Raw genomic sequence first — 288358 nt, forward strand, 5'->3', positions numbered from 1 at the left:
TGGGATGTTGGTGAACTTGTATTTATGACGGTTCTGTGAAACGATGCTCAGCTCATGCAGGTTCTTATGACTAAAGCCCTGATGTAAATGTGACGCATGTATATGAATATCCCAGTATACCAATATTCTTGTATCTCGTTCATATTAGCCTACATATAAGTCACATGAAGACTCGCTTGTTTTTCTTTCCTTACGGTATGTTCCCTCTTGAATGAGAAGTGTGCATAATTAAATCTACAATACTTGTTTGTTTTGTCTTGTTTGATCAATACAAATGAAACGCTGCAAGCCTGCAAGTAATATTTTAATTTCTTATACATGTAAGATCAAATATAAAAGGCTTGTACATAAAATGCTGATAAAGTGTATTCATATTTTCTCATTTTGTGTAATACTCCATGTGGTTGTGAGTGAGTGTGCGTGTGTGCGTGTGTGTGTTTGTGTGTGTAATTTGGTTTTTATACACATGTGTATCAATCAAATATGATTATTTACGTCTGGAGAACGACCTTTAACGTCACCATCCGAAAGTGTGAGTGAGTTGTGAGTGGCTGATGGAAAACTATGTGACTGTTGTGATCGAGTGGCCGATGGACGACTTTAAGGATCATGATGCCAATGTTTGTTGGCAAGTCCAAATTATGTGGTCATTAGATGTCCAATACATCACCAAGTACAGGTATACTATCATGGACTGGAAAATCAATCAAAACTTGAAGAAAAAAACTCTCTGATCCAAACTATAATAGGGCAATAGGGCAATAGGACCATCAGGTACAGTTCTCAACTAAATTATTCACACCCTTACCAAGTTTTGTAATAGTTTGCAGTATGTGAAAAATTGGTTTGTCCAAATTCTGTTTCTTGAAAATATGACAAATTAAATATAACATGTAAAAGTATTCAATACAGACCATCATTCTCAAGAACAATTAACATAATGTACGCATACTACAAGTTACACACATATTTGATCTTAGCTTAGACTGGCTTGATATCACTTTATTTACAATCAATGGACATACAATGTACCATACACACACTTGCATTGCTTAAGTATAAAAAACAAATATACAAACCTCAAGAAAACTCAACATAAAAGCAGAACCGATCGATTGCCATACTCTTAAAATGTACACTAGCTGAACTAATCAAGCTTGCTCATATCTTAATGCATCCCAACGGAAAAGGAGAATATCCAAAAAGTTAATCTTCGGAAATGATACTGTTTGAAAACTGAGTGACACAGAAAGGGATAAAAGATTTATTTCTTCTACCCCTATAAGATGATATGGATACCAGAAAACAAATCTTCTTGTAAATGGGAGTTTCTACAAATGCTATCAAACTGTATAATGTAAATTTTCTAAAGGTAATGCTTAGTAATAATAAGTAAAATGGAAAAGGATTTAAAAAAAACAGATTTCCTGAAATCTAACATTTTTAAATACACATATCTAGGGCACAACACAAACAAAAACTTCTGCTCTCAAATGCCTGTATTTCTGATAGATCCAAATTCTTTTTTTTCATAAGTGCATTTCACACAACAGAAATAATATTCATTTCTTTTGACAAAATCTTGTGACATGGGCTTGTTCAATGAGGTCAGTATTTACACATACATGTAGCATTGTTACGTGACACTTGTTGACTTTCAAGTCCTCATTTCAATTTTGTTTACCTTTTCATTTGACTTTTTTCAGACAATGTTTGAAATGTCTTGCAATACCGACTTTAAAACTATATAAATTACTTACAGAAGAGATTTTTTGTCACTTAAAAACAGCTTATAGTTGTATCTTCAGACTTCAGAGGTAATTTGTAAAAGTATGAATCAAAATCTACCAATCCTCACAAAATATATTGCTCTATAGTTAAGGTGTACCACCTTGGTGTCCTATATTCAAGACATGAGCCCTACATATTTCTATAAGAAGATGTTGCACATTTAAATACACTCTAAATTAGTATAAAAGTGACTTGTATTTAAAGTAGACTAGCCGATGCAGCCGTATGCACTTGCATAAAACGAGTCTGCATATTTTCCAAAGCATCATTCACATAGTTGCATGATTTCTTTTCTGGGGGTCTAAAATGAAATAAAACACATATTCTCAGAAAGTAAAGTAACAGTGAAGTTAGATGTAGAGATTGCTAATTAAACTTGATTCACTTTTGATCATTCAAATATTGTCTTAACAAATACACATGGATTGTTAAAGTCCAGTACAACTTGTCTGGACCTTTAATCAAAATCGTACAATCTGCTTGTGCATTGGAAGCTAAAACAATTAACAAAATGTGTAACTTGTATATATCTTATAATTCAAAGTAACAGATCATATTGATCAACAAATTTCGTTAAAATAAGAAACGTTTCACAAGTTTTACATCGCCAAAATGAACACTGGAAATGTATTAATATAAAACACAAAGTTTGATGGGGGGGGGGGGGGGGAAGAAGGGCAGGGAAATATTTTCTACCCCCCCCCCCCCCCCCCCCAATGTACAATTAGTGATCAGTTTGAGTTACGTGTAGCTTCTTTACTGTACAGTTGCTTTAGATTGACACCCAAGACTGCAATACTGTTAGGAGAATATGTATATACATGTACATTGTATGTGTGAGAAAGGTCTACTGTGTCAGTCCATTGTTTCTTCCTTCACTCAACAGAAACAGGTTAAGAGTTAATCTGATCAAATCAGGGCCTTCTTGGTCTACACACTCTGCTCGGCTTGCTTGTCACCATCTCAACGCCTTTCTGTTCGGTGAATTTCAGGCAAGCTTCTTGAGCCAGGTTTGGGCAAGAATGGATGATGAGTTTTGTGAGAGTGGGACAGGACTCCAGCTGACTGAAGACAGAGAGTGTCATCTTCCTGCAACCGGCAATGTTCAGCTCTGTAATTAAATAAAAAAAGACATGAAAATCATGGATTTTATTTCGTTCAATCATGTTATACTTTGCAATGGATCCTTGGGAGAAGTCCGCTATAATGGTTCTCATAAAGCAGAAAATGATAGAAAAGGATTGGAGCAAATTTGACACAAGTCTGAGAAAGGATAAGAACAAAAAGTTTTAATTACTAGTTGTAATCTATCAAACACTTATTTATAGCAACTATTTGTTTTTCCTTGCTAATAGCTTCCAATTTCTTTTGCACTAAAACAATCTTAATTTTTCTCCACAGAAAATATTTCATCAGAATTCTACCCTGAAAAAGGGAAAGATAAATGATGATCAAATGAACTGTAAATTTAGTCTCAGAAGTAAACTACTACATGTAAATTATTTTGAAGTTGTCATTCAATCTGGCAAATACTAATAGATCTATGAGTTATGAAATTGTAAAGATGCTTATCTATGTCTACCAAAGGTCCTTATTTTCATGAATTCAATTTCCACAAATAATGTTCAGTTTAGATGTCAACATATTTAGCAGTTACAAATATAAAGTTACTAATTATGTAATATTTCAAATACTTTAAGATAAAAAGCCATTTGTACCTTTGAGAGTCATTCTGACTGGAGACTTCTCATCAAGGAGAATCCTGATGCTAGCATCAGTCAGGTTACCACAGAAACTTATGTCCAGGTGAGCAAGGAGTGGAGCAAACTGAACGATCGAAGACATGGTCGCATCCGTAATGTCCGCTCCTAACAAGCACAGCCTTTCCAGGTTTGAGAGACGAGACCGTTCATCAAAATAGCCTGGTCTGTGGTCCATGGGAGATGAGAGTAGAGACAGGAGGGAGGAGTCGTTGAGGCCGCTCACCCACTGCAGATCAAGAGATGTAAAGAAGGGACAGACTACAGAGGCCAGGCTGTACACAACAGGCCAAGTTGAACCGCCGAGGCCGAGGTCCTTGAGGTTCGGCAGACGTGGGAGGAGCCAGGAGAGTTGCTTGGCGCTGATGTTTGTCCAGGAGAGGTTGAGCGAAAGCGGCTGACGCCGGACGATCCCGCAGAGTGCCAACTTGGAGATGGGAGTCTTATAGCTGATGCGTTTCCAGAGTGAAGGATGGATGCACCATCTGTTCCAGGTCTTACAGACAGCCATACACTCGTTGAGAGCACGCTTGTCAAGGAACTGGAAGATCATCATCCAGTCATCTCGATGGATGGGATGCTTGGTGTCATCCGCCATCAGAACAAATGCAGGCGGTGGATTGGCAGGAGCGGGTCGGACGACAAATTTTGGAGCAGCACAGGCCGGGATCTTCTCCATGATGATTGGCTTCGGTTCCACCTGGGCTTGAAGCTTTGGTGGCCGTCCAAGGCGTCTCTTCTTCTGCTGCAAAGGGTGCCTCTTCAGCATTGCTCTCCCCTTCTTGAGCGATGACTGCATGTGATACTTAGCCTGACGTACCTTCTGCTTGGCCAGCTTCTGGTTGTTGCCTTTCCGTTGCCTCAGTCGTGTCCGGAGTGTTCCTTGGTAGGTGGATGTTGAAGCCATGGTAGGTCCCTGAGGAAGATGGAACCACAGGGAAGGCCAATGTCAGTTCTTTCAACAGTTTGCACATTTAACTTCACTTGACAGCACAAGCAGGCATAACAAAACATCAACAAACATCTTCTTTCTTTTGCTTCGTTACAGTTGAAGTTCTCTACCACCACCACCACCACTAGTTAATTTTTTTTAAATTGACAAAAGTCCTCAATGTCTCTGATGATAACAGTCACCAAGGTCTCCTCTAATCACTCTTCGTGTTCCGTCTTTCTGAATAGCTTCATCTTGTTGTATCTCCCTTCTAAGTACTCTAGGTGAAAAGCTTATTTTGCCGAAAATGCTGTTTCTTCTCTCATTTAATCTTTTGCAGGAATATTTTGCAAAAAGTTCCCAACTACGATGAGAAAGCACAGAAACACTTCTGACAGCTAGCTTGACTACAGGAGATGACCAAGCTTACTAAGGCTAAGGCTTATATCACAGATTGTACAGATGAATCTATTTGATGAATATATTCAGTGCTTGATAACAAGCTTCTCTGTCCCATGTTAAGTAAATTCATCTATCTTGCAGAGTGTCAATCCTTTAGCACCTTACTGTAAAATAAGAAACTAATGTGATATGTATCCGAGAGCGAATTTCACTGGAAGAAACTCTCCCAAATTGCGAAAATGTTGTGTTTGTCAGTTGTGCATGATTCATTGCTTTTGCAGCATGAAACTTCTATGAATCTGAACAATTTCGAGAATGGTACCAGTAATTGGAGGTGCTTATGGGTTAAATCCAATCTCATATGCTGAAAGTCCGACTGGCGTTAACTAATATGAGTTAAAAATTTCTCTGGCTTTCAGCAAAAAATATATCTTTGGATTAATAGGAAGCAAATATTAGTACATTTCCTCCAAAAAAAATACACATACCAAATCAATTTCGGTGCAATGTACAGAAAATTTTAATTCCAAAAAGTCAGGAAAGGAAAACATTTCAAATTCAACATGAGCATAAGATGCAATAATACAAGAAACCCTTTCATCACTAATTTGATTTCATCGACATATAGCGCTTTTTCTCACAAATATGTTGACCATTTAAATGAATCGGAGGCTTGTGTGTTTCAAATTGGCATAACAGAACTGGTGCTTCTTTACAACATGTTTCCATTATTTAATGCTTTGCATAGAATCTTATGTACATAAACTGAATTTCCAAAGCCAATCTTCCAACTGGTAATAAGGGAGCTTAGCAAAATGAAGGGGAATGAAGAACGGTGGCTTTTAAACAAAGGAACACATCTAGAAAATCAAAAGAAATTATTTCCACATATCTGGGCTCTCCTTAATCAGGGAAGATAAACACCAGTGTATAACAAAAACTTCTGGTGCATGCTTGGCTCCAGACATTGAGGAAGACTTGAGAGGGGGGGGGGGCACCGGTCTTAAAAGATGGATAAAATTTTAATTAACAAGGCCATCGAGTAGGGTAAGATGTGGAACAGGTGTATTTGTTCTCCTCTTTATTCTGTCGTTTGATTAGACGAAAGGAACACACCCCCCCCCCCCCCCAGGTACATGTAGTCACAGCACTACATGCCCCATTTAGCTAGCTCCCGAAGAGGTGAAAAACGACTCTTAATCGACCAGATTTGATCTTTTGTTCAAAAGGTGCTGTTCAACATGCCGCATTCTGTTGATGAGCAACCTATACAGTACTTCGGTACAAAATGTGATACATCTTTATATACCAGTAATCACCTTTGCTTTGACAAAGTGAAAAGCATTTTAACAAATCCATTGACAACGCTCAATAATTCATCCTCAGCTAAATAAAATTGATTCTTTCTCAGCTCGTTTATACCCTAGTTGTAAAATGGAGAAAAAGAAATAAAAAACAATTATAAACATAGAGAACACACAGAACAATTGGTGTAAATGTATACCTCCTGCCATGTGCATAAGTTACCAAAAGTCATGGATGTAACTGAACATTAAAAACTGAGATTATATCTCATGCTCACCACACTACGTGGGATACAAGAACATATCTGATAATTTCTACATGCGAGCATATACATGTATAGCACCATGGCTTCAGCATTAGATATCCACAATGCTAATGCTCTCTAACAACCCATAGGTCAAAGGGCAAAATTGGTGCTCTTTGACCTGAAACTTGTGTGAAAGCCAAGTACTGCAAAACAGAGGAATGTGATTGTGAAAAATTGAAGAAAAAAGTGTCCTTCTGCAATTAATGGTGATACTGTGGCACAATTATTGAATAAAACTATTAACAAAAATGTAAAACAAAACTTCAAGAAATTTAAAAATAATGATAAATTTTGAAATATGCAATGATTATAAAAAAGTGATGTGAAAGAATCATTTAGTGGCTCAAATCTAGGTGGCTTCCCATTCCATACTGCACTGATCAAGGTTCAAACTAATAGTTCAGATCACCAAGGCCTATATTTTCATCATGAATCTTTTAGATACCTGGTAATTTTGTATCAGGAAAAATAAATATTTAAAAAAAATGCTCTCTTTTATATCTTAACAATCTTTTCATGAATAGCTGTATGATTCAAAATCAAATGACTAGCCTAAAGCCTGTCATATATTACAAATTATTCATATGATCAATTTCATTGAGCATTTTTACTAACAAAAATAAGCAGCAAATCATAGCACATGTATTTACCACTATAATTGCTGAATGTCAAATTTAGTAACAAATCAAAAGGAAGCATTGCCCTTAGGTTTTCTTGTCTCAAAGACACAATTAAAAGGTCATCTATTGGGGAAAACGTTTTCACATGTTTAGATGCTCATAAAAACTCTTTGAGCAAAAAAATTTAACTTAAAATTTTCTTCCCTGTTGATACTAAAAATGTCATCAAACCAAATAGATAACACAACTACATTTCGCAAATAACACAATTTCTCAATTCATGCATTAGAATGAATGCAGCGTGCTATTTGCATACTCCTCTGAACTTTGTAAACCTGAGCAATATAAAATTAAAACTATACCGATACCCATGTTCGATAATTAAGTCTCCCTCTTTCTTTATATTTACGTGTAAATCTAATTCATATATCTTATATCATTATTTATCTTTAACATTATTACATGTTGGAAAACAACTCAAACCAATTATATATATTTTTAACATTGTATGTTTGGCAGTTATAGCTGGACAGATAACACTTATTCTGTAAACATTAATTAAGTAGAAAGAGGAACACTGGCAACACCTGACATTTGCATTCAATAGGTCAGCTGCACTGCCAGGTTGTAGAATGGATGGAAAATAGATTTTCCTTAAGTCAAAATAAGAAATAGCATGTCTTAGCATAGATGTAATATCAACTGGCATTGAGGGGGGCATCACAATGTGTTCTGCTAATATTCAAGCAGAAAAAATGCTGTTTAATCAGCAAAAATATCAGAAAAACATTCTGAAGTAGAAAACTAAAAATTTTACAAAATTGTTTTAAAAGATCTAGCTCCCTGGAGCTCAAACAAACAAATATTGTACCCAATATCATTTTACATGAATCTTCATTGGGCACCACATGAAAGAATTTCTGTCTTGCCTTTTCATAAAATGAAAATAAATAAATATTGTCATCTCCTACTTATTTAAATGCCTCTTTTGATCAAAACTGTGATAAATTGATTCAAGATATGAAAGAAATTTTACCAACTGGCTTTCTATTAAAATCACTTTTGGATTATAACTGTACATATATTAGCAAAACAATGCCCATTTTGGTTGATTCGTATCCTTTGCCCTTTATAATCACAGCAAATATTTAATGCTGTTAGTACCAGAAAATTGCTGTATCTGAAAGGGAAACAATACTCTGTTTCAAAACAAATACTTCACATTATAAACATAACCCATCTTATCATGTGCATTCTATATATATCTGACAGTAGCTTTGTACAATATACTGAATGATGACAAATAGTGGAAGAAAGGTGCTGCAATCTGAATACTGCATTGAAAACAGAACTTCTTACAAATTAAAACCCCACTGCACTACTTTTAGCTACTTGCCCCCTCTAAATAGCAAACAATGCCTAATCGGTGACCATTTATCCCCCATGATCCCCTTTTTTGTATGTTAATTGAGAGCTGATTAGATGAGATAACCCCCTGTCAGTGACCTTGCAGGGAGGTCTAATCCCTCCTGGCCAAACTAGTGCAGTGGGGCTTTAAGTAAACAAAGTTGCCTGGTTTTGCAAGCTGCTTGTACATATGTACATGTAGGTGCAATAGGACAGGGTGGTTTCTAGGCCAAACACTGAGGCCTTCAATACCTCAAGATGAAAATAATTCCTATTTACAATTTATCTCGGCTTCCATTAAATTGATGAAAACGCTTTTCTGTTCTCCATATGTACTAAGCCTGAAGGTGTGTATTCACAAACTTTGATTGTACAAAGCATTTGCAGTTCAATTCGTAAGCCAAACATCAAAGATATTTTACTCAATTACTTAAGTAACTGTACAACAATACAAGCGAATGTCACTCATCAATGATAAGCGACCCATCGGCTCAAAACCAAGAACAAAATGCCAAAATCTTTTTATGAAATTATGAACTGTAGATCCTAAGTTTTCCATGAAATTCCTCCTGTAGAATCTATCACAAAGAGTAAGCAAGACAAATTCCTCGTCGTCTAAAGACCATGGAAGGAGTAGAGCAAATGGTGAAATTCAAGTTTGGTAGAGTAGATTCTCAGCAGAAATGAATATTAAGATGAAATGGTGTATCAATTTCAACCAGAAAGTTTTGCAACATGGTTCTTTTGCTCATTGTAAAAATTGGCCATTTTGCAGCAATACACTTCACAAACTCAATGTTGTGTTTCATTTACTTTGCACAGCATACAAATTCTGGGTATTTGGACCACACACAACATTAGAAGAAGTGATGCATGCATTTTTGAGTTTCTATTGGAACAGAATTTCATCTGCATCAAAATTATCTGATTTAAAAAACAGTAATATTCATTTTTGTTTTTTGTTTTGGTCTGTCCAGTGATATTTCTTCCCACAAAGAACGAAAGTGAGTTCAGAATTATGCTTTATATGAAGTTCATCAGCATACAAAATATTACACAAAGTCACACACACACACACAAAACATAATTTGTTTTAAAGTTTTATCTCAGATACTGCATATCAAGTACCTTTCCTGCATGGCTCCCTCTCTTTCCAACTGTGCCAGCCTCATGCGTCCTCACATCACTTTCCTGTAGACAACACAAGAAAAGAAAAAATGTTAAAATTAAAAATTCTATTCAATTTAGTTCCGATTCCAATTCCACTTCCAATTCCAAAACTACATTCCAATTCCAATTTCAATCCCGATTCCAATTCCACTTCCAACTCCTAAACCAATTCCAATACCATTACCAATCCTATTTCCCATTCCACTTCCAATTCCAAAACTTATTCCAAAACTAATTCCAATTCCAAAACTAAATTCCAATTCCAACCCCGATTCCCATTACAATCCCAATTCCACTTCAAACTTGAAACCGATTGCAATACCAATTTGAAATCCCACTTCCAATTCAAAATCCTATTCCTATTTGTTTCATTTTATTTCATGATTTACTGGCCATGCACAAGAATATACATACTATTTGGCATCAAAATCATATATCTAAAATGAACCAATTGCTAAATATAGACTTTTTGCTTAAATATTGATCATAAACATACTGCTTCCCCCCCCCCCCCTTCCAAAAAACAACAATAACAATCAAAAGGTATTTGGTTAACAATTAGAGAGTAACATGAAAATTTGTAGTAAGGTCCACATGGTCTCCCAGTAAAGTTCTTTGGGTGCTGAATTTGTATGCAATTACATTAGCTACTCTGCCTTTATTTCAAGGTGCAAAAATCTTGAAAAACGTATCATTCTTTACAGAGGCTATATAATTAAAAGATGTTATTTTGAATATTGGACACTAATAAAGGTTAAATAAAGGGTAAAACATTTTGGGGTGATGGCTGATAATATAATTTCATGTTTTTGATAATACTCACAGCTTTTCTCTTTCTGCCTCTTGAAGATACTGCTTTCTCTGAACTACTATCAGACTAAAAGAAATGATAAACACACATATAAAGAATATTTTAATATGTGACTATGTAACATTTTAACATTTTATCATTTTGGGTTTTGAAATAAAATAATGAATAAAAAAGAATTGAGCGAGGTTTGAGGGAACACCATGTATTCATTTCAACAGGATTAGTTGGCCCTGAGAAGGGCCCTCTCGTGCTCTATCTTGACGTATTAATAGGTTGTACCCTTCACCTTCAGGATTAAGAAAAAGAAAACAAAAATGAAAGTTCATGTTCAATCAGATTATCAAGATTTCTATTCATACTGCAGTAAGAATATAAGTTATATTCTTACTGCAGTATGAATAGAATTTGGTTTTGGCCGAAAATAAATGACAAAAGTGGAAAATCAGAAAAAGAAAAAGAAAAATAAAGCGGAAATTTTCCGCCAAAAGCCGAAAGGATGGGAGGTCTGTATAACCCTTGAGTCACAGATATCTTCATAACCAATGGAAACAATTCAAAGAAATTCAATGAAATCATCACATCCCATATAATCTTGTTTCACATCTCATCTTGATGATCTTTAAAACGTTCAAATCAATAATCTCCCTTAAACAATACTTACATTCTGATTACCTTCCTTGCTCTTCTTAAAAAAAAGTATGAAAATAAGGTATTGCCCTTAACCTGACCTCAGAATATGATAACATTTCAAGCATTAGCAGAATGCTCCCCAGGGAGTGGAGAATGTGCACACATTGTGTGCGGGTAAGCCTGAATCAGATGACCAGGGTAATAATATATCTGTAAAGCGCTTAGACACATCGTTGTATCGATGTATTGGGCGCTATATAAAAGCGGAATATTATTATTTTGTTATTTTTCAGGTTATACCCTACCTCATCGCCATCGTCATCCTCCTCCTCTTCATCTTCCTCCTCATCGTCCTCATCATCGACCTCCATACACTTGGGGCACTCCCAGCTGTTCGTCAGGTCCTCATTCATGATCCCCTCAGCTTGAAAGCCCTGCTCCTTGAGACACGCAGGATGGGTGATGTCATGGCAGACATGACACTCAAAGAGAGTGGTGTTCCCTTCTGAATCAGTGTCTTCTAGCTTGCACACTGAGCAGCTAGATTTGCCTGGTAGGATGGGCTAATTGTGAGAAAGGGTAACATTCAGGGTAAGAGAATTTGACAAACATGAAACATTCATGTAGCATCTGAAATAAGGGGATTAGCATACAACCATGGCATAATGATAGATGTGACTTGTGACACTCACAAAATGTAAATATCTGTGTGTTTTTAATTGGGTTTTTACAGACGTGTATCAATCAGATATGATTATTTACGTCTGGGGACCAACCTTTAACGTCACCATCCGAAAGAAGTGACTCAGTTTCGAACCTGCGTCCTTGGCTGAATCAGTGACGTGGTCATTGGTTAAATCATGGGGATCTTAATAGTTGCAATCACAAAGGGAAGTAACTATTTGAAGTTCCATAAAATGAATGACCAATCAACTAGCTAGGGTTTAAACCAAAAGAAACATTCCGGGTTTGATTACGATATATTTTAATGTCCACCTTTAATTACTTAGAATTAGATGATGAGAAGAAGCAAAGTTGAGAATAAGAAACATAAGAAGAAAAATATGAAAAAAGAGGCAGAAAGACGAGAGTAGAAATATTGGAACACTGAACTTTCTGGTCTGACAACAAATGATACGATTTTAAACAAATGTTATTCTATTTCTGGAGTAGTGATCGCCCTGGTATAAGTAAATTGTTTATTTGGAATTAAGGACTTTCAGAATAATGAAGCTCTAAATAACAAGATTGCTCCGTGAAAGAAATGAATTATATTTACTGTTAAGCATTGTCTCATGATGCATGATTGTTTCATTTTGCCCGGGCCTCCATATTTCTTCATGTCGATGCAGAAGTTACACTCCCCACAATCTGCCCTGGTGCAGTTGGCACACTGCTTGCAGCGCGTGCGTCGCTTGCGATTCATCGTCAGCGCCTTGTTCTTCTTTTGCTTCTTCACCCGTTTCTTGGAGGGAGCTGGCCTGAGTATGACAGGAGGCTAAATGAAAGAAGAAGAATGTATCAGATTAAAAGTAGCTCACTTTGTCCCCCATAGTCCGTACACCCTTCTTGACAAACAGACAATATTAAAGCAATTACAGTTGTAAGAGAGAAGGTTAGTTCTGGTAAAAGTGAACAATCATTTGTGACCTATCTCTTTTTTTTAATGTTAGTCAGAGAGATTATCAAAGCGGAAATTTCACCTGAAAAGGATTGCTCTTCAGATGCCTTGATATTCAAATTATAATGAGATACAGCTGAAAAGTTTAGACGAAACTTCCCTGCAATATGTCTGTGTAGTCCCATATACCGGTACACAGTTCTATGAGCAATGCACATGGCTTCCACCAAGAATAAGTCAATTTCTTTTCGCTTTCATGATTCCCAAACCCCATACATTCTAATGTACTACATACTCAACCTTTTCCGATTGCTTCCAGATGGTTTGTTTCAAGATATAATCACTTGACCATATTACAACTTGATGTTTACATCAATCTGCTTTGAAGGCCATCTTTTCAGAACACCATCTGTCACTAAGACCACATTTCAACATATAATTCCCTCGAATAGATGTTGTTTTCATCGAGTTCAACATGGGTAGGAATATATGAACATTAAAAAAAAACCTTTTTTTTTTATATTTGTTTAACTTTTAAAGCTATACTTTGGCAAGGGCATGGACTAGTGTTATATTCCCAGTTGGGCAAGTCCAAGATGTTACCAAGTATTCTTAAATTGAAGGGTGGAATCGTGAACATAGATTGACATTGAAATATATCATTTTATTTTTATGTCTTGTCTGATTCAAGCTCTAGTATGGCTATATCAGCTTGTTACAGTTGTCAGATATACTGACTTCATTGTTAGATGTGGCTAGTATTAAACATATATGGGACAAAAATAGCTTGGACTTGTCCAAATGCTCTTCATGGCATGATTTTGTTTCTGTACTATACCTTAGGAGGAGGATCTGGCCATTTAACGATTGGTACTCCTGTTACTCCTACGGCTGGGTCATCTTCCTGATGCAGCTCAAGCATCTCCTAAACAATCAAACAAAATAATAATAATTTAGCGTACAGCCCGGTACCACACCATTTCCGGACATTGTAAAATGACTGGGAAAATAATATCAGTATGGAAAACTTCACTTAGCTGTTAGAAAAAAGAAGATCAGTGTAGTGACAGCAAAAGCTTTCGACCTTCGGATCCACACATAGCCATATCATGATGTCAAAAAAATACTGGACAACTTGTAAACAAGAATTAACTGAAGGTCTGCCAGCCTACACTGCTGTATCGTCTCTACCGGTGCATCAGCTTTTTTTTTTTTTTTTTCCTTCAATATTTCCCTTCAGCATTTTTTGTTTGTTTGTTTGTTTGTTTGTCCTTATATATAAAATATGGAATATTATCTTGATAAAGTATGTTATTCCAGAGACAAAAGAAAAATAATGCTTTATTTAATACACTGACACATCATTAAATTGTGTAATAGAGCTCACCCTTGCATCTTCTAAGAGTTTATCTGGATTGTCGATGAGTTCAGGCACACTGCGTTTACTCCTTGGTAGACTCTCCAGGAACTCCACCAGGTTGATCAGACCTTCCATCTCAGCCCAAGACAGGTGGATGGGCTTCTTAACTCCGCCCATCGATGACGTCGACGCAAAGTCCCCTCCTCCTCCTCCGGCTGGCTCAGGTTTCTTCTCAAACGTCTCTTTGGACTCTCCGAACGAGAGATCCTTGTCGTCCGACTCATCCATGTCCATCGTCTGTCCCATCGCCAGGGATTTCAGGATCGCATCCGACATCTCATCTTCGTCCTCCACCTTCACGTTTCTATGGTGAGGGCCAATATCAACATCATCCTCCTCCTCCTCATCCACCTTCACTTCCTGATCTATTCCATTTTCTTGCTTGAGCAGGCTATGTCCATTGTTTGCATGTTCTATTATCGTCTCGTTTGACTGGGATTTACCGGTGTTTCTGACGTGCTGGCGACCGAGGAGGACCTCGACGTACCTTGCGAGGGCGAACCAGTGGATCTCGAAGTAGAAAGGATAGCGGAATTTGTTGGGCACCTGATAGCAAGTAAAGGAGAGAAAGGAGTGAAATTATGCTGCCTCATCTTCAAAAGGTAGAAATTATAATCAAACAGTCTTAGCCATAAAGCATCTTATCAATAATACAAAGTGTAATATCATATTTCATCTCTTTACTTGAAACCTATGGGTGTGTGGCATATTCACTGACATTTAAAACTACTAAATTTGTATGAAATATATACTCTCACCAAACTATTTTACCTCAGCAGGCACTCCTGGAATAGCTAAATGCCCATATTTTAAAAAAAAAACCATTACACTGCCCCCCCCCCCCCCGTGAAAAATTCTAAACCAGAAACCTAAATTGCTCATGGTAAATGTTTACAAAAGGTTCATGCTACAAATTAAATGAATCACAACATACAGGGCCTTTATTGTGGAATGCTCTTCCTCAAGACATTTGTAATAGCAGACCAGTTGCAAAAAGTGTTTAAAAATAGTCTAAAACGTATGTGTTTGATGTGGCATACAATCAATTGTTCTCTTTCATTTTGTTATGTTCCATCACTCTTATACTCCAGTTCTTCTTTTGTGAATAATGCAGATGCTTTTATGTAGTTTCCTCTTTTTTTAATATTGAGCTTTGAACATTCAACTTCAAGTGGATTTGGTGCCTTACTAATCAAATATATTATTAACAACAGTGACCTTTAAGGCATTTGCAAAATGTTCTTGTTTAAGAAATTACCAATGTCTACAATACATGAAGTATCATAATTGTCACAAAAGTTTCTGGTTTTTACATTAAGATAAATATCTGGACTAACCCTTGTTCTGTCTTCAAGCTGCCATACTCCCAGCTGTTTACGTACGTTGAATGTATGCAGGATGTTACCACCAAACACCAGTGAATCTTCAGGTGTATACACCGCATGGATCCAACCTGCCACAAACAAATCAAGAATATTAACACTGAAACTTTGGGTGTACACACCACACAGATCCAGCTTATATATAAATTGATATATTAACACTGAACTTTGGGTGTATACACCGCACGGATCCAACCTTTCACAAACAAATCAAGATATTAACACTGAAACTTTGGGTGTACACACTACACAGATCCAGCTTATTAAACACAAATCGAGATATTAACACTAAACTTTGGGTGTATACCCCATTTGGATCCAGCCTATTATAAACAAATCCTAATATTAACACTGGATTTTCAAGTGGACACAATTTGGATCCAGCCTATTGTAAAGAAAGTAAGATATTAATGCTCTTATTTCACTTAATTTTAATAGGCACTTACATATTTCATATTAATAACTACAGTTTAGGATTGAAATTTGATGGTAGGCCTTAAATACAAGTTGGCTCACATAAAAAAGACCTTCTCTAGATAAATCTCATCTAGTAAAAAAAAAAAACTATTTAGAGGTAATTACTTGACTTTTTCAATGCACATCTGAACATATTTGTTAAAGTTTTTTTTTTAGGCCGCCATCCTAGTCAAGCATCGCTTATGATTGCGGTCTCCTGCACTTTTTCAACAGATAGTTCAGATAATACTTAAAATTTATAATATGTTATAGAAATTTATTAATTAAGTTTCATTATTATATGTACATATGTAAAAAAAAAAAAAAAAAAAAGAAGAATTTTAACATGAAGTAATTATTGTTTGAATATGTTGTATTGTACCTTAGATTTATGTTCTTTGTTATTCAGTTATTTTATTTGGAAAAATGCAGAAATCAAATCAAATCAAATATTAAAATTCAGATAATGGAAGGTGCGGATACCTGTAGGGATCATGAAGGTGTCTCCAGCCTCCAGGCGGATCCTGCCGCACTCCATCACCCGGTCTCCTAGGAAGATATCCCCTTGTTTCCCAGACAGCACCCAGGTCTCGTACGTATCCAGGTTCTCCTCGGTCGGGGGGATCAACCAAAACACCTGGGTGGTAGATAGAGAGGAAGGGAGGGTGAGAGAGAGTGAGAGAGGGAGAGAGAGGGGGTGAAAGAGAGGGGAGAGAGAAAGAGAGAGGGAGGGGGAGGGAGAAAGAGAGGGAGCAGGAGAGAGAGAGAGAGAAAAATAGAGATAGAGAGGGAGAGAGGGAGAGAGAGAGAGAGAGAGAGAGGGGGAGGGAGAGAAAGAGAAAGAGAGAGGGGGAGGGAGAGAAAGAGAAAGAGAGAGAGAGAGAGAGAGGGAGAGTTGGATGTAGACGAATTGTGGAAGGGAGAGAGAGAACATGACCCGATAGAGACAGACAGAGAGAGGAGGGGGCGAGGGAGAGGGGGGATACAAAGGGAAAAGAGAGGAGAATGAAGGTAAGGACAGAAAGACAGACAAACATATGAAAAAGGAAAGACAGAAAGTCATCAACCCTTATTCAAAGACAAGATAAAAAAAGTTATAAGTATCACACAAAAATGGACAATTTGTAGATAAATATGAAATTTCCTTGTTATCATACATAATGGCTCCTACAGTGTTTAATAAAAGAAAGTCCCCAAAGTAACCAGTCTGTACAAACCCTTCAACACTGATAAACGATAAATAAATAACTTACCTTTGATCCTCGGAGTATGTGATACCAGACGGACGTACCTCCAAAGTCAACATGGAAATCTGTGTAGCACCCTTTCACACTCATCAGACAATATCTGTAAATAAAAATTCAATTGAGATTAAATCGTATGAATTGAGATGAGATGGATACTGAGATTTGACAATTTCTTAAAAGAATATGAAGTGAGGATGCAGCTCTCAAACCACTACTTATCATGCTGTCTTATGGCAAGTATTCAGAGTAGGATAATATATGTTCCAAATAAACACAATGTTTAAATGAAAACAACAAAAATAAATGCTCTGGCTACAGTTTTTTGGTTACAAATGCTGAAACTATGCATCTCTTTGTTCACATCAGTTCTTCTTTAAATTTTCTACAGAAACTCCTTTTGTCTGAGATGACTAGAACCCTTTTAGAGGTGCTTTCCAAAGCTATATTGCTTTCCAGTCCCATGTAGGCCCAATGAATATATGTTTCAACAAAAAATAATAACCATATTACAACAATGATTAGCCATTAAAGAATCATACATATCAACCTTAACAAAATCTTTGTAGACGTATTTTTCATGAGAATCAAATAAACTAAAGTTTAAACCTTGAACACAAAATAATCTAGCTTACTTCTGGACCTTGGGATATTTCATCTCTGCCAGGACGTTGGTACTGTCCCTCTGGGTATCTATCAAATGACGAGGCCAAACATTGTTCACCCAGTCAATCTGACGAACCTGAAATATACAAAGTATTGCATTTTAATATGAGAAGCCAATTCCAATGTTTCATTAGAGAGGGAGGAAAAAAAAAACTAATTTGATAAAATGGTACGACTGATTGCTGGATATGCAAGCGCTGTGTATTCGAGCCCTGTTATGGCACTAAAGTCCTTTGAAAAGATATCAAATTATCCTACTTTTGCCAGTTTCTGACCAGTAAATAGGTATATAGCTGACAGGAGAAGAGAAATTCTTCCATGTTATGTATACCAAAATCTGAAGACAGATCTGTAAAAGGAATCTGCCAACTTCTCCAATAGCTCCACAACAATTGCTTTAAGCTTGCTAGTAGAATAGACAAATAGATAGATAGATATATGGTTATTGATAACCCCCCCCCCCCCCCCCAAAAAAAAAAAAAAAAAAAAAACATCATTGCAACAAATCTGAACTGCCATGATTTTAAAGAGATCAAAGCGCAAACAAAAATGGTAATCATTACTGAAAAATATAACAAACAAAAATCAACAAATAATATTTTCTATTTTCTATTAAATACAGGCAGTGTATCATTAGACAAGTATCCAAATGTTGATCCAACAATGGTTCCGGGCTGTATTTTACCAAAGATATATGATTAGGGTATGGGTTACGATAAGATTTAGGTTTGGTTTAGGGTTAGGTTTAGGTATAGTGTTGGGTCCAGGTTGATGTTTGGAATTTCATGAGTATTTTAAAGGGAATGATAACGACAAGAAAGGCAATTAATGAGAAAAATAGACACTTACAACTTTAGGTTGCTGGACAAGATCAGCTAATCGTGTATGACTGAACTCAAGACTGATCACGTTGTAGAGCTCCTTGCGATCTGGGCTTTCGTAATACCTGGCAAACTGAGCCATGGACATCTCAATGCCTTTCTGTGTATTCACATCCATTACGTCCACGACTCGCCGACTCCCTGAAAGACATCAATGTATTGAAGGTTAAGTGTTGTATTTGAGTTTTTGTTTCACTTCTAAATCATAACCTTCTAGGTTTGTTTCCTTGACAACAATTTCAAAATTATTCTTTTCAACTGAAGAACAATATTAAAATGCCTGATAAAATCATGATTTACACATCACTTTATATCACTTTACATGGTGTCAACTAATAATGCTGTAATACTGGTCTTGGTAAAGGAAAATATACCAGTGTTTGTAAAGTGTATTGCTTGTAAATAAAATTAAGTGTTTTTTAAGACCTTGCCAATAAGAGCTTCAGAAAATGAATGAAACATGGTACATATTTCAAGATGCTATACATGATTTGAATCAAAACATCAATTTTGATTAAATACATAAAATATATCATATTCAAGAAAAGAATTTAAAAAGTAATACATTTTAGATGGGGAGATACACATTATACCAGCAAGCATTCAATTTTCCTTTTCTGATCTGGGAATCATTCTCTATCCTCATTAACTCACCCACATATTGTTTGACATCACTAACAGTGAAGCTACTGTCTGGTGTCCTAAAACAAAGAAAGAAAAAAAGGATAGAATTAATCTCTACTGAAATCATTTGCATACAGTAGAGTAAACGTTGAACATGTGGTAATATTCACAGTAAGAATGATTACGTAATATGATAAAATTGTGATGATCACAACAAAGATGATGATGGCAATGATGAAAATGATTAGATAAAGAAGACTTCTTTTGATGTAAGTCCATCCTAGTTTTTGTTATACATGTACTATGGTGGTAACAATGATGTTCATGCCAATATGAAGAAACAAAAGAACAAAAAATTAAAGAACAAATCTTTTTTTCTATGATTATCTTAGATATTGGAAAGGACATGCATTAATAATTGCCTGGAGAAATATTGTATATGACACTGGTTATTTGTTTGGTTAAATAGTGTGCATTTGGATCAACTTTGCATTGCTCAATGAAAGTATTGAATATCTTGGATACTGAATTTAGATTAGTGATGTATATGTATGTACGTACCTGATGTCTAGGTGAGTAGATTCTTTGAAAAGTAGTGGAGTGTCAAAGCCATTTTCTTGAAGCCACTTAAGTGTGAAGTCTGCAGATAAAAAGAAAGACATCTTTGAAATATTTTTCACAGGTATCAAAATAAATTTTAACAAAAACAAACGGTTAATGTTTTGCTGGTATACCGGTAGAAAGAAATAGAGTAGGAGGGGAGACAGGGACTCCTGGGAGGGTGAGCGAAAGGGAGAGGGGAAGGAGATTAGAAATGGAGATGGGAATGGAGAAGGGAAACTCCCAGAGAGATCATCAGAAGATAAAAGAGAAGTAGAAAAGTGGGGACTTGATACCTGCATGAGCAAGCCTTATAAGAGTAAAATCTGTCTCTCATTAGTAGTTAACTTACCTTGGCTGCTCATAGTCTTGACCATAGGGAAGTTGTAACGGTCAGTGGTCAGCTTATCGTCCAGAGTGAATGTTCTCCTCCCTTCAATCTCATCGTCCTGATGCTCTCCTTCGTCATAATGACGACGGACCTTGTGGCGCTATAACCAAATGAAGTGAGAGACATTTTTTCAGTATTTTGAGATAAGTATAGGTACTTTTTCTCCCTCCCCTCGCTCGCTCCCTCTCATTCCCTCCCCTCCTCTCCCTCCCTCCCTCCCTCTAGGGTCTAGGGTTGAATTTTAGAATATGCATGGATGGTAAAAGAGTACATCAAGGCGAATTAGAAACTGTCACTTGTGCAAGGGTTGCACAACTTAAAATTCTTCTGCAATCAGTTTCTCATCTATCATCTTCCGTGTAAATATTGAAAGTGGATGTACAGGCCCGTTGTTCAGAGATATCAAATTCTTGCTCATAGAGCTCTATAGTCCATGTCTTTGCAATTGACCTACGTACACCATTCTGTTGATGTTGGGTTTGTTCATGAAGTGGAATAGCACTGGAACTGGAAGAATCTTTAAATTGCATGAAGCAGCCAACTTTTATAGGAAGTTGCATTTCAATTTTTTCAAGAGATTGAATCTAACCCTAGCTGACTTGATCATGGGAATCACATATCATAGGACGTTCCGATTCATGATAATTGGGTATGAAACCTCTGACTTCCAAAAAGACATCAAGTGCATGTACCAGTATTGAAATCTGCACAATGGTTGGCCAAATCATATTGCTACATTTTTGTTTTTCAATAAGTTCATTGAAATCATGAGTTTCCCTTTTAAATTAAAAACAGCTTATCTGGCTGATAAGCACAGCAGCATGAAAGTGTACATTACAAGGTATACCGTTAACAACTTAATTAATACTTCTTGTAAATTAATTTGAAGCTTTACATGTTTTTCCTATTATAGTGGAGCGGAGTGGTGGAAATATAAGGCCTTAATTTGTTAATACTTTTAGAAGTAAACTCTAATAATAGTCCTAATAATAAATCACATTAAATCTCCAGACAGGTAAATGGGGACAAATCAATTTTTCACACATATACTTAAAAATTACAAAACTTGCTATCGAGGGTATTGAATAATGTAGTTGTTAACTGTAGGTCTGATGCAATGTTGGCTTTATTATACACATGCAGTGCCTATTCTGATGCCAGTGATGGCATTATACCTGTGACCAGGCCAAAGCTAGAGACATTTAAGTAGTTGCTCTTTTCACTGGGCAACCCTACAAAGAAAGGATCCTCTTTCATATTGCTTGCTGTAACAGTTCAATGCCCTGCGCATAAAAGAGGTCAATCCCGTGCTTACAGTACAAAGGGAACCACTCCTCGACTCCCAACCCCACCCCATCTCTCCCTCTATCTCTCTCTCTCTCTCTCTCTCTCTCTTTCTCTCACTGTGCAAGCCTGCAGCTGTGCCATTGTAAAGCCTCCCCACACAGCCAATCAAAGACCAGCAACATGGCCATGCAAACCCCCCATCCTAGAGTAGACCTTTGTCCACCAGACAAACAACACAAGTGCATGTCGCATCTCCAACACAAAGAAAACTCACCCTCATAATCACTGTAAGTACTACTACTAGTACAGCTTTCAACAGCTCTCACTACAGACGATATATACAGTATATACAGCATCACACACATTACAGACTTGGCATTGCTGAAATTTGTGCTTTTTGAAAACTTTCTATATATTTTGCCGATTTCATCACTAATTGATTGTGCTGCATGCTCAGGATAACAGATCATCTACCAGGAAACTACAGGTAGCTATTAATAGAATTATGAATATTGGTGTCAATTTCAGGAATACTCAAATCTGGATGATATGCTATTTTGATAGGCTTTTATACACTCTATATAAATAATTGTATCCTTTGATGTAAGTCTTCTCTTCCTTTTAGTATTTGTAAAATCAAAATAGAATTTCAATTTACATTACGGTATATCTATATTAAATGCAAGCTGTATATATTTCTTTATCTTGTATCCTTTCTCCCACCCACCCCTCTCTCTCTCTCTCTCTCTCTCTCTCTCAGTTTCTCTCTCGCTCCCCCTTTATCTCTCTCTCTCTCTCTCCCTCTCTCTCTCTCTCTCCCTCTCTCTCTCCCTCTCTCTCTCTCCACCTCTTTCTTCCTCCCCCTGTTATTTCTCTCTCCAGAATATGGAAGAATCTAGATATTGTTCCTTTCAAACTTTACTCATCTAGATCCTAAATAATCAAGAGAAAAAAAAGTTGTTACAAATCACCTTGTGTGAATGCTAAATTTGTCAGCATACATACATGTGTGCACGTTCTTACTGGAAATTTGGTATTCTGCATTTTTATTTAAATCAGAAGTGACAAACGTACATTTATTCTAATCTCTATATCAATCACATTTTTATTTTGTTCTTCATTTTGTATCTTTTTCAATTTACCTGGACTTTTCTCCTGTTTTCCTCCTTTTGTTCCTATCTTTATTATTTTTTTTTTGGTGGGGGGGGGGGGGGGGGCAGAGGAATCATCTTCCTGACCTTCCTTCTTTCATGTTTCTATTCTAATTTTGCTTATTTTTGTATTTAAAGATAAAGACCAGTTATGGTCATGCGCTTGCATTGTGAAAGAAACGTTGTGGAATCGATCAGAAAATGGGAGTACGCGACACGTGCGTTATATCTATCAGGTCCAAATAGATGATAAAGTACCAAATATATCAATTAGTAGGCGGTTTCTTGGCAAAATTGGTATGATCACGTATTAGTCAAAACATATTCCTTCACATGATTGGTTATAAGAGCTTTCATATCATTTTTTGAGAGGGTGGCGTTTCCAGAACTGGTCTTTACCTTTAAGCTTAATCTTCCTCTACTACATGTAGTTTTCTCTCATGTAAATTCACCCTATATAAGTTACTAGCAATAATATTATGAATAAAAAAAAAGCAAATTACCACAATGAGTACTTTGATCAGGACAGGGAACTGAATGAAATGCACATACTTTAAAGTATCTTCTTGCTCCAAGCACTAACAAACACAATACTTAATAGGTTCCTTCCACCTAATCCTCATTATCCTTCCTATAAACCTTTTTGCTGTTGTTGAAAACAGAAAAAGTATCCATCGCTTATTTGGAACTTAGAAAAATAGTATTCTAAAGCAGGAATAAAACAGTATCTGTTCTTACTTGTTCCTAAGAAGGAAAGTGCACCCTGAATAATAGAGAGAAAATTTGAGAATTTTTCTTTACATGTACGCTTGAGGAACATATCCTATGATAAAAGGGAATAAAGAATTTTGTTATTTTTTGCAGTTCACACACAAATAAGCAAATTTAACAACCACTCTTGTACACAAAATTAAATAAACAAGATGCTTAGAAGGGGATAGTTCATCGATCATAACTAAATCATAACATTCTTATTTCCTTCATCAGATTTTCCTGAGAGGAACATGGTACACTTCTAAACAAGAACAATTATTATTGATATTTTTGTACACAACAAACAGGAGAGTTATTTATTTCAAAGTTTTGTCATTCTGTTTCCACTGCAATTATTACCAAGGTTGGATTGCCCTTTAAACTATTACTGATAAATATGTTTCTCTCATTTTCAGCTTAATTACAAAATTGACACCAACTTGAAGCCAGGATGGACTTCCTCTTAAAACAGATGAAATTCCCCTCTAAATGTCATTTTTCTTTTGTCTTCCAGATCACATCCCTAAAAAGGAAATGTCCGCTAAGTCTGCTTATCAACGTTGGCATGAATGGAGGTTGCGTGTGGTATCTGACTCCAACCAGCATGAGAGCATCAAGCAAAGACAGCGGGAACAAAAGAGAAAGGAGAGGGCCCACTTCAAGGAGAAAGCTTCCAACACCCAACTAGAGGCCAAGAGGGCAGCAGATAGAGAGAGACAGCGTAGACGAAGGGCGAGGCTCAGAGCTGCCAAAGAGATGGAAGCTGCTACAGGGACCGTTCCTGCAGTTGGTGCATGCAGTAAACCAAGGGTGGTCCCGCAGGTGAACAGTAACAAAGCACATTCAAATTCCAAGTCAAGTCGACCTCCGATGAAGATTAGCGTCACAGGACTCATTTCTGCAAGGAGAGGAAATCGCTTTCCAGATAGATCCACTCCACCTAAAGAACTGCACATCTGGAACAATGTGAATGGACACGTTAACCCACCACTTGGCAGAATGGAAGCCAAAGTGAGTGATGTCTTACAGAAGAGCCCTCTTGTCATGGACACCAAGTTCTTAGGTGATATGTTCATGCCACAAAACAACAACCTGCCATCATTCACACCACATCCTGGACCTCATGCCCAAAAGTTCCCGGAACAAGATCAACCTCTTTGCTTGAAGAAGACTGTACCCAGGCTGACTAAGGTTGTAGACAGAGACTTCAAGAGAACTCTCATAAGTCCTTCAGATCACCTAAAGAAGGCCAATGCTTGCTCACCAAACTCTTGGGATGCTGTCGATCAAAGTAGTAGAAAGAGGTCACGGAAGCAGTTGCTCCCCCTCAAATATGTTGCCTTACACTAGTACCAGAAGTCCAAAACCTCACTTATAAAATATAAACAGTTGCAGACTTGCAGTTGATTCTAATTGATCACAACTCTGTACTAAATACATGTACAGTAGGGGTTTATTCATTATGACCCAAATTCACGAAGAGGGTTAAATTTAACCCATGGTTAAAATCCTCATCTAAATAATCCCATGGTTTAGTATTAGCACAAATTAAGCGTACCTTGCCTTACACGCGTCTAATATTAGACCTCTGACTGTGTCGCGCTTATTTTGCGCTAATTCTTGACCTTGGATTATGTAAATGAGGATTTTATAAACCATGGGATAAATTTAAACCTTCTTTGTGAATTAATTAGGGCCTGTAAGTTTGCAATTGATTGGAGGACTTGTGATCAATCTGGATCAATTGGAACTCTTTAAATCATGAAGTCTTTGAAATGCCTTAGGTTTATCGTTAGGTTATTTAACATTTGCTACAGCCACAATTCTTTTATTGTTCCATGTTTTATTTTGTCAAACATAAAGAATTACGGTTAGAGTTAGGGTTACATTTGGGATTTTGTTTAGGGTAAGACTGGTGTTTGGTTCGGGGTTGAAGTTTTAGAATTCAGTTAGCATCTTTATACATGTACATGTAGGTAATTGTCCACAGAGCAACCAAGCGAACATTGCTGCAGGGTGCCAACGAAGGCTAATGCATATTTGATGTGTAGATACATGTATATGATTTTCAATGTTCTACAACAACAAAAGAGTTTTGTAAGCTCCAAAGTCCAAACATGCTTCTTGATCAAATATTTACTTTTTCAGTTTTTTTAGCCATATTGTAAACAACAACTATTTTCAACATTTAAACCTTTACAAAATTGGTGGGGTATACAGTGAATTTACACTTTTTCACAAACATTTTGCATCCTCAATGTTTGTTATTTACTTGTACTTTTATGTATTCAGTAATGTACCCTGAAATAATGTGTATGACATGGATATCTCATAAATTCTGTTCTTCCTGCAAATAATACAGGTGACTTACTTTGTCCATGTTAATTGGTTAGGTGAATTAAAAGAAATTCTTAAAAATTATTTTCTTATAACTTGTAGGCTCTTACAAAGGAGAGAGCCCCCCCCCCCCCCCCATGTTGCCACTTGAGATATACTGGGGAGAAAGTTGCATTATCAACTAAAATCCTGAAGTTTTTAAGATCACTAGTTAATCAAAATTGGCCCGGCAATAATTCCCTTTGCAATGCTACTCATACATGAATGCATATGGAGTATTGTATAGGCCTCCCGTAAGTTGACTTCTACAATTTTTACATGTATTTTTACAATTTTTACATGAAAAAGAAAAATCATCATAAATAAGATAAAATCATTTTTAAGTGCATGGTAAAAAAAAAATATCACAGGTATTTTCCACTATTAATTTTTTCATTCATTTATGGTCTTATACTGTCACACCAGGAGAATTTGCAAGTGAACTATATTCATGAAGTTTTATGCCAAAAAATGTAAGAATCACAACATGAATATTTGTAAATTTGCGTAAGGTTCTTGCCGCAAAAATGGCTATAGTATAGGCCTATATTTTATAATAATGACTTTGACTTGCGTTTACCTTCTTCCTGCAAAGTCTGCTGGTTATACAGTTACCGTACTTATTTAGGATAATTTAGCGACATGTATGATGTATGATTCTTTGATCACCTTGTTAATAGTAATTAAGTACAGATATCAAGCTACCTGTACATGTACATGTACTGTATGTGCACTATGTCTGGTTTCATTACTTGAAAATGTGTATTTTTTCTTCTAAATGACCTCCTATTTTTCCATGATGTCTAGGATGATGCAAAGTTTGCAGACATCTCATTAAACAATGAAAGTTAATTTCAATTTGGAATGTGTCAATTACTTCTATTTCACTCTGTCTCATACTACGCTTACATCGAAGTACAGATATTTTTGCAACAAAATTGGGATGTCAATCACGCTACAATAGTACACAGTATTATCGGGGTCCTCTAAACATTGCAATTCAGAAAAAGCATACTTCTAGCCAGTTCTGCCTAATGAATTGTAACTTTTAATGCAGATTAATTATATAACAGTGACATGAAAGAGATATTGATTCTTTGTCTCTCATACAAGTTTTAGATACATGCTCAACTCTTACTTTAAACCTCATATTGTACATGCGAATATTCATACATAAAATTTGTAGTAGTACAATACTTTGGTCAAATGTTCAGAATTGCACTGTATAACAATAAGTATTACAGGAATTCAAATTTCATGCGGTGGGGGGGGGGGGGGGTCTTTTAAATTTCTTGTCAGATTTATCTTCCTTTCCAGGGACGTATCCCTCTTCTACTTGTACATTTACTACAAAGGGGAGGAGGAGGAGGAGGAGGAGGAGGAGGAGGAGGAGGAGGAGGGGGAAGTGGAAGGGGCTTTATGTACACCTGTGAATTACCTCAATTCCCCCACAACCCTACAACCCCACATGCAAAATAAATCAAACAATTTAAATCAACAAATCACATTTTTTACTTCTCTTTAAACACAACTGAACGGGGAGGCCCCTCCCCATTAATTTTTAGATTTTTAGACACATACCATGGCATACTGGATGCTCTGATAAACTTGATAAGGTTTGGGATTTCGTTTATTTTGTATCACTTCTATTTTTTATCAGTCAAACTCCCACTGTGTAGACTGTAGGGAATCTGAAAAAAAAATTAAATTGTCCACTCGAGACAGATAATTTCTTTAATATATCTCATTTGCCTAACCTTGCAGCTGAACAGTCTCGTAGTCAAGTTCATAAAATGAAAAGTCAATTATAGGGGGAAAGGTGAATCTATGCGACTTGTGCTAGGTTTATTAATAAGCTCGAACAGGCTTTTGATATTTCACCGATAATCTGATGACAAGTCAAGTGTAAAGAGAAATATTTGAGAGAATTAGACAATTTATTCAAATCTTAGAAATATGATTTAACTCTTTAAAAGGAAGCTTTATGGAGGTGTATGTTAATGTGGGACAAACTACTTCTCAAGTCAAACAAAGAAAGATCGTAGAACGCCAGTTTAGCACATGTTCTTATTTGTAAACATTAGTAGTGACACGTGAGTTTGACCAATGACAATCGAGGATAGAAAGAGGCAACACCTCCTCATGAATATCACCATCAACCCCAAAATCCATCATCTTTGGCCAAATCTTCACCACGATTAATCAATGCAAGGATTTGAAACACCCAGCAACATCATCTCAAACACATTATTTAAATTCTGAGGTACAAAATGATCATCAAAATATGGTAAAAAGTGGGAAAATGTGGCGAAGTGTACCGGAGTTCACCGACATCTTCCACACAAACGCCGTGCTTACGTCATGTTCAACGCGCACCTTCGCGGGCCAGTTCCCGCGAATCCTCGCTGGCCCCTAGTCTGTGCGAGTCGACATTGCAAATTTGTGCAACTTAAAATCTCAGCAAAGAGTGGTTTGCGAATCAATTACTTGCATTTTAGACATCTACATTGTAAGGGATAGATAAAACCTTGCTAATAATGATAAATACAAGACGAAAGACAGCTGTTTGAAAGAATTTTCTTAAAATTTTCAGTTGTCAAAATCGCAATCCTTCGTTCTGCACAGAATAAACGACACAGAGATCTCATGTGCCTTCGACAAAGCGGGGACATTTTTGACGATAAAGATAAAATTCCGTGCTTTACTTACCAACGAGCGACCAGTTTCCGCTTGCGATGTCATATTGATTTCTCACATTCGACAACGGGCTAAAAATATCTTAAGAATCCTAAACCAACATAGTGTTTTTATGTGTGTTTTTCACATTGGTCAAAACCGAATCTTCATGGCGGCCCTGTTTCGTCACGTACGCTTCATTAACATAGATTTGCATATACGAGTCCTAGTCTTTACAACCAGTCGTCTATGTGAATTATTGGACAATCAATATATTTTCCTGATGCAAACAACCATTTTGTCTGACTAAATTGACAATAATGTTTCAATATTTTCTTCTTGTTTCGCTTTCCATCTCTAACATGAAGCCATAAACAATTTGGGCATGCTTTTTCCTGCCCAAATATATATAATTCTGTTCTTGTGTTGAAAATGGGAGTGTATAGTTTGTACACAGATCAGATCTAGAGTTATTTGATAAAGATGTTCTTCATCACCTCGAGATAGATTTCAAAAACCTCTTTCCCTTGATATGCACTCCGTTGCGAATTCGACTCGAGTGACAAGAACAAAGGAAAAATAAAAATAGAATATAGATTACAATGAGGAATCAAATAACTTTATCCCCCCCCCCCCCTTGTTTTCTTTTGTTCCCTCTATGAGGGGGAGAGAGTTTCACCAGCTGGAGTTGGATGCCCTGCATGTGTACTTATCTATCGTATAAATGCATACTTCAATTTTAAAGCTGGATTGTGAAATTATCATTTTCCATAGATTTAAAAAAAAATATTTATAAACCCCCTAATTGAACGGGTAGATATAGTATTATAATTTACATTAACTCTATATTTGTTACCAAACCTTACCAAATCAAGATCACAGTCAAACCTGCTTTAGTGACCACCTGTCTACAAAGGCCACATTTTTTTTTCTCCCTTAAAAATGGTTTCTCATTAAATCGTGTACTAAAGGAACCCGTCTATAAAGGCAACTTTTTGTGTTTCCCTTAGGCGGTCGCTATAGACAGGTTTGACTGTTTATCATATTCCCAACAAATATTACTGCATGAATACGTCAAATTGCTTTGGTATATATACAAAGTTTACATGCCTGATTAGTACATGTATTTATGTTTGGTAGCTTCAATACCATAAAGTTGTGTTGTTATGTTGGAAGACACTGAATATGTTTATATCAATTTTTTAGATACTCTATTCACACAAATAATAAGACACAAACAAATGTAAACTTTGCAACATACTGTTGTCTGTTATTCCATTTCTTTGCATTATATTGACAAGTAAAATAATAAGTTTTACAATAAAACATATTTCATGTGAAAATAATTCAGTACTCTCAAGGGCTATACAGTGTGTCTCTAAAAAAAGTAAACCCAACTTCAACGGCAAATTTTCAGAAAACTATAAAATATTTACACATTATTTTTTCATGGTTAGATAGTCCAATAAGTCCTCTGTCCAATTATATCACTTAGGTTATCTGACGCTCATGCATGACTGAGCATGATTCAACTTAGTGAACTGGTGTCAAATCATCACTGTGGCAAGTTATTTCTTGCTATTGTCATGCATTCAGGGCCTATTTGAAGTTAAATTTTTGTCACATGTTAGGCCTATGATTACATAACAACTTCAGCAAAGGTTGTTCCTAACACAGGCACACTTCACATGCTTTCCAAACATGGTACAGTTGAAAATTGAGCAGAGAGTATTCCTGGTAACTCGATACCAGGAAACAAGAAGTTTCGTGGAAGTTCAAGATGCTTTTCGGGTGCAGTTCCCCGAGAGGCAGCCTCCAACAAAAAGAGCCATCTGGTACAATGTGAGAAAGTATGCTGATCACGGAACCAGTTTGAACAGGAATAAAGGACACTCTGGCCACAGACGAACTGGGAGGTCTGCTGAAAACATCCAAGTGGTAAGAGAGGCCATCCAAGCCAACCCACGCATAAGCACCAGGAGAAATGATACTGGAATACCACGCGCAACTTTTAACAGAATAGCAAGACTGGATTTGCATCTCCATCCATATCATGTTCATGTTCAGCACCAACTTCTACCAGCTGATTTTCCCAGACGACTTCAATTTTCACAATGGTTTGTGAACCGGTGCAACCGAGATCGACAGTTCCTCCAGTTTTTTACCATCGGGGATGAAGCAACGTTTTCCATGGATGGAATGGTAAACACCCACAATGAGCACGAGTTTGCTGAACTCCATCATCCACCGGGATATGCTTTTAATGAGAACATGAGCAGGGAGAAAGTGAGTGTCTGGATTGGTCTTTGTGGCAATGGTTCATTGGTGGGACCTTACTTTTTTGAAGGCAACATCAATGGCAGGGCGTACCTTGACATGCTGAACAATTTTATTGTGCCTGAGATGGAACAGATCTTCCCCCGACAACGACGTGGAGCATTCCGCAGGGCCTGGTGGGCTCAGGATGGGGCCCCAGCCCACAGACTTATTGCTGTGAGGAATCGTTTGACTGAACTCTTTGGCAATCGCATCATTGCTCTTCATTTCCCAGTTGAGTGGCCTGCACGTTCACCAGATCTAACACCATGCGATTTCTTTCTTTGGGGGTATCTTAAAGGAAAAGTGTTCCAAACCCCACCGGCCACAATTCAGGAGCTGAGGCAACAGATAACAGGTGAAGTGAACCGATTACGACAAGATCAGGGAATGATCAGGCGTGCTGTCAGGGACATGAGGAGGCGTTGCGAGCTTTGCATGGAAAGGAATGGCGGTCATGTCGAGGGTACACATCCCTAAGCTATGCTTGTAAGAAATCAGACATTTCCTATGTCATTTGATTGATGAACTTCCAGTGCAATTCTAACTTGCCACAGTGATGATTTCACACCCATTCACTAAGTTGAATCATGCTCAGTCATGCATGAGAGTTACATAACCTACGTGGTATCATTGGACAGAGGACTTATTGGACTATCTAACCATAAAAAATAATGTGTAAATATTTTATAGTTTTCTGAAAATTTGCCGTTGAAGTTGGGTTTACTTTTTTTAGAGACACACTGTATAATGAAAGCCATATTCAAAAGATAATAAAAGATACAAATATTAATGACCACAGGAACATAATATAGATTTCATTACTTGTGATGTTTCCTTCCATTTTTATACACTTTAAAATTGCATATAAAAAAACATTACCAATAAATTATCAGTTAGATGTTCTCTATAGATTTCTGTGGTGACATGTATTTGCAAATTGAGGCTTTCAGTGAAACCATGTAGTAGCCTTACTGAAATTTGAAAAGGATGTTGATATATTCTTTCGTAAAAAGACCCTGCTAGCATGGGGCATGTAGAGGAATTGAGGAAGAAGTATGAGGGAAAGGGAAAGAAAGAGATGATAATGGATAGAAGTTTTATCAAACAGTTACACAAGACTATTTCTGGCTTTTTGTTTTCAGTGTTGTGTACAGCAAAATAAGAGGTGAAATGGAACAAGGAAAAAAAGGGAACAACAAGAGTGATCGAGATTGGGAAGATTGTGAGCAGATCACAAATGTTGAAGAGTGAACAAAAAAAAAAGAGTACTGTTGGTATTCCTCTGTCAAGTATTTCTGAAAAGAGTTTCTGAACTACAGTATTCTTTCGTGAAAAAGAGTGTTGTCTCAGGACTCAGAAGATTAATTACCAGTTATTCAACCACTGCATATTAATAGTCAACAAATCTTCAGAATTATTCCCTGTCATGTGCCCAAATACATCCTTGCATGCCTCAAGCCAAAATAAAAGAAAGTGGAAGTATTAAATGCATCTACTATCAAAAGATTCTTACTACACAAATGAAGAAAACACTAAATTACATTCAAAAACGAAACAGATTTTTTTTCCTGCTATCCAGGCAGAGCAGGGGAATATATGGCAATGCAACACAATATTGGCAAGGGGTGAAGAGGTGGAAAGATAAAAATGTCTGTTCAGAGCCAGAAGGGCATTAACTGTATGTTAATACACAAGTTAACGCCCTTCTGGCTCTAAACAGATGAAACATTGTAGATTTGTCCAACCCATCTTACTATTCTACCTTTTAGTTTATACTTGTGTAATTATAATATGTCTACGGAACTAACACTCAATAAGTCTTTTCTCATTGAGTGGATGAAAATACAAGATTGATACAAATAAATGAGTGTAACTTACCACATGGAAATTGGAAAACATACAAGCAATGGTTACAGTTTGTTAATTTTCTTGAATAACATTCAAGGCACAAAAAAAAGGCAGTACACAATGACAGCATCTATGGATAAGCATATAGCTCAATAGGAAGTATAACGCTTAAGTGGTTTAGTGTGTCGTGCAGAGAAAACTATATTTAGCTAACACTCTTGATATTTAACATACCGGTACTATAAAGGTGACATTATTTTTAGAACAGTTATATAAACTGTCCATTCATAAAAAATACTCTACAGTGATCTTTTTTTTCCTCCAAACCACAAGTCAGGCCATTGTTTTGACAAGTCTCCTTTTGAGTTTGCAGAAGAGTAATTAAACCAAAAGAACCATAAGTTTGGTTTTGTGGAGAGAAAAATCTCTTTGAACATTCTGTTTCATTTTCGATTCTCTTATTTCATTTCTTCCCTTCAATTTCTTGCACAACATACATGTTTTCAATATTTCTGGCAGCGTGACAAATCTAGATGTTCCATATGACACTTGTGGTTCTGGTAAGTCACTTAGCTCTGGTTCAATTTCAGACGGAAGGGATCGAGAGAAGGAAATATGACAAAACAGTGCATTTGTAGATCAAACGCTTTTAAAGGTAAAGACCAGTATTGGAAATGCCCCAATTTCAAAAAATGAAATGGAAGCTTTCATTACCAATCATGTGAAAGAATATGTTTTGACTAATACATGATGATAAAAAATTTGCCGGGAAACCGCCTAATAATTCATATATTTGGTAAATTTGTTTCTCTCATGGTCTGTGAGAGATATAGGGTAGTCCCATATACATCTTTCTGTGTATAGTGCTTGTAACTTTACGAAGAATGGGCCAAATTTCTTATCATTTTGATGATTCCAGATCCTTGCAGATGCTAGATGCTAGATGATCAACCTTTTCAGATAGATTCCACAACGTTTTTTTCACAATGCAATCGCATGACCATAACTGGTCTTTACCTTTAAAATGTCGCCAGTGTGACTGGGGCATCCATACATTGCGTTATTAACGGTTATAAAATACATGTACACCAAAATCAAATATACACCAACAACAAAACAAGTGAAGAGCATGGCAGTAGTTGATGAGGGAAAGTGTGTGTGTTATAGGGGGGAATGGACAATATGTACATGACTGTTAATAGGGACAGTAAAGGCAATAGAAATATAGAATACATTTAAGTAAATTAATTATCTGTATTTAAAATAAAAGTCCATGTACTGTACGTCCGAGGACTATTTTGTTGTTGGGGGGAAGGGGTGTCATTGATTTATTTTTCATTGTGATTTTTTCTTGTTTTTGCAAAATGCTTCTTTATACCTTACAGTACCTAATTGTTGGTAATGATAAGTTTTCAAATCCCTCAAATCCTATGTTTTAAATGCTCAGGGGGTGGCTTTGACATGATTAAGGGGATTTGTTTATTATTTTAGTGAGGGTGTAGAAATTGATAATTGAGCCATTTTCAACTATAAATAAGAAGAAGTAATTTTTATTTTAAGTTCTGTAATAAATATATCTCCTTTTCTCTCGTCTATCACATCCCCCTTCATTTTCTTCTCCTGTTATGGCATTTACGGTACAAGTTATAATTACTCCTAAGAGTTTTTTCACTATTTTGTATTCACAAGAGATAAGATTTCTAAAAGTTTGTGTAGATTCTCAAGAGTACAATACTCAATTCTAAAAACTAAAGAAATATGGTTCATAATTGAGCACTGATAAACAGCCACATACTGTAGATCCACCACCATAATCAGGAGAATAAAGAATAAAACGTCATACAATAAAATGACGGATGCCATTACTCTTTATATCCAAGTCTATTCCATCAACCAATAAGATCACCTAAACATTTGGAATTATGACTCTACGAAACATATTGAAAAATGTTCCAAGATTATTCAAATATTTGCATGAAGTAGGAGACTAAAACATTCAGGGCCTAAACAAATATAAAAATATTAAAAAATCCATATCATCATTCATTTACATAAAATAAATAAAGTCTTCTCTTTTGTTGAGTTGTGCATTTTTTGAAAGGGTCACTGGTTGTCATAACTTATCATCATCTCAAACCTTTTAAAGAACACTAGAATACTTCTAAATAGGGTTATATGGCTAGATGTATCCCTCTTCACCTCCTTTAAAATAGAAAATGAGAGAGAGAGTGAGAGAGACAAAAAGAACCCTGCTATATAATGTAATGTCTAGCTCTGTTCCAAATTGTGAATCTATACTAATTTAACATGCCAACTCTAGTCTAACCTTCACATTAAACAATCACAATAATGTAACATGATTTGAAAGTTGAAACCCAAAGAAAGCATTATTTAAACCTAGGCATCTACCATTGCACATAAATATTTTTGTTTTAAATAAAAGTATGTTGTCATGAATCTAACGGCATGTTAATTACCAAATAAAAAATCACCATTTACTCAGCCTACACAACTACCGGTACATGTTCATGTACATGGTACATTAAAAGTACAAAGTCCCAGTTACGTAACTGACTCTACATGTATAAATAAATATCTCTGAGCACTAATGCAGTACACATATCTTTGTTTTATCCAATTTTTTCTAGGAAATGTTTAAAAGAAGACAATAATAAATAATGTGTTTCACATAATGTGTACATTTTACTACATTCATCTGTAGATGAAACAACATTGATATCTTCACAATTCAAAAACTGTTCACCAGGCTTAGCACCAACGAATATTGATCACCCAACAGCAGAAGGATTAAAGCCAACCAGGACACCAGGTTCATATTGAAGAGAATGATTCCAGGAGGACAAATACATGTACAGATAAACAGGGAAATCCCTAGCCCTAGGTGACATCCTTGGCACTAACATGCCTTGTCCAAGGAATTACCAACCAGGCAATGATTAAAACTCCAAACCTCACATGTTAACTTTAGTCACTTCCATTCATTTTAAAACAAGAAGTTTAGAGGAAAATCCAATAAACAATTAAAAAGTCATGAATGTTCAAATTCGTCATCAATCAACCACAAACTGGCAACTCTATGATTTACACTATGGGCAGCTTTCCATACATGCATATTTGTAAAATGTTGTAGTTAAAAAATATAATAAAAAAAATAACCCCTTTTTTTGGTTTTTTGATGAAAAAAATGATGGCATTTTGGGGAAGAAATAAAAATTCAAGAAATTAAGAAATATTTTGTACAAAACAAATGGAAAGCTGCTTAGGTATAAAACCAAAGAGTTATCAATTTTGTTTGATCAATCACAACATTAAAAATTCATTCATAACTTTCGTATAGATCGTTTCTTGCACCTTCATCAAACTTCTACATCCTGCTCCTCTCATTTTGTGCTTAAAACCAACTTAATGTCAAACTGGACTTCATCTTAACATCGAACTTGAAATTTCTACTGTCCCTGTTGATGAGTTGTGAGAAGTGAATGGAGGAGTTACTCTAGCCTCTTCTGAAAGGTACAAGTACATGTATTTGATCATTGCAACTTGCAAGGTGTTCCTTGGGTTATATGTACAGCAGGGAGGGGTCATATTTCACACAATCTGAAGCTGACCATTGTCTAGCTGGTTGTTCATACTCTCCAGCTCCTCCAGCCCTTTGGTCTGGCTCTCCGTCTTGTGAGAGACCAACCTCCGGTAGAAATGGAATGCGAAGACGATAAGAATGACCAGAACGGGAGCTGTGATGATGGTGGCCGCGAGCGCCGCGCTGTTGTAGTGAGCCATACCAAACTTGACCCACGCCAGCAGGATGATCTCCACGAGGAAGAGGAAGATGCCCAGGACAGTAGAAAAGATCCATGACATCTCTATGTAGAAAGCAAGGCTGTTGTGCGGGGACTCCTGGACTGCGTTCACGTTGTGGACATTGCTGACGGCTTCTATGTTAGGAAGGATGCAGGTACTGATGAGAAGAGCGGCCATGTGAACAACGACCAGGATGGTGGTGTTGATACTGAAGGCTATCATGAGGGGGTCATATGCATTGGTTTCTTTGGTCGCTGATAACTGCACTTCAACCATGGCAACCTGAAAAATTATTAAATATGATTAAAAGTTGCATCCTTTAATTTTATCATTGTTAGGAAATATTGATTTTAATAGTAATACATGTATTTTAGAAGGTAAACACAGTACTGTTTGAGCTGTTTAGGGTATTTTACAATCACAATGGCAATGACACAACATTATACAACTAAAACTGAATGCGTAGGGAGCAGATACATGTAGCATCATGCTATCTAACTGTTTTAGTATTACAGTAGTTCATGAAGATTGACTGAAAAATGAATAATTAAATAAATGAAGCCTTGAAAGGAACAATTAAGTGTATTTGCATTTAACAGTTCAAATAAATATATTCAAATTGAAAGGCCCCATAAAAATTAAATCAGCAACAGCAAACCAACATTCAACACTTCCAAAATGTTCAAAATTGTACTACTTTGTACTGTAGACATTGTCATATTTGGCATCGTTATTTGCTTACAACATAGCTACATCGCCTATCGGTCTACATAGTACATGAATGATCATCGATCATTCATCACGTTCATCAGTTCAGGTAAACACAAAAGTGACTAAACAGTCAGTAGTCTACATAAGTCATAAACATGATAAATTGTTAATCAAACATCTGTAGAGTCAACCGCTTCTTGATCTTTAAAGGGATCCGGTAACTTTGTCTCAGATTCTGAAACAAAATCCGGGATTTAGCTCATGCTGATATGATAATTATAAACCTTTATGTTAGTCAGGAACTCCATGACTTTTACATGGCTGATCGCCTGTCAGTTTACTCATTTAAAAAAAAATGTATTTTCGATTTTAATCTAACTAAACTCTAGTCTAAGGTGAGGAGGGATAATGATTACCATGGCAAATCCTGCCAGCAGAGCAGACGTTCTGCTGGAGGCCTTCAGCTTGGCTCTACTCAGGTAGAGTTTGCGCCAGTTGAGCGCCTGGGCGGAGTGCTGGTTCGACATCTCCTTCACGTAGGATTGATATACCCAATCCGAGTAACCGGCGTCTTGCTGCGGTTGGGACTGAATTTTGAATGATTTATGTTACGTCTCCTGATTAAAATCTGTTATTCAACATCCACATTGATCTCGGTACGCCACCTGACCCACCTGACCTCCGATTGTTGAAGGATTGAGGTCTGCTGGTATTGTTGACAGAGAGAAGTTTTTGCTTGTAAACTCTGCATCCGCACGCGATTCCCTGTTTATGCTAGCCTTGTTTCAAGGTTTGACGTTTTGGGTTGCGCAGGTAAGCAGCTCAGCTCAGAAAGTTTTTTTTCCGGGAGTTTTGTTCAGTCGAACCTTCTTCTTTTTTGATCGAAAACTTTACATCTTTTACAGTAATAAACTTACGTGGTTAGACATTGGTATTATTATAGTTATATCAACTTAATTTTTGTTACACTGTTTACACTATTCAATACATTATGTCATTATGTGCTTCAAATCAAACTATTCTTGTTATTTCTTTTATTTATTTTGTTCTTGCTGGAGTGATTGTGTATGACTGCATGCAACTCATATGAATGATACAGGTTTTTTCACTATATGAGATCTCTCTCTCATTATCTCACTCTCTCTCTCTCTCTCTCTCTTATATTCTCTCCCTCTTCTTCTAATCCTCTATCTCTCTCTTTCTCTCTTCCCTTCTTTCCCCTCATCAGCTCCTATATTTCTCCTTATACTCTCTGATCTCACTTTTTTCTTACTCCTTCCCTCCCACTCTAGCTCTTACGCTTAATTGCTTATCCATTCTCTTTCCCTTTCAATTTTCTGGCTCTCTCTTAATTTCTCTATCCTATCTTAATTTCACAATCTTTCTCTTACTTCCTCTCCCTCTTATTGTAATAAAACGTTGAACCTAAAAGATATACAGCCTGTACTTAAAGCACACACAAATATTTGGGTATAATTCATCTTGTTTTTAATATACTTTTCATATAAATTTGTTACATTTCAAACATCTTGTGTATCCAGCATCCTTATTGTAGTATTAGCACTCCTTTTGAATGACAATTTTGAGGCAATCAGTCACTTTCAGGGTTGGGGGAGGGTGTAGCGGCTAAATTCCATCTTTAGCCCCCCCCCCCCCCCCCCTGCTTTTAAGGTAAAATTGTGTGAACATCTGTCAGTCAACTCGTCGGCACATTGCAGGGGTGATAGTGAGCACTAAAAAAAAAAAAGGTTTTTTGTTTTCCCCTCAACCATGCCCCCCTTGATGAAAAAAAAGAAAGAAGAGGATTCGCGGGTAAAAAATGGCATCTAACAACATTCCCCCCTTTCGAGTAAAAAAATTGGAAAAAAAGAGGGCAAAATAGGGAAGAATAGAGAAAATAAGGGGGAAATCGGGAAAATCAGGATAAAATAGGGAAGAAAAAAAATCTGGTTAAAAAAAAAAACAAAAAAAAAATCTGGATTTTTTTTTTTTTTTTTTTTTTTTAAATCGGGAAGAAGAAAAAAAAAAGCGGGAAACCGATTTTAATCAGGTTTTTATCAGGCCTGACATTGGTCCATCTCCCAACCCCCCCCCCCCCCCCTCCCTCGCCCTCCCCCACCAATCGAAATGGTCAAACAGCCCTGACTCTACACAGAGTATACAAACTTGTACAGAATCAGCATTGTGAATGATGAAATGAACACATCATCTTAAAATAATTACGTTTCAATATCCAGTGGGTGGACTGGACATCCACATTGTACACTTTGACAAATACTGTTTATTTTGTTAAGTAGATTTCCAAGTCCATCATCATCATCATCATCTATACGGGAGTGTAGGATATCCTGTAGGTCTCCCGGTCAGATTACTTGGTACTTTAGTAAAGGTCTATAAATCTGACTATATTGTAACTTAAATATGATGAAAATATCAACATCACTGATAATAATGTCAGTCCATAATATAATTAAAAAAATAGCTTTTCTTTTATTTACAAATGAAGACATGACAAGATGACCTTAAGCTTCCCTCAAAAATATAGTTTTAACTAATCAAGAAAAGAACAGAGAACATGGCTTCATTTGAATGAAAAGATGTTGAAAACCAAGTATAGATATTTCTTAGAATATTTTAAACAAAATTACATACATGTCCATCTCATGTTAAATCATAAACTTGTCTTCTGGAAGACAGAAATATTTTCAAAAACAACTCCATTGCATACAAGAATTCATGATAGGCGTTCAAATTCCCAGAACAACAGCAGAATATCCAACTACACAAGTACCCCTGACCCTAACACTGACCCTAGGGCCTTATCATGACCCTGCTTTTTGGTGATGCATGGTGGGATATCCTGCAATCAAGCCAACTATCTACTTCCAACAGAAGTGTTTAATCTGCACATATTTAAAACAATATACTACTAGCCATCATTATCTGAAATCTAACCCAGGAGGGGGTTTGCACTTCTGGTCACTTACCACAGGCTTTTGGTTAAATCCAGGTGGTGGCTTGACACTGCGTACCGCTGCCTTTTCGTTTGAATTTCCTGCCTTAAAACTGGTTTCACCCGTTCTCTCCTGTTTACTATCACCTCTAATCCCACCTCTACCCGTCCCTCCTCTACTACCACCTCTACCCGTCCCTCCTCTACTACCACCCCTCCTCATCCCTCCTCTAGAACCGCCCGTCCCTATCCCTCCCCTAGAATCGCCCGTCCCTGTCCCTCCCCTAGAACCGCCCCTCCCTGTCCCTTCCCTAGAACCTCCCTTGCCTATTTGCTGTCCACCTGGCCCTCCTCTTCTCTCATTATTTCGAAACTTTTGATCCATACTGTCATGTTTTTCTTGAGAATCATCTTTTTGTGAGCCTACATCTGAATGATCAGACCTGGCAGGTCTCCTATGATTTTGACCATGATCATGTCTACTTCCATCGTTTCTATGATGAAATGTAAATGTATCTCTATGTTCCTTTTTCCTTATTCCTTTCATGTCTCTACCACCATTGTCTTTTCTCTCCTGAGTCCTTCTCCCTGGACTCTCGTGGTTGATCTTCCCATCATTCAGCTTCTTCTCTTCTCCGTCCTCATCCCTCTTGACCCTATCTTTCTCAACGACACAGTCACCATCATCTTTCTTCATATCTTTGGTTTCAATGCCTTTGGTGTCAGTAGCTGATAATGCAAGCCCACTCCCTTTTCTTTCCGTACATGCACAATTTACTTGATTACTAATCTTTTCTTTCTCATGTTTTACATCTTTTTCATCATCTAATATGTCCACTTTCAATTCACCCAACTCTTTGTCTTTGGCTGTCCGACTCTCCTCTCTCCTTTCCCCTCCTCTCTGTCCATCACTCCCTCTCCTTTCCACCTGTCTATCTCTATCACCGGTCCATCTTTGATGATCCGACCTCTGATGACCTCTACTTGAACTTGGCCTCTCATCTCTCCGACCAGAATGCTTTGGATGTGACCTTTGATGACCTCTTCCCTCTCCATGACCTCTTGATCCCCGATGGCGGCCATCGTCTCGTCCTCCATGTCGATCGCGATGTTTGTTATGAACAAAGACAGGAGCTCCTTCGCTGTGCTTCCTCTGAGTGTGTTCTGCAGCTGGCTTGGACTGGTCTTGAGGTATCTTTGCATCGGTTGCAGCGAGTTTTGCATCCTTCAGTCGCTGTGTTACCATGTCCTCTACAGACAAGTTAGGAACCTGAACACAAAGTTTGACCAAAGAAAAAGAATTGCACAAGCTGCTCAACTAGTCATGTCCACCCACTGCAACTGCTCATCTTCCTGTGCTGTTTGCGATGATTTCTACTTGTCTTTCACTGTCCACAATTGCTTCAAAGTTATGGCACAAGTTACACACTCAAAGGCCTGCTACTTCTGTAGACCAGTTCAAGGAATTTTCAAAGGCCTTTCTATTTGGAGAAACTTGTGAGGCACTGTTTAACTCTTTTTTTCAACTGCAAGGAAACAGTGCAATGCCAAAAGCTATTTTGATTGGGTTAGTTTAGGTAAATTAGATATAGGTAGTCTATTTGAATGGGATACTTATGCAATGCAATGTTAAATGCCATCACAAAGATAATCTAAATAGCTTTTTGAAATCCTCATGAGGGAAATGATTGTTTCAAAGAAATGGAAACTAATTGGTCATTTTGAAGAGTAAACTTACATGACTGATGCTAATGAGATGTTTATTGCTCTCTGCTTCTATATCAATATGGCCTCCCTTTGCTTTCTGGCGTTCAAACTCTGCTTTCATCTTAGCTTGCCTTCGGCGCAAATCTGGGGTCATCACAATATCAGGACAATCATCATAGCTTGGTTCAGGGGCATCCTGCAGCTTCTCCAGGAGTGTGACTTCAAGGGCTTCACGGCATACAGGACATTTGGGCTATGAAAACAAGAGGTAGGTTACATTTCATTTGTCTATGTTTAAAGGCTCCTTCTGTCCTGGAGCTCTGTTAACCCTTACTGCACTGAGCTATTTTGAGCTCCCCCGTCACTGGGGGATCTTGGATCTATGATCTTGGCTATTGAATATCCGATGAACACGAAAATGTGCATGTTTGTAATTATTCACGTTTTTTTGTTGGTATAGCCTAATTAATTATGCAAAATGCTGATTTTATGCATTATACAGAAACTCTACATATTTGTCTCCAGACTTGTGAAGAATCTTGAAAATATATTGAATAAATGTTTCCTTCATTTTAAATTCATGAATTATCATTATGATGATGGTGATAATGATGTTGATTACGATGATCAAACCATGTATAAAAATGATAAGCTTACATCTTCTTCCTCATCTTTCTCTGTGTATTTAAGGTACTGAGCAAGACAGAAGCTGTGAAAGTAGTGGTAGCAAGATGTCTTGGTAAAGACAGCACTCTCCTGTCAACAAAAGAGAGAACAAAGTAATATATCACTTTAACAATTAATTTAAAAAATTACAATTTTTGTATATGCTCTGCCAATTGAATTATATTGATGGACATAGATAATGTAACAGTTAAAATAAGAAACTACTGACAATTCTGTCATACTGCTTGGAAGTATCTATTCAACACGCTCATCGTGGAACTTCTATAACACTGAGCAATTCTTTCCTTAAATAGGTACAGTCAAACCTGTCTATAGCGACCGCCCAAGGGAAACACAAAAAGTGGTCTCTGTAGACAGGTGGTCTTTGTAGAGAGGTTCCTTTAGTACATGTTTCAATGAGAAACCATTTACAAGGGAAACACAAAAAGTGGTCTTTGTAGACAGGTTCCTTTAGTACATGTTTCAATGAAAAACCATTTTCAAGGGAACGAAAACAGGTGGTCTTTGTAGACAGGTGGTCACTTAACCAGGTTTGACTGTATTTAAGTAAGGTAAGGTACATTGTAACTGACATGCTAGTAAAACACAGCTGCAACAATTCTCATCTCAACAGCAGCTGGTAAAAATGTATGGTAGGTATTAAGTCAACAAGTTTAGCTAATACTAACCTCAAATAGGCACTGGCAAATGGTACAAGGCAAGCTAGGTGAGTTGTTTTCTGTAAGGGAGTCTTTGGCAGCCTATCAGAAAGAAAAAAAATTATTTGTGTACAGTAACATGGCTTTTTGTATTTAAAATGATTTGCATTTGTATTGCTTACCTTACTGAAGAAATATATCAGCTCGATAAATCATCTACACATTGTATTGGTGAGACAAGGGAATTACATTTTGTAAAAGTAAAATCTTAAAACATAGCTTACAATAAAATGTTTTACCACATTTACATGTTCATTATTTTGCACAAACTAATATTCTACCATTGCAAATATCAATGAATCAATTCTGATTTGAGATTCCTGCAATGACAAAACTTTAAAAGAAAAAGACATCTTGGACGCTTACCTGTATAAGATCATACATCATCTCACATCCTATTTTCTCTTCAGCAAGCTTCTTCAAGTCTTTGGATATCCTGAAAGAAAAATATAATATTACAATTTTTAAATTAAAGGTGCAAACAATATAATGGCATGTGCAAGGTCAAGATATAAATGTAAAAAAGTTTGGGGGTCAAGATCCCAGTAATAGAAATTGTGCAATTTTTTTTTAAATTCCATTAGGAAACATTTTGATCAGGCTTTCAGCACAAAATTTGCACATTTAATCCTCTGACTACTCGCCTCTTTCCATTTGTAATGATCTGATGTGAATACCGATAATGTAAATGTATCTTTGGGTCACAGGACAATAGTCCTTGATGGTCCCGACTCCTGGGACTGTACTCAAAGTTCAGGCATAGCCGCTAAGGCATAATTTCAATATCACCTTGGGGCAATATAGATTTGACTACTTCCACTAAAAGCAGTCACTACTTGTAAACTATCTTATGCATGTCATCATTTGTAAAAACAATATTTAAAAAAAACACTGACCTTTCAAGTTCATCTTCTGACAATCCCCTAGGGTTTCTGAATTGGAAACTTGCAGGGACATCAGGGTACTACAGAGGTATACACAAATTAAGATAAGTGCAGATGATAAAACATAGCAAAATGCCATAAGGTCATCATCTATCCAATTCATTTACCACAAGGATATTGCAACAAGTTATAATTACAATTTTTGTGAATTGTATTATAGATGATTTCTATTTTAGAATTGCTGAAAGGCTTATTAAAGAGGGGGGGGGGGGATTAAAGGGATAATTTTTCAAAATGGTGTAAATGAATTTATTCTTACCTCCGATGTCACTATAATGATGAGAGTAAGACACACATACTGAGCATCCTTGTTACCAGCTGTAGCTGGGTGAAGGGTAATACACACTTCTGCAGAATCAGGTCTGGTAAAGCGAAAAAATACAATGATAATATAGGGAGGGGGCAGTCATAGTTAACAATTATATTAAATTTAAGTAAGTACTAATTTGGTGTCACACTCATTAAAGGTGGTTAAATTGTCTAATTTGGCAAGAATGCAAGCAAAAACATCACCATTTTAAAGATTTATATATATCCATGTCCTAAGTAAGAGCAATGCTGAATTTATTTTTGAATAAAAAATTGTATTCATCAGAGCCCTCGGACTTGAAAAGAATGTTTTTTCGTCTATAATCCCTCTAAATTGTCAAATAATGAAAGTTCACCAGCAGAACAGGAACTGGTATTATGGTGACCAATGTTAACATTTAATATGCGTTTAACGTAAAATATATACATTCTTTTGTAATTGAATGAATTGAATATTTACACTCACTTGTCACTGACATCAATGTCTTCTTCACATATTTCCCGCAGTACTTCTAGTTCAGTCAGGAATGTACTAGAGGAAGAATGAAAATAAAAAGGTGAAACAATTAGAGCAATATGAAATCACAATTGATTCTGATCCCGTAAGGTAAGAAAGTTTAAGATGTTTAATATATTGTTCTCAGTCCAAGCCATCAACATGTCAAAAACAAAAAATAACAGCTCATGAAAATGTCAACATTAGACTAAGTTGTCATCGTTTGTGAAATCTTGTGGCTCAGAATGACAAACTTAAAGATGAATGACGGTTTCATAAGAAAGATAATGCTAGGCCAGGGCAGCCGGCAGCTAGGCCACTGAGCCAAGTCATTGACTTTTGAGGACGTGTGTCTGACTAGATGGATCACTGAGCAGTTGAATAATTTAATAACAATTTAATAAGAAGCAAAACTATTACCATGGCAACAAAGAGTAAGTAGAACCAAAGCAACAACGAGTCACAATGTTATCCACCATCAATCATGACAATGTCATCAGATTTTTTTAGATCATTCTATTTCTAAGCTTTCTAAGCTTCACACGTCAAAATCAAGAACCTTTATCAGTTGGAGCGCTGGTCTGAGAATGAGGATCGTCCCATAAACAAGGATATACTCATATACGCAGACAAAATATGCCATAAAAAATAAGGATTGTCTGCATTTTCGCAGACCTTTTTTTTCCAGTTCATCATCTACTGTTATGGGTTGTCACTTGTCAGTCTTCCCGAAGATTTATCCCTTGCTTGAGTCATAACGTGAAAGTCTCTGTACAAAGTCAATGTAAAATACTTCAAAGAAATTCATTGCGGAACTAGTTTTTTGCATCGCCAACGCGCGGATCCAGAGATCAGAATCGTCAGCGGAAATGCGGATGTTCCTTATTTTTGCAGACGCGTCTGTTGCGTTTTTTAGGAAGACAAACCTCGTTTGTGCAGACGATCCTTATTCTCGGACCAGCGCCCCTACTGACTGTTAATAAATTCAACCCTTTGTTCTAGAGTGAGTCAGTGAGCAAGTCTTTTTATTCCAAATCTAGTAGGCTATGACCTTATAAAATGTTTGACCTCAGTCAAAATGTTCATTATTTAAAAATAATTTGTTTCACCGTAGACTCAAACGCAATATCCAATACGTGGGACACCTTAATTGCCACACACACACGATCAAGACAGACTACAACTCCGGCATTCCAGACGTTTAAAACATCACCTCGTCAAACAAAACGCACATTTGATTAGTCTTCCATCTTTCTGAGCTTCATAATTTCCACAACTTTGAAAGATTTGGTTTCATACCTTTCATCTGAAAACGGTGTGTTGGAGCTTTCATTCATTTCAGCTTCACAGGCAGGATCCATTTTGAATTGCGCAATCAACGAGCTGTCAACAGTTCCACGGTCGTATCGTATGAAATACCTGTACGTACGGTGTACAAGCAGTGATCCTCGCCAGAGGCGCGGCGTAGGCTCGCTCGACTTTCTGCTAGCACTCGACACGCTCCGCACCCGACCCGTCCGATCGAGCTAGCTTTATCGGACGCCTCCAGATCAGTGGGCGGGGCTGGTCCGGCGAGGTCATACAGCAAAATCGGCTAGCCGGCGCGCCAAATTTGTCAGCTCTGTGTAGCTTGTACTATTGTTTGTAGAATGTTCTGTCTTCTGAGATCACTGACAAGATGTCTGACTAAGGCTGAGCTTGGAATTCCTGGATTCGGTTGAATTGTAAGAATGTTTATCCAATCACTGGCGTAAGTAATGATGAACGGTACTGAAAAGTATGAATCATATGAATGTGCATAGACTACATGTGACCATGCACGATTGAACAGTTCAACAGTTGAATTTTATTTAATCTATGTATTCATCTGTTCATAGTTATAGGTCCTGACTAGACCGAAAGCTTCAGTCTCTGATATCGATGGTGGTTCCGCTGAGATTGCATCTGGCTCCTCTGACCGCCTCTATACATATGGGGAATGTCAACAAATGTCAGTTTCATTAAAGGGAAAGTCCACCCTGAAATTAAGTTAGTTTTAATAGGAGTAGAAAAATGAGAGAAACTAGTCAGTGAAAGTTTGAGCAAATTCCGATTAAAAATAAGGAAGTTAGGATTTTTGAAGTTGTGATCAATCAAACACAAATTGGCAACTCTATGACGTATCATGCGAGCTCAACTTCCATTTGCTCAGTACTAAAAAAATCTAAAATTTTCATTTTCCCTCAAGAAAAATTTCAACCATACATGCACCCTAAATATAATAATTGCAAATATGTTTCTATACTCCCCCTGCAAGGAACAAATATATATTCCGTCATCAATAACGAAGAAAACATGATTTTATGGAATATTATGCACAAAGCAAAATGAAGGAGAGCTCGTATAATAAGTCACAGAGTTGCCAATTTGTATTTGATTGATCACAACTTCAATAATTCATAACTTTCTTATTTTCATTCAGAATTTGCTCAAACTTTCACTCGCCTGATTTTCTTATTATTCTGCCTCTATCGAAACAAACTTATTTGGGGGGTGGACTTTCCCTTTAAAGAATGACCCATATCAGACAGTTATTTCTGTCTAGGTCCTGACTATGACTAGACCGAATTTTCTGTCTCTTTCGTTCGTTAAGCCTCTTATTTGGGTAGGGTCAGAGCCGACCCTACCCAAATAAGAGGCTTAACGAACGAAAGAGACAGAAAATTCGGTCTAGCTCCTGACATGATGATCAATTTATCAAAATCATTTATATACTCGACTCGAGTCAAGATTATAAATTGGTTTAAAACAACATTATTGTATTTCATTCATGATCATGGTTCCTCTCAGACAGAATTATGGGTCATTAATAAAACTGACATTTGTCAACATTCCCCATAGATAGAGGCAGTCAGAGGAGTTAGATGTAATCTCAGCGGAAGAACCGTCGATATCAGAGACTGAAGCTTTTGGTCTATTCCTCTTAGACAGAAATAAGCTCTAGTTCTGCATTTAAATTTTAGAAGTTTAAAACAAACTTCCACAGCATGCATAATAGAACATTATAAGTAATGTTCGAGCCCACACCAGCAACTTACAAAATCTGATGTTCTGAAATATTTATCAATAGATCTACTCCTGCATTTCATTTTAATCTGTATCTCATTTTGCTGGCACAGGTAAAGCCTTTGATGACTAGACACAGCTAATAAGCTTGAGGTCTAACACTCACCTGCTACCACTGAACGTTCTTGAGGTCTGGCCCAAGAGCAATCATGTCAATTGTGACTGTGCAGCTTGGACAATGTGGAAATCAGATCGGACTGTCTTTTTTCCAGACCCTCATGTCTGACCTCGCCCACAGTACAGTGAGTTCCAATCAGGATTACAAGGATGAATGTCTTGAGAGATTCTTCCATCAATCCCTTGAGGAAGGATCCTCAAAGACCACACCCTCAGCCAGAGCTGTCATGGTTGACATGGAGAGCAAAGTCATCCAGAATACTGTTGCTACTGCGAAGAAGTCGGGCACCTGGCGGTATCCAGACAAGCAACAGTTCTGCAGGAAGCGTGGGGCAGGGAATAATTGGGCAGATGGGTTCTATGGTCATGGCTCGGTGGTGGAGGAGCAAGTTCTGGAGATGGTTCAACGGGAGGTGGAGAAGTGTGACAGGTTTGGTGGCTTCCTGAGCCTGATGAGTGTAGCAGGTGGTACAGGGTCTGGTGTAGGTACACGCATCACGCAATGCCTGAAAGACCGATATCCGCAGGCTTTGCTTATGAACCAACTAGTGTGGCCGCACTGCAGCGGTGAGGTCATCCTGCAGAACTACAACGCTGTCCTGTCCCTGGCTCATCTCTATGAATGCGCCGATGCCATCAACATCATTCATAATGACCACATGCGCAAGATCTGCTCCAGCTTCAGCAGCACCGGAAGCTCAAACAGTGGGGTATCTTTCACCGATATGAATAAACTCATCGCAGAGCACATGGCTATATTGCTTCAACCTAGCCACCACAGCGGCAGATCGTCCACAGTCTGTGACATGATGGGGACTTTGGTGTCACACCCTGACTATAAGCTTCTCACCATGTATTGTGTGCCACAGACCTCTGAAGGATCTCTTCCATTCAGTACCTTTGCCTGGCCTGGTCTTATGAAACGCCTCCATCAGATGGTCGTCAATGCATCAGTCATGGAGGAAGGTACATATTTTAATGTACCAACTAGAATTTAGATTCAGATTTTGCTTAACTTTAGCTCAAGTTTATTTAAGAGGCCTACTTAATACTTATGCTTGAAGTCATGTGTATGCTTCAGTAGCATCCAAAGTCTAAAGCTTCCATCTAGGAAAGAGTTTGATATACAACCAAATTTCTGTTATACTTATACAAAAGAATATGTATGGTCAAAAGTAGTATCTAGGGGATAAACTGAAAGATGTCTCGTAGTCATCTAACAATTTTGTGATTAAGGAAGTGCTCAGCCTCATTAGACACTAAAATATAGTGTAGAAATCACCTCAAGATTATTATAGAAGTAAACACACAGTGGCAGGAAATTAATGTCAAATCCTTTACTGGGTACTTGTTTAAATGAGGTAAATTCCTATATAAGAAGGTACTGCAAAAAGGTGTGAGCTCCGGCCGTGTCTTGACTACTATGATCTTATTCTTCTTTCTCTTTTTAGGTCTTAACTGGCAAGTCAAGCCCGGTTCCACACATAGCAACAAGTGCATCAGCAATCACCTCATCCTCAGAGGAAAGGACTCCACCACAGCAGACATTTCTCCTTTACGGAACAGCGCCCTCTACGTTGGCTGGATCCCTTCCGACTTTGCCTTCACGTGTTCCCATCAGTCGAGGCAGTTCCGAGCGTATGAAAAGTCGGCCTGCCTGATGAGCAATGGAAGAACTGCAGTTGGGAGCCTGAACACGATTGTAAGGAAGGCATGGGACATGTTCGCCATGAGGGCATATGTGCATTGGTATGTCAGGCATGGCATGGAAGAAGAGAAGTTTATTGACAGCTTCGCAAGTTTGGAACAGGTCCTTGACAACTACAAGCAGATTTGAACCAAATCTGAAGCCCAATAAGGTGATCAGCTTCGAGTGGTTTTACTTGCAAACTATGACTCTGTACTTTTAAGACACTCCAATGTGTACAAGTTTTTGTAATATGATGACAATCTATAGATCTTGTACTCCATATTTTTTTTTGGAAGCACTCTTTATCAGACTGAAGATTCTTCCATCTCTTTGGTATTTTTTTTGTCTGTTCATCTTTCATTTTTGTATGTGTAGAACAAAGAATGTAAGATATTCAATGCAATTACATGTACCTTCTATTTATTTGTCAATGATTACAAACATGCCTAAGAAAGATACAGGTGAGAGAGAGAGTCAGAGAAAGAGCAAGAGAGATGAAGAGAGAGAGCGAAAGAGATGAAGAGAAGAAATAGAAAGAACGGGGAAGGAGGTTTGAAATCTAGAATAATAGGAGATACAAGATATGAGACGTTGACCCATGACAGTTTTAGTAAGATAGACGAGAGGTACCCCCCTTCCCCCTTCTTCATAGTTCCCGATTCATCCAAGCCTTCCATTTCTCTCTCTCTCTCTCTTTTTCTATATATATATCAAAAAATATATATTTATCTGTCTCTGTCGCCTCCTACTCCCAACTCCTTTCTCTTTTCCATCTTTTACTCTCATTTCACCTTACAAACTCTTTTACTGATAAAAAAATATATATTGATAAAAAAATATATATTTATCTGTCTCTGTTGCCTCCTACTCCCAACTCCTTTCTCTTTTCCAATACAATTACATGTACCTTCTATTTATTTGTCAATGATTACAAACATACCTAAGAAAGATACAGGTGAGAGAGAGAGTCAGAGAAAGAGAGAGAGCAAGAGAGATGAAGAGAAGAAATAGAAAGAGCGGGGGAGGGGGTTTGAAATCTAGAATAATAGGAGATACAAGATATGAGACGTTGACCCATGACAGTTTTAGTAAGATAGACGAGAGGTACCCCCCTTCCCCCTTCTTCATAGTTCCTGATTCATCCAAGCCTTCCATTTCTCTCTCTCTCTCTTTTTTCTATATATATATCAAAAAATATATATTTATCTGTCTCTGTCGCCTCCTACTCCCAACTCCTTTCTCTTTTCCATCTTTTACTCTCATTTCACCTTACAAACTCTTATACTGATAATCGGTGAAGATTCACATTAAAAAATGGCCATTAAACATTCACAAGAAGATGATAACATATACTCAAAAATGTTATATTTCTGATAATATTCCATACATGTACAGTACATATATTTCTTTGACCTGTATTATTAGTGATTGGCAATATCATGCTGGGATAATTCAACATCACATACAAAAACGTCTTGGATCGCATAAGATTTCACATATAAAACACCTCCAATGGACAAAATGGTCATGGATATATACATTGGACATTTCATAATCACTGTGGTATATCGAGCAATAGTAAACTGACGAGTTCCACATTTTATCATTCGACATTACATCATCACCCATACATAGCCTTGATTGCTTTCATGAACCTTGAATAAGATTGCAAATCTTCAGGAAAAAAATGATGTTTTTAATGATCTAAAATTCAAAGACTAAGTCTCGCCAATAAATTTCTAATTTACAGCAACAAAAAATAATTATTAAAAAATTTAACAATCTCTTCTATAACTTCTTAAATATATAAGCACAGAAATAAATTCATCAAACAAGAATTATTATATATATATATAGCACTACTATTCATTCACAGTTATAGTTCTCTCTTCCCATATGTTCGGAAGCCTGGCTTGAAACAAAATGTATAATTATATTATGATCAATTGCTAAAAAATATGGAATTCTCAAAATTCCTCGAGTAGCTCCCAACCTGTGACAGGGAATTCAATGCAAACTAATTCAATACAATGTATTTCTTTTGAACACAAATTAACCTATATGGGTATTTGCTACATAAAAGAGAATCATAGTATTGAAAGGGTTGATTCATTGAATAAGTGTTATCAATACACTACTCCTATTACTTTCACAACCAATAGAGTGGAACCCACCTTAAGTAAGTAACAATAATACTACTAACAAACTGTATTTATATCATGCATATCACCATAAATGCAGTCCCTATGCACTTTCAGGAATAGGGAAAACGAAGCAGCTATCAATGAACAAATAACATTTTTGAATTTAAAGTGTACCAATCACTTAAAAATAATTTGGTTATAGCAAGAATGTATAAAATGACCTTAAAGAATTTAACCTGGCATTGTATAGGCCAACAGACCGAGACCATGGAGAATAACATAAATCCTGTGCAAAAACCTTTTTGTGTTAATTATGAGTGTTTCATTTTGCAGTATCTGTTTATAGAAGTAATATTTGAAGTTCATATTTTGAATATAATGTAGAGACATTTGAGCTCTTAACGTAAAGAACATAATTTTAGTACACTTTAATAAAAACTTTTACAGGTATATCATGAATATATAAGCTGCACCTCTGTATAAAAATAATGTCTACATGTATAATGGAGGATAGCATTTCTAGGCAATATAAAACGATGAACACTAGTTTACGCAAGCATGGGAAATTCAAAGTTGCAAAAAGAAAGAAATTCCAGAGATGCAGCATAGGTGAGCATGGCAAAGTAAAAATCCATTTTCACTATTCTAAATGTTTGTTATCTACAGAACTCAAGTCCTTAAGTGATAATGAATGTTGCCTATTTCATTTCTACATATTATTCTACATGTAGCTTCTGGAGGTATTTCTTTAATAAAAATAAAGAATATTCACCAAAATTCATGAGGTAAAAATACATGATATTCTACTACAAGACAGTAAAAAATAAAACAAAAACCTTTTATTTCTAATTAAAACTAGCAATATGATGGAATACAATACAATGTGGAATAACACAAGAAATTATATTTGATACCTCTATTTAGCATTACATTTATATTTCAATACTGTTTACAATGGAATGAATGGTAACAATGTCATGCAATGGTTGACAGCAATAATCTAAGCACACACAATAATGATTAAGGGTGTTGCTACAGGGGAAGTGTAACACCCCTCCACGACCACCCCCAACCTTTCAATTTTCTCTTTCTTATTTAAAAATCTGAAAAAACAAAAATCCTAGTAAGCAAATTTGAAACACTTTCAACCTTATTTTGGGGCGTTCCTCTCACTCTTCTTCTCCCCCCCCCCCCCCTTCTTCTTTTTTTTCCCCCTTCATTGATGGGAAATTTGGGGTTGTCGAAACCCACTACTGCGACAAACCCATTTCAAGTGACCTATTGATGCTTTTGGCTATTCAACTAAATTATATTGCTGTATCAAGCATACCATAATGACGGTTTTGAAGACATAATAAAAGTATGATCTTCTGCAATTTCTTTTTTTATATATGTAGGTTGGTTGGTTGGTAGGTTTAACCCGACTGCCGAGAAAGCATGTAAGCAAACAGGGGACAGACGCCTTATTCCTACGTGAGGGACTTAGTAATAAGGAATACTGCCGTACCAAAGGGCACTAACGCATCAACTTGGTTTTGAACCCAGGACCTCCTGGTTACGAAACCACTGCTCTACCACTGAGCAACATATGTTATTTACTCAAGTTATTTAGCAGCAAGAAAAAAAGTAACTCACAATACCTTGTCACAATATAACAATGGCTAATAAATTCTGTTTATAACTTAAAACAGGCCTGTTTGATCTTAAATCACAATTTACATCTTGTAATGAGAAACAACAGATACTTGTATCACTGCTAAGAGTCATCACAATCTTGATAAAATACTTCCTGAAGTATGTACATCACACAAAAGTAGACACAACCACTTATAATAACACATAATTAATATTGCTTTCATTGATTTGATCACATCTTTCACATAATAACACCAATATGACACAAAAGAACACAAAGGATTACATCAGTAATTACTCCATCATTGGCAGACTATCATGCTTTTCAGTTAGAATCGGGCCCCCACCAGCAAGCCGTGACAGGCCTATTTTCAGCTCGAGGGTTCACATATTACAACCAGTGCATCCCAGCAAAACGCTAGCCACCAATCGAAATGACAAAAGTGGTTTGAACTGTGTAAATTCATTCCATGAGATTGAATGTTCTGATATCGACGCACAATTATTGAATTTAGAATCAATTTACGTAAACCAGTACCTCTTGAAATGCCATTCACTGAATAGAACTCTTCATGAGCTATAACTTATGAAGATTGCTGTGCTCAAATGTCAAACTATATAAACTATCACAAGCTTCACCCGAATGGAAAAATGATAGCAATGCACACCCTCTAATATACCTAAAGTGATTTAAAACTCATTGGTTACACATGTAGAGTTCAAATCTTGGACGGACAGACGACCATACTAGAAGCTAGATATATATATCAGTTCCTCAGAATATAATGTACCTATTGATTTCAATATTAAGCCATGGTGACCTATTACCTAAATGTATATTTCAAATGGCCTGTAGACTGTAAGCCAGTTGTATACAATAATTGATGTTATGATTTGAATGCGAAAACTACACACAATGTGAATACATGTGGTATGTATGAGGCATATTCAATTAATGCTCAACTGTGTGAAAAATTCAACAGGGAAGAACAGAAGAATACCAACAATAATTTGAAAAAAGCTTTTACATAATTCCATTTCCAAGTGATTAAGCAGACCCTTCTTATTTCCATTCATTAAAGAATTCATTAAGATTTAAATTTTTTTAAATGAAGGGTAATTCTAATGGAAAACCATTACCAGCAAGGCAAAAAAGACACTTTCCCAACTTATGTCCCTATTCTCTACTAATTAAAGCTTACAATGGTTGTAATTAGGGATGTAATAATATGCAATGGAAAGAACATGACAAGCTTTTTAACAGGGTCACTTTCTATACGGCATTGCGGCCTTAACGCCGGCAAATACGGTACCTGTATATGCTTATGTCTACACTAACAAGCTGCATTAAACAAGTAGTTAACAACCTCCACGATTGGAAAATGTGAGACAACCCAGTATGCAATTGCTGTCATCAAGACTGAACCCTCTTGCACATCATTATTGATCATCATATGCTGACCAAGGTTTCCAGGGACCCATTTCACAAAACTTGTCATCGATGACAAATGACAGTTTTTGTTATAAGCTAGTGAAATCTTTGTTTCTGATTGGTTATCAGCAGATTTGTCACTGATTTTTGTCATTTGTCATTGAAAACGGCTTTGTGAAACTGGTCCAGGTATAAAGGTATCCATCAAGAGACAGATGACACTGTCATGTGACTCTCAAATCTTGATCGATCTATCACTACAAGCTGCAACACTTCATACAACTGAACTGAAGTCAACATACATATATATCCATCTAGATGCTAACAAGTTGTATTCATTTGGCAAGAGAATCAAATTGTCCTATATATTAAAATGATACACACCAACTTTGAACACCTTACAAACACCATGCAAAACTTTGTGACTGGTCCCATTCGACCAATAATGATAATGATAACTTCAACTATAAACTTTTCTCAAATCAGCCTCCTGAAGTTTTACACCAAAAATGTAATGGCTATCGGTGTTGCAGGTCCTATCTCATTTATTTACTCCAAACCTCGTTGAGAGAGATAATTACGTCACCAAATATTTTCCTGATTAGTCTAGTCATTTCATAGAGCTCCATATAGTTCCCTCCCATAGAGATTATATATTGGAAGGAAATGCACAAAGTCACAAATTTGACCAATGACCCTGATCGCATGTATGCATGCATCACAACAATATCTCTCCATACACTATGATTTACGCTACTTAGACTTCAGCACCTATTTTTTCACATCAGAGGCATTACTTCATCCAATATCAAATACCTTCAAGAATCTTTCGGGAATCATTTGCAGTTATCATTATCATTATCAGTCACTGGGGGACTGGCCCTTTAATCATCTTTTCTGATGAGATAAGTATGGTATCCTGTGCTATAATCCCTGTGGTGGTTTAGCTGCAGTAGGGGACGGTATATCCTCTCCTGCTAATCCCTGGGTTTGCATGTTGACATCGTTGATGATCATCTGGGCTATCTTCAGAGCCATCTCTTCTTTACTCTGAAAACAAAAATACAAAAAATATCTTTCACTCACTATGGTTGATCTCCTTATTAGGCCTAAAAAAAAAATGTTGTATTGCCCTTTAGGTGCCAAAACATGGGTCGGTCAGTCGGAAATCTTTTTTTTCCCCTCCTGGGCTGATATTCTCAGTTTAATTGCATTAAACACTTTTTTTTTTTTTTTAAACTTTACTTTTTATAAAGCCGACCCTAGATTTCAAAATGTTTGGGTCGGTCGCAAAGGGCAATACAACATCTATTCTTTTAAAGCAACACATAAAGACATTCCCCATAAAGCTAGATAAATCTAAATGAATCTATGGAAATTGAACAATTAATTACCCTGGGATCATTTTACACAGACACATGTTGATTTTGCCTAGCCAGCATGGAATAAAGCCAAGAAATATTTGAGCCCTACATGTGCTGCATGATATAATGCCTGTAAAAAAATAACGATAGCGAGGTGGCAAGACCTGAAATTAGGTAGTACACTGAAAATCAGCAACATGGATTTTAGTATTCACACAGACATGCTTGAAATAGAATTGATTCTTTATAATCTAATCAAAACTAGGCAGCGTGCTCTTTCCATCCGTTTTATTGTGCAAGAGTTAAAACATCCAGACATTTTTGCAACCACCCCCTACTAAAAATATACAGACAGCTCAAGGCATACAGAAATAAACCCAAATTCAAGAATAATATCCTTCTCTATTGTTTCAATAAAAGTATTTCAAGAACGTAACACAACCCACCTTATCTTCCTCTTTGGTGACAAATTTCTTGAGAGAGAATTTAGTAGACAAGTTTCTCTTCAGAAGTGATTCTGGATCCGGTTCATATTCAGGTACAAACTGACCTAGATGATCCATCTTGCCAAACATCATACCGGTATTCCTGAAGAAGAAAAATAGGATGAGCAAGATAGATACAAAACTTAACCAGTTGGAAAGAGTGGCATTTTCCCCCCTAGACAACGGAGGCTTTCCGCTACTTATGACCTGTAGCAGTGTCAATGTATGATCCTGTTTTACACAACTCTAGATCAGTAGCTTGACTAACTTGAAAATTATCATGACAACAAACTCCGCCATGAGTGTCATCAATATATGAATAATTTGCTCACCGAAATTACTTTAAAAAAATACAAAAAGAGTAAAAATGCATGTATATTTACAGTGTATCTATATATATATATAGTTGTAATCTCACTGGTCACAAATCCCAATGGTCCTATCCAAAACAGGTCCTACCCAAATATCTAGCATAAGGGTTATGCTTAAAGTTGGGTTTAAGTTTAGGTGTAGGGATAGGTGTAGTTACAATTGGAATAATGTTTAGTGTTATTGAGTTCAGTCTTAGGGTTAGATTACGAGTTAGTTCAAAAATAAAGTTTAGTCTTAGGGTTACATTTAGGACTAAGGACAAGAGCATCATTAGTACACATGGCCAGTGGTGTGTTTGATCAATCTGACATAATCTGTTTGATATTTTCGATTACTTACAGCCAGCCTTATTTTATTCTACATATATTCTTTTACCATGTGTAAAATTTGCAAAGATGTATATTTGTAAAACTGCAAAAGAAAAAGAAAATCAACCAGAAATAAATAAATAAAATCATATCAAATCAAATAATCTATCTCACCCTGCTTGAGGTCTCTGCCAGAGAGAGTCTGGATCAAACTTCATCTGGTCGATATTAAGATCCCCGTCAAAGAGCTTGACCACATTGCCCTCAGCCAGCAGGGTGTTGCGCATCCCCTTGGTAGCGGGCTCAGAGGAGACGGACGACTGATCGTCTTCCAGGGCTGTGGCAACAGACCCTGCCGCAGCAGCCATAGACCCTTGCTCATTCTTGATGTTGCTGATGAGCTCGTTGAGGAACTTGTAGTAGAGATCGGTGCGCAGGAACCCAGGAAAATGCATCTAGAAATATTTCAAAGATTAGAGTGTATGCAAAGTTTAATTGACCTTTCTTGGGCCTCATGAAAGCGCAACCCAAAATTAATCATCAATTGTAGACAAAGCTGGGATATAAGAGACTAAAAAAAATAATATAATGGAACTCTACATTTGTGTCTCTGTCTCTGAACCTCTCCCTAATCTTTTTAACATCTGTGTGTGCCACGCACTCTCCCTCTCTCTTCTTCTTCTTATCCTACTCACTTCCAAAATATCAACCTACCTCCCAACTCCCACTACCCCCTCATCTTCCAGATATTCTTCCTATCCCACCTCTCCACTCTCTCTCTCTCTCCCCCCCCCCCCCCCCCTCTCTCTCTCCCTCTCTCCCATTCACCTTCTCTTTCTCAATCTCAATGTTCCCCATGTTATTTCCATTCCTCTTTTTCCCCAGCCCCATAAACTATCACTAAATATTTAAAAGGGAATATTGCTTCATTATTTAATGCATTGGGGTTTATGAATACTCACTGTTTCTAGTGTAGTATAGGTTTGTCTCATGGGTGCAGAGAAGCATGATGGTAGCGGTCCACCTTCCCGACATATATTACTCTCCACCTCGAATCGGATCTTATCATCGAAGCCTAGAGGGCTGGTAGCTTGTAATGAAAAATACCTGTTAAAGATAATGTTTGGTTAGAGTAAGTACAAAAATTGGGATGATGGGATGAAACATGTTATTAAGAATGGCCTGAATTGTTCAAAATTTATCAAAAGAGGCTTGAGCCATCATGTAGATACTTTATCTACCATTTCAAACAAATTTTAGTGTGAAATCTGAAAGGAACATTGGTCATATGTGGAATATTCCTCCTAGGCAAGATGTCAAATATATTTACCGATCATTGTTTCAAATTGAGAGTAAAAAACACTGTATTGAGCTATTAATCAACTAAGACCAAAGAAATCTGACAAAGTTTGGGTGTGAAATAATCTATACATGGACTTCAATAAAACAATTGATCCATTAATTTAGTGAGATTTCTTACATTATATAATCATAACCTACAGATCTAAAGTGATACGATGTGACATGACAAGCTTACTTTTCATAGAGCACCATAGCATCATTCTGAGCCTCCATAGGGTCGTACTGCCCTTGCTGCGATAACAAATGCTGCTGAAAGTTCTCTCCGGCCAACCAGAACTGCAGCAGATGGACGGCATTCTCTTGCTCCAGGTACTACAAGGACATGAATGATGTGAGAATCATGTTTCAGATGAGTGATTATGTGGTGTATTTATACATTTCTCTGGGACTCAGGGCTATATACCGGGATGCCAGTTAGAATTGATCAGAGGGCCTGGAAATCACCTAGAATGAGCTATTTTGTACACAAAAAAGCCTAAACTATGGTCTGAAAATAATTCGCCAGGGCCTGAAAGCTGGCATCCCTGTATATAAATGCAAAACGAGCAAATGGAATTATCATCAGATCTAACATTCTTCAACCAAAGTGAAATTTAGTAGGAGAGGGAGTACAAGGTTTGTATATGCAAATTATAGCCAGAGGATGCATGTAACTGTCAGACCTAACATTCTTTAACCAAAGTGAAATTTGGTAGGAGAGTGATGTGTGAATGTTTCAGTCGAGTGATTATGTGGTGTGTTTATACACGTTTATCTGGGACTCGGATTCTATCTAGGAAAACGAGCAAAGGTTATATGGAATCGGTGTCAGAACTAACATTCTTTAACTAAAGTAAAATTTGGTAAGAGAGTGAGTACCGGTACAAGGTTTTTATATGCAGATTACAGCCAGAGGATGCATGTAGCCCCCCCCCCCCCCCCCCCCCCCATCTACATGGCACTGGGTTTGAATACCTGCCTTAGGCAAAACGTTAATCTACATTTGCCACTCTCTAGCCAGGTGAAGAAAATGGAAAATGAGTGAACCATGGGACAGAAAGTCCTTGAATGTCCGAGCTTCTCATCAGAGTAACTATGCTAAAAATCAGCATTTTGTATACTGAGGAAAAGCATTATATGAATTAAGCTATCATTCTTATTTCCATTTCATTATTATATGTATTATTTCATTATCATGTTCATTATATTCAATATTGTTTTAGGGGAGACTGAAGTGAGTTACCTCCATGAAGTAGAAGGTGGCTACATCGTTGTAGAGTATGTCTGCCAGGTAGACACGCCCACTTGTTAGTACATCTATCTGATATTTACAATGGAATTCACTCATCAGGAATGACTGGAAATATCTGAACAAAAAATGAATAAAAAACATCATGTTTGGGGTAAACAAGTTGAAGAAATTATGTCAGTTTGTACATTTCACACATGAACTAAAGAACATCTGGCATGGATTTACATGTTTTTCCATTTGTCCAATTGAAAAGAAAAATATATTTCAGTATTAGAAATTTCAATCATTGCATAGGTCACGCATAATTAACTTACAAAAGAACACCTTCTATAGTAACTACCAATTTCCTGTATAGGGTTAATGCATGTGTTTTGAAGGTTTTGAGGTAAAGAGTATTTGTGATACAGGGAATATCAATCAGTGAATCTAAACTATAATTGAGGAACATGTATTTAATATTCAGAACAAAGAAAAGAGCAGTACTGGTATACAGAACAGGACATACAATAAATAGGTGTTAAAAACATTAACGTAACACTTTTTATCTTCATAACTCAAAGGCTAATACTCATACTGAATTGTATACTCACTGCTTCTCCATAACACTGAATGCATAGTTCTGGGCCGCTTTGAAACTGTCTGGATCAAACTGGCCATCTTTGGGACAAATCTTGGCTGGAAAAGAAACAAAAAAAGAACAATGAAATCACAACTCTTTGAACTGAAAGTTTATCTTCTAAAATATCATGCTACATTGAATTATCTTCACACTATAATTTTCAAGATCTAAGCAATCAAAGCTTTTAATAATACCATTTCAAATCTGGACAGCTGTGGGCAGCAAAGTACTCAAAAATACCAAAAGTGAGAATTTTCTTTAATATTTCTTGCATGCTGGTAAACAAAAGAATGTGTACAGTAAATCAAAATACTTCCCAGCATATATTCTTCAAAAAAAATTAATGAATAAATTCAAACTTATTTGTACAACTCAACCAAAACATAAAACTGTTAAGGAGCGGTTATAAAACACATGTGTTCTGGCAATAATTGCTCCAACACTGGCTGAATTCTTCTGAATTGTTAACCCCAGACGGATCATTATACCTTGCCCCAACCATATCAGTAATGAATTATAGCCTGGAGCATAGGGTACCGGTATATTAAATAACTTTAAAGCAGGACTACTACTTGTAGCTACTTGTGCCCTCTATACAACCAACAATGCCTAAGCGATACCCATTGATCCCCTATGGTCCCCTTTTTCTTATGTTAAGGTCCCCTTTTTCTTATGTTAATTGAGAGCTGATTTGATGGGATAACCACCTGTCAGTGACCAAGAGGGCGGTCTAATCCCTCCTGGCCAAACTAGTGCAGATAGGCTTTAATGGAACACTGAGAACCATAAAATTCAGTAGAACTTACCTATAATATCTATTCTAATATGTTCGGGTACCCCGATGGGTGCTGTGGCATCTTTACAGATGTACCTGGTGTATATGTTAATGGCATCTCTCTCCACCGCTATAGATGAAACAAATCAGTGTACTTTGGAATAAGTAATTATTTCTTCACCTGAGAATTTAGCATTAGTTTATCAATCTATCATGTAAAGCTTTTATAGTAGAAAACAATCCAACCTACATGTAAAGAATGTCAGGATTTGCAAATTATTTTTTTATATCAGCCTTCCCCAGTCAAAAATTGGGCATTCATTGTATTTGCTTTACTCAATAGAACTGAACACATTAAAAATATGATTTACTACCAGCTACATGTACCACATGAATAAATTTAAGATAGTCAGATTGGATTATCTGAAAACAAATGAATTATGAAGGTATCTACATGTATACTGAACTAAAGATATAATTGCTTTTAAGCATACAAATACACTACCGGTAATTTAAATTTGATGCAATTTTTTCATGAATATATATAAACACAAATAATATTCATAAGAAATGTATAGACAAAAGGATTTGGTGTCATTCCTAGAAATGTTGGTTGATCGTATTGACATTTAGCGTTTTCAGATAAAAAAAATTCCAAAGTGATGTGGACAGAAAGAACGGTAAGAAACATAACTCTCACTTAAATATTAAAAAATACATAGATTTAAGAGCATTAAACTGAATCAAACTTAACCAAATCTTCTGTATTTATGCTTAAATTGGACACTCAGCCGGTAAGATTCATTTTTCAGCAAAAGTATATCTATCGTTCTATATTTATCCTTCTATGCTTATCTTATCAGAGTATGTAAAGGCTTTCCAGCATGGTTATATACAAGTATTCAAAAATCATTTGTTCAATGGCTCCCATTATTTTACCCACACAACACATTAATTCTGGTACATGTACATGTACATGTACCTCATACCTATCGTGAGCACATATACATATCACACCCAAGGAAATTGAACTCATAATCCAAACCCATTGAATGCTGTACCGATGTAGTGCCACCCAGTAACCGAGACTCCTGTCTGTGTATTTTATACTTACCAGTTTCATTCTCCTTTGAGGATGCCATCTTTAAATGCAGATAATAATTTGAATATGTTTTACAAGAAACAATGTGATCTTTAATCATACAAATTCCATCTCAAAAGATAATTCACTCCAGGCAATGATAAAACAAAATAACTCATGCAGAGCATTTAGAAATTACCCGTTCTTGGGTCCACTTCTTTCCACGAGTTATGTCTCTGATGACCTGGCTGGAAACTGGCACCACTACCAAACATCTTGCCGACACCTACAGCTGAATCGGACATCGCCCTCGTGTGAGTCTTTTGAGGAGATCTACTTGGTGATTCACTCTCCTTCTGCACAGATACAGGGGGCTCCACTGCAACTCTTGTGTCTTTACTAGATGAATAACTTTCATCCACATTTGGCAAGTCAATATTGTTATTTTTCGTTTTCGTTAAACCGCTTCCCGGTGACGGTTCACTCGAATTACACATTGTCTCTTTGCTATTAATCACAGACGAGTTTGTTTCTTTGCTCCGAGTTTGATCCACATTCTCTGATCGATCCTCTGGTATTGTTGTTGTTATATGGTTTCCAGCAACCGAGGAATCCCCCATGATCATCGAGTCGTTTCTCATTTTGGACCAAGAGGCATTGCTGAAGCTCTCTGCCGCTAGCCAGAACTGGACGAGTTGTTTCCTGTCACAGGACGCCATGTATTGAATGAAGTAGGGCAGGGCTCCGTTATCGTGCAGGGCTTCGTTCAAGCTCTTACATAGACGGGATCGATTGACGGGCTGGTCTGTCGTCTCCAGCTTACCAACCCCTTGGAACATGACAAGATGAAAAGAGCATAGGTTTCAATGATCACTGGTAATCACTGCATCGTAATAGGTCACTTTCTTTTACAGCAGTCTAAAAAGATCACCCCCAAATTACATTACAAAGGAGATAAACAATTATTTTCTCATGTAGCCACAGACATGTCATGTCAAGGTGTCGCAGTGGTTTAAACACTGACTGTCACTGGACATGCAAAGGTCATGGGTCCAAGCCTCAGCTCAAAATTTATGTTCTCTGGCAAGACATTTTAAAACCAACATTTGTCATTCTTCACCCAGTTGGAGTGAATAGGACCATGTACCTTGTAGGAATGAGTTCCTTCAATGTTTTTTTCTTCTTTTAAGAACTCCAGACTAATGCTTTTAAAGTCTGTTTGCATGGACCTTCATTATAATTTTTTTGTTTTGTATTGTTTTCCTTGGGGGTGGGGGGGGGGGGGGTTAGTTTGCATTTACAATTTGAGTCTTGAGAGGGCCATAGTTAAAACTTAGGAAACTACGTCTACTCTTGTCAGGGGAGGGGATATGTCTGCTTCTCACCTTTGCCCAAATCTCCTAATGCATCACTCTCGTCATTGCTGAACTGGGCACCTGCTGCCATCCGACTATCTCTGAGGTTCTTGCTTGCAGCCATGGCAGCTGTGCCATCATCGATCCTCTCCACTCTCCTGGAATCTCCATCAGGAAGACCAGGTCTTGGGCCAGGTGGACCCGGTCTAGGACCAGGTCTAGGACCAGGTCTAGGGCCAGGCTGGCCAGACTGATTGGAGTTTGGTGATCTATGACCAGCATGCTGAGGGCTGTTCTTGAGTTGCTGCGGATGCTGCTGTTGCTGCGGATGCTGCTGTTGCTGCCCTCTCTGTTGCTGCTGGGTTGTCTTTCCTGGTGGAGATCCATGCTGTGACGTCTGTCGTACAGCTGTCGGCTGCTGCACTTTTTTTTCTACAACTGGAAAGCCACAATGAAAATGCAGGTCTATGATTATACAAGTACTTTGTTTCAATTCAATTTGTACAGAAATTTGTATGGCAAATGGATGCATACCTAGTGAGTTTCAACATTTCTTTGACACCTGAAAATATACAGAATACAACATAAGTTCTGTAAATAATGATTTTATCACAATTCACATAGCACTAGCAGACATGAATAATTACAAAAGTTAACTTGTTTAAGTACATTTGTATAGCCGCTATAGCATCTGTTCTCCTGACATTATATAGATGCTTTGTAGTTTGTACATGTATAAATCAGGGTGAAATTTGCATCCCTCCAGCAGATAATAAAATTATGTTGCATGATTTATTGGCATTGACAAGGTAAAAAAATTAACGATAGACATCCATTGACATGACCAGAAAGACAAAGACACGGACATGATCAATTTGGCTTATTAACAGTAGAGGCCGCTGGTCCGAGAATGAGGATCGTCAGCATAAACGAGGACCGTCTTCGTAAAAGCGGACGGACGCGTTCTCATTTTCCCAGACGTTTCATATTTCCAATCCGCGTTGGCTATGCGAAAAACGGATTCCGCTATGATTTTCTTGATGCATTTTACATTGAGTTTGTACAGAGACTTTCACGTTATGAGCGTTAAATCATCGGGAAAACGGACAACCCATAAAAGTCGACGGTGAACTGGGGTTATTTTCTTACGCGGAATCAGTTTTTCGCATCACCAGCACGTGATTCGGGAACCCGCGAAACCGACAGAGCGCTGAGGACAAATAATATCCGCAAAAATGAGGATGATCCTTATTTTTAAGGACGCAATTTGTCAGTGTTTACGAGGATATCCTCGTTTATGCGGTCATTCCTCATTCTCAGAATTAGTAGACATGGCATATTCCTGAATCCTACAAAAAATCTTCAAGTAATTGAAATTCAGACAATGCATTAATGGCTTCACATAAATATACACGGATAGTGATACTATTCATTGCACAGAGCATTTATAAATATGCACCATTCAATTTCAAACGACCAAGGCCACACACTCACTCAATACACAATCTGACAATCATGACAATGCACACATCTTGCGAACGGGCCAAATACAAATACTCGCCGGCTACTTATCAATCGCAAGAATGTTTCCAGCTTAATTTCATTTAATAGAGTTAAAGTTACCTAAAACTAACAACTAATGAAACTTACCCGATTTCCTCTTAAAGAGGGGCATGATGTTGATTCACTTTATTGTCATCTCCAGTATAAAATAGTAAATCTAATGCAGTTTTAGCTGACACTTTGCATCCCGAATTACGTCTTTTCTTGCGATGATAAACAGCGCCAGCTATTTCAATAAGCAGTACAATTTGCCCTAGCTGTACTGTGTACGTGTGCAATGTGCCGTTATTATTACATAACAGAAGGGGCGGGGCAGTAAACAAAATTGGCAATTACAGCTATCCAGATTTCTTGAGAAAAAAAGAATGAGATAGAGAGAGAGAACAATTAATTATTGAATGTGCTTTAAAATATAAGTGAAAGACAGAACGATTACGTCAATGTGTCGATCCATTTTCATCTTCTTTTTCTTCTTGTACTTATCATTTCTATAATCATCAGTTTAATAATGTTGTTTTTATTATTATCTTTAATAAGTTTTTTCTTATCTGTCTGTAAATATATGTATGTTAAATTATTAATTTTGTACATGTATGCCGGGGACCCCACTGGAAATAAGCTCTCGAGCTTTTGTAGGCTATTCTGTTCAAGCTGGCATAATTTTGATTAATTATTCTTGTATATTTTGTATGTTGGAAGCTTGGCGAATAAAAATCAACCAATCATCAAACGGTCGTGGTATCTGTAATCAGAGGCGGTGCTCCCCGGGGGGGGGGCAGGGCCACAGTGCTCCCCCCCCCCCCCCACTTTTTCAAGTATCCCCAAAGTGCCCCTTTTTACATGGGACAAGTGCCCCTTTAACTTTGTGAGAAGTGCCCCTTTTTTACATAGGAAAAGTGCCCCTTTTTTGACAAGTGCCCCTTCCCCTTTGCACCCCTGATAAGTGCCCCTTTTATTTTGACACGTGCCCCTTTTATTTTGACACGTACCCCTTTTCCTTTGACAAGTTCCCATTTTCCTTTGCAAAAAGTGTCCATTTTCCATTCTCATAAGTGCCTTTTTAATCTCTAGTAAGTTCCCCTTTTCAGGTACGAGAAGCGCCCCTTTTAACTTTTGATAAACGCCCCCTTCACCTCTGATAATTGCCCTATCCAAATCTGAGAGGTTCTCCTTTCGCTTTGACAAGTTCCCCTTTTCCTTTGTAAACAGTGCCCCTTCCCCTATTATTAACTACCTCTTTTAACTCGGATAAGCGCACCTTTTATTTTCACATGTGCCCCCTTTTCTTTTTAATAAGTGCCCCTTTTCATTCCCATAAGTGCCTCTTTTCATCTTTTGTAAATGACCCTATTAAATTCCGAGAGATACTCGTTTTACTTTAACAAGTGCCCCTTCCCCTCTTGATAAGTGCTCTTTTCATCTTATATAAATGCCCCTTTTATTTTGACACGTCCCCTTTGTCCTTCCTAATTTTATAAGTTCCCCTTCTCCTTCTCATAATTACCCCCTTTTCATCTTTGATAAGTGCCCCGTTTATTTTAACATGCGCCTCTTTTTTTTTTTTTTAAATAAGAGCTACTTCCCCCTCCTCATAAAAGCCCCCTTTCTACCCCTTTCACCTCCGATGTGTCCCCCTATTAGAATCTGATCAGTGCCCTTTTTCTTTCAACGAATGCACATTTCTCGTTATAATTAATGCCCCTTTTTCATTTTTATGAGTGTCCCTTTTCACCTCTGATAATTACCCTTTTAAAAATGATATTGGTCCTTTTTCCTTTCTTATAAGAACCCTATTGATCGTTCATAAATGCACCCTTTCACTTTTTATAAATGCCCCTATCAAAATCTGATGGGTGCCTCTTTTCCGTCGACAAATGCCCATTTCCCTTTCTCATAAAAATCCCTTTTCATCCCTGGTGCGTGCCACTTTTTTTAAGTTTAAGAAGTGCCCCATTTTCACCCCTGATAATTAGCCTTTGTACTTTGACACTTGCTCCTTTTTTTTCTTTCTAATAAGTGTCTTAACCGTTTCGATAAGTGTCCCGCTATTCCTCTCATCATTAAACGTGCCCCTAATTTTAAGCGACTAAGAACAGTTCCCCCCAAAGCTCGCTCGCTACGCTCGCTCGTAGTTATTAATTTATTAATGTATTTATTAGTATTGTTTCAGTAGGCTCCATCAAGAGTTAAATACTGTTTAGCCTAGCTAGATGTTATGATTATGTAACTTATCAAAGGTCTTTTTAGTCTTCCGTTATGAGAAAGTGCTTATAATCCCATCAGGATGGAGTTTTTCATCTTTAAAAGAAGTAATTTTTCGCACTGCGACTCACAAATCTATTTTTTTTTAAATCCCCGCTCGCAAATGAATTTTGAGACCATCATACCCAACTGCAAAGTATGATGCTTATTAAGCAATATCTTATATGATGTAAAAAGAGAAACAATTATTGGAATCATCCCTGATAATGTAATCAAAATATAGGGGTATATGTATATAATATATTTCTGCTCTGAGATTTTCCTTTGAAGGTGCCCTTTTTTCCAGAAAGTGCCCTTTTTTGTTGCTGCCCCCCCCCCCTGCTTTGGATTGGAGGTCGCTCCGCCGCCTCTGTCTGTAAGGAACAACAAAGGCGTAAAAATGACATAAAAGAATAGGCTTATAACTTCACCATATTTTTCTTCTGACATCCTATACCCTCAAGATATGATTTGTACTTACTTGGGCAAGGGTGTCGATTTGTATTCGTGGTTGGGGGGATGATAGGTGCCAAAATATTTTCGGCAATGGATCAAAGCAATCAAGAGGTAGAAGTATGTGGCAAGTTGCACCCCTCCCAAGCGCGTAGCCAGGATTTCATTTTATGGGGCGGAAGTGAGCACGCGAAGCGCGGTCCCTAGGGGGTTGCGTGCAGGGAGGGGGAGTTCCCCCCCCCCCCCCCGCGCGAAGCGCGGAAGCTTTGACGTTTCACTAAATTATTAGAGAAAGAAGACGATCCTATGTATCATTTTCGTCTCTTCATCCTTGTCTGAATTCATTTTCGCCCATTCCTGCGCGAAGCGCGGAAGCTTTCACATTAGAGAAAGAAGACGATTTGTTGTATCGTGTCCTTCATGAATTCAGTTTCTCCCCTACCGCGTGAAGCGCGGAAGCTTTGACGTTTCACTAAATTATAAGAGAAAGAAGACGATTCGTTGGACCGTTCTCGACTTTAATCCTTGTTTGAATCAAGTTCCCCTTCCTCCGCGCGTATGACGTTTCATCAGATTATTAAAGAAAGAAGACGATTCGATGTACCATTCTCGACTCTTAATCCTTAATGTTTGAATCAAATCCCCCCCCCCTCCCCCTTCCCCGCGCGTAGCGCGGAAGCTCTGATGTTTCATTAGATGATTAAAGAAAGAAGACGATCCTACGTACCATTCTCGACTCTTAATCCTTGTCTGAATTCATTTTCGCCCATTCCTGCGCGAAGCTTTCACATTAGTGAAAAAAGACGATTTGTTGTATCGTGTCCTTCATGAACTCAGTTCCCCCCCCCCCCCTTCCGCGCGAAGCGCGGAAGCTTTAACGTTTCAATAAATTATTACACTTAATCCTTGTCTGTATTCATTTTCGCCCATTCCGCGCTTAGCGCGGAAGCTTTCACGTTTCATTAAATTATTCGTAAAAGAAGACGCTTCGTTGTATCGTGTACTTTGACGTTTCATTTGATTATTACGCTTAATCCACGTCTGAATTCAGTTGCCTCCTAACAGCTTTGCCCTTTTCACTGAATTATTAGAGAAAGGAGACGATTCGTTGTACAGTTCTCTATATTAATCCTTGTCTGAATTCAGTTTCCCCACTGAAAATAATTTGTGTCACAAATAAGTTGTGTCATAATAATCTTTCTCCAAAAATGAAAAATCTATTAGGAAATATCAGGAAATAAAATGAGTGAAAAAAACAAAAATAAAGATACAATGACGTGAATTTTTAAAAAAAAGGGTGAACGGAAACAACATAACATACATACATACATATTATTGGTATTTATTTAGCGCCTTTACATATCAACTAGAGAACTATTTTATAAGTCATACTAAATGTCCGAAAATCTTTCTCCTTGTCTCCGATCTCATCACGAAATCGTCACAGAGTTCATCTATGTTTACACTGTCCAGGATTGTCTGATGTGCATTGCAGATTGCTATTTTTGCGCTTCGCGCTTAACATTTAGCTCGTTGCTTTTTGACGCTGCGTCTTTGCATTTGGCGCACTGCATTTCTATGATGCTGTTGATTGAACAAATTGGATAAATTCATCAATTCCTGATGAAGCCGTATGAGCGAGCATTCAATTTATTCTTGTCTCATATACGGTTGTCTTATTTACTTCGTATATATGTATGTATTATGAAAATGAGATAGCAAAATGTGTATATTGATGGTCATCTTGCGAGTAATAACCATTTACTACTCTCATCGGGCTCTCATCCTTAATTTTTCTCTCCCCCTTTTTTTTTTTGATGGTGAATTATTGGGGGGGGGGAGGGATGATTGTATAGGCCATCCCCCCCACCTGAAATATTGGGGGGGGGGAATATATCCCCCCATCCCCCCCCCCCCCGGGATCGACACCCATGTACTTGGGGGAGGTGGACCCCCCCCCCCTTCCGAACTCATGTTGCCATGCCGGAGGGGGGAATCCACCATCCCTTTTTTTGCTCCTGTAAACTAGTGACAGCTAATAAATATTTTTACATCTTTCCTAAACCTAAACTACAATTGAAAAAGATGGCCTTATCACATTTCCATCGCATTAACTTGCAGAAAACTAAATAATATATTAAGTTTTTGTGATATGCTTTTGAACGCGTCTCTTTGTTAAAGTTTATAATGATTCATAAGATAAAATATTCGCATACACGGTTGAATAGTGAGTCAACCGTGGTGATTGAGTGGCGAGTGGCACTGTCGGGGTAGTGGGCACGAGCTATTAAAGCACCATACCCCCCCCCCCTCAACTTCACCCCACCGGCAAAACCCGACTAGGACATACTTTAAGTACATAATAAATCCTCCCCCAGGTTTTTGTTCTTCTTTTTGTTTAAAAGGAAAGTTTCCGGTCTCGAGGGCATAAATTGCCTACCATATTGTATAAGTCCAAGCCATAGGTAGAACTTAAATTTAAGTAAATTAAATGGGTTCCTGGTAACAGTAGGTCTATATAATGTGGCAGGGCCGCAGGGACCGTAGGAAGAGCAGTATTAACAGGCCTAATCATGTGGCTATATACCCTGTGTATATAAACCAGGGTCGTGAGAGTCAGAGGAGAAAAGCGAATGACGTGTTACATGCCTGAATACAGCTTGAATACTTTTTATGCCAGGTTCAAACTTTTAAACTTTGTACGTTTTTAGAAATTCAAGATATTCATCATTATTAAGATTATTAAGAGCACTCCCCCCCCCCCACCCCAGTTTTTTAGGACAAATTTCGCAACAACTCAGCCAGCCGTTGAATAAGCGGGAGGTGGGGGGGGGGGGGGGTGTGAGAGCACGTGGGAGGGGTAGGGTCACTTTTTGTTGTCACCCTTTAAAGCCCAATTTTTTAATTTTTTTTATAACATTATAAACAAATTGAGGGGGGATGGGTTCCTCCGAAACACACACATTAAACAAAATGGGTTAGGGGGAGGTTACCCCCCCCCCCTACGTACGCGCCTGACAGTACCATATACAATTTCCACAATCAATCACTTCCAGATCGTTAAATTGAAGGGGAAATGGTTGAAGTTTTAAACTGGAAGCAATATAAGCATTACATGTATGCGATAGAAAAAAATGCTTGTGTAACGGATAGAAACTTTGCGGAAGGCAGAATTGTACTTTTCGCGGCCACAGGGATGACATAAAATGATATGGCAATGAAACCGGCAACTGTGGCAGGATAAATGGCGGGGACAATCTGCTGAAAGAGGTCATATAGAATAGATATATCGGAAAAGTCATTCAAGACTATTAAAGTTATAAGTTAGAAGATATACAGGAGATAAAATCTTTGACATTAGTCATGTTCGACTTAACTTTGTCATATTCATATTCATATTTATTTCATTTCCTACAGAAAGGTAAACAAAGATATTACATTTTATTTCATACAATTCAAACTATACAAATAAACTTTGCACATTATAAAATTATTTACAAGAAATTCTTAATTTCTGAGGAAATGGGGGGGGGGGGGATCCACTGAAAAGCAGTGCTTGTAAGTTCGTGGATCCCCCAGAAAAATATAAAAATATAAATGTTTCAAATTTTGCCTACGAAGACTTAGAAAACACAAAACAATATTTCAAAACAACATACAATTTACAAACACGAAACGAACAAGGAGAGGTAAAACAGATAAGAAGGAAAAGTGAAAAGGGGGAAGAAGGAAGAAGAAGTAGGACAAATCATGACCGAAAAAAAGGTAGCTATAATTTTAATTTTGGGAAGGTAAGATCATAAGACCAAATAAATATTAAATTAATCGAGCAGATGATGAAGATATAAATGAAAAATTAAGATGATTACCAACTGTTATCAGATTATTCTTGTATATTCTTTTATATTACTACATCACATTGACTCCCGGTAAAAAAAAAAACTTCTAATATCATCCCCCTTTCTTTCTTTTCCCTTAATTCTCATTATTCTCCTTTTCCCCCTTTTCTCTCCTCTGTCTTTCGACCCCCTTTCTTCCCTTTCTTCCTTTTCTCTCCCCTCTCTTCCACTTTCTTCCTTTCCCTGTCCCTTTTCTCCTCTCCCCTTTTCTCTCCTCCCTCTTTTCTTCCTTTGTTTTCCTTTCCCCCTAGCTCCTTTCCCCTTCCTTTTTCTCATTTTCTCCTTTTCTCCCTTTTCTTCCCCTCCGCCTTCCCCCCTTTTTTTACCGTGGGAACACGCCCCCTGTGCCCCACTGAATCCGCCACTGTGACTGCGTATGATTGTTCATATACTGCCATCATTGTGGTGTGTTGTTGTTAGTGAATTAAAATCCGAATTCACTTCAAATTCAAATTAAATGTGTTGGGGCATTGAAAGGTTGGCTTTAGACTGAGAGTTTAGAAGAAAATTTGACAACCCGGCATGCAACAGTATCTACATGTAGACTATATGTGAACGCAGAATAAGAAAGATATTACAGAGGATCATTACCATATTTATAAGCCTTTTTAAAGTTTTAAGCAGAAACTAGAAACTAGATGGGGATATATTCTTTTTTATGCAGTTCCGATTTTGTGTTATAATTCGTATGATCGAATATAACAGCGCCAGGAATACCGCGCGTAATGAATTCGATTATAGCCCGTCGAACGTCTCCTTTTGTTCTTCTTCTTCGGTCTTCTTCTTCTCCTTCTCCTTCTCCATCGTTCTTTTTATAATGTTATTCTTCGATGCCCCCCCCCCCCCATTCTGTATGTCACGACGTCTTTCGAAATACAGACATTACGCATGCGCCAATATATCAGATCATTAGACCAATCACATGCGCTAATTCATATGCAAGCTCTTGAGCAGCGCCAATGAACGGCCATCTCTCATATCGTAATACAAAATAAAAACGAAAAGCGGATTATTTGACTGCCAGTCTAATTTAGGTGAGTGATATTTTTGACTGATATTATCGTTTTAAATGACTTATTATACAAAAGAATGATACAAGTGTAGAAAATTAGAGGCAAATAAGAATATGTGTAACTGGAATGATTCGTGGTTGACTAATGGTGTGAAAGAAAGGCTAATTCTACGTTTCAATCTCTGGTCGTGCAAGTATCAAGTCCCATTCGTTCGTGTTCATGTATTGTTTCTGGTAGTAGTGTCTACACATTTTACTTTGTGATTCTTTACTTTACTTACTTAGCTTTACTCTTTAGGTCTTTTAATTATTAGCATCATGCAATCATATCTAATAATGCTTGTGAAGTCATGCTGATATTAATATCAAAATACTAGAGTCTATAGGGTCTAGAATTGATTTAAGAATGAAATTATTCATTAACTTTTGTTTTGAATTTGAGAAAACGGTTTTCTGTTTTTCTCCCTGTCCTGATCAAGCCAAGGGCAAGGCTCAAGTCAAGCCAGATATCGATATCATCCAATCAGTTGAAGAAAAAAAAAAGTTGGTATCTCTTTTTATTTACAATTTTGATGACATCTTCTCTTGCTAATTTGCTATGAATGATGAAGATTCCTAGTACTCCTCCTAGCCTAGGCCCTTGTCATTGAGTCTGAGTTAAAAATGATTGAAACGGATACAAAAAAGACAGCAAAATGTGGTGAACTTTTGTCAATATTTTTCATAATTTGAAACAATATTCCATAGAAAATTGTGTCTCCAGATAATTTTAGTTTCCTCTTTCCATTGGTGGTATCAGATTTTTAAAGATATAGTCTATGGGAATCCGGTCTATGGAACTCTCCGCGATTAAGGTCACGCACAAGTTACACCACCATTCATGTACAGGGTTGTTTTCATATTGAACCCTTGTAATACATCTATATGTTTTTGTTGTGTTCATTGTTTGTTTTATCTCCTTTCTTCTTTTTTCTCCTTTTTTCTACTTCATGTATATTATTTCTTCCAAATAGAAGCAAAGATGGCTGGGAAGTCTGAGCCACCTGGCCTGCGCACCAGCAAGCTAAACCAGCTGTTTGCTGGCAAAGCTAAAGAAGGATTAAACGCTACATCTTGTTCTCATCTGAGCCGTGATGGGTTGGTTGATGCCCTCTTAGCTCTGTATGGGGAGTGCAGTCAAGACCAGCTCAAGCGAACCAACAAACATGCCGCACAATTTGTGAACAAATGTAAGCACATAAAACTATTTTCGTCATTCCAAAATAACTTGGGATTGTACATTTATGTTGATAAAGGAAACTAATGGAGAGTAATGTATGTGGTTATATCTGTATTACTATTCATTTATTCTTGTAGTTTAGATTATTCAAATGGTAGAAAAGTTGTCAAAAAAAAAGCACACAGACTAATTCAGATTAATTCAAAGGGTGCTAATAAAAAAAGCTTTTGTATAATGCAGTTTTCATGGTGATGGTTTGAACTTTTAAAATTAGTTTTGCTTTTGGGGCTTGCTCTCATCGGAACAATAATAAAATTAAAAAATACATGTAAATTAACTGAAAAAATCAATGTGTCCTCTAAAAGATGAAATGAAATGGAATATTTTGATTACAGTTAGGTTGGAATTATTTCAAATTCATGTTTTTTCCCTTCTATTTTTACCAGTCAAACAAACGGTCAGCAAGGTCAAGAATCTTCAGATCAGTATCAATGACTTTGAAGTGAAGGATGTGATTGGGCGTGGTCACTTTGGACAGGTCCAAGTGGTCAGGGAGAAAGTGACCAATGATGTCTATGCCATGAAAGTACTGCACAAGGCTGAAACCCTCGCGAAAGAAAATGTAAGTTTGTTAAAACAAGGTTTATTTGATCGTTTTTGTTTTTAGGACAAGAAATTTTTGAATTTAAATAAGCTCTTGAATCTTTAAGTTGTTAAAAATTGAGACAAAAAAAATTGAATTTCTGTCACCACATTTAACTGTTGTGTCTTGCATAGAACTTTATTATTCATACATGTTCATGTAAATATACATTTCAATAATTTCATCAGTCATAAAAGTGTAAGAATGGAAGAAAAATATGATGTCAATCTGAGGAGGTAAGACTGATCTTTTAAACCTTTGGAAAACATTTTTTTTTTCTTCCAATTTTTATTAATACAAAATAATTAATAACAAAAATCACATTATAACCATATTTACATAATAGACAAAGCAGTGGTATCATGTTTACACACCAACAAAAAATAAATAAATAAAATAATAATATGGTGAGGAAAATCAAAACTCAAATCTCCATTTCTTAAATTGTAGGGGGAGTTAACCATGTTTTTCTTGGATAGAAAGTATTGTCTTCAGACAAGATTTTAAAATCCAACCAACTTAGGCAACCTTTTATTAAATTTACAAAGACTGTACTTTAGGACAAGAGATAAGTATGTTAATAATTGGTCACCCAGAATACCAAACACTTTTTGAAAATGAATGCTAGTGATATTGGAATGTCCTTTTGGGTTTATACCTTTGGAAAACTATTGATCCTCTGGGTTAAATCTGAGCCTGAAACGATATGTATGGTATAGAGACTTTGTTGGTAAGCGTTTTATAAGCACCGTTTTTATTATTATTTATTATTATTATTATTATTGTGGTACTTGATTTCTCCAGGTTGCCTTCTTTGAAGAGGAGAAGGACATCATGGCCAGGGCATCGAGTCCATGGTTGACCAAGCTCCAGTATGCGTTCCAGGATGATGATAACCTGTACCTGATGATGGAGTTCCATCCTGGGGGTGACCTTCTGTCTCTCCTGGCCAGGTTTGATGATGTCTTCGAGGAGAACATGGCAAGGTTCTACCTGGCGGAACTCGTGGCTGCGATTCATAGCCTACACACCATGGGATATGTCCACAGGTGAGTAAATACACAAGGTTTTAACCTAGTAGTTAGCAGCATAGTCTCCATGCCTTGGGAAATGTGCATTGCCATAGACGAGTATAAAATCAAAGTCCAGATTTCTTGGCAGTGCATAACGTCTTTTGCTAATACTATAAAGCGTGGCAGACTTCAGAACAAACATACTGAAGGTAAAGTCTCCCCAATAATGGCACAGACAAGTGTAATAAATATATGTCAATGAATACTTTTTTAACTGATTCTCTCTGGGAACCATATCATATGGTCTTTGTATTTAGTCTATGGGAATTATAGAATTGAGTAGTCAATATGATAACTTGCAAAATTGGTTTGGACCTCTCAAACTACTTCTTATGTGCCACAAGGCTATATTTCACTCACTTTGGATGAAGGGTAAACAAAGCCTTGCAGAAAAACTAAAAGTCAGATTGATTGGAATGCTCCTTGAAAATATTATTTGAAAACAAGAAAATACAATGTAATCACTCGTAAAAAATAATACACTGAAGAGGAAAAAAGAATATTGCATCATGGGATATAATCTTATAGTACATTGGATTTTTTTTCCTTTTCCAATCTATGTGAGAATTCCCATTAATTTACCATATGATCCCCATTTAATATAAGGCTTCCAGCCAGTTTCCATGATTGCATGTATTTTTTTCATACAATTTTTACAGAGATATCAAGCCAGACAACGTTCTCTTGGATCGTACCGGGCACATCAAGTTGGCTGACTTTGGATCTGCAGCTAAATTGGGAGATAAAAATACAGTAAGTCACTGTGTTTGTATAGATTAATAAAGAAATAACTTTCAGTTTAATAGGGTAGGCCCATTCCAATCCTGTGACCAGTGCCAGACAAGTGTCCATTGGTGAATTAAAGAGGTTCCAGGATCTGGTGGGTAATTCTTCAGAGTACTTGTGTTCTCTGGCAAGACAGTACTGTACATTTTCAAACCTCTACTTTAGCCAGGAGAGGATGCTGAATAAGCTATAATGATAATATTTGCAGTTTGGCTTTAAACATTAATTATATGCTAGGGTACTCCCAGGGGAATGGAGGTTGTTTGTTTGCATGCATCCCAAAATTCTTGTCAGAACGATCATGTAGATCTGGATTATCGCAATTTGTATTCTTTCTCTTGACAAATTGGGTTTCCATCACCATTACCTTAAAACCTTTTTGAGTGACTGCATTTCCATAAAGACTATTTGCCTTTAAAGACTGCTTCCACTCTCATGGCATTTTTTTTTTTTTTTTTGGGGGGGGGGGGGTAATCGGTCTATTTATTATTTACAATGATCCACTCTTTTTTGTCTACCTGCAGGTCAGCTCTAAGATGCCGGTGGGTACCCCAGACTACGTAGCCCCAGAGGTTCTCCAGAGCCTCAACGGTTCCTTGGACGCCAGCTATGGTACCGAGTGTGACTGGTGGTCTCTGGGTATAGTCGCCTACGAGATGATGGTCGGTAAGACCCCGTTCAGTGATGACTCAATGGTAATCACCTACAGCAACATCATGGATTTTCAGGTAAGCAGCTTCAAGAATCAACATATTTGAATGTGAATTTATTAGATATAAACATGGACAGGCGTGATAATTACCCGATTTAAATCAGTTTCCCGTTTTTTTCCAGATTTTTCCTTTTTTCCCCCTCTTTTCTTACTCAAAAGGTGGCGAATGTTGTTTGATGCCATTTTTTCCCTCCCCGAATCCTTTTTTTTAATTTTTTTTTTACTCCAGACGGGTTGCACTATCAGCAATGCATGGGATACAAAAGATAAAGCTATGATTTGTTTATGTAAGGGATAAAATAAACAGCTTGACAACTTGAGGATGATTAACATCGATAGAATGTTCATGTGTTCTGTTCGTGACTACTTTGTTGACCACAACAGGTTGCTTTTATATGCAAATCAAAACATTTAAACACAACTTTATTTTCAACAAATCACGATTGAGTGTCGAGGACTCCTATGTAATCTTTGCGGTCGCATTTAAATGCAGGCTTTATATCGACAAGGCCCTTGAAAGTTATCATTATCAAGGTTGAAATAAAGTGAACCCTTTTCTTTCCTTCTCTCTCTCTTTCTGGAATTTGAAGTAATCCTTTTCATGAGACATATCAAGGGTTCAGTGACAAAGACAAAGACATAACTCTATATTTCGCCAAAATGAGTATTTGATATCCAAATGTTCAGGAAAATGTGGGCTTTCCAGGAAACACAAAGACTCAACTCCACCCAACACCTCATTGAAGTCAATGGCTAGTGAAACATAGACTTAACTCCTTAAGGCCCAAGTGCTCAGTGACACATAAACCACTTTTTCTCAAATTGGCCAAAATAGAGTTACGTCTTTGTGTCACTGACCCCTCGATATATATGAATATGTTTTCATTCACATAACTTTCCTGAGATATATAAAAATCATCTGTTTATGTATTCAGAGGAAGCTATCCTTTCCTACCAGTTCTCCCCTAACTCCTCGAGCAACGAGTCTCATCAAGCAGCTGCTATGCGACAGGTCTGCGAGGATCGGCTATGAGCAGCTGGGATATCATGAGTTCTTCACCGGCCTTGAGTGGGCAACACTACGAGACGGTAAATGCGTTTGATTCATTGCTGAATGAGCAACCCAGTGTTAATGGGGAAGTCCACCCTGATATTAGGTTGGTTTTGTTAGAAGCAGGTTAGTGAAAGCTTGAGCAAAAGCTGATTAAAAATAAAAAAAAATATTAATTTTTGGAAGGTGCGATCAATCAAAAACAAATTGGCAACCCTGTGACGAGCTCTTCTCCCTATTAGCCCAGTACTGAAAAACTTTTATGTTTTCGCTTTAGACAATTTTTAATCACACATTTACCCTCAATATAACTATTGCAAAACGTTTTTATACTACCCCAGTATGAAACAAATCTATTTCGTCATCAATAACTAAGAAAATAAAAGTTTAGGAAATTTTCTGTACAGAGCAAATTGGAGCTGAGCTTGCAAGATATGTCAGTGTTGCCAATTTGTGTTCCCCTTTGATGACAACTTAAAAAATTAAGTACTGTCCTATTTTTTTATTAAAACCAACATAATATCAGGGTGGACTTCCCCTTTAAAAGCAAGTTGCTGTGAAGAGAAGCTGAAAATTCATAGAACAGAGCGGGTACATTGTCAAGAAATTGCGTGAACAATAAGAAACTTATGAATGTTTTTTTAAGTTGAAATGTCTACGCCTTTTGAATTTTCAAACTGGCAAGTCAGTAGTAATGTCATGTCTTGATGTAGTATCCCTCGGCATGTTTAGTAATCTCACCTTATTACCATTCATACATTTCTCAATATAAATCTTATTTCGCCAACCTTTCACCAACCTCTTTCTCTCATTTTTCTACTCTCATATGTTACAAGTAGTTAAATTAAATTCATCAAGGGTTATACTAATGACTAAGCAAGTGTATACCTGGAGATAAGCTTCAGGGGTCCTGCAGCTGTAAGTCCTATTTGAGGGATTATTAAAGTCGAGGAAATACATACAATTGAATCTTTATATTCCCTACAGGTGTACCCCCCTTTGTACCTACTGTTAGCAGCGTGGATGACGTGTCTAACTTTGATGAATTTGATCCTATCGAGCCTATGAAGCACAACGCTAGCATCCTCATGAGATGCAAGGGAGGTTTCTCAGGGCATGACCTACCCTTTGTGGGATTCACCTACTCAAAGACATCCAGCAACAACCAAGGGCTGGGTGATATGTGAGTCACACCTCTGAAAAATTATAAATGTCCTTTGCTGTGTACTTCATATTTCTCCCTCAATTTCTATATGTTCCTTTATCCCTGTCTTCTCACCCCCCCCCCCCTTTTCAGCAAAACTCGGTGTGTAAAGTCAATACGGGCAGATCTTTTTCTTTGTTACGAGCCAGAGATTTTGGGAACACGCATGCCCCCCCCCTCTCTCTCTCTCCCTTTTTCTTCCTCCCTCCCTACTCCCCCCTCTCTACGTCGTCCACGCTGCTTACAGTAGGTACAAAGGGGGGTACACCTGTAGGGATATATATGATAGTACAACACATGATCTGATGCTCTCTCCCTTTTTCTTCCTCCCTCCCTACTCCCCCCCCCCCCCCTCTCTCTCTCTCTCTCTCTTTCTCTCTCTCTCCTGCAACATACATTTCTGTAGGTTGTGTTCTGGTTTTTTGTTTTTGGACCAACTTAGTTTTCCTCTTTGACGTCTTGTCTGGTATTACAGTTCCATCATCCCATCTACAGTGTGTTTCTCCTACACATGTAGATGGTATATAGTTTTTTACATCATCATCCATGTTTCCTGGAAAGAGAGGGGGGGGGGGGGGGCGGTTTCTTGCCCTATTTCATGTAGTCTCGTATCCACAGCATAATTAAGGGTTGGCGGTCTGCAGGGTAGTAGCCAGGACTCTATTCATACATGTTCAGTCAAACCTGTCTATAGCAACCGCCCAAGGGAAACACAAAAAGTGGTCTTTGTAGACAGGTGGTCTTTATATACAGGTTCCTTTAGTACATGTTTCAATGAGAAACCATTTTCAAGGGAAATAAAATATGTGGTCTTTGTAGACAGGTGGTCACTAAAGCAGGTTTGACTGTATTTCATTCTTACACTCAGGTCAATGATGAACACCACACTATCAGCACCGATGGAGATGAGCTCCATGCCCGATCAGAAACTCCAGGATCGCTGCAGACGTCTTGAATCTCAGCATAGCTCCCTCACTAGACACAACAATGAGCTGAGTAAAAGTTTGAAGGAGAAGACAGAAGCTTTAAAGACTATTCAGCCTGAGAAGAATGCTGTGGAAAGAAAACTAGCTGAGTCAGTCGCTGATCTGAATGTAAGTATTACTGGTTTGTCTATTCAGATTTGTAGAGCTGTTCAACCAGTACGGATTACAAAATTCAAATATACTGAAGTTCAAATGTAGGGAATCTATCTTTTGCTTTCTCTGCTGCAAAGCATATGGATTCGCTATCACTGGAACTCTCACTCTTCTGTTCATTACATTTTATTTCAGTTTCAATTGTAGCATCAGGGTTTTAAGGTTGTAAAATGCTTAAATTCTAGACCAAATTTAGCAGTTCTGCTATATCTATTTTAAATTTAGTCATATTTCACTCTGGGCACTGAGGGGTAAAATACACAATTTCATGAATTCTTCAGATCTCTAGATTTTCTGTTGTTTCTCTTGCAATTCTTCGTAGATCAGATGGCATATACGCAGAACTCGGTAGTTAAGTTCAAAACTCAATGCACTGTTGTTTTTCGAATGGAAAATTAAGACAGTGAAATCAATGAATTTAATCTTTATTTTGATGTAGAAATTGATAAAGTAAGATCTTAATATGCTGTCATATGTTTGTTTTTTGTTGTTGTAGAAATTGAGGCGTACTCTAGAGCAGGAGAGGAATGAGCAGAAGGATATGGACAGTAAGGCAGTGAGACTGATGGGAGAGATACGACAGACCAGCAAGAAAGAACAACAACTTAGAGATGAAGAATGGAGGCAAGTAAAAGCCTCGGAATGAATTGCTAAAGGCACTTTTCGACTGTTGAAAGATCATTCCAAAAGGTCACATGAAACAATATGCTATTGGTGGTGACAATGGTACATACTTCTACTGTGAAGTTGCTCCACTTTAACCAATTCTTTGAAGTTTTTAATGAGTTTGGTAGTAAGTGATGCATACAACTTGAGGATGTAGTGTGACTAAACTTCACAGTTTGAACACCCCCCCCCCCATCAAGAACATGTTGGTTCAAAAGTAAAGGGGTAGGGTGATTTATTATGCAACCCCTAGTAGGGTTAAGGTATTATATTATCCCCAATATCAGTTTGTTTTATGTTCTTGTCCTTCAGAGCTGAAGTTGAGGACTACAAGCAGGCATTCTCTCAGATGGAGACCGATCGTCAGGTAGCCGTCAAAAGAGCTCAGAAGCTAGAAGCCGAGCTTAGACAGAAGACACAGGAGTGTGAAGATTTCAAGGCCCAGGTTCACAATGTCAAGTCAAAACTCACAAAGGTACACTTTTTTCATAAAACACATCTTCAAAATGTGTAGGGCAGTGAGAAATGTAATAAAAGTAGCAGTGCAAGTAGAAGTAGTTAAACTAAGAAAAGGATAGAAATTGAAAGTACTGAAGTATCAGTGATGATAGTAGTCAGAGGAAGTTAAGAGAGCTCAGAAGATTTCAAGGCCCAGGTTTACAATGTCAAGTCAAAACTCACAAAGGTATGGTTTATTTTAGTGCTTCAGAAAACAGTAGACCAAATTTTGAAACACTTTCTGAAATATATGGACACAATTATGATTGAGTTTCTTCTTATATTAAACACAGCCATATTTTTCATTGATTATTGCAATAAGTGTGAGCACTAGTTAGAGCAAAAGTAATGTTAAATGCTGAAGATGAGATGTTGGCTTTGTTAGATGTTCATATAAGTGTATTTCTTTATGGTTGCAAAATATAATTTTGATATTTACTGTATCTTTCAATGCAAGGCTCTTTTGGCTTCATGATGTACATAGAACTTTTGTTGGAAATAAATTGTTGGCTTGAACCCAGTAGATAAAGATAGCATGCTCAATCTTGTAATTAAAAACAAGTCAAAAATATTATTGGAACCAGCAGGTTTTGAACCTGCCATCCACTGCTTGCTGAGCAGAGACTCTACCACCAGGCATGATCACCGATCCATGGCAGTCTACTGGGTGCAAGCCAACAATTGAAACTTCTCCCAGCAAGCCTAACATAACAAAAATTATAGAAATTATTTTTCTTCCAGTTTTACTTTAATTGTGACATGTGTTTCATTATAGTCCTGTGAAGGATCTCGGAGTGAGGTGGAAGAGCTACAGTCGCAACTAGAGAGGGTAAGAATTGTCGAGCCCTATTCAGACACGAGGTGGTAAAACACTTAAAGAAATAGTACACAGCAAAATTAAATTAAGAGTGAAGAGCGTTGGCTCAGTGGTATAGAGAGGACTTAATGCCGTTGGTACCCTGGTTGCTTACTTAAAAGCATACACATGTCTCTTAGCAGTCGGGTAAATCAAACAAACCACCCAAATGAAATGAGTGTAGAGTGTTTCACATTTCTGTATCGTAATATGTGCAGATCAGGGGGTATGAGTAGAGAATGATTCATTGCAATGCAGCCGACAATTTCAAAAAATTTGGATTGTGATGTTGGTATTATTGTGTGGTAACATATTATTTGATTGTTTATTTCTCACAAAAATGATTTAATCTAAATATCAGTAAGCACATACCAGTTACACACTAACTTCCTTATACCGGTAGTTATTCCATCAAAGCCTCCGTTAACCAGAATCAACATTCTAGTACTGTAAGGGTGCGTTCAAGCGATTTTTTTTTAAAGCTAGAATCACAAATCAAAAGCCTTTACAAAACACGGTTACTGCGGGAGATCGTTCAAGCGATTTTCCATCAACGCTGATTCTCGCTCATTTCAAGCCCAGCCACTGTGCATCACACTGCATAGTTTGACCCAGGAAGAATAGGTCAACTTTGGCGCACGCTTTCTGAATTTATTTACGGTCGACTGTCGGCCAAACTAGAAGTAGGCCACGATAATGACATCATAGAATCATGATCTCTGTTGCGTTCAAGCAAGTTTTTTAAGTGAATCACATTACAAAAAACGCATTTGTTTCAGCATTTCTTGTTTGCGCTTTGAAACACGTTTATTATTACGACCGACAACAAATTGCTTAAAACCGCTTGAACGCAACCCATGCTTTAAAGTGACTTGGTAACATTGTTGATGAAAAAATTGCTTAATTTTTGTATAAAATGTTACTTACTATATTCCTTCTACTGTACTAACCCTCTGACATGCAAAAAATCCTGAAAAAATTCTCAAACCACAAAGATATGTATGGTTTTCTTTGAAGGAGTCGATGTATGACACCCTCTAACAGTGATCAACAGTACATTCTCCCAACCATGTTTGAATTTTCCCAACCGTTTTTCCATGAATAAAAGACATAAAACAGGCTATAAAAAATCTGTCAACACTTACCGTAAATGTCTGGAATGGAATGTAGAGCCATTTTATTACTTTGTGACGATTTCCATTCACCTAAAATGTAAGTAAATTGTAACAATATTGTTGGGAGAATTAAGGAATCGATCAGATCTTTTTTTCCCAATTTGTACCATGAATAATGGTTTGTTTTCACTCAAATTTTCAGATTATCTATGATTGTACATCTAGCATTGAAGTCACTACCTTAGCACCACTATCTTTCATCTGAACAATGTTACCAAGTCCCTTTAAACTAAACGTCTTTAAAAACCGTGTTCTAGGATTAAAAAATTGTAGCTTGAATGCACCCTAAGACTTCTTAATATTTTTCAACCTACCCATCTTGTTTCCAGTTGAGTAGGAGTAGCAAGATCCAACTGGATGAGCTGAGAGTGAAGCTACGCGAGGCCAGCGAGGCTGAAGAGCGGACCAGCCGTACAGCCGAGCGACTAAGGAAGGAGAAGACGGAGATGAGGGAGATCGTCCAGGAGCAGTGTCAGGGGTCTGTCCAGGAGATGAGAGCCTCCGTCATGGATCTACAGCAACAGCTTCAGGAGAGCCAAGTAAATTACATTTCAACATGTTTCAGTGACAATTGCTCCATGGTTTTTACTATTAAGGGCATCGTTTAACAATGTTAAAACTGAGATGCATGGCCCTACGTGTTATAAGTGTCTGGGATATGGTGTAATATTGAAGCCCTAAAAAAATTGCGCTTCAAAATGATCATGAAGTGCCTCGAAAAAGTAAAAATCGTTGAGTGACCGGTTTTACCATACTCATTTTTCCAATAGACTGTAGTTTTTTAAAAACCGTCAGGAAAACAAAAATGAAATTTTGATTTCCAATCATTAAAATCATTAAAATCTTGAAAATCAGACAAGTGAACGGCTTGTAAAAGTCATGGGTTTCCTGACTGACCTTATAATCTGAGGCAATGTTACCGAGTCACTTTAAACCTTGACCAAGTTGACCCAACTTTATATCTAAGACCCCGTTCTCACTCACTTCGTTGGAGCGCTCTAGAGCGCTCTAACTAAGACCCGCTCCTCAGGAGCGGTTCTTAGGTGAGTGAGAACGCTCAAAGTGGTCCAGGAAGCGGACTTCTGGACCGCTCCAGAAGTCCACCTTCCGAGGTGGTCTTGAGGAGCGGGTCTTATTAAGAGCGCTCCAGAGCGCTCTAACGTGCAATGTGAACGGAAAGCGTACTTTGAACGGAAGTGACGTTCCGCGCGATGAGCGATCGGTCAGGCACTACACATATACATGGATACGGGACGCGTCGCGAACGGGACGCAGGTGACATAGGGTTTGGATTCCGCGAAAAAATTGACCCGCCTACCTGAGCTGCCATAGCAACAAGACCACTTTGACTTGTGGAGCGGTTTGAGCCATAAAAACTGCTCGGAGTGTGAACGCTCGCGAACCGTTCCTCAAGACCCGTTCCTCTGGAGCGGTCTGGAGCGGTCTAACTAAGACCACTTTCAAAGTGAGTGAGAACGGGTTCTAATGCTATAACTCTAGACCTAATCCAAAACCCAGTTGTAACCCTAAATCCAACTCCAAACCAAGTCTAAAATCCGATTGAAACCCTAATTCTAAACCTACTCTTAAACCAAGTAAAGTTTAATCGTAACCCGAATTCTATATTTTTGATGCAGTAGAGTGAATCAAATACATGTACAACAAATATACACACATATAAGCTTTTCAATTAATCCCTTCTTATTAATGATTGCCTGCATGTTGTCTAAATTGCAAGCAAAGGAGAGCTCTCTATGTTTTTGCATTTCTTAATTGCATTTTTCTCTCCATATTTTTGTCCAATGTACGTGAAGCATGTGTTGCTTGATCTACTCACACAATTTCAACATTTTTCATTTTGATCCAAATTGCTCTCTTTTTCAAAATTAAAAAAAAAAGTTTATTGCGTAATTCAATGAAAAGAGAAGACTTTCAAGATAGTCGACTTTAAAAATCTCTGCTATGTTTCATGTCCACTTTTTAATTTGATACTTAGGATGATCAACGCAGTCTTGAGAATCGTTTGAGAATGGTCCAAGAAAGAGAAAAGCGACTTAAGGAGCAGGTGGAATCTAAACATGGTCTAACACAGGATCTAGCCAATCAGGTTGTGGTAAGTTGATTACAGCAGAAATTTTTAAATAATCATTTGACAAAACAGGTATGTATTGGGGCTGAAAGTTGGCTGTCTGGTGTTAAAACATGTGTGTGTTGTGAATGAAAAACAAACAGATTAAATCTAGACTTTAGTCAGTGAAATTCAAGAAATCTGAGATTAATCAGCAAGTTGGATGATTTTCCTCGGTTAGTTTGCCTTTATATATACCAGAACTGTAGAAATCTATAAATAATTTTAATGAAGGATACCTAGCTTCATGTATTTTATTTCTATGTGTGGTTGAACCATTTACATTTTATATGTGTAGACCAAATGATACTTAAATAAGCCGACATATATTTCCTCAGAACAATTTCATTTTAATTTGTAAGGAATTTTCAAATTTAAGTTTTGTTTCAATTTTTTTTAAAGGAAATGGAGAATAAGGTAACTTCAGCTGACAGAGCGTGCAGAGAATATGAACATGATGTAGCTGCTAAAACAAGAGAACTAAACAACAAAGAACAGGTTTGTATGTTAGGCATTCATCATAAAATATGAAAGCAGAGAAGAATAACAAGAAGAAGAAAGAAAACCAAAGGAGAGAGTGGAATGAAACACAGAATGCTAGATCATGAAGACTGTATCATCCTTATTGAAAAAAAATTATTTATTTATTTATTTGAGCTTTCAGGGTTGTCTCATTCTTGTATTGGAATGCTTAATTTAGCTACCACCCCAATTGTCAAATAATGTAGTATAACAGTTTGATTCACACAGTTTATAAACAGCAGTTAAAGATAAAGACCGGTAGTGGTAAAATTGCGGTTCAAGGGTTTTGGGTGCAACATATCCATTCAATATTGTTTAAATATTGCCTTCAGAGGTTTAGATGGCAATACTTCAACCTAAATTCGCAAAAAAGCAGGAATATATGCCCAAATGTTAAATGTTGAAGTGCATTCGGGATATCTATCCAGGCCGGATCGATATGATAATTCACCAAATATATCAATTAGTAGGCGGTTTCCCAGCAAAATTTGTATCATCACGTATTAGTCAAAAAATATTCTTTCACATGATTAGTAATAAGAGCTTCCATTTCATTTTTTGAGAGGGGGGGGGGGGGGTGGGGGGGGGGCATTTCCAAAGCAGGTCTATACCTTTAAGGATATTCATTGATTGTAACTATTCCCTGCTTTGTGCTCTGTTCAGGAGGTGAAGCAGCTCCGATCGGTGGCTAAGAGAGACAGACAGACTCTGGACAGGGTATCCTCTCTGCAAGCCGACTGCCAGGACTCACATCTGAAAAAGATACAAGAACAAGATGAGGTATGGTGTCTGTTGAGAGCCAGAAGGGCATTGACCCTGTGTTGAATGACATAAAACAATGCCTTTCTGACTCTGAGGAAAGTCCTTTTGTTAAAATGTCCCATAAGACCCTCCAAAAATGTACTGAGACATATAGTTGATACACGTATCAGGCAATTTTTCAGCAATACAAATTTACACGTAAACAAATAGAATGTAAATTTTCAGTAGACATCATCCTACGTAATATGTTTGCCAGAGACTTTCTATTTTCTTAGTAATATTTTGTAATAGTTTAAAAACCTTTATACAACTGGCTGTGAAATGTGCCCCATAATTATTCTAAGCTATCAAGTTTTTGACATTTTTCATCAAATATTTAGTAGGTAAAATCAATCTCTTCATGTTATTTTGCAATACATATGTAGTATCAAAATCAACATGAAAAATAATACATCTAGGATGATCTGGAAGTGCATTGAATTACTTGAAACTTTCATTTTACCAAACAATTTATAACTACAATCTGTGGCACAGCAAGACTCAATGCATTTCTCAACCACGCAAGGAGACAGGAACAGTGGCAATGTTGACAAGTTAATAGTGGAGATCGTTATCTTTTTTGTTTCAGAGCATCACAGTTCTTGACAATCAAGTGAAGGTTCTTCAAGCTCAGATAGATAAGATGGTTGCTGACCGTCATACTTTCTCACAGCAAGAGAAGAAAGAATCCAAGTAAGCCTTTCTATACCATTACTTGATGTAAATATGGTCGCGGAAAGACATTTAATATTTTACCAGGGATTTTAATGACATTCTGGAACCATCGAAATGATGAAAAAGGTTCGGAAAAGGTACTTGGGGTGGATGGAGGGAGGGGGGGGGGGGGGGGTGGTGACCCAAGCCAGATTATATTGGGGCAATAGGTACTACAGTTTAAGAAAGACCAGGGTATTTCTACAGCTTGATGATATGCATTAACATATGTTTTACCATGGTTGATACCCTTGGGGGGGGGGGGGGGGGGGGAGCATACACCCTTTTATATTTAGTTTCGTGAAGTCTCCCATGCTTGGTATTAAAGCATTACAACAAGAGCGTAATGGAACTGGTTAAAGGTCCTCTCAGAATGTTTTGCCTGAGATGGAATTCTAAAATTGCACACAAGTCAAGGAAGTGCACTATGATTCTGTGAATGGGGGTAATTTTGATATATTTGAAATACATCTGTTAGCTAATAATAAATATTTCAATATTTATATTTTATAAGTTATGATTGTTATTTATGGAAGCAAAACAATTCGTATTTTAGGACAATATTTATTACCTGCTTTTACAGTGCTGGCTTCTCTGTGAGTACTAGGCTTGATAAATAAATATACTGTATAGAAAATGATAATGCTTGAGATTTGCTTCTGTTTTCTTTGTAGACGTGTTGAAGCGGAGAAGTTTTCAGATTTAAACCAGGATAGGCTGTATCTTCAGACGCAGGTTAGCCGTCTAGAGTTTGAGTTGAAGCAGGCCCAGATGGCTAGGTCTAGTCTAACAGACCAGTCCAAAGAGATGCAATCCAAACTAGACAAGGTAAGTTCTTAGATCTTAAAACCAGGATAGACTGTTTCTTCAGACGTAGGTTTGCTGTCTAGATGTTTAGCTGATAAAAGCTCAGAGAGCTTGGTCTAGTCTAACAGACAAATCCGATGAGATATAAGCTAAACTAGACCAGGCTGCGAGGCATAGCCCAACTTCTTTCATATCACTTTCTTTTCTCAGTATTTTTCTTTTGACTACTTAACATTAAACTTGTTTTCCCACAAATACACTCTTCTTGAAGTTATCTAACTTTGCTAATCATCCAATTATAAAAATTACCAGAGGACTGATATTTTTAATGCCTTGACATTCAACTGTTCACCTCGCTTTATCAATATTGTTTATTTTTTTCGTACTAATAGTTGTTTCATGTGGTCTGGATTGAAATTTATTGTAAGATGTTGGACGTTCTGATTGTTTTTGTTTATGTATTTGCCATTTTGAGAAAGAGTGGTTTATGTTTCACTGAGCACTCGGGCCTTAAGGAGTTTAGTCTATCTTTCACTAGCCATTGACTTCATTGGGGTGTTGGGTAGAGTTAAGTCTTTGTGTTTCATGAAAAGCCGACATTTTTCTGAACATTTTGATGTCAAATACTCATTTTGGCAAAATATGGAGTTACGTCTTTGTGTCACTGAACCCTCGATATGATATATTATTTCATCTTATTTTCCTCTCATTTGATCGTCTGACTGTAGGTGGCTGACAAGTATGAGGAGGAGGTCTTCACTCTCAAAGACCAGCTGAGGGAGTCCCGGGCAAGAGCCGAGAGGTCAGAGGTCAACTCTAAACAGATGGAAGCCAGCGAGAATGACCTCAAGCAGCAGGTCAGGGTGCTACAGACCAGACTACAAGAAGAGATTGAAAATGCTGCTACTAAGATTGAAAACCTAGAGGTAAGTATATTGTATTTTGTACCATTTACATGAAGTGTCATCTTCTGGGGAGTGTTGCACAAACACTAAGATCGACTTTAAGTTGGACTTAACTATGGCAGGCCATTCATGCCACTGTTTACTCTCACCATTATGATCTTTAGATAATGTTTTTTCCTTCAATAATGAATTATCAAAAAATGAAAATTCTGTAGATTTGTGACCAAAGTCCCTTGAGAGACCATTGCCAGTAAATTGTGAGAGCAAAGAGTGGCATGAACTGCCTGCCATAGTTAAATCCAACTTAAAGACGATCTTAGTCTTTGTGAAACATTGGTTTATGACTTATAAGAAGAAAGAGCAATGATCACTAACCAATTTCAATCAGTTTCTATTACAGAACCATGATTAACATCTAATTGGCAAAACATTTAGGAATTGAAGTAACTTTATCATACATATTGACACATAGTATAAATAATAATGATAGAAACGGTGCTATAAAGCGCTTACCACCGAAGTCTCTAAGCGCTATAACAAACAAAATACAGTGATAAACAATTACATATTAACCAAAACAAAAAAGTGTAAATAAAGTAATAAACCTACAAATTACAATACATATGATATGAAAGAAAAGTGAAGGAGATGTGAACAGTCAATTTTACTTCTTTTGTCTGTCAAATACATAGTCATATATATTTAATGATTTGATAAGGGAGAAAATATCAATTGAGTATAACTTACCTTTGGTGAATGATTTGAACAGGGGGAGAAGAAGCTGCTAGACCAGGAGCTGCACGTGCTAAGGGAGCGCTCCACCATCATCACCTCCCTGGAAACGCAGCTCAGGGAGAAGACGGGCCAGTGCTCCACCATCAGCAAGGAGAAGCAGGAGCTGATGGAGCGGTGCGAGACGTTTGCCATGGAGAAGGGTCGTCTGGTCACCCAGAACCAACAGATGGACACCAGTATGGCCGACTGTCACAATAAACTCAGTCAAAATGATCTGGTAAGTTTCTTGATGATGAAGATGATGATGATGCACAGCATTTATATGAGGCTGTGTTTTTGTTTAAGAAACCATTCAAAGTTGCAGACTCCTACAATTAAGTCAGTACATATAGGTGTGCAAGATATGAATCTGTTACGATATAATTCCTTGAATGTTTTTGGTGCCATATTGGCAACCGGATGTAAAGGAATTTAACTTCCATAATGGTGGATGTAAAGGTATTTATCTTTAGAAAATTCTAGTTGAAAAGTCACTAGAAAAGTTGATGGAAAGCAAAAGGAAATGGGTGATGTTGATAGTGTAGATTGAATTTCTTGCTATCTATGGTTATTGATACCTTGATAATCACTACAATTTCATGTACATTCATGACCATGACATAATGTTATATGGTACCTGTAATCCAGGGATGTGGTAGAGTATGAGAACAGTGGTTCTGTCCAAGAAGCCACTGTTATTGCCATTGCGACATTGGTTTGAATGAGTTAGCCCTAGAGTCTTATCAAGAACAAGTGACATTGATAATTGTACATCACACAGAACATCGACATGCTTGGAGACCACATGCACCATGTTAAGATAAAAGGTCCTAGAAACCATTACAGAGCATCTGAAGCCAGGGATGATTATGATTATGATGATGATGTTGATGTTATTTTGTTTTCTTCCATCATTTATTAATTGAATAATACATACATAAGAAACACATAATTATATTGATTACAAAGAAAAACATGTGGATTATACTTATATCACAAAATTAATTATACTTTAAAAAAAAAACATGTGATCAACATTTTTTTCCAGAGGTGATACTTTTCAACATTTGCCCTCCTTAATATTTCCTTTAAATAAATGATGAATATGTTTGTAAAATTACATGTTGATGTTATTTCTATTACTATTATTCCTTTTTCTATTCATACAGAACATCAATATGCTAAAGACCACATGCACCATGTTGGAGGAACAGGTCATTGACCTTGAGACCATCACCGAGCGCCTGGAGACCAGGCTCGAGGAGTGTCGCCAAGCGAGGGATGGAGCCAAGGAGAGTCTTCAGGAGAAGGAGGAGAGATTGCGAGCCGTATCTAAGGCATCGGAAGATGCGCAGCAGGCTGGGTAAGGCTAAAATATGTGAAACTACGTGTAATATTACTAGAAGGCTGAAAGCATTATTCTGCATATATGCACATATGCACATCACGTCTTTTGCTTTGTTTAATGTTTTATAACATGGTAACCCCTAAAAGATTTGGTTCAGTCGGGCGCAAACATTTTTAAAGACACTCTACTGTGAATGGTAGATAAATTTTAACATTTACGTTTATTTTATGGTCATGTTTACAAGATGAAACAGATGACAATTGGCACAATTCAGTGGACTAACTCAGTCGACATAGTTGAGGTTTAAATCCAAACTTAATCCGGTATGCTTTTAAGCCAATCAAAATCCTTGTGAAGGAAGTCATGTCATGTTCATGTCCTCCCTCTATTAAATATGCTAGACTAAATTTAGTATGCTCTTATGAATACTTGTCAAAGTGTTAATGAATGAAGAATTTCACCCCCCCCCCCCCCCTCGTCCACATTATTAAGCTGGACTAAAGTGACAAAACTCTTATTAAATGATAGTCAATATGTTTGTGAAAAATTTTAATGTAAATGTTCTCTCTCTCTGTTGATTCAGATCTCGTGCAGAGGAGAAGATCAAAGAATTGACGGAAGCTGCCGACGAAAGAGAGAAAAGACAAGGAGAAGAGCTGGATTCATGGCATAAACAGTTCAACGATCAGAGACAACAGATCAATCAACTCACTGAGAATGTAAGCAAAATTAGTATAATCATCAAAGATAGTTGATAAATTAATCATTAAGAATATAAAGGGACAACTAAATTTAAGTAATTATGAGTTATAGTTATGACAGAATTAGCTGTGGTAATGGTAGGAAATAAATTGTCAGAGAATAGAATTAATTTATGCTGACTCTCAGTATAAATCTTAATTTCTACAGTTGATTGTTACTTGTTAATAAAATCAAAAAGACGTTAAAGAGGCATGTTCCCCGTATTCCAGAGGGCGTTCAAAATACGTACCCGCTGGCGGACGGTGCTAGCTGCCTATTGACACCAACAGAATACGGCTCTTACGCAGATGGCATGTTCCGAATGCCCGGACAATACCGATTATCGCATACATGTGCCGAAGTAATGCCAATCGCAGTTCGGCTCTAAGATTCGGCTGCTGTTTCCGCCCACTTTCGTGACGTCGCGATCGTCAGCGATCAGCTGGCTTGGCGAAGGCAGGCCAGGCCGCGCGTACTTTGATTGACAGCTGTATGCAAATTAGAAGTCGATCTTCGGAACCAAGATGGCGATGACTAGAGCAGCGATAACTACACTGGCGGGAACGTGCCACTTTAAGATGAACAAGAAGAAATAGTAACCCTTTATTTAAATGTCTATTGTCCTAAGCTTGTAACTGAAACGGGTTGAGAAAAAAAAGTTAAAGCCCATCCGTACTAGATTACAGGAGGGATTAGACCAGCCTGCAAGGTCACTGGACAGGTGGTTATCTCATCAAATCAGCTCTCAATTAACATATGAAAAAGAGGATCATGGGGGACCAATGGTCATCGATTATGCATTATTTGTTATAAAGAGGGCGCAAGTAGCTATAAGTAGTGCAGTAGGGCTTTAATAAGTATACTATTAACCCTTTGAATGTCTGTTGTATTGCAGTTGAGTGAAGTTGAGAAGCATAGAGCTCTCTTGGAGGTGGCCGCAAAGGAACTCAAGCAACGATATGAAGATGAACAAGAAGATAATATCAAATTTGACAAAGAGGTAAGTTTACCAGTTTATAGTATTTCCGAATCGAATCACTTACATATTGAATAGTTTATATTTAAATGGAACCTTATCTCATCTACAATGATGGAAGAGTGGTCGATCAAGATTAGGCAAGTAATACACTTGTCTTGATGCCAAAGTCAGAAAATGCCTATTTTAGGCTTGTGCCTATATATATCGATCAGTTATTGTAAGCTCCCACTATATGCATTTGTTTAGGGTATTCTATCGTTATCGGCCAATTATCTTTTGAATTTGTGCCACAATCAGTAAGAAATCTGTGAAGAAAAAAAATCTTGTAACGTCTCCTCATCCTTTCCACTCATGTCTTTGCCTCACCACAAAATGACATTGCAATTAGGCAGTCATACTTCACTCAAAATCTCTTTCACATTAAAGATCACCCCCAAAGTCTTCCATCATAATTATTGCCGGTTATTATTGTTTAGTGCTATGTCAAAATCATGATTAAAAACTACAACATTAACCTGTCTGATATCTGATGGCACCCATTTTATTTCAGCTTAAAGACTTGGAGGAGAAACTGAAGGAGAGTAAGAGCATCAACTTCCAGCTGACGCAGGCCTTGGAGGAAGCGCTTTCGAAAGGAGAATACATTAAAGAGCAAAAGCAAGAACTGGAGAGCCACATGGAGAGTCAAGAGGTGGGTCTTGAACTTTTTTAAATATACATACTTGCGATTGCTGCCAATCGCAAATAAGTTGCGATTAATTGCAACTCTTTATAAGATGGGGCTCTGATACTCTTTGATGATGCTTCTCCAAAATGCACTTCTTGATCAATGCTGTAACCTCCTGTGATTTAAATTACCAAGATTTAAATGAGGATTCCCCCCTTCATGTATGACCCTTTCTACACCCCTCCCTCCATTTAACTCCAAATTAATCTCACTGGGCTATCTTTGATTTAAGAAGTTTGAAGACATATATCTTTTCTGAAACCATATGCATTAATTGAACTCACACTATTACCGCTTGGTAACTTGTATACATTTTAACTCTAACACTGACTCATGGATGGTATTGCAAAGCGCTCTGTATCCAGTGGAAAAGGTGCTTTGTAAATTGCAATTATTATCGTTCTTAATATTATTCATAGGACTTTGTTCATATACAGGTATTTGTTTGTACAGTTCACCCTTCCTCCACCTTTTCTTGTCTCAAGCAATCTCTTCATTTAGACAAACCACACTGTTTTCCTTCTTCACCACATCTTTCCATGAAATCTCAGGAATATATCACAAAAAATTCTTGGCATTTATGTGTTTTAGATCCATCATCAGCATGAGAGAATCAAATTTGATGGCACCTCGGCCCAGCAGACCAAACTGATTGATTTCCTACAAGCCAAGGTAGATGCCCCGCCCAAGAAGAAGAGAGGACGTCTGTTTGGCAAGACGGCACCACCTCCTCCTCCTCATCTCAGAGATAATAGAGGCACAGGGATTGCTGGTGTTTCGGTCTCTATGCAGGTCAGTCATCTCATCTATTCCCAAGACCATATTCTGAAAGTAATTTTTTTTTTAGCAAGGTGTATTTGAATATATATATATATATATATATATATATATAAATTGTTTATACTTTAAAAGAATACTTCTTAATGAACAAAAGTAGCAGTTTCTTGATGTGTAAATGAAAGGCAACTGCCCGCAACAAAGGTTCTGTGAATATTAACTGAGTTCTGTGTTTTAAGATACAGAATGCGAAGCTTTAGATCAATATAGATTTTTTTTTTTTTTTAATTTTTAAATTGCTGCAGTTTTGCTGCATCAGATGTGAACGAGCCTTTTGTTCTCTTCTGTATTATCTAAGCATTAACTCATATCATTTAAAATTGATTAAACACCCTTCTGGCCTAGGCTGTACAGTGTATGTGATACGAGGAAACAACAAGTAGTCTACTTCAGTGTTTAAACAGGTTGGATTGACTTTCTTGTATGATCAGGTGAAAGAGCTTCAGCAGAAGTTAGATGCTGAGAAGAGCCGAGCGTGGGAGCTTCAGAAAGCCCTGAACGAAGCAAGATCCGACTTGCAAGCAGCTAAGCTAAGAGGTAACTGCCCCAAATCAAATTCAGTTATGGATACATGAACCTGTCAATTGATTACCGGTAGCAAAAACAATATGGTTAGCCATTTTAGGACTCTAGTTACTGGGACTGCTGGCATGATTGGCTGTCCATATTTTCCAATCTGTTTCAGTTTTTAATGAATGTCAATTTCAATGACCAATCTAAATTTGATTTGCTCACATTGTTCATATAGATATTGTATAACCTTTTAAACATATGTAGATATGACATGAAATGAACGTTATTCTATATTTTGAATTGGCCTGATGTTTTATATATTTGTGCACATATGCATCCTATATACATGTACTCCAAATGTATATTCATATTGATTGGATTGATTTTTTTGCTCTTTCTTGTAGCGGTGACCAATTGTAGCAATTCTGAATTCGGCTCAACGATGAGCATCCCAGAACAGCCGTCCACCCCGGTCTTCACCCAGACAGCCAGCGCCAACCTCATCTCGGCCATTGTCCAGTCCCCCGGTCATCGGTCAAGCCCGTCCAGCCTCATCTTACCCACACCAGGGGACAAGCGCAACAAGGCCCTGGCCACTGGCAAGGGGACGATGAAGAGACTCAAAGAACGCATGAAGCACAATATACCCCATCGGTTCACGATTGGGCTTAGCATGAGGGGTACCAAGTGCTCTGCTTGTGCTGATACGATTCATTTTGGACGCCAGGTTGCAAAGTGTCAGGGTGAGTTACCGTTCATTGGATTTGATTTACATGATTTGTTTCTCTTCCTGAGTGTTTTCACACTAAACTTTGCAAATGATAACAACGGTATTAGCAAAGTAATGCAAACATTAGATTATTTATAAAAAAAGTAAATTTCATTGTAATGTTCACATAAGTGGAGCAAAAGCTTGTGCCAAAGTCATCACAAAAATAGTAAGAGTAATGAGTAATTCAATTCTGGAAAACTGGCTTTAAAAAAAATGTAAGAATTCTCATTAAAGGCCTACTGCACTACTTGTAGCTACTTGCGCCCTCTATATAACAAACAATGCCTAATCGGTGACCATTGGTCCCCCATGATCCTCTTTTTCTTATGTTAACTGAGAGCTGAGTTGATGAGATAACCACCTGTCCAGTGACCTTGCAGGGCGCTCTAATCCCTCCTGTAAACTATGGCAGATAAGCTTTAAGTAATATTTCTCTCACTATTGGCAAATCCCAAAAGAGCTCTCTTGAGTGAATTTAAAAAAATCTTTGACTGATGTTCTGTAAATGTGTGTTGTATCAAGAAAAACATTTGAATGTACTACCACACTTTTAATTGCTTGTTTTATTTTCAGTTAAGTTATGGAATTCAACATTTTGAAGGTTTTACAGGATTGTAACATCACAATTTTGTCAATAGTACAGAACTTTAAAAATCATTACGATCTGATTGTTTGACTAAAAGCTCCTCCTGAGCATCTTCATGAAAAGATGATTTTCTTGAATTTGATGTCCCTCTGTCTTTTTAATAGAATGTCACCTGATCTGCCATCCCAAGTGTGCCCACTGTCTACCCCACACCTGCGGTCTTCCGTTCCAGTTCATGAGGCACTTCAAGCAGGCCATGGACGGCCCATCTCCATCGACCAGGTCCGTCTCCTCGTCATCGTCCACTGCTTCGTCGGTGGTGTCGTCGACCGCTTCGTCCTTGACTTCGTTCGGCCAGGAGCCTATGGTGTGTGGCAACCAGATACAGGGATGGATGAAAACACCAAGGTAAGTACAGTCAAACCTGTCTATAGAGACCGCCCAAGGGAAACACAAAAAGTGGTCTTTGTAGACAGGTTCCTCTAGTACATGTTTCAATGAGAAACCATTTTTCAAGGGAAACAAAAACTGTGGTCTTTGAAGACAGGTGGTCACTAAAGCAGTTTTGGCTGTATATCGATTGATCCCAATAGGCAAGGAAGGAAGGAAGGAACTGTAGATATTGTTGATCGAATGAAATCATTTCTGGGCCTGAAATGAAAGGAACTTGAAGACAGACTGGAGTTAATTCCTGTGGGGATATTACATCATTTGTTATTTTCCTTTGATAAGGTATGTAGTATGTTGTCATTAATCCATTGCAGGTTTCAGATTGGCAGGCATTACTTAATGTAATGAGCAATGCCGTGGAACATCTCACCTAAGCAAAAAATGAAATAAAGTTTAAAAAATTAGGTAGATACATGAATAAACAACAAAAATCAGGCCAACAATTCCTATTTTGGAGGAATGATTCCTTTTTTTTTACCTTCAAGCTTTTGTTTTGAACCCTAGAGAACTCTCTTTTTCTGAAATATTCTGTGTGAAAAATATATAAAATAGACTGTATTCCTAATTTTGCCTTGAGGGATTCCTAATTTTAGCTGTTCAAAGGTTGGCAGGTATGATGTCTTCACAAAAATTTGCACAACGTCCACTTAATGAAGGTGTAGTTGCCTCATATTCTGTGACAATGCAGTTGAGTTCACACCCTTTTTTATTTTCCAGGATGAACAAGCAAGGTTGGGAGAAGAAGTGGTGTTGTTTGGAAGGAACCATGCTGAGTCTGTTTGACAAGGAGAACTCCTCAGGTTTGTCTTGTTTTTATAATCTCTTTGGTATACTATATCAGGGCCCTGTTTCATAAAACTTGTTATCAAGGACAAATTACCATAACTGTTATAAGCTACTGAAATCATGGCGTCTGATTGGTGGAGAGCTAATTTGTCATAGAAGTTTAGCATTTCTTATTGATAACAAGTTTATGAAACAGGGCCCAGGTATATTCTATGAAAAATTTGTCATAGTCTCTCTGACTTCCAAGAAGATAATGAATGGCATACACATAGAAGTAATCAATATCTATCACTTTTTTCATTCATAAATCATCAAAATATTATATCTTGTAAATAGCTATTGTGAATTTATGATAGGTGCACATGTACTTCCTTTCTGAATTTTTGTTTTGCTATGGTGTGAAAACATTTCATGTATGTCTTCTTTCTCAGAATGAGAAGGGAAGTAATCATTGCCTAATTTGGGTCTAGATTTGTTACCTTCTTATGTCCCCAACAAATTTTAAATGTTGAGAAGATATTTAGAGAGAAAGTGATCCAAACATCAAAAGTATTTCATGGTGTCTCTTAACTTTCGTTTAAAGCCCCACTGCACTACTTATAGCTACTTGCGCCCTCTATATATCAAACAATGCCTAATCGGTGCCTTTTGGTCCCCCATGATCCCCTTTTTCTTCTGTTAATTGAGAGCTGATTTGATGAGATAACCACCTGTCAGTGACCTTGCAGGGAGGTCTAATCCCCCCTGGCCAAACTAGTGCAGATGGGCTTTAATGTTAAAGATCTACCTTAGACACCGGCAAACAACCTACTGATGTTTGTTCTCCTTGTCTCTCTTAGGTTGTGGTTCTCCTTTCCTGGAGTACAGCCTCTGTCCTGAAGATGCTATAGTGACTGTCCATGCTGGTGTGTCTGCCACGGAGCTACCCAATACAGCATCCAGTGATCTACCGTTCGTGTTCCATCTGGAATCACGGCCGGTGACCACCTGTTGGCCAGACACCAAGACTCTCTATCTCATGGCCCCGAGCTTCCAAGATAAACAGCAGTGGATGGTGAGTTCACGGTCTCACAATCTTTTATTTTCATAACACAAGCAATGTATTTACTCTGAATGGAATCTCATCACAAATGAAACAACGTAGAATATGCTTTCTGAGTGCAGCATTAGATAATGCGTAACACATTGGGGAAAAGTATGTGGGATTAGTGAACGATATAGCTCTAGAAAGCTCTAAAGGGGCTCTAGTAAATGAGAATAAAAAAGGAATAAATAAAGATTCATGCAAAATAATTCTCACACTTGTCACATTCTCGAGAAACATAAATCAGGACAAACTAAAATTTCACATATTTAAAAAAATCCCCCAAATTTCGTAAGGTATGGATAATTTAGTTGTTAACTGTATGTACATGATGGTCTGATGATTTGTCTCTAGGTTGGTCTTGAGGTGGCCAGCATCCGAGGTCGTAATGCTGGTCCTGGTGGATCAGTGAGAGATCAAGCTAGACTGATTGGCAACACGCTCCTCAAACTCAACCAAGAGAACCGGCTGGACATCAACTGCACTCTCCTTATCAGTGATAATGTAAGAAAAGAGTTATTCTAACTTTAAAACACAAGGAAATCAAAGCTAACAATTCAGCATGGTGATACTTTCTTAATGTTTAAAGTATACTTGATTTAAATCCTTGATTTTAATCATTGAGGATTCATTAAAGGTTTATGATGATTCCTTTTTTTTTCTTCTCTTTTCCAAAACTATTAACTAAGCTGATGGAATACTCGAAATGAACAAGTGCACTGCATTGTTAATCAGTTGCATTAATTTTTGCTATATTTCGTCAATTAACCAAATTTACTTCAGGTGGAATATAATCCTAGCTGTCTTCCAATTCGGAGGAATGGGTCCTACTTTATCTCTTTCTAAACAATTCTGTGTTATCAGTATACAGAGTAGACTGTTTTCCTAAGTCTGCTTTGAGAGATTCCTAATTTTTGCCATGAATAATGATGGTTGGCAGGTACAGTATGTAGATTTCAAGATTCAAGATTTCAAATTTATTCATGTTTCCAACAAAACATTACAAATCAATTATAAGCATTTAAAACAAATGTAAGAAAAACATGTTGGAAACAGAGGGGTCCACTAAAAAGCAATGCTTGTACAAGTGCGAACACCTCAAATGATACTTAGGAATAATGAGTAATTCAGTTAACTAATCTGTAACTACAATAGGAACTACAAAATAGGGGAAAGAAAAAGGGGGATGCCAACAGAGACGAGAAAGGGACAAGACAATACTTTACACGACAAAGATAGAAGAACACGGTCATAATACAAAGAGTAGACAATGACAAAAAGAAGTGAGAGATCGAGGGTACAGAAAGTAATACAAAATGATGAGCTGCATGTGGGATTGAGAAGAAGATAAGGAAAGAGAAATGCGCGTTAAAGAGGAAAAAGGGATGAGAAGGCAAAATATAATATATCAAATTACATTTTGAGTCAGCGAGTGGAGAATGATCTTGTATGTATAATTATTGTTGGATGTTTTTTATACAGTTGATACATGAATTGATGATTACTTCTGAAACACCCTCTTCTCCTGAATAGATGCTTCTGATTGGAGCTGAGGAGGGACTCTACACAATGCTGTTAATGGATCGGAAGAAACCACTTTCTCAGATAGGAGGGGTGAGCAGCGTCTTCCAGATGCATATAATCACTCAGCTAATGCTAGCAGTCATGATCATAGGTCAGTCAAGTACTCCGTCTCCAACCAACCCCTGCCTAGAAAAGAGTTGCAATAGACCGATTTACTTATGTATTCAAATTTATGGATGATTCTTTCCTGGGGACCTAGTGACGAGTTATTCCATTAACTTGTTATTGATGAATGAACTACAATACTCGTAATCCAGTCTGCATATATTACTTGTAGCTATGTTGAGCAAGTCTCGGACAAGCTTTCAAGTTGTCAAGAACAACCGTTGTTTAAAAAGTAAACATCAAATTTGAATCTGTTAGTAAACTGGTTTGTTGCGACTCAGCTTGAGTTTGATATCAATTGTGCATAGTAGTTTTTGGTTGATGGAAGGACTTTTGATTAATCCAGACAAGTTGCAACTTTTAAAAAACACAGATACTTAAAAGCATTTGTCAAATTATATGTCTGAGACACATCTATTTCACAATATTTTTTTGGGAGAAAAATGGACACATGTGAAGTTTGGAGAGACAAAACAAATGGGGGGGGGGGGGGGGGGGGGGCTGGTTGCAAGGGAAATTATAGGGTTGCCAATTTGTGTGAGATTGATGCAACTTTGAATAATCTTCTTAACTTGCCTATCCTTTATCAGATTTTCCTCAAATGTTCACTGATCTGTTTCTTTAATTTTCATGCTTTTATTGTAGGCAACTTAAATACAAAGGTAAACGTCTCTTGTAATAATAGCAACTATCTTTTCCTTTTCCTGATGTTGCTTATTTTTGCAGGTCCTGAGAGGAATTTGTGTATCGTAGACTTGAAGCACTTGAGGACTATGAGCAGTCAAGCCAGCATCAGCGATGTCTCAGTTGATTACACCAGCATTGAAGACATCCATGTAAGTATCACCCTCATCTTACACTTTCATATCCAACGTATGTGAATGTCATGTCAAGTAAAATATCATTTCTCTACATTTTCTTTTGATTCTGCGAATGGGCTGTAAATACAAACTTGATGATACTTTGGAAGACACGACCACAACCTGAAGTATGTAATTTCTGATGCAACTATTAACTTTCCTACTATCAAAGAAAAATAAGTATCTGGAACCATCTACCAAGCTCAGCAGTCAATGCAAAAGGAACTTCCTACCGGTACTTCAAGGAGGCTGCTCTACCCTTCATCAGAATTATGCAGCCCCCTGTAGGCTCTCACATAGTATAACTTTACTTGCACTAGACATAGCATATTTTACTGTAAATTAACAAGTGCTTTGTCCACACACCATTTCTGCACTTCATGGCAGTTACTTGCCTCACCTACCATTCAAGTATAGCTCCCTGAGTGAGCTGCCAAAGGGATTACCCAACCAAGTACCATGCAAATGCCAGCTCCTGGGTTATTCTCTCCTTCCATTCTCTATGACCCTACAATCGAAACCCTCACTTGTTGATGGTCCATCTTTTATCTCATACAGTCATGTCACCTGTTTGCTTGTGGGAAGGTAGATGGATCGTTCTACCTGTGTGCTGCCATGCCTACCAAGATTAGCATCCTCAAATACAGCGAAGGACTCTCCAAGTTCTGTGTCAGAAAGGTACATCTTTTTAATAATTGTTGAAATATTGATTATACGACACATGCTTCAGCAACAATTACTCTGCCATTTATATCCGATACTAACCAAATCCTTTACTGCAACACCTGACCAAACATTTTTCTTAAGGGGTAAGTCCATTCCACAAATAAATTACTTTTAATAGAAGCAGAAGCATCAGACAAACCAATCAAAAAAAGTTTGAGCAAAATCGGATAACTAATAAGAAAGTTATGAATTTTTAAAAAAAGGATGTCAAACTATAGAACAAGTTTTTTGGGAGTGGACTTGGCCTTTAAGCCTAAATCAAACCTTTCAATCCAGTCTAGAACCCAATCGCAACCCAAGCCCTGATCCTGTATATTTGACAAAGTATATCCCAGAGCAAAGGTTGTTAATTAAAAAAAAGAAGATTATTAGTTTGGACCTACACCAAGAAAAACATTGTTCATCCATAATAAAGGAAAGCCTTAACTGAAGCCATGAACTTTACCAAACAATGCTCAATACATCAAAGAATATCATTTGATGTATTATAATAAAGATCTCCCTCCACTTCTGTTGTTGACTCCTCAAAATATTAATTGCTCTTGATAATTTCTGTGTTTTGTAGGAGATTCAGACAGCAGAGCCTTCAAGCTGTCTGCTCTTCACGGAAGCCAGTATCCTTGCAGGGACAGACCGTTTCTATGAGATAGAACTGAAAGATTTCAAGATTGATGGTAAGTCTTGTGTTTTGACTATATTTTTTTCCTTCCAAATCAAGATTAAATAGAATCATATTTATCCTGGGAGTCTGTGCCATAATGAGCTGCCCTTCTTATGTAGAAACCATTTCTAGAAGTTCATTTACAGGAAAATTATTATTTTTTCACTTTTGTAACTTTATTTATTACTTTTAACGTCATCTTTCATTTCAATATTTTTCTTTTGAAGTACATCTGTATCTCCATGATATAAAACAACACACTGATTTACTTTACATAGAGTTTCTGCTAAGACTATTTCTTTTTCTTCCAAATCTTGATTAAAGAAAATTATATCTACCACGGGAGTCTGTGCCATTATGAGCTGCCCTTCTTATACGGAAACCATTTCTAGAAGTTCATTTACAGGAAAAAAGTACATCTTTTTCTCCATGATGTAAAACGAGACATTGATTTAATACTTGTTGCAGAGTTTCTGGAGTCGACCGATACCAGCCTAGCGTTTGCTGTGTATGGAGCATCTCAGCTTGATAGCTTCCCAATCGCAGCCATACAGGTAGCACCGGATGGAGAGCCACAAGAATTCCTACTCTGTTTCCATGGTAACTATTTTCATCAACTTCTTGGAATATTGTTCAGTCTGTTCTTTAGATAGCATGCTTACGAAATGGGTCAGCAAAGTAAATTTGGGCCGGAAAGCTTTAACATATCCTTGATATCTTGAATGTCGGGAAATGAAATGTTAGAAAACAATGAAAAACACTGAAATGTTATAGTTTGTTCTCTCAAACCATAGTTAGTCAGTATATCAAGGGTTGAGACCTGAAAAAACCTAGCCTGCTGTTAGCTTTGGAAATTCTTATCTTGCCCAGTGTTTTATCATATTAAGAAAGAAAAGATTTCATCACTTGTCTTATCTATTTTTTCCAGAGTTTGGCATCTTTGTTGATAGTAAAGGTCGAAGGTCAAGACCTGACGACATGAAATGGTCCAGACTGCCGTTGGCATTCACCTATCGTCAGCCATACCTCTATATGGCCCATTTCAACTCTGTAGAGGTCTGTGAGATCAAGCACACCGCTGAACCAGAGAGGTTTGTCATCTTTAAATTGGCGTTCATCTTTAATTGAAGATTATCCATGTATCAGGGATGCCAATTTTCAGTCCCTGACGAGTTATTTTCAGACCATAGTTTAGGCTTTTTTGTGTACAAAATAGCTCATTCTAGGTGATGTCCAGGCCCTCTGATCAATTCTAACTGGCATTCCTGATGTTTGTAAAAAAGATAAATTAGAGGGCACATATTGTAGTATGCAACAAAAGAATAATACATTTTATTGGACTTGATAATTTGTCCTTTGTCTCTGTGCTACATATTGTGTTATTAAGTGAATTTTCATTTCCAGGTATCGTACATCTAAAGATTTGTTGATCTGGCATGTTCTCTGTTGACAAACATTACTACAGACTTACCGGTATCAATTCAGCCATTGGCTGGACTGAATTTTGATTAATAAACCATTTAAATTCAATTTATTTTGTCAAAGATAAAGGTGCGGTCAGGCCTGGGTGAGATGAACTTGCTATTGGTGTATAGTAGATGTAGAGTAGGGATAGGTGTACTATTGGGTCCAAGGTTAAGTTGGGACGCTACTTAGTGCAAGTGTCGTAAAACTATGAATCTTTATTCCATTTCTGTTGATGTGTTTGTCTATACCCCCAGTGAAGGGAACCGAACATTCCTGAGCCAGGCCAACCCTCGCTTCGTCGGCCCGGCCATCACCCCCGGGGCCGTTTACATCGCCTCCCTGGGAGACCGTAGCGTGGAGCTGATGTGCCTCCAGGGAAACTACGCCTCCGGTGGCTCCTCCAGGAGCAGCTCCGCGTGCCAGCTGGATACCAGCGGAAGCACCGTGGGGGACAGTGTGAGCGTCGCGGGAGACAGTGGGCGTGGCACCACCACCATGCCCCCTCCACCACCTGTGACGTTGGTCAAGAGGACCCCTAGTACCCAGAGCACGACCCCTCTCGTACATAAGAGATCCACAAGGAGGTATGTGTTAAGAGTGTATTTATATCTCTTTGGTTACATTTACAGTCAAACCTGCTTTGGTGACCACCCGTCTGCAGAGACCACATTTTGGTTTACCTTGCAATAGGTTTCTGATTGAAACATGTACTAAAGGAACCTGTCTACAAAGACCCTTTTTGTGTTTCCCTTGGGCGGTCGCTATAGACGGGTTTGACTGTGTAAGCTGATTGTATTTAATGTATTATTTGGGAATGAAATTAGAAATCTGTCTCCACTTGATTAAGTTGAATTTCTTGTCATAAGTGTATCAGAGATCAGGTAAATCATGAAAAACAATAACAGAGGAAGTAATCAATCATTGCCTGTGTAATTATGATCAAATATCTTTCTATAATGAATATGTGATATCGTTTGTAGACATTTCAAATACAGACCTCTGGGGTCTCTAGGACAAGTCTTTTTCATTCTTTATGCTATTGTTACTTCCCGTAAAGATTTTAATACAATGAAATAGATAACATCAGAATAACTTTGGATGCTCTTTCTTTTATCCCTGTCTTATGTGCACACGTTTCTACATATCTCGGTCCCAATACAAGCATTCCCTTTTCCTCACGGTCCAATGTGCATTTGTCTCCTTTACCTTCCAGCTCCATGAAGCGCCCTCTCCAGGAATCTTGGAGCAACACTCCAAAGGGCAAGTTCAGCCGTACCGCAGCGAGAGCATCAGCTAGGGTGCCCTCTACGTCCTCCTCTGAAGATGAAGTGAAAGCTAGCTGTGGTCTCAAGTATGGTACAGTCACATGCAGGAAGACCAGGAGTACCAAACGATAGACACACCCAAGATTTCCCAGTTCCAGGAAGCGCTGTCTTCAGGAATCTTGGAGCAACATTCTGAACACTGAATATGGCTTCAAATACATTACACATGTGCTGGAAGATGAGAATTAGCAAGCGATAAATACAACTGAGCTTGTAGTGTAGGGTTATGCAAATTTGAATGTGCAGATAGAATATAAAAAGATAGATAATAGAAGTGTATAGTTTACCCATCTGCTACAAGCCAGAAAGGTAATTGTTATCATTCCTTTCAGGATTACAATTAATGCCCCTTTAGATTTTACCTGTTGATATGTATCTCAATGTACAGAACTTGGGCTATATGACAAGTGTGGAGAGCAGTGTATTGTTTGAATGTTTTATGAAAAGCAGTAACAACCATTTGTACAAAATCTCCAATTCTTTCTCTGCTTAAAGATCAAACAATTATAACATTCTTCTTCTTCTTCTAATGCTGTTTGTGAACAGACTGCCTACTATACATTTTTTTTAAACAGTTTCCTGTATATTTTTCATACATTTTCTGTAAATACATATGAAATCTTTTAATTCTAGAAACTTACCAGGCAAGAATGAGCTGTGAACCTACGGATTTGTTTCATTCAAGTAGAGGCATGTACAAAACTTTAAGAGCAATAACTGTACATAATTATATGTCTTTAGAATGCACCTGAGAAGATATGTGTAGGTTAAGGTAGATATTAGATAAATTTTATCATGTATAAATGTTCAATTTGTATTATACATGTATCGCTAATTATCCTAATTGGATCATAGTGTACCTTCTCTTTCTGCCTTCATGAATTGTTAAAAGAAAACAGATAAAATTAGTGTAAGAAATTGTTTGTTTCGCAAAATGTCAGAGCTTGATCTTTGTAAGATATGGCAATTGTATATAAAGACTTTAACACATTTAATTGTTTGTAGAAACAGTAAAGACTGTGATGTGTAAACTGAGATATGTAATAACTTTGAAATGTACATATTGTAATTATAATGTATATTACTTAGAATTATAAATTTCAATGAATAAATTGGAGTCTCAAGATTAATATCTATGTAAATTATTGTACAGTAGCTATACACATATTACTATTCTAAACTTTTGAAAATAATTCGATTTTGGAATATCACCCATTTTTCATAGACCTCGGCCCGAAATGGCGATAGGTAAATGGGTCTTGTTTGGGCATTTTGTCACAGTGATCGGTTACTTCATAGGCATCAGATAGACAAACAATTTAATGCCGTATTGGCTTGCGATGTTTTGTACTTTCTGAGATCTGATGAGATGAGACCTTATGAATTAATTTATGCCGAATTTGCTTGGTTTGGAATTTTATGCTACGATTGCTGTACTGGCATTTATCTGCATGATGTTTTAGGTTGAATGTATGGTCAGAGTTTGGATAGACCCATCTTCGCTTGGTTAATAGCAATGGCATGAATACCATTTTGGTTTCTTTGGAATAAATATAAAGAGAAATGCATGATATTTTAATAGTACAGACTTATTGGCGATTTGCATGAATGAAGAAGGCTGATGCTTTCATAATAAATTGTCAGAATACTGGAGCTGCTCATACTTGTCAGCTCAATAATCAGGAATTATTCTCAATTGTGAACAAAATTCTCATTTCTCATTTTAAAACTGAATGCTTTGCATGCTATAATGTATTATATTTTCTCTTGTTTTATATGTACATAGACGTGGATGAAGTACGATTACACAAATGATGGTATGTGAATGAATGAAGCGTACCACAACATGATCCCACTGCAATTCCTCTGTGGAAGAAATTGCATACCGGTAATCATCTGATATTAGAAACTAAATGTAAAAATTCCTGGTTGAAGTTTTCTAATAGTTATGTAATTAGTAAATCAAAATGGCTGTGTTTTGTGGTCATTCTGGTTAGGGATAAAGTCCATTTGACTGCCATATGTAGTGACATTAAACTGTGATTGGAAGCTGATAATCATGCTTTTTCTCTGACTTCTAGGCCCACTATATCCCCAGAATGTCAATTTAATTTTGTTCAAATGACCATGGGGAACATTAACCAGGAAGAATTCACATCTATGATTTTGCGATTTCTTCATAAATCATATCACAGGAGGATTGTAGAGTATGTGTGTGTGTGTGTGTTGGGCTTAATGCACTGTCATCATCCTGCAGGTGATTATAAAAGCCATCGAACATCTGACGTGATGGTGAATTAAATTGTATGATACATAAAGGCAAGTGGATTTGTGTGCTTGTATTATTTCATGTCCTCTGTTGAGGTAAGATGCTGCGAAAGAAATGATTGGATGGAGACCTGATCTTGATGTTAATTAAAAAGAAAAAGAAAGAGACAAATTTGTGACTATGAGATGAGATACTAAAAGGAAAGACATTGGCTGGATCCACTCATGCTGGTGGGGGAGGGGGTGAAATATTCTGTTTTCATTGTGATATGTCATGAATAATTTCTTCCACTTCCTATACTGAATTTAGGGTGGAGGCACATATACTATATATAGGAGACGCAGTTGCAATTGTCTTGTTTTTTCCCACACTGCATCAGCTGTTTTGGGGATGTGTACAGTACTTATATAGCTGGGGTATAGCAATGAGGGGGCAATGAACCATTGGAGTGGGAGCATCAGTCCTACTTAAAAAAAAGTGCAAATGTACAATACTACTGATTAGGGGGTGCGGGAGGTGATTCATGAGTTTTGTCCTTTCACCCTTTTCCCTTTCTTTCCTCTCTCTCTCTCTCTTTCTCTCTTTCTTTTTACATTTTCTCCCCCATATACATGTAGCTAATTTGTAGGCGGCTATTAAAGCCAAGAATTAAATGTGGAAGAGAAAGAGGAAAGCAAAATACATCTGAATACATTTTGAAATAAATGTTTTTATTCCAATCTACAAAATGAAGAAAAATAAATCACAGAAATAGATACAAACTTAACAGATATTTTTGATTATCACATGTCCAAATTACACATTTATAATACATTAAATTATTTTGTATGTTCCTTTTATGTGAAAGTCTTGGTATATCAATTTAATTGATATTTATTATTTATGTTAAAAGTATCTAAAAATATAGGTATACCAAACCAGAATCGCTGTAAGCAACACTTATTTATTTGTAGTTTTGTACAATGTAAATATTATCTTTACCAGAAGGGAAAATCTTCAGGCAACTGTACATTAGTGTAACGTAAGTTCATTTTTGCTTCATTATCAGGAAATGTACAAACATTTTTTCAAGATTCTGTACAATATTAACCACAGGCTATTATCAAACTACATCAATAGCTAGCATGTGAGTCATTAATATACGTGTCCCTCTCTCTCAATTAAAAGATGAAATTGAAGTTGACGACAGAGGTCTTGTCAGCCCCACACCTGACAGATAATCTAAGGATAACGTGACTTGGATTAGCTCTTAAATAGACTATTGATATAGGGGCTGTACTGAATCAATACTTTTATTAGAGGTGGTATTAATTATCAAAACTATTTTATTTCCTATTTTAGAGAAGAGGTTGAATTGTCACAACAAATTCAAATGCACCTTTTCATTGATGTTTTTAAAAATGTTCTATGAGCTTTTCAAGTCCGCAGCCACCTACGCCAGTCATTATTTACTATTGCCTCTTCATAACTTAGATTTGTTAAGACAATTAAACTATTTCTCTTCTCTCTATAATAAATGATATAATCGTTTTCAGAATACCTCTCCACAAGTTTAATCAAAGGAATGCCATCACCATTTCACCATGGTTTTACAGCACACGACAGAAACAAACTTGTACAAAGATTACATTTTGATGCGTTCCTACATGTAAATGCATACATACTTAGATAGAACCATGTATTCCAATCATTTTACAGAGCCTTAAAACGTTTACCCGCTTATTTCGAACCATCAAATCCATGTTATACATGTATATATGACGAATATGTCAGTTCATAATGAAGGCGACTAGTTATAGCATACTGGTATGTACATGTACATTGTGGAAAATGAAAAAAGGTACTTCTACTGCATAATATGTGTGGTATTCATAACAGATTGTACAAAAATTGTGTTATTTAAATCTCTTAATTATGCCATTTGAACAGGCACTGCATAAAAAGAAATTTCAACACAAATAACAAAATACAACTTGTGCAATTGTAAATTGTATGAAACGTATGCTTGCTAAATTGCTATTGCCAGTAAGAAATGAGATACATGTACCAGCAGATTTCCATGCACTTGCTGAAATACAGATATAAATATTAATATAAAACCTTTAGTTATTCAGATGTGCTCTTGTTAAGTAGAACCATTTGTTGATTACAATGAAACCATTTTAAAATCCTACAAATCTCTACAAATAAATAGATCTAGAGTCTATACTGTAATCAGAGTAAAGAAGCACCCTGCACATTACAATGCATACTGATGCATGGGCTAACGGTACACAATTTAAAAAAAAAATGCAAACATATCATATCTACTCTCAAAAATAATATGCAAACAAACAGACAAACAAAACACTAAAAATCAATAATTCTAGACTGGAAAATAATCTCTTTGCTCAGGTTCTGTGTAACATAGTTCATAATAATCATTACTACTGTAGTCATAATGCTAACAATGTGAGGTTATTCACATGCATTAATTAGCATTTCATATACATGTATGCCTCACGTCAAAAGTGCATTTACTGACCTTCCATACGCAAAACAAAGCAAATGCAATGTTTTTTAATGGATATCCTTTCATTGCTATTCTTCTTAATGAGCTATACAGAGAGATTCCACAGTATCGACCAATTGTAGCCTGACAAGAGACCTGTCACGTAGCTTCTTACATGAATTTACTAATCTGATAGAAATTGATATAACTAGTAGTTAACTACCATCATGGTGGTACCTGTAATTGTAGGACACACATAGCGATAGCAATCTTATTGTCATTTAAATACATATTTCTCTGCATACTAAAGTACAGTAACTAGAGCAACGTGTGCAGTACAGAGTTTAATCTCTGTGTTCAGCATTTAATTCACAAGCTTTAAAAGGTAGTTTGACCTATGGGTAAAAAAAGCAAATGTCACCAAGGCAGGGTTACATGAAACTGTCATAAGTACAAGTTCTCTGACAACCCTTTAAGACGCATGTATTAAATTTACACAAGTTTTAATGGGATGTCGGTGAACTTGTAATTATGATGGTTTCATGAAACAGCGCCCAGGTAGATAACTATCTTCAAGGAAGGAGAACTAAAGTTTGACTATTCTCACACTATGCTTATCTAGTGGACACTTTTGTGAATCATTTATAAGAGTCTTTGTCAAGGCAAAAGACTTGCACAAACTTCATGTTAAGGGGGGCATTTCACAAAGCCTTTTTTTTTTTAAATGACAAGTGACAAAAATCAGTGACAAATCTGATGATAACCAATCAGGAGCAAGGATTTCAGTAGCGTATAACAAAAACTGTCAATTGTCACTGATGACAAGTTTTGTGAAACGCCCCCTGGTATTCGATCATTTGGCAGCATGAAACTTTCACAAATCTCATCTGAGCTAATCATGGAATATTAGAAAGTTTCGTGCGAGCATAGTTTCAGGTTGTAAAGTACATGTACAGTCAAACCTGTACATAAAGGCCACCCAAGGGAAGCAGAAAAGGTGGCCACTGTAGACAGGTGACCTTTCTAGACAGGTTCTACAACACACCTTTTTCTCTACAGTGAGTCAAGATGCATGGTCAGTATAGACAGGTGGCCTTTATAGAGAGTTGGCCACTAACACAGGTTCAACTGTATATGAATCATGGTTTGTAGCTACTGTGGTAAGAAACCTTGACAAAGTAGACATGTCAACCACAACGTCACTACGGTCTAGGGGAAAGAATCAAAATGAGCAAGGATTTGCTTATCTATTGGACTGGTTGATCTACAGTGTTGGTTGTGGAATCTGTAGGCTTCATGACGTCGGGTAGCTCCGGGGGGTTTGAGTAGGGAGTGATGTTTAGTTGCTCAAAGTCAGCCCCTTCACCTGCAGATAGGAAGATAGTAATCAAAGAATGTACATCAATAAGAGAATGTGGGGCATATTGTGGGGCATATTGTGGGGGATATTTTGGTGCTCAGGTTTGAGTGAATAGATGATTCAGATTAATGAAGATTATTTAGACCTCATACATAAGCAGAAACCAGAGGCATAAAAAGATCGGCACCCAAGAAGTAGGAACAATCTCATGGCATTGGGAATATATGTTATAAGAAACTAAATCTTCTCACTTGGCTTTACCTATTGAATACTATGATCAAGGTATTTGATATCTTACAATTCTTGAGACTGAAAATAAAAGGGGAAAAAATGACTTCAACTTCCTATGGGGGAGAAAGTTTAACAGAGGGAAAGAGAAGTTTAACAGAGTGAAAGAGAAGGCTAACTCTAACTTATAAAAATATGAAGTAAATAGTTAATATTAACTGAAAGTGTGTTTAATTTCTTTAGAAAAACTGCACTAGCTGGAAAAAACTTTTTACATCATATTTAGCAAAATGATCAATGAAAGTGACAAGCCCTGGCGAGCAACTCTTACATTCTCTGAAGGCAAGCCCCAACATGGCCGGAGCCTGTGCCTTGGCTGTATTGCTCGTCAATCCACAGTCTCCCAGCGTCTTGGTATCGTCAAGCGTGTCTCCATCCTTGTACAACTGCTGGTCCTCTGGCCCCCTCTTTGTGATGCCCTCGATGATTCGCTTCAGCTCAAACACTGTGTTTGTCTCCTTGGCGTCCGTGAAGATGGTCGTCTTCTGACGCTTGATCATCAAGAAGACATCCTGAATGGGCAAACAATAAGATTATGTGGTGGTGGTTATTTTACCTGGCTGCTAAGAAAGCATAAATGCTTGTTGGTAAATAGTAAGCAACCAGACGGCTGACGGCTTGAGGTCCTCTCCGTGTGACCTGGTAATGAGGATTAATGCCTTACCAAAGGGCACTAGTGCATCGACTTGTGATAGACATTTCATTTCACAAATTATTGAAGTCATTATTTATGTAGGATAATCAGTGGTTAAGTGGTTGTGTGTTCAACATCTGGAATACATTCCTCTCCTTTCTTTACTTCATCTCATTCTTCTTTCTTCTTCTCCTAGCTCTTCCCCCTTGTTCCTTTTCATCGATCTTCTTCTCCTTTTCCTACATAATTTGTATATTGTTAATTTGTTGGCAGTTACATGTGTAGTAGAGCTAGAGGGTAGCAAGTTTCACCATGATCATTATTGGTTTGGACTAACAAGGTTTCTTGTGTTTGTCATGTTGGTATACAAATACCAGGGACGTATCAACTATTATTGATGGAAAATTGTCTTTTTAAAATTTTACTTCTTAATCAAGCGGCGTAGGCGTAGCTAGCCTAAATCTAGCAAATGGGAAAGGAGCTCACAAGATAGGCCACAATTTTAATTTGTGCTTGATTGATTGCAAATTTAACAACTTATTTTATCTTTTTTAATCAGATTTTGCTTCAACTTTCATTGTCTAACTGGGGGTTTCCCCCTTTTTTAACTTTAAAAATTAAAGTGGGTCTTTTTCAAAGACAAAGTTTCGATTTGTTTCAATTTGACAATGACATATTTATCACTAACAAAGAATTTTAATAATACTGCCCCCACAGCCCACTGGCACTGACAATGGACATGTTTTTCTCAACGCCCGACGCCGACGCAATGGATCTCTGGCTTCTCCGCAGCACCGGCCGGGCCGCGAAGCAGCGATGCCGAAGCTAGCCCAGAGCCACCGAAGCGAAGGTGAACTCGCACTCATCACACTGCACAATCACACATGCACGGCACATCCACAGGCACAGTCAATGACTAAATGAATTAATGAACGATAAGTTTCATGATAATACTAAAAACGTACCATGCTGTCACTTTAGTGATAATATAAAGCACCCAATCGAGGTAGAATTAACGATAAATCGAAATTAATATGCTCGGCAACACAGATCTCAACAAAGCCAAGGATAAGTTCCAAATAAAGACTACGGACAGTGGTGAATAATAAAATACGACCGGTACAAATTGGCAACGTATAATGCGTGTAGAATACTGATATAAATAAAATAGATGGTATACATTTCACAAAAAGGTAATATTTAATTCCTTAAAATAATTTTTGTAAATGGAAAAAAGTTTTATTATATCACTTTTAGTTCAAACTTATTAATATTTAATGTAATTTCCGTTAATTTCTTTTTAGTTGCCAATCTAACTGGTTTCTAAGAAAGAAAGGATACCAATCATTGGAGTATACACATGCGCATGCGCCAATGCAATGCAATATTATCGACCCTTGGACCATCTCGAGTTTGATAAATTTTCGTTTGGTTACAAAATAATTTTAAAATTGGCTATGTAGTACCCTTCGATAAAGAGCGCGGTAACAACATTTTACATTTTGACTCCCCTCCCCCGAAAAGGATACCGAGAGGATATGATCCCCTACTAACAGATAGAACAAAAAAAAACACCTCCCCCCCCCCAAAAAAAAAAAAAAAAAAACTATGATAATAACCACAAAACAAAAACAAAAAAAAACACTATATCAAAACAAAACAAGACAAAGCAAAACAAAACAAATGAAAGCAAAACAAAACTAAACTGAACTAAAGAAACTAAACTAAACTAAACTAACTAATCTAAACTAAACTAAACTAAACTATAAACTTAAACTAAACTAAAATAAACTATTTATAAAAAGTAAAACTGAAACTAAAACTCAGACAAATCCATACAAAACAAAGCAAAATAAGTATTACAAAAAGCAAAACAAATATAAAACAAAACAAACCAATGCAAAACAAGGCAAAACAAATAGAAAACAAACCTAAACCAATACAAAACAAAACAAAACAGATGGAAAACAAATAAAACACAGCGCTAAACAAAACTATATAAAACAAACCGAAACCGGGAACAAACAAAAGTAAAGCAAACTAAACTTTAACATACAAAACTAAGTTAATCAATTAATCATCAATTAACTTATCATCAGTTAATTCAAAAATAAATACATGAATGGATAAATAAAATTTAAAAAATAATAAAAAACGCGTTTCGACCGGGTGACGCAAGACATCTTAAGGGGTGCCGCAAGAAAAATTTAGTTACTTCAAAAAGTTATTTTGGAATAACGTCGATTTCGTGAAACGACAACATTCAATATTTCTGTAAATTGATGAGGAAAAAAAGGATTTTAAAGATGAAAAGTGTATTTCTACCTTGGCTCGCATTATTTTGGAAACGGCATGATTTCAGGCAGTAAAATGCCAGAATACCTTCATATTTTGGCATGGAGGTGCCCGAATATATACTTCTTTTTGACAGCCAGGTCCCCGTATGTCTGTATATGCTTTTCATGATTATAATAATCAAAATTACATTTTCCCCGCTTGTTCGCTTCCCTAACTCGCAACATCTAGAAACGGGTAAATTCGGGGCATCAAGATGCCCGAATATCCTCATTCATGTTTATATGGCAACGGGATGCCCGCATACATTATTGTTTTAAATATCTTATCCTTGTATGTCGATTACAAAATAATTTGTATATCAAAGATTACATTTTTAGACTCGCTCGACGAATGATGCACAAGTAAGATTCTGTGATTAAAAACCCTCTCTCCCAGGAACCTCCCCCTCACTAGAAACTCCCCCCTCCCCAAGGACAACAACACCCCGAAGACAACCCCCCCCCCGAAAAAAATGACCCCCCCCCCCCCCCTGTTCCTTAAAGAGGAATTCCACCCTGATAATAAGTTGGTTTGTATAAAAGCAAAACAATTTCCGGGGGGGGGGGGTAATGTCCAAGGGGGTGGTTGTCCTCGGGCGGGGGGGGGGGGGGTAATTTTCTAAGGGTATAATTGTCCTCGGTGGGTTATTGTCTCGCTGTTGCAATTGCCCTAGAACCGACTTCCGGGGATGGGGGAACGCGAAAGTTTTTATTTCTGAAAAGGGTGCCGTGACTGAAAAGTGGTTGAAAAATGCTGCTGTAACACACTATCAGATTAGTCCATGGCGCCACGTCGCACACCCAATAATACGAGATCCAAAAATTGACTAGCAACTAAGATAATGTGTTCCGGCGGAATGCAAAGTGCCCACCATATCCAAGCGAGAAAAGGGCGCCATTTGGTTGGAATATATCGCAGACGTATAAGCTGCATGGCTATATAACTCAAAGTAAAGAGAATAGTTTGAACGCGATACTCTGTGGGAACGCTGGGATACAGCAACTCGATCAGGGTAAGACAGTTTATTTTTTTTATTTTTTTGAATTTCATTTTCAGAAATTCATATGTTTTGGAAGCCTTGTATATTATGTTTTCTGTCATATGTTTAGAATGTGTGAAATATGAAATAGAATCTGTTGGAATCACGAAATGCCTTAATGGTATTAATCAGTAAGTGCAAATTTATGTTGTCACAGAAATAAATTGGCGATTCTTGTAGTTTGACTGAGCAATATTCCCCAACAGGCATTCAGCTTTGAAGCTGCATGGTGGCTTTTAAAATGGAGCTGTAGACATTGGCTGTTGGCCGCCAAAATGACTAAATTCTCGAGTTTTCTAATCATACCCGATTCATATATTTTAGTTTGTAACCAAGTTTCGTGACAGAAAGTTTGTCATAAAGGTTGTTCATATTATTTCATCCGAAACAAAAACAGAAAGATAAAATATATGTTCTCATTGAATTGCCTTCCGTACCGTGACAGTGTATCATTTTTTTTTATTAGTTTGGAGGATTTTTTCCACCTTTGAAGTCAGATACTGGAACTACGATCAATGATGTCAGCTTTCCGATGTATTCTGACAGTGGTCCTACTCGGTAAGATCCATTGCCTCTACCCTATACTAATTCTCTACCTACTCTTACACCCATCTATCCATCAATCTTCTCATCATTCATCCATCCTTCTATTCTTTCCGATCCATCTTTATATTTTTCCATGCATCATTCATTAATTTTCAATCCGTTCCGTCCATTATTTATCAATTTTGCCATCCATCCATTCATCCATACATCATTCTGTCTTAGAAATTTAAATGTTAGCCTATTATCCCCTCCGGTTCTCTCTCTCTCTCTCTCTCTCTCTCTCTCTCTCTCTCTCTCTCTCTCTCTCTCACACCTTCTCTGTCTCTCTCTTTCTTTCCCCCTTCTCTTCCCTCCCTCTCTTCCAATATATCCCCTCTTTAATTGTTTCAATGAATTTACCTTCTTTGTCTTTCATCCATTTCAATAGACCCAAGCCCACCTATAAAATTGATTATAATGAAATAGGCCTATCGTCATATCGAATATCATTTGAACTATACTTTCTGTAAGACTATGTAATGAGTGGCAATATTTAGAAAAGTTTGAAATAATGCAGACATTACTCTTCTTATTCAAAATGCATGATTGATACATCGAGGAAGGAGCACAACAGTATATGGCAAAACAGTGTCCATGCATGATGATTATTATCATCTACAGTTCATGGCAGGTATTATGCGCATAATTTACCCGTTTTCAATCCGTCTACTAAGCTGTGCCGACGAGGATTGAGAGGGATTTTCTTGTCTTATTTCTTTGCATTTTTGATGATTCTTCCCCTCTGTGATTAGCAATTGAACGACGTGTATATTCAGTGACGTAGCTATATTATAGCTGGGAAGGCAATGAGGAGAGGAGGGGGGACTAGTCTTTATCGGTGGTTGAAAATTAATGCAAATGAGAATAAAAATGGACAACAAGTGGGAAGGTGAGAAAGAGAGAGAGAGAGAGAGAGAGAGAAAAAAAGAGAGAGAGAGATAGAGGGAGGGAGAGAAGGAGGGAGAGAGAGAGAGAGAGAGAGAGAGGGGGAAAAAAAAGGGGGGGGGGGGAGGGTCGCATTCGAATAATATTCTTTTCACGTTCATTTACCGCCCACCATCTGTATGATATGTCAGAAATCACAAGTAATCATGATAATAGACAAAGTAACAGTATGAACCAAGCGTTGTAAATATCTGCCCAATTATGTTAGAACCTTTTTAAGTATTAAGTATACTTTTACTTGATCTTTGCTAACTTTCAGGTTAAGCGATATCAAGAGAGATGAGGGGGAAGAGAAATAGACAGAGAAAGGGAAAGAAGGGAGGAGGAGGAGGAGGAGGAGAGAGAGAGAGAGAGAGAGAAGACGGGCGTAAAGGAATACAAAGAAAACTCATTCTTATCTATATACAAAATTACAAATGAATGAGTATGAAAAAGAAACAATGCAAATACTTTAATAGCGCAGGTAACGCAAAGAAATAACGCCTCATGTGCAAAATACATGCAAACGAAGCGTTATTTCGATTGCGTTATTACCTGCGCCAATAAGCATGTCACGATAAGTACGCACTGGTTGCAATATTCATTTCTCAATCACTTTTTTTCACGAGTATCACTCGCACGTGGTTCTAGGACAATAACCCCCTGGGCAATCACCCACCGGAAAAGTACCCCCCCCCCCACCCGAGCACAGTACCCCCAGAAAACTACCCCCAAGGAACCCCCCCCCCCCCCCAAAAAAAAAAAAAAAATACCCCCCGAGGACAATTATTATCCCCCGGAAAACCAACTTATTATCAGGCTGGGCTTCCTCTTTAATAAACAGGGGAGGGGGGGGGGGGGGGGGGGGGTAAATTTCCTCGGGGTGGTTATCCTTGGTTGTCCTGGGCCGGGCCAGGGGGATTGTCCTAGGGGGTGGGGCAATATTGTCCTCGGGGGTAATTTTCCGGGGGGGGGGGGTCGGGTAATTGTCCTTGGGGGTAGTTGTCCGGGGGAGAATTTTCCGGGGGTGATTGCCCAGGGGGTAATTGTCCTGATACGGTGGCGCATGACTGACCGTGCAATCATGACGCCGTCCTATATGTCAGAAAATCACGCTAGCACCGGATCTTATATTACAAGTGAAGATTAACGGTGGTATCTGGTTTTTTCCCCTTACAAATATCTCTAAATAGCATATGCATTGATCAAGGGTGTGGCATGTAGCGCGGGTACTGCGTCACAAACTTTGTGCCATTGCTATCTAAACTACCAGCACCACGGGTTGGATATCCCAATGAGCTATCCGGATGATTGGGAGGATGACCCACTCGACTACCCGAATGATGGACAGGACACACTAGGCTACCCGGACCCTATTGATTATCCAGATGATGACCAATTTGACTATCCGGATGATGGGGATGATTTCAACCACATCCACAGGTGTGAGGTAACCATAGCAACATCACCCTTATGAATTGTCTCGTTAGAAATCGAATCTTCACGTATTGGATAAATCACAATCACAAAACTGATTTTAATTAAGTATAATGTGCAGCAGAGACACATCAGAGTTTTGGCAGATGTGTATATTGTTATCAAAGGTAATATTTGACTTATGGAAATATGTATGAAAAATAATTAAGCGGTCAAAACATGATGTGAAGAAATTATGGAAGGTGACAATAGTTTATTGGATTCCTGTGAAATGTTTCAACATGTTATATTCTTAATTATTGAAAATGAATATTATCTTTTCACTTACTAAACGATCTTAAAACTTTCCGGAACATATCTCTTACATTCTAAAATCACTATTATTTGTCGTACCGGTACCCCTCAAACTGTGTCAATCATTTTCTCTCCTTTCCCCCTCTCCCACAGATGAATAACTTAATGAACGAAGGAATGATGTCCCTTTATACCTTCATGAACGACAGTGTATACATCATGGTCCCTGCATCTTCATACGGTTACTACTTAACAACCTATTGCTATGAAGAAGAGATGGAGGAAATTTGCACTGCATTGTATCAACATGGGGCAGCCTCCTGGTCAGGTATAAGTTTATTTCAAATAAACAATCATGCCAATATACCTTTTACAGTTTAGTTTTTGTTTTTGAATTGTTACTTACTTCACAAGTTTTGACTATGATGTAACAATACACACACCTGCATACTGTCAGGGAAATGGAGTAATATTTGGAAATTTGTGACAGCATTTCAAAAGTATAAGGAAATAATAATAATAATAATAATAATAATAATGAAAACGGTGGTTATAAACCACTTTCCACCGAAGTCTCCAAGCAAAAGAACACCTGTCTTGCACGAAGTATCAATATCAGTAACTTTGCACGACTGTCTTGGTTCTATCAATATTAGACACTTCTAAATGTTGCCAAGACATCAAGTGGTGCAGTGAATGTTGCTCAGATGAAACCGATAACATGTCGATGGCTGATACAGATGACGAGGAGATAGAGGTGACTTTTTTGTATATTCATTTTTTCACCCCTTGACAACTCAAACATACCGTTTCATTAATTGATCATGCTTCAACACATGATTTCTTAGCACAATCAATATACCTCGAGAAACAACAAGGCACTCATCCCAAAATTATAACTTTTATTGATTATTAATCAATGTAGCACTGTCATAGTATGTCAGTATTGCCCCCAAACAGTTATTCTGTTATTATCTTAAGATAAGTAAGCTTGAAACTACATGTATATTCTGTTTCAGAATAAAAGAACTGCTTCTACAGAGGAAGAAATACATACAAAAATTAAAACAAAAAAGAAAAAGAAACACACTTTTTCACTTGATCACTTAAGAATCTGCTTCTCCCCTCTCCACCCCTTTTAACATTCAAGCTTGGGCGATCATTTCTTAACCTTCCTCTTATTTCTATATACAGACGTCTGTAAATTTGACCCAGTATCCAGATAATATCCAGGCACCAGCGTTAGGTACTACTCCTGATACCCCTCCATCTAATACACCTGAGAAGAACTCGTCTTGCTGCCATGGTAACGAAACATCTCAAGACGATGCGGTGATGAGGGCCAGTAAATCTTGCTACGAGTGTTGGAGTGATCCTTGGGGCGTATGTGGGGATGGTTTTGATCCCAGCAGTGAGGAAGTGATGGAAGTTCAGTGTTACGATGGATGCCAGGTAATTAGTATTACACTGATCAATGAAAATAATATCAATTACACATTAAGATCATGAACAATAAGAACAACAATAATAATGATAATAACTTAATTCCACAAGCCTTGCTTTCAACCAAGGCCACCTCATCTTTCTATTGTAATGCCCTATTCTGTCAACTTGTTATATTCATGTCATATTTGTAATGTGTGTTATGAAAGAAAGATAAATAAAACTTGGACTTGAACATGAGTAATCATAATATTAATCTTACAGACTGAGATTCAAAGTTTGATAAATACAAAATTGAAATGACAAATATCTCCCGATGTCTGAACAGAAGTAAACCTATAATTCTGTATTTTGGGGGGTTTTCATAAAGATTTGCAATCTCTGAACATAAATCTTTGACTCCCACTGTAAAACTAAATTTCAATCCTCTCAACGCCCTTTTTCCTTGGTGTCACCAAATTTGTCTATCTCCCCAAATATTCTTATTCTCTTAGTTGGACTTTACTTTTAATATACTTGTGTCTCCTTCTGTTCTGTGGAGACAGCATTATAAATGATCAATGCTATTAATTGAGTGATTTGAAGTTGGGTGTTTAAGGCAGGTGTTAGTGTCTAATAAACACTAACACCAGCCCTAAACCCTGAAATGGAAATCAGCTGGTGTTAAGGCTTTGACTTCTAAATATCATCAACTTCTGGGGCTTCCGGTAGCTAGTGTATCGATTTTGCAAAATTGTTGTCTGCTGAACCGACCTTTGTGGCTGGTGTTAATATTTACGTACAAACGTCCTATTCACTAACACTAGCCCCTAGAAATTAAGCAAATGTTGATTTCCAATACAGTGTTAGTGTTAAACTATTGTTATTGATATTGGTATCGGGCTCTTAATTTCATCAGCAAATTTGTAGCTTGATTTTAATAAGAGCTCTTGACTGCTCTTAACACTAACACTAACACCTGACTCGAAATCACTCAATGTCTTATTGAGCTGCAATCTTTCTTTCTCTCTCCTCTCTTACATGACTTCTTAGAAATCTGTCCTTCCAGAGTTTGTGAGCAGAGGATGTCTTTCATCAGATCATCAGGATGAATGCATGAAGAAAGTCTGTGTGACAGAACTCTGTACACATTGCTGTGTAGGAGAGTTATGTAATGCGGCACTTCACAACGTTCACATTTCCATAGCTGCTGTTATGTTCAATCTTCTTGTTCTCTTACTTTACACATACCTATTACAGAATGATTAAACAGCAAATATAAAACCAGAAGTGTACATGGTCCACAAAGTTGTTGAAAATTAGGCATTGTATTAAATGCATTGCATATCAAGCCTAGTTGGGCGATCCAACTTCACAGGTTTTCGCAACCTTCATGGAAAGCCCCGCATATAACCTTTGTAAACATAGTTAAAATTTACTGTTACTTTGTATATTTTGATTTTTATGTTGCGAAATAAAATTGAATTGAATTGAATTGAATATTGTTTCTTCATATCATAAAGCACTCTGCACAATCATCAATTATACAAACATTACTCTAAAGAACTCTGAATAGTGTCTTTATATCAATGCAATGTGTATAATGCATGTCAGTTTACAAATTCAACAAATTTCTATAAGCTTTACTTTGATTATTCAAATTCAAATTAAATGTACTCATTATATGTCATGTGCACATCAATTTTGATATCCTTTTGTCAGTTTTCTATAAATGAAGAAATTTGCACACATCAAATGTTGATCTAAAGAAAGGCTCTGTATCGGTAATTAATTTACAGGAGTACATGAATGGAATTCAATACCGTTATGTAATAACCTTAAATCCAGCTCCACACTCTTGCAATTTAGAACTCTACTCAAACGTTACATTTTTAAAACAATGTCATCCTTGACTCATTCCCATCTCTTCCTTTTCTTCTCTTTCTCTTTCTCACCTCTTTCCTTTTTTTTGTCTTTCTCATTCTGAACTCTCCTTTTTAAAATTGCTCGTGTGTTTGAGTGTGGTTGTGGAACTTGTGGGTGTGAGCTTAACGTGGGATATACCTGCCGATAGTTAATGGTTGGTCCATTTTTGTTTTAATGTATGTACATATTTATGCTATTTAATTTGATGTTGTGTTTACCTTGTTAATGGCCTCTTTTACATGCACAAGTTGCTTTTTAGTTGTCCTGGCTAATTCTTTATCATTTCTTAGTTCTGTATTTATGATTTGTAATGTTTTTATGATGCCAAATAAACTGAAATTGAATTGAAAAGAAGAAAAAAAGAATTCCTTTGAATTGTTATTATTTTTATTGTCATCACAAGGTAATTTGTCATGCAAATCTTTTCAGAAATCAGGATAATTTCCCTCTGAAGTAACCAAAGTACAGATGATTGGTTTGCTGGAAGCCACAAAGCATTTACTCACATAATTATTGCATAGAGTAATGCCCTTTTGACACTCAACAGACAAATGATCTGAATCTTTATTCTCAAGTGCATCAAAAGTTGTTTGAATTCTAAGCTGTATATTCTTTTAATCATGAATACTAAATCATGACAAAGTGTTATCAAAGATCAAATACTTTGGTATAAAGACATTAATCTTCATAACCAACCCACCCAAGTTTCTAGGGTATGACTTTAAGCCCTACATCCCGTGGAGGTGTTTCACAAAGACTAAGGTCGACTTTAAGTCGGACTTAACTATGGCGGGCCATTCATGCCACTGGTTGCTCTCACCATTATCATCTTTAGATCATTTTTTCCTTCAATAATGATTTATCAAAAATGTAGATTTGAGACCTTCATATTTGTATGTCCCTTGAGAAACTAATGCCAGTAAATGGTGAGAGCAAACAGTGGCAAACAGTGGCCTGCCATATTTAAGTCCAACTTAAAGTCGATCTTAATCTTTGTGAAACACTCCCCTGGTGTGCTACAAGCACATGAAAACATGCTCTCTTAGCAGTTACATGAACTAAACATCAGCATGTATGAGTTGTGTCAAAGATAAGGTAAAAACTGTAGCAATTCCTCAACATACCACTGTCCTTTACCAACTGCGGAACATGTGCTTCTGCGACAATTCCCTACACTGGTTGAATTCTTCAATTCAACCCTAGATCCTCCACCATACTTCTAACAGTAATCCCAACCCTAACACAAACTGAAACCCAGTATCAACCCTAACCTAACCCTTTACTGTCTGCTTCGAGCCACAAGGGCATTTACTCTGTGTTGAAGAATATGATTTAACACCCTTTTAGCTCCAGATGATATCTTTGAAGAACCGACGCCAATACCAAATGCCGCTGGAGCAAATTTGGATCGCCTTGTCACCATAACTTATCATTGGCTGTTCTGTAGACCATTCATTACCCCGGCCCCCCCCCCCCACTCCGTGAACGGATGGATACCAAGAGTGTTCCCAAACTCTCTGGCTCGTAACAAAAGAAAAAGGACTACCCGTATTGACTATACACACCAGACTTTTGCTGAAAAGGGGGGGGGGGGGGGGGCTGGGAACATGCATATGTGTACCCTAAATAACACTGAGTGGGGGGGGGGGCTGGGTTCAATACAAAGTTAATTTTTGATACATCTCAATTCCTGTCATCTGTCTTCCTCCTTCCTGGTTCTCTCTGAAGCTTGTTGGGTAGCTTGAGCAGACAGGGGGATGTTTCCTAAGAGAATGAAAACACGAGAGAGAAAATTTAATAATTTTTTTTTTTTTTTTTTTTTTAAAGGACAAATCCATTCAGGGCGACAGGGCAACCAGACAGCCTGACATGTTTCAATATATTTGATTTATTGTCTAAGAACTCCCTGCAAATTATAGTTGTATATGTAAAACTAGGGTCACCCTTTTCAATACTGTAAAACTAGATTCATTCGCATGCAAGAAAGTTTATAACTATAATGCAAAAAATGGATATCAAACCCTACCAGGAAAGCTTGAAAGCTAACCACTGTGTCTCCCTGCCCGTGACTTTGCCCAGTCAATTAAAAACTAGATGGAACTTTGACTGCGTGCAGTTAAAAATCATGCCTCCACCATAAAGAAATTTTATATCCCAAAAAGGAAGCAATTTTTAAAATTCAAGTTTGATTGCAATCCATCTGTCAGTTCTCATGATAATGCGTTCACAAGCTATCTATAGGCATACATATTGAGCCCCATGACCTTTGACCTCATGATCCTAAAATCTAATCAGTTCATTGGCTCTGGAAGATAAATATATATGTCTTGAGTTTGATGGTAATCTGTCTATCGGTTCTCATGATAATGCGATCACAAGCTTTTTCTTAATACATAATGAGCTCCACGACTTTTGATCTTTGACCTCATGACCCTAAAATCTAATCTGTTCATTGGCTCTGCAAGATACATACATGACCCAAGTTTGGCGGGAATCCATCAATCAGTTCTTGAGATAACGCGATCACGAGAACGGGACGTACGGACGGACAAGTCAAAAATATAATGCCTCCGGCTCCTTCGTAACGAAGCATAAAAATGAAAGACACTACTCCGAATACTTGAAAATGTTGAACAATGTCAAGTACCGTAACTAATCTAAACCCACCACATAAGTGCAAGGGAGGGTGAAGCGCTTACCAGGTGGAGCAACAAAGTACTCTTCACAAGTCTTGGCAGCATTCATCAATATCTCCTCTGCACAGTAGCCTTCTGTCACCGTATCATCTCTCAAGTACAACTCTCTAATAAAACAATACCAAAGAAAAAAACATCTGTAGCAAAATAAACTTCTTGATTTATAACAGTTTAGTCTAAGTATGCATAGGCATAATGTGTTAAGGTTTTGTTTTCACATTGTTGTTTTCATATTTGTGTCTAGAAACATCAATTTTAAGGTGCTGTTTAACATTTTGACATGGAAAGGAATGTAGTTTGATTTGTATCAATTTAGCATAACATAATAATAATATGTCTTGTTTACCCAGGGTAGCCTCATCAGTATACACACTGTTCTCCCAGCGGGACCTGCAATCATATCATATCCCCGGCTTTAGCTGAGCTACCATGAATTTCTTCCTACTGGGTACCCATTTACCTCGCCTGGGTGGAGTATGGCGAGTTTTGTCCAAAATTATCAACAAAGAGTCAATGAATGATGCTAATAAGCCTACAAATTTAGAGATCATGATAGCTACATAAGGAATAGTAAGTTCAAATGAATTCCACATTGTCACTCTCCAGACACAATCCAGATTCTCATCAACTTTCTGACTCCTTAACAGTTATACTCTCTAAACATTGCTTTGCACCAAATTACTTTTTATTCGATCAAGAGATTAAAATTTGGATAAAAAATATACTGCACATTTCAAGTTATCACCCAACTGTTACGATAATCCTGTATCGGTGTTAGTTGAATAAACAACAGGTCTACCATAACAAACCTGTCTGCCAACTCTATATTTTTCTGAGTTACCTACCATTACTAAGACCCTCAAACCTCAAACTCATCATGGTGGCATCAGCGGGATCTTTGAAATCAACTTTGACTTTGACAGTTGAGTAGTATAATTAGCAAAATTGCGTCGTTCTATCACACCAGACTTTACCTGTCTTCTAAGACCGACGCCATGGGTTCTACTCCAGTAGTATCCACATCATCTAGTTGCTCTGCGAGAGTGATGGCATGCTCAAGCCTCTCCACACCAGCAGAGCTGTTGAAGTTAACAAGCGCTAACCGCTCCAGGTTCTCAATGGTCTGCGGGTCCACCTTGACCTAGGGATGAGGAAAGTCATTTTTTTAATATTTTGTCATTTTTTAAAGCCAGATTACTGAATTGGCAGCTTCCTATAAAATGATGGTGCCCAGCAGGAGGGGCATATAAAGGGGATATGAAAGCCAGTGAAAGAGGATTTCAAGAAATATACCTCAAGATTCCACCCTTCTTTGACCATATCGACAGGATAAATTTCTGTATAACTTGTCAACAATGGTATGTAGTAACTTCTATATACCATTTAATCCTTTACCGTTTTAATTACAAAACTTAAAAAATAAACAATAAAAAAAAAAAAACAGGAAAAAAAAAAAGACCACAGAATCTAATTTGTCATGATTATTCAACATCTTTGCAGTCACCAGTTATAATTCTGTGATGGGCCGTCTATTCATGGACTTACATAATTACTAATGGATTAATTCATAGCTGGAAAAAATTACATCTAAAGACTAGTAAAGTGACCTCAGGATAGGTTTACGAATGACAAATTAGTTGTGCTGCTATTTGAAAGTGATATGCAATTGCATATTTGTATTTATACTTGCATAAGTTGCATTTACTAAATCATTTCTTTGTTGTATATGCCATATTCTAATAGTGGAAAAATCTTTGCAACTCCCTGGCTTTTGGTGCTGGCTTGTAAAGATAAATTAAATTATCAGATTATACAGACTATAGATCTAGATGGGTCTAGTCTTTACCTTGTTTTTCTTTTTGCTTTCTCTCCATTGTGGTTTCTGTGGAATCTGCGGAGGCAACAATATGACATGATTTAACGATACATTAATAGAACTATATGACTATTGTGTTTTTGTTTAATTCATTTTACTTTTTCTTCTTTTTATTTTGAGGGTGACAATTAATTCTTACCATTTTTGTTATCAAAACATTCAGACGTTTCAGAACATCCCACATGTCGTATTTTATGATATTTTCCTTTTTAGTTTGCATCACATAGATTTTTTTTCTTCAAAACTCAACTGCAATTCTAAGGAGCTTTGAATGCCCCGTTTCCATCTTTGATAGCTACTGTAGTTTTGCAAGAAGTCTCGACACTGCATGACCGTACCTAGCCCTAGGCCTAGGCAGGCCGTCGGTCCCGGGACGGCGGCAATCCCATTGCCGATGTCCTGCAGCTGCCTTGATCAAGTAGATCTAGAGTAATATCACTCTTTTCCTCAGGAAATGAAAAAAATATCTCGCCTTACCTTTGAATTTGAGGTGGTGTACTCACTGTAAATAATTCGACCTAATGCAAGCGAACTATTTCGCCTTACAAAAAACAATCTGGACATGTTACGAATCATTGCATTGTGACCAGAAACAGAGAAAGGCAGAATTCTACACGAGTGCTGCGATCACCTGACACCAATGTCCATGTTACAGTACTAGGTGGATCCCCGAAATATAAAATTCTTACCTGAGATGGCGCTAGACAACTCTGATCAGTGGACCTGTGATTGTGTTAAGCTGAATCAATCGCAAGTCCGCTATTCAATTGCAAGTTTGCAGTACCTTATCTCTTATCATTATAGTTGCGGTTGATATCAATCGCAAATCAGTTGCAGTTAATTGTAACCGTTCTAAGACGGGGCCCTGATCTGACTTTGATTAGCTCTATCTGTTGCAATACGTAAGCACGTAACTTTGATGATTTAAACGTTTTCACCAACAAAAATGGGCACTATTTGGGGAAAAAGGGGGCACCTTCAAAGGGATTCTTAGAGCAAAAATATACAAATTTTAGACAATTGTATATACCCCTACATTGAAATGATTATATTATATATTAGCAATCACACGAGCTTGCGTAGTGAGCGAGCTCCAGGGGGTAGTTAAGTTGCTCTGAGTCGCTTTAAAGTAGAAGCGCATGTTATAAAGAAATGAAAAGGGGACATTATATCAAAAGGGAAAAGGACGCTTATTAGAAAAGAAAAGGAGCAAAATCAAAGTAAAAAGGGCTATTACCAGAGGTGAAAATGTAGCACTTTTCGCACCAAAAAAAGAAAAACTCACTAGAGATGAAAAACGGCACTTCATGAGAATGGAAAAGGTGCATTAGTCGAATGAAAATGGTCACCTCTAAGATATTAATAGGGGCACTTATCCCAAATGGAAAGGGGCACTTCTAAGGCGGGAGATGTACTTCTTACAAAGAAAAAGGGGCACATGTCAAAGTAAAATGGGCACTTGCCCAAATAAAAGGGGCACTTATCAGAGCCTGAAAATGGGATACTCATCACATTTAAAAAGAAGCACTTATCAGAAAGGGAACGGGCAATTATTAAAACGGGCACCTCTCACATATGAATAGGGGCAATTATTAGAAGTGAAGGGGCATTTAATAAGTGAAAAGGGCTTAAAGGGGCACTTCTCGTACCTGAAAAGATGCACTTGTCGAAGAAAAAGGGCCAATCAGATTTTAATAGGGGCACTAATCTTATTAGGAGGGGCACTTCTTACGAAGAAAAAGGGGGCACTTTTGGGTACTTGAAAAATTGCGGGGGCACTGTGCCCCCCCCCCCTGGAGCACCGCCTCTGACTTTCTTATACTGAACATCATAGTATTTATCTGATTGAAACACTCAAAAGAAGAAAACAAACTTTTGAATTTCCCGATCATCGAAGAGATGAAAAATATTGGCGTCATTTTCTCACGACCAAGATTGCATACCGGTATATATCATTTCCATATAATCTCTCTCTTTCTCTCTCTCTGTTCCTCTCTAGATATAATTATACAGAGAAAAAAACAAAATGAGACTATCATAATGCTGACGATAGGAATACATGTACTAGTATATTACTGTAATATAAACAATTAGGTGGGGCTACTATTGTTTTTTAAGTAAATGTTCAACCATCAGCTGTATTTTTTCGCAAGCAGTAACCAAGCTCTTTTAACATCACTTTTCTATCGGCCACGTGTGTTTCTTTGATGACTAAGACAGTGAAAACAACCAATCAGACACAATCATAGCCTATTTTTAAAAGAAGGAAAATTTAGGCTCGCAGCCGCCAGATAGTATAGGCCTACCCTAATTGTTGGACACTCTGTCCTGAGTCAAGGCTCACTGACCATACCCGGCTAAAGACAAAATCATAAAAAGGGCACTGTATAATATACCCCAAAGCTCTAAAACAACATTTTACAAACTACAATTCTCCTCACTAGCCCAGTATAACTGTAATATTTTAATGACCGCCCCTTTTGTTTACAAGTGATTATATAATTATTTTCAGGATTACTCTCTCAAAGCAACTTCTTGCTCCCTAGCTTACTCAGTATTTCCCCCTTTTGTCAATTAGGTCTACTTGTTTTTTGGTTTATGTTAATTTGTAGGCCTTTATTTTTATATTCTATAAAATGTACATTATTTTGTATTTTGCATATTTTCTTTTACTGGCATGTTGACAATTACCAAATGATAAAGATTAGAGGGGGAATTCCCGATCGCCTTTTGAGGATTATACGTCACAATGGGATGGGCGGCCATTAGTCCAGTAACCATGAAATTGTAAATACGTAAAGCGACTAAGAAAATGTCATGCTCCAACATTGAGAGCAGGACGTCTGAAATTACATTATTTCCAAATAGTATTGAAGACAATTAATAAACAACCTGGGCTTGTGATTAGTAATGTATTTCCTAATTGATGAAACCTAATAAAGGCCTGAATTTGTTCTCATCATGCAGTAACTCTTACACTCATGAGTCAGTGGCGTGCATCCAATTCTACGGCCCAGTATTTAAAAGTTTTTGTTGGGGAGGGGGTATACCACACCCCCTCGAAATCTTCTCTAGAACCGCTACTTTGTACAGAAAACAAAAACTGAAGAAAAACAAACTTTAGGAGAAAAGAAGGCAAGAGAAATTAGAAACAGTGAACAAATAAAAAAGAAGAAATCGAATGATGGAAATTAATAAATCAGCAAAAGAGTGACATCATGCACTTGCCAAGAATTTCGCAATACCAATTTCTTGACAATGACAGAAACACGTTGTGTTGATTGATGACACCACTCGATAATAACATATTTATCGGACAATTCTATTTTGATAGGGGGAATCTACGGCAATTAAAATTTTAGTAGAAAATTAAAAGGTGATTTTATCGAAAAAATTTATTTTAAAATAATGAAATTTAAGTTTAATTTTGGAAAAAAATAACATAAACCTACTATGATATTGTAAAGTTGACAATTATTAGGACTTTTGACTTCATTATAACTTATTACCCCCATTAATAAAAGTGGACGCGTCTTGATATTCGCCACACCTCTTGTGTTTTGGGAATGTGTGTACGTGGTATGGTATCTTGCATGCAAGGTATGGCTTCTTCGCGATCGACGAGCAGGAGTGCTAGTGCAGTACCAGCCAAACCTTACCCGTGTTACATGCATTGAACTGTGTGTATTGGGAACGAACGGTGCGAGAGTTCGTTTCTTTGTCCGAGATCGATCAACATGGCCGCGAAAGATGTCGCGTCGATGTTTCAATATTGGAAAGAATTCAACTTAACACAGCTTCAGGTAAATACCGTGACAATTCAGTATGAAATCCGAAGTTATTTGATCATTGCGGTCACTTTGGTACACTTTGTTGGTTGTTCAGCAACTTTTGAAGCTTTGATTTCTAGCGACGAAAAATCGACGAATTTATCAGAAATTGATCCAAATGGCTATATCTGTTCAATATGCTGCCGCTGAGAGTTGGCCTAGATTGCTGTGCGCGCTTTGTGTGGTGGTGATGTGTGTGTGTGCAGCGGTGTTGTTATTGTATTGAGAGGGAATGAATGGGCTGTGAAGTGTGAGTGTTGTTCTTATTTTGGTCCGTGCTATTTCGAGATGGAAAGGAGATATATATTTTACCTTTAGCACACAAAAGAGTCAAATGTTGTCATGTTTTACGATGGTTAGCATGATGAGGTGAAGTTTGGCATCAACTTTTAGTTTTAGCAGTATTTCAGTGATGATCATGATTGCGGAATGAGAGAGTCCGAGCTGATGTGATCGTGTTACAACTAAAATAAGATTTGATATTGAGCTCAATCTGTATACTAATCCACAATTACATATTTCAGCTATTGTTTCTGGTGTAGGAAATGCTGGCAGTACAAAAATGATTTTGTGTAATCAGATACAAATTATGTTAAAACTTGTCGTAAAATCTACCGGTAATGCTGCATTCAAGTTTTTCTACCGGTACCATTCAAATATTTTTGCTTCATTAATAATAATATTAATATGAACCGGATTGAATTATCGTCTTTTGATATTTTATTTTGAGCATGCTAGTACCTTTAGCTTATTTTGTGTGTAAAATGTACAGTGTGATGAGAAATTTTCACTTGTATTCACCTGTATTCACCTGTCTTTTCGGGCTCCTTAGTAAGACAATGTCTTGTAATGGCCTCCCATAGTTCATCAGTACACCACTGCAAAGAGTTCGTTCCTAAATACAATAGTTTCCATTGTTTTTTAATAGTACAGGGGGAGGGGGGGGGGGGCGGTGGTGAGATGCTCATCATTTGATAAATATACCCTCTATTTTTTTTATAGCATAGTGAGACTGTAGTTTTTATGTTTAGTAATTGATATGATTACAATTTTAATTTCTTTTTAAAGATGACCTGTTAAACTAATTCCAGGAAACATGTACTGCATTTTAAGATGCTGATGAAACCTTCATGTAAGAAAAAGAGATACATTTTGTACAAGTTCCACATTAATGAAACAAAATCATATGTTCATTAATGAATAATGATCAAGTTAATATTTTAATCACCAGAAATCCAGTCGGCTGACATTTGTGATTTATAGACAATATGCTTTTAAGAGTTTATTGAAATATAAATAATCATGGCATTGGGTCAGTTTATGTAGGCCTATACTGTACCATTTATTTGATTGATTCTAAAAAATTAGTAATCTGTAGGTAGAATTAGCGAATTAAATAAGAATTGAGCTTGAAAGGACAATTTGATGAGGACTGGGTGAGTGGGTGCAACTCATCATTGTTGCGTGAAGATTGACCCTCTAGATAGACATGGTGGCTATATGGATGGATGAACGGCTGGCTGGGTCAATAATTCTTGAACTCTGCAAAGGTGTGTGACAAGCTGATAATTAGTCTTCAAAAGCAAGTCATCCGTCACAGTTCACAAGAAATGACAGGGTTTCAAAGAGTGTGCAAGAAAAGGTATTGCTTGCATTGGACTCTGAATTGTCATACATGTACACATGGACTGAAGATTGATATTTAGGAGATTTACTTTGAGATAGAAAACTATAATTTTTTGTTGTAAAGATATACTGGAAAAGATTGCCAACAACTCTGCAAAAGTGTTGAAAAAGTTTCTTAATCTTCATTGGCAAAACATTCATCATAATTGTTCACAAGAAATGACAGGGTTTCTTAGAGTACAGTCTGAAAAGTGTGTCTTGGATGTCACTTTCTAGAATGCCACATTGTGTGCACATTAAATGAATTGGGGCTGGGCTGGATAATTAATGATTTTAGGACTTCAGAGAGATACTGGAGATGAGGTATATTTTATATAACTTGGAGACATTGTCAACACCTCTACAAGGGTATGGCATTGCCAAGATGATTTAACAGTCTTTAATGGCAAATAATCTGTCACTACTGTTTTCAAGATATTACAAGTATTTGAGGAGTGCAGAATAGTATTGCTTTGACTGTATGTAATGCCTTGAGCATTGAAACCTTGCTGGAGAACGCTTGTAGGACTTCAGAAAGATAGATTAGTAATACCAATATTTGTTGCGTAGCATGTCTAACACCTCTGCAAGGGTGCGGCATTGTCAAGATGATTAAATATACTTTAATGGCAAATAATCTGTCACCAATGTTTGCAAGATATTACAGGGCTTCAAAGAGTATAGAGATTGCAGAACAGTACATATTGCTCTGACTCTTTGTGTTGTCACACCCATACACATTGATTTGGTAGAAAATAATTGAACCGTCAAAGAGAGACAGAGATTGATTTTTCAATTTCTATTAATAAGGTATTCATGGAAAGAGAAGACCCTGAAAATGTAGTTCAACAAAGATTGGTTCAATGAGCCTCAAGTCGGAATTTGGCCACAACCTACATGTATATCTGAATATCTGTCACCACATTCAAAATATCTTTTTGCTGAACTTGCTTCATACCCCTGTGCATAATGCTTATTAACTACATGATTCAAGCCTCCACTATAATTTTCTTTTTCTTAAATGGCAGTCCACTTTGGCATGCAGAGTGCATATACCTGAGGCCTATGTTGAATGTTGAAAATTTGGGGGTCCAGACCTAAAATGTAGCTATTGGGCATTCTTGTGTCATGGGGTCATGTTAGTGTCAAGGAGGCTACATGTACCAAAGGTCTAAAATAATGTAAGAGGGAAGAATTAACAATTATAGAAAAAAGGATAAATTGCTCACAATCAGGATTTAATTTACTTTACCCCTTTGTGTGGTTTAAACTTGTAAGTGCTAGCACACTGTTATGTATTATGTTAGATAATTTGTTTTCATGTTATGCTCCAATAGCGGATCTAAGTTTCATGTGGGTGGTTCTTTTGTGTGTGAAAGTGCACTTTGTTCACTGTTGTCCATGAAGTTGGAAAACAATTTTGTAACCTTGTTTTATTAAACGATTGTGACAATATGTATGTTCTCAAAACTAGTTTATTGATCAATCTCTAAGATTCTTCAGATTAATCAATACAGTTCTGAGATGATATACACTTTACATTTATGGATCAACTATCAAGAACAAAATATAAATCAAATCATACAGGTATTTTCACAATCATTTCATGAAATGGAGTAAGATAAATTATTCCAACTTTATGAGCAACATTGTGTTTGAAGAACACTGTTCAAATATTTGGTTCTAGTTTCAAAATCAGTTGTTTGATGTCATTTTGGGGTTCGTTTTGTTTGTTTAAAATCTAGTAAACTTTGATGGATAAAAACAAACATGTATGTTGTATGCATATCAATTATCAATCCATTAAGAAAAGAGTAGTCTACATGTACAGAGGCTAGGTTACAACTGTATGTACAATGTTAATTTGTTTTCATTTGAAACTGCTTGTGGATCCTATTTTGAGATTTAAAAAAAGAGAAGAATTTATGCAATTTGTACATCAAGAAGGGGTCTTGTATGAGAGAAGCAATGTTCACTGTTCATGGGGTAGAACACTAGAACCAGCCTTCACATGAGCAGTGAAATGCATAAACCTAAACATTACACCATACACACTGGATGGATACAAGTTTTTACTTGTACTTAACCTTGCTTTGATTGAAGTATCGAGAGGAAATTCCATGGTTTGGATTCTGAGGAATGGGAAAAAAGCATTGGGATGCTATTGAATTACTTGTTTTGTCAGGCGTCTATGGAGTGCTCTGGGCGCTGCACCATTGAAGAGCATGCGTTCTTGGTCGGGATCTAATCACAGCCAGAGAAATCAATGCTGTAAATATTGTTACTTCAAGGAAAATCTGCGAGATGGAGAGGAGGAAAAAGAGTCGTAGTTGGATTAGTTGCTTGTTCAGCTTGCCAATGGTCTGGAGCTAAATCTTTTGCCTGTCTGATTTACTCGTCGATTAAATCCAATCGCTGGGAGTCTCCACTCTCTCTGTTTTTCCATCCTTATAAAGAATTGATCGGTTCTAGTGGCTTATTCTTGCAAATTACCAGGTACGGTTGATGCCTACAAGTGTAACTGGTTTGTATACATCAAGAGACTTGATTTCCAATTGTAAACCAATGACTGAAATTTCTTCTTATTCTTCTTTTTTAGTATAACCCCCATCATTGTTCTTAACATTAATTTTAGCCCCATCTTATAAGCAGAACTTTCATATTAATCGTAACTTATTAGCGATTGATATCAATCGCAACTGTACATTAGAAATAGGAGACTGCAAACTTTGGATTGATCAGAGGACTTACGATTGATTTGGATCAATTGCAACTCTTTATAAGACGGCCCTGAATTCTAAATTAGGTTCATTTTTTCCATAATGAATACTCAATCCTACAAATCCGCAGTCGTCATTTGTCATTTCGTAAACCTGCGTTGACTGTATTTATCTATTCATACTACTCACAAATTTGCCAAATCCATGTTCACGTGGAACTGCCTTATCATAATCCAAACACTCTTCAGAATTAGGCCTAGCTTTTCTTAATTTCTTTTGTCTGAGCGAAAAAGTTATTAGGAGAAAAAACTAGATTGATAATGATCAGTTTCCTGAATATCCTGTAGTCAAATAGCAAGAATCCATCAGTAATTCTGACAGGAAATGGGATCAATTGAATGGATTCCGGAAGAATCAGGCCGAACACAATCCTCAACTCATTTTTAGGCAATATCTACATGCTTGTAAACAATCCATACAAGGATTGATAACAAAGAACCGCATATTTGGTTTCTTTTTATCACCCCCTTTTTCTCTTTTCACGGCACGATCATTTTCCATCATTGCAGGGGGAAACCGAATTTATCAGAGGAAATCATCAAACAGTGAATTAAAATGAATTAAACCGGTGACCTTTTTTTAATGGGGCTGTTATTATTGGTGAGCTGAGGGATAATGGATGGGGCATAATGAATGGAATTGATGGATAGAACGGAATTAAGAGGAAAGGGTCATGCTTGGCAGGCCATGGTTATCATTTAATCAATTGTGTAAATGATCCATCTGGACATCAGCCAGATGTTCACTAGTGATAATCAATCCTGCAGCATAGAACTGGGGGGTGTTTCACAAAGATCTTAAGTTGAACTTAACTCTAAGTTGGACTTAAAAAGTATGGACAGCCATTTGTAGCCTTAAAATCAAATAAATTCAATAGCGAAAAATTTAAGTATTTAAGATTTTTTTTGTAAATTCCACATCAAGAACATGAAATCACTGTTAATGGTAATAGAAAATATTATTGATTTGAATCAACATTTTATGCCTTTTAAAATAAATTTTACAAAGTATTCTCATAGATGCCAGCGGCTTTCCATAATTGTTAAGTCCAACTGTTCAACTTAGGATCTTTGTGAAACACCCCCCTGGATTCATAATATATTGGCTTGCATGTACATGTACAGTGTAGATGTATGGACCATTTGACATAATTGGCTTGGCCAATATTGAGCATTTGATATCAATTACTAAACCAATTTACTGTTCTGCAACTGTTTGTATGAGGTTGTAAACATATTTTAAGTATCATTGTTTGCCAAAGGATTAACAAATCAATAAAATCAAGTTTCCAATAACAGTACTAGTAGTCGTCTAGGCAATTATCAATTCCGTCTTGATTAGAGATCTCATTAATGGTAGATCCAAATTTTGAAACTAAGGGGATCGACATCTTGCATTTGTGAATTAAATATACTCATAAGCTGTAGTTCTACATGTGTACATGTATGTAAGAGTCATTATCAAGTTTGTTTCTCCCAGACTCACAAACCCAATTCTTTGAGATGGAAGGGGAACAGTATTTTCGAATCTTCAGGAAATGAATGCATCAAACAGGCAGCTGCAAAGCTCTCCTCGAGAGAGAGAGTGGACCGTCTTTAATGTAGCCATCATTAAAAGTACCCAAGGCTCTTATTATTTCTATTGCCTTCTCTGCCCCCTCCTGTCTTCCCCCTGTAGTGTCTTCTGCGCTCTCTCGCTCTGTCTTTATCTTGGACCGTATCTAGATCTACATTAACATCTACATCCATCCTCTCCTGAATTGATTGTACCCAATTATCAGCGAACGGCAGTCCCGCTTGGGCATTGATTGCATTGATTGGATAGATCAATGCCTGCCGCCACATCAGCCCCTGAGGTCTCCGTCGTGCCCCTGAGCTGTGGGGGCTGAGCCATTGATTCCAGCCAGCCGCTAACCCACAGCTGGTTTATTGAACGCTCCCTGATAGATGGGGAGAATATTGATTGCCTCGGCCCAGGGAAAACACGCTCGTTTCGCGCAGAATCTAATAATGATCGGGGACGGGATGGATATTATAGATCGTGCCCGTGTACTCCTCTGGTCGTTCGCATCAAGAAAATTGCTAATGGATGGCCGATTGCGAATCTTGTATGGATTAGATCATTAGACCCTACCATTTGTCTTGTAGGGGTGCACTTGACTAAGCCTTGTCCTTTATTGATATCCGACAGCCCTATATTTTGAGGGGCTTTACTCAATTAATGTGTGTATTGATACTCCACGCACGAGGGATTTTCTTTATTATGTTGAAAGGCTGTAGCAATTTTCAGCTACAATGAACTCCACTTTATTTAAAGGGTTTCAAAAGGGACTAACAGTGTATCAAATTGTGCTCCAAGCAAGGATTAAGTTCCCTCTACCATTTCTTCTTTGTTGTTTTTTGCCAGACAATCTAATTTTGGTGATTGATTGATTTTCAGCGTGATTCATCATCCTGTTGTCGATTGAATCGAGCCAAATGCTCTCGCCATATCTCTCTCTCTCTCTCTCTCTCTCTCTCGCTCCCTCCCCCTCTCTTCCTCTCTCTCTCTCTCTCTTCATCTCTCTCTTATTTCTTTCTCTCTCTCCCTCCCTGTTTCCTCTAGAACTACATCTTTCCTTCATTGTGTTTTATGCAGACATGTGAATTGACATCCAGTTCCTTACAGTAGTACATTCCCCATTTCTCTCTAATCAATCTTACAATGCACACTCATTTTGAGTTAGGATTAAGTGCTTCAAGTCAAGGGAAAGTCCACTTTCTTTTGTGTCCTCTTGTGACTTTCTCCTTTTCTTTCCATTTCTTTCATTTCATTCTCGACATCTTTACTGTTTCCCACAGCTCCTTCACATGTACATCTAATATTCTTAATGAACATTCAGTTGCTGTAAGCGGGCTTATAATCTCCACAAATATCCAGTGAGATTGTCAATAAATTGAATGAATCAGAGGTGGGGGGGGGGGGGGAATAGAAAGGAAGTGAAAAAACAAAAATCAACACTTAATTTAATAACATATATTACAGAGCTAACTCTATTTTCATATAAAAAAATTTATTGAATGAATTGAAGCCGTCTTGAGCCCCCAATTTTCATATCAGGCACAGAAAAATATCAAATCTGTCAAAGCACCAGGATATGTACACAAGATAGGAGAGTGATTTCTTTTGTAGTGCAAAGCTGTTTATTTGGTTCTAGACATTTGGAAGCTCAAATAAAGCTTGAAAACTAAAGTTACAAATTTAGAGTTGGGGGGGGGGGGGTGGTAATAGAAAGGAAGTAAAGAAATAAAAAATAAACTCTAATTTAACACCAAAAAATGATTTTATTAATTTATTCATTCCTAAAACAATTTGATATGAAATAAATCTGATTAAAATGACATTTATTATGTATAAGAAGAAAAAAAAAAAACATCACCCTTGTTAAAAATGTGAAAATCACCTTCACTGGACGCCTAGTTTTTCTTCCTAGAAAATCAGTAAAACGACTTGCTTCGAATCGGAGGTAATTTATACTCTGCTCAAAGCTTTTTATTTATGTTATTTAGTTACAAAGCGTTAGATTGCTAAAAAGAGATCCAGGCTTGCAATTGGATGCACAGATGGGTCTTACAGCCTGGCAGGCAGGCAGTCAGGCAGGCATGCAGTGAAGCCTATTATCTTCCCACTAAGCTGTATCACTACATTATTGATCACAGCCCAGAAAGAGGAGTGATTCCCAAATTATTATCCTTCGCTAATTTCTTCCCTCGCTCTCTGTCGGTAATTTACGAGTGATATCGGAAGGGTGAAACGGTTGGTTGGGTGCGGTGGATGTTGAGAAGGCGCAATTAAGGCGCAGCGAGATGGGAGGTAAGTAAGGAGTGGGAAGGGCCTAGGGGTAGATGAGAGAGAGAGAGAGAGAGAGAGAGAGAGAGAGAGAGAGAGAGAGAGAGAGAGAGAGAGAGTCCATAAAAGCTAAGCAGTGCAGAGTAAATTCTCATCACTCTCTTGTTATAAAAGCCTGACAGTATTATTTCATCGTAAAGCAAGCTTTGAGAGGGTTTCAAATACGTAGGTGATCTAGTGGAAAATTTCATGTTATATCATACAGTAATACCACATATCTTCACAAATTAGCATTTTTAATGCCATAATAGACATTTGACAGTATTTAAAGATTCTATGCATAAAATCATTGGCATATGTACATGTAATCATCAACAGAATTTTTTTATTTTTATTTTAATGTGGCTGTATTTTCAGTAGTGACTTTGCATGTACAAATCACTTAATGTGATTGATATACAATACAAATTAAAATCTTGAATATAACGCATACTGTAATAGGAAGGGCAAATTGAAGAACAGTAAATACATTATAGTGTGAAAAAGGCATGATAGAGAGAGTGAACTGATGAGCAGAGAAGACTGGATTGTGTGAATGGGGCATGCTAGATAGGATGAATTGATGAGCAGAGGATATTGGATAATGTGAATGAGACATGATAGAGAGATTGATTGATGAACACAAAAAACAGGATAGTGTGAACTGAATAAACCGATGAGCAGAGAAGTCTGGACGGTGTGAATGGGGCATGATAGAGAGGATGAATTGAAGAGCAGAGGATATTGGATAATGGGAATTAGACATGATCAAGAGATTGATTGATGAACACAAAAGACAGGATAGTGTGAACTGAATCAACCGATGATGAGCAGAGAAGTCTGGATGGTGTGAATCAGGCATGATAGAGAGTTTGAACTGATAGGTAGAGAAGTCTGGACGGTGTGAACGGGGCATGACAGAGAGGGTGAATTGATGAGCAGATTGCATTTGATGACCTGGAGGGGTGGGGATAATGCACAAAGATGGGAGCACGGACATATTGCTAGGTGTGAGTAGAAGTGAAGCTGGGTAAGTCTATGTGTTTTATGTGTGAAATCTTAAATGCTGCAAGGATTATCATTTTCTGAATCTTTATTAGTTTTAATCGAGTCTTTCTCTAACGTCTTACTTTGTGTACTACATATACATGTACTTTAGTATTTCATCATCGTGAGTCCACACAATATGTATGGTTTTAATTTTTCAAATCCCCCCCCCCCCCAATTTGTTTGTACCTGTGACATTACTTTTTACAAAGGCTGCCATTACGGTTTCCAAAACCTTTTCATTATGAAAAGGTGTGTGAAAAGTTTTTAAAATACAGTTATTAATAATAGTATAAGTAAGTAATATCAAATAGTAGATTCCTTCAAGTAGTTTTTAGCTGACCAGGGCACTTTAACCTGTTAATTGCCGGGTCTGAGAGGATTTTGGATCAAACCTATTCGGTATGAGTATCAAATGAATTTGAGATTGTATTCAATGGGTTAAAGTGCATTTTATAATTATGTTTTCACAGGGCATTGTTAATTGTTATGTACTGTAGATGCATATAACTTTATTGTGGTGGACAAGATGTAATGTTAATCAGTGTGCGGCTCGTGGTATTGATTGTGGCGTGAGTAGCATGATCAACTTGTCAATATTATAATCAATCAAACACTGCAAACAAACGGCCCTTTACCATCCAACCCAAGGTTAAACTTCTGACCCAATAGTCCACTTTTAAAACAAGTACACACTAGGCCTGTCTTTCATCAGCTCGAGATTGCCAAATAGCCCGCTATTTCTGATTTGGGAAATAATCCAGAAGTTATAAATCGCGTCGTCATCAGCTCAAATCTTGACCTCGAAACTTGAAACTCGAGCTTGAGTAATCAGTTTGAGATATTTTGCTCAGCGTTCGCGCATTGGGAGAGTCTTTGGACTGGTAAAGACGCACCGGACAAATAGCGGGATATTTTGCCAAATAGCGGGATGTTTTGCAAACTAGACCAATATATCTTGTGATGAACATCTCGACCAAATATACCGCTAATTTCAACTTCGGGCTAACGAAGATGCAAATTAACTGGATAATTTGCGATCAGGATAGTTCAAATAGCGGGATAATTGGCTGTCTCGAGCTGATGGAGACAGGCCTACTGTTCTTGCAAAGACTGTAGGGAATAAAACTGATCAATTCTGTTTTTGAAGACGTTGGTCGTGAAACGGTTGTTGCTGGATCTGATCATATGTTGTACAATTTCTGTTCAGAGCCTGGTATTATGGTGTACGAAGTTGATGCATTGAATCAATGAGTGTCATGTGGTATTGATTATGACGTCATGTGCGGCTTGATAAACCTGCCAATGTTATAATCGATCAAACACTTCAAACAAATGGCCCTCTCTACCCATACTGTAGCATAATATGTGTACTTGCGTTTGACCTGTACATGTAACCTACTTTTTGTATAGATGTATGTGGATGTAGGCCCCTTGGTGTACCGGTATGTGCAAATAGTCACAGGAATCAAGTTCAAACAATCATACAATGTCCATGAATTTCAGAATATTTTCACTGAATATAAAGTGTAATATTCATACAAATGTGTTCAATGGATGTGACCTCAACCAGTAATGATTTCTGGTGACATTTGTGCTTGTCTTTAATTTGCCAAAGGTATCTTTCTCACTATAGGCCCGTCATCATTAGCTCAAGTTTGCCAAATAGCCCACTATTTCTAATTCAGGCTATTTGGCAGATGAAGACGCAAATAGCAGGCTATTTGTTCTGGAAATCTTCCCAAGATATCTTGGGCTAATTTTCATATAGCCCGCATATTTGTGGGTCTGTTTTCACCAGCCCGACCACTGAACAAATTTCAAGCAAGTTTGAAGCTGATGGAAGATGCAATTTCAAGCTTCGAGATAATATCCTAAGTATGAAAATAGCAGGATATTTGGCAAACTCAAGCTGATGAAGACGGGCCTTATATGTAGGTTCCAGGTGTTTTTATTTCGATTGGGTTTTAGGATTTAAGTGTAAGTTACTTTGGGCTGGGGGCTACGTCTAGACTGTCTGAAATGCGGAGTTTAAGGTTGAAGATTGGAATAGAACTTTGCCATTATCAGTTTACTAATGTACTTGCAATTTTGGCGACGTTTGAATATATTGCTCGAGTTACATTCAAACTACAATCATTTGATCAGCATACATGTATATTGATAAAATGTACACATCACACTCGTAAAACAGCAATGGTGATAACAGCTGTCCTTCATAAATGATACAACAATCATATTATGCACCCAACACTGTGCCCTAGTTTCTTGGTGAAAAGAAAATGAAATGGTTTATTCTCTAAGTGAGTCTTTAAGAATCTTTGAAGAAACTATGTTAGGCAGGAACTTCCATGTGGGGTTTGATTATTCTATCTCCGAGCTACTAGACTTGATCAAAATGTAGCAATGATCATTAATCTTCGTCAACAAATCTATTGTAACAAGTCACAAGATCGGAGGTATGATCAATGCAAAAAACACAAAAACCTAGATTTACTCTCATGTGAACCCATTGGAACACTCGTGTTTCTCAATTTCAGGTTTGTGTAGAGTGCTCTGTCCAATAAATCGAGAGCAGTATATAATCGAGATTAAAAAATGGCTACTGCCTCGGAACAGCTGAGCCCCCTCCAGCACTTTTCACACCATCAATCTTACTCCAATTACAGCGCTCACATCTTGGACCAATCCAATAATGTATAGGTGTTCATAGTGCAATATACCCACATTGGGTCCCTTGATCTTGGTCGTTCTTGTGTTTTGTGTGTGTTTTTTTAAAAGTTATTAGGAGCACTCTTTTAGATTAACGTAAAATCCTGGTGATGATTGTATGTATATGTATGTTTATATTTGTGTCATGATTGTATGTACTCTAAATTATACACTGTATCCAGTACAGTTGGAATCATTTTCTTACCTCTTTTCATGAAATGATTGTGAAAATATGATTTATTCTTAATACACGTAGATGAATTGATAAATTTGATATCTTCTCAAAACTTTGTTGATTAAAATACAAAAATTATTAGTGAAATTTGATCAATGAAATTCAGAGAAGAATGAATCATATCACAATCACTTTATAAAAAGAGTTAAGAAAATATTCCAAATCATTGGCAACAGTGTACACCTGTAAGCGTGTCCCAGTTTCAAATAGGAAAAATCCCAAGTTATTGGATATGTGCAATCTAGGATAAAAACAATAGAGAGGTAGTCCTGTACGTACACGGTTGACTGATATGGAGCTTACAAAAGGGGCTTGTTTTTACAATTTGAAGCTTAGGGTTATGACCTGTTTATACAGAACAGGGATTTCCCCCATTTTCCTTTCCACGTAATTGAAGAAGAGCGCTCGTAGGGCTATGGATCAAGTGGTAGTCTTTGTGTTTAATAATTAATTACATGAGTGATTTCATCCGGTATATGTCAGAAGAAGAAAAAAAGTGACTCTTCACTTTAATACACCACCGTATTTCGTAGGATGTTCTACCGAATCGTCAACCGCCCACAAGAAAGCCGTAACAGCTACATTATGTATTGTTGAGGGCTGTAATGACCTTCTTGCAGGCAGCTGACTGCAAGAGACATAAGAAACTTGTTTCTGAGAAACCTTTGTACAAAACACAAGCAGGGTTGCCAGGACTCGGTAACCTGGCATAATTCTATTTTATCTTTAAACAAAAAGTATATTAATTATTTAAAAGAAAACTAAATATCTACCAAAAAGCAAGAAAGAAGTCAGTATTATTACCAAAGAAAATTGTTGGTGACTAAAGTCAAAATTACAATTGACTAATTGCCCTAAAATACTAACCAACAACAACAACTGCTGAAGAAAAATACAAGAATTTGCAGAGCTGCACACTATTATTTGTGTGAGAGGGGGTCTAGATTTGACTTTTTAGAGTCTGTATACATGTACATGAGCCATTTGTACAACATCAAAATATTGAGGGGTCCGGAAATGACGGACTTAGATTCGTTGGTACCCCTGTGTCACAGACGTCTGTTAGTATCGAGTCTTTGATAATTGATACTGACTTTAATACTTGCACAATGCACATGTACATCTACAATCTACAATGTACAATGTACATGTACGTGTAATGTACATGTATCTCTGAGATTTTAACAATCTTTTACTCTTTGTCCACTGTCTAATCTTAATTTTTATGAAGAAAATTAGATGTTATCGCTAATAGACTGTGTGGTTTGATTGTGAATCCTGTTTGAGTACTAGATATGACATCTAACAAAGTTCTCTTTCTCTTTTTGTTTTGTATCGTGTAGAGAGAACTAGACGACACAGCGACAGACTTGGCCAACAGACAAGATGAGAGTGATACATCCAGAAAGAGGCTGGTTGAACAAAGCAGGGAATTCAAGAAAAACACACCAGAGGTACGTACCAGTTGCCTTCTTGCATTATATTTGCATAATCTTGTGAATGATTTTGCCTTTCAATATAACAAATAATAAAAGCAGGGTTCAACACGACCATGAGGCCGGTACATTTGGGGCTCAATATAAATCCAATTTTTTTTAGGCAGGACTCTCAATAAAAATAAAATAGTGTGAGCCCTACTTAAAGGTACATAAAATCACCAAGATAGTATATTCTCTAATTTCAGAACATTTCAAACTAAAAGAGGACATTCTGATCCTAAAAAGATTACGGTCCTGCTTTTTAGTGGAATAATAGTTTTTGATATACTGACTTTTTTAGAGGTCATTTACTCCCAACTCATACTGTGAAACATGAAACTTTGCATGAAGGAACTTGTGAAAAATTTGCCAGTGGCCTAGATTTGCTGAAACTTGACATTGTAGGATTAACAGTTTCAAAATTGTCATATTACCAAAGTTTCTGGTGTTACAATGGCAGAGGGCAGAGCTCCGCCTGCTGTTCGATCTTACTTCTCCTAATTCCGTTCGATCTTACTTCTCCTAATTCCTAACTTTCATTGTGTTTCACTTTTGATCATATTTTGTATATTATGCTGTACAGTACATATATGATTAGAACGTGAAATTGCCCATACAGGACGTTTTGCAGCACCAATAATTGGAGAAGTTGATTTGGAACCCTTAACCAATTTGTTGCAACAATAGTAGCCGTCATACAGTCAAGGCCCCAAATGAATGGCTCACCTTTTTTTCTTTCATAGCCAGAATTTGGATCATGCATTGTTAATACCTGTAGGGTGTAATTCTGATAGATGAGCTAATCTCGATTATTGCATTCATCACACTGAAATTACTGTGTGGCGTGTTTATTACTCATTATTCATGATTTGATCAGTTGTTTAATTTCATGACAAGAGTCGGGTAAGAAATTATGTACTAAGCCGATATATTTGCTCGACTTTGAAGAGTGACTGATGAATTTCGGTTTACTCTATTAAACAAGAAAGGTCTATAGAATTTAGACATTATTGTTCTGATGGGATTTGTTTTACTCTATTTAACATTGGAGCTTATAGTAATTGAACATGATGAATCTTGTTTGGAAAATCTATTTTGTATGATTTAGACATTGTTCTGTATGTAATTGGATCGTTGATCAAGTAGGTGATTATAATGTTTTCAAGTTACCATGGTCTTACTTGTTTGTTTTATTTTCTTGATTGATTGGCCATCGCTGTTGATTAATGGTCTTGTTATAATTCATATCAATAATCATGGGCTTGTTTATTCCAGGTCAATTCAGTGATGGTTTGATCGACAATCAAGCATGGCATTTTGTTGATTGATTGAATTTGTTTCCCTGTCCAATAACAATAATTAATTGCAAAAGAAAAATTGATTGATTCTATTTGAGGGGTTATGGCATTATCTGAACATTCGTAAGTGCTTTACCATTTGTACTTTGTATATTGTGAAAGTGCATTTGATTCAATAGCAGCAAAGTTGTCACACATTTGGCAGAATGGGAAGTGAATGATGCATTTTAATTCTCTATTTTCAGACTTTTTTACATCTCTGGATGTTGGTTCATGTATGTAAAATTGTAAATGTACACGATAGATTCAATCCCTGGTGTAGAAAGAACATTTACTATTATTATCATGATCACAGATGAATATTGTGCAATATTCTCACAGTGACATTTAAGTATTTCATTGCTTTTTACCAGAGCTCTTTTGGAGCTTTCCGGAGCTAAATTGTCTACCACTCCCTTGTATTTTTTTTCTCCACAAGTCTACAGATATTATTTTGGGATTTATATACTGCACCTGCAAAACTTTACGACTAATTTAGTAATAGCATGGTCAGGGCCCTCTTGCATAAACAGTTGCTTTTAAACGCAACTCTGAAAATCAAATGGTAGTCCTAAAAATCAAACTCAACTTTGCGTTTGTTTGCAATTCCAATGCATAAAGAACTTTCAAGCGCAACTTTTTGATAGATATATGACCAAAATAATCGCAGTTGCGTTTGATTGCAAGTTGCGTATACATGATATCATTTTTGTTTGATCTGAGTTGCGATCAACCACAACTTGACTTATATGTTAGAGGGCCCAGATTGTAATCATAAGTATTTGATTCTTTTTGTTGTTGTTTAGGATGTCCGCAAACAGGTAGCTCCCCTGTTGAAGAGCTTTCAGGCTGAAGTGGATTCCTTGTCTAAACGAAGCAAAGCAGCAGAAGGAGCCTTCCTCTCAATTTACAAGAAACTCATCGATACACCAGGTAAGGATGCAGCCGATTCTGTCGCGAATGTAATCTCTTTCTTTACACTGTGTATGTCTACTAGGGGTTTCCTATTTTCAACATCATTGAATGTTATTTTTCACAGATCATAACTTCCAAGCTACAATATTCTTGACTGGAAGAATAGATATTTGTAGTAAATATTGCCTATCAAAAGTCTGAAAAACTGTAAATTATTCAGATACATAATTTTAAAGTAGATGTTATAGTTATATTTGCACAGAAATGTATTGACATCACATCTAGGTGTTTTTTCTTCATTGTAGCATTAAAAAGCTGTGTGGCAAGACATCTTGATAAGATTGAAATAATTGACCAAACTGGAAAATACAGTGCATCAATATACTTTGCCCTACATGAAGCATATTCAGGAATGTTAATATGCAAAGAATATTTTTATCTGTTTAAATGTTCTTTGATGTCTTTTTATTTTTTTGATCACCAGTAGTCCAGTACCTAATGATTATAATTCTTCCAAGAATAATTTCTAGTTATTGTCTTTAACTCATTGTGGATATCTCTGGCATATCTATATCTTCTGTTGAGAGCCAGAAGGGCATTAACTCTGTTAAAGTGTATGTGAGTTAACACCCTTCTGCCTCCGAATCCTCCTTACACACACCTAACATTCTCTTGTGTGTATATCCATCCACAGACCCAACATCAGTATTAGAATATTGCGTCAATCTGCAGAAGAGAGCCCAGAAAGCACAGGATCTGGAGATTGAGAATCAGAAGTTAAGAGAGACATTAGAAGAATATAACAAGGAGTTTGCTGAAGTTAAAAACCAAGGTAAGAATGATGACATGATCTAACCCACTCGATTGGTTGATTGAAGACATGATTTGACCCACTTGATTGGTTGATTGAAAACATGATTTGGCCCATTGATTGGTTGATTGAATAATAATAATAATAATAATAATACATAACATTTATTAGGCGCTTAATACTGATGTTTCTAAGCGCACAGTGTTCTGATTAAGAGAAGACTATAACCTGTAGAATTAAATTAGAAGAAAAAGCAAAAATACAAAAGTAACATAGATAAGGTAAGAAAAACAGTGGCAATCAACTAAATAAAGACAAATATGGTGCGCACCTCCATTGACCGACGCACAACTGCAATTTACAATTTGAAAAGATAGGTTTTGAGTAGAGATTTGAATTGAGATACAGAGGGGGCGCAGTGAATAAAGGCGGGCAGTTTGTTCCAGAGAGCGGGGGCAATAACTGAAAAGGCGCGGTCACCATACCGGGTGTTAGTGCGGGGTCCAGGTGTTAACAGTAATGTGGAAGATGAACGAAGTGTTCGTGACGACGTACGGGAACGTAAGGAAGAATTTGATGCATACAGAGATCAAATTTTTATACGGAAACCAGGAAATTCATATACCCAAAACTTAGATGAATTTTGTGTGAGATCTAGATTTACCAAAATTTCATGTTACAAAGTAAGTGAAATGTGGTCTGAATGTTTCCATTCGAATTAAAATTCAGTAGCCTATTGATTTGATCTCAAGTAAATTGCAAGGGAAATATTCACACGAAACAAAAAACCTGTCTATAAAGGCCACCTATGGGAAATGGAAATTCTATATAGGTTTTTCAATACTCATTTCATCATCAATTGAGAAAAATAAAGTTGGCTACTCTACACAAGTGGCCTTTATTGAGAGGTGGCCACTGTGACAGGTTGGAAAGAAAGCTAGAACATTTCTTTCTCAAGTAAGACACTAAAGTTAACTGCTAAAGGCAGGTGGCCTTTGTAGAGAGGTGGACACTGTGGCCACTATGGCAGGTTTTTAACCGTTGTTGATCATTCACAATGTAACCTTTTTCAATGTCAGCCATCCATTCAATCATTCCCTAATCAATCAGCCTCCCATCCATCAATGTATCAATTCAATACATCCAATCAATCATTTCTTGAATAGCGTTCTCCTCCTCTGACGTGACTTTGCTCTACTTTCCTTTCTGCTGCTATTTCTATCCATGGAGGGAATTACTCTTTTTATTGACAGGTCCCATCCATGAATCAATGAATCATTAATTTACACAAAGATGCTTAAGCCACAGAGATGTATGTCAATGTGTCTGTAAAGAAGGTTGGCTTTGGTGGTTATTGAATATTGATGGGAAAACCATACAACTTTGTTTTTGGAAATAGTTCATCAATTCATACTGCAAACAATGTGAAGTGAAAGGCAATTTATATCGTCTAATCTATTCGATGAAGAAAATGAGACACAGAATTTAAGGACTTTGTGACAAATTAATCTTGTCCAATCCTTCTTTAAAATGCAAAAAAACAACAAAAAAAAGACATGGAAATGATGGAATTGATGAATTTGACTTACAAAATTATGGCCATTCAACAACAAAAAATGTATTTGATAAACAGGTACAGGTATGTGGGGGGTCATTGCACTCCACAGTGTACTCTCCATGCATCCTACAGTGCACTATTTGTGACATTTGAGATGCTCATACAGAGCTGCGTTGCTAGGCAACACCGCATCATTTACCTCACATCATCCTCCCAACCACCTGGAGGGATGAAGCCCAGCCAGGTATGAGCTGAGGGCCCCGGTCGGTTGTCTTGTCTGCTCGACCGAAAACCAGTTTTCTTTTTTGGGGTTCTTGTTCTTTCTCAAGTGTGCTCGCAACATGCGATAGCATAACATGCGATAGCATAACTATCCCCGTCGCTGCACCGCATACTCGAGTGGATGATGCTCAAGTGGATAAATGCTCTCGTTTTGTTTGTATAGCATTACGTGAATGTACTTTCTATAGTCTGTAAGTCTCTGTTTAGTCGAGATTACCTTTTGTCTGGCATTGAAAGCTCCTGGAATTCTTCTAACTAGGGTTAGCAATTAGAATTGATTTCACATATAAACAATTAAATAGGAATATCAGTGATTTGGAATTGATGAATACTTTTGATTTTAATCAGCTTTGTGTGCTTCAATTAAAAAAACAAATAAACAAATAAACAAAAACACAAAAATTATCAAAAACTGCTTCTAACAAGTGTATTGATAACTTTAGAAAAAAAAATTATTGTTGGTGGTTGATTTATCTGAATATTGTTACTTATCAAAGCTGTTCATGAGACTTGTACAACTCCTTCGAGAGCTGTAATGGTGTCTGCTCCTGTATTTGTTTCGCTACACCTCAGGCATTATATCCCATGAAGAAAACGACTTTGGGTAATATTTTCTTCCAATCCATTTAACTTAAGATATCTGCATTTGAGTATTTAGAAGCAATAAATAAGTAAGATGTCTTGAGAAATACACATTTACCACAAAAGTTGCCTCTAGTGATGGTCCATTAAGATATTGGAATAAATGAATTGTGAAACGTTTATTTAGCAATCCTTTCAAGTTTGTTGTTATAGGCTTTCATCCGCAAAGCGATCTGATATTATCATGCAATCATTTCTTGTTTGATTTGTTTTCATTTTGCTTTTATGGACCTGTCACTTAAAACAGGCTGAATATATTTCCCAGTACAGAACATATACAACTGTACATAGTCACGTTGTATCGCCACACAATTGGCTTTAAAAAGACTACTCACAAGTCACCTGATTTTAGTTTTTCAATTTATCACATGATTTAGACATTGGAAAAATGCCATCGTTCGGTATACTATAGCCACTGTAGAACTATTTCCATTTCAAGAAATCCGAAAATTAATTTGAATAGAAAATTCCAAAAGAAAAAGGACCTCAACTTTATAGAATAATTTTGTTCAATGCACATTATATGTATGATCATTTGATTTTTGAAAACGCATGTTGATAATATGGATGGTTTGCAATTCCTTCAAAATTCTTCCTTATTAAAAATATACAATAACTACAATCATTACATCATACATGTACATACAATCATACCCCTGTATGTACATATATAATCAAGGCATTAACTTTGATAACATGTTCATTATTCCAAACTGAATAAATGACAATTCAAGATTAAAAGATAAGGCAAATTATCAATAGGCACACTAATTAGTGTACATTAAATAAATAGTATATGTTCTTACATAAGCCATGTAATTCTAAGCACACAATATTATTCCTATTTTTAACCAAGTGTTAAAATGATGGGAACTTTGGCAGAGTATTCAGCTGTTGGTCGTTCCATTAGGTTTGTATTGATTAGACCTATCTCCCCTGATCCATTATATTGATTTCTACCCATTATTCAGTCCTTGCCAAGAATGCTATAGATTCTATTTGCTTTGAATACTTTGAATACTTTGATACAGTTTTCATATCAGACTTTTCAGAAAAGATAAAAAAAAAAATGTTAGTTTGAAGGGAAATGATAGAAAAATACAGTTTGAAAAAAACTGAGCAAATTTGATAAGATTTGTATCTCATGGTCCATTATATTGATTTCTAGCTATTATTCGGTCTTCGCCAAGAATTCCAAGATAATCTATTCACTTTACATCAATATGTAGTCTTCGTATCAGCAGAAAATGCTGTTTTTGAAGAGAAAATAGAGTAAGAAAATGTACATTTTAGTTAAGGAAAATTGAGAAACCATTACCTGGTGAGTCGATGTAAGAATGAGGGACCTGTGCTCTTTTCACCAAGGATATAAGTTTAGGGTTAGGGCTGCGATTCTGAGTAGGTTAGGGTTGTGATTGGGTTAAGGTTAGGGTTGCAATTAGATTAAGGTTAGGGCTTTGGGTCCATAGTTAAAATTTCAATTTTGGCTAGGGTACAACATTGACTGCGGAACAATACTTGCCATACCATGTGTTGTACAGTATATTCTTTTACCTATATCAGCAATTTACATTATTATCAAGCTATACGCCAGAATTTTAACATGGTGAAAAATGACCAACCCTGAACTCTTCATCTATTCCTGTCATGGCTTTCAAAGAATTCCTTATTCATCTCCTTGGTGTCTTCAGGAATCCTCAATTTATCGATCAGACAATATTGATTGAAGTCTTTTCATTAGGCTATCTTTTGTTCTTAATTTGAATTGCTTGTACAGGCTATTTCATCGTGAGGCTATACAATGTTAATCAAAAATATAGATCGGGGGCCTTATGGATTCCAACATCGATTCTCCTATTGATTCCTCTATTGATTTTTGTATTGATTCCTCTCTCTGCTTGCCTATGTGAGATGGCATAGAGTCTAATCAATAGTGAGTTTATTGGTTTGGGCTCCTATTTGACGCGAAATCATTAGATTGATGGAATACTGCCTTGCATGCTGGCCTATGGCGACAGCTGTGCAGTCCTCGGGTCGATGCTCTTGGTTTTCAGTCATTCATCAGATATTCTGATCAATGCAATGAGCGCGGGAGTTAAGCCTGACTCTAAGGTGTGTCATTACATAGGACCCAGATCACAGGCTGCATGGTCTGTTGTTAAAGTAGATATTCATTGATTTTAAAAACTAACTTTATTTTCATTATTGCAAAGTTGAAACTTTGATTCAACAAGGTAATCAAAACTCAATGCTTGGAAACATTCAAAGTAATGATTATTATAAATTACAAAACGCAAATACAGCCCCGGCGTAGCACCTGAAGAGCTCTCCAAATGCTGCTGAGATGTGTGAGATCACAGTATGGACATGATTTGCACAAGCAGACGATGTCCCATGACATCTCACACATTTTCAGTGCCTGTGTTTTCATCTTCTCTTGAGTTCTTTCTTTTACTTCACTACCGTCAGGCTTAATGTATAATCTATTGCCTCACTCTAAACCCTGCGCATGGTTTTATTTTGATGACAAATGCAGCGATACAAAAATAAAGGAATCTGTTGCTTGTAAACAAAATAAGACGCCATTGTATATTCAGCTGCACCCACCGCGGTATGTTCAGCAGTTCAAGAGGGAACAAATGCGTCCTTAATATCATTCCGGGGGGGTTTCAATTTGAAAGTCTGTTTTCTTTGATTGTTAATTAACCCCTATCCTGTGTATTTACAAGCAAAATATTTTAGTTATCAGAATCGGGTCATATCCCCTTTTGAATGGTTTGACATGCCATTATATTTATATACACTAAACTCATTATAATTTGACAAATAATAGCTTTGCAATCATGTTCATTCTTTATAAGATGTCGTCTGCTCGGGCAGTTTTAGTCCATATAGTGACATCATTAAAACATCATTATTTTCCCAACGAATCTCTCGTATATCCCAGCTGCTATGGAGGTGGTTGTATATGTATTTTTATAAATCACCCGATATGTGGTTGACCTAAAACTTGTACGATGGACATATGTTAGCTTACCAGTTTCCAGTGATACATTAGTTGACATATTTGTGATTTTCTTTGAATTTCACCTTAAATGTCTAAATTGTTAAAAGCTGAAGACTACACTCCATATTCCGTTTCCTATGTTGCTCTCCTTTCTGTATCTCTTGCTCCCTATGGCTTTCATTTTCTCTTACTCAATTCTCTCTCTCCTGCCCCATTTCTCTTACCTCCTCTCTCACTCCTCTTCTCCTTTTATCTTTGTTTTCTCTTACTCCCCCTTCTCTCTTTACCCCCCTCCCCCTCTCTCTCTCTTCCTTTCTCTCTTTTCCTTTCTCTCATTCTCATTCCCTCTCCTTCTCTTTCTCATCTCCTCTCCCTCTCTTTCTCATCTCCTATCCCTCTCTTTCTCATCTCCTCTCTCTCTTATCTCTTTTTTCTTCTTTCACCCCCTCTCTCTCTCTCCCTTTCTCTCTCCCTCTCTCTCTCTCTCTCTCTCTCTCTCTCCCTTAATTCTCCCTCTATCTTACTAAGTAGGAGAAAGATACAGTAATGATGTCAAAGATGAAGTGCAGTATGTACCAAAAAACTGTCCTTTATAAGGAAATCAAGACATTCCAGTTTTCTACAACAAATCAAAAATGTATTGAGAAAAACAGAAAACAATAAAGAGCGGAATTTCTCAAAGTTGCATGAACTGCAATATCGTTTTCTTCACTGTGCCTGTTTGTATTTATTAGAGTATGCCTTTTTCTTCTATCGTGAAATATGCCTTTAATCTCCTGATTACAGATGTAACATTCAAGAGTCCTCAGACAAAACTGAAGGAGGATCATTTATAGGAAAAGATCAGTCTGTAGCTAATGCCAAATTAGTTTTTCAAGTGCTTTCTTCCTGTTGTTTTTATTCATCTTACAACATACGTGTGTTGGCTCAGACAGTAGAGCGTCCGCCTTACAACAGGGAGGTCGTGGGTTCGAACCTCGGCTGCATCATACCAAAAGACATTAAAAGAAGGGAGTTGCTGCTACCTTATTTGGCGTGCAACAATAAGGGATAGAGCAACATCGATCTGACGCTGCTCAGTGGCTGCCGGGCTTACGATCAATTGGGCAAAAAGAATTTCCATTTTCGGTTTAACTTAATAAAATATGGAGTAGACTTTAAAAGATTATTATTATTATTATTATTATCACAACATTTGTGTTTACCTTTCATCTCCTCATTTGCAGAGGTAACAATCAAGAATCTTCAGACGAAATTAAAGGAGTATGAGGAGAGATCTGAGTCTGTGGCTCAGGCGAGAGCTGACGAGAAGGAGAAAGAACTTCAGAGAGACTTCGCTGAAAAAGAAAAGTAAGCCTGTCTGAAGACTTCAGCATAAATAACTCCATGTGGAATCATGCCTTTATAAAAGTCACCGTTTAACAATGTTAAATCGGAGATGCACGGCCCTACGTGTTATCAGTGTCTGTGATATGGTGTAATATTGAAACCTTCAAAATATTGTTGCTTCAAAATGATCATGAAGTGCCTCAAAACAATATAAAAAAATCTTTGAGTGATCGGTTTTACCAGACTCATTTCCCCCAATAGACTATAGTGTTATAAAAAAAGCGTTAGGAAAACGGTTTTAGAAATTTTGATTTCCAATCATAAATATCTTGATAATCAGACAGGCGATCAGCTTGTAAAAGTCATGGGGTTCCGACTGACCCAAAGGGGTATTATTGTCATTGCAGCATGAGCTAAATCCAGGATTTTGTTTAGAATCTGAGGTAAAGCTACCCAATCCCTTTAATACATCGATTTGCACTCATCTGGCCTAGCCTACCCTCTCCATTACAAAAACAACAATGAAAATAATAATGATAATAAAATAAAATATTGATTGTATCTGGTTAAGAGAGGGGGAGTGGTTAGACAAATGAGTGTTAGTTTATAATCATTGTTTTGTATTATTTATAAAGACAATTAAAAAGTAGGAGGGGGTGTGATTAAAATGAAATATTGAATTTAAAGTCATCTTGTCATCATCATCATCATCAACTTCAGGTGGCGCTGTAAAGCGCTGAGCACTGTGGCCTTCACGAGAGCACGCCATGCAACTCTTTCACCTGCCATTTGTGTGGCACCTTTCATTAGTCTGTATTCTTCTTTTCTTCTTGTTCTTTCATTATGGATGTCTGAATATTTCTAATACATTTTGAAGAGTTTCCCCCTTGGCTTTGAAAGAAACGCTTTTCATTTCTCAACCTCAAGGTGTTTTTTTTCAGTGAATGTTAAGGAAAAATCCCAATTATCATTTTTGTTTTGTTTTAATTTAGGCAATTGCAAGAGAAGCAGATGTCTGTAGCCAAGAAGCTTGGTGAAGCTGAGCTTAAAATCACAACTCTCCAAAATGGTAGGTCTTTGTTTATTCTCAATTATTTCTATCTTAAAGCTTACTTCGTTAATATTTCTTGTAACATAGATTGGAATACTAATCTAAAAAAATATTGATATAATGTTGTCAACAAAAAAAAAGTCTAGGACAAAGGAAACTTACTCCGAGCAGTATATTCTTATGACTTGCTGAAAGATATGGATTTCTCCGTCAAATAGTGATTGCTTTTGAGGTGAAACCTAGGGTTTCATGGGTGTGAACGATTGTGGTATAGCGTAATTGTACCATAGCCCTAGAACATTGAAAGAGATCTATGAATAATAACGACAATAATAATAACGGGTTCTTGTACAGTGCTCATATCTGTCAGACCTGACACTCATAGCATTTCAAGAAATTATTTCCTGCCAGGTTCCCATTCACCTCACCTGGGTCGAGTGTGGCAAAAATTGTACTGCGGACCATGTGATCACGGTCCCATGACGTATCACTCGACCACGACACCTCTACTGTAATTCTATTTATTTTTTAAAATTTATTTATTAAAAAAAAAAGTTTTTATTATTGCTTTATTCCCCCCCCCCTCCCCGCCCCCGCTAAACACAACTGAGGTTGGATTTCAAATACAAATATAATTACAAACTGATAGATAACAATGATAGAAATAATGTTTTTTTTTCTCTTCTCTGAACAGCATTGGATAACACACAATCAGAGCTGTTTGATATTAAGGCCAAGTACGATGAGCAAGGAGAAGCCAAGTAAGACCAATTAAAAACCTTGTCAATTTCAGGCACAAAGTCTTAATTTCCTTGAAGATGAAGATATTTGGTGGGAATTTAAAAAAAAATCAGCTTCATTCCAAGAATGTTGGTATATCAATATTGTCAAATAGCTTTTCCTTTTCGGAGTTACATGTCAAACATAAAACAAGCAAAGATTGTGTAGATATTTGAAGTATATCTTTTTGATTCAAGTGTTATGATGATCAAAATGATTTTGATTGATTGCCAAGGGTTGATTGAAAGTGTAAAACAATGAAGAGCAGAGAAATGTAGCAACGAAGAGCGGACAAATGTAACAAAAGAAACAAAAGAGTGCAGATAAGTATGAAAGTGAAAGAAAGATAAAAGTAGAAAATTAACTCTTGTGGAAGATAAAAAGTAAGGGTTATGTTTGGATATTTGGTTAGTGTAAGGTCAGGGTCAAGGTCAGGGTCAAGGTCAGTCATCAGGATTCAATGTTTTATTTGACCTAGCATTGAAGTGTATTTCAGACTAGTGTTGATAAATTGACCTCCAGCAGTTGTCACCAAGCCACAAGTCCTAGGGGGGTGTTTCACAAAGATCCTAAGTCGAACTTAACTCGTAAGTTGAACTTAAAAATTATGGAGAGCCATTTGTAGCCTTACAATAAAATATATTCAAAAGCGAAAAATCAAGTATTTTAGACTTTTCATAAATTCCACATCAAGAACATGAAATTTTCCATGATAGTAGAAAATATGAATGATTTGAATCAACATTTTATGCCGTTTAAAAGAAATTTTACAAAATATTTTCAAAGATGCTAACGGCTTCTCATACTTTTTAAGTCCAACTTAGAGATAAGTTCAACTGAGGATCTTTTTGAAACACCTCCCTGCAATTGCAATGAGATGATCATTATGTCTGATTGTTTCTTGACGACAGGTCCGATGAGATGGAGCTACTAATGACCGACCTAGAGCGAGCCAATCAGAGAGTAGGGGCAAGTGAGAAGCTCATCGAGGGTATGAAGGGCCAGCTACAGTCCGCTACGCAGAGTCTACATCAGGCTGAACAGATGCAAAGCGCCCCCAATGTTGTAAGTATTACATACATTGGGCAGAAGTGATGCAAAGTAGACCACAATGCTGTAAAAAATTGTATTACACAAATTTATGTTTTAAAGGGGACTTTCAAGTAAGAAATGCACTTCTTCATCAGGCATAATACATGCTAAGCAGCCACAATGTCAGCATTACCTTCAAGTCGTTTGTCTTCATATTTCTAATTCTTACTTGCTTTTATTGCAGGAGCAGGCCATTGATATACTGACAAGGTCCAGTCTTGAAGTTGAACTGACAGCCAAAGAGAAAGAGGTAAGATTGAATCGAAATGAATTGAATTGAATTGAATTGAATTTATTTTTTCACGGTAAAACTCACATCAGCCTAAAAAGACTGTTTTTCAGCCAGTCCGTGTAAAAAACATAAAACAGATCATATAGACTCCAAATTGAGTATAAATACATGATAGAGGTTCAAAGACCTCCAAGTGAAAGCATTGGCATTTCAGTGCTCGTTGGAGAAACTCTTTTTTGGATTTTGCTTACGGTAATCCTGATAACATTTAACTCAACTTTTAGGAATGAACTGTTAGCTTTTTTATAGGTCCTTAATTTTGTCAGGGTCAAATAAAATATTAAATAAGCTGTCTTTCAGTACATATTATTAAAAAACACAAAAAACATTTTTATTATTATTGCACATGTAAGGTTTAGACGTCACATCACATATTTAATTAATACAAACATAAATATTGCAATTTTGCAACAGAGTGTCACTGTGATGTAAGCAATACCAAATGTAAAGTCACCCTGACAAAGGTAATGCTAAGGGTAATATATATATGTCAAAGCATACTTTCAAACCTAAGAAACGGCTTCAGTCCTCCCAAACCACACTCCCTTAGGATTGGACAAATTTTTTTCACTTTTGACCAAGTATTAACAATTCTGCTAAGGAGCCTATGTGTATGAAGTGTACTTGTTAAACCCCTACCATGCTGGGGGCGGTGAATCCCACCTAAGAATTTCAATGGTTTACCATGTTTGGACTAGGAATAACTAGATTATCCTTCCTGAAACGAAAACTGGCTCATGCATTTATGAATTTGTATCCAAAGAAGATTCAATATCATCTGTTGGAGCCAGAAGGGCCTTAACTGGTATACCTTAATACAGAGTTAACTAGCTAGAGTTAACATCCTGGCTCCGAAACAGACGATATCATGCTCAATATGACAATAAACCATTGAATTGATTTGGAAATCTGAATTGGGAAAAAGCAGTTTTGATAACTCGTAAATTAATGGCACAGTAAAACTTAAAAATAAGGTGTATTGTAATCACGTGTGTTCTTTGCTATATTCCCACCTTTCCCTGCAGATCTCTCAGCTGGTTGATGATGTTCAACGTCTCCAAGCATCAAGCAACAAACTAAGGGACAGCACGGCAGCACGCATCCAGAAGCTAGAGGAGGAATTGGCCACAAGAAACAATGCCTTTAAGAAACTGGTAAGTTAACTTAAAGAGAAGATTGAGTTCTGGGAAGAAGTGAAAATAATTCATGAGGGTTATCATTGTATTATAATGCAAGTGTGGAAGAACATCAGATAAAAAATGTTCCCTGAAAAACATGGCTCTTCAAATGCCTTAATATTCTAAATATGGCATGCAACATACAAATCGAGACGGAATCGGGACAGATTTTTATGCCACATGTTCGTGTACAGTGTTTGTAACTTTACCAAAGACTGGGCCAAATTTCTTATCATTTTGCTGATTCCAGAACCTTGCAGTACACACCAATACTTAAATGCTAGATGATCAACCTTTTCTGATCGGTTCCACAACATTTCTTTCACAATGCAATGGCATAACCAGAACTCAACTTTATCTTTAAGAATAGCAATCAACATTGCTGTTACTTTTCTGCAATTAGAGAGCACAAGAAAAAGCTACTTATTTGATATAAAACCTAAGTGCATTGCAACTTGGTACATGCACTTGTTCCACATCTTTCTTCATTTCAATATTAGCTTGCTTAAAGGAAAATTTAGTTCCACATGTGAATCTATAGCAGAGGAGTTGATTTGTCAATGGAGGAGGAGGAGGAGGAATGTTGTTCAGCATTTTTCACGGAAAGTAGATTAACAAAATTAGAATCATTTGTCAAGGATAATCCAACATTGAATGTCACATGTTTCCTCTCAACATGAATGATGTGTTCCAATCCTTTATTTCCTGTCATTCTTTAAGGATTATAAACAAGGGAATGTATGTTTGTCATTCACTCTTCCCACCCCTTCCCATTGTGAATTAACAAGAATGCTAGAATTTGGGGTTTTTATGGAATTATGTGTTGGTTTTAGAAAGCTATAACTTATTCCTAGCCCTCTAAAGCTTAGTCTGTGCCTGTAAATGCCAATCTGAACTTAGTTTAAATTTTGTGTTTTAAATGTGTTTTTTAAAAAGATTCTTTGCACTGTATAGATTTTTCTCATCTAGCATTTGAAATGGAGGGTATTGAGCTTACATGTATATTTTGCTGGAAGAATAAAGTAAGAAGTGTTGCGCTTTGGGCAAAGTCTTATCCAGATTGTCCCGCATTGACTTTACACACATTATTACAGCCAAAAACTAGCCTTAAAACCCAGTATCATATCTTCAAAAAGCACTATGGGCAAACTATTTGTAACACTCTTATGTTGAAAAACAGAGATTTTTAATTTTAGCTTTAGAACCTGCCTGTTTTGAAAGACTACATCCCTGTATAGATAACATTTCTTGTCTTCGATGAATAGCGTTTCTTATTGAAACCTGTATTAAAAGAATCTCTAAACATACCAAAACATGGAGACCACCTACTAATAGAGACCACTTGCCATGAAGACCACCTCCCTACAAAGCATGCTTGCTTTGAAGACAATTGCCTTTAACGAAAAGATGATCGGTACTACAAAATCGGAGAATAGCGTTGAAAAGAGCCATAACTAAAGCTTTTCAACTTGCACTCATCAAAGTAAAACGCAAGAATGAAACAGAGAGCCGAAATTGATCAATATAGTTTCCGTTTATATTTATCGATTTTGGCTTTCTGTTTCATTCTTGTGTTTTACTCTGATTGCAAGTCAAAAAGCTTTAGTTATGGCTCTTTTCAACGCTATTCTCTGCCTTTAGAGACGACATGCCTATAGCACTTTGTAAATTCGTCTTTGTACACAGGTATCATAGTATCATTTCGATTTTGTCTTAACAGGAGGAGAGACTGAAGGGACAGAGTGACTATGAAGAGATCAAACGAGAGTTGAATGTTCTCAAGTCAATCGAGTTCAGCAGCTCTGAGGGTGGATCCATCAGCGAGAAGGAAGACGGGGAGGGGGGAAGCCACGCCCCCCTGCCACCCAAGTCCTTGGAGATGCTGTTACTTGAGAAGAACAGGGCGCTTCAGACTGAGAACACCACACTCAAAGTCAACAATACTGATCTCAATGGTAAGTCTTCACTTGATCTTAAAGCCCCTCTGCACTAATTTGGCCAGGAGGGATTAGACCTCGCTGCATGGTCACTGACGTGTGGTTATCTCATCAAATCAGCTCTCAATTCAAATAAGAAAAAGGGGACCATGGGGACCAATGGTCACCGATCAGGCATTGTTTGCTATATATAGAGGGCGCAAGTAGCTCTTAGTAGTGCAGTGGGGCTTAATGTTTAAATACAGAGGAGCGATGTCTCAGTGTTAGAGCAGTGGTCTATAATCAGGACGTCTAGGGTTTGAATTCAAGGACTGCTGCCCTTTGGTAAGGCATTAATCCCCCTTACCATGTTCCTCAAATGGGACTAAACTGTCCGTCCCCTGTTTGCTTTTTTAGCCGTCCGGTAAAACAATAACAGACCAAAATACTATGCAATGAAAGCCCATTTTTTTTGGCATACTTAATAGTTTTCATTGTTAAATGTACTTGACTCTTGACCTTCTAGCTTCATTCAAACTAGTAGCTGATGAGTGCAAGATTTTAAAAAAATATATTTTTGTTCATCTCTAAACATGTGTGGTATAATTTTGTGATATAGGTTGATGTAATTGCGGTTAAAGAGGCTTGAGATGGTAGATACAGTCAGTACTGAAGACATCAGCAGAGATTAAAATTGTGAACTTTCATTAGTTCAAGAAGAGATATATTGAACCACTTTATGCTGTCCATGTAGAGTAAAATATTACAGCTGTGTGGATTATTTTTTTCTTCCAAATGATGCCAATTAGTAATAATTTGTTAATGTATAGCAAATATTTCAATCTAGCAGTAATGATTAATTATTTTTACATACCTGCCGAAATTCTATGTTTTATGTATGGAGTTTGAAATGGTTGCATGGATATAGTTTCAGTGAGAGATAGATGGTTTAAAATAGAATGAAGTAAGGAGAAGGAGAAAGAGGAAACCTTATGGATGAATTCTTTTATGGTGCTGTGGATGTAAGGTGTTTAAGTGATGGTTTTGAATCAGATTGATTGAGACTATGGTTCTGGAATGGTGCCATTCGCAATAGAGGTGAAGCACGGAACAGCTCTCCAAATCCTAACCAACCCCTAGCAAATAAGAAGAGGCAAAATGCATTCTCTCTCTCATAGTCCTCTCTCTTTCATTTTCTCTTTCCTTTTTAATTTTTTTGATGTCTCCAAGAAGAAAGATCTTGCTGGAGGCATTGTTTTCTCAACTACCATACATGCAATTTCAAGTTTGAAAAATGGAAAATTGTCTCATCTCTAAAGACAAACGTGATTCAAATTCAAATTATTTCAGGTTTTGATACCCAAAGAATTTTTTTATCAAAGAGCTATTTTCACCAAAAGAGCAGTTCTCTGCAATGATTAAAAAACCAAAAGAGCTCAAGTATGAGTTAAAAAAGGATATGTGCAGAGGGACTGCTCTACTTTCTATTGTGAGCGTGGCCATTCCAGTCAATCTTGACAGTCTTGGGTCTCTTAGTGCATTTTGCCTCATCTCTCTTGCAGGAGGTAGTGGGGTTGGACCTGGAGGGCTGGCCCAAGCTCAAGCCTTTGCATCGCTCATCGGTCAGGAGGTAGCGGCGGCGTACCACCAGCGAACAGCCATGAACACCCAAATCCCAGGCTCCCAGATCATTCAACCCATAATTGTGATCCCGCCATCGTTGAACCCCCATGGCGCCGCGGCTGCCCCTCACATGGGGTTCGTCCACCCCATGGCCCAGTCGCACCTTCACCAGCCCCTGCCCATGTCCCAGTCTCCTGTTCCAAGCACAAGCCATGTCCACACGCCTGAACCACCCCAGCCCCCGAAGACACCACCCAACACCATTGCTGCGGTGCGGGAGGCAGCGGCAAGGGAACTCGCAGCAAGAGAGGCAGCCTTGCAGCAAGCGGCCCTCAGGGAACTTGCCATGTCGCACCAGTGGGTGGATACAGTGCAGGTGGCCAGGCGAATCAAAGACATTCTTGCCGATAATAACATAGGGCAGAGACTGTTTGGGGAAGTTGTGTTGAATATGAGCCAAGGTTCAGTGAGTGACTTGCTTTCGAGACCAAAACCATGGGACAAGATGACTGCCAAAGGAAGAGAACCATTCATCAAGATGCTTCAGTTCTTATCCAGTCATCATCATCTTGAAAGACTCAAGATCATCAATCTTCAGAAGAAAGGTAACTCAAGAAAACATTTAAAATATCTTTACCACAATATTTGCTATTTTGGTTACAAATTATTTCGAATAATTGTCTTATTAGTCCTTTATATGCAATTTGTCTCTTTGTAACTTTAATACTTAGTATTAAGAATATGTTTTTGTATTGAGGTGCTATAATAAGGAATTTGAAATAAACTGTTTTAAGTTAATTTAAGATCGTGTGATATGTGATTTTTAAGATCGATTGCAGATCAAGTTTAAACATTCAAGTGTAGTATGTATAAGTGTATTTAGTATTTACTGATTTATATGTGTAATATTCATATTTAAAGGCAAGGAGTCTCCTCCTGGACCCACTGCTATAGCATCTCCTGTCAAGGCTTCCTCAGACGAAGCCATCAACAACATCTTAGCTCTTGCCAAACAAGAAATGGAAGCTCAGAAAGCCATGGCTCATGAACACGCCAGACGCATAGCCCATGAAAGAGAGGAGTATGACAGACACTCTCTGCGCTCCAGTCCTGACAGTACCCACTCGTTCTCCCCAAAGACTCCTCTACGCAATGAAAGTGAAGCCTTGGACATGTCCATGGGATCGGACATGAGGCACCTGCGGGACCTTCGGCGGCGCTCCCTCAATTCCCTGTCAGGCGAGGGCCTCCGAGAGCCTCCGACACCTCCCAACCTGAATGGTGACATCGCCAGGAAGGTGGAGGAAACCCTAGAGAATATCAGCAAGACCCATGCTATGATGCAGGACAGCAGCCCCATGACGTCAGCGTATGGCCCAGGAAGGGCTCCAAAGCGGATCTTGCCTCCCCTCTCGTGCGGCCAGTATGAAAACAGTAAAGAACTTGACACAGTTGACATAGCAAGGCAAGTGCGAGAACTGCTAGTCAAGGGAAACATACCCCAGAGGGTCTTTGGAGAGCACATCATCGGCATGTCCCAGGGGAGTGTCAGTGACATCCTGTCAAAACCTAAGACATGGGACAAGCTCACTATCAAGGGCAAGGAGCCTTTCATCAGAATGAAAATCTGGCTTGATGATGGAGGAAGAATGGACAAACTGAAGGAGCTGGTGCGAAGAGGAAACTACTCCTTCACTGATATGTGTAAGTATAATACCGATCGGACACTTGTATCTCAAGTACCTTTATATTTAATACATTCGTTACAAATTAGGAAAATACTATTATTAGTTAATGCATCCAATATCTATCTATTTGGAGGCACTAGGATTTGTTTTCCTGTACATTTCACTTTGATGAAACTTTTTTTGAAAACTTTGATTGGATTAATAAAAGGGTTTCAGAATATTCTTCCCGTAATTGTATCACAAAATATATGACAGTAAATCCCTTGTTTTAAAGATACAAACAGTCATATGACCTCTTTCACTTACAATGTTTATCTTACTTTCTTTCTCCAAAAACAGCCAATTCCTTCCAAGCCGACACCACTACGCCAAACTCCAATTGCTCTAGTCCCTGTCCTAGTGTCGAAGATCAACCGCTTCCATTGCTTCCAGCTACGCATATCACAAAGACTTCACACCACCAACGTTCCACATCCTCTCCTCACTCCTCCAACTCCACCCCAACTCCTAAAACAATCTCCCCTGCCCCCTTATCCCAACCCCCATCATCACCACGCCCAACACCCTCACCTAGAGCATACCTTCAGAGTCCTTCCTCACCGAACGCCATGCCAGAGCTACCCCCTGTCCATGAGCAGGCAGCCATGATCGAGTACCTAGACACCTTTGCTGTAACGCAGCAGGTTAAGAACCTACTGCAGCAACACGGCTTAGGTCAGAAGGCCTTTGGAGAATCAGTTCTGGGGCTGACCCAGGGCTCGGTCAGTGACCTCCTGTCCAAGCCAAAGATGTGGCTCAAACTGAGCATGAAGGGAAGAGAGCCTTATGTCAGAATGTACCTCTGGTTGCAGGACCTGGATGGTATCGCCAAGGTCAAGAACTACAAGCCAAAAAGAAAAGGTCAGTGGTCTTTCACAATGGAGTTGATTCAAAGATGTAGGAGTTAATATACATCTCTTCTGCAATAGAGTATTGACTAAGTTTTACAAAAGGAGAGGCAATGGCAAAATATATAATGCTTAAAGTAGTCCAAATTATTACTCAGATAAGGCAGAATTTTGAATTTTGAACACCTTCAAATAGTTTGTTTGTTTGTTTTATTCATTAACCTTGTAAAATAATTGTTTACAGATAATAAAATTCAGTGGGTAACATCGAGATACATAGTAGGAACAGTGCAGAGATAAAAAAATGTTTGAAGTGCAACGTCCCTATAAAGATAACATAGCTGATAATTAGGTATTAGGTTGAGATAGAACATGACTTAAAATATGACATTCTGTTGTACAAAAATAAAAACAAAATACAAAATAAATGTTCAAATCAAAATGGTGCCCCTTAACGTTTTTGAATAACAAGCAAAACAAGTCTGCCGCATCACTAAAAAACACATTTTATCATTGAACTGCTGAGTATATATTTATGGGATTCATTTCATGAAGAAGGATAAAATGTTGATATTGTAACCTTGAATAATGATTCCCCTTTCTACTTCCTTTGTGTCACTACAGCAAGAAGATACGTGATGGTGAACTTACCCCCAGGTAACCCTCAAGGTGTCGGCAGTCCACCTTCAAAGAGAGCTCGTGTCTTGTTGACGCCTGAGGAAAAGGATCATCTGAAAGCTTCGTACGACAAGGAACCCTATCCCACACAGGCCACCATAGATGCCTTAGCCGAACACCTGAATCTTCCAACATCCACAGTCATCAACTGGTTCCACAACCACCGCTCGAGACTCAAGCGCGGAGCAGCCAACGTGGATCCGGAGAACCGCCTGGTGTTCCACACCCACACAGAGAGCGATATGTCTGCCAGGCACGCCTTGATGCAGGAGGAGGTGTCCCGCAGGGCCGCTTTGGATGAGAGGTTGCGCCAGGGAAGGGACAATGGGGATGTGGGGGAAGATTCGCCACAGGAACGGATGGATGAGGAGAGGGTTAACGATTTGAAACAGGCCATCGTTGCGCTGGAGAACGCGAGCAGGGAGGAGGAGGGTGAGAACCAAGGGAGAGCAAGATACCATGTGAGACGACAGGAGGATTGGATGGAAGGCCAGGAGGAGGAGATGGAGGAGGACGTGGATTATGATGATGAAGAAGAAGTGGAGAGGGAGGAGAGGGAGGAGAGGGAGGAGGAGGAGGAGGATGCAAAGGATGTCGATCACATCAAGGCTACCGAAGAAGAGCAAAATATGCAAGTCAAAAACAGGATGGAAGCTCCAAAGAAGAGGCCCAAGCTAGGCATAGACGACACTGTCCACAGGTTACAGAATGGCGTGAAGGAGGAGAAAGGGGATTGGGAGTTTTAAGACAATACTTCAAACAATACTCCCTCATTGTATGTTTCTAGATGTCCTGTGAATGCAATAACCCAACTATTTTGGCAGGGATCATAAAGTCTGGGGCCTCGTATTTTTCATCGTGATTCAAATGTGTTCACTGCCTATCAGAGATGTTCGGCCAATGGGCTTCTTCCAAGGGCAGTGTAGATCATGTCTTCAAGAAATCAAGAGTGATTGTTCTATTTTTATGGTATTTATTGAACAAAATGAGCTTTCCTACTTAATGATGATCAAATGTTAAGGTACAGATGTAGGTGTTGATTGATCAATTAATTTGATAAATGTCATTCAGCAAAATGGATTAAATTGTCAACCAAGTAATTTGTCCATTGTATCATTCCATATCTCTGGTTTTATTTGATAACGAACCCTTTGTATTATGTCTCTTTTTACTTATTAGATAACACATTCCCTGGTTTAACCTGTTGCATACATGTACAGTTTGATTTTAGTATAACACATTTTTTCCATGGACTCTACCTTGAGTTATCTCTGGTGTAGTTGTCAATAGGTCAACATGTAAATTGTGCAGTGCATGTCTCATAAATTTCATTTGATATGAGTATCAAGCAACTTTGAGAGCTTAATCTTCAAAGCCAATTGAACAACACACCTCGCTCCTTTCTCAAGTGCACATCTATGTGATGATAAATAAATTAATGAACTACATTTTAATTTGTGGAATTTAGATCAAATCCAGTTGGGTGGTGATTGTAATGGAATGATATTATGGAGATATGAAACAGGAGATGCTTCTCATTGCCAGTGGCTTATCATTATGTAATTAATAAACTATGATTATATTCATTGAATCATGTGCAAAAATTTATATAAATTCTGGAGGTAACCTAAGTGAAATGATAAGAATTTATGTGGCATCGTAGCCATGGCCTTTTTTCATGTAAGGTTGCATCTGCTCTATTTTTTTTTAATCGCTTTGAAGATCATGCTCTTGCCAAGTTAATTCACATTTGGGAGAGTATTTGCAGTGACATTGCATTGGAGTGAAATTTGACTGATCATGTGATGATTGCAGATAATTGTAAGTAATTATAAATCAGGAAAAAAATTATGCTGGTAAATTATGCTTGAAATAACAGCAGCAGAAGAATAAAGAAGTATTGAATAAATAAAAAGAACAAATTCAGTTCTGGGAATTACTTACCAGTAAGAATAATCTGATGGTCATGACTTGGTCCAAAAGTTTTTATTTTTTATTTTTTACTTGTGATTGAGGGACAAGAGCGCATGGAGATCTACATGTATCTTCATGTCACTATACTATTTTGTCTCTTGTTCTCTCTTTTACATGATAGAATGAAAAGATACAAAAAGATAACCATTACCAGCACTCAGCGTTGCCTTTCTAATGAGTACAAGACGAACGAGGAAAGAAAGTTATGTCAAACAATACTTCCATTGATGTAATCATGTTATTGTAATCTATTATTTCTTTCACAAGAAAGGAGCATATTAGTATATGAAAATGAACTACAAAGTACTTTATGTAATCACATTTTGTCAGTTGAGATGAAATCAAATGAAAAACTGCTTTAATTGGTGCTCGCTTGTGGCTACTTACCAAACTCAAACAATATTATATTTATATTTTACGTGCCATGTATTTGAAAACGTTCCGTGTTGAACGAGAGCTCAAGCATCAAACACATACCCATTGCAATCATCATTTCTTTGATATGAAAGAAATCATGTTCTGTTTAAAAATTCTTTGATAACAATGTTCAATGTTTAGTGATTGTATTCTCGTTTCTGTATGTAAATTTGTACATAATTTTCATTTTTACTTAACTTTGTAATCGTATTTCTTTTTTAATCGTTAGCACAGTACACAATGTGTTAGATAGCAAATGTAGTCATACTTGCCCTTTGTGTTCTATTTATTTGATCTTGCTGTATTCTGTTTTCCATTCAAAGTACTTAGGTATTCATTCTCGATATAGTTCATTCATTCATTATTATTATGTCATTCAATATTTATTCTTTAGGCTGGCGATATATATGCACTCAATGAATTGAGTTATGTACTAGTGAGAAAGAAGAAAAAAGGCTCACATGAAATTAGATAGGGCAATATTCAGCCTTAATTTTGCATTCATTATGTATTTAAATGTTACACAAGACAATTACTTCTTAGCTTCATCAAGGAGTACAGTTACGGTTAGCATAGCAAGGTTCACTTTGTATGTTCTCTGTGTCTTAGTATTGTTTTGCCAACTCATCTGTAAAATATCACATTTATCTGATCTGAACTTTCCGTACATACGGCGATAGTGGTTTAGTGATAGTCGGGAGCTTGTTAAGTCATTCAAAATGTTTTCAGTCCTCAATTGGATGAAAGATTGCCTTGCTTGAGTTTCTGTTTGGGAGGGAGGGGGGAGGGGGGGGGGGGTGTGATCACATAGTTTTTACCCCCACCAGCTGGTGTGATGAATCATCAGTTCCTTTCATTTAATTTTCTACAGACTGGTTACTGTCGGTCTTAATATCTCAAATATATCAGCACATGATGAGACGTGAACAAATACGCAATATGAATCAACTCTTTTTTGGGGGAAAAACTAACTCGCTACTAGAGCACTGACTTGATATGTATGTAGTTAAGCATTAGATACAGATGGTGGTTAACTTGTAAGATTTTAAAATTGTGTCCTGAGTAGAAGCACAAATCTGACTTTCATGAAGGAGTCTAGTATTCAGCATAAGCTACCAATTATCGTATAACAGTAACTAGTACCAGTCCAGGCATGCAGTTTTGTTTTTTTAAACAATTAAGATTTTACACTTTTTTTTCCATTTACATGTATATGTTTGTGTAGACATTTAACTGTATTTTTGAATGCGGGTACTACCCGGTAAGTCATTTACATAGATAATTGCACCAAAACTGATAATGACATTCTTAAGTCGACTAGAATGGTACTTAAGTAGTGGGAGAGGAGGTAGGGGTAAGGGGGAGGGGCATTACTTATAATTGAGTAATGTACAGGAGGATAGCATTAATTTCTGTGTTTTAATTATTTTGAGAACTTCTGACAGGATGGACTTTTACAACATTTTCATTTTTTATTTTTTAAAGTTTATGATGATTGGAAGTCAGATACATTTGAAAATTGGAAAAATATCACCAAAGATTTAATCAGAAAAGCAGATCAAAATTACTTTCTTGGGCTATATAGCAAAAAATACAGTAAATCTTCAGAATTGCCATTCCTTATTGCCATAGCTGTTTTTTATGATTCAGCCCAACCGTTGCATTCTGGCTGTGAAATGTACTCACCATGTTGAAAAATATTCAGGAGTAGACAGTTTTTGGTGAGCTCTTATTGTGTTTTTTTAAAGAGCTGTGGGCAAAAATGTTGAGAACCTAGAGAATTCTTGCAAGGAAATCACACTTTGAAGAAATTCTGAAATGAGCTCTCATGAACAAAAATATGCTTGTTTGCACTAAAGAGAAGATTTCTCTTTAGTAAAACATCAATAGAGAGTGAGAGAGAGGGAGAGAGAGAGAGAGAGAGAGAGAGAGAGTGTGGTGAGAGACCAGTATATGCCTTGTCATAAAAAGGGAAATTGTATTTTGTGCCATATTAAATGTTGCCATATATAGAATGATGTATTCATGGATCTAAAGCCAATACCATTTTACCAGCCAAAAAACTTGTAGTATCATATTTCATTGGAAATAAAAGAATGTTCCTGAAATGGAACTGCTCATCATTTTAAAGATCGTTTGATTGAGCTAATACAGCCTCGTCATCTGAAAGACCACTTGGATTATTGTGTCTGTTAAGAGCCAGAAGGATGTTAACTCTGCATTGAAGTATAGGAGTTAATGCCCTTCTAGCTTCAATGCAGCCTGTTAAGAAATGCTCAAACTTTAGTGTAACTCTTTCCTATTAAACAAACCATTTATATTCAATTATTTCTCTTCATTGCACTCCTGACATCAGCATTCAGTCAGCAGACATTGTGCTTGTGTCTCTTCAGTTTACAGACATTGTTTGCTGCTATGCCAGGCAATGCTTCAATGAGAATGGCGTGAAAACAGTTTAGAATCATGTTATATTTGATACTGAGAACTCCACAGGAAATGGTGCTCATGTCGTTCTATTTTGATATGTTTGTATTATACTGTCATACCTAGCACAGCCAAAGTTACCAGTAATTCAGTGCATTAAGCATCAAATGTGTACTTATTCCGACGTATATGTGTATTAAAATCATTTTGGGCGTAGAGGCAAATTCATATTTATTCAAACCGATGGCTGAAGGTACATGTATATGTATTCAGTATATATAGTTGTTTCATTTGCTTTGTACTAGTGCAGGCTCTGGTAGGCAAAATGTAGGGGAAAGGTTTAGAAATGTCATGATTTTCAGTTTTTCCCCCACCCTCAAAAACAAGAAAGAAATGAATACTGAAAATGTATTTTGATTATTCTGAAATGTTATCAATTGATTAAGAATCAATGCGCATATGACATGCATTTTAGTCCAAACTAAAAACACAAAGTATAATTGTCATTTGAGAAAAGTGGAAAATTGCAAGAATAATATGCAAAATTTGTGTGACGAAGATGAGGGAAAATTTTCACATGAATCTTACTCCCCGGAACAGAACATAAAAGGATGAGTATCAATTGTAAACTTGGGGAAAAAACTGGAGTAATATTTATAATCGTTTGAAGATTGTTCATGGAAAAAATAACATGCATTTTCAAGTTACCCAAAACTCAGACCTGGGGTTAAATGTCAATTAGAAACTGAGGAAAACAGGAAGATTATTCATTGTTGATTTGACAAATATTTTGGAACATTTTGCCTTCGGACCCTTTGGCATTATCCAGCCTAGAACCAGCATAGTCTGTAGTATGTGTCTTTGTGCTGCATAATTGTATGTGCGTTACTATTTATCTTGCCATTATTATTACTATATTATTACTTTGTATACAATCCATATATTATATGATACACAAACAAACCACTGCGTAACATTGTACTGTCGTCCGCTGAGAAACCGGGGAGGGCGTCGCCTCTTCCCCTTTTACACCGAGACTTAACGCCCTCCTGGCTCTCAAAGGCGATACATGATGGACTTCCAAAAGATGACAAAAAATATTGAACAAAAGAATCATGATTGTTTTTTTCTCTTTTCTACAGATTGTAAATTTAAGGAGGAAAAAAAAGGATGAGGATTTCAGTGGTGTCTGAAATGAAATCCTTGGTTGAAAAGGATAATTTTTGCATTAAAAAAATACACGAATAAAAGACGTTGTCTTAAGTATTTCTAATCATCATGTCTCTCTTGTTCATTGTTGTTGCACGATGGATTTTTCTGTTGGGCCGTGTTTGTGTGTGTGTGTGTGTTGGTATTTGGTGATGTGCAATGTTTTAAGGACGGTCATGAATTCAGAGTTTCAGACAATGTGAGCACAAGATGTGCTGAATGCTCAAAGGTGTGTATGGATAGACAAAAGGAAAGCTTGGAGTGAGTAAGTGAGAGTGGGAGGGGAGAGAGAGAGAGAGAGAGAGAGAGAGGGAGAGAAAAGGGGACAAAGAAGACAAAGGAAGGCTTGAAGAAAGGCCGTAAAAGTATTAAAACATTCAACCCAACGGCATGCGAAAAATGGAAGTTACACATCAACGATGAGAGAGAGAGAGAGAGAGAGAGAGAGGAATAGACTGCAATCCACTTTACATTCTGTGTAAGTTTCGATTGACTCTGACAAATAATTTTCCATCACTACTTCGGAACACCTGTAAAGTCCAGCCTTCACTGAATTCTTGCCAATGTTTCTATTGTCCAGGGCGGTACATGGAACTGCAGACACAATTCACTCATCTCAACCAGACGGTGACCGAACAGAAGGATCTGATTGGACAACTGGAGAAGGACCTTCTGAGTGTGAATGCACTATCTTCAAAATACAGGGGAGAAGGAGAGGTAAGTGATTAGTGAGAACAGTGACAGATAGTGGGTCCTGCCTTCAAAGGAGTTTTTTTCGGGGGGATGGTACTTGTCTTATTTTGTAGATGAAAATTAAGAGACCCGGGCCATTTCATGTTGCATTGTCCCTCTTCCCTCCTTTCTGTATATATCTGTGTTTTTTAATCTTATTCCTCCCTTTTTTGCCATTTCTTACAGGATACCTCCATGAATATTGTGAAGAGTAATGAAAATCTCTTCTGGAATTTGTAAGAAAGATTATCAGCATCTAGAGTATAAATTAATAGATGTAGATAAGAATTATCGTCCTGGGCCCCGTCTTACAAAGAGTCCGGCCGGACTTGCAATTGATTTGGATCAATCGTAACTCTTTGTAAGACGGGTCCCTGTTCTCAAAATCGATACTCTAAAATCACAGTTATCACAACCACATGTAGCAGAGTGATTTCAAAGGAATTCTAGAACTCTGTAACTACTCATATACTCTTGCTTTAATACCATTTCCTTCCAGAATAATTTTGTTCAAACTTGTGTTATTTTTCTAAAGCTAATTAGGAATTCACAATCTCTATCCATGTCATACAGGGCCAAGCCACACCTTCAAGCTCAGAAGCAGAGCTGGTAGCTAAGGCAGTAGGAGAACCAAGCACCACTCGTAAGTAATCCTCTCTACCAATGGCTTCCTTTTGTATCTTGGTTCTTGATGAGGCATTGATGCCTTTTTGTTTTGAAAGTGCAATCAATCAAACACAAATTGGCAACTCTGTGATGTATCTTGTGAGGTCTCTTCCCATTTGCCATCTAGTAAAAATCTTCCAAAAATTATATTTTCCCTTAAGAAAATTTTCAATATACATTCACCCTAGATATGATTATTGCTAACATGTTATTTTTCAACCTCTGTATGAAACAAGTCTGTTCCGTCATCAATAACTAACAAAATGAAAATTCATGAAAATTTGTGTCCAGAGCGAATTGGAGAGGAGCTCGCGAGAAAAGTCAGTGTGATATCAACTTGTGTTTCACTGATGACAACTTTCACTGATGACAAAAAAATCATAAATTTCTTATTTCTAATCGGATATTGCTCTAACTTTCACTGATTTCTTTCTCTCATATTTCTGCCTTTAAAACCAAGATGATATCCAGGGGAACTTCCCCTTGAAGGTTGTTGGAGTTCAACATAATAATTGTCAAAGCTCTTTGAAAGTGCTTAGAAATATTGTCGTATAATTGTTTGTTTGGTGTTACCTTATGAACTTCAAAACAGAGTCAACACCCTTCTGACCTGGGGAGTGTTTCAAAAAGACTAAGATCAACTTAATAATAATAATAATAGGCATTTGTATAGCGCCATCTATCTAGAAATTCTATTCCGAGGCACATACATTATTACGCCGGCTGTAGCCTAGCTGCCATTAGGCCTAAAATAAAAACTTGTTGCATTGCCCTTTGGGTGCCAAAACATGGGTTGGTCGGTCGGAAAAGAGATTTTTTTTTTTTTTACTTTTTTTTTTGTCGCCCTCTTTTGGCCGATATTTTTTTTTAGATTTTCAGATTTTTGGGTCGGTCACAAAGGGCAATCCAACAAGTTTTTATTTTAGGCCTTATAGCCCTCCAGCATTTCAAGGAATTAATTCCTGCCAGGTACCCATTTACATCATCTGGGTTTAGTATGGCAAATGTAGATGAATGTCTTGCCAAAGGACATTAGTGCCACGGTGGGACTCAAATCCGATATAATCCGATATATCACTTATCCATTCCTTTATGTGTACTAATTCTCTCACTCTGACGTTCACGTAATCCGATAAGTCACTTATTCATTCAGTATCCCGCCCAAGCCCCAGAAATCGGATCAGACTATAGATGATCCCGATCTGAATCACCGATTTTGAAAGACGATATGGCCCGAATTCACAAAGCAAGGTTTGAGCTCAAACCTCCTTTTGTTTCGCCAAACCTCCTTTTGTTCTTTACAAACCAGGTTTGTAAAAAACGCGTAAAATGCGTCATATGACAAGATTTTCAGATTTTTGGGTCGTTCACAAAGGGCAATCCAACAAGTTTTTATTTTAGGCCTTATAGCCCTCCAGCATTTCAAGGAATTAATTCCTGCCAGGTACCTCTTTACATCACCTGGGTTGAGAGTGGCAAATGTAGATCAATGTCTTGCCAAAGGACATTAGTGCCGCGGTGGGACTTGAACCGCGTACCTTGTGATCGAAAGTCTGGCGACGTATCCACTTGACCACGACACCTCTAAGTTGGACTTGAACTATGGCAGGCCGTTCATGCCACTGTAGTTCCTCTAACCATTCCTGGCATTGGTTTCTCAAGGGTTGTACAAATCGTGGACACAAAATGGCTACAAAATTTTATTTTTTGATAGTTCATTTTTGAAGGAAAAAATATCTGAAAATCATAATTTCTAAGGTCTTTTCCCTCTAATTTTACATCTGGTTCAAGACTTTTCGAGGGGATAAATCGCACACCATAGTATAAGCTCAAGTCTTAAATATAACTTAAGTATACAATTTAAGTAACTTTTATTCTTCAACAATAAACTATCAATGTAAATTCTGTAGATGCGTGAGGTACCTTGAGAGACCAATGGTGAGAGCAACCAGTGGCATGAATTCCTGCCATAGTTCAACTCTAACTCGAGTCGATCTTAGTCTTTGTGAAACACCTCTCTGAACAAATTATATCTTAATCTTCTTTGAGCACTACAAGAACATAGTACTTTGAATATTTTTGGTACTGTTTCTAGTTGCCAAGGAAACTGCATCTGTTGGTGGGGCTGCCGAGTCGCTGCTACCTATTGTATCCAGTCAGAGGGAACGATTTAGAATCAGGAACCAAGAACTTGAAGGGGTAAGAACCTTTTCTATTACAGTCAAACCTGCTTTAGTGACCACCTGTCTACAAAGACCACTTTTTTTGTTTCCCTTGAAAATGGTTTCTCATTGAAACATGTACTAAAGGGGCCTGTCTACAAAGACCCCTTTTTGTGTTTCCCTTGAAAATGGTTTCTCATTGAAAACATATACTAATTAAAGGAGCCTTTCTATAAAGACCATTTTTAGTGTTTCCCTCGGGTGGTTGCTATAGACAGGTTTGACTGTACCTTGATATTTCTCATGTCTACCATGCTTTGAGGATATTTGTCTTTGATGCTATGAGCATGCTGACATGTAAAATATTATTTGTACATAGGAACATTAAATAATGAAAGCTATTTGCATTTATTCATGTTTATGCTCTCAAACAATACACATTGATATAAATGTATACACACTTCCTGTTTTTCACCATACATTGTTATACAGATCATGAAAGCTCTTTTGTAGTATCGCATAGATGCATATATCGATGGGTCTGCTCCCAGCATTGATATTATCTTTGATATATAAAGCTATTTCAGTCTTAATGTCCAGTAGAAGAGTTTCCAGAATTTGTTTTCCTAGAAATTTTTACTTGAAAATGTCAAAAAGCACATTTATAACTCAATATAAGGACCTCTTGTTCGATAAGCCCTGTAATAAGCAAGTTATGCAATGAATCATGCAATCTTTACAGGTTTTGGAAAATTAATCTACCGGTACTTGTTTTGGATTTTTCAGGAAAGTCGTCAGCACCAGCAGCAGAATATCATCCTTCAGAATGAAGTAGATAAGCTGAGACAAGATAATGTGAAACTCTACGAGAAGATACGATTCCTACAAAGTTATCCTTCTTCAAGGGTAGGTTTGTCATTGGTGCATTAATTAATTTACAACATTGCCAATTTGAAGATTATATGAACGTAACAAAAATAGTTATGAAAAATTTGTTCTTTTCAATTTTGCCAGGTATTAGACTTCATTATAGTTTTTTGTTGTTGATACATTATTAGGGACTTTTAGATTTGCATGGACTGATACGTGTGACGTCCATTCAAGGCAGTGCATTAAAAGGACGTCGACTGTAGCAATCCCCATTGTCTTCGTGCAAATCTAAAAGTCCCTATTATCATTACTTGTTGAACCATCCTGTGCAATTATTGGAATTAAATATATGAAGAGTTAGATGAAAATACCGGTAAAAGGATTGGATAACACAAAGCTGTATGATACGGAACTAGCTAGTTTCATGTTTGTTTGTTTTTTCAATTTTGCCAGGTATTAGACTTCATTATATTTTTTTTGTTGTTGATACATTATTATCATTACTTGTTGAACCATCCTGTTCAATTATCGAAATTAAATACATGAATAGTTAGATGAAAATACCGGTAAAAGGATTGGATGACACAATGCTGTATGATACGGAACTAGCTAGTTTCATGTAGATGTACATGTAAAATATGAAGGACACAATATTTGTTAATTTCTCTATATCTTTTAGTGTGTTATCAATGTAATATTATACCATGTACTTTTTACTCTGTAAATTGAACGATTTCAGCCATCAGCTGCATGCTCTATGATTTTAGTATCATAATAAACCAATACAATACAATGTATGTTCTTCTGCAGAACACCAATAGACTTGATGACACAGAGAGTAGATACCAGAGCCAATATGAAGAGAGACTAGATCCATTCAACTCATTCAGTAGAAAAGAGAGACAGCGGAAATACATGGGACTAAGTCCTTTTGACAAGGCTACACTCAATATGGTAAGCATTGAAGCCCTTTAATTTTGAAAGTGGCCCAAGTTATACCTGGTGTAATCTATTCAAAGTAGTCATTGTAGTTGATATAGTCCCTTCTGAGAAGGCTTTACTCAATGTGGTAATCAAAGTGGTTCACAGATGAAGTATTGTATATAAACCTGAATACCCCTCATTCTAAAACGGTGTCAATACCATTGGCCCAAATTCACAAAGGAGGTTTAGATTTAAACCATGGTTTAAATCCTCATTTACATAACCCATGGTTTACAATAAGGCCCCCCCAAAAAGAAGTCCTATTGCCCTTTGCGATCGACCCCAAAATCTTGAAATCTATGGTCTGATTTTTTAAAAAGTTTTTAAAAGCTTTTTTAAGAGAAATAAAATATTAAAGCATTCAAAACTGAGAAATATCAGCCCAAAGAACCCAAAGTCATTAAAAAAAAAAAAGATTTCTGAACCATGTTTTTGCACCTAAAGGGCAATACAACATCTTTTTGGTTAGGCCTAATACATATACCTGACATGCTTGTATAATCCTTCCATCGATTTTTGTTTTACAGGGTTGTTTAACCTGGTAACCTATGTGATTGTGTCACATGGTCCTTTAATTCTTCAACCAATGTGTTTGCATTTACAGGGTCGTCTAATCCTGTCCAATAAGATAGCTCGAATGTTCTTCCTGGCCTATACCATCATACTTCATCTTCTTGTCTTTGTGGTCCTCTATAAGATGGCCCATACCGAGTCCTGCAAGAGAGATCTAGCTTCGGAATGTGTACAAAAGTACGTTGAGTAGTACTGGAGTAGTAGTACTAGTAGTAAAAGTAGTAGTAGTACAGTCAAACCTGTCTATAGCGACCAGCCAAGGGAAACACAAAAAGTGGCCTTTGTAGACAGGTGGTCTCTGTAGACAGGTTCCTTTAGTACATGATTCAATGAGAAGCCATTTCCAAGGGAAACAACAAATGTGGCCTTTGTAGACAGGTGGTCTTTGTAGACAGGTGGTCACTAACGCAGGTTTGACTGTATAGAGTGGTGAAGTGTGACGTCATCAAAAATCTATTTTTAGATTTTCTCAATTTTTTCTTCATATTCCGAAAGAACATCAAAAATAATGTCCAAATGTCGAAAACCAATGGAATATGTTAAGTATTGGCTGAGATATGACCATCTGAATGAATATATGTCCTATGGGAACTCAGTGTTATATGCTCTGGCTCCTAACCATTAGGAGCCAGAGCATATAACACTGAGTTCCTATGGGGAGTATATTTATTCAGATGGTCATATCTCAGCCAATACTTAACATATTCAATTGGTTTTCAACATTTGGACATTATTTTTGATGTTCTTTCGGAATATGAAGAAAAAATTGAGAAATTATAAAAATAGATTTTTATGACGTCACAGCTTCGGTACTCTATTAATATTATTATTAGTAGTAGTAGTAATAGTAGCAGTTGTAGTAGCAGTAGTAGTAGTAGTAGTAGTGGTAGTGGTAGTGGCAGTGGCAGTGGTAGTGGTCGTGGTAGTGGTAGTGGTAGTGGTAGTGGTCGTAGGAGTAGGAGTAGTGGTAGTGGTAGTGGTAGTGGTAGTGGCAGTGGTCGTGGTCGTGGTAGTGGCAGTGGCAGTGGTCGTGGTCGTGGTAGTGGTAGTGGTAGTGGTAGTGGCAGTGGCAGTGGCAGTGGCAGTGGCAGTGGTCGTGGTAGTGGTAGTGGTAGTAGGAGTAGTAGTAAGAGTAGGAGTAGGTGTAGTAGAAGAAGTAGCTGTAGAAGTAGCTATAGAAGTAGAAGTAGTATAGTAGTAGAATTATTGTAAGACTTCATTGGATAAGTTGTTAAGCACAGGATCTTGAAGATAAATATATCATTAGACCAGTTTGCATAATATGGCCCACGACGTGACCTGCAAGTGAGATCTAGCTTTGGAATTTGTACTGAAAATAGGAGATTAGATGTATATTATACAAATATATAATGCCATAAGAGTGTATAGTTGGCTTGACTACAACTATTTTCATGGAGGGTGCAGGCTCAAATGAAAGTAATAATATGTCTTGTTTACCTAGGGTAGCCTCATCATATAATGTCTTTTTCTTGAAATTTATAAATATTTTCATTAATAATTCTGGAAATGCTAATGAACTACGTAACTACATGAAATTTGGTTTGATATCATTCATGTATAAAACCAGGGCCTTCAGTTTAGAGGTGCTTAATTATCTGTCGTTACCGGAGAATGATGTTTTCATAACCCCCTTCACCCTTTCCACATAAGTAACATCTTGTGTACATACATGTACCTGCACCATTTGCGTTTGGACATTTGAGAGAGTTCTTCCAGCTTAGAGAAATGTCTGTTCTATTTTGAATGCTATCTGTTCTTATTCTCTTAAAGGGATTGGGTAACTTTGTCTCAGAATTTGAAACAAAATCCTAGATTTAGCTCATGCTGCAATGATAATTATAAACCTTAAGGTCAGTCAGGAACCCCATGACTTTTACAAGCCGATCGCCTGTCTGATTATCAAGATATTTATGATTGGAAATCAAAATTTAAAAATCCATTTTCCTAATGGTTCTTATAACACTACAGTCCATTGGGGAAATGAGTCACTCAAAGATTTTGATCTTTTTTGAGGCACTTCATGATCATTTTGAAGTGCAATTTTGTTAGGGCTTCAATATTACACCATATCACAAACACTGATGACATGTAGGGCCATGCGTCTCAGATTTAACATTGTTAAACGATGCCTTTAAACCTTGCTGATAATGTTTGTTTCATTTGATACAGGTTTGCTGACCACATGCATGTCTTCCATCCGGACGATGGCGCCCATCACAACCACAACGGAGGGGGCTGATATTATCTCTCCAATTGTGTATCTTCTTACATTGGACATTTCAGATGAAAATCATCTGTGTGAAATTATTGATGCTATAATATTGTTGAACACACTCGAGGAAAGCTTATTCATGGTTCTTGTTTTATTAATTAAAATATTAGACTTTGTGAAGAAATACACTACATGTAAAAATACAATTTTTTTTCTTCATGTTCATTGGTTCAGTGACTGTTTTTCATGATGCATCTATATATTTGGTTTTAGGCCAAACTGGCAATTTTATGTATGTAATTCCCTTTACCTAGCTTTTTAAATTGAGGTAGAATGATAAAGGTCTGTCATATCTGTCCAGATATACAAATCTGTTTTCTACTTCAATTACGCTCCCTTCATGTTTCTCATTCTTAAAGGGACTTGGTAACATTGTTCAGATGAGATAAAATGGTGCTAAGGTAACAACTTCATTGGTAGATGAACAATTAAAGATAATCTGAAAGTTTGAGTGAAAACAGACCATTGTTAATGATACAAATTGGGAAAAACTGATGTGATCAATTCCTTAATTCTCCCAACTATATTATTACAATTTAATTACATTTTAGGTGAATGAAAATCGTGTCAAAGCAATGAATTGACTATATATACCATTCCAGACATTTAAGTGTTGAAATATTTTTTAAAAGCCTGTGTTATGTCTTCTTTACATGGAAAAACTGTGGGGAAAATTAAAAAACGGTTGGCAGAATTTACTGTAAGATGGTGTCGCACAGTGACGCCTTCAAAGAAAACCATAAATATCTTTGTGGTTTGGGAGTTTTTTCAGGATTTTTGCATGTTAGAGGGTTAGTACAGTAGAAGGAATATAATAGGTAACAGTTCATACGAAAATTACGCAGTTTTTTCATCAACCTTCAACAGTGTTACCTCACTGTAATATGTTTATTGGTTTGTAGTGACTACCATGACTTCCATATCCAGGGAATTTGTACAACAGATACTCTCTTTGGTAAGAAATTGATTTTTGAGTAATAATGATTAAAGGCATTTCTATAGCGCCAGATATCTAGATAATTCTATTCCGAGGCACATTTATTATTACTCCGGCTTTAGCCTAGCAGCCGTTTATACAGCGCTCCAGCATTTCAAGGAATTAATTCGTGCCAGGTACCCATTTACATCATCTGGGTTTAGTATGGCAAATGTAGATCAATGTCTTGCCAAAGGACATTAGTGCCACGGCGGGACTCGAATCCGATATAATCCGATATCGCTTATCCATTCCTTTATGTGTACTAATTCTCTCACTCTGACGTTCACGTAATCCGATAAATCACTTATTCATTCAGTATCCCGCCCAAGGCAGCCCCAGAAATCGGATCAGACTATAGATGATCCCGATCTGAATCGAGGTTTGTTCTTTACAAACCAGGTTTGTAAAAACGTGTAAAATGCGTCATATGACGTACGAAAACCAAGGTTTGTCAACAAACCTCCTTTGTGAATTCGGGCCTATAAGTTTAATTAAATCAAGGAGATTCCTGGCTTTGGAGGTTTCTTAAAACCATGTTAAAGAACGTTCCGGTCTGAATAGGCCTATCACGGATTAAAAGAACAAGTACCTATGCCTATTTCATCCAAAGGAATCCCTATCGAAGATTTAAGCTAATGCTATGCTAATGCTAATTCTATGATAGTGTAACAAGCTTTGTGCTTTTTGTAGGCTTAAGATCTGTTATATAATGTTCATTTTTGTTGTTGTTCAGATATTTCTGTTTTTTATCACTTGCCTATGTTCTGTTCTTTTTGTATTATTTTTCAATATCTTTCTCTCTGTTCTTTCTTCTTGCTCTTGTTAGTGTGCTTGATTTAGATAAGTATGATTGAATGTTTTTCTATCTATTTTGAATGCTTTGAAGGCTTGGGACCTTCATGTCAACTAACAAGGAATATTTTGCTTTTTTTAAAACAGGGAATCACACAACATACGTATGTGATATCAATAATACAGAGTAAATGTAACTAGTTAGCTGTATTGTACAAACAAAATTTATCATCATCATTGTTAAATAAAAAATAAAGCATATGTCGTCATATTTTGTAGATTGAAATAACGAACGTAGATTTGTAAATATATAATAAACTATTGAGGAGCAGCACTGTTGTACATGTAGATGTTGTAGTACGATATGGATGGAATGTGGAGATGGAGGAAACACCTAGATGGGACATATTTATGGGGGAAAGCATGCTCGGGAGGGGACATCTTGAAAGTGAACATGAATGGTAAAGAGAGAGAGGTAGACTGATAATTTGGATGGTGTCAGACTTGAAAGGTGACAAATCATATGACATAATAAAGAAGAAGAAGAAGGCTCAAGATAGAGAGGGGTAGAGAAAGAACTAATGATGACTCTTGTGTGTGTAACTGCCTTTGACAACTAAGAGAGAGAGAGACACACACACACACACACACACACACACACACAAAAAGAGTGAGACAGACATACAGACAAAGAGAGAGGGAGGGAGCGAGCGAAAGGGACTAAGGAGGAGGAGAGAGAGAGAGAGAGAGAGAAAATAAAGAAAGAACGAAGAAAGATGGTAAATCTGCTCACGCATAATAGCCAAAAGAACCAGGAATCGTAAATATTAACGCTAAAGGTATCTTTTAGCTAGTATTTCTCCAAATATAATAATTGAAGTAATATTGCGTACATGAAGCCTGCCAAACGTGTGAATAATGAAGGCACTTTATCTATGATTGCATTATTTTCATGACTTTATCTATGATTGCATTATTTTCATGAATTGTAATTGGTCGGTTGCAATGCCATTTAATTTGTAATTTCGACCTATATGATGCTGGTAATTTCTATGTCTATTTTTGTTTTCATAGATTTTGATTCTTTCCTCTCATAAAGAAAATTTCGTATAGTTTACAACATTATTATACAAAATCACAAATAATCTTCAACTTTGCAAGTGAACATTTACCTATAAGGTTACAAATAAACTGTTCATATAAAATATATTTGCAGATGAAGTTACACATTTACAGAAGAAAAATATTCACATACCGGTAAACGAAATTATAGTTGCACATTTTAAACAAATCGCACATTACTTTTTACAATTTCCTCGTCCAGCTTGCATATAGATTTCCAATTATTTATTGTCTTTTCCAAAATAATTATTCAAAATTTTCTTTAAAGAGACAAATAGGGTTATGATAAAAAGAAGGAATAAAAATGCATGATAAAAGAAGAAATAGAAAGAGAGCACCTACTACCCCCCCCCCTCCGCCCCTCACAACACTTAAACACCTGATGGCAGGGACAACCCCCCCCCCCCAACAACAACAACAACACAAAACACATACATAAAACGAACAAACAAAAGCAAGGGTAGAAAAGAGAAGAGGGTCGAGAAGAAGTATATTGAAGAAAAAAAAACATTTATTCAAAACTTTCCAAGGCTTCCCATTTCGCTAAATGAATTGAAAGGTATCCCTTTACACTGAAATTTTTTTCTCTTCATTTCTATTTTTCAATAATCTATCTATCTTCTATTTCTTTTGCTTTGGAGGGTTTCCCTTCTTTCTACTGTAGAAAATCATATATTTAATCAAAATATGGTTCTTTGTTGTTCTGTTTTTATGTTACTGTCATCTATTCCTATATGAATTTATTTCCAGGATAATTTCTTCAGAATTGGTAAATTAAAGAAAACCAAAACCTTCATACTAAGTTACTTTTATTGTAAAGTTTAAGATATTTGAAAAATATCAGTGAAAATTTGAACAAAATTGGGCAAGGAATAAGGAAGTAAGAGCTTTTTGAAATGACTAGTCACTAGAGGGCGGTATTCAATTTGATGACATCATCTGTGGACAACTCTCCATGCCTTTTGTACATCAAATTTCATGTTTTTCCTTCTTTCTTGTGATTGAGATAATGTACTCCCCTGAAAGCAAGATATAGAATGCAAAATGATATTCTACTTCACTTGAAGTCGGATCAAGAACACAAATAAATACGAAGAAAACAAAAAAATTGTGAAATTTTATGTACAAAAGGCATGGAGAGTTGTTCACAGATGATGTCATCAAATTGAATACCGCCCTCTAGTGACTAGTCATTTCAAAATGCTCTAACTTTCTTATTCCTTGCCCGATTTTGTTCAAATTTTCACTGATTTTATTCAAATCTTTTAAACTTTACAATAAAAGTAACTTAGTATGAAGGTTTTGGTTTCCTTTAAAGGCACACTGCCATACTTGTAGCTACTTGCTCACTCTATATAGAAAACTTCCCCAATCGGTGCCTGTTGGTCCCCCATGATCCTCTTTTTCTTATGTTAAATGAGAGCTGAGTTAATGAGATAGCCACCTGTCACATAGACCTCGCTGGCTCGCTGTGTGGTCTAATCCCTTCTTGCCCAGTAGTGGTGACGGTCTTTAAGTCTATCTGCACATCCCCCCCCCAGACTTCCTTTATTGTTTTACATTCAAACACTACATGCTGATAAGTTTCCTCAACATTTTTGCAAAATGAGCACAACCCATTTTCATGAAACCTAAATATATGTAAATGCTTATTTGTATATAAAATCTTATGCAACAGTTTGAACTGAAATTCTCACAGTTCACTGATTAAGATACACATCCTTGGTAAAATAAATATCTTTTCTACCTCTCTTCTTGAAATATTATAAAGTGACATTAAATTGCAGCCTGCCGAGTTTGTTTCTACATTTTTCTTAATTTGAAACAGTTTCTTTGAAAACATCAATTCTAAACTGAAGCCACTTTGAATTGACTTTCTTAAAGGTTGTACATTTTGTTTCATTCAGTATGGGCTACTGTGTACATTTTATTTACTCTATCAATTTCCTCTCTACTCAAACCTTTCATTATAAAATAAGCGTCAGGTTTCAATTCTCCATTTTCATCACAGATGTGATGAAGTCGTTATATACATTTTTAAAACAAATTTTCCTCAAATAAAGTTTGACCTTCTAATCAAATAAAATTATTACTATATAATATTTTATTCCCTCTGTATCTCTCTTTTGTTTTAACATATTCTTTCATATATATCCATACTTTCAGAAGATTCTGATAAAAAGAAGGTAACTTCACTGTATCTCTCCAATATTTGCAATAAAACATTAAATTCCCGCTTATTGGTCTCATTAAATATTTAGAGTAATGTTTCCATTTGATAGCACGAGTTCCTGTTACAAGCCTTTTTATCCACATTATTCTTTGTGCTTTTACAAACAACCTAAATTGCATCATTTTGAGCCCACCCTGTTTATAGTCTAAAATCATTGTACTTCTTTTAATTTTATCTTTTATCTTTATCTTTATCTTTTATCTTATCTCTACAAGAAATCAAAACATATTATTTCAATTTCTTTATATACCCACTCTGGAACTGGCATTAGTGATGTTACATAATCAATTTAGAATATCCATATACTTTCATCAATTTAATTTTACCCATTAATGTTAAATCACGCGTTTTCCACCACGTCAATAATTTGTTTTTATTTTGCTTAATATTTCCTTATAATTCATTTCTTCCTTGATATCTAAATTTACTGACAAGTAATCACCTAATATTTTAACAACATCTGCGAGCTTCCCAAACGGAAATGTATGATTAGACACCTTTAATCCTGATATTTTATATAAAAAAACCCTTCTAAACATGATCTTTTTCTTTAACTGAACTCATATCTTTGATGAAGAGTGTTGTATCATCCGCATACAATACTTGCTTTATTTCTGTATTTCCAAAACAAATTCCTTTTACCAGGTTATTATTTCTATATAATATTGTGCGCTAAAATATCAATGCATAAAATAAATAAGTACGGAGATAATGGGTCCCCTGTCTTGATGTGTATCCCAACTTTCAGTATTAGTGTATAATATTAACCATTTACAAAACGATGGTCCAAACCCAAATGAGTTAAAGACCTTGTATAAAAGTGAATGAGATACGGAGTCAAATGCCTTTTCAAAATCTAAGGCCATCAATAAAAAGAAGTATGAAAAATCATATCATCTATTATTCTTATTGCTTCTTTAATGTTCCTATTCTTAACATAGCCAAGTTGATCAAAAGCTATAATATCAGGTAAAATTTCTTGCAATGTCTTTGAAATTATCTTTATTAAAATTTTGTAATCGACATTTAATAGGGAAATCGGTCTGTAGTACAATCTAAACCTTTGCCTTTTTTATGTATCAAGGTGATAACTGCTTATCTCTGAGACGCTTATAGTTCTACATGTTTAAAAGCTTCATTAAAAGGTGCAAAAAGGACCAGAATTACTGGCCAAAAGTTAAGATAAAATCTATTAAGTATTGCGTCGTGCGATACATTTCACCGTAACGGTAAATCTAAATTCAAGAAAGTTAAAAACTATCTTACGCGGGGCTAAGGTTCAGCGAGGCAGCTGCCCAACCAAAAGAAAATATCTCGGTTATTAATCACCGATACTTTATATCTCTTCTTCATTCTGTTAAATTTTCCTCTTATTTGCTTTCTTATATTTTCTTCTCCCGTTTCCTCCTTCACCTTCTGTATTCTATTATAACCTACATTTCCTCTCTCCTCTAATCTCTTTTTTTGGGGGGGGGGGGGGGGGAGCGTTTTCTCCAAGAATGTTCTATCTTAATTGCACATTTCGTATTTTTATTGGAATAGTCAGAGAATGATTTTTATTTTATATTCTCTTTTTTATTCTACCCTCTCCTTCTCCATCTTCTGTATTTATTATAACCTTCATTCTCTCTCTCCTCTAGTCTCTCTCTCTTTTGTTTCCCTTTTTTTGAGGGGGGGGGGGGGGTTTCTCCGACTCTGTTCTATCTTAATACATGCATATTGCATGTTTTGTATTTCCATTGGAACAGCCAGAGAATGATTTGTATGCCAATATACTTTTATGTTTCTGCATTACCAATAAACTAAACTAAACTAAATCATCCAGCTGCAAAGTGCAAACGCACTATTCTATATTGCATTCAGTCAAGTGTAATAAATATTTATAATGAGGGCTGATAACCAGGTCAGGCTGACGAGAACGGTCCACCAGCAGGCACGTAGCCCCCCCCCCCCCCCAAAAAAAAAAATCCAAGATCGGTTGAACTTTTTTAGACCCCCTTTTTTTTACCTCCATCGATTACTTGTATGTGCCCCCCCCCCCAAACATCAAACTCTGGCTACGTGACTGTCCACTTTTTGTCACTTTATGAAAGGGAGACACCTACCTGATCTAATCATGACTTGAACAAAGGCATATTTAAGCCTTAATCCGCTCGGTCATAGCTACATTTTCCATTTTCACATGCAATCCGATAGTCCGAACCCAAGTAAAGGCCCAGTAATCGGATCAGACTGAAGATGATCCCGATCTGAATTACGGATTTTGAAAGATGATATAAGTTTAAGAAGATTGCCTTGGAAGTTCCGCCGGTCTGAATAGGCCTATAGCGGAGTCAAAAAACAAGTAGGTCCATAATCATCCAAAGAAATCCTTATTAAAGGGGATGATATGCCATTAATTTGAAAGAATTCCTTTAAAAAAGAAAGCTATCGGCTCAAGGACTTACTTTTCCTTTCAATAAATCATGAAAGGGTCCATATCTGTCGCGGTTTGTTATTCCTGAAAGCCTATCTTGCTCTTCATTCTTCATAAAGATCAACCCCAAATCCTTAGCTCTAATCCTGAAAGGATCCTCTCAAGACAACCTGTCGTTCGTATCTGTTGCGGTTTGTAATCCCTGTAAGCTTACCTTGCTCTTCATTCTTCGTAAAGATGATAAGATCAACCCCAAATCCTTAGCTCTAAGATTTGTTAATTGGTCACTGTTGGTTTTTGTTCGGGTTCTATATAAAAACCAATAAAACACGCTGTTTGTTGGATCATCAGTCTGTTGCCACTGGAAAGCAGAACCTTAGCAGACGCAGGAAACATCGTGAATCAATAAAGTTATAATATCAACTTATTGTGGATATCTTTGCTGGTATCTTTGCTGGTATCTTTGCTGGTAGGAAGGTGAATGATGAAGTTGATCGTCGTAATATTGTCGGCCTTTGTGGTCGCCGCGACTGCTAAGAACGCCACATTTTACACGGTAGAAGAGTCGATTGATGACCACTACATAATCGTGATGCAGGTGAGAGAAACATAATGTTGTAGATTCTTAAAAAAAAAAAAAAAATGGCTCAGTTCATATTTTTGTAGGAACGTACATTTTTGGAATATAATATCATGCTGGGTTTGCCAACATTATTTTTATCTTTTCGTTTTAACCCTTTCAGGGAACTTTATTTTACATATCTAAAACGTTCACAATAACGTATATACACATAAAATCAAAGCATTATCTTAGAATACCAGTCAAAACTGTTTTTCATTGACTTTTGTTTTAGAATTAAATTTGACAGCAATTCATTCTTTAAATCTACCATTCTATTTTGTCAGAAATGTTGCCGACATTGTTAGTCTTTGTTGTGGACGGTCGTTTTATATAATGTGAACCCTCGAAAGAGATTGCAAAAGGCCCAGGAGACCAAAATTATCGGGCCAATGGGCCGTTTGCTGCCGATCATAATTATGTAGGCCTAGATTTTAGTTTCTAGTAATTTGTGACCATTTTTTTCTATTTTATGGAGACCTCTTTACAAAGCCACATGTTGTGTATACGGCCAATTTTATTCACTCACCAAAAATAAATCTTACTTCAGTTATAATGCAGATTTTTTTATGGGATCTCTTTTTTTTCTTTAAAAGTACATCTAGAACAATTGCTTTGAAGTTAACTCATCGCTCAGATGAGACTGGCTATTAATCTTATGATTTTATATTTTAATCATTCTTTTACAGCCCGGTTACGATACTGATGCCATCAAGACACTGATCTTGGAAGACGTTTCAGGAATCTTTGATGGTGCTTATGTCGAGCATACGTATACCACAGCCATTCAGGGCTTCTCAGCTAAACTCTCCAAAAGAGCTGTCGAAAAGGTAAATGGCAAACGTGATTATGATCAGGCGCGGATCCAGGATTTTCCAATAGGGGGGGGGGGGGGCGGGCGGAAATTCGAAATTCGCGCAGACCGTTATTTAAACTTACCAATACTGACAAGGTCATATTAGAAGCACTGTACTTTAATAGTGTACTGGTACCTACAAGCGGGCACAATTATTTTGGAAAGGGGACATGCTCACGTCGGTGACACGACATTTGCTCCTGCGACAATTGCTCCGGGCTTTATTTCGTCTAAGATGTAGGGTTAGGGTTAGGGTTTCAATAGGGTTTTATGTTAGGTTTAGGGTTAGGTTTAGGGCAGGGTATAGTGTTGAATCCAGGGTTGAAGTTAGCCATTCGATTAGTGTATGAAATTTACAGCGGAGCAATTGTCGCCTGAGCAAATGTCATGGAATCGCTCACGTCACATCTCTTGTCCGATATCAACATTCCCCGTTTTCAAGTTATGCTCGCGCGCAATTTTTTTGACATTTCCATCAGTGGGGGTTGAAGCCTCTTGCCCCAATATCTATTTCCTGGTTTAATAATTTGGTGAGTGAGCGGAAATTTGAGCTTATGTATGTTGTGAAAAGTGTTAATTGTCACCAAAATATACGAGATAAGATATAACAAATGCATATTGGTAATTTTTAAATTTTCGGGGAAAGAGAGGCTGCAACCCCATCCCGCATTAACTGCAGGTGTTTTGAAATCAAATCAGACTCCACAAAAAAGTATTAACCAAAACGCACGAATCCTGTTTCAAAAATCCAAAAAATGTCAGCTTCAGAGGGGGGCACATCACCCCTCAGATTCCCTCTAAAAGTATTAACCGAATCGCACGAATCCAGGTAAAAAAAAAAATCAGCTTCAGAGCTAGAGAGGAACCCCCCCCCACACACACACACATACAGACACCCCCTGTGCACGCAAGCGTGAAATTAACGCTGGCGCTAATGCGTAAGCAGGGGCGGCGGAGCTATTTCCAAAGTGGAAAGCACCAACAAAAAAGGGCACCTACAAAGCGAAATCTCAAAGCTAAAATATACATTTTTTAGACATTGGTATATACCCTTTCATTGTGATTCCATTATCAGGGACGATTTCAATATTTGTTTTTCTTTATATATCATACAAGATATTGCTTAAGCATCACACTTTCGGCTGGGTGTGATTGTCTGAATATTCATTTGCGAGCGAGCAAAGCGAGCGAGAAAAAATGTAAGATCTGTGAGCTCGCAGAGTGAAAAATTACATCTTATAAAGAGGAAAAAACCAAATCATGATGGGGTTATAAGCATCACGGAAGACTGAAAAAACATTTGTTTTAAAGTGACATATAATTGTATCATCTATAAATGCGAGCGAGCGAGCGAGCTTTAGAGGAAATTACTCTTAGTCGCTTTAAATTAGGTGCAAGACTAATGATGAGCAGGTTAGGGGCACGTGCCCCCCCCCCCCGTGCCTACGTGCGAAAGGGATAAAGACACTTATTAGAAAAGAAAAGGAGCATGTGTCAAGGTACAAAGAGTAATTATCAAAGGTTCAAACGGGGCACTTCTTACACCTGAAAGGAGGCACTGACCAGAAATGAGATAGGGCACTTATGAGTATGGGAAATGGGCATTTGTTGACGGAAAAGGGGCATCCATCAGAAATTGATTTATCAGAGGTGAAAAGGGGCATTTAGGAAAAGGGGATAGGTCCCTTATTAGAAAGGAAAAGGGGCACGATTCAAAATAAAAGGGCAGTTAGCAAAGGTGAAAATGGGCACCCATCATAGATGAAAAGAGTACTTATCAGGAGGGGAAGGGGTACTTTTCAAAGTAAAACGAGCATCTCTCAGATTTGAATAGGGGCAATTATCGGAGGTGAAGAGCGCACTGAAGTGAAAAGAATTAACTTCTCATATATGAAAATGGTCATTTACCAGAGATGAAAAGGGACACTTTTTATTTATGAAGGGCCTCATTTTTCTAAATAGCCCTTATCAGATAGGAAAGGGGGCACATGTATTGATGAAATGTGCGCTTATCCGAGTTAAAAAGGGGAAAGGGGCACTTCTTTACAAAGTAAAAGTGGCCCTTCGGGGGGGGGGGGGGGTACTTGAAGAGTCGGGCGAACTTTGCCCCCTACCCCTGCCACCCGGCCCATCATCTGAAAATCCAAAATGATGTTGTAGGGGCCGGGCGCGGCTTTATCATGAGTGCTTTTATGTGAACCTCTTTTTTATAAATATATTATGCTGGATTCCGACCCAGATTGCACACTATAAAATGATAGTATGATCATCCCAATACGCTTGTAGTTCACGTATGCACCCCTTCCTCCTAATTCGTCGTTACCGTCACTGCCATTTACGTATGGCCGGCCGGCGTATTTTTTATTTACACGCTAGCGAGGGGAATTTCTCGATTAATTCCAATGAAACCGCTTAAAATTCCAATGAAACCGCTCGCGAAGAGTTTAGCCTAGATCGGAGCGCTCGCTAGTGCTATACGCTAGTGTGAATTTACATCCAGGAGAAAGTTTGCTTAACTTTTTCTTGAAACACTTCTTCAGTATACAAGTGTCATTTCGGACTTTACAGCTCTCATAGAAATCGCTTCTGGACCGTCAAAGAAAAAGTTTGAGAACCCCTGGTCTACGCATTATACACATCAGGACCAACTTGACAACTTGACAAAAATTTGAGGGGGGTTCGACCCCCCCCCCCCTGCGTACGCGCCTGCATGTGCATCCCTTCCTCCTTATTCCCTTATCCATCGTTACCGTCACTACCATTTTAGTAGGGCCGGCCCCCTCCTTTTAACGACTCGCAAGCCATCAAGAATGACCCCATAATTTATAGATTACCATTCTGCAGTTCTTTGGAGGGGCCGGGCGCGGCCTTTTCAGAAGTGTTTCTACACTAACCTTTTCATGCACTACGGCTTAACATAAACAAGCATGCTAAGATTTTTTTGAAAAGAAGCATAATTTCGACTCAGTTTCGCATAACCTTAAAATAAGAATACGGCCAGTCACCCCTCCCCCCCTCCCCTCAATGCATCCGCCTTTACGCACCCCCCTTCCCCTTGTCTTTCCCTTATTCGTCGTTACTGTCACTAATTTTTAGTGCCATTTCGTTGTCATTCTTTCTCCCCGGCTCCTCTCTTCTTTTTCTTTCCTCTTTTTTGAACTCTCTCTCTCTCTCTTCTTTACTTCTTTGTTCTCTTTTCTTTTATCTCCTCCTTCCCCCCCTTTTTTTCCCCCTCTTTTTTCCTTCTCAATTTTTTTGCGCCGCCAATAGGGGGGGGGGGGGCTGCGGCCGTTTCGGCCTTCCCCCTGGATCCGCCACTAAATGATAACAACAGTAAGGAACGCAATGCTTTAGATATTATTGAGCATCATAAAGGCAAGTCTGGGGATGATCATCACATCAACTACAATAATAAAGGCATTTTCAATAAGGCAATGAAGGTGATACCATGGACCATCGTATATCAATACATACATTACATTTAAATATCAATAAGACTAATTGTATTTATTTTAAAAACATACACTCTAAACATGTACTTCATTATGATATGTTTATAGATGATTTGCCCATAATTGAAAAAGAAGTTACAAAATTCTTAGGTGTAATGATTGATTCAAACCTAACTTGGAATAGTCATAATAACAACATTTGCATGCTAGTCTCGAGAAGCATAGGCATTTTATATAAATTAAAATATTATCTATCACAAAAGTCACTATTTATGATTTACAATTCCTTCATTTTGTCATACATATCTTATTGTAACATAGTGTGGGGTAATAGTAGTAAGATGACAATTTTGTTAATATTTCGTCTCCAAAAGAAAGCACTTCGTCTTTGTACACATTCACATTATTTAGCCCATACTGATCCAATATTTTGTAAACTATAAACATTAAAAATCGCTGACTTTCACAGTTTTCAAACTGCAATCTTTATGTATAAATTTTGAATAAATACTATACCTTTGGCATTTCGAAATATTTTTGTTTACAATAGTGATATACACTCTTATCCCACACGACACTCACCCGATTTCCACTTAACCTACCCCAAAATTATTATGGCCTATAAATCGATAAGACATCATGGTCCAGACATTTGGAATGCTTTACCTGACAATATTAAACACTCTGCAACTCTTTATTCATTCAAAGCATCGATGAAAAAGTATTTAATATCTACATATTCAAAAACATCATAAGGGTCTCAGAGGTTTTGATTGTTTATTTAAATTAATTTTAGATGACCAGTTCATTAACAATACGAATCGAACACTTACTTCACCTGCACACACCCACTTGCACACACTTGCATATTTTTTTCTTTCTTTAATTTCTTTCGATTTTTTTATTCAGACTCTCTATTCACCTACTTACTCCTACAACAGCGCCATGTACCCCCCCCCTTCCCGGCTGCTATCGAACCAAGCATCTTTGCTTATGATAGCTGGCCTCTGCATTTATCTTGATTATTTTTACTTAACCCCATACTTTCAAGCTTTCAATTATGCATTTTTATTTGTGTGTATTAAGTTGTCACTCTTTATGCAAATCAATTATATTATATATTATTATACTATTGTTATATGAATGTTTTATATTTGATTTATCAATAAATGCAGAAACAGCTGCTAAAAAATAAAATAACAAAAATACTAGAATACTGGAATTAAGGGCGTATCAAATATTCTGGTAATTGGGTTCTAGTGTTGTAAAATATCTGAACAGCAAAAACTAATCCTTTTGAGTACTTGAAATGCCAGATTTTGTTTTAAAAGACCGTGCATGGAGAACAGGTCGTTTCTTTCCCCTTTGATATGTCAGTTATAGGGATAACGAACCACCGTGATGATACGACTGGAGATAAATCTTGTGAAAAAGAAGATTATGAAGTTTATCAATAAGTTGCCATAATAGTAAACGTCTTGCTTTACAACTCTGACCCTTGATAATATAAATTTGATTTCTTGTAAAGGAGCCTCAATTATATATATAATGTGTAATCTTCTTTAAAAGCCATTAATTGAATATATTATGCTGCTAGTCAGATGAGAGATAAAACAATAAGTTTGACGATATTCACCTTAGAGTTTGCCTTATCAATACATAGTGCTCAACAAAATCGATCTCTAGTAACAGTTACTCGATTTATTGTAACCAGGTTCACTCATATCAGCTGTATTAATACCTCTGAATCATATATCCATTTTTAAAGCTGCTAGCCAGAGAAGAAATAAAGTACATAACCCAAGATGGCGTCGCCCGTACATCAGCTGTTGCATCCTGGGGCTTAGATCGTGTTGACCAAAGACTGTTGCCTTTAAATGGAAAAGCAGAGTTTTCAGGTAATTAATAACAATTCACAACTCAATCATAGATAGTCACAAGAAAGTAAGAAATAATTTAAGTTTATAATCTTAAAAAAAAAAATATTTGAAAATGTTTGGAGATGTTTTTAATGAATCTAAGACATAATTGAAACGCATATTTTCTCTCTTATTCTCCACTTCGAATAAAGGTCGGCTTCAAGGTTTGATAAAAACAAAAAGGGGTCACAGTTTCGAGGGGGGGGGGGGGGGGAATTGACAAGTAAAATAGACGAGGTCCTAAAACAATCTAAATGAGAATTTGTGGTTCCAGGCTCTTGAATTCATTTTCTATATGTGCCTTGATTATTTTATTTTTATAATCAACAAGTAGAAAGAAAATAGGATATAGCTCGTTTCTTAGATGCTGATTTACTCCAAGAATCCCTGACAACCGAATGAAAGGTTATCATATTTTGAGGGGAAATGTTTAATACTAGAGGTGCACAATGATATGTGTGGCCCTATATCCGTCAGTGAACTGAATGACTGTACATCTATGAAGATAATGTGTAGGTCGGTTGTTCGATAAAGACTACTTATACTATAAATAATTATATTTCTCAGCAATTTTGATTATGGTTTTCTGAGTTGAAGTAGAACAAATATCAACAGAAAGAGTTAATTGATAATTCGAGAAAATCTCAAATAAAGTATTGTATATTACCAGTAAATTACCTTGAATGCATTGTTCTGTTTTACCCAATATAACAAACGTGCTGTAACGATTTACTTATAATTAATCAAACTCTTTCTCCCAACCTGTCTTCTTCCGGCCGCCTCCCCATAGGCGATGGCACAGGCGTTAACGTCTATGTTATCGACACTGGCATCGCTCCAGATAGTCTTTACTTTGAAGGCCGAGCCGTGGCTGCCTTTGATAGTGTTGGTGATGCGGATTACGTAAGTGTTCTCATGCATACTTCTACTACTACCACTGCAAACGATAATAATGATAATAGTAATGATAATAATAATAGTAATAATAAACTTAACCGACCAAAGCGCTACAGTATTATTATTATTACCCCAGTCACTGGACTAATTGCGACTCTGCAGTTTGCAGTGCATACTCTCCACTCCTCTGGAGAGCTTTCCAGCCAATCGACCTCTTCCATGATAACATTTTCGAACCAAACTGTTAAAAAAGGACCAAAAAAAAGAAAAAAAAGAAGGCCGTTCTGTTGTGTATCTGTTCAGAAAATTTGGGCTAATTGAAATATTGGTTTTATTCAAAAGTGATTTATGTGATGCAATCCAATTGACTTTTCAGGCCTTCTCACGGAATTTCATGTATTCGGCTTAGGAACACTTGCAATTATCTTATAGACCATGTTTACTGGGCTACATTAAATACTTAATTCCTTATATCCTTTATGGACAGTATCTTCTTTATGGATTTATGAAGGTTACTATACGAGATCAAACATTATCCAGAAGAGCAACAATTTTTACTTTATTTGTGATATGTGACGTAAGAGTGGGGTAATTTTTATTATATACCTAACTTTAGAAATCTAGCCATCTGATTGGTCGAAATTGGAGTCGTAATTTTAGCCATGCCCGCCTACTGGTCAATAATTAAAAAAAAAAATATGCTCGCATGCCCGCCTACAGGTCATTAGTTTTGTTTTACAGATACCCGTTGCCCCGGGTAACGGGCCGCATAAATACATTTTGCGGAAATCCCCATTGGTTTACGTGTAAACAGTTTCTTTGTGTGAGCGCGGATACAAAATACAGTGCAGTTCTAGCAAAGATTTACAGACATTGTCTCAGATTTTCTGTGATGTTTTAACCAGTCTTTACTCAAGAAAAGGATAAGATAAGAATTCTTTGTAGATTTGTTTGTGAAATTCGGTATATAAAAGATTTATGATTGCATGGACTGCTGTAATATTTGAAACATAACTGTTTCTATACTGGCTCTCGGGGACGTTACATCCTGCCGATGACCTAGCGGCATGTAACGTCCCCATGCGCCTATAGAAACAGCGATGCCTCTCATAGCAGTCAATAAATCTATACTATTTACCCTGCTTGTTGTGGCAAATTAGCCTCTGAATTCTCCCGATTTCGTTTGATTATTCATGATCGATTCCTGAATTTAATGTAAAATCTCATCACGAATGTATTTTCGACCAGGTAGATTGATGTGGTTGACATTACCGTGGTTATTATTGTTTTTTCCACAGGGAATTGACTGTCAAGGTCATGGAACCCATTGTGCTGGGACAGTAGGGAGTAACATGTACGGAGTGGCCAAAGATGTCAAGCTGTTTGGTGTAAAGGTATTAGGCTGTGATGGAACTGGCTCAACGAGCGGGGTCATTGCAGGTACGTAATTCAAATGTGTAGTCATATATCTATATAAATACAAAAATACACTGTTGGTCATAAAGGTGGAATATTTTTTTTCACCCAAATTTATGGAATGATTTTGAAAATGATTTATTCCTAATAGATCTAGATAATAGTATACATTCTCAGATTGTATTGAATATTATTTTTCGAGCGTTTGTTTTGCGTGACTGCTAAAGCATGTGCACGCTACTATGCTTTTTAATATCAACTAGGGGACCTGCGTCCTTTATAACTGACAATAATGAGGATTAATGCCTCGCAAAAGGGCACTAATATAGCACATCGACACGGTTATGGTCATGGGGCCTCACGGTTATGAGGCTATTGCTTTGCCATTGAATCATGACTGTACGCAGCGGGGGCTAGGGTAGGGGGCAGCCCCCCACGAATAAAAAACGAAGTGCAATAAATTATCAATAATTCATTGCATTTTCCCCCGGTCCTCAAGAGGAAAAATTCCTCTGTACGGTCGTGCATTATTGTACAAGGCATTTTTTGTGTTTGCTTTTATTTGTGGGGGCTGCCCCCTACCCTATCCCCCGCTTTGCAGGTCAAAAAATGAAAAGATTAAATTCCAACGGCATTTGAAAGAAAATACTAATTAAGAACTTTCTTTAAAAAAATGAGGGGGGGGGGGGGGGCTTGAAAATGTCTAAGTGGGAAAGTAACGACTAATTGTTGTCGAATCGACTTAAGTGCTACCAAGTCGGTAAGTAATAGTCTGATTTTTAGACCATTGTACCGAATGGTCGTACGTTTTGTGCTGCGCAAAGATTCAATCAATTTAATTTTGGCCATTATAAGAAGTGGGTTATTGATCTATAAAAATGCTCATGTACCCTTTATAACTATTTTATGTATGTTATTACCAAAAAAAACCAAGTCAGTCACTCAATAGTGTCTGACAGTGAAGTCTAGCAAGTAAACGGGTTTCCTTGAATAATTTGAATATTAGGACACTGCTAACGTTTAAATTTCACAGATAAGACATATATGACATATTCATAATTCCTGCAAAGTTCTACAGAATTTTATGTTGGCTGCAAAAGGGACATGGTATCTTTAATCCTCATTACTGTTAGTTATGACTTAAGGACGTAGACAGGGACGTAGGTCTTCTAGTTGACACGCATAGTAGCATACACATGCTTTAACAGTATATATATATGTGTGTGTGTGGGGGGGGGGGCGTTTGCGCGTGAGTGTATATATCAATACACAAATAAATGAACTCAAGGGCATTTTCAAATGATACCTTATCGAATTCTCCGTAGAAATAATGTTTATGTACGCACATTTCAGAAAGTGACTAACGAGGCATTTTGATCGTGTTTGAAGCTGATAGGGATATTAAACATGTTAAATCGAAAATCACATATTTATACAGTCAAACCTGTCTATTAAGATCACCCATGGGAAACAGAAGAAAAACAGTGGCACTGCAGACAGGTAGCCTTCTTAGAGAGGTTATACAGTGCGTATACAAAAAAAGTGTACCCAACTTCGGTAGCTCCTAATTAAAAAGTCATGACCAATATGACTTCAAAATCTATTTCATAGAATGAGTAACCTTTTTTCTGTCCAATGATATTCATGATATTTCTTCCACGGGTGTCTGAGCACCAGGGTCTGTAAAAGGTGTTGTCCAAATTGCCTTGTTCCAAGTTTGGGCTGATGGAACGACTGTGAGTCAGGTCATATGCATGTACCTCTGTGGCTTAAATCCTTGTAAAAGTTGAATTATGCCTCGTGCTTCAGTTCTTTATTGTTTAGAATTATGCATTGTATCTAGGCTTTCACAGAACCTTGTTTCAATCTATGAATTATTTTGAACAGCCTACTAACTTCTTGTCTCATAGCTAAACCATTTCTGCTCACTGGTCTGCTGTGGCATTGATCACACTCATAAGGAGCATAGGGTGTTTATTTCAAATAGCGAATAAGTTCTTGTTTAATAATAATAATAATAATAATCGGATCTAGTTATAGTTATAGGGGGGAGGGGGTCGTTTGATGAATTATTTTTTTTGAAGGGGAAGGGGCCCACCTCCTGGACATGTGTGCCCATCACCACGAGAATGCCCACTGCCACTCATCACTTTTTAAACTTTTAACATTTACTATTGGTTTGTAACGTGCACTTTGCAATTTTGTTTGTATGTATCTATTTTCAATAATTTATTTTGTATATCTTTAAATGTAACAAATGTGCAATTCAGCCTTTGGCTGCTAATCATTCGATGAATAAACTCTTTTTGAATTGAATTGAATTTGCTTTATCAGAAGTCTCTAAGCGCTCTACAGTCTCTAAGCGCTCTGTTTAAGACTGCAAATGTCTTCAAAGTGCATGGTGATTGCTCTTATTTTTAGTTATGACATTTCTAGTTTTCGTTTAGGAACTTAAAATTGCTATGAAGGTAATTTTAGACCCCAAAATATGTAAAAAAAAATTAAATAAAATACGATCATACCAATTCAGCTCCACTTTAAAAAAACACGGAGACAGTTCGTTAATTAATTATAACAATACACGGGCTGGCTGGTTGTGCGTATTATAAACCAACACGAAAAAGATTACAAAGCCAATATTGGCATTGGCTGGAATAAAACGTATAAGGCGCTATCTCTTTTTTTCAACGGCTGGTTCAAAATTATCGAATATTTGTGGGGCCCTACACATATTAGACATTGTTTTATTTATGGATATTTCAGCATCTCTGAACAGATTTTGATCAAACAATGATGAATTTTGTTTTCATTTAAATTTCATGTTCTTTCAAATTTGACACTCAGTTTAATCCATTTTATTCACTAATGAGAAGAAACAAGGGATGCGAATGAAGTCAAGATTGTAATCATATTTAATGAACAGAAGGTCCTACATTTTGCTTGTCATAAGCATTTTAACTGCCTGGCGGTCAATGTAAATAATATTGCTTTTGCTCAAACTTGGTACAAGAGGATTTTGACAATACTTTTTGAAAAACCTGCTGCTCAGTCATACGTGGCAGCTCAAATATGAATATGGTATCATTACACAGGGTATAAGTTACGCTTTCCCTTTGAATATGATTCAAGGTCATATATGGTTATACATTTTTAAAGTTTTAAAGTTGGGTACACTTTTTTGTATACGCAATGTACAACAGTTTCTTTCTTGAATGAGACAAAACACATGGCCACTAAAGACAGACGGCCTTTATGAAGAGATGGAGAGGTGGCCAACGAGACATATTTGACTGTATACAAAATTATTTTTTAAAAGTTTATTATTATCATCTCATTTTCACTTCAGGTGTTGATTTTGTGGCGACATCTGGCCAAAAGCCAGCGGTAGCATCCATGTCGCTTGGAGGCGGCCGCAACTATGCATTTGATGATGCCCTGAAGTCTCTCATTATCGATGCCGGGATCACTATAGTGGCATCCGCTGGTAACTCCGATGATGATGCATGCCGATACTCACCTGCCGGGGTCGAACAGGTGGGTCCATCCAATCTTAGTCGGGCGAAGGTGAACGGGAAAGGGGGGGGGGGGGGGGCTGGATGGGACTGAAAGAAGTGGCCCCAGCCCCTCCCCCGAAAAACCCCTAATTTGCCATACATGTACACAAAGAAAAAAGGATATGCACATTTACGTGTGTGTTCATATATTCATCTTGGTAATAGTTTTTTTTTGTAGAACATGCAATCGTAACACCTTCCTTAGAGGCCGAGTGGAAATGCGTAGGTCGTTGGTTCGACTTTCGACACGGCACTGAAAGTCCTGATATAAGCAAGGCATTCATTACTTCTCTCTACCCATGTATTTAATGGAAACCCGGTAGGATACGCCGGAATACCCCCATGGGAATACTCCCCCGGGAGCAGAGCGTGTGCACCGTTATTCATCTTTCCTTACGTACCTGTTCTCTTTTCTGAATTTTTTTCCTTGCAATTATTCTTTCCCTCCGCAAAAGTAGTGCTAAAATTAGCACTGATCATTTTATTTAATGTATATATATATATATTTGTTTATGCGGAGGAAAGCACAGTACTCTTCCTTTTTTTTTCTCCAATTGTTTACGATATGTTCAGTAAAATGTGTCACTTAAAGATAACCCTCGTGTAATCATATGCTTTTGTAAATATGTTAATTCAGATACCCTTATTTATACACAACCTATGAACCGGGACCTACATAATACAAGCTTTTCTTTTTAGTAGATCCCCCACTTTATTGATTGATTTATATGATTGTATTCTCTGTTATAACTATTATCATGTACATTATGTTTTCTATATTGTATGTTTAGTTATAATGATTATCATTGCTAATTATGTTCAATTATGATATTTTTGATTAAGTGAAATAAATAACTTGAAACTTAAATAATTAACCGGGTATTAATAATTACATTGTAATTGTAACAAGTTATCAAGCGCTATACAAATGTGACTAAATGTATTAATCTGGTCTCGATCGATCGCTTCTGTTAATTATTGCAGGTAATAACTGTCGGGGCTACAGCTGTAGACGATGAACGGGCCTATTTCTCCAACTATGGAGAGTGTGTGGATATATTTGCCCCTGGTGTGGACATCCCAAGTGCATATATCGGAGGTATAGAGGAGACACGAACATTCAGTGGTACATCAATGTCTTGTCCCCACGTCACAGGTGAGTACTCTTTCACTTAATGATGAAAAAACAAAAAAACAAAAAAAAAACAAGAAGTCCATATTTTCAAAATAGGCGTTGCCAAACATTTCAAAACCCTAAATTTCTCTCTTCGTTTTGAAAAAAGGTGATGCTTAACAAATTATGTAATCCCTTAAAATTTGTCATTGTTTTAAAACATAGGCACTGTTAATCATTCTTGAACTCCATTGTTTTACATGATGTAGGTGCTGTTGCTATCCTTCTGGCTGACAATCCCAACCTGACACCGGCAGAACTCGCAGCAAAAGTCATAGAGATGTCCACAAAAGGCTTGGTCACTGATCCTGGATGCGATTCTCCGAATCGTCTCCTTTACGTACCACACTGTTAAAACAAGTATTAAAAAACTGCGGGTTAAAAAAATGTTGATTAAAAAACACTCGACCATGGTTAAAAATGTAGTGTTGATTAAAATTTACTTTTAATCTTGCGTTGGTTAAAACAGTGTTGATCAAAACTATTCCTTTTAACCTATGTTGGTAAGTCCAAGTCGTTGGCAAACATTGTAACCCAGCATGGATTACACACAAAATTCTGACAGTAAAGATAGCCCCCTTTCGGTTAAAGTTTAATCAATGTTGAATAAAGTACTGGTCACGTGACCCACCGGAACGATTATGGAAGCGCGTAGCTAGCGATCGCTCGACATAATACATACACTAGCTACAAATGCATTCATGAATTGGCACCAATTTATCTGCAAGAATTAATCGAGGAATACAAACCCTCACGCAATTTACGGTCATCTTCACAATTAAACCTTGTATCTACTTCTGTGTCAACTCTCTCTTATGGTAATCGCTCCTTTCGCAAAGCTTCTGCTGAACTTTGGAACAAATTACCTTTAAATGTAAAAAACTGTCAAACCGTTAACCTATTCAAAACTAGTCTCAAGACACATTTATTCAAAATTGCGTTCGATGATTAATTATCTCTGTTCACTTAGATGTGTATTCCATATGTATTGTTATTTGTAGGTTTATTTGCATTTTTAGTTTTGTATAAGATGTAATTGTATATCAGTCTATTTTGTGTGTATAGCGCTTAGAGACTTCGGTGGTAAGCGCTTTATAAGTAACGTTTTTATTATTATTATTACAAGTACACAAAGTACATGCTACGCGTGCGACAAAATTAACAATGGAGGTTGTCGCGAGGACGCTAAGGAAATGGTAGCCTATAATCTAGGCGGAGTGCCGAGCTTTTTTCTTTGCTGCTAGACTAACCTTAAGCAGAACGTCTGATACGGCGAGACTACAAACCGTGAGTCGCGGTTCGTAGTCTCGCCGTATCAGACGTTCTGCTTAAGGTTAGTCTAGCAGCAAAGAAAAAAGCTCGGCACTCCGCCTAGATTATAGGCTAAGGAAATGGGGGTTTGGACGGTCTTATCTCCGTGTTTTCAGGTAAGAAATTATTTTGATATTATCATCATCAATTTTAAGATTGTAAGGTAGAGGTGAAATAAGGTTCTTGCTCAAATCAAAAACGATTTGTATCCCGTTAGGCTGTACATAGCTCAACCAGTAAAGTATCTATATTATTAATACGCAAAATCGCCGCGGGGGGTCCAAACGGGTACAAAACGGTTCCTCAAAAACGTCTTTCCCCGACCCCGCCCGCCTCCGCCGTGGCGCGGGGAGGGCGGCACAATTCCACGAGGCCTGTCTCCCGTAACTTGCGTGCCACCTCGACCCCGCGATCGACGTCCACGCCGTTAAACGCGGTTTCGGGGTGCCGGGGAGGACGGGCGGACGAGAGCACGGCGGGCGTCGTGGATTGCGAGGAGGCGACGAACCCGCGAGAGCGAGTCCGCAAGGCGTGCACCCGCCCTCTGTCTAATTATCAAAGAGAGACGAAGAGACACACGATGGACGAGAATCCACTCGCGTCAACGGGTGTAGCAAGTCTTATTGTAAAAGGCTGCGGCGTATCCCGAGTAAGACCTCTTGCTATAGGATTGGCTTTGTAGCGTGTAAGAGAAATACACATCAACAGACGACTCACCCGGGTGATGGGATGTAGCCAATATGTACGCTCAACGGGTTGAGCGTACCCGTGTTATGCGTCTTTCTATAGGATATGATTTGTAGGCCAGGCGCCCACAGTGTACGTGTATTACACGCTCTCAGGTCACACACATGCACACACCACAGTCGAGTCGAGTCGAGGCGATTGCGACAACTGGCGCAAACCATGGACCTATTTTCACGTAAAATCTTTACTCTGAAAATAATTATACAAATTCTGTGATCTATGCCAACATAATCATAGCCCAAGCTTCTGTTTTATTGGTCTTTTCATGAAAACTACATCGAAATCACAACAAGAATAGCGCAAATAGATCTGTGATAGTACGCCTTCACGTGACAGTTCAGTTGCAAACTGCCTTGAGTCCACAGTGTATTGCCACGGCAGCTGAGCGCTGCTGTCGGGGGTGCTGTCGGAGCTGAGTGTGTGAGCGTGGAGTAGCGGCGCGGTGACCGGAGTAGCCAGGTCTGTCCGTGGTGTGAGGAGAGTCTAAACAACACTTTGAAATTGCTATTATTGCCCCGATTTCAATATAGTTTCGTGAATAGATGTATGAAACCTGGGCTTGGATTGTGATTATTCTGGCCATGTATAGTTGTATACTGAATTTCGATAATCATTTTTCAAAGTAAAGTTTCCACAAGAAAATCAGACGGTCGTCATGGTCGTTTAAAAACATGATAATACTTTTAGTATGATACAGTTCTTGCGTCAAATCAATTTTTAAAATATGGGGGGGGGGGGGGGGGGGTTAGGTATAAACTCAAAGCGATTTGAGTGCAGGCGTGGTGTCCACGGGTACAAAGGGCTGAACCCCCGAAAGCTCAGGGGTTTTAGGCATTTAATTACGGTCAGATGAGCATATTTTTAATGCCTTATTTGTGACACTGGCAGGTCGATCACTAATTGGCGTGGGGTCCATAGTAGAGTTGCGTATCAACTACGCTGAGCTGAGAGTACGCTGGCCTACGTTACTATACCCTGAGGGACGCAAACAATTTAATATGTTTAACAAAATTCGCGTACTTTCGGCGTAGAAACTTGACGCAGAAAGTACGCCTTTTTTTACGTAACACTACGCTACTAAACTAAACAAACTGCATCTTTAAATGAATTAATGAAAAATTAGCCCAAGAAAAATGAGCCCCCGAAAGATAAAAAAAAGTAGCCCTCCAAAATTTTCCCAAAATTTGATATAGATCGAGTCCCCGAAAAAAATCTTTCACTGGATTCTACGCTCACAGTCCCACACACAGTCGAGTCAATTTGTGCACAAACCGTCCAATTTTTCGCGTAAAATCTTTACTTTGAAAATAATTATACACATTTTGTGAACAATGCCAACATAATCATAATCCAAGCCTCTGCATATGTAGTCTTTTTATGAAACTACATTGAAATCACAACAATAATAATGCAAATAAATAGTAATTATCGAGATCCTATCTGACATAGTTTGTTTTACGATGCGCCATTCATGGTCAAACAGCATATATTATAAAAATTCTCTATATAAAGATAATCTAAATTTTTTTTGGATAGCACATAGGCCTCTATCTATCTATCTATTTGGCCCCCTCCCCTAGAATCCCGTGGATTTTCCACGGGTCCTGCTAGTAATGATCATTGCACAATGCACCTGGCTCTCGTATTAGCACACACACACACACTCGTCAGTCTGCAAGAATCTTCAACTGTGAAGGAGGCACGGACCCAAAGAAAGAGGAATGTAGGCCTATTACGGATTACCTACCTAAATTACATGCATGAATGATGACTAGACCTATGTTAAAAAAAAAATCTAATTATCATCATGAAGTGAAACGTCTTGAATATGCATGCAATTTGGGTAGGTCATCCGTTACACTTACTGAATACTGATTGAGCTACAACTAGTACGGGCCCTGGACACAAAACGTTTTTAATTTGAGCAAGGACCTTATTTCACTTCTTCCTTACAATTTTAGCATTGATGATAATCATATTAAAACAATTTCCTACCTGCAAACACGAGGATAAGACCTCCAAACCCCCGTAAGTGTAACCAACAGTGGTTAAAAACTGTAACCAACAACCCACTAAAGTTTAACCAACAACGTGTGAATTAATCAAAGCAGAAATAACCTACAATGGTTACAATTTTAACCAACGACCCATGTAAGTTTAACCAACATCATGTGAATCAGCCCTGAACAAAACATAAATAACCAACAAAAGGTTAAAGTTTTAATCAACAAATGGTTAAAGTTTAGTCAACACCATTTTAACCAACATTGAGCAAATTTGTTTAACAAATAATCATGGATTAAAATGTTTAATCAACCACGGATTAAATTTTAATCAAAAGGCCGCTGGTTAAAGTTTAACCAACGATTGTGTGATTCATATGGTAATCAGTGGTTGATTAAAATTTTAACCAAGTTAATTAAAAATGTTAATACTTGTTCTAACAGTCATAGGATCCAGCAACAGCCTCGTTTTGATAGACGTGACGCGGTAATCCAGGGCGGATTTTCTTTTAATGCTGTCGTTATTGCGATACACTAAGCGTCTTCTCATTTCTCCATCATATAACACGTAGAGAGCTCAGTGCACTCACGAAGGACCTTTCTTGCAGATGCAAATGATGTGTACATTATTAATAATTAATTTGGAATTCTTAAGAAATCTACTAACAAACTTGGGTCTCCTTCTTTCAGGGAGACTCTGAATAATACGAAATCATGAAGTGCGAGTTTGAAGATTTTTATATATATTAGTAAACCTCTACAAAAATGGGGGGGGGGGGGGGGGGTAATAGTCTATACATAGAAAAATACATATTATCATAGCAAATATACCATAGCAAACGGAAACAAAACTATGATTCTTCATTTTTCAAAAACTAAAATTTTTCTTATGATTTGTTTATTTTGTTCAACGATAGCAAGAAAAATACACGTACCTGTAATATTTTTGTTTTCTTTTCACGATAAGGTTTTTCCTTGTTCATGTTATGTTAGTGGTTGCACTCTTTTTTATTTTGGTGATGAATTAGATACCTTTTAAAGCAGTTTTGAGGTTTCGTTTGATATATTGGGAATGTATCGTAATGTGGGATATAATTTTAGAAAAAAGGAAATACTAGTATTTGAGTTAAAAATCCCATTTGAAACCAATATACAACAGGCCCATCGAAGAAAAACGGTGAGGTACGCCGGACTGATGCATGATATATCAGAAGCCGGTCGGACCCCTAAATTACTTTGTATAGTTCCTGTGGTCTGATAACTCCAGATAACAAGAAAAGACTTCTAGATATGTTGAAAATATGTACACGCAAAGTAAGGTATCCACAACTGAGAAATGCTGTTTGGGTCGTATGTTATTATTTACAGCCGGTCGGAACGCATCTGGCAATCACAACATTACTTGGGAGTGTAATTGGTTTAACTATTTTGTATGACTTGCAATAGCGAGACCCCCCCCCTCTCTCTCTCCCCCTTCTCTATTTCTCTTTCTCTCTCTCTCTCTTTCTTTCTCTCTCTCTCTCTCTCTTTCTCTCTCTCTCTTTCTCTCTCTCTTTCTTTCTCTCTCTTTCTTTCTTTCTCTCTCTTTCTTTCTTTCTCTCTCTTTCTTGATTTCTCTCTCTCTCTCTCTATTGTGATAGGTTTTCGTGGTGTAATTACGCATGCTACTAAGATTATGATGGCGGTGCTTAAATGTAAGGTGAGGTATATGTCATTCGGAAAAGTAATATTTCAAAAGAATATTGTGTGGGTTTGTTATTTTTTACAGCCTATCTGAACTCAACTGGAATCACTTCAATACTTGGAGGTGTAATTACTTTAGATTAAGAAAACGTATGTAACTTGTTATAACGGGACCTCCTTCCCTCTCTCTTTCTCTTTCTCTCTCTCCCTCTCTCCAACTCTCTCTCTATGGAGATAGGTTCCCGTGGTTGATTATTTATGATATTAAGAAGCGATTGACAGATAAGACCACGGTATATAAATACATAGTGAGGTATTCCTAATTAAGAAAATAACATTTTGTTTGGTTTTTGTTAGGAATTATTAATGTTTTCATTAAAAAAACTGACTTTATGATGTTCTCTTTTCCGTTTTGTTATTGTGTATTGTAATTGTTAACCCTGCATGAGATGCATCAAATGCAATTTAAATTTCAGTCCTGGATTTTATGTAACATCTTTATTACTATGTTATATGTATTTTCTTGAATAAAGATCAATTAACAATATACCTGCATATCTATATGCGTATGCGTTCATATTATACTGACGTTTTTTGCAGAGAGTGGACCCCCCCCCCCCACACACACACACACATACACGTCCACATACGTTTGCACACCTCGAAAAATGATAGAAAATAATTTGTTAGACAGTCTTGGTACTAGCAATGGATGGTGGACATTCGAGCAGATAGTTTAGAAGTAGAAATAACATTTCCAAAACAGTGGCGTATTTGAACCTTGTCGGGGGGGGGGGGGGGACCTCCGAGCTGATGATGATCCATGTAATTTCAGCCAGAAATCAGCTATTTTGAGTGGTGCGAGGAGGAGATGGGGTTATATACGTTTTCCTTTCCCAACCTGTATTAATTTGCAATTACTTTGATTTTGATTTTGGTATGATGCAAGATAAAATGACAGCATAATTCAATGACTCTGTAATTATTTAATAGGGTTATAGGGTTATAGAAAGAAGAAATTATGAATGAATAGAAAATCACATAAAGGGGAGTTGAAAGAAGTATATTATATTCAGTGCTTATCAAAAGTCTTGATACACTCTGGATTTCTAGATGAGTTTAAAGTCCACGATGTATATCCCATGGAATGAACTGTATGTGCGCTAAAACTACATTGTTACAGTTTTGGATACAAAACAAGTATATTGTATACAGTGCTGTTCAAAACTCGTTTTGATGTGAGTTTATATTCCATTGTGTATATTCCAGGAATAAGCTGTGTGTGCAAGAAAATCGAATAGAAATGAAGAGTTTCATTCAAAAGGGGTTCAATTCACTTTTAGCGTTTTTGAGTAATCTAAAAATTTTAATTCACCACTTACTTTTGAAAGGTATCACTTCTTTTTGTATATATGGCAGGACTATGGTCATACAAAAGCTTTTAATATCTTTACACAAATCTAGCAATGAATTCCATATTTAATAAAATGTTATCATTATACTTTTTGTGGATTTAGCCCCTTTCGGAATGAGACTGCGGTCGATTGTTTCTTTTTCACAAGTGTTTTAACAATTCAAATTCAATGCGAAACACATTAATACTGGTAGCTGAGCATAGTTTCCGATATTTATTGGTCATTTTAAAATGTTTGAAAAAAAAATCCTCCAGAAAAAATCCTTTCAGATGTATCATTCCAAAATGAGCTACATGAGAATATGTTTAATTTATTGAAATTTTGCACAGATCGTCTAAACTGGTAACTGCACCATAACCAACAAAATTCGTCAAACATACCTTTAGAAAACGTGGTTCATAATAACACATTCGTAATCGCCACAGTTTATTTAACTCCTTTTTGGAATGAAACGGGTTTGGATTTAGTTCCTTTTGGAATGTCTAAAATGTATAATCGAAATTGTCTATCTTTCAAAAAAATATATTTCAAAAATCAATATAGTGCATTTGATTCTTATGTTTAAGATGCACATATTCATCTAAAAATTAAAAAATGTCGGTCAAAAGTAGATTAATCCCCTTTGAAATTAATCTCTTCCAACATAAAAAGAGTAAAATAAATAAATGATAAAAATCAATGAAATGCATGACACAATATAGACAGAAAGGAGGACAGAAAGAGGAGATGAAAGGAGTGAAATATAGAAATAATATGGAATGCCTAAGTTTTGATCATCGGCCTTTCGCAAATTTATATATATATATATATATATATATATATATATATATATATATATATTTAAATATTGAAAACAAATTAAGGGGGGGGGGGTATACGTGCCTGGCTAATATGCTGACTAAGTTGACGAAATATATCGTATATGTATATGTCGTCGAGGAAATAGGAAAGTTGGTGCATAGGAAAGATAGTGCATAGGAAAAATTATTTACTGAGCTTTCGGCCCCGGGTTTATAGGGTTAAATTTGTAGACCGTATTTGTCGGTGATTGGTGGTTAGTTTTGTCGGTAATTGGTGGCCTCTACACCCCCCCCCCCCCACACACACACACACTGAAAAAAAGGTCTAGCGACGCCCCTGCTTTCACTCCCATTGTTTTACATCGGAATCGGTATCACCCTCTCTCAGTCTCTCATTCGTTCTCGACATCAGCACGTGAACATCAATATGATAAATAAAGACTCAAGACACGGTTTATTTGTTGTTCAGCTACTGTTTGCTTCTCGTGGGTTTTTCTTTTTTTTCGTTACATGAACAACAATAACAAAATAACATATTTACAATAATATAACATAATATAGTACCCATGTGAGCAATTGTTTTGTTAAATACGATGAGATAAAGGATGAGTTTTGTCACATTGTTACCATTCCCATCTCATTGCATGTGTATAGACAAGACATGGTGTGATTGTATCCCCAAACAAAAGATGACGCAGGAACGCCCGATCCGAGTCACAATCAGCCTCTACCATCCGTCGGTTAAAATGCACAAATTCGGCTAGTTGAGGAGAAAGAGGAGTGCGTGTGGGTGTGTGACGGTGTTATGTCAGACATAGCACCACCACACACTCACTCGCACTGCCATCTCTCTCCAACAAACCGAACAAGTGCAAGATAACTGACGAATGAAAGAAGCTGAAAGTTTCCCAAACCGAGCGCCTCCCATGTATCCTACGTCATCGATTGCTAGGAGATAAATCACTCCATGACTGCTCTACACACACGCAATCAGACGGGAGTGGTACCAATGTCACGAAATAATCCTTTACTCATTATAAATAATAATACAAATAACAATAATGAAAATAATAATAATAACGATTATTAAATTAAATTAAGTATGTGGGATAAACTAAATTATACTATCATATAAATTATACTAACATATATATTATACTAACATATAAATTATACTAAAATATAAATTAATTAAGAAAGAATAATTATAATACTATAATACTAAGCAATAATAGGTAAATACATATGATTTATTGTGGTAAATAAAATAAAGCTATGAGAGACAATAGACACTATCATGACAAGGGCTTAATACCCTATAGATGTTAGAGTTCTTCTCATCTCAACCCAACAGACCCCTCTTACCAAATAATGGAGTTCGATGTCACTAGCACAGGCATCTTCAGGAAAGAGGAAGTAAACAGCTCTGCGTTTGGTCACAACCAGACGCATCAACAAAGATTTATCTAGTTGTGATCAAACGCAGAGTTTATTCTTCCGCCATTCTGAAGGAGAAGCCTGTCCCAGAGATATCGGAGAACATGATTTGATCTTAAAGCTGTTTGGTTCAAATGAGAATGCAACCCAACATAGTTAATATCAATAATAATATCAACGTTTATGATGATGATGATGATGATGATAATACTACTACTACTAATAATAACTAATATTAATTAACCATTAATCTAACCAATAATAATAATTATTTAAAGGATAATGAAATAATTATATTAAAATATTAATAATAATACTCTTAACAATAATAATAATTATTTAAAGGATAATGGAATAATTATATTAAAATATTAATTATAATAATCTTAACAATAATAATAATTTAAAGGATAATGGAATAATTATATTAAAATATTAATTATAATAATCTTAACAACAATAATTATATTAAAATATTAATTATTATAATCTTAACAATACTAATAATAAAAGCAACAACAATAATAATGTAAATACTAATGATAACTAATAGTAATTATAATAATCTTAATAAAAATAAAACCATCATCATCATCATCATAAAACACTAATAATGATAAAAGTTTCATCCCACTCAGCTAAAGGTAATGCACAGTGTCAGTATCAGCCAACAATTTGACGGGTAAATAAAATTACACCCATCACTCCCTCTGCTCCTGGCTGGGGCGGAGGAGTAAGCTAAGTGAGGGACTATCATCGAGGCTTGTTGAATACCTCACCACCTATACTAGCTCAATCTTAAAGCTTATCTGCCGTAGTTTACAGGAGGGATTAGACTGCCCTGCAAGGTCACTGGACAGGTGGTTATCTCATCAACTCAGTTCTCAGTTAACATAAGAAAAAGAGGATCATGGGGGACCAATGGTCACCGATTAGGCATCGTTTGTTATATAGAGGGCGCAAGTAGCTACAAGTAGTGCAGTGGGCCTTTAAGGGAGATGCGGTGGATCCGCACTCGATCTACATGACATGACTACTTACTATGTCTAGAAATGAAAATGCAGCTTCCCGGCGTTGAGTAGCACAGACCATACTTTCAATGAGACATCAATTAACTATTGAATGAGATGGTCGTATTTGCCTAGCCTTTGATCTCAAGCTGCTCACTTCAGATAAGAGAATACTTGAGAGTTCACTACTTGACCCTAAGTTTAAAACCAATGACACTGTGCATTACCTTGAATCTCTATTAAAGTACGGTCAAACAGAAAATCTCCGGAAGGAGGGTTGCCCCTTGTTTAATCCTGTTGCTGCCAAGAGGAAAACCCAATTAAAAAAAAATACATATTTGAGACTTTGCAAGGATTATTGGGTATCCTCCCCCGATGACTCTCCCTCATCCTGTGTACCTCCAGCCTTCCATTCACACTACCCCAGCCCACAATACATGATCCAACAACGGCCTGATTTTAGAAGAATACGCAAAGGGTCCCGGTGTGCAATATCTAACAATGTCAAATCTTCCTCATCAAGGTTCCAACTGCTCTTGAAAAGTGAAGAACCTTGATGAGGAAGATTAGCATGAACAAGAATTAAGACCAAACCCTTTGCCTTTTCTCCCGAGACCAGGTCGTGGTGAGATCATGTAGTATGCGCTGGGCCTCAACACTCACACATCTGTCAGGTTAACAGTGCGCCACATCTCCCTCTTCTTCTGCTCTGCTCCTCTAGGGTTGCCTCAATACCATTCATGAGCCGATGATGCAGAAGGTAATCTGCATTTGAAGCCACCAACAGCTCTCCTGAATCATGCTTGTCACCTAAAACTGATCAGACTCAAACAAAAGGTTAGGCACTGCATGGATGATGCAGATTTCAAGGAACCAACACAGTAAAAGAGTCATGTAAAAACGCATTTGCCCCCTTTTTGCCCAATATTTGGTTCCCTAAAGTGTGTGGCTCTAAACTAAACTAAACTATATTAAAAAAAACACTACACAGTACCCACCCCCACCCATTAATGAAGAGAGAGAAAAAACTCTCATCTTCCTCTCTGTCCCCACCCCGACCCCCTCCCTTTCCTCTTCTCTCCGTCTAAGTCCCTCATCCCCACCCCTCTCCTCTCCATCTCCTTCCCCAATCCCTCGATCCCCTCTCTCCCCTCTTCTCTCCGTCTCAGTCGCCCACCCGATCCCCCTCTCCCCTCCCTCTCTGTCCCCCAGATCCCCTCCCTCCTCAATCTACTCTCCCTTTCTTTCACCTTTCCCCTCCCACTTCCCTCTCACCCCCTTTCCTCTCTCTCACCCTCTCCCTCCACCTGAAAATTTCGCGATCTTTTCCACAACCACAAGGCAGAAATAATTTTCCGCGCGTTCTTTGCAGTCTTTTTTAAACAAAGTTAGCGAAAATCGGGCATTATAGTTGTAATGTGACTCATTTGGCCAATCAGATTGGTTTGGGCGACATTGATACGCGACCCAAGAGCTTAGCTTTCTCTATTTACTGTTTCCAACAGTTCTTCAACTTTTTCTATGCGTGTGGCATAAAGGGTGCTGTTATCTGCATATCTCAGGCTGTTCAGACTCCAGCCAGGACTTCTGTTAACAAACCATCAGTTGCTCTTCTCAATTGATGCAGAATAGAGAGAGGTTGAAATGAGATGGAGATGGTATACACCATTGCCTCCCTCGTCATGGTCCTAGGCATTGTCCTAACCAGTAACCGTCTCCTCTTTAATTTAAGTGTGCTTCAATCATAAAGATCTTCATGAGCTGAATCAAATGGCATGGGATTCCCCATCGTCTATGTAGTCATGTCTCATCAAGTCTGCATAGGGATAAGATGAGATGGGGGCAGTGCACAGTATCACTTGAATCACTTCACTCCCAGGTAAAATTAGCCACTGACTCCTCTTCCAATGCAAAGATATGCTTGCTTCCATCAATTATGAGCTCGATAAAAATGACATTGTCTCACTAATCTCATCGTTTAGTGTGCCGGATGCTTGCAAAATCATCACAGGCTCCACAGCCATTCCAAATAAAGCTTATCTTTGTAGGAAGCTCAGGTTCAAGTAAAAAGCCTACCCCCCCCCCCCATTGATGATATGTAGCAAATACTTCCTTGTATGGGGAATAAAGACAATAGTCTGGTAGTTCATGCATTCAACCACATTACACAATCTTTCAGTTGGCAGAGTGCTGAAGTTTTCCAATCTCTTCGGCCAGGATGTTGAGTGCTAAAATCATTGTATGTCATACAATGTATATATTATCTGTATTCCGTATCAAGCAGTCTTTCTTGGAACTCATTCCGGTAGGGCATCAGTACCAGGGTCTCCTGCCTGCATGTACTATCAACTTGAGATGTAAACTCTAGGTGCCATCTATCGGGCTTTGGCGATCATACTGTTTCTCATCCCTCAGACTCTAGCATTCTCTGTCGGCAGTACTTCCACGCTTCAAGGCTGTCGTATTTTTAGAGATGTGACTCTACTGAACTTTACAACGGTCCATTTACATTCATTATGAACAATTCAGTGAGGCTGCTTAAGAGTGTCAACACATTTCATATGCCAGTTCTGACTGTTTTCCATGAGGATTTGTCCCACCATCGGCTCTTATATATCATCACAAAGAAAAGGTCTAAACTGGTTTGATTGTCTGTCCCTAGTCCCTCACTCAGTCTGCTCTATGTGGCGTGTCATCACAAAGAGAGAGTCTAAACAGGTTTGGTTGTTGGTCCGTGTCAAGAGTGTCAACACATTTCATATGCCAGTTCTGACTGTTTTCCATGAGGATTTGTCCCACCATCGGCTCTTATATATCATCACAAAGAAAAGGTCTAAACTGGTTTGATTGTCTGTCCCTAGTCCCTCACTCAGTCTGCTCTATGTGGCGTGTCATCACAAAGAGAGAGTCTAAACAGGTTTGGTTGTTGGTCCGTATTTCCTCACTCAGTCGGCTCTATGTGGCGTGTCATCAAAACGAAAAGGTCTAAACGTGTTGGTTGTCCTTTCCTAGTTCTTCACTCGGTCGGCTCTATGTAGGATGTGATCACAAGGAAAGAGGTCAAATTGGTTTGGTTGTCCTTTCCTAGTTCTTCACTCGATCGGATCTATGTAGGATGTCATCACACGGAAAGAGTTCAAATTGGTTTGGTTGTCTGTCCCTATGGTCCCTCACTCAGTCGGCTCTATGTGGCGTGTCATAACGAGGAAAGAGGCCAAATTGGTTTGGTAAACTTGTCCCTCACTCAGTCGGCTCTATGTAGAATGTCATCACAAGGAAAGAGGTGAAGTTGGTTTGGTTGTCTGTCCCTATAGTCCTTCACTCAGTCGGCTCTTTGTGGCGTGTCATCACAAGGAAAAGGTCTAAACGGGTTGGTTGTCCTTTCCTAGTTCTTCACTCGGCCGGCTCTATGTAGGATGTCATCACAAGGAAAGAGTCTATAAAACTGGTTTGGTTGTCTGTCCCTAGTCCCTCACTCGGTCGGCTCTATGTGGCGTGTCATCAAAAGGAAAAGGTCTAAACGGGTTTGCTTGTCCGTTCCTAGTTCTTCACTCGGTCGGCTCTATGTAGGATGTCATCACAAGGAAAGAGGACAAATTGGTTTGGTTGTCTGTACCTAGTGCCTCACTCGGTCGGCTCTATGTAGGATGTCATCACAAGGAAAGAGGTCAAATTGATTTTGGTTGTCTGTCCCTAGTTCTTCACTCGGTCGGCTCTATGTTGGATGTGATCACAAGGTAAAGGTCTAAACGGGTTTGCTTGTCCGTTCCTAGTTCCTCACTCGGTCGGCTCTATGTTGGATGTCATCACAAGGAAAGAGGCCAAATTGATTCGATTGTTGTGGGGATTTCAATCAGGTATCCAATCTAATCCATTCCAAACCAGGTATTCGATAAAGCGCCTTTTTTGCGGTTACACAGTTACCCACATTACTCCACAAAGTTATTTGGGTCACCTAAACAATAGCGTATCGCTTTAAAAAAAGACCAGGTGAGTCAACACAATCCATTGTCCTCTAACAATAAATAGGACTTCATACGTTTCTTGAAATAGTCAAAAGATGAAACTGTCTTCACAATAGTAGGTATCTTGTTCCATCAGTGGGTAAGACGTTCTCCCACACTTTTCTTAGAGAGACGATTAGTAGGCATGTAAATGATGGACATGAGGACAACGAACCAGGCAATCATTTACGCACTCTGGAAATTAATAGACTTGTTGACTAGCCGTAGGATTTTGAAAATTATTCTATGTCGCACAGGCAACCAATGCATATTGAGTCCAGGACTTTGTGTGTGAGTCCGAAGTGAAGCGGAAAACACAAGCCTTGCGGCACTGCTAGTCAAAGTCTTCCAGCTCGAAGACATGTCGCTGACACTATTATGATCTTAAGTCATAATTGCCTCAATGACCATTTATAATCAACTCTGATTATTAAGCACGTCGCTGGCTGTACTGTTTACGGTATTGCAGTAGCAATTATGAGACAAGGTGTGCTCAAAATTGGCCAGAGATATACAACAACGAAAAATTAACAGGCGTGGCCCATCAATGAATTTCATCCAGAATACAACAACAACTAAAAGGGGAGAAAACAAATCTAGACCATATCCCCAAAGAAGCCAGCAAACAGAAAGGATATTACATCAATAAGACTCGCGAAGTTAAAGGACACAGCAGGCCCGCCCCCTCTCCTTAAAAAAACAACAACGGGCATACCCTAAATATATACACACCACAAAAGGAAGGAATCTAGGACATGCTCTCAAAGCATACAAATAGAAATATCTAATCATTAAAACCACTAGGATATTAAAGAGTCAGACCGACCCGTGCCCCCTCCTCCATGAAGAATCTAACTGACATACTGTAAGTAACTTACGCAAACAAGCCATCCCTTTAAAGTATGAATACCTCCCCTCCCACCTTACATCAATCCACAAAGCCCCGAAATCCTAACTAATGTATGTAGAATACCATTTGGGAAATTTGACAATGTACAGCCATGCCGAAAATTGTCATGTTAAACCAATCATGACAGAAAGGATGTATTCTACATATTTTGGACCAACCCTTTAAAATACCTTAAAATTAATGGCAAATGCTTTTAAACGTGACTTTCTTACTGCCTTGATTCCATGAAATCTGCTTCTCATCCATCCAGTGTCGAAACCTGATGTTTGGGTCATCACAGTTCAGCTGACAAGCATGATCCAGGAGAACAGTTGATGGCTCCAAACACAGATTCCCTTCTACACCATCTTCACATGAAATGGCAGGAGACCCCCTGGAGGTTGGGAACAAGAAGAGAAAAATGTTTAGCCTGCTAACCTATGGATGTATGAGAGTGATATGCAGTGCGAATAAGGGGATGACCAGAGGTCAACATCCAAGAGGGTTGAGCCGGGGGAGAAAGAACCAGCGAAGCTCCGATTAAGAAAGTGAGGGGGAGGGGTAGAGAAATCTCATGTTAGAATATCGTCATCGTGTTGCCTACTTCAGTCACTGGTGCACAATAATATTGCATCCCAAAGAAAGCCTAAATCACAGGAATAGATTAATCGAGAAGCCATGTACGTGATATATCCCATCTCAAAACACAAGACTAGTGCTATTTTAGCCATGGCATTTCTCGTCACATAAGGTGTGTTGTGCAAACTTGAAAATTAATGGCTAAAGTGGCCAGCCCAAAAAATCACTATATTTAAGGCATAATCAAAGATGTATAAATAAATTCTGTTACTTGAGCCAGGAACTCTTTTTAGGGCAAAAATACACTTTTATCAAAGGTTGCAGAAAAAAAAAGTATTTAGAATAAATATATGTGTATTGCTCATTTTTTACCATTACGAGTACATCCACTTGTATCATTCCAATGATAATGTATAATATGAAAAAGTTTCTATCGTTTGGATGTCTTTTTTTTGGGGGGGGGGTGGCAGTTTAACATTTACAAATGGGAAACTGAAAATTAGATATATGACCAAAGACATATAATAACATTTTGGCTAGAAAGCTAACTTCCTGAAAGGAATTTTTTGCCTTAATTGCAACAAGCACGTATCACCATTTGTATTTGAAGTAAGCAACCATATGACTTGATATGAAACAAACATGAAAGATAAAATGCCTTTCAGAAAGACCTGCAAAAAAAACAAGCCTCCATTATCATTACGTTTTCCAGTGCAAAGTCCCAAATGTATCGTATATCTGACTAAGCAACCATGTACAGAGATGTTTGACCTTTCAAGATAAACTTGAGTTCTGGTAAAAAAAGAAAATGAATTCTCACAGAATCTTACGAAACTTACACTGAATTTTCAAGATTACAAATAAATGTCATGTGCCTAACAATTTAGGAAGAAAATGTATACTAGCTGAGTAATGAGCATAGAAAGATAAGGAAATCAGGGTAGTACTAGCCCCGACACCATGTGTGTTGTCCCATATAAATCTTTCTGTGTAGGTGATTGTTACTTTACCAAGACTCTGCCAAATTTATGATGAGTTTGATGACTCCAGAACCTTGCATTACACACCATTACTTACATGCTATATGATCAACTTTTCTGATCCATTCCACACCTTTTCTTTCACAATGCAATCGCACAACCAGAACTCAAGTTTATCTTTAATCTTTAGTAGAGATTTGAGGAGGAGGGGTAACTACTGGATACCAAAGTGTGAAAACAAGACAATATGTGTCATTTCATTCCCAGGCCTGTAAACTGCCCCTAGATTGGGAATCAGGAGTTTCAGGAGTATTCTATCAAGGACTCTTCCCGCTCTCTCTAGCCAGAAGAAGCAAAATTAACACCATGCACTAAAAGCCTCGTTCAGATACCCGCGGCGGTTCGTTTATGACGCCGCAAAGCGCAATACGCTTCACAGTTCTGTATCTTATTAGACAGAGCTAAGTGAATTCGTGAATCTGCGGAAATTTTGATATTGCGTCCATTATTAATCGATGAAGAATTCTAGCATCTTGTATAAAAAATCAAAGGTTTTATAAGAGATACAAAATGTTCAAAAAATAATTCTTGGTCCTATCAATGTACTTTTTTGTTTTTGAAAACAAATAAAAGTGTAAAAAGGGGGTATGTAACGCACGTAAAGCGTATAAGTCAAAATGATTTAGTTTTTCTTGTCTATAACGGAATATTGATAATTTATCAAAGATTCTTTTCTTTATGATTCTGAAATGAATTTATATACATTTTGACTTGTTCAACATATATATAAATAATGAAAATGGATACCTTATAAAATGACTGATTGGAAACAAATAGTCTATAATTATATTCTCATTTTCACAAAATTAAAAAAAAAAAAAAAAAAATCGAAATCTACTGAAATTAATTCCCAGGTTGAATCTTTGTCTGAATGCTAAATGAAATGCCACAGCCTGCCCCAACGTGTGAAGGTTTTATTCAGATGTAGGGGGGGGGGGGGGGGGTATCCATTTTTTCTCAATTAAACCAAAAACCCTAATCATTCCCCTATGATCGGACCAGGATATTAGATCTAAGACCATCACAGTGACTACATTGACTACGACTGAAACAAGGACCTGTGAAGCTATGCCTGTCGAATATAAGCACTGTAAGCAGTGCACATACTAAGCAAGCACTTGCCTCACAAATCTTTATTTCAATAGATCATACGCTCACAAACATGACCATCAGCAGCGGGATTTGACATCGTTCTCTGCTTGTTCTCCGGCTCTAGGGTTGTCTCTGCCATTCCATGATCCAGTGGTAGAGAGGGAAACCTGCTTTTGAAGTCACCAGCGGCACTCCAGAATCATGCTTGTCACCATAACTGATCAGACTCAAACAAAAGGTTAGGCACGGAATGGATGGTGCAAATTTCAATGAACCACCGAGATAAGAAAGTCATGTGTAAAAACATTTGCAACCCTTTCCCGTTTTAGTCCCGAATTTACTGCTGTAAAAATTATACCCTATAACCTAAAAATAAGACGGGCTCTCCTGCCTGATCCGTACAATAGCCCCCCCCCCTGGAAATACCCCCGTCACTCTCTCTCCCTTCCTTCCCCTTCCCCTATTCCCATCTCTCGCCCCTTCCCCTCTCCCCTGCCCCTCACCGCCACTCTACCGCCTCTCCCTCCGCCACCACTCTCTCGCCTCCCTCTTCTCGCCCCCAATAAAAAGAATTACATTACTTCAAAACGTTTGGAAACCTACAGTACCAAGCCATCGTAAGGTATGGAACTTGAGTAATACTGAAGGGGACAAAGACAGGCATTGTGAAATGCATGCCTCTACAAACAGAATGGAAGGGGCCAATAATATCTGAGGTGTATACGCAATCCATGGAGCACTATGACTATTTCCAGTGATAAAGTGAATCATTCAAAAGGCTTACATCCCAAAATATAAATGATAATAGGTAAACTATGTTCACACAAAAAAATAAAAACGTGAAGACAGCAGTGTCATTGAATGTACGGAAAACTATGCAAAGGTCTACAGAAAGAAAACAAAAATAAAAACAAAAAAACAAACCAGTGTATATAATTGAGCGTGCTGTTTTTTCACCTATAGTTTAAGGGGAGAGCCGTGTATGCTAGTCATTCACAGCTCACCATCGCTCAGCCAGGAACTACATATATCTACACTAACGAACCTCCTGACCGATTGCAGAGAATAAAATTCGGAAATCATGCAAAATACGAACATGGCATGCAATATGGATACTCATTGAATATATGCACTATCAAACAATACAGACATTGTATTTCTGGTGTCTGTTTGTAGGAAAACCTGTGTTTGGGACTTGGTCCCCCTTAATTTGATGGGGCCAAATTCAAATCCCCCTCCCCCCTCTACAGACTAAAAACTAACAAACTAAATTCCGGTGAGCCTTTCGATTATTTTGTGAACAATCAGTACCTTACAAAACTAACCTCTTCCCCCAAATAGCAAGTGACTGGGTGCACTGTTCACCTAGAGTTTAAGGGGCGGGGCCAGGTAGGCTCATTCTTCACAGGACACCGGCTCTCATCAAATGATAAACTACCCTATATTCTAGTTAGCCTTACAGCAATACAAACTTAATTAAGTTCCTGACAGAACGAAACTCTACATAAATAAAATTAAAAAAAAACAACTACAGTTTAAAGGGCGGGGCCCGGTAGGCTCATTGTTCACAGGACACCGCCGACTCCCATCAAATGATTAACTACCCCATATTCTAGTTAGCCTTAACCCCTCAGAAAAATAATTAAGTTCCTGACAGAACGAAACTCTACATAAATAAAATTAAAAAAGCAACTATACAGTTTAAGGGGCGGGGCCCGGTAGGCTCATTGTTCACAGGTCACCGTCTCCCAACTAAGAGTTAACTAATCTAAAATTTAATTAGCCCTACAGAAAAAGAAAACAAAATAAGTTTCTTACAGAACAAGGCTCTGCATACATGAGAGAGGGAAATAAATAAAGCTACTGCCTGGGCGTGCTATTCACCTACAGTTTAAGGGGCGGGGACCGGTAGGCTCATTACTCACAGGTCACCGTCTCTCAGCCAGTAATTAACTACCCTATATCCTAGTTAGCCTTACAACATAACTAAAGTAAGCCTAGTTAGCCTTAAAACATAACTAAAGTAAATTCAAAAAATTAAAAAAAAGCAACTACAGTTTAAGTGGCGGGACCCGGTAGGCTCATCGTTCACAGGTCACCGTCTCCCAACTAAGAGTTAACCACTCTAACATTAAATTAACCCTACAAAAAAAGAAGACAAATTAAGTTTCTTATTACAGAACAAGGCTCTGCATACATGAGAGAGGAAATAAAATGAAGCTACTGCCTGGACGTGCTATTCACCTACAGTTTAAGGGGCGGGGCCCGGTAGGCTCATCGTTCACAGGTCACCGTATCCCAACTAAGAGTTAACTACTCTAACATTTAATTAGCCCTACAGAAAAAGAAGACAAATTAAGTTTCTTACAGAACAAGGCTCTGCATACATGAGAGAGGAAATAAAATGAAGCTACTGCCTGGACGTGCTATTCACCTACAGTTTAAGGGGCGGGGCCCGGTAGGCTCATCGTTCACAGGTCACCGTATCCCAACTAAGAGTTAACCACTCTAACATTAAATTAACCCTACAAAAAAAGAAGACAAATTAAGTTTCTTATTACAGAACAAGGCTCTGCATACATGAGAGAGGAAATAAAATGAAGCTACTGCCTGGACGTGCTATTCACCTACAGTTTAAGGGGCGGGGCCCGGTAGGCTCATCGTTCACAGGTCACCGTATCCCAACTAAGAGTTAACTACTCTAACATTTAATTAGCCCTACAGAAAAAGAAGACAAATTAAGTTTCTTACAGAACAAGGCTCTGCATACATGAGGGAAATAAATAAAGCTACTGCCTGGACGTGCTATTCACCTACAGTTTAAGGGGCGGGGCCCGTTAGGATCATTACTCACAGGTCACCGTCTCTCAGCCAGTAATTAACTACCCTATATTCTAGTAAGCCTTACAAGAACAAAAAAAAATTAAGTTTCTGTTGAGCTGTCACGAGCATGAAGAGAATGGCATGATGACACATAGCAAGCACCTTAAACTACGAACAAGCCCTACCGAGAGAAAAAAGAAGGAAAACAATGAAGGAAAAGAAAGAAGGAACAAAATGCCTGATCTTGCTGCACCGTTCTCCAGCAATTTAAGGTACAAGACCAGCTAGAACATCATTCACAGGTGCTCTAGTTAGACAGGTTATACCCTACTTACTACTACAGCTAGCCCATGTATCATCTAACCTGATCTCCCATAACTCTCAAGGCATCTACAACTGTTCATCACCCTGCACGTCGCTGGCTGTACTGTCTACGGCATTACAGTAACAATTGTTAGACAAGAAGTACTCAAAATGGGCCAGACTAAAACATAACTAAAGTAAATTCTGGTGAGCCTTTCGATTATTTTGTGAACAATCAGTACCTAATGAAACTAACTTCTTCACCGAAATAGCATGTGACTGGGTGCGCTGTTCACCTATAGTTTAGGGGGCGGGGCCCGGTAGGCTCATTCTTGACAGGACACCGCCTCCCATCAAATGATTAACTACCCTAAATTCTAGTTAGCCTTACAGCAATACAAACATAATTAGGTTTCTGACAGAAAAAAAATTTACATAAATAAAATTTAAAAAAAGCAACTACAGTTTAAGTGGCGGGGCCCGGTAGGCTCATCGTTCACAGGTCATCGTCTCTCAGCCAGTAATTAACTACCCTATATTCTCGTTAGCCTTACAAGAACAAAAAATAATTAAGTTTCCGTTGAGCTTTTACGAGCATGAAGAGAATGACATGATGACACATAGCAAGCACCTTAAACTACGAACAAGCCCTACCGAGAGAAAAAAGAAGGAAGAAGGCTCATTGTTCACAGGTCACCGTCTCCCAACTAAGAGTTAACTACTCTAACATTTAATTAGCCCTACAGAAAAAGAAAACAAATTAAGTTTCTGATAAAACAAAACGCCACATGAATAAATGAAACAAAGCCACTGATTGGGCGAGCCGTTGATCTGTCACAAGCATGAAGAGAATGGCATGATGACACATAGCAAGCACCTTAAACTACGAAAAAGCCCTACCGAGAGAAAAAAGAAGGAAAACAATGAAGGAAAAGACAGAAGAAACAAAATGCCTGATCTTGCTGCACCGTTCTCCAGCAATTTAAGGTACAAGACCAGCTAGAACATCATTCACAGGTGCTCTAGTAAGACAGGTTATACCCTACTTACTACTAGTACTACAGCTAGCCCATGTATCATCTAACCTGATCTCCCATAACTCTCAAGGCATCTACAACTGTTCATCACCCTGCTCGTCGCTGGCTGTACTGTCTACGGCATTACAGTAACAATTGTGAGACAAGAAGTACTCAAAATTGGCCAGACTAAAAAATAACTAAAGTAAATTCTGGTGAGCCTTTCGATTATTTTGTGAACAATCACTACCTGATGAAACTAACCTCTTCACCAAAATAGCAAGTGCCTGGGTGCGCTGTTCACCTATAGTTTAAGGGGCGGGGCCCGGTAGGCTCATTCTTCATAGTACAACGCCTCCCATCAAATGATTAACTACCCTATATTCTAGTTAGCCTTACAGCAATAGAAACATAATTAAGTTTCTGACAGAAAAAAACTCTACATAAATAAAATTTTAAAAAGCAACTACAGTTTAAGTTGCGGGGCCCGGTAGGCTCATTGTTCACAGGTCACCGTCTCCCAACTAAGAGTTAACTACTCTAACATTTAATTAGCCCTACAGAAAATGAAGACAAATTAAGTTTCTTACAGAACAAGGCTCTGCATACATGAGAGAGGAAAATAAATAAAGCTACTGCCTGGGCGTGCTATTCACCTACAGTTTAAGGGGCGGGGCCCGGTAGGCTCATGGTTCACAGGTCACCGTCTCCCAACTAAGAGTTAACTACTCTAACATTTAATTAGCCTTACAGAAAAAGAAGACAAATTAAGTTTCTTACAGAACAAGGCTCTGCATACATGAGAGAGGAAAATAAATAAAGCTACTGCCTGGGCGTGCTATTCACCTACAGTTTAAGGGGCGGGGACCGGTAGGCTCATTCTTCACAGGACACCGTCTCTCAGCCAGTAATTAACTACCCTATATTCTAGTTAGCCTTACAAGAACAAAAAATAATTAAGTTTCCGTTGAGCTTTTACGAGCATGAAGAGAATGGCATGATGACACATAACAAGCACCTTAAACTACGAACAAGCCCTACCGAGAGAAAAAAGAAGGAAAACAATGAAGGAAAAGAAAGAAGGAACAAAATGCCTGATCTTGCTGCACCGTTCTCCAGCAATTTAAGGTACAAGACCAGCTAGAACATCATTCACAGGTGCTCTAGTAAGACAGGTTATACCCTACTTACTACTACAGCTAGCCCATGTATCATCTAACCTGATCTCCCATAACTCTCAAGGCATCTACAACTGTTCATCACCCTGCACGTCGCTGGCTGTACTGTCTACGGCATTACAGTAACAATATTGTGAGACAAGAAGTACTCAAAATTGGCCAGACTAAAAAATAACTAAAGTAAATTCTGGTGAGCCTTTCGATTATTTTGTGAACAATCACTACCTGACGAAACTAACCTCTTCACCAAAATAGCAAGTGACTGGGTACGCTTTTCGCCTATAGTTTAGGGGGCGGGGCCCGGTAGGCTCATTGTTCACAGGTCACCGTCTTCCAACTAAGAGTTAACTACTCTAACATTTAATTAGCCCTACAGAAAAAGAAGAAAAATTAAGTATCTTATTACAGAACAAGGCTCTGCATACATGAGAGAGGAAAAAAATATAAAGCTACTGCCTGGGCGTGCTATTCACCTACAGTTTAAGGGGCGGGGCCCGTTAGGATCATTATTCACATGTCACCGTCTCTCAGCCAGTAATTAACTACCCTATATTCTAGTTAGCCTTACAAGAACAAAAAATAATTAAGTTTCTGATACAACAAAACTACACATGATTAAATAAAACAAAGCATCTGATTGGGCGAGCCGTTGATCTGTCACGAGCATGAAGAGAATGGCATGATGACACATAGCAAGCACCTTAAACTACAAACAAGCCCTACCGAGAGAAAAAAGAAGGAAAACAATGAAGGAAAAGAAAGAAGGAACAAAATGCCTGATCTTGCTGCACCGTTCTCCAGCAATTTAAGGTACAAGACCAGCTAGAACATCATTCACAGGTGCTCTAGTAAGACAGGTTATACCCTACTTACTACTACAGCTAGCCCATGTATCATCTAACCTGATCTCCCATAACTCTCAAGGCATCTACAACTGTTCATCACCCTGCACGTCGCTGGCTGTACTGTCTACGGCATTACAGTAACAATTGTGAGACAAGAAGTACTCAAAATTGGCCAGACTAAAAAATAAGTAAAGTAAATTCTGGTGAGCCTTTCGATTATTTTGTGAACAATCAGTACCTTACAAAACTAACCTGTTCACCAAAATAGCAAGTGACTGGGTGCGCTGTTCACCTATAGTTTAAGGGGCGGGGCCCGGTAGGCTCATTCTTCATAGGACAACGCCTCCCATCAAATGATTAACTACCCTATATTCTAGTTAGCCTTACAGCAATAGAAACATAATTAAGTTTCTGACAGAAAAAAAGTCTACATAAATAAAATTTAAAAAAGCAACTACAGTTTAAGTTGCGGGGCCCGGTAGGCTCATTGTTCACAGGTCACCGTCTCCCAACTAAGAGTTAACTACTCTAACATTTAATTAGCCCTACAGAAAAAGAAGACAAATTAAGTTTCTTACAGAACAAGGCTCTGCATACATGAGAGAGGAAATAAATAAAGCTACTGCCTGGGCGTGTTATTCACCTACAGTTTAAGGGGCGGGGCCCGGTAGGCTCATGGTTCACAGGTCACCGTCTCCCAACTAAGAGTTAACTACTCTAACATTTAATTAGCCCTACAGAAAAAGAAGACAAATTAAGTTTCTTACAGAACAAGGCTCTGCATACATGAGAGAGGAAAATAAATAAAGCTACTGCCTGGGCGTGCTATTCACCTACAGTTTAAGGGGCGGGGACCGGTAGGCTCATTCTTCACAGGACACCGTCTCTCAGCCAGTAATTAACTACCCTATATTCTAGTTAGCCTTACAAGAACAAAAAATAATTAAGTTTCTTTTGAGCTTTTACAAGCATGAAGAGAATGGCATGATGACACATAGCAAGCACCTTAAACTACGAACAAGCCCTACCGAGAGAAAAAGAAGGAAAAAAATGAAGGAAAAGAAAGAAGGAACAAAATGCCTGATCTTGCTGCACCGTTCTCCAGCAATTTAAGGTACAAGACCAGCTAGAACATCATTCACAGGTGCTCTAGTAAGACAGGTTATACCCTACTTACTACTACAGCTAGCCCATGTATCATCTAACCTGATCTCCCATAACTCTCAAGGCATCTACAACTGTTCATCACCCTGCACGTCGCTGGCTGTACTGTCTACGGCATTACAGTAACAATTGTGAGACAAGAAGTACTCAAAATTGGCCAGACTAAAAAATAACTAAAGTAAATTCTTGTGAGCCTTTCGATTATTTTGTGAACAATCAGTACCTTACAAAACTAACCTGTTCACCAAAATAGCAAGTGACTGGGTGCGCTGTTCACCTATAGTTTAAGGGGCGGGGCCCGGTAGGCTCATTCTTCATAGGACAACGCCTCCCATCAAATGATTAACTACCCTATATTCTAGTTAGCCTTACAGCAATAGAAACATAATTAAGTTTCTGACAGAAAAAAAGTCTACATAAATAAAATTTAAAAAAGCAACTACAGTTTAAGTTGCGGGGCCCGGTAGGCTCATTGTTCACAGGTCACCGTCTCCCAACTAAGAGTTAACTACTCTAACATTTAATTAGCCCTACAGAAAAAGAAGACAAATTAAGTTTCTTACAGAACAAGGCTCTGCATACATGAGAGAGGAAATAAATAAAGCTACTGCCTGGGCGTGTTATTCACCTACAGTTTAAGGGGCGGGGCCCGGTAGGCTCATGGTTCACAGGTCACCGTCTCCCAACTAAGAGTTAACTACTCTAACATTTAATTAGCCCTACAGAAAAAGAAGACAAATTAAGTTTCTTACAGAACAAGGCTCTGCATACATGAGAGAGGAAAATAAATAAAGCTACTGCCTGGGCGTGCTATTCACCTACAGTTTAAGGGGCGGGGACCGGTAGGCTCATTCTTCACAGGACACCGTCTCTCAGCCAGTAATTAACTACCCTATATTCTAGTTAGCCTTACAAGAACAAAAAATAATTAAGTTTCTTTTGAGCTTTTACAAGCATGAAGAGAATGGCATGATGACACATAGCAAGCACCTTAAACTACGAACAAGCCCTACCGAGAGAAAAAGAAGGAAAAAAATGAAGGAAAAGAAAGAAGGAACAAAATGCCTGATCTTGCTGCACCGTTCTCCAGCAATTTAAGGTACAAGACCAGCTAGAACATCATTCACAGGTGCTCTAGTAAGACAGGTTATACCCTACTTACTACTACAGCTAGCCCATGTATCATCTAACCTGATCTCCCATAACTCTCAAGGCATCTACAACTGTTCATCACCCTGCACGTCGCTGGCTGTACTGTCTACGGCATTACAGTAACAATTGTGAGACAAGAAGTACTCAAAATTGGCCAGACTAAAAAATAACTAAAGTAAATTCTTGTGAGCCTTTCGATTATTTTGTGAACAATCAGTACCTTACAAAACTAACCTGTTCACCAAAATAGCAAGTGACTGGGTGCGCTGTTCACCTATAGTTTAAGGGGCGGGGCCCGGTAGGCTCATTCTTCATAGGACAACGCCTCCCATCAAATGATTAACTACCCTATATTCTAGTTAGCCTTACAGCAATAGAAACATAATTAAGTTTCTGACAGAAAAAAAGTCTACATAAATAAAATTTAAAAAAGCAACTACAGTTTAAGTTGCGGGGCCCGGTAGGCTCATTGTTCACAGGTCACCGTCTCCCAACTAAGAGTTAACTACTCTAACATTTAATTAGCCCTACAGAAAAAGAAGACAAATTAAGTTTCTTACAGAACAAGGCTCTGCATACATGAGAGAGGAAATAAATAAAGCTACTGCCTGGGCGTGTTATTCACCTACAGTTTAAGGGGCGGGGCCCGGTAGGCTCATGGTTCACAGGTCACCGTCTCCCAACTAAGAGTTAACTACTCTAACATTTAATTAGCCCTACAGAAAAAGAAGACAAATTAAGTTTCTTACAGAACAAGGCTCTGCATACATGAGAGAGGAAAATAAATAAAGCTACTGCCTGGGCGTGCTATTCACCTACAGTTTAAGGGGCGGGGACCGGTAGGCTCATTCTTCACAGGACACCGTCTCTCAGCCAGTAATTAACTACCCTATATTCTAGTTAGCCTTACAAGAACAAAAAATAATTAAGTTTCTTTTGAGCTTTTACAAGCATGAAGAGAATGGCATGATGACACATAGCAAGCACCTTAAACTACGAACAAGCCCTACCGAGAGAAAAAGAAGGAAAAAAATGAAGGAAAAGAAAGAAGGAACAAAATGCCTGATCTTGCTGCACCGTTCTCCAGCAATTTAAGGTACAAGACCAGCTAGAACATCATTCACAGGTGCTCTAGTAAGACAGGTTATACCCTACTTACTACTACAGCTAGCCCATGTATCATCTAACCTGATCTCCCATAACTCTCAAGGCATCTACAACTGTTCATCACCCTGCACGTCGCTGGCTGTACTGTCTACGGCATTACAGTAACAATTGTGAGACAAGAAGTACTCAAAATTGGCCAGACTAAAAAATAACTAAAGTAAATTCTTGTGAGCCTTTCGATTATTTTGTGAACAATCAGTACCTTACAAAACTAACCTGTTCACCAAAATAGCAAGTGACTGGGTGCGCTGTTCACCTATAGTTTAAGGGGCGGGGCCCGGTAGGCTCATTCTTCATAGGACAACGCCTCCCATCAAATGATTAACTACCCTATATTCTAGTTAGCCTTACAGCAATAGAAACATAATTAAGTTTCTGACAGAAAAAAAGTCTACATAAATAAAATTTAAAAAAGCAACTACAGTTTAAGTTGCGGGGCCCGGTAGGCTCATTGTTCACAGGTCACCGTCTCCCAACTAAGAGTTAACTACTCTAACATTTAATTAGCCCTACAGAAAAAGAAGACAAATTAAGTTTCTTACAGAACAAGGCTCTGCATACATGAGAGAGGAAATAAATAAAGCTACTGCCTGGGCGTGTTATTCACCTACAGTTTAAGGGGCGGGGCCCGGTAGGCTCATGGTTCACAGGTCACCGTCTCCCAACTAAGAGTTAACTACTCTAACATTTAATTAGCCCTACAGAAAAAGAAGACAAATTAAGTTTCTTACAGAACAAGGCTCTGCATACATGAGAGAGGAAAATAAATAAAGCTACTGCCTGGGCGTGCTATTCACCTACAGTTTAAGGGGCGGGGACCGGTAGGCTCATTCTTCACAGGACACCGTCTCTCAGCCAGTAATTAACTACCCTATATTCTAGTTAGCCTTACAAGAACAAAAAATAATTAAGTTTCTTTTGAGCTTTTACAAGCATGAAGAGAATGGCATGATGACACATAGCAAGCACCTTAAACTACGAACAAGCCCTACCGAGAGAAAAAGAAGGAAAAAAATGAAGGAAAAGAAAGAAGGAACAAAATGCCTGATCTTGCTGCACCGTTCTCCAGCAATTTAAGGTACAAGACCAGCTAGAACATCATTCACAGGTGCTCTAGTAAGACAGGTTATACCCTACTTACTACTACAGCTAGCCCATGTATCATCTAACCTGATCTCCCATAACTCTCAAGGCATCTACAACTGTTCACCACCCTGCACGTCGCTGGCTGTACTGTCTACGGCATTACAGTAACAATATTGTGAGACAAGAAGTACTCAAAATTGGCCAGACTAAAAAATAACTAAAGTAAATTCTGATGAGCCTTTCGATTATTTTGTGACCAATCAGTACCTGACGAAACTAACCTCTTCACCAAAATAGCAAGTGACTGGGTACGCTTTTCGCCTATAGTTTAGGGGGCGGGGCCAGGTAGGCTCATTGTTCACAGGTCACCGTCTTCCAACTAAGAGTTAACTACTCTAACATTTAATTAGCCCTACAGAAAAAGAAAACAAATTAAGTTTCTGATAAAACAAAACGCCACATGAATAAATGAAACAAAGCCACTGATTGGGCGAGCCGTTGATCTGTCACAAGCATGAAGAGAATGGCATGATGACACATAGCAAGCACCTTAAACTACGAAAAAGCCCTACCGAGAGAAAAAAGAAGGAAAACAATGAAGGAAAAGACAGAAGAAACAAAATGCCTGATCTTGCTGCACCGTTCTCCAGCAATTTAAGGTACAAGACCAGCTAGAACATCATTCACAGGTGCTCTAGTAAGACAGGTTATACCCTACTTACTACTAGTACTACAGCTAGCCCATGTATCATCTAACCTGATCTCCCATAACTCTCAAGGCATCTACAACTGTTCATCACCCTGCTCGTCGCTGGCTGTACTGTCTACGGCATTACAGTAACAATTGTGAGACAAGAAGTACTCAAAATTGGCCAGACTAAAAAATAACTAAAGTAAATTCTGGTGAGCCTTTCGATTATTTTGTGAACAATCACTACCTGATGAAACTAACCTCTTCACCAAAATAGCAAGTGCCTGGGTGCGCTGTTCACCTATAGTTTAAGGGGCGGGGCCCGGTAGGCTCATTCTTCATAGTACAACGCCTCCCATCAAATGATTAACTACCCTATATTCTAGTTAGCCTTACAGCAATAGAAACATAATTAAGTTTCTGACAGAAAAAAACTCTACATAAATAAAATTTTAAAAAGCAACTACAGTTTAAGTTGCGGGGCCCGGTAGGCTCATTGTTCACAGGTCACCGTCTCCCAACTAAGAGTTAACTACTCTAACATTTAATTAGCCCTACAGAAAATGAAGACAAATTAAGTTTCTTACAGAACAAGGCTCTGCATACATGAGAGAGGAAAATAAATAAAGCTACTGCCTGGGCGTGCTATTCACCTACAGTTTAAGGGGCGGGGCCCGGTAGGCTCATGGTTCACAGGTCACCGTCTCCCAACTAAGAGTTAACTACTCTAACATTTAATTAGCCTTACAGAAAAAGAAGACAAATTAAGTTTCTTACAGAACAAGGCTCTGCATACATGAGAGAGGAAAATAAATAAAGCTACTGCCTGGGCGTGCTATTCACCTACAGTTTAAGGGGCGGGGACCGGTAGGCTCATTCTTCACAGGACACCGTCTCTCAGCCAGTAATTAACTACCCTATATTCTAGTTAGCCTTACAAGAACAAAAAATAATTAAGTTTCCGTTGAGCTTTTACGAGCATGAAGAGAATGGCATGATGACACATAACAAGCACCTTAAACTACGAACAAGCCCTACCGAGAGAAAAAAGAAGGAAAACAATGAAGGAAAAGAAAGAAGGAACAAAATGCCTGATCTTGCTGCACCGTTCTCCAGCAATTTAAGGTACAAGACCAGCTAGAACATCATTCACAGGTGCTCTAGTAAGACAGGTTATACCCTACTTACTACTACAGCTAGCCCATGTATCATCTAACCTGATCTCCCATAACTCTCAAGGCATCTACAACTGTTCATCACCCTGCACGTCGCTGGCTGTACTGTCTACGGCATTACAGTAACAATATTGTGAGACAAGAAGTACTCAAAATTGGCCAGACTAAAAAATAACTAAAGTAAATTCTGGTGAGCCTTTCGATTATTTTGTGAACAATCACTACCTGACGAAACTAACCTCTTCACCAAAATAGCAAGTGACTGGGTACGCTTTTCGCCTATAGTTTAGGGGGCGGGGCCCGGTAGGCTCATTGTTCACAGGTCACCGTCTTCCAACTAAGAGTTAACTACTCTAACATTTAATTAGCCCTACAGAAAAAGAAGAAAAATTAAGTATCTTATTACAGAACAAGGCTCTGCATACATGAGAGAGGAAAAAAATATAAAGCTACTGCCTGGGCGTGCTATTCACCTACAGTTTAAGGGGCGGGGCCCGTTAGGATCATTATTCACATGTCACCGTCTCTCAGCCAGTAATTAACTACCCTATATTCTAGTTAGCCTTACAAGAACAAAAAATAATTAAGTTTCTGATACAACAAAACTACACATGATTAAATAAAACAAAGCATCTGATTGGGCGAGCCGTTGATCTGTCACGAGCATGAAGAGAATGGCATGATGACACATAGCAAGCACCTTAAACTACAAACAAGCCCTACCGAGAGAAAAAAGAAGGAAAACAATGAAGGAAAAGAAAGAAGGAACAAAATGCCTGATCTTGCTGCACCGTTCTCCAGCAATTTAAGGTACAAGACCAGCTAGAACATCATTCACAGGTGCTCTAGTAAGACAGGTTATACCCTACTTACTACTACAGCTAGCCCATGTATCATCTAACCTGATCTCCCATAACTCTCAAGGCATCTACAACTGTTCATCACCCTGCACGTCGCTGGCTGTACTGTCTACGGCATTACAGTAACAATTGTGAGACAAGAAGTACTCAAAATTGGCCAGACTAAAAAATAAGTAAAGTAAATTCTGGTGAGCCTTTCGATTATTTTGTGAACAATCAGTACCTTACAAAACTAACCTGTTCACCAAAATAGCAAGTGACTGGGTGCGCTGTTCACCTATAGTTTAAGGGGCGGGGCCCGGTAGGCTCATTCTTCATAGGACAACGCCTCCCATCAAATGATTAACTACCCTATATTCTAGTTAGCCTTACAGCAATAGAAACATAATTAAGTTTCTGACAGAAAAAAAGTCTACATAAATAAAATTTAAAAAAGCAACTACAGTTTAAGTTGCGGGGCCCGGTAGGCTCATTGTTCACAGGTCACCGTCTCCCAACTAAGAGTTAACTACTCTAACATTTAATTAGCCCTACAGAAAAAGAAGACAAATTAAGTTTCTTACAGAACAAGGCTCTGCATACATGAGAGAGGAAATAAATAAAGCTACTGCCTGGGCGTGTTATTCACCTACAGTTTAAGGGGCGGGGCCCGGTAGGCTCATGGTTCACAGGTCACCGTCTCCCAACTAAGAGTTAACTACTCTAACATTTAATTAGCCCTACAGAAAAAGAAGACAAATTAAGTTTCTTACAGAACAAGGCTCTGCATACATGAGAGAGGAAAATAAATAAAGCTACTGCCTGGGCGTGCTATTCACCTACAGTTTAAGGGGCGGGGACCGGTAGGCTCATTCTTCACAGGACACCGTCTCTCAGCCAGTAATTAACTACCCTATATTCTAGTTAGCCTTACAAGAACAAAAAATAATTAAGTTTCTTTTGAGCTTTTACAAGCATGAAGAGAATGGCATGATGACACATAGCAAGCACCTTAAACTACGAACAAGCCCTACCGAGAGAAAAAGAAGGAAAAAAATGAAGGAAAAGAAAGAAGGAACAAAATGCCTGATCTTGCTGCACCGTTCTCCAGCAATTTAAGGTACAAGACCAGCTAGAACATCATTCACAGGTGCTCTAGTAAGACAGGTTATACCCTACTTACTACTACAGCTAGCCCATGTATCATCTAACCTGATCTCCCATAACTCTCAAGGCATCTACAACTGTTCATCACCCTGCACGTCGCTGGCTGTACTGTCTACGGCATTACAGTAACAATTGTGAGACAAGAAGTACTCAAAATTGGCCAGACTAAAAAATAACTAAAGTAAATTCTTGTGAGCCTTTCGATTATTTTGTGAACAATCAGTACCTTACAAAACTAACCTGTTCACCAAAATAGCAAGTGACTGGGTGCGCTGTTCACCTATAGTTTAAGGGGCGGGGCCCGGTAGGCTCATTCTTCATAGGACAACGCCTCCCATCAAATGATTAACTACCCTATATTCTAGTTAGCCTTACAGCAATAGAAACATAATTAAGTTTCTGACAGAAAAAAAGTCTACATAAATAAAATTTAAAAAAGCAACTACAGTTTAAGTTGCGGGGCCCGGTAGGCTCATTGTTCACAGGTCACCGTCTCCCAACTAAGAGTTAACTACTCTAACATTTAATTAGCCCTACAGAAAAAGAAGACAAATTAAGTTTCTTACAGAACAAGGCTCTGCATACATGAGAGAGGAAATAAATAAAGCTACTGCCTGGGCGTGTTATTCACCTACAGTTTAAGGGGCGGGGCCCGGTAGGCTCATGGTTCACAGGTCACCGTCTCCCAACTAAGAGTTAACTACTCTAACATTTAATTAGCCCTACAGAAAAAGAAGACAAATTAAGTTTCTTACAGAACAAGGCTCTGCATACATGAGAGAGGAAAATAAATAAAGCTACTGCCTGGGCGTGCTATTCACCTACAGTTTAAGGGGCGGGGACCGGTAGGCTCATTCTTCACAGGACACCGTCTCTCAGCCAGTAATTAACTACCCTATATTCTAGTTAGCCTTACAAGAACAAAAAATAATTAAGTTTCTTTTGAGCTTTTACAAGCATGAAGAGAATGGCATGATGACACATAGCAAGCACCTTAAACTACGAACAAGCCCTACCGAGAGAAAAAGAAGGAAAAAAATGAAGGAAAAGAAAGAAGGAACAAAATGCCTGATCTTGCTGCACCGTTCTCCAGCAATTTAAGGTACAAGACCAGCTAGAACATCATTCACAGGTGCTCTAGTAAGACAGGTTATACCCTACTTACTACTACAGCTAGCCCATGTATCATCTAACCTGATCTCCCATAACTCTCAAGGCATCTACAACTGTTCATCACCCTGCACGTCGCTGGCTGTACTGTCTACGGCATTACAGTAACAATTGTGAGACAAGAAGTACTCAAAATTGGCCAGACTAAAAAATAACTAAAGTAAATTCTTGTGAGCCTTTCGATTATTTTGTGAACAATCAGTACCTTACAAAACTAACCTGTTCACCAAAATAGCAAGTGACTGGGTGCGCTGTTCACCTATAGTTTAAGGGGCGGGGCCCGGTAGGCTCATTCTTCATAGGACAACGCCTCCCATCAAATGATTAACTACCCTATATTCTAGTTAGCCTTACAGCAATAGAAACATAATTAAGTTTCTGACAGAAAAAAAGTCTACATAAATAAAATTTAAAAAAGCAACTACAGTTTAAGTTGCGGGGCCCGGTAGGCTCATTGTTCACAGGTCACCGTCTCCCAACTAAGAGTTAACTACTCTAACATTTAATTAGCCCTACAGAAAAAGAAGACAAATTAAGTTTCTTACAGAACAAGGCTCTGCATACATGAGAGAGGAAATAAATAAAGCTACTGCCTGGGCGTGTTATTCACCTACAGTTTAAGGGGCGGGGCCCGGTAGGCTCATGGTTCACAGGTCACCGTCTCCCAACTAAGAGTTAACTACTCTAACATTTAATTAGCCCTACAGAAAAAGAAGACAAATTAAGTTTCTTACAGAACAAGGCTCTGCATACATGAGAGAGGAAAATAAATAAAGCTACTGCCTGGGCGTGCTATTCACCTACAGTTTAAGGGGCGGGGACCGGTAGGCTCATTCTTCACAGGACACCGTCTCTCAGCCAGTAATTAACTACCCTATATTCTAGTTAGCCTTACAAGAACAAAAAATAATTAAGTTTCTTTTGAGCTTTTACAAGCATGAAGAGAATGGCATGATGACACATAGCAAGCACCTTAAACTACGAACAAGCCCTACCGAGAGAAAAAGAAGGAAAAAAATGAAGGAAAAGAAAGAAGGAACAAAATGCCTGATCTTGCTGCACCGTTCTCCAGCAATTTAAGGTACAAGACCAGCTAGAACATCATTCACAGGTGCTCTAGTAAGACAGGTTATACCCTACTTACTACTACAGCTAGCCCATGTATCATCTAACCTGATCTCCCATAACTCTCAAGGCATCTACAACTGTTCACCACCCTGCACGTCGCTGGCTGTACTGTCTACGGCATTACAGTAACAATATTGTGAGACAAGAAGTACTCAAAATTGGCCAGACTAAAAAATAACTAAAGTAAATTCTGATGAGCCTTTCGATTATTTTGTGACCAATCAGTACCTGACGAAACTAACCTCTTCACCAAAATAGCAAGTGACTGGGTACGCTTTTCGCCTATAGTTTAGGGGGCGGGCCAGGTAGGCTCATTGTTCACAGGTCACCGTCTTCCAACTAAGAGTTAACTACTCTAACATTTAATTAGCCCTACAGAAAAAGAAGAAAAATTAAGTATCTTATTACAGAACAAGGCTCTGCATACATGAGAGATGAAAAAAATATAAAGCTACTGCCTGGGCGTGCTATTCACCTACAGTTTAAGGGCGGGGCCCGTTAGGATCATTATTCACATGTCACCGTCTCTCAGCCAGTAATTAACTACCCTATATTCTAGTTAGCCTTACAAGAACAAAAAATAATTAAGTTTCTGATACAACAAAACTACACATGAATAAATAAACCAAAGCATCTGATTGGGCGAGCCGTTGATCTGTCACGAGCATGAAGAGAATGGCATGATGACACATAGCAAGCACCTTAAACTACAAACAAGCCCTACCGAGAGAAAAAAGAAGGAAAACAATGAAGGAAAAGAAAGAAGGAACAAAATGCCTGATCTTGCTGCACCGTTCTCCAGCAATTTAAGGTACAAGACCAGCTAGAACATCATTCACAGGTGCTCTAGTAAGACAGGTTATACCCTACTTACTACTACAGCTAGCCCATGTATCACCTAACCTGATCTCCCATAACTCTCAAGGCATCTACAACTGTTCACCACCCTGCACGTCGCTGGCTGTACTGTCTACGGCATTACAGTAACAATATTGTGAGACAAGAAGTACTCAAAATTGGCCAGACTAAAAAATTACTAAAGTAAATCTGGTGAGCCTTTCGATTATTTTGTGAACAATCAGTACCTGATGAAACTAACCTGTTCACCAAAATAGCTACTGCCTGGACGTGCTATTCACCTACAGTTTAAGGGGCGGGGCCCGGTAGGCTCATGGTTCACAGGTCACCGTCTCCCAACTAAGAGTTAACTACTCTAACATTTAATAAGCCCTACAGAAAAAGAAGACAAATTAAGTTTCTTACAGAACAAGGCTCTGCATACACGAGAGAAGAAAATAAAGCCACTGCCTGGACGTGCTATTCACCTACAGTTTAAGGGGCGGGGCCCGTTAGGATCATTACTCACAGGTCACCGTCTCTCAGCCAGTAATTAACTACCCTATATTCTAGTTAGCCTTACAAGAACAAAAAATAATTAAGTTTCTGTTGAGCTGTCACGAGCATGAAGAGAATGGCATGATGACACATAGCAAGCACCTTAAACTACGAACAAGCCCTACCGAGAGAAAAAAGAAGGAAAACAATGAAGGAAAAGAAAGAAGGAACAAAATGCCTGATCTTGCTGCACCGTTCTCCAGCAATTTAAGGTTCAAGACCAGCTAGAACATCATTCACAGGTGCTCTAGTTAGACAGGTTATACCCTACTTACTACTACAGCTAGCCTATGTATCATCTAACCTGATCTCCCATAACTCTCAAGGCATCTACAACTGTTCATCACCCTGCACGTCGCTGGCTGTACTGTCTACGGCATTACAGTAACAATTGTGAGACAAGAAGTACTCAAAATTGGCCAGACTAAAAAATAACTAAAGTAAATTCTGGTGAGCCTTTCGATTATTTTGTGAACAATCAGTACCTGATGAAACTAACCTTATCACCAAAATAGCATGTGACTGGGTGCGCTGTTCACCTATAGTTTAGGGGGCGGGGACCGGTAGGATCATTATTCACAGGTCACCGTCTCTCAGCCAGTAATTAACTACCCTATATTCTAGCTAGCCTTACAAGAAGAAAACATAAATAAGTTTCTGATAGAAAAAAACTACATATGAATAAATAAAACAAAGCATCTGATTGGGCGAGCCGTTGATCTGTCACGAGCATGAAGAGAATGGCATGATGACACATAGCAAGCACCTTAAACTACGAACAAGCCCTACCGAGAGAAAAAAGAAGGAAAACAATGAAGGAAAAGAAAGAAGGAACAAAATGCCTGATCTTGCTGCACCGTTCTCCAGCAATTTAAGGTACAAGACCAGCTAGAACATCATTCACAGGTACTCTAGTAAGACAGGTTATACCCTACTTACTACTACAGCTAGCCCATGTATCATCTAACCTGATCTCCCATAACTCTCAAGGCATCTACAACTGTTCATCACCCTGTACGTCGCTGGCTGTACTGTCTACGGCATTACAGTAACAATTGTGAGACAAGAAGTACTCAAAATTGGCCAGACTAAAAAATAACTAAAGTAAATTCTGGTGAGCCTTTCGAATATTTTGTGAACAATCAGTACCTGATGAAACTAACCTCATCACCAAAATAGCATGTGACTGGGTGCGCTGTTCTCCTATAGTTTAAGGGGCGGAGCCCGGTAGGCTCATTCTTCACAGGACATCGCCTCCCATCAAATGATTAACTACCCGATATTCTAGTTAGCCTTAACCCCCAAAAATAATTGAGTTCCCGACAGAACGAAACTCTACATAATTAAAAATAAAAAAAGCAACTACAGTTTAAAGGGCGTGGCCCGGTAGTCTTATTGTTCACAGGTCACCGTCTCCCAACTAAGAGTTAACTACGTTAAACTTTAAATAGCCCTACAGAAAAAGAAGAAAATTTAAGTTTCTTACAGAACAAGGCTCTGCATATAAGACAGACGAAAAGAAAAAAAGCTACTGCCTGGGCGTGCTGTCCACCTTCAGTTTAAGGGGCGGGCCCGGTAGGATTATTATTCACATGTCACTGTCTGCCAGCCAGTAATAAAACTACACTCCATTCTAGTTAGCTTAACAAGAACAAAAATAATTAAGTTTCTGACAGAGCAAAGCTCTACATTATATATATATGTATATATATATATATATATATATATATATATATATATACATATATACATATACATATATTAAAGCAACTGTCTGGGCGTGCCGTTCAGGCTACTGTTGAAGGGGCGGGGCCCGATAGGCTTATTATTCACAGGTCACCGTCTCCCAGCTAAGAGTTATCTACACTAACTTCTAATTCGCTTCACAGAAAAAGAAGAAAAAATAAGTTTCTTACAGAGCAAAGCTCTAAATAAATGAGAGTAGAAAAGAAAAAAGCTACTGACTTGGCGTGCCGTTCGCATACAGTTTATGGGGCGGGGCCCGGTAGGCTCATTATTCACATGATACCGTATCCCAGCCAGTAATACTATCCTATATTTCAGTTAGCCTTACAACATCTAAAAATAATTAAGTTTCTGACAGAACAAAGGTCTACATAAATAAAAGTATAAACAAAGCAACTGACTGGGTCTGCCTTTCACCTAAAGTTAATGGGACGGGGCCCGGTAGGCTCGTTATTCACTAAATAACGTCTCCCAGCCAGTAATTAACTACCCTAATTAGCCTTACAGAAAAAGAAGGGTCAAAAGGGAAGCTTCTTACAGAGCTAAGCTCTGCATATTATAAGAGAAGAAATAGAGAGATACTGACTGGGCGTGCTGTTCACCTACAGTCTAAAGGGCGTGGCCCGGTAGGCCCAGTTTTCATAGGACACCGTCTCCCAGTCCCCAGCTAGTATCTTACTACATTAAGTTCTAATGAGCCTTACAGAAAAAAAGAATAAAAGGGAATCGAGTACATGACTGAGCCACGCTCAACGTATAAAAACAAAAATGGCAAATGATAGGGCGTGCCGTTAATATAGGCTTATTATTATTCACATCACACCAGATCCTTACCATTAATTATAATAAAGGAAGGTACAAGCTTCAACTATGTATTACAAACAAAATGTAGTTACCACGCGTTAGTGTCAGGGAAACCATAGAAAATATTTTAAAAATAGCAACTGGCTAGGCTTGCTGATCACCTACAATTTATTTAAGGGGTATGGCCCGGTAGGTTCGTCATTTACAGCCCACCATCTCACATACAAGCATTACCTACCTTAAATTCTTTTGCAAAGCCTTACATATTGTAAAAAATACAAAAAACTCAAAAGTCAATAAAAGAGTCCCTGATCGGGCGTACCATAGACATACCGTTCAAGACCCAATAACAAACACCAGAGAAAAAGGACATCTAAACATCATGCGAAATACTAACTTATCTATCAATATATATATATATCAAATGAAACTTTCCACAAATATTCAATAAATATATGAAATTTCTGGGGTTATGTTTTCCAGGAAAACCTATATATGGTAGCCCTATAATAATGGGTGACAGACCACTTGATTGGGCCGGGTGCCGGTAGGCGAACATCTCCCAGACAGAAATTAACTACATAAACGATCGAGCACCTTGACTACTTACAGAAAAAATAGAAAACCTGAAATTACGAAGAATATCAATATGTCAAAGATCATGGATCTTAAAATTAAAAGTAAATATACGAAAGACAATTCCTATATAACAACCGAAGCCGCATTATTCGTAAGTCACTATCTCCAGCAAGGCATAATACCAATAGGCCTCTGAAAGGGATAGTCTTGATACAAAGCTAAACTCAGCCAGCCGGTCAGGCGTTACTCATGTACCTTTTCCTCGAAGAAATATCTTTACATTAACTTATATGTGTGTCAAACGTGCAATGCAGTTGGGCAAGAGGCATATAAAGCTAGTAACCTAATAAACCCTTAATATCGCTTTATGACTGGAATCCTAAAATCCCAAAGGAATGGAATATATACGGAAAAGGACAGTAACAGGAATTTTAAAAATTAAGGAGAGTGCTTATTCAAAATTCTTATCTACCTACATATAGAATACCCGCTTCCTCTCATGTTTTCCTTCGTTTTTATCTTTTTTAATTTGAACAGCCAACGAAGGTTAGCATGATGCAAACACTGCCAAAGAAATGCAAATCGGATCGAAATATCCCCCCCCCCTAAAATGGGGTATTCTGTATTTGGCCCAGCCCTAAAACACCCTTAAAATGAGAAGCAAATGCTACACATGACTTTCTTACCACCATGATCCAATGAAATCTGCTTCTCATCCATCCAGTGTCGAAACCTGATGTTTGGGTCATCACAGATCAAGTGACAAGCAGGATCCAGGAGAACAGTTGATGGCTCCAAACACAGATTCCCTTCTGCACCATCTTCACATGAAATGGCTGGAGACTCCCCTTGGAGGTTGGGAGCAAGAAAAGAAAGAAGTTAAACCAGCTGACCAATGGATGAAGGTGAGTGGATAAGGTGAAGTCAGTGTGAGATTACGTGATCTTAACACCCCGCTTTACGCCCAATATGTTCATTTGAACCAAATTCATGACCCCATACCAAAACTTTGTATAACCTTTTATGTGATTTTTATTATGGTCTTGAAGGATTTCATATAAGGATTTGTGGGAAGGGGCAAGGCAAAACTATTTTTGTTGATTAAAAACTGACGTACATTTTGCACTGGGGGCAGGCTGTAGATTCCCTTTGTCAAATGCATTTGCACGAGTGGGCTAATGCTATCTGTGATTTCTTTTCTTAAGCTATATATATATATTTTTTTCTTTCTATTTAGAATATTTTGTCATAAGATTTCTTCTCCTCGAGTCTTTGAAAACTATATTATTTTGCTAATTTTTAATTTATAAATAGGTTAGGCCTTTAAAGTTATTCTGTTATAATATGTTAATGCATTTTGGAGAAAAGTTTGTTGGAGGGTTTGGGGCAAAATAGCTTAGCGTATTTGATGGAGAAAATTTCATCCACGTTGGAGGAAAATGAAATTATATACCCCATTAATAGATTTTCTTTTTTAAATTTTCAAAATCGTTTAAAGGGATAGTTGAGTTCTGTTTTCAGACCGCAAATGCCTTCAAAGTGCATGGTTATTGCTCTTATTCTTATCTATGACATTTATAGTGCCCTTTAGAATCTAAAATTGCTATAAAGGTAATTTTAGACCCCAAAATGTGTGAAATTTAGCCAATACATTCATACCAATTCAGCTCCACTTTAAAAAAAATATGGTGACGGTTAATTTATTATTTTATTAAAAATAAAAATACATGAGCCGGCTAATTGTGGGTAGTAAAAGCAAAACGAAAATGCCAACAAAAAAGCCAACATCGGCATTGACTGAAATTTTTGAGCGACTTGTTGCAGTCCTTTAACATTGGGTTTTCACACTTTGTGTTCCAGAATATCTAAATGAAGATCTAGATAGCCAGTAGCTACCCCCATTTTAAAGGTAAACCACAGTGTTTTAAATCAATTGGACAATAATGTCAATCTACACCTGGATGAAGAATGACAATATGCAGATTAAATAATTTGCCAAACGGTATTCATGCCAGGCTGGGTTTTGATCCCTCAACTGCTTAATTGTAATTCATTGATTGAACCACTATACCATGACGCAGACAATCATTTGACTCAACGAACATTGTGGTTATATTTAAACATCTTGCCAAAGGACTGTAGAGCCAGGCTAGGATACAATTTTTCAACCTCCCGATTGAAGCTGAGACACTGAACCACTATACCACGGCGAGACCAGTCACACACTGTGGTTTACCTTTAAAGCTCAACTGAGTGGGATGAAACTTTGTCATTATTGTGTCTATTGTCTCTCATGAATAAATCATATGAACAAAAGTAATAATAGTAATAATGAAGCAATGATTGCTATGACAGCAATAATACTGTGGATAACATGAATACAAAATAACAAAAGTAAAGACAAAATAAAACAAAACATATTGCTCACATGGGTAAAATAAATGTATAACTACCCCTGTTCCCCCACCACCACCCCTCCCTCTACCCCATACTCTACCCCTGTTCCCCCACCGCCACCCTCCCTCTACCCCATACTCTACACCTGTTCCCCCACCGCCACCCCTCCCTCTACCCCATACTCTACCCCTGTTCCCCCACCGCCACCCCTCCCTCTACCCCATACTCTATCCCTGTTCCCCCACCGCCACCCCTCCCTCTACCCCATACTCTACACCTGTTCCCCCACCGCCACCCCTCCCTCTACCCCTTCCTCTCCCCTCGGCTCCTCCTCTTCCCTCTCCTCCTCCTCAGTGTCCTCCGACGCACTCCAATGGAGGTGCCACTCCTCCTCCTCGTCCTCCCTCGCCACCCCTTCCTCTGCCCTCGGCTCCTCCTCTTCCCTCTCCTCCTCCTCAGTGTCCTCCGAAGCACTCCAGTGGAGGTGCCACTCCTCCTCCTCGTCCTCCCTCGCCACCCCTTCCTCTGCTCCATAATCTCCCCTCGGCTCCTCTTCCCTCTCCTCCTCGGTGTCGTCCTCTGCGCTCCAATGTAGGTGCCACTCCTCCTCCTCGTCCTCTTCCCATGCTGCCTCCTCCTCCACCTCTTCCATGCGTTGAACCTCAATCTCCATCTCCACCTCGTCCACCACCACTCCTATCTCCTCTTCCACCGCTCCTTCCTCCTCTTCCACCGCTCCTACAACGACATCCTGTATGGCCTCTAAAGCGGCCAGTTCGGCCTCTTCCACCGCAAGAACTAGCATCATGTTGTCTGGAGAAAGAAAAAAGTCCAGTCCGATTAAACGAAATCACAGGATTTATGTGAATTCAGTCGAACAAGGCTCGGATCCCTTACAACTTTTTAGATATAATTGCTCGTATACTTTAAAAAAAAAAAGATCCGGACATTGTCTTTCAAAATCATTATGACCCAATATAGCAGTTCTCGTATAGTTTTTTTCTGCCTGAGCTCAGACTGTCTGAAAATGGCCATGCATGATCTATTAATATAAATCATAATTTTGATGCAAAACGCTAGAAGAGAAAAATACTCTTGTCAATAATGGGTGCATTAATGAAAACATTATTTTGGGATTATTTTTTAATAAAATTAGGATAACCTTTTAACCATTACTGTACTGGGTTACTTAGTTTGAGCACCTCCCTGACTGGGGAGGGGCGGCTGGGAGATGCCGCTATGATCTCGGTCGTCGAATGTCCGATGAACACGAAAATTTGCATGTTTGAAGATATTCACGTAAGAAAAGATGGTACAATTCGTTTTTCCTAATATGCAAGTTGTTGTCATTATAGCCTAATTGATTATACAAATGCTAATTTCATACATTTTACAGAAAAATGTACATATTTGTCTCCAGACTTTCGAAGAATCTTGAAAATGCATTGAATAAACATTTCCTTCATTTCAAATTCATGACATTTCATCATTTTTCTATTTGGAAATGCAAAGGTTAATTTGCATAAATTATGAATACGCATATTTCATCATTTTATTTTCTTATTATATCTATTGTTTTATCAGTGGGCTGTATATAGTACAGACCACCTTATAATTTCGTTAGAATTGCCTTTATTTATTATTATTAAATATTTTTCTTATTTCTACCACTTTTTTGTGAACAAAATAACACAAAAATGGCTCAATCAAATGCCTTGAAATTTGGCACACATGTATAGGCATATGTACGAAGCACAATAACGTTTTCAACATTGACCTTCATGATGACGTCATCTAGGCGCCATTTTGTAAATTTTACGAAAATCAACTCATGATCATATCTTCATAACCAAATGCTATTTCTCATTCATATTTATCATGATCAAGGTCAATATCCGTTGGTCAATTTCAGGTCAAATAACGCGCGCGTGCGCGTACGTCCGCGCGTCAATGCGCGCGCAAAATTAAAAATGCTCAAAATCGTCTCAAAATCATTTTGCATACGTTTTAGGCCATTCTAAGCATTTTATAAAAATCGCGCACATGCGCATGCGCGCGCGTTTTCGCGCGTAAAACTATTACAACATAGATCGCCATTTTTTTTTCTTCATAATATTTCACATATTTTTACAAACAAATTGATACCATGTTTGTCTCTTTATGACTATTAATAACGGAATGATCGACCGTTTACATAAATTTCCGTGCGCGCGAGCTCTTGTAATACATAGCATATATGGGCAAAAACATGCCCATACAAAATCCATTGTAGCTCTTTAGGATGCAAGGTGACCCCAATTTGTTTTCATATTTAAAAGAGTATGATTCGGAGATATTGTTTCATGTCTCATTTGACCCTCAATTAACTCATGACGTCATCATAATGGCCTCCGAACTCAAAATTCCAATTTGCATATTATGACGTCAGCATATTTATGGAAAATTGATTGTATCTCTGTAAATGTGATTGATTTTCTTCCAAATTTTAGTATGTTCTAGCTGAGACAATTTTCAACAATATAAAGTCACGATTTTTCATTTTGACAAAGGCATCATGGCGTATATTTGCGATTAAAGGTGGCATGTCAATTTTTCACATTTTGCCTGTATTCTCTACGGACATTACTCTTTCTCAAAACTGGGTTCTACATTTCCGTCTTTCGCGAGCAATATCTCCGTCGTTTAGATTATTTTACGCTGAACTTCGAGTATGTTGTAGCTGAGACAATAAGTTATCTTAAATGTGCCTTTGATTTTGTCTCAATTTTAGTTGGACCAGCCCACCTATACTTGTTCGAAACAAGTATTACAAATCTAGTTTGTAATGTATTTGTTCGGGAACATATCAAAGCAAGTTGATATCAATTTATATCTCACACTTGTTTGAAGAAATCTAAACCTGTGTTCACATTTTTGCTTGTACATGAAAAGGCAATTATAGCACTCTTTGATGACATGCGCATACGACTAATGTGACACCTTACAAGTATATCTGATTTCGACGAAAATGGTATCAAAATATGCGTATAGGACTTAGGTGCGTAGTTGCGTAGAAACGACAATTTAAAATTCAGGGGGGGGGGGGGCTCCCAGGCCCCAGTACGATAAGGGTTAATACAGGGACAGCATAGATAATGGATATACACATATGATACGCACATATACAGAACCCTGTCCTTATATTTTGACGTTGACAAAACATGGACTCAAATTTTCTCCAGCTATCTTATGTAAAAGATACGTGGAGATGTTTCCCATAATATTGAATTTAATGTCGCCAATAGCCTAACACTAATTTCATTTTAATTTTGATAAAAAATGAACATGGTATGGAGTAAGCAGCAGGCCAAGATGGATCAAACACTATATTTCAGCGGCTTTCAAGGTGTGTTAACTTTGCACAATAGACCATGCGAAGCCGTAATGAAAAAAGGCTCCAAATTTTGATATTTTTTATTTTGAAATAATAGTCATACTATTGAATGGCTTATTTGGCCAATACATGAAATATCGAACTCAATATGCAGAAATATTTCGTTCAATATTTCCTTGTATTGACCTAAAGCCATCCAATAGTATATTCTTCTTGTATCCATGATTGCAAGATATTTTTAATGTGAGGAAACCCAAAGAAGAAAAAAATGTGTCATGCGGATAAAGTCTTTCAATTCCACAAGTGGAGAAAGATAGTATAATAAACAAATTATAAACTTACGATGCTGAGTACACTTAGGGGCGACGCCAGGAAATCGTGAATCTCGGCTGCATAAACGGCCTTGACGGGTTACTGACGAACACTTAGTAGGTCTGTTTAGGTACAGATTGACTAACCTGTATGACAAAAACAATATCTAAATATCAGCTTGTCATTTATGGAATAACTATCTATTATCAATATAGTGATTTTTGAGGTGCAAGCGATCCCAACATGATTATACAGGCATATAAACACGTTCGTGGGGAGGGGGTCGTAATAAGTTGATTTCTATATCGCAACAGGTCCATGATCGCATTTACGCATTACTCCATTCTTTTTGACACAGACTACAATTTTGTGAGTATTTGAAAGCCATTATCACAATATCTGCTTCATCTGTGTAAAATTCTAAAAAGTGATTAGGATTTTTTAACGGGCGAGGGGTCAATTTGTCCAATTCCATGACAACAATTATTGTTAATCATTAAAAAAAAACAAAAAAACAAACAATTGACTGACTTTTAACTTAAATGAATTCATCAGCTGCAATTCTTCTCACATTCTGAGTTTGTCAATAAATTAAATCTTCGATGTAATTATATCGGTTATACCTTTAAAATGGAAGCATATTTGCTAAGACCCATCAAAGACAAATACGAAGAAGGAATTATTGTAGCATGAGCAAAGTTAGGTGAACTAATTCATACATTGTGTGTTGACAAACTCTTTAAAGTTCCAATTTCCCAAAAGAAATGGAAAAGTATTCTTTCAAATTAAGTTGTTAATTGGAATCAAATTTACATTATTCCTTTTAATGTTATTTTTCGACAAAGTTAAGGTATTTTCAGTTCCAAATAACTCACAACTTGTAATTTACTTTATAATTTCTTTCTAATAGCTTTCCCTTTGTCGTCTTACTTTCATCATCATTCCTCTCCTCCATGTCTTCACAGTTCTAACTGTTCCATTCTTCTCATTCCACTCCCTCCCTCTCTATCTCTCTCTCCCTCTCTCCCATCTTCCGCAGGTCTTCCTGTTTTTCTTTCTTACTTAACCCTCTCTCTTTAAATCGTTCTCTCCCTGACCTTTTCCCTCCCTTTCAGTAATTGTTTAATCATGTTTTTTATGGTAAATCCGTATATATTTGTAGCTTTATAGACATTCAATGTGCATTACGGTTCGAAATTCAACAAATCTTCTAATAATCAGTATTTACTTGTTATAACTCAGTTAATCAGCCTAAATTTCTATTTAAAATATGAATATTCATCACTTAACAATGATTACAAAAATAATAATAATGCCGAATCTATTTTATTTGTATCATCAATTTGTTTGCAAGTAGGGAATATGTAATATTATAGGGAGTTACGATCTATCCGACTGTGTATTTTTTGTACTTGTCTATATATCTAAGTTTTGTTGAAATGCTTTTTAATACTTGTAAAACTTGCAATGTAATTTAGCTTTCGGGCTACCATTTTGCAGTTGTCTAATAAAACCATTCTACTACTACTACTACTACTACTACTACTACTACTACCATTTTCTTGTTGTCAATAAGTATTCAAAGGCTGTTGGTATATCCCATTCTGATGTACGTACGTTTTGTTCAGAAGATTCTTAGATGATGTTGAGAAATATACCCTGAAAATAATATTAAGTTAACAAGTATTAATTTCATCTTTGTCATCCCAGGTTGAAATTATTTCTCATTCAATTTCATTATTTGATGCACAACATCATATATTTTCATGTTTTAAATGTTTGAAGGGATCTTGATCACTTCCATGTTTTCAAAAGAAATTGAAATATCATTATGAAGTTGAACAACCAATCTTTGTATGCGCAATAAGAGAGGTATATTTTATTTCTCGATAGATGGAGGTATGTCCAACTTAAATAAATACTAGAATAATACCAACTAAATACTAGAATCTTGTTTTTCATTGTACCTTTCTTTGTCAAATGTATTTATACATCATTTTGTACATTTGCTTATACTGTTTTATGCTTTGAAAAAATTGAATAACGACATTAGTCGAAGAAAAAAAAGTGAGAGATTTGAGACAGAAACATCATTGTATTGCTCTTAAAGATAATGTGTCCCTCTTGCGGCCTAAACCAAATTAATGCAGAATATTGCAGGGACTATGAATATGTCACGTGTGTCTTATCTGTGAAATGTATAGTTTGCAGTCTCCTATAGTATTCAAATTATGCAAGGAAACCCGTTTTAATTCATAGACTTTACTTTCAGACACTATTGAGTGACAGACTGACTTTTGTTTTCTTTGGTAATAACATTCATAAAATGAGCTGTAAAGGGTACATGAGCATTTTGTTTTACACATCAATAACCCGATTCTTTTAATGGCCAAAATTAAGCAAACTGAATCTTTGCGAAGCACAAAACGTACGATCAAACGGTACTAAAAACCAGACCATTTTCTACGCATAATTTTCAAAACGTGTTGCGAAAATTCCTAACGGTCGATATAATTCCAGATATATAAAAGGCAATTGCCAGTTCTAATCTTTTCAGGGGAGTTTTCAGTACCTCTTGTTTATGATGGGATTCACACAAAATTATATTTTCAGCCTGCAAAAGGAAAACACACCACCTGAGTGTGTACTATCATTTTGTTGGTATTTATGAAGAGCAAAGGAAACATGCACAGAGTTGGTATTCAGGGAAATTTCAGATATGAAAGGTGTTAGTATTGGGGGTGTAAATATTAATAATTTTCGTTATGCTGATGACACTATACTTTGCGCAGAGAATGAAGCAGATTTAAAACATGTATTGGATATTGTAAAAGTCAAAAGTAGGATTAGTTAACCCTAAAAATGCCGGGCTATTTGAGGTCTTGGTACGGCCGGGGGGGGGGGGCATTATGGCCCCCTTAAGATCTCGGCCGTGAAACGGGCCGATCTCCGCGAAAATTTGCATGCATGTCAAGTGAAGTGTATAGTATAATATGATAATTTAAATTTTCTGAAAAATTCACTCATTTGCATATTTATGGTAATTTATGCAAATAAAGTAATAAAATTACAATTTTACCCATAAATCATACATTATTCATATTTAAGCATTCTTTTTCACTTCATATATTCATTAGACCATTTGGAATAACAAAACGATACTAAAAAAATTATGAAGAGCCAGCCTTTTCCTTATGTTATCTCTTGTTTTCATATTTCTTATGTATTTAATTGTTTTTATCAACTTATGTATTTTATTGTTTTTGTGGTTTTATTTCATTTCTTACTACATTTCAACTATTTTGACTCCCAAAACAACCACCTAAACTTTAAACAAGACCCAATAACCAATGTTTGATCTGTTTTTTTTAGGAAAAATGACATTTCCTTATGTTTTGTACAGAAATCACAAAAAAATGAGCGATTTTCGGGCTGACATGCAAAGACAAAATGTCACATGACCTTGTAACTGTAGGCCCGGTTTTCAAAAGAAATCTTTTAAAAGATGCGCAAGACTCGAAAGAAAAAAGTCAGCGAGCGGCGGGGCGCCATCCATATGCGTTCCAGAACAATCAGGAAAATCATGGAGGGGGGGGGGGCATAATGGCCCCGGCCTTATTCGGGTTAAGGAGACACAAATAAAATACTTTTGAAAATATGTCTTGTTTATATCTAAGGCTTTACCCACTTAACTTAACCGATCATACGCTTTTATTTCCACATTGTAAAATCCCCAAAGGAGTGGGTAATCTGCCATGGTAGGCAAGCCATAGTTAGAAGTGTATTCTCTAGTTTTCAGACCTACATTTATTTTGAGGTAAATTCTATCTTCGAATGTGTAAACTGAATAGTTTAAACATATTTGTTAACGTTTGGAATGTTGAAGTTTTGTAATTTTGATGTGCTGACGCCTAAAACATTGTACACGAATTTCATTACATCGTATTTTTCTAAGAATAATATATTGGTGTATTTTTATAAACTATCAAATGAAAATATCCGGGTGATACCCATCTCAAGAACAAAACTGATTCACCGGTCATGTAATAAAATTATTTCCTGGAATCATTTTTAATCTTTTAAAAAAAATTCCTAATTCATTTAAATATTGGTATTGCGACTAAGGCTATGGCTAGGCTCTTTTTACTCACCGATAGTATTAATTTCACGAGATACTAGCTAGTAAGCTCTTCATGAAACAGTTAAGGAAGATCAGAGACATCTCCGAAGTTGGCGGATAAAGTTATGACTGTCTTGTCGTTGGTTTCTAGAAACGGGCCCCTGGTCTATTGTCATGAATGATCTAGAAGAAGTACCGGTAAACAGCGATGGTAGACGAAGGCGTACAATACTTTGCCTCCTTCCTTCCCCCTGTTAGCCGGTCATATCAATTTCCATGTAGGTCTACGGAGGAGGATTAAGGTCTTGATCTTCCCTCGCAATTCGTCGTTTTTCGGGTTGTAATAATCAATGAATTGAATTTCAGATCATTTTTGAAACCCCCTCCCTGATGTAGTGTTGTTTAATTTGGGCTTGGAAATTAATACAATATTCAGATTTTCTGGATCGGGCCAGTAGGGATGAGAAATACCGTGTGAGTAAAAAGAAAGTTAACACCTAGAAAATTGCTAATTATTTTACAAATCATCTATGAACAGTAAATTATTAAACATCTTATGAAAGAGTGTTTTATCCCGAATCATTTAGGATCATTTTTGTGTGGTATGTGTTCACGCTTGGGGGCATTGTTTGCGAGAGTGCAAAAATCGAGTTGCGCCGAAGTGATGCCTACAGTATGTGATATGCTGGGATTAAAGTGAGAGAATGAATTCAATGTATGCTTTTTTGCAGAAAAAAAAGTCACAAACACACACATGCACATACACACACTCGATAACAAATGTTCGTTAATATTTGAAATTCCATATTTGATATGTGTGGCATGATTAATTTTGTTAGGGATTTTATTTGGATCTGCAATGACCGAATTAGTACCCAAATCCCAATTGTTTTATTCCAACATCACAAAAGAAACTTTGACGCAAGTCGATTTCTGCACTCTCGCAAACAATGCCCCCTGTTTATCCAAGCGTGTATGGACACATACCACACAAAAATGATACTAAATGATTCGGGATAAAACACTTTCATAAGATGTTTAATAATTTACTGTTCAAAGATGATTTATAAAATAATTAGCAATTTTCCAGGTGTAAACTTTTTTTACTCACACTGTAGATGTTACCCTTGTTGATGGACTTTGGGAGGATACTAGTACAGCAGGTCGTTAGTACAATATTCCTAGCCTTTCAGTGCCACCCCTCCCATCTAATAAACAAGACTGATTCACCGGTCATGAAACGAAATACGCACAATTATATTTCACAAATAATTGTATAATTTAATCTACACAAATTAAGTATATTGCATATCTTATTCCCTGATACTATTTTTAATCACATTTTCATTCCTAATTCATTTAAATAATTGCAGTTTTCCTAAAATTACTTTTTGTTTAATCCGGTAGAACTGCGACTAAGGCTATGTCTTGGCTCCTCTTCTTGCCGATAGTATCGATTTCACGAGATGTCTAGCTAGTAAGCTTTTCATAAAAGGTTTAGAAAGATCAGCGACATCTCCGTAGTTGCCTGATAAAGTTATGGCTGTCTTGTCGTTGGTTTCGAGACACGGGCCCCCTGTGGTTTTTTTTTCATCTGCGAGCATCACTTTCCTATCGTGGAAAAATGTGCTCATCTGAATAGGTCGAATAGGGAATAGCTTCATAGTAGTTTCTCCCTCCACCCCCCCCCCCTCTAAACAAAAGAAGAAAAAAAAATGAAAAAAAAAAAAAAAAAAAAACTTGAAGGAATTAAACAATAATGATAAGCGGGAAGAAACTTACTCTTCATACGTTAGTTCCGCCTTATGTTGCCAGCATGTTTTGGTAGCGTGTCTTGTTTTGCGCTTACATCTCTCGCGTCCTACAGTCTTCGTGAGGCAAACGCATCGGTGTCGGATAGCCCCGTACATGCTCGGGTGCTCGAAGTCAATGTTCATCTACGTAATGAAAGCAGAGCAAAGAAAACACATACAATTAAATGACTGAGATATTTAATCAAATTTGAATGGAAAATTGAATTGAAAAACTAATTTCCATCATCACAGTCATAGACCAAAAAGATGGATAAAATGGATGACAAAGATAAAATGATTGTTTTACAGAGTGAACGGTATTACAAAAATACATATAAAGTGACATTATTACAAGTACATATCATGTAACCATATTACAAATAGAAAATGAAATGCTATGCTGATAAGGCTTGATCATTCAATGCACACCATGCGCATTGGAGATAAAGATATTGGTTAGGCCTACAAATAAAGAAAACTGGATTGATTTTGATCGAATATCAAATTGTATTTCCCAAGAACGGGTCGTAAAACCTATCGGGGTTCTGGTGTCTGGACCGAATCCCACTTCCCTTTTAAAAATCCATTTGACTTTCCTTAATTATCAAACTAACACATCTGCCTCCGCCCTAGCTATTTCAAGGTGTTTTCTTTTTGGATAGGTTTTGTTCACCTTAATATCTCCAATTCTCATTCAAAATAAATTTTCTTTCATTATAGTTTTAAGATGTCCCTCTATGAAATTTGGTACAATTTGAATATGACTGTGCTATATAGTGCGTGAAAAAGCATTCCCAATCCTTGATATAATCCCATTATAATCTGTGTTACCTTGAGTTATATATGTCATTTTAAAGAGTAATTAAGATTATATATAATGACACGGATGACTGAGCAACAGCTATTTTCAAGAAGCATTGTCAAAATCCTTTTCTACCAAGTTTAGAATAGAGAAATATATATTTTTCAAAAGCCCTTACGCATTGTTATTTCAGTCCAAAAACAATTGCTGATTTTACATTCATATTGTACATTTGAATGGAAAAGGTGAATCTGTCAACTCAGACAAAAAAAAAAAAAAAAAAAAAAAAAATGTTTCTTTATTATGCTGACACAATATTGGCTTTTCTCATATTACCTTCTAAGGTAAGCCATGTAATTTCATCCAAAATTGAGAAAGTTTACTTGGGATACTATCCCTTTTCCAAGAAATTTTACTGTCAGCATCTTTGTTAGTTATGCAGTGGCGTAGACAGGTTCGTACACCTGGGGGGGGGGATGACTCAGGGGTGGATCTAGCTTTTTGCTAAGGGGGGGGGGGGTGACCAAAATAATGACGATGCAGAGCATCGTCCACGAGCCGCGAAACGGCGAGCCGATTTTTTTGGGGGTGCTTATTTGAACCCCGTAAGTGATGTTTTCCTGGCATCAATTAACACAAATGGAGACCATAAAAAGCAGTGCATGATAACGTCTTTTTAAATCAAGTAACAGTTAAATACACAGTTATATCCAGAGTTATCGTGTGTTCGGTTAAGTTACCAGATGAGTTGAATATCTTCTCACAATATTTGCACTTGAAAGGGTTTCTCTCCAGCGTGCGTTCTTTTTTCTTTTTTTCTTTCTTTTTTTCCTTTTTTTTTTTTTTTTTTTTTGGGCCGCCCAAGGGGGGGGGGGGGGGGGTTAAACCCCCTAACCCCCCCCGTAGATCCGCGCCTGTTTAATCTTGTGGTTATCTTGTGGTTTCCAAACCACAAGATAACCACAAAATACTTGTAAGATTTTCTTTTTATTACCGTCTGAATTGGCTTTCACCGTGTGAATGCGGCTAATAACAATAAACACAATTACAATAATGATGAGGATTATTATTATCATCATCATAATTATTATTATTATTATTAATATTATAATTGTTATCATTATTATTATTACTATTATTATCATCATTATGACTTATTAAGTAAGCAAATATCATTCCCCAAAACCTGGGGGGGATAATTGTACATGCCATCCCCCCACCTTGTGAGGTGGGGGGGGGGGGGTGCATCCCCCTCATCCCCCCCGTTGTCTACGCCCCTGTAGTTATGATAATGTGTTCTTTCGCGCATTTAATAAATCTTTGAGGTTAGTAAACCTCTAAGCTTTCACGTGCTGCTCGAAACAAATAACTTATAAACCTTATACACATCAGAAATGTGAAATGTAGCTATGGATAAATGAGCGGAAAGAAGTTAAATATGAAGAGACAAGAATATAGGCTGAAATAATTCAAGATTGTCACGGTGATTGAAATTAGGTCATTTGAAAGCTTAGATAAAATGGATCACTTTAAATGATGAAGCGCTACAGTTTGAAGGAGAATTTCATTATTAAAATGATTTATAAGACCAAAGTAAAATATGCACGACGCGTTACTTTGGCATATCCCACATTTAGTGCACGATCTCAAACTTTAGACAAGGAGATTTGACAGCACTTTTTAAAAGACACTGGTGATCGATCAACCGTAGCAGGAAAAAAATCCCAATAGTGCAGGGGCAGAAAACAAGTTACTCATACCGTGAAATACATTCACGATCACATTGATTGTGAATTTGTAATCCCAAGCTACCAAAGTTGGGTATACGTTCTTGTTTACACACTCATTACCTTTAAACGTAAATTATTCTGGGACCGGGCTTCCCCGGTGATGAACGGAAAATACCTCCAAGTATTGTAATGCCATGATATTTGCTTAGTTTGTTTCGACATGTTCCTTATTGGCATATGATTATATATATAATCAAATCGTGTTTCTGAGGATTTCAAGATTAACATAAACATGATATATATAAAAATTTAACCACACATTCTGCTGTATAATGTCGCTACATTATCATGTACTTACGGTGAATCGAAAAGTGGATATCTGCAGAATCGTGAAATGGCCTAAGGATAAAATACAACAAAAAGAGAAAAAAAGGTCATCAAAGCGAATAAGATATGTTAGTACATAGAAGTTAAAGGAAACCTCATCCCAAAATATAAGTGTATAGCTTTTCTGAAAAAATGAGATGTATTCATGCCCTATAGTGTATAATACTCCTTACGAAAATATACAGAAGATATATAAATGAATAATTATGTTATTGACATGATGCCTTTTAGCATGACATGGGCGCAGCCCATTTTCTTGAAAATGTGACTAACCAGTTAAAGCTACATTTAAAGATACTATGTCCCTTTTGCAGCGAACAAAAAATCTGTAGAAGTTTGCAGGAATTACGAATATGTCATGTATGTCCTATCTGTGAAATTTAAACGTTAGCAGACTATGCAAGGAAACCTGTTTACTTGCTAGACTTCACTGTCAGACACTAATGAGTGAGTGACTGGCTTTTCTTCTTCTTTGGTAATAACATGCATTAAAATGAGCTATATAAATACATGAGCATTTGTCTTCATCAATAACCCACTTCTTGTAATGGCCAAAATTAAACTGATTGAATCTTTGCGCAGCATCAAACGTACGATCATTCGGTACAATGGTCTGAAAATCAGACTATTACTTACTGGCTCTAAAGCTCTTAAGTCGATTAAAAAACTAATAGTCGTTATTTTCCCACTTAAAGACATTTTCAAGCCCCCCTGTTTTTAGGGAAGTTCTTAATTAGTATTATCTTCAAATGCTGTTGGAATTTAACCATTTCATTTTGTTGGCCTGCAAATGGAACAAAGTACCTTTAAGTGAGTTGGAATGACTTTTTCAATTAATAACAAATACCTTATTTTTCAACGAGAAAAATCAAAGATGAAAAGATAAAATTCATATTTGGTGAAATATATGTATGTAACCAGTGGCGTACCAGGATTTTTTTCAAGGGGGGGGGGGAGTTAACAGTTTTAAATCGGGCCGAAAATTTTGCAACGACTCAGCCAGCCGCTGAATAAGCGGGGGGGGGGGGGGGGGGGGGGAGTAAGAGCACATTTTTTAAAATTTTGGTTCCAAAAATTTCGCAACGACTCAAGGGGGGGGGGGTAAGGTCACTTTTTGGGGGTCACCCTTTGGTAGAAATATATATATATATATATATTTAAAAAAAAAATATTTCTTAATTTATTTTTTGTTTATTATTAAAACAAAATGAGGGAGGAGGTTTCCTAAAAAAAAAAAAAAAATCACCCACATAACAAAAATTGAGGAGTAGGCGTATGCGCCTGTATATAACAAGGGATTTATTATTGTAACTTATTCATTGAAAAATACTAAAATGTAGTACAGTCAAACCTGTCTATAGCGACCTCTGGACCGCATGACCGTTACCAAAATCGCGGAAAAAGGGGTCAATTTCAAGCAATGTCCGCGGACAAAATATTCCTCGAAATATAGAAAATAGGGGCGCACAGGTGTCCTCGAAACTGATAAATAGGGGTCAGGAAAAAGGGAAAAAAGAAAACCGGGAAGAAAAATTCTCGGAGCCGAGCCTTGTCCTTGAAATATGGTAAAAAAAAGGGGTAAATTTGCGAAAGTGTCCTTACAATCTTATAAATAGGGATATTCTAAAGTACGATTTTGTCCTTGTTTTGACGTAAAAAAGGGGGTTAAATATCACAAAATGTCCTTAAAAATTGACCGCAATAGGGGGGTATTTGCATTTGTGGTAACGGTCATATGCGTCACCCTCTGCGGAGGAGTGACCCCACCGGGACGAAACCTCCCTAATGTTGGCCGAACTGGCAACAAATAATGTTTGCAGTTTGGATTCTGTCTATTGAAATACTAGTATTCTTATCAGGTGAAAGAAATAGTTTGTATCGAGGCACTTCACAAAGACGTATGCATTAAATTTGGTTACATTAGAAAATTGCCTATTATTGGTATTGCATTGCAATACCTCCATAATATACGTACGCGTTCACGGAAAAATGAAACCGCATATTCTATCGAGGGCGGTCTATTCCCCCCCCCCCCAGTCCCCAACATAAAACAATCTTTTGTGTGCCCATGCCATGGGCCATTATGCATGGGCGTACAGAGGATTTTGTTATGTTGGGGACCGGGGTAAAATTCAATGAATTATTGAACATTTATTGCATTTTATTTTTATTTTTTTTATTTGTGGGAAGTGCCCCCTATCCTAGCCCCGCTGCGTACAGTCATGGTTTAGTGACAAAACAATGGCCTCGTAACTGTGAGGCCCCAGGATCAAAACCGTGTCGATGTGCCATATTAGTGCCCTTTTGTGGGGCATTAATCCTCATTACTGTCATTTATGACTTAAGGGCATAGGTCCCCTAGTTGATAATCATAGTAGCATACACATGCTTCAGCAGTCACGCAAAACAAACACTGACAAATTATTTATTCAATGAAATCTGAGAATGTACACTATTATCTAGATCTATTAGGAATAAATCTTTGTCAAAATAATTCCATAAATTGTGGTAATAAAAAATATTCCAACTATATGAACGACAGTGTAGTAAGAAGATTGTTTGACCAGGGAGCTGTCATACAAGGAGTGGAAACTCTTGTAATTTACTTAAACGCATGCGTGAGTTCTAAAGCGTAAAATGGGATGCGTAACATTCCACTTGGCTCTGAGGTTCCATGCTCCGAGCCGCTCTTTCACTGCGGGGAATTTCGGAGGCCAGGCACCAGCTTCACATTTATAAAATTGACTGCAAAATTTCAGTGTAAATTATATATTTTATATGGTGATTGTATTGTGAATAATGCATCATATTTTTTTCTTCAAGTTTAGTACTCCGCCCTTCCTATCATTTGTGTGCCAAAGTTGGTAAAAGAAAAATTATATCCTGACGACACCTCAATATTTTAGGATAGTCCGATTATTTTTGCATGTTTTAATGTCCGTCATTTAATCCATGATTTACAATCTTCGATAACTTTAAGTTTACTAATGCGTGCTTTTGGTATTTTTGCAGTTGGCAGATAAAGTATGAAACTACAAAAGTTTGTTTTTGCTTATTCAACTCCTTACACATTCAAAAATTGATGAGAAATCATTGAAACGGACAACAAACATTTGCTGACATACCAGTTTCTGATGTAGGAATTCTAAATCCTGATATTACACTTGCTTTTTTTTTTATCTCACCACCTGCCCAACAGTTGCTGAGTAGCACATAATATTTCGGCGGCTTGGAGCATGGGGTTAGAGGCGGCGATTTCTTTTCATGACCAGGGGGGGGGGGGGGCGAAATGCGAGGGAGCATAGGAAACGAGAGGGGCGAAGACGACGGAAGTTACTACCCCTTTAAAGGTTTTTGAAGTTGTGTTGTATTAAAAAATGACATTCCTTAGAAAAACTATAGTATAAAACGAAATACAGATTTTCTACAATATTTACTTGTACATTTTTAATGATATTATGCGAGGGAGCGTAGCGACCGAGCAAGAAGATTTTTGCATTTTTATTAGTCTAAACACTGCGCTCCTGGGCCATTCAGATCCTAAAAATGTGTTGCAGTCTTTAGTCAGTATTTGCCAGGCGCGTACGCAGGGGGGGGGGGGGTGTTTTTTTGGGGTTAAACGCCCCCTTTGGAATTTTGTATGTGTGTATTTTTAAGAAAACCCCCTAAAAACCCCCTTTGTTTTGTTTAAACCCCCCCCCCCTTGAAAAAAATCCTGCGTACGCCCCTGGTATTTGCTATACATTTTTGGGAGGCACTTTTTCAAATTTTCCGAGGGGGGTGATCCCCCTAAAAAAATTGAGGGAGACGTGTCACCCACGGTCCCCAGGGATCGCCGCTCCTGCGTGCGGTCAAATGAGAGCGGCTTGATTCCACTCCTTGTATGACAGCTCCCTCGTATGACTTACAAATAGTAAAATTGTAATCGCCGTTAACAGTACTAGTAGGCATAATAATAGACCTTCGTAACAAGTGTAAACATTCAAATTTGCATGAAAAGTACAAATTAACAACAACACAACAACAATGATAATGATAACATTAATACAACAATGATAACATTAAAAACAATAATAACACAACAACATTTACAACCGTTAATGATACCGGCATGACATATTAGCATTTATGGAGGAGATGATAAAACATTAAACATGCAAACGTTCTTTACAGGCAGCTTTTGTCAAACATATAAATAATTCTATTCGCTCCGGTAAGACAAACATTCACATTACAATTATGAGCATGGATTAATTTTTAGTCATGAGTAATTTAAGAGAGAGAGACATACAATCAATTTCTACTGATATAAAGCAACCGCGAAAATAAAGTAGGCTTATGCTATGGTCACATTACCCAAAAGTAGCCTGCTCGGCGGCCGAGCGGCGAGTTTTTAACAAATTCTGCCCGGCGGCTGCCCGGCCACCGAGCGGCGACCGGCCAGTCACCGCTCGTTATTAGGGCATCGCTCGCTCGCCGCTGAAGTTTTAGCGCGGAGTTAAAATTTGGGCGGCGCCTGCCCACTTTTCACTCGCCGCCCAAAATACGCTCGGTGCCTGGGCGGTCGCCGCCCGGGCACCGAACTAATCGCTGGGCGATGCCTAATTCCAGCAGCGACCGAGCAGGCTACTGATCGGTCGGTCGCTGCTCTAATTTGTGACCATAGCTTTACATAGACTTGACCATGAGAGGAGGTACCTGGAGTAAACATGCAGAATTTTATGATAAACATCGGTTAAACTTGTTTTCACGAAGTGACGGTAGTGAGGAAAATCGTAACGCAAAGTGAATGCAATTTTTGTCACTACCGTCACTTAGTGAAAACAGCGACGAACTATTACAAGCATCAACAAAACAACCACAACAACAACATTTAGGAGTTAATAGTTTTAAATGATGCCGACATGACTGTAACATATTATACAGACCGTTATTAGTCAATGTTTGTTTTTAAAGTGATCTTTATCAGCAGCAATTGGCGAAGAAATGAGCGCATGAAAGTTCTATTTGATTTGATGTATACAAGTAATACAAACCTCAAAAACAGATAGGTACATTTTCAGTCATGAGGCTTTTAAAACAGAGAAACGGTCATGTTATATTGACACACAATAAACGTGATAGGAAGATGAGGATTGGGCGCCATGACAGGTTCACACATAGCTTCATTACTATCTTGGCTGTATATTAAAAGCTGTTCTGTTGATTCTCAACATTTCAAACACCACTGTACAAAACTCAACTGATTTCAGTCAAAATCCGTACGTTAGTGACAATTGATGACACCTAAATAGCAGTAAGATACAATTTTTTCAACTTACCGATGTTAGGGAGAATAATTTAAAAAATCAAATCGTGAGTCTACTATCAATCTTGCCGATCAGCCACATCGTATTCATTGTGTGCATGTGTGTGGATTGTGTACCATATATTGACTATCCATGTGACTGTGCAATTGCTGCCTTTTAGCACGTAGTGCAGCTCTCATTAGCATTGACAATTAGCATTGACTCGCTATGCTTTGCTGGAGTGGACAGGGTACAGGGTACACACGGGTACAGGACCCTTTTTTTTTATACCATGTTCTTATTCTATAAATCAAAAACAAAATTCAGAGTTAGAACCATTAATGGGTTAGATGACCCCTGCATGTTAAATAAATCGTGTTAAATAATCTTAAAAACAAAATGAACATGAAAACGATTTCTACAAACTAAGGCAACTTTTGACGAAGAAAATCTATAACACCAACAATCACTCAATATTAGTTAGAAATTACATAACCAAGCATAAAATCACATAATTTCTAATGATACGGAAATCGAAAATATAACCAAGAGCATATCTACTGTTCATATCAAACCATAATATTGTTAGACATAAAACATAGTTAAAGAATGACCACAAATATGAGAGAGACAAGGAAGGTGGTGTTGACTTACCAAATTCTGTGAGACAAGTCTGCAGATCAGTGAATGCTGTTGGTATTTATACCAGATAATGATCAGAGACGCTCGCATTGAACATGACCACTGAACTATATTAAACTCAATGGATTAACTTGTCATCTTAACCAGTAACTTGGAGTTCTATTCTTATCTTCCTTGTACATCGCCAGCTCTTTGAAAAACGGCTTTGTCATGTTAGAAGTAATCATTGTCCCCGTCACCTCTAGTAAATTCGTAGCTGATCACGTCTCAAACTGAAGGAGAAAAGCTCCAAGCCTGCAACAAAGCATTGGCAATGTTTTACACTCAGGATAAAGGAGAAACATTCTGGGACAATTATCATGCAAATCTGCTGAAATAGTCATTTATTTGTCATCCCTCTTGGCAATAGATGCTTTCGATTAGTATATGCTGTAAAGTCAGCCTTTAATCCATCTCCCTGATCAGGGTTTAGGTGCCCATTCAATCCGTCAACATCATGCTTTGTAGCCTAACCAGGAGAGCCAAATTTGTTTGGTACAACAGTAATTTCAGTCTATGTATACAGTTTCTTATACAAACAACAACATTTGTGAGCTTTATTTCTGCATGATTATGCAACAAAAGATATACAGCAAAGTTAATGTTTGATTCATGGAAAATGGGGATTTCACCGGCCAAGCATCAGAGTTGATGAGGAGATAGAGACACTGTTACAGTATTAAAATGCAAAATCAAGAAAATTGTCAAAGTTGTGACCCCCCCTCCACTAAATCGCGACAAAGAGAGAGAGAGAGAGAGAGAGAGAGAGAGGGGGGGGGGGCGGGGATAGTAAACCCTCCCATAAATATATAGATCTTCCCATTAACAGTGTACGTGGCCTTTGGTAATTTGCATTTCAGTTCCACACCCCCCCCCCCCTCCTGCCCTCTAACAGTTCCCGATAAATGGCTGGACCGAGGCTACACTCTTTGATACCTGGTTAGGGTTACATAAAATGTTGCGGGATTCCCTTATGAACGTACATGTTATTGTAGAAAAAAATCACACATGTTAATGAGGGTCTTGGGGCCATTTGTATTCCATTCAACCGTGACCCCCCCCCCCCCCATCAAACCGCCAGTGTCCCTTAAATGACGGGGCCCAACTCACGGTACTGGATTCCTAGTTGGGTTTGAATAATTTTTAAATTTGGGAGCATTTACCTTATGAAAAGACACTTTAAGTATATTAAAACAAGATAACACATAATGTGCAAATGATGGTCTGGGGTTTAAACAGCACAGGAATATTGTCTGAAACCAGCTATACTCTTGATTTAATCAAGTTTGGTCAAAATAAAACAGTTATATTATTAGGAGTGTATAAAATGAGAACAGAAACATATTTATCGTGCTTGGTTAAATCTAAGTGCAATGTTGCCATGCCATAATCAGCAGTATGATAATAGTTAATAGCCTTTTCGAAAGTGAGCGCACGGAATTGAGGAATTTCTTGTCAAGTTAATATTTGTATTGGGGTAGTAGGTTCAGTGTATGGCTTCATATCGTGGAGGTGTTGTGGTATAATGGTTCATTAAATTGACTCTCAATGCAAAGTTTGAGGTTCAAATCCCAGCGCAGCACTTAGTCCTTTGGCCAGATGTTTTGCGACTCTCCACCTGGTACGTACCTGGCAACTGGCCTTATCTTAATTACAGGGCCCTTGAACCTTGAAGAATTACTCTCCCAAAAGCGTGAACGCTGTCCTGGAGAGGGCTGTGCTGTGTTGCGTGCTGTTGGTGATGTGCTGTTGGTGGTTGTTCTCCGTGCACTATATACAATGTGCAGGGTGCAGTGTGCAGGTGGTGCAGGTGTGTCCCCCGTTACAACATCTTCAGGGGCAGGGGCGGCGCCATAGTCTGTATGGCGGGAAGAACAATGTTGATGCTGATGATGATTCACTGGGTAAACAAATTATCATCAGTTATTATTATTATTGTTATTATCATCATATTTTTATTGCTGATATTATTATAATCATTACTATTATAATTGTTACTAATGTGCCTCTTGATTTAACTTTAGTATTCGGGTTCTATCTATAATATAATATTTAATAGAATTTCACCATCTTTCTGTTACATTGTTTATGTACGTTTGAGACATTCGGAATGAAGTACATTCATCTCGTGTCTGCATTGCAAACTTTTTGTAAGTTTTGTGGTAAGGTACTCTTGAACTTGGTTGCATACGACAGGGAAGATATATACTTTGTGGTTTTCAAAGCATTGCGGAGATGAAACCTTATTAATTGACTTCAGGAGAAAAAAGAAGAAGCTTGGAATGACCTTCGTTTATATCCCCCCTTTTCACTTTTCACTCTATTAAATATTATAGTATGTGCAATCAGCTGGTACAACATGAACAAACTAGTAAATGATCCGCATCCATGGCGAGCTGCGTAAACTTAGTGGAGTAATGGTGTGACAAACACACACACAATGAACGGACGAGTCCATTGTGATCTCGAAGGGTAATGAGTCTGAAAATGATGTTTCATTGATGAGGGACGAGGCACGAGCACTGGTGTAGGGTAGTTTGCAGGCACAAACCCTGGTCAGTCGTAAAAGAGAGTCTGCACTATAAGACTACCACAGGCCATCTACTATAGCTGCTCCTGATATTGATACAATCATGTTGTTGTTGTTTTAGTTTATAGGCATTTGTCATTCAGAAGTGAATATTTACGCCTCTTCTCTTAGGGTTTTTTCCCCTTTAAAATTATATATATATTTTTTTAAATATATAGATTTGGATAAATTGGATTTTTAAAAGTTAAACTGTTTATGTTGAAGAATTCAGTGGCTGGCGAGCAAAAGGCCTATCGGCTATATAGGACGCCCAAGGACCAGCTCGGACACGGTACATTGTGTCAAGTTTCTCAACTCAGCCTAATGCTGAGCCTAGGCCCTCCGACATCCACCAATAAGTCTAGTCGTCTCCACCGCGTTTCTTCAATATTTTGTCCGAAAAACAATAAGAAAAAGAACATATACATGAAGATTCTAAACGATTATATAGGCAGTTCTCTTTTCTATATTATTATTTTGTTTTTCACTCTTCTTTCTCTTCATGTATCACTCACTATAAAAAAGTGAAACTTCTTGGGCTCAAATACTTATGTGCGGTGCAAGGTGGTTAGCAGGGGTACAAGTGTACCCTTTTAGTTCTAACTACGAAGTTGACCAGAGCCTGCTGGTGGTTAATGTCTGTGGACTTCAGGAGTATTGGGATTACTTTTTCATTTTTTATGCCAGATTCTGTAATGAGCATGGCTCTCTCTATAAGGAAGAGCGGGCACTTGCATAAGTAATGGTTGATCGTTTCATTTTCATGCTCACAATTTGAACAATGACCGGTCTCATGTTGATTCAGTAGGTAGCTGGACTAGGCTTCTCTCAAGGCACAATGATTTTTTGATAAAGTGTCAAATTAGGGTCTGTGCTTGCAGAATAGGTGTAGGTGGGGAAAGGGCATGGGGGCTGCACCCCCAAAACACTTTGATATTCGCCCCTACTTACGAATAGGCTATTTTCGTCCCACAACCAATATAACCAAATTAAATGCAAATGCCTTGGGGCTTATACTAAACACTCGGGTCGCGGCGCGCTGGAAAACACTCGGGTCACGGCTAGCTGCTTCCAACTTCGTTTAAAAGTAAATTCCCCACGCACCCCCATTGAAAAATGATTAAAAAACAGTCGCTAATCTAAAATAAGAATTTACCAGCGTGAAGGGCCGATTTGAAGACACTATTACAAAAAATAATGGCCCAGCTAGCCGTGTTTTCCAACGCACCGCGAACCGAGTGTTTAGTATAAGCCTGCCTTAATGCCTCAGTTACAAATTATTTCAGTCACCTGTTCATTTTGGAAATAATTGTATTTTAGTTGTCAGCCGTAATATGTGTTCTACATTGCCATAGAACATCATCTTCACCTTTAAGTTTAGGTTTAAATGTAAATCCCAACTCCCTGGACGGCAACAGAAATCGTACATAATTATGTTGGAGCAATAACGGCCCCTTCTGGGGAATGGAAGAAATACAGTTGAATAATACAACTACATGTATAATGTTAAAAAATGATAGTTAAAAAAACCCAGAAAATCTTTAAAAACAAGAACATCTTTGGCAGCGAACAACAAACGAATCGTTCGTTCGTGTCTCCTTAGATCAAGATAGTTATGTAAAGTCCCTTAATTAAATTAAATTAAATTAAATTAAATTAAATTAAATTAAATTAAATTAAATTAAATTAAGTTCTGTCATCGCCCGTTTGCTGCTATGGCCGTTTCATGAACAGTGACCAGGTCTTCATCTGTGCAACCCGTTCCGCCGCACTGCAAGATGTGGTCCATCGTCTTTTCGAGTCTCTCTTCAAATGAAGGCTAGCTTTAAGATATACTTAAAAATACATAATACCCTATATCTCAACTGGCAGTACTAACACTACTTTATACAAGTATGTACACTATGATACTAAGAACGACAACAACACATTACACCAAAAGTCTGACTATTAAATAGGAAATGACTAATTATTAGCAGGGAGCGGATTAATTGTATCGTGACAAAAGATGGTGCTAGAGTACTATTACACACGGCCAGAGCTATTCTGACTGCAAATTCAATCGCAATTACTTTACAAAAAATGCTGATTTACTGACGTTACGCTTTCGAGATACAATCATGATTTGGGTGAAATCACTCTTAGTCGCTTAGGGGCACGTTTAGTAATGAGAGAAAAAAGGGGTCACACTTATCGAAAGGGATAAGTCACTTATTAGAACAGAAAATAAGCACGTGGCAAAGCACAACGGGTAATTATCAGAGGTGAGAATGGGGCAATCCTTACACCTACACAAAAAAAGCAAATTTGCAGTTTTGAAGACAGTTCAACTTGGTCTTAAATGGCGATCTTTATACTTTTGTGTTATATACTTTGATGACGTCATCGCAAAGTTATCGCAAAAATGATGGATTTACTATGCATTATATTATATATAACAAAACGTTTTAGGCTTGCAGTACAATTTGCACAGATGACAATGGTTTCAGAATGAATGCAATGAAATGCCCTTTTGAATGACACCAAATACGGTTTATTTCACGCAGAAATGCCCGGCAGCCAAACACACACACACACACACACACACAAAGGGTTCTAGAAAAAGATTTCATGGCGTTTTAGGGTCATGCATGGCACCCATGCTTTAACTCTTGCGAAAATACTAATTAATAAGATGCGGGTGGATGCCAGGCGAATTTTTTACTAAAAATGTCATAAAATTGTAATTTCTATTTTTTTGACCAAATATATTTTTTCTTTAAAATTATGGAATTTACTAATGTAGAACGCTGCAAAAAAAGAAAAGTTCTTGTAAATTCAGGTTTTCTCAATCTATTCAACATTAGCCTAGCCCTCTTAGCCCAGTTAAAAGTCCTCTTTGGCTCAGGCATAGCATATTGTATAACTAAGTGCAGAAATGTAGTTATTAACGTTTTAGGGTTTTCACTTAATTCCTGAATTACATTATGATACATTTATATGTGTAAAATCTTGTTAAGGGTGGCGGACTTGAATATCAGGTAAAGCGTCATAAACAGAAAATAAAATAGTGTTTCCTTGTTTCACTTCAGTTATATGTCTGGTCAAATGGTCTCGTATATTATTTTAGTGAGGAATGTTTGTATCAAAGCGAAACGAAGTAATAACCAAATTTAGACATGCTTCAACTTCAAATAGTTTTTCATCGTAATTTTACTCTAAAGAATCTATTAGACGAGCATGAGTTTGAGCTTCTACGCACCCGGCACGCTCGTAAGTTTACCATCATTGATCGGTTATTTTTTGTCTTTAATGTTGAACCTACAGAGTACGTGAACATCATTGCAAATGATTTCAATCAAAGTACATTTCCTTTCAGAATGTTGCTTCCAAACGTGTTTTTCTTTCTCCTTCACCCTTGTTACAAACCCAGCTGTATGAAATATCATATTCACCTACGATACTGTGACATGATATAAAAAGTGTAACAGGCCGTATATCATGGTATGACTGATGGGGATCGGACATAGATTTATGTGGTTTCCAGGCAAAGTCACTATTTGGCTCTCTCTCTCTCTCTCTCTCCCTCTTTCTCGTTCTCTCTCTCTCTCTATCTCTCTCTTTGTGTTAAAAAGGTCCAGGGTCCATGACCATGAGTAAACCCATATCGTTTACATAATATAAACTAAAACTAAGAAGAAGAACAACAACAAAACACTATACACACAATAAGTTCTATAACACAATGTTTTTAATTTAGCCTCCTTCCTACATGATGTATTAATGACACAATTATTTCATGGCTATCGTAATGTTACAGAATATTAAAATAATCCCTCTTATACGTCAACATGTTCAATCAGACCATGTCGTTCATGTCAATGATAGTTGAGTTTCGGTATAGAGGGCGCTGTACATTTTTTTTTTTTTTTGGGGGGGGGGTGAGATAATGACAAACTGAGTGTCAACTTCGAAAGAGCATACAATATAGATGACAACACCCTTTATGTTTGCTCAAAATCGGTTAAAAAACGGCTGAAATATCCATAGATATGACCTTTTCTAATATTTGTGGGGCTCCACAAATATTCGCTAATTTTGAACCAGCCGTTGAAAGACAACAAAATGCTTACACTTTTCAAACAAATGTTTTTAATTAGTTGTTGATGGTATTTCTATTTAACCATTATTTTAACACAACATAACATGCATAATTTTATTATTAAAAATGGTTGAAACCAATGACTTTTTAGAGAATGCCCACATGTAGTTTAGCGGCTCTCTTAATTGTCAACAGGATTATTACTAAGTCGTTTGTAATTTGTGTATACCTTTCGAGCATGATGCAGCTATGAGAATTCGTTTGAAATGTAATGGTGCAGATTTTGGATTCTCACATTTAGTTTGACCAAAAATGTACTCTCCATATCAAAACTCAACTATTCCTATATCAATCTTAAGTTGATTCTCCCTTCCGCTACAAGTTAAGAAAGTAATTGCCCACAAAGTCATTGGCAGACTAAAATATAATAATGAGTCTTGCAGGAATTTCCATCTCCACAAACACATAAATCATTCTCAATATTCACCTCCATTCTCTCTGTATCCGTTTTCCACTCCACCATATCTCTTTCTCTCTTCGTTTTGATTTACATGTGATTAATCACCTCAACCTGTCATTCACTTCCTCTCCAAATCCATTTTTCTTTCTCTTGATATCATACCGGTGTGTTGGCTCAGTCAGTAGAGCGTCCGCCTCACAACTGGATAGGACGTGGGTTCGAACCCCGGCCGCGTCATACCAAAAGACGTTAAAAGAGCTACCTTGTTTGGCGTTCAACAATAAGGGATAGAGCAACGTCGATTTGGCGCTGTTCAGTGGCTGCCGGGCTCACGATCAATTGGGCAAAAAGAATTTCCATTTTCGGTTTAATAAAATTTGGAGTGGACAAAAGATTATTATTATTATCATGATTATTATTATTATGTTTTCATCTCTTCCAAGTAATAGTGATAACATTCACGAAGTCAGGTACGCACGTGTAATTAGGGTGGCGGGGTACGAGGTTTCGAAAACATCCGTCAGCCTAAGAGCAGATATCGTTTCAAGAAGAAATATAAATATCTAGCACAGACTATGACAGACTAATGCTATGAAGAAATCAAGAAATACATATTTTTATGCGGACAGTAGCTAGACTCATGACTAGAATAATCAAACAGAAAATCGCCATGGCCGGCTCTATAACAGGTCTAAAAAGAAGGGGGTGGTGATTTCAATGCCATTTTGACATAGTACAAATTGTTGTCACTATCTCCCCCCCTCTCCTATTGCACGGGAAACATTGTTCATTGTATGACTACATTTCCACGGGCTGTCAGGAGGACACGTTTGACAGTTACATTCGTTTTTATGTTCATATTTCCGGGTAAAAATAATGTCCTAAATTTTCCTGGCTGAAAGAAGAAAATCCCTCTCACTCCATAATTATCTTCTGTAAGTTCGTTTTGAAAAGACAACAGATTGCTACTTTTCAGGATCTCGCATTTCTCATCACTGATTATGCATGTTTAAAAATATTCAAATTAGACGGGGACACCCCGTCCTCCTCCTTTCTCGCTCCATACATCCATAGTTTTGGCCTATTCGTCTAAACTATGAGAAACACGGGTACACATAAATTTTGTTGTAATAAGCCATAATATTCCTTTGACACAGCGTTTTACAATGAAAAGGTGAACTATCATACAGTAATGTGATAATAATGTGTGAAGTATTCAAATGCTATTAAAACATGCACATGTTGTTGTGACTGGCATAATTTACATAAATGTACATAAATGTATATAATTATAAAGCATTAAGCTATATCAACAGTCATGTTCGACATGTTCGATGGCGAGAATTTATACATTTTCAGAGATCGGTATTCTTGAGAGATTTAAGATACAATGTTGTATTAAAAAAGACACTGAGAAAAAACCTTAATATTACCTCGAATTATCATTATAGCTTCTCGGGTTATGTTCCAAATCTTAATCTACAGAAAAATTCGTTGATAAAGAGGTTTCATGTACATGGCTTTTTGGTTGCCTTGAAGAGATTCACTTCTCCATAAATACTTAACTAACACTTATCGGCGCACACTACACGATCCGGCTGCGATCTGTTTATTGAAGAAGTAGGCTTGAAATCCCCTAAAAGTTAGATTCTATTAATCCATGAATAATCAAATCCTCAAACATTTTACATGTTGAAATGTTCATATAAAATGCTGTTGTAAATTCTTCCAAAATCGATCGCAGTCATATCGTGAAGTGTGCGCTAAGCCTTAGAGTAATGGGAATCAGTAAGTATAAACCTTTAAATGCAAATTCTCTCATTCAGCAAATGGTGATTGTAATTCTAATATTGAAAAACAGAGAGAAACTGCGTTCAAGTATTATACAGTAGGCTTGCGGGTGCACCATGTGAGAGAGAGAGGGAGGATTGAGGAGTCCTGAAAAGGACTCTCTGTAATCTTCCTGGAATGTTTTATAGTCCTGAAAAGGACTATTGGTATAGTCTTGGTATACTCCTGACGACGGATAGTCAACCTGTTCGAAACGTCGAGCTACTCCCGCCCTCTTCCTCTCCTAGCGCTATAGTTCTCCTTAGAACTATAAGCTAAGAAAGATAACCAACAGTCTTTTTCAAGACTATACCAACAGTCCTTTTCTGGACTACAAAACCCTCAAGAAAGATTACCGAGAGTCCTTTTCAGGACTCCTCAATCCTCCCTCTCTCTCACATGGTGCACCCGCAAGCCTACTGTATAATCTACATCACCATACAAGCCGACACTTACAAGCATACACGTACTTTAAAGATTTGCATCCAACCATGTCATTAAACCATCATACCACGATGATACACGTTAATTCTATGATTGCCAATTATCTATCCGATTTTCTTACAGATTAAAGTTTCAATGTAAATCTTTAACATAAACAAGAACAAGAACATCAGAAACAATAATGCTAATGGCGATGGTGATGATGATGATGACGACGATGATGATGTTAACAATGATAATAATAATCATAATGATAATATTAATAATAATAATACAATGATAATAATACTGATGATAGTGAAGACAATTATGTATAACAGTAACAATATTAGTAGAGCGATTAATATACTACTACTATTACAACTACTACTACTACTACGACGACAAACACTTTCTTTACTTTCTCTAGGTTCCTACATGACTGTTATGCTACTCGTTTGGGATCAAGTCATTTGTCCTTAGATTAATGGTCAGATTTTTGGTCAGTTCATTCCAGAAACATTCTTGTCCTCTTTCGTCCTCAGTCCAGTGGATATAGGGTCTGCCATCATTAAGATACAACCTCGCCAAGAATGGCATTTCGTCATCTGGGATGTCTTCGAGGAAGACCACGACCACAAATTCAGTCAAAGTGTCACTCACGTGGTCCATGGCCGTCCGGAACTTGAGTAAGAACCAGCGGTCTTGCACAGCAACTCTGCTAAGCACTATGATGGTCTTGTAACTGTGGCTCACCACGTAATCAACGGAATCTAAATAATGCATACCCAATACGAGGTCTTCGTCACCGAAGACGTTCCTCTGAAACTGTGGTAGCCGTTCTCCGAGAGCCGGTCGGAGCTGTTCGCGAATCCATTCTTCGTCATCTTCGCCATCGTCGTAGAAAATGATGTTCACGTCAAACTCGTAGTCATTGTGGTCTCGAGCGTCTCGCATCTCTTTATAGCCCACTGCGGCCAGTTTTAAGAGAAAGAGTTTGTACCTCAACTGCCATCGGAAGTGATACAACAGCACGCTGGTTACAACCAAGCCAATGGAGGCAAGGGGAATCAGAAACAATAGACCATTTATTATACAGAGTTCATTTGGATCAACATCAAGCAGGGGTTTCTCACGAAAAGGCTCCAGAGATTCTGACGAACAAATAGTTTTGTCCTTGTCTATCAGGTGTATAGGTTTATTTATCCAATCAATAAGCCACTTTAGATCACAGTTACAATCAAATGGGTTCATTGATAGATCAAGTGAAGAAATGGAGGAAAAAATCGGCTTGAATGTCTTTTGATTAAAGCGCGTTAATTTGTTGTCGGCCAAAGAAAGATTTGTGAGATTCCGGTTATTTGAGAACATTAGCTCATCCAAGTATATGATCTGGTTTCCTTCAAAGTCGATAATGTTTACTTGACCCAACCCCGACAATACATCATCATGAATATGCTGGATGTTGTTTCCTTTCAAACTCAACTTCTGAAGCGATTCCAACCCCGAGAAGACAAGAGGATGTAGATTTCCAATTTGGCAATATTCTAGATTTAGCTCTTGTAAAACAGAGAGTTGCCGGAATATCCCTGGCGGTAAAAAACTCGGGAAAAGGTTTCTACTCAAATCCAAATGATTAAGACCCAATAATCCATCGAAAAGAGACACGTTTCCATTCCATATGTTATTCGTAATGTCAAGCCCAGCGTATTTCATGTCTAACTTAACAAGAGAATGTAAATGTTTAAACGAGGCTGGTCCGATATGAACCCCGATCTCTAACGGATTAATAGAGTTAAGGAAAAGTGATCTTAATATTGGGGTGTTCAATTCCAAATTTGTATATAATTGACATCCGGACAAATCAATGGTTTGAATATTGTCAAGTCCCGAAAAGGCCGTCAGCTCAAAGACACCAAGTAGTCTGTTATAGCTCATGTTTAAGAAAGTTAAATTTCCTAAACCCCGAAATACAGATGCAGATATGTTTGTAATCATATTACCGGATAAGTCTAACTCCGATAAGTCAACTGTCCAAGTCTGGTTTTGAGGATTTATTTGTTTTACTTGGTTGTTGTTGATTATTAGTACCTTTAATGCCTTCATGCCCTCGAAAAAGTCTGGTTGAATTATGTCGATGGGGAGTTCGTTATGATTGAAAATTAATTTTTTGAGTTTTGTTAAATTTGAAAAGACCAAAGGATGGAGGCTTTTAAGTCTGTTGTTTTCTAAGTACAGAAGAGAGAGAGAAGAATCGCGCAGTGGATCAAAGAAACCTTCAGGAAACGCACCGACAGAGCCTTTCTGGATAATAAGCTCATCGATGTCTGATTTTGAGATTCCGAGGATGATGTTCGTTAACACCTCGTCACTCAAAGGGTAGCCACCTAGCATCAGAGAGCGAACATGTAATGATGCGATCACATCAGGGTCTACGGATTGGATTGGGTTTTGTATAAGATTTAGAATAGTAGTGTTGCACACAAAGGTGAAATCTCCCGCCGTAAGGTGTTTTATTTGATTAGTATCCATGTATACCTGGTTGGCCATGCCACAATAACTCACATTGATGAAGGAGAGCCGGTTCATGAACAGAACAACAGTATCTAGGTGTGGACTCCATTTTAGAATGTCATTGGGGAGCGACTTCAAGTTTGTTGACGTTAAATCGAGCATGGAAAGCTGTGAAGACATCATAAAGACGCCTGTTGCTGGAAGCACAAGCTGCTGGTTCATCAATAGAGACAGGTTAATTAAGCCCTTTAGGGGGTAAAAAGCGCCCGATTCTATCGATCTTACATCGTTGTGAGAAATGTCCAAGGAGTTAATTAGAGGGTATACTTCAAACGAGGAGTTCAAGAGTTTGGTGATATTGTTATGAGACAAGTCAAGCACCTTGGTATCATCAGAAAGTTTTTGGGGAACTGTATCCAGGCCTTTATTGCTGCAAGAAGCTTTTTTCAGTTCAAGATTCTGATCGCATCCATGGAAAGATTTGTCTATGTCCAGTATTAAGGATATCATCGGCGAATCTCCATCGTGTCGATGTACAGATTGAAAGGACGAGCTAACGATGAGACACGCGACGAGCAATGGGTATAAGATTGAGCCGTTTGCCATGACGTCAATATATCACCTCTGAAATAAGAAGGGTACACCTTTGTCGGATGATAATGTCGTGGGTAAACTTCCAATGAAGGAAAGTGTAGACGTGGTGTATTTTTAGTTCATCGTTTTATTTTGTCATCAGACGAAACCAAAACAAAGCCCTGCAAGAAAGAGAAGAAAATCAATCAATTAATACTTCAGTCATTTATAATATTGATGAATTTAAATAAACAGATTTTGTTGAATAACAATCAATATTGTCATAACATGAAATATAATTTCCATCAGCTAGTAACGCTGACACATGATCTATTAAGCATCGGAAGTCTGTACCTCAATCCACAGACCACAATGGGATAATTGAGTCAGAACTTCGAGAAAAAATGCTCTGTACGGCCATGCATTATGGCTCATGGCATGTGCACACAGAGATTTTTTTTATGTTGGGAACCGGGGTAAAATGCAATAAATTATTGAAAATTTATTGCATTTTCTTTGTGTTTTTTTTATTTATGGAAACTGCCCCCTACCCTAGAGACCGCTGCGTACCGTCATGATTCAGTGACAAAGCAATGGCCTCGTAACTGTGAGGCCCCAGGATAAAAACCGTGTCGATGTGCTATATTAGTGCCCTTTTGTGGGGCATTAATCCTCATTACTGTCATTTATGACTTAGGGGCATTGGTCTCCTAGTTGATAAGCATAGTAGCATACACATGCTTTAGCAGTCACGCAAAACACACATTGGCAAATTATTATTCAATAACATCTGAGAATGTATACTATTATCTAGATCTATTAGGAATAAATTATTTTAAAAATAATTCCATAAATTGGGGTAAAACAAAAATATTCCAACTATATGAGCGACAGTGTACTTTGGCACATGCTCCTTTTCTTTCTTGAAAAGTTTCCCCTTTTTTCTCATCATTAAACGCGCACTAGCTAATTTCAAGAGCAATTTCCCCCAATTGCCCCCTCGCACGCATCTATACATGATGTACTTATGTTACTTATCAAAGGTCTGTTCAGTCTTCCGTTATGAGAATGTGCTTATAATCCCATTTGGATTGGTTTTTTCCCCTCTTTATAAGATGTAATTTTTCGCACAGCGACCTCACACATCTTAAACAATTTTCCTCGCTCGCAAACAATTTTTTAGACAATCAACTGCAAAGCATGATGCTTAAGCAATGTCTTGTAGGGTGTATAAATTGAAACAAATATTGAAATCATCCCTGATAACTGTAATCACAATGTAGGGGTATTTACCAATGTCTAAAAAATTGTATATTTTCACTTTGAGATTTCCCTTTGTAGGTGCCCTTTTTTCCAGAAAGTGCCCTTTTTTCTTGGTGCCCCCCTCCCCACTTTGGAAGTCGCTCGACAGCCCTTGTTTGTTACCCAATTGGCGCATGAATTGTTAGTTCCAGAAACAAAATGCATGGAATTTGTAAGAGTTGTAGGGTTGGGGGAAAGTTCTTTTCATTTCTTTATTATACCAAACGTTTACGTATTTTCAGATGAAGTAATGATTATACCACGGCAAATGAGATTGTTTTTGTTTAAATTATAATTAGCCGACTTTTTCGGAAAACGAGGAGATTTATGTCTCTGATGGGATCATCTAGAGGCTATGCCTACGATGTTTGAAATGAATCGGGATAGAGGAAGGGACGTAAATAGGGCTCACAAGCACAGCGTGTAAAACGAGTGGGATTTGGGGTGAATGAAGAATACGTCATGACGCGTGATGTGGCCCAGAGAAAAAGAAATGATCAGATAATGTGATGGAAAATGAATTATTTAAGCGTTGCCAATTGCGTTGATGCCTTTTTATATGATGCGCAGTTTGAGTGGAAAACACTCCAAGTACAGTGTACATGTGCCGTACGTACATAAGGCAATTTTCACAGGTATTAGTAGTCCATGGGCCAATAAATGAATAAGCCCCAACCCCTTAGACATAATCTTAAATTTAGTATTTTCATTATAACATTTAGCTATCAGAATGTTCTTGTATGCCCTAAAGTTTGAGATCGGTGTGACAACTAGGTTTATTACCATGGTAACGGACCAAGAACCTTAGAATTATAGAAAAGGTCATAAATTTGTAATTTAGAAATTTAAAAACAAATTCAAAACATGCTCATATTTAGATTTAAAGCTTCTCACTTGATTATGCATGTACCAATCATGTTTAATTTTTTGTTTTTGTTTAGGTCCCCAAAGAATCGACTCAGCCTGAAGGGGGGGGGGGGGGGGGGGGTAAGGTCAACTTTTAAGGTCAGCCATTTGTATATATATATATATTTTTAATTTTATTATTATTTTTTAATTGTAATAACAAACAAACAAAACAAAAAATTGGCCCGGGGGGCATGTCCCTATTTTTCGGTAACATTTTAGCGAATTTAGGGGTGATTTTAACATATCTTTGGGCGGCCGGGGGGCACGTGCCCCCTGTGCCCCCCTGAATCCGTTCCTGGGTGGTGGATGTAACCACCACGGCCATTGCCGTGGTTTATAATCGGTTACACATCAATAAAACACTGAATTCTATAAATACCACATATATTTGTAATTGAACAATATAAAGGCAAATGAAAGCATCTAAATCAAAATATTTGAGCTTCCAGTTTGATCGCAAGGTAGTCTGGTCCATTTAAGGTCACGATGTTGTTATCATTGAAAAGTTATAATGAAAAATTACAATTTGTGGAAAAATAATGCTATAGCTTTTAATTCACAAACCGTTTGAAGTTTTCTTTTGTATATCAGTATACCACACCGTTTCACTCATATCCTACAGCGAATATAAACATACTGCAACAGCGGCAACTCATGCTGGGAGGAGTGGTACACAGGGGCACATGCTCGTCCCCCCCCACAAAAACTAGTTTTTTCACGTAATTTACGAACTATTGTCCCCTTTCCATGTTATATGATAAGGCCTAGTATCGATTGTAAGTATTAATTGATTGATAAAAGACTTAAGAGATTATTAATCATTTAAATGATAATTTCGTTGCAGTAGAATAGAACTTTCAGCTGCAGATACTGTCAAAACTAAAAATCAATGTAAAGAGGTCGAACAGAGGAAAAGAGACAAACAAAATAGATGCTCGGTATATCATGTGTATCATAATACTTTGCATGTGACTAACCTGAGATTCTCATGCAATAATCGCGTAATGTGAAATTATTATTGAAGACAATTAAAATTTAGTCAACATTCCATGATAACTATTCTGATTTTTACTTGACCTTTGGCACCTATAAATGACATTAAATTACAAAATAAACATCAGAAGAGAATTAAACTCCCTTCAGAAGCTGGGAATAGACCTATCATGCATCATAAAGGAACATTGGGCTCACAAGTTTATGCAAATTGCCCAACATTATGCCCGAATGTTGAAATTGTTCTCTAACGACATGAAATCACGAATCATCAGCTTGATCATCAACAACAACAACAAAAAGTCTTCAACTGAAAGACTTATTTTAGGTTTATTAAATGCAAGTCCACTGTCCAACCGGGGATCTTTTTTTCTTCTTTTTTTTGGGGGGGGGGGGGGACCACTTCGAACAAGATGATTTTCCATAAGTTAACAGAGCCAAAATGCCTTATCCTTGCCGAGGTATAGACTTAAGAATTTATAAGACATGCTAATGTGGGTATAATCCACCTTCCAATCATTCTCATAATACTAATAACATTAAGTAAATTTGTTTATGATATTTACTAAGGATTAGGGTTACTGCACAATATGCATGGATTGTATGTGAATCTATTCCGACGAGGTTGTATAGCAGCTATAATATTTTAATAATAATAATACATACATACGATTGACAATCAAATGCTCAAGGCGCAGCTTTCGCAAAAGATGAAATACATGATATATAGACACAAGTGCGATAGAAAAGGTATGGACATGAAAGGTAATGGTAATCAATAAAATTAAAGGTTAAATTAAACATATATTTCTTAAGATTATTTTTGCTTGGATCAACAAAATGTAGATGTAACGAGCAAAAAATGGCATATTATACTCACTGTTTGCCTAGATCCTGCTAATAATAAAATTAAAGGTTAAATTAAACATATATTTCTTAAGATTATTTTTGCTTGGATCAACAAAATGTAGATGTAACGAGCAAAAAATAGCATATTATACTCACTGTTTGCCTAGATCCTGCTAAATGCGAAATGAATCGTGGAATTCGAGTCGAGTCCTCTCCTCAGAAATATTTATCCAATGATAGCCCAGCTAAAATAATTCACACATAATCTTAATTCAAATAAAAGCAACTAGCATCAAGTGATATGAGAGGTCTCTTCTAGAACGTCTTATAAAGGCGTTTACAATGTCTATTTCGCAAGATAAGTGGAGAGTTTGTCTCTGGCTCATGAATCCGGTTTGACAGATGCCAAAACGTACAGTGTGTCGAAGAAAATGATCTAGAAATCAATATAATGCAGTTTTCCTTTGCACAAATGTGCTTCGTTCCATCAGATTTTCAAGTAGAAGTGACGGATAACCCGTATGAAATGAAAGACATAGGCTGCGTGAGTCTGTATTTCATCGTCTGGTGACGTGCATTGAGCAGGTACCTAATGCAAGTCAGTTGGATCATGTAGTAAAATAACACGAGACCAGAGGAAAAAACATATAACTACAGCTAACCAATCAAACGAGAGAATACATATCTCTCACTCAGTGAGTCGGTCCTGATGGGCATTGTGATGCAAAATATACCATGTGATAAAGTGGCATGGGCGGTCCGCTCAACGAGTGGAAACTTTAGTCTGTTCCCAGACAGAAAAGAAACTACTTTAATTGACGATGGGGGAGGGGGAGGGGAAAGGAGACTTCAATATATATCAACTGCCATTGCATCTGAGTACTTTTCCGCGAATCTATACAGTTCAATATCTTCTGTTGACAATGTAAACAAACGTTATTGGGGGGGGGGGGGGGGGTGTTGAAGGAATGCCTATCTTTGGTTGCCCAGTCATCTAAAAATAAGGAAATTAATACTTAAATTAGGAACTTAAACTCAACGATAATTGCCCCCAAAATGTTTTAAAAATCATTTATGAACTTCGAATGAGGCAGAAAGAAAAATATCGAAACGTAATGTAGGCCTTACATTGTATCTTCTTTTCAATTTGTTGTCCACAGCCATGTTTTTTGTGAGTGTGCGAGAGGCGTGAAGGGGAACGCATTGCTGTGTGCGTGTGTGTGTGTGTGTGTGTGTGCGTGTGTTGTGTGTGTGTGTGTGTGTAGGCGCGTTTGTAGGGGGAAAGGGTTGGGCTTAACCCCCTTAACTTTTTATGTGTATGTTTTTGAGGAACCCCCCTTTTCTTTGTATTAACAAAAATAATAATAATAATAAAAAAAAATTAAAAAATGGGGGTAATTGATGACCCCCAAAACCCGACCTTACCTTCCCCCCCCCCCCCAACAAAACGAAATATCAATCGGCCAAATTTTGGGACACACAAAAAAAATGTGCTCTAACCCCCCCCCCCCCCCCAGCCATGTTTTTGTGAGTGTGCGAGAGGCGTGAAGGGGAACGCATTGCTGTGTATGTGTGTGTGTGTGTGTGTGTGTGTGTGCACTTGTAATGACCGTCAATCGGGGAGGTTCATATGAATACACAACTTCCAACTGTGGAGACACAGCAAACCGTGGAGCTCCACAGTTGCAGAATCATTAAAACGAGATTTAAATCAGCTTTGGGACATCTCAGTAGTACCCCATCAACGTTCGGCTGCGATTTAACTCCATCCCCGGTTTCCCACTTTGGAGTCATAGCTTGCAGCCTGAATATGTGTATTATTTTCCGATCTCAAGAATAATATCAAGTGAAGAGCGCCAGCATGAGGATACACACTGCACAGTCTGTATCTTATTAGATGCAGCGCATGCGCAGTGCTGGTGCAGTGCACCTTGCGACGTGCCTGTTAACGTATATGGACATGTCATGGCGGGATTAGTACAGCCACAACTGGCAAAAGTAAGTAGAACTAGTCTAGATCTAGAAAGTTTACTTTCATTTTTAATCCAGTCTAGGCCCATTAATATTCTATCAACTTTTTAAAGAATTCCTTATGCCTATAGATCTAGTTCTATTCATGATATTGGGTACAAAAAAACTCATAGTCATACATAGATCTAATCTAGATCTAAGTAAGATGTTGATCTAGGCCTAACGTTAGGCCTAGACCTAGACTAGTACTACTAGTCTAGGCTACTAGTAGTAGTAGATCTAGGTCTAGTATAAGTTCTTCTTAGGCCTAACTTTAGAGTTAAACTAAAGGAATATCTAGTAACGTTAGATTCGAAGGTCTATTTCACATCAGCCAGATTTAGCCTAAATGTGTGCATGGGAAATGTGGAGCCATAGGTCTAGGCCTATCTGTATATAACTCACATGGGCCAGATGTGTATAAATGTGTGCATGGGAAATGTGGAGCCATAATAATCTGGGTCAGATGTGTATAAATGTGTGCACGGGAAATGTGGAGCCATAACTAGATATAGATCTACATGGGCAATATGTGTTTAAATGTGTGCATGGGAAATGTGGAGCCATATATATAGGCCTATATATATTACACATGGGCCAGATGTGTATAAATGTGTGCATGGGAAATGTGGAGCCATATATATATATATATATTACACATGGGCCAGATGTGTATAATTGTGTGCATGGGAAATGTGGTCCCATGTTTATCTCAACTATTTAAGGTGGATTGAAGATTTATAAATGTGTGCATGGGAACTGTGGAGCTATTATACATGGGCCAGATTTGTATAAATGTGTGCATTGGAAATGTGGAGCCATATCTATATATTTTATACATAGGCCAGATGTGTATAAATGTGTGCATGGGAAATGTGGAGCCATATATATATATATATATATAATGGGCCAGACGTGTATAAATGTGTGCATGGGAAATGTGGAGCCATATCTCTATATACATATATATATATTACACATGACCCAGATATGTATAAATGTGTGCATGGAAAATGTGGAGCCATGTTTAACTGAACTATTTAAGGTGGATTGAAGATTTATAAATGTGTGCATGGGAACTGTGGAGCCATTATACATGGGACAGATTTGTATAAATGTGTGCATTGGAAATGTGGAGCCATATCTATATATTTTATACATAGGCCAGATGTGTATAAATGTGTGCATGGGAAATGTGGAGCCATATATATATAGATCTACATGGGCAATATGTGTTTAAATGTGTGCATGGGAAATGTGGAGCCATATATATATATTACTCATGGGCCAGATGTGTATAAATGTGTGCATGGGAAATATGGAGCCATATATATATATATATATATTACACATGGGCCAGATGTGTATAAATGTGTGCATGGGAAATGTGGAGCCATATATATATATATATATAATGGGCCAGACGTGTATAAATGTGTGCATGGGAAATGTGGAGCCATATCTATATATATATATATATATATATTACATATGACCCAGATATGTATAAATGTGTGCATGGAAAATGTGGAGCCATGTTTAACTGAACTATTTAAGGTGGATTGAAGACTTATAAATGTGTGCATGGGAACTGTGGAGCCATTATACATGGGCCAGATTTGTATAACTGTGTGCATGGGAAATGTGGAGCCATATATATATATATATATAATGGGCCAGACGTGTATAAATGTGTGCATAGGAAATGTGGAGCCATATCTATATATATATTACACATGACCCAGATATGTATAAATGTGTGCATGGAAAATGTGGAACCATGTTTATCTGAACTATTTAAGGTGGATTGAAGATGTATAAATGTGTGCATGGGAAATGTGGAGCCATATATATATATATTACACATGGGCCAGATGTGTATAAATGTGTGCATGGGAAATGTGGAGCCATATATATATTACACATGGGCCAGATGTATAAATGTGTGCATGGGAAATGTGGAGCCACATATATATATTACACATGGGCCTGATGTGTATAAATGTGTGCATGGGAAATGTGGAGCCATATATATATTACACATGGGCCAGATGTGTATAAATGTGTGCATGGGAAATGTGGAGCCATATATATATATATATTACACATGGGCCAGATGTGTATAAATGTGTGCATGGGAAATGTGGAGCCATATATATATATATTATACATGGGCCAGATTTGTATAAATGTGTGCATGGGAAATGTGGAGCCATATCTATATATATATTATACATGGGCCAGATGTGTATAAATGTGTGCATGGAAAATGTGGAGCCATATATATATATATTACAAATGGGCCAGATGTGTATAAATGTGTGCATGGGAAATGTGGAGCCATATATATATTACACATGGGCCAGATGTGTATAAATGTGTGCATGGGAAATGTGGAGCCATATATATATTACACATGGACCAGATGTATAAATGTGTGCATGGGAAATGTGGAGCCATATATATATTACACACATGGGCCAGATGTGTATAAATGTGTGCATGGGAAATGTGGAGCCATATATATATTACACATGGGCCAGATGTGTATAAATGTGTGCATGGGAAATGTGGAGCCATATATATATATATTACACATAGGCCAGATGTGTATAAATGTGTGCATGGGAAATGTGGAGCCATATATATATATATATATATATTATACATGGGCCAGATTTGTATAAATGTGTGCATGGGAAATGTGGAGCCATATCTATATATATTATACATGGGCCAGATGTGTATAAATGTGTGCATGGAAAATGTGGAGCCATATATATATATTACAAATGGGCCAGATGTGTATAAATGTGTGCATGGGAAATGTGGAGCCATATCTATATATATATTACACATGACCCAGATATGTATAAATTTATGCATGGGAAATGTGGAGCTATATATATATATATATATATATTACACATGGGCCAGATGTCTATACATTTGTGCATGGGAAATGTGGAGCCATTTATATATTACATATAGGCCAGATGTGTATAAATGGGTGCATGGGAAATGTGGAGCCATATTTATCTCAACTATTTAAGGTGGATTGAAGATGTATAAATGTGTGCATGGGAAATGTGGAGCCATATCTATATATATTACACATCAGCCAGATATGTATAAATGTGTGCATGGGAAATGTGGAGCCACATTTATTATTGCATATGGGCTAGATATGTATAAATGTGTGCATAGGAAATGTGGAGCAATCTATATCTATTGCAAATGAGTCAAATATGATAAGATGTGTGCATGGGAAATGTGGAGCCATGTATTTACATGACCCCCTTGATGTACATCATAATGGATGTGTTTCATAATACCTCATGATTTTAACAAATAATATAATAAAATTGAGCATGGATATGAGTAGCAATATTTTGGCAAATTCCAGTATGATAAGGGGGAGGATGTGGGGGGGGGGGGGTGTAATATTTAGATATTTTCTTCGAGCTTGCTCACAGCTGTGTTTCTGCATAATATTACTAATATTTACTTGACCTGTTTCAGAATCGGATTCTCAGAAGTCAAACCAGACAGACAGTTCCAGATATTTTTAGTGAAGTTGATCCTGAAGGATTTACAGTGAAACAGCTGCCTGACAAAGGTGAGTGAGGTTACATACATGTACATGTAGATTGTATTAATAGTGAAAATTCACTGTAGCATAGATATCTAACATTAATATGCTCAATAAAATATTGATTCAGAGCTAGACTATGCAAGGAACGCCTGGTATGGTTCTTTGATCACACCTCATCGCCTATTGTCTGAAAATCACCAGCTCTTTTCAGAGTAACTTTGATACCCTTCGCAGTTAAACAGGTCAACTTCTTTAGTAAAATCTATACCCTTTCTGTATATTTCATTAATTTCATGCAGTAGAATATTTGATATGCTTTCCCTCATATTTTTCTGTTTTTATAATCTTAATTCAACACTTAATTGCGTGAAGCAGTCTTCAATGGCAAAGTGTTGAAAATAGAATCAATTACCACTACTGCATTTTCGTCTACAAAATACTCAATAATCTAGCCCCTTATTTAGAATCTTTTGGTCATAATCGTCCAGTTTACTTTGTTACTTGTCATTCTACCTTAAATCCCTTATTTATCCTGAAACCAAAGACTGAATTTAAAAAACGTTCTTTTTCTTTCACTGCTCCAAGCATCTATAACAATCTACCGACTCATATTCGCACGGCAACTTCACTCCAAATGTTAAAAAACCAAATTAAGTCACTCCCTCTATCACTTTAATGCATGCACTGGTACCTATATGTTATATCATGACTTTTACCATAAGTTAGTTTTGTTTGTTTGTCTGTTTGCAGTTGTGTAGTCTATTTTTACGGCATGTGTATTTTTTAAAATATTTTTTTGGTCATTTTTCTTTGTATCAATAATATCTTAAATGTTTAATATTTAAGGCCTTCTGTTCATTTTGATCTAGTTTTTATTTTTTTAAAGCTTTTTTTAAAAATGTTTTCTACAATGTATTCTATTTTTTTGTAAATATTTGTATGTACAGGGCTCTTTTGTAAAGCAGGAGGTATTAAACTTGATTTGGTTAAGTGTTTAAAGGTTAGACCTTGAAATGAATTTTAATGCCTCATGGGGTTGAATGTCAAAAAGTTTTTAGAAAATCTAGAGAAAACGTCATGTTCATCATGACATGCATGACATTGTAATTTAATATCTGCAGCATACTAATATTAAATACAATGTGTTGCTTACAAGTCTGCTTGATGGCAATGTGACCAAAAAGACACACAAATGTTATTTAAAACTCAACCAATTTTGAAAATAAGTGCCTTCTTACAAGTACGAGTCCGAGTTACTTATCACACCTGAGCATTATCTTAAATGACAGACAAATATACTTGTAACATCATATTCACAATGTTCAAACTCGCATGATTGATCTCATGAAGATTATGTATTTCTTCAATCACAGGTAGAGCAGTCTTTACCACCAAAACGTTTGAAGAGGGAGAATTCCTTTTGTGGTACAGAGGAGATCTGGTAACCAGAGATGTGGGGGAACAAAGAGATGCAGACTGTGAAACTTGCTTCAGATACTTTTTCACATGGAAAGGGACGAAATGGTGGTAAGTCTACATACTATGACGACTTGATTTATTGAAAAGTATATTTTGTAATGATAGGTGTTGAAAACAAACCTAAGGGTATATGCTTATGACGTAGTCGTAAACATGTGGGTTGACGGGGCAACATATTTTCTACCAGTGGTTTTTGTTTTTTCCCTAGAGAAAGATCGAAAGCTAGTCATATCTGTCAAATTCTATTCCGTGCTTTTGAATAAACCCGTGGACTGACCACATACAGTACACATACATTTTTCTGCAGAAAGTATCAATACGGCAAGGACAGCATAGAACAAATATGCAACTTATATTCTTCTCTATCTATTCAAACCTGTTTTAGCTATCATACAAAAAACACACAATCTTACCAATGACAATTATTCAACCTTGTCAGTCCAACAGATCATATTCCATTTTGGAGAGCATAAAATGAGAATATAAAACAATATTTGGTACAAATATTGGATATAAAAGAAAGGTGCATTACACTGAAAAGTCCATGTTTTTTTTTGTACACTCCACATTTCATCTTACAGATGAAACAGATTCGGAAATTTCTATGCAACTTGCACCACCTCCCTCTCCCTCCAGTGAAGTTTTAAATGATGAAACAGATTCGGAAATTTCTACGCAGCTTGCACCACCTCCCTCTCCCTCCAGTGAAGTTTTAAATGATGCTGGTTCATCAGTTCCCTGCAATATGTCATCGGAAGACTCTTTTTCTACTCCCCCTTTCTTCTACACCTCATCTTCACTTCAGTCTGATATTACTTCATCTGTTCATTCATTACTTCCCCTAACACCTCCCCGCACCCCCAATCAACCCCTCACACAACCCCTCCCTCAACCCCTCTCCTAACCCCTCTCCCAACCCCTCTCCCAACCCCTCCCTCAACCCCTCTCCTAACCCCTCGCTCATCAACTCCTCATTCAACTTCTTCATCTGCTTTGTCTCCTCCTCTCCCTTCCCATCCTCCTAATTCATTTCTTTCAATGTCTGTTGTCCAGCGTCATCCTCGCATTGTAGCTGGATTTCTCATTTCGCTACTCCTGCTTGTTGTCTTTATACATCTTCTGCTTTTAATTTCTGTTATCCTTCTTTGTTAAATGTTCATCATTCATTTTGTAATTTCCCAAATTTCCTCTTCTTTATAATCTGGGAAGATGATCTGAGATGGGCCAACATATGTCAAATGGTAAGATTTATTGAAAAATCATTTGAAAACTTAATTGAGAACAAAAATCATACAGTTGGTAAACATAATCTTCATTGAGGATGTAGTTTTCAATGCACAATTCAAACCCTGCATTGGATTTCCTGCTTTCTTTGCTCATTCTAGAATAATATAACACTGCATACATGTTTGGTCCGTTTGATATGAATTCAGGTTTGTGCTAGTAGCCACTTTTTATATTGTAATCTTTATTTGCTTTTTGGAGCTACGTTCCACTTTTAAAGATTAGATAGATTATTTTCTTCTTTCCCCCCTCATTCTACACGTCTGTTCTTGTTTATCATAATGCTTTTTTTCCTTTTTCCCATGCTATTTTTTAATCTTTCCTCATCTCTCCCTCCCTTCTTCTCCTTGGACTCATCTTTCTTCTCCGCATGTTCCTTCTCCCCTGCCGAAGCCTTCTTCCATCTCTCCCACCCGGTGTAAACATCTTGTGGATAGATATGTCCGAAATTGTACATTTTCCCTTTAGTCTGTTGCCTCTCCTTGCCCTTTCCCCAATTTGGTCGCTTCTCTCTCTTTTTTGTTATTTTTGTTATACCATGTAATGTCTTTG

The 288358-nt window shown here is 37.5% G+C and overlaps 13 protein-coding genes across 14 annotated transcripts; 6 read left to right on the top strand and 7 right to left on the bottom strand.

The window, feature by feature from the left end:
- Positions 1 to 969: 969 nt before the first annotated feature.
- Positions 970 to 28874, bottom strand: LOC574799 (lysine-specific demethylase 2B). Its single transcript, XM_775197.5, has 17 exons — positions 28696 to 28874; positions 20381 to 20519; positions 19990 to 20068; positions 19459 to 19505; positions 18773 to 18945; positions 17893 to 17999; positions 17267 to 17360; positions 16497 to 16650; positions 15513 to 15628; positions 14143 to 14721; positions 13594 to 13680; positions 12414 to 12632; positions 11440 to 11697; positions 10517 to 10570; positions 9652 to 9714; positions 3510 to 4467; positions 970 to 2902 (listed from the first exon to the last, which is right to left on the bottom strand). The coding sequence occupies exons 1-17, from the start codon at positions 28726 to 28728 to the stop codon at positions 2706 to 2708; spliced, it is 3357 nt and encodes a 1118-aa protein (XP_780290.4). The 5' UTR covers positions 28729 to 28874; the 3' UTR covers positions 970 to 2705.
- On the top strand, positions 21855 to 26844 carry LOC756111. The gene is made up of 2 exons (XM_001193524.4): positions 21855 to 22193; positions 24125 to 26844. The coding sequence occupies exon 2, from the start codon at positions 24145 to 24147 to the stop codon at positions 24958 to 24960; it is 816 nt and encodes a 271-aa protein (XP_001193524.3). The 5' UTR covers positions 21855 to 22193; positions 24125 to 24144; the 3' UTR covers positions 24961 to 26844.
- Positions 28875 to 35605: 6731 nt separating the features above from the next.
- LOC575285 (protein orai-2) lies at positions 35606 to 38168 on the bottom strand. The gene is made up of 2 exons (XM_775698.5): positions 37779 to 38168; positions 35606 to 36933 (listed from the first exon to the last, which is right to left on the bottom strand). The coding sequence occupies exons 1-2, from the start codon at positions 37887 to 37889 to the stop codon at positions 36439 to 36441; spliced, it is 606 nt and encodes a 201-aa protein (XP_780791.2). The 5' UTR covers positions 37890 to 38168; the 3' UTR covers positions 35606 to 36438.
- A 2107-nt stretch (positions 38169 to 40275) lies between these two features.
- LOC100892270 (protein qua-1) lies at positions 40276 to 46601 on the bottom strand. Of its 2 annotated transcripts, XM_030991712.1 has the most exons (9): positions 46456 to 46601; positions 45127 to 45192; positions 44611 to 44713; positions 44304 to 44371; positions 43774 to 43843; positions 43378 to 43449; positions 42680 to 42778; positions 42054 to 42275; positions 40276 to 41585 (listed from the first exon to the last, which is right to left on the bottom strand). In XM_030991712.1, the coding sequence occupies exons 1-9, from the start codon at positions 46515 to 46517 to the stop codon at positions 40302 to 40304; spliced, it is 2046 nt and encodes a 681-aa protein (XP_030847572.1). In that variant the 5' UTR covers positions 46518 to 46601; the 3' UTR covers positions 40276 to 40301. The 2 variants fall into 2 exon arrangements, with proteins under 2 accessions (XP_030847572.1, XP_030847573.1); XM_030991713.1 differs by lacking the exons at positions 44304 to 44371; positions 45127 to 45192; positions 46456 to 46601 and having other exon boundaries at positions 44611 to 44712.
- LOC577305 (tubulin delta chain) lies at positions 42183 to 50482 on the top strand. The gene is made up of 3 exons (XM_030991714.1): positions 42183 to 42290; positions 48315 to 49344; positions 49830 to 50482. Exons 2-3 carry the CDS (start codon positions 48411 to 48413, stop codon positions 50213 to 50215), a joined length of 1320 nt encoding a protein of 439 aa, XP_030847574.1. The 5' UTR covers positions 42183 to 42290; positions 48315 to 48410; the 3' UTR covers positions 50216 to 50482.
- Positions 50483 to 51411: 929 nt separating this feature from the next.
- LOC577244 (A-kinase anchor protein 10, mitochondrial) lies at positions 51412 to 66006 on the bottom strand. Its single transcript, XM_030991715.1, has 11 exons — positions 65882 to 66006; positions 64262 to 64669; positions 63076 to 63705; positions 61827 to 61925; positions 60992 to 61076; positions 60393 to 60516; positions 59346 to 59482; positions 58771 to 58915; positions 57983 to 58263; positions 57090 to 57231; positions 51412 to 56329 (listed from the first exon to the last, which is right to left on the bottom strand). The coding sequence occupies exons 1-11, from the start codon at positions 65904 to 65906 to the stop codon at positions 56204 to 56206; spliced, it is 2202 nt and encodes a 733-aa protein (XP_030847575.1). The 5' UTR covers positions 65907 to 66006; the 3' UTR covers positions 51412 to 56203.
- Positions 66007 to 74383: 8377 nt separating this feature from the next.
- LOC579556 (citron Rho-interacting kinase) lies at positions 74384 to 108946 on the top strand. The gene is made up of 38 exons (XM_030991053.1): positions 74384 to 74628; positions 75065 to 75240; positions 76066 to 76310; positions 76994 to 77087; positions 77645 to 77848; positions 78768 to 78921; positions 79871 to 80066; positions 80956 to 81181; positions 81723 to 81850; positions 82205 to 82367; positions 83166 to 83219; positions 84751 to 84960; positions 86418 to 86534; positions 86952 to 87047; positions 87735 to 87851; positions 88462 to 88565; positions 89261 to 89414; positions 90122 to 90319; positions 91068 to 91310; positions 92242 to 92435; positions 93004 to 93139; positions 94057 to 94161; positions 94691 to 94831; positions 95459 to 95659; positions 96136 to 96241; positions 96622 to 96960; positions 97740 to 97983; positions 98743 to 98825; positions 99651 to 99865; positions 100250 to 100399; positions 101429 to 101570; positions 102311 to 102420; positions 103003 to 103122; positions 103736 to 103844; positions 104300 to 104431; positions 104760 to 104922; positions 105553 to 105882; positions 106512 to 108946. Exons 1-38 carry the CDS (start codon positions 74421 to 74423, stop codon positions 106693 to 106695), a joined length of 6291 nt encoding a protein of 2096 aa, XP_030846913.1. The 5' UTR covers positions 74384 to 74420; the 3' UTR covers positions 106696 to 108946.
- A 635-nt stretch (positions 108947 to 109581) lies between these two features.
- On the bottom strand, positions 109582 to 114777 carry LOC753537 (elongin-B). The gene is made up of 3 exons (XM_001177216.4): positions 114631 to 114777; positions 113303 to 113543; positions 109582 to 112749 (listed from the first exon to the last, which is right to left on the bottom strand). The coding sequence occupies exons 1-3, from the start codon at positions 114631 to 114633 to the stop codon at positions 112631 to 112633; spliced, it is 363 nt and encodes a 120-aa protein (XP_001177216.1). The 5' UTR covers positions 114634 to 114777; the 3' UTR covers positions 109582 to 112630.
- A 9221-nt stretch (positions 114778 to 123998) lies between these two features.
- On the bottom strand, positions 123999 to 128798 carry LOC579436 (glutamyl-tRNA(Gln) amidotransferase subunit C, mitochondrial). The gene is made up of 5 exons (XM_779554.5): positions 128679 to 128798; positions 128172 to 128216; positions 127300 to 127466; positions 126329 to 126432; positions 123999 to 125393 (listed from the first exon to the last, which is right to left on the bottom strand). The coding sequence occupies exons 1-5, from the start codon at positions 128775 to 128777 to the stop codon at positions 125323 to 125325; spliced, it is 486 nt and encodes a 161-aa protein (XP_784647.3). The 5' UTR covers positions 128778 to 128798; the 3' UTR covers positions 123999 to 125322.
- A 2984-nt stretch (positions 128799 to 131782) lies between these two features.
- On the top strand, positions 131783 to 172969 carry LOC575361 (homeobox protein cut-like 1). Its single transcript, XM_011673420.2, has 15 exons — positions 131783 to 132004; positions 145681 to 145791; positions 147959 to 148085; positions 148762 to 148899; positions 155594 to 155717; positions 156689 to 156765; positions 157442 to 157508; positions 158439 to 158592; positions 158804 to 158869; positions 159937 to 160065; positions 161810 to 162044; positions 163568 to 164233; positions 164550 to 165332; positions 165656 to 166216; positions 166828 to 172969. The coding sequence occupies exons 1-15, from the start codon at positions 131939 to 131941 to the stop codon at positions 167625 to 167627; spliced, it is 4104 nt and encodes a 1367-aa protein (XP_011671722.2). The 5' UTR covers positions 131783 to 131938; the 3' UTR covers positions 167628 to 172969.
- Positions 171940 to 181152, top strand: LOC115918798 (protein CASP-like). Its single transcript, XM_030991054.1, has 8 exons — positions 171940 to 171949; positions 173486 to 173622; positions 174211 to 174280; positions 176399 to 176502; positions 177252 to 177371; positions 178146 to 178289; positions 178924 to 179069; positions 181083 to 181152. Exons 1-8 carry the CDS (start codon positions 171940 to 171942, stop codon positions 181150 to 181152), a joined length of 801 nt encoding a protein of 266 aa, XP_030846914.1.
- A 7907-nt stretch (positions 181153 to 189059) lies between these two features.
- On the top strand, positions 189060 to 203035 carry LOC752419 (aqualysin-1). Its single transcript, XM_030991716.1, has 8 exons — positions 189060 to 189325; positions 190036 to 190176; positions 195423 to 195552; positions 196364 to 196476; positions 197769 to 197910; positions 201233 to 201420; positions 202425 to 202596; positions 202824 to 203035. The coding sequence occupies exons 1-8, from the start codon at positions 189209 to 189211 to the stop codon at positions 202967 to 202969; spliced, it is 1149 nt and encodes a 382-aa protein (XP_030847576.1). The 5' UTR covers positions 189060 to 189208; the 3' UTR covers positions 202970 to 203035.
- A 15237-nt stretch (positions 203036 to 218272) lies between these two features.
- LOC105444059 (cilia- and flagella-associated protein 251-like) lies at positions 218273 to 245257 on the bottom strand. Its single transcript, XM_030991055.1, has 3 exons — positions 244819 to 245257; positions 242739 to 242900; positions 218273 to 218307 (listed from the first exon to the last, which is right to left on the bottom strand). The coding sequence occupies exons 1-3, from the start codon at positions 245255 to 245257 to the stop codon at positions 218273 to 218275; spliced, it is 636 nt and encodes a 211-aa protein (XP_030846915.1).
- Positions 245258 to 288358: the final 43101 nt, after the last annotated feature.

Source organism: Strongylocentrotus purpuratus, unplaced genomic scaffold (genome assembly GCF_000002235.5).
Source record: "Strongylocentrotus purpuratus isolate Spur 01 unplaced genomic scaffold, Spur_5.0 spur5_scaffold_2, whole genome shotgun sequence".
Classification (NCBI taxonomy): domain Eukaryota; kingdom Metazoa; phylum Echinodermata; class Echinoidea; order Camarodonta; family Strongylocentrotidae; genus Strongylocentrotus; species Strongylocentrotus purpuratus.

Excerpts from the sequence above, each read along its gene's own strand:
- LOC579556 (XM_030991053.1), top strand. The coding sequence starts at position 74,421 with ATGGCTGGGAAGTCTGAGCCACCTGGCCTGCGCACCAGCAAGCTAAAC. Across the intron at positions 86,535-86,951 it reads ATCTAGCCAATCAGGTTGTG|GAAATGGAGAATAAGGTAAC; the intron begins GTAAGTTGATTA and ends TTTTTTTTAAAG. Across the intron at positions 101,571-102,310 it reads GCTAGCAGTCATGATCATAG|GTCCTGAGAGGAATTTGTGT; the intron begins GTCAGTCAAGTA and ends TTATTTTTGCAG.
- LOC756111 (XM_001193524.4), top strand. The coding sequence starts at position 24,145 with ATGTCCGCTAAGTCTGCTTATCAACGTTGGCATGAATGGAGGTTGCGT.
- LOC577305 (XM_030991714.1), top strand. The coding sequence starts at position 48,411 with ATGTCAATTGTGACTGTGCAGCTTGGACAATGTGGAAATCAGATCGGA. Across the intron at positions 49,345-49,829 it reads TGCATCAGTCATGGAGGAAG|GTCTTAACTGGCAAGTCAAG; the intron begins GTACATATTTTA and ends TTCTCTTTTTAG.
- LOC575285 (XM_775698.5), bottom strand. The coding sequence starts at position 37,889 with ATGTCGAACCAGCACTCCGCCCAGGCGCTCAACTGGCGCAAACTCTAC. Across the intron at positions 36,934-37,778 it reads TGCTGGCAGGATTTGCCATG|GTTGCCATGGTTGAAGTGCA; the intron begins GTAATCATTATC and ends ATAATTTTTCAG.
- LOC752419 (XM_030991716.1), top strand. The coding sequence starts at position 189,209 with ATGATGAAGTTGATCGTCGTAATATTGTCGGCCTTTGTGGTCGCCGCG. Across the intron at positions 197,911-201,232 it reads AACGAGCGGGGTCATTGCAG|GTGTTGATTTTGTGGCGACA; the intron begins GTACGTAATTCA and ends TTTTCACTTCAG. Across the intron at positions 202,597-202,823 it reads GTCTTGTCCCCACGTCACAG|GTGCTGTTGCTATCCTTCTG; the intron begins GTGAGTACTCTT and ends TACATGATGTAG.
- LOC574799 (XM_775197.5), bottom strand. The coding sequence starts at position 28,728 with ATGACATCGCAAGCGGAAACTGGTCGCTCGTTG. Across the intron at positions 19,506-19,989 it reads TCTACTCACCTAGACATCAG|GACACCAGACAGTAGCTTCA; the intron begins GTACGTACATAC and ends TCTTTGTTTTAG. Across the intron at positions 18,000-18,772 it reads TTGTCCAGCAACCTAAAGTT|GTTCGTCAGATTGACTGGGT; the intron begins GTAAGTGTCTAT and ends TGTATATTTCAG.
- LOC579436 (XM_779554.5), bottom strand. The coding sequence starts at position 128,777 with ATGATTCGTAACATGTCCAGATTGTTTTTTGTAAGGCGAAATAGTTCG. Across the intron at positions 128,217-128,678 it reads ACACCACCTCAAATTCAAAG|ATTCCACAGAAACCACAATG; the intron begins GTAAGGCGAGAT and ends TTGCCTCCGCAG. Across the intron at positions 125,394-126,328 it reads GTACTTTGTTGCTCCACCTG|GAAACATCCCCCTGTCTGCT; the intron begins GTAAGCGCTTCA and ends TCATTCTCTTAG.
- LOC753537 (XM_001177216.4), bottom strand. Across the intron at positions 112,750-113,302 it reads GGGGCTTGCCTTCAGAGAAT|GTGAAGGGGCTGACTTTGAG; the intron begins GTAAGAGTTGCT and ends TCCTATCTGCAG.
- LOC115918798 (XM_030991054.1), top strand. Across the intron at positions 174,281-176,398 it reads AGGAGAACCAAGCACCACTC|TTGCCAAGGAAACTGCATCT; the intron begins GTAAGTAATCCT and ends TACTGTTTCTAG. Across the intron at positions 177,372-178,145 it reads AAAGTTATCCTTCTTCAAGG|AACACCAATAGACTTGATGA; the intron begins GTAGGTTTGTCA and ends GTTCTTCTGCAG.
- LOC577244 (XM_030991715.1), bottom strand. The coding sequence starts at position 65,906 with ATGCCCCTCTTTAAGAGGAAATCGG. Across the intron at positions 63,706-64,261 it reads ATTAGGAGATTTGGGCAAAG|GGGTTGGTAAGCTGGAGACG; the intron begins GTGAGAAGCAGA and ends TCATGTTCCAAG. Across the intron at positions 60,517-60,991 it reads TTCAGTGTTATGGAGAAGCA|ATATTTCCAGTCATTCCTGA; the intron begins GTGAGTATACAA and ends TTTTTTGTTCAG.
- LOC100892270 (XM_030991712.1), bottom strand. The coding sequence starts at position 46,517 with ATGGATCCTGCCTGTGAAGCTGAAATGAATGAAAGCTCCAACACACCG. Across the intron at positions 44,714-45,126 it reads GACATTGATGTCAGTGACAA|ACCTGATTCTGCAGAAGTGT; the intron begins GTGAGTGTAAAT and ends TCGCTTTACCAG. Across the intron at positions 44,372-44,610 it reads TCATTATAGTGACATCGGAG|TACCCTGATGTCCCTGCAAG; the intron begins GTAAGAATAAAT and ends ATACCTCTGTAG.
- LOC105444059 (XM_030991055.1), bottom strand. The coding sequence starts at position 245,257 with ATGATGCTAGTTCTTGCGGTGGAAGAGGCCGAACTGGCCGCTTTAGAG. Across the intron at positions 242,901-244,818 it reads GGAGTGGCACCTCCATTGGA|GGGAGTCTCCAGCCATTTCA; the intron begins GTGCGTCGGAGG and ends CCAACCTCCAAG. Across the intron at positions 218,308-242,738 it reads GATTTCATTGGATCATGGTG|GGGGTCTCCTGCCATTTCAT; the intron begins GTAAGAAAGTCA and ends CCCAACCTCCAG.
- LOC575361 (XM_011673420.2), top strand. The coding sequence starts at position 131,939 with ATGGCCGCGAAAGATGTCGCGTCGATGTTTCAATATTGGAAAGAATTC. Across the intron at positions 162,045-163,567 it reads CAACAATACTGATCTCAATG|GAGGTAGTGGGGTTGGACCT; the intron begins GTAAGTCTTCAC and ends TCTCTCTTGCAG. Across the intron at positions 165,333-165,655 it reads CTACTCCTTCACTGATATGT|CCAATTCCTTCCAAGCCGAC; the intron begins GTAAGTATAATA and ends CTCCAAAAACAG.